The sequence below is a fragment of the Mya arenaria genome, chromosome 5 (genome assembly GCF_026914265.1).
Source record: "Mya arenaria isolate MELC-2E11 chromosome 5, ASM2691426v1".
NCBI classification, from domain to species: domain Eukaryota; kingdom Metazoa; phylum Mollusca; class Bivalvia; order Myida; family Myidae; genus Mya; species Mya arenaria.
This window is the reverse complement of record NC_069126.1, coordinates 14,575,624-14,863,981: the sequence shown is the minus strand read 5'-3', so window position 1 is coordinate 14,863,981 and position 288,358 is coordinate 14,575,624. Positions and strand designations below refer to the sequence as shown.

Genomic DNA, 288,358 nt, shown 5'->3' with positions numbered 1-288,358 from the left:
AGAGCTAAGGCCGCTAGTGATGTTTATCCTTTTTGTCTGCTCAGCAATTACCTAACTTCACGATATGTTCCTTAAGTTCATAAAGCTATTATATTATTCATACGCTTACCCCTTTAAGTAGGCGTTTTGTTACGTTTGTATTACCCGAGTTTAATTGACTGTGCATTTCGTGTCACGTTGTCGCCTTCTATAATCAATGTTGAAATATCAGATAATCTTATAAAATCGTTAGACCAAACAAAATATACAGCTTATTGCGTAAATAACAATAGTATAATAAAGCTTGTGTTCTGATTAAACTATTCAGTGGTTATCAGGTTTAATATTATCGTTACAATGGCAATTTTACTCAAGCAAATATAGGTAAAGACTTTAATTACAAAGTGCAAAATTTTAAAGAATCTTTGATACTGATATTAAAAAAAATATTTCAAAATTTGTTGTTGTATAACTGGTTGTTTTATTTGAGATTTGATTAAGATGATGATGAAAACAATATTTATGAAAGATATCTAAAGATGGACAATTATATTGTTGATGTGAAGGAAATGTTAGGATAACTGAGAAAAATGCTTTTATTTATCGCTGAGACATTAAGAGTTAAGAAAGGAGTTAATATATAGCATTCAGACTAAGAATTGAAATGAGTATGTATAATTCGTGTGACTATGCATACAAATGGGGAAAATATATTTTCACCCCTAAAAAGCTTTTATTCACCCCCAAAAAGCTGAAAAATAACCTGATCAGTCACAGAAATATCTGCTATACTTTTTCCCAGTAGTTCCGTCAATGCTGTACACGAACTCGTGATCAGAACAGTCATATATCATACCAATTATTTAAGAATCGATTTTTGTAAACAACAACAACGTTGAATACTTATGTGAAACGAAAAACATGATTGACCTTTTAACTTTATTTAAACAAATAAAATCGACGTTTAGAGATACATGAGTTTTCTCTACCGATCGAAATTTAGCAAGTCATTAAACATAGTATATGTGAGTATAAATCGAATCGGAAACAAAACAATCGGCTTCACTATACTGCAGAAATCACCAATCATCAAACTGATATTATTCACATAAAACACTGAGTGTCAGAATCGCGTGCTATTCTTATTTAAAGTAGTTTCTGGTATGTTGCGCACGGATCCTTGGTCAAATATTTATATTTCACTCCGGTGATTTAGAATCATGTTTGGGAATCAAAAACGTATTTGCCAAAATATGCATGCGTTTTTTAAGCTTGCTTATATAATCGACGGTTAAAGATATGTCAGCCTATTAAACGGATGTATTTACTGCAATTTTAAATACTACATTGAGTATGAATCAAATCACAGACAGGTACATTTTTCACTCTTAATACTTATGTGAAAAACTACAGAAACAAGCTCAGTAGCAAAAAGTTTAAACATAAACCCGGTTTAATGGCACTGGGTAAACACGCCAAAGACATAGAACACAAAACAAAAAATCACAAATAAGAAACATGGAAGAACAGCATAAAACTCCACAAACATCAGAACATGAATCTGTTGCCAAGTCTTATACCGACGGTTTTAGGTACAATTGTATGAAACAAAATCGTTTTTACTACAACGAGTATGCGCCTTTGAATGTAAATTTAGGGTAAGATACATGCCAGTTTTCTCAACGGATCTGAACACTCCAAGTCATTGTACTGATTAACTTATGAAAAAGACTTAAATCTGAGACAACCATATCTTCATTAAAATACTGGCAAAGTCATCAATCATCGACCTTAAAATATTCAGCTTTATCACTTTGTCTCAGAAAAATCTGCTATTCCTATTTGAAGACTTTTTTGTATATTCTTTACACGATTCTGTGGTCAAATTAGTCATATCGCATACGGATAATTTTAGAAAAAGGTATTGGTCGTAAATATCTATGAATGGTGTTTTGAATATACCCAGTATGAACCATTTAAAGTGAATGTAAATTCACGTTTTGAGAGTGGTCAGTGTGTTGTTTTTATCTTGCAAGTCATTATAAACAACGAATGTAGTAGGCGATTTCGGTAAATACCGGTAAATTTTCCATAAGATCTATTTTTTATCGCAAGATTCCATAATCGGTATTTCCTGCTATCACCTAAAAGACCGGTCAATTTATTAAGACAATCATTCATTACAGTGGGCGAGTTGGTGGAGATTAAGTGATAAGTATAAACAGAAATGTTTGCCGACAAGTACATCATAGAAATAGGTGTGTTTTTATATAGAGATGATTAATTTACAAGGTTCAAGATTCAACACATTTGTTCAGTGATTTCAAAACAAGCGTTTTTTCTTATTAAAAGGTCAAAACATTAACTCAATTATCAATAATTCAATTCAATAATTTATAAGCACAATCGTTCACGTTCACCGACTTTTATCTGGCGGTTACATTTACATATATACATCAGAAGATAAAATGATGACAAAAATTAATGATAATAACATAATGATAATTCAAGAGAAAATAGTTAATAATTTCACTAGGGAACTCAACATGCCACTACGCTTTAACACTGCCGTAACGACTCAATACCATTCAACAGTATTTAAATCTAATTCCTTTCAAAAGAATGACCAACCCCACTTTAAGGTTAGCGGTCAGACAATTAGTTGTGTCAGTATCGGGTATGGTTGTGGTGATGGTAAACCATGGTCAGGCCGATGTTTCGAAAATATTTATGATGTGTTTAACGTTTATTAGTCGAAGATAAGTTTCCACTTATGTATTCTGAAACACAACACTGAAAAAGAAAATAAACATAGTTTTGGCTTATTACAAATTAATGTATTGAAGTTGATAGATATGCATATCTAGCATGTTTGTATATGGAAGTTCTTTGTTAAGCAGATAATAAAAAATAATTTTGTTTTCTATTGTGGGCCAATGCAAAAAACAATATCTCGAAAAACATTCATTCCGTATATTTTTGTATAAAGGACATAATAAAACAGATTAAAATTCATCTTTGGCATCATTCATTTGGCAAAATTTATGCAATTTATACATTTATGATCAGGATGATCAATATTTTTTAAACGGCATTCTTTGATTGCAAGTTTGTGAGCTGGGCATCTTAATCTGGACATCGAAATACGATTGTTGTCGCGTTTCAATTAATTTAGATAATTTTCGGAACCAATATTTTTATGAAAAACCAAACCTATGCTTTATATAGCAATCAGTTTTTAATTTTGGAATACGTGTTTAATAGAAAAGGTCTATAACCTCGGTTAATTGGAGCAATGAAATGTCATCATTACTCCATAAATAACTGAAACTTTATTTAAGCAATTACTTTACCACAACTGCCCATAAACCTCGAAAAGCATTTAAAATTTGACCCAAAAGCACCTCAGTCACCAAAGTACCTTGGCGATGAGCTACAACTTTGAACCAAAATTTCAAAATTCGTTCTTTACGTGCAATATCTAAGGAAAACCTCCAAGGCTCACCATACACGGAAGCGTTTGTAGTTTTGATTTTAACATGTAATACTTTTTTCAAATATTTAAGATGTATTCCTTCAAAAGCAGAGGCTTTATAAAATCTATAAATACAATTAAATTATAAACGTGAGCACTTACAAAAGAAGATTTCATTTAAACGTCTGTTTCTAATTGTTCTATTTCCTTTGCGTATTCGATTGAATGGATATTTACAGTTCAATTACCTACAATTTACTCAAACAATTGATTGGCGAAACCTTTGATTTAAAAACGAAAGCAAAAGGGCTAATTTTCATTGTAACCATCCGGGATAAATTCATTTTTTTAAATAATTTGAAGAGACTGTGTCTTGTAGAAAACGAAGTCAAAACTTGGAAATAAAATGTGTGCGATTGCTGTAAATACGCTCAAAAGATTCAATATTGACGTATTTTTATTTAAAATCTTTAATTCTGTGACCATAAATGCGATTATCCGAAGCGATAATTATCTTATAAGGGTCATACACACTAGTTTAAGTCCTAGTAGACACATGTTCCAGTAAACTCGTGTTACATTGACCATTCCAAGGAGGTAACGTGTCAAGGAGGTAATCCTATCAATTATATGTACAGCTTTTTGATGCGTGTGTGGTGAGTGTGCGGTGTATAAATGTTTGCGTATATGATGTTATAATATACGTTTGTTTATACGTTTGTATCTCTAGTTCATTATCGTTTGGGCTCTTGCTTTGTTCCTCCTAACAGGGTATTTTATCAAAAAATCTACTGCCCTGCAGTTCTCCCAATTGTGTGTGTGTGTGTGTGTGCGTACTGCGTGCGTGCGTGCGTGATTGCGTGTGTGTGTGTTGTTTTTGAAGGCCGTATTGTAAATAAGACGTGTGTTATATTTGTTTATAACATGATGCCTATGTCTTAATGTCTTACATTCTTTATCATTATATTATAATCATTACTATATTATTTAAAAAATTATATTTATGTTTTATCAATCAAACTTGTCAAACAAGACAAATAAATATTAACAGTGTGGCATTTTGCGCAAATGTTAAATATAACAAATGGCTTTAAGTAAATGAGCCATATTTATAAAGCGTGTCCTTCATTCATAATCAAAGCTTTAAATGATTTAGTTAGTCTTGAATAAACAATGATGCACTGACTGGTTCTGGTTAAATATTAATCAAGTCAGAATAAATTAAAACGCATCACATCGAATACATATCGCATATTTTTACCTCAACATGTATTTTTAAAACATGGATCAAAATCCACATACTAATTAGTAGAGTAACCCATTTTTGACATTGCGTATTTACTATAACTTATTAAGATAAATACAGATTATGATAGTTTGGTGTCATATTTAAGGGTACAAAGTTGCCTATTAGATCAACTGATTGTTTTACCAAAAATACATTGCAGAAAATATAATTAAATATAATTGACAGTTTTATATTCTGCCTACTACTTATTTATACTCCAACGAAATAAATCTAAATATCACTAGACAGATGAACAGACTACGAACTCTTAAACTCTAAGATTTCTTCTTAAACACTATGGAGATGAGTGATTTATTCCGCAGAAGGCTGTTCAATCTGTTAAGCCACTTGTTTTTGAAACATAATGAGTCATGAAAAACCACTTTTTGAAGAAAAGTTATCAAAGAGTTTCCAAATATTTTTTTTATCATTGGGTCCATGAGTAATTGAATTACTAATATGTAAAAAATAGAGATTTTGGTTTACAGTAATTTCCCGTTTTTGTTTTAAATCCATTAGAAAAGTGGTTCCTTAACGTCCATTTTACCACAGTCGGCAACCTTTTAAATGTTAGCTTATATAATTAATTTCAACATTTTCAATTGCTGCCAAAATGATTATAATTAATGCATCATGGTACATATAGTTTGTTCTGTTCACAAAACGTGAAGTTTGAGTGACCGTTTTGTTCATAACTCACCAGTATTGCAGTAGATTTACTGAAATAATCAAGCTGGGTATTGAATCTTTGAACTCTAAAGTCAGCCAGCTTTAATGTACGTCAATCGGAAAAAGCCATAAAGTCTTAATGTTCCCGTGAGGTGTTATGGTAAACAATTATGTTAATTGACATTTAACATGAAAAGCTTTGCAAATCTCAATTATCTTTTACAGTGACTTAATCATATTTTCGGTAGTTAATTGAATGGTTGTATTATCATTTATTGCTTAAATACTGCTAATGTTTTGGGGTTTTTTTCAAGTTCACCTGTGTCTATCACAACAACATTTTGATTCTTCGCACAAATCAATTTATTTTCGTTTATGTTCTACTTAACTTTTTCAGTCGCTCTTAAACACAATAATTTACTGTGTTGTTAATTCGTCTCCATAGAAAGAATAATTAAAGATTTGTTGTTGTGTAATTAAATGGTTTAAAAATGAATCTTTTAGTCTTTGAAGTAATATTCATTCTATCATATAAAAGTAAATCTCGTTTTGTAAGAACTCATTACCTGCAAACATTTTTGTTGCGAACATTCATTATGGGATATTGTTCGTTTATCATACCATAATATAAGAATTGATGGAAATAAAATATTTGATAACATAGGTACTTGAAATATATTAATCAACCCTTTGCCTTTTTGCCAAACGTATTCAACTATAGGCGAAGAAATACATTTTAGGCGTATATCCTTTCCCATAAAGGTCTCAGGTTAATAGTTTTTGATAATGTGGAAAACCATCGCACAAATTAAAGTGTGAAATATCGGTTGAAGTGACGGTGCAACAGTTTTCAACATAATGTAAACACGTACAACATCTGACCGTACAAAACTAAGTTAGGGTACAAAGCGCCATAATTGTGAAACAATCCCCCGTTAAATAATGTGTAATATCATATCGCTGTTAGTAAGTCTTAACACATGAAGTTGGGAAATCACTGCATAAGGTAAAAACAACTCAGCTTGCTAGGAATTCAGAAGAAAATAAGTTAAATGTGGATTATTTAATTTTTCGATATTTGTATACTGCTACATATGCTGAAATTTGTTTTTGTGCAAAAGTTTGCATCGTTGACCCACTTTTGGTCAGAAACCAGGTCGCTCAGCGGCCATTGTTATGATGCAGGCCCTGAAAGCGCTAAAGTAAAACAAAAAGCCGGTCATTAACGGCACGTGAATTTACTTAACAATGCACATTTTCTACCGATAACGCCCGGGTTTTTGCGTTTTAATAAGCCATAAAAACGGACCGAAAACACACATTTTATGCAATAATGCCTCATCTCAACCATTGAGCTGTGAAAGCTACAATGAAAGAATGTTTCAGCGACTAATGCGCATTGACCGATGTTAGAAGCCACAAATGTAAGTTTCGGTATCAATGACATATCACAAGTCAGGAGCGGTGAAAGATGCCAGTGACAATGTCATTTGAGAAATGCAATCCCACTATAAATTTGGCATTGAGAGCTGACAATAATAGATTGATAGACCAAGGTCATATCACAGCGTGTTGCTAGCTAACGTTGCCCATTACGATACCACTACAAATAAATATTGCAAGGTGCCAATAAGAGTTAAATTAACTCATCCAATTCATTACTACCTTTGATTGTAATATGAGTTAACTGGATCATAGCCATAACACTACCAGGTGCCAGTAATTCAAAACTTCCGGTAGACTTTAAAAAAAACCTAAAACAGCTAAAGGTCCGATACATTTCGACTTGAAAAGTACAATATATTTTTCCTGCAATTTTAAAGATAGTTTGGTGCAGGAAAAGAAGACCATGCATTGCGCATTGTTAATGTTAGAGTGATGTCACACAGATGACCACTTAACAGTATGTGCTGATTTATATCACTCATATTGGGTTATTGAACTCTCTTAATACGTCTTTCGATCTTGGTTTAACCAGGTCGTTTCATTTCTTGACATATTTTAAGAAAGAGCTTTGATTATGAATGAAGGGCACGCTTTAACCATCACTGTTACGATTAAAACTATTTGGCTGAGATGCATAACAAGCAGTTACGTGTGAACATTAAATGCCTTTGATAAACACTTTACTTAATAATTATGATATATAAGCATACGTTTATAAAGCGGACCAAGATATTCAACGTCTGTCGGTGTATTCAAACTGCGAATGGTGCTAGAGAAAAGAGCAGAGTTGTTTTTGCAGTTGTGGATGCAGATAGCATGAACAAATATTAAGAAGACTAAAAAGAATACATGTCTTCGCCCCACTGAATTGGGGATACATACTACTGTTTGCACATAATCTTAACATTTCAAGATGTGGCGTTTACGAACATGTATCACATTGATAATACTACTGAAGAGGCGGACTCACACCATTACCATTCATGTATAGTTTGCATTGGTTCCGCTTTAATCTAACAATTAAATACAAGCTTTGATTTTTGCATGCATAGAACTATTAGAAGGCGAGGCGACAAACGAATTAAAAAAAGCAGTTATCCGAAGTCGCTGCTCTGTCGGCACAAATTGACGGTCTCATCGGTTCTAAATTGAAATTTCCACCGTACTTTTTTGAACTGATACACGTGCATATTTTCAAAAAGTCATTTACGAACAGTTGTTTTCATGAAAAAATCAGTTGCATTCATTCAACTACAATACAATTTACAAAATCATTTAATTCCAGCCATTCGGCAAATTTTTGTTGTAACAATGACAGACATGTCAGCGATATTGGAATTTATATAATGAAAAACAAGTTCAGAAATTTCTGTTTAATGCTAAACCATATAAGGCTCGGCCTATCAAAGAAGTGTTTTTCGTTTTATGTATTTAAATTTAAGAAGCGTTCCTGTGATTTTTTTTGTAGAGATGTAATAAAAGTCGCAAAGACAGGGTGAAAATGAGTAGGGAAGGGAAATGTCCTTAACATTATCATCTGGCTAACAGGGCAAAAAGGTTGCGAAGAGCTGAAAGTGTGTTTCATCTTTTGAAAGTTATTTAAATCAAATTATTCCTTGAGATACCAGAAAGGAAAAAGCCAATTATGCGAACATTAAAAATACATTAAAACTAAAATTACTTCCCGTTTCAACCGAATATGCCTTATTAAAATATTTAAAAGGTAATTATGTATTTTGATTCAAATGTCAGTTGACCTAACTGAAATTGAAAGAAAATCGCAAGAGATATAAATACGAAAGTACTCAATTATAATTAAGAATTCTGCAGGAAATTGCGCAATATGTTCAACAAAATTGATTTATGACGTCACGTCACAAGTTATTTCACAAGTTATATATAAAACTATCATTACTCAATTTATAAAAAAAATAAATCCTCATCACCTATTAAATAGCCAATCGCCCACGTATTGATTTAGTCCCTGTTTACAGACACTATTATCAAATCCTTACCGACGCATATGACAAAACAAAAGCCCAAGAAAATATCGGCTATCTGTGAATGTTTTGTATATCGCTTTGAAACGTATGACGGCATATTAGTAGCATGTGAGGTCTAATTTAAACTCAATGCCTCGAACTGATATATCGCTCGCGCAACTTCTTATCTCGTTCCCACGATGTTGTTATATCTTGTGGCCATGACGTAGCTATGTCACAGAAACGACTAAGAGAAATATAAGTCGTGGGGATGAGGCAGTACGTCGCGGGTGACATGGGGAACATTTTAATGCGGCCGTTGGGGTATAAAGAACGAATACCAGCAAAGGTTCCATTTCGAGTTACATAAAAAGACAACGACGTTTTCCGGGATTGTGTGTACATGATAGTTATTAGAATAATTACGTCTGTCATGCGTCCGCGCGTCATGTCCATGGAATCCATGAAGAGTACCAGGGGAATCCAAGGTTATGTCAGCTCTTAACAAAAGTAAGTGTTGAATTTATTCGTGGGTATGACATCAAAGAGATCACGAAACAGGAGCTGAAATTCTTTATGTGAGTCAGTATTTCTCTGGTTATTTCTCCAGTCCATTCCGGCAACTGCTCAGGTACTATTTGCAAATCGCAATGCTCCGCCTACTTATCTACCTCATTAGTATATAGTAAGTCAGGTTTTAATTTCGTTGGCATTTCCAAAACACTTCTTTTTACTAAAGCATCGTGTGGACCTCGGGAATAAATCACATATCATATGATAGATAGATAGATATTTATTATGTTATATTGGCTCCAGCCCAAACATTTGTACAAGAAATACATAAATCATTCCAGCAGGTATAACTGGTCATACAAATTCAAACTTAAGCATGACAATATTAGACAAACATACACATATCTAGTAGAACAAGAATGTAATAAATTTAGGTATTAGCTATAGTAAACTTAATAAGTATATATGTACGAATATTGTCAGGTGCTTATACCATAATCTGTAAAATATTCATTTTCCAAATTAAAAGCATGGTATACAAATAAAGTTGTAATTTTTATAATCAATTCATTTTGAAATGACAACAGATTGTAGAATGTTTGTAAGGTTGGATAGTCGAAATACAAACTTGGTATGTACTTAACACGTATACTTGAATACAATGGACAAACAAGTAGGAAATGAAATTCGTCTTCTACAACACATTCACAATATAGACAATAGCGATATTTTTATCGATTCCATAATGCCTCCACTTTTTTATAAAGAGATTATGACATGAACTCCTAAATCTTGCAAACAGCTTGTTTTTTCTATAACATAGACATATTTTTCAACTTCATAGTTATTTTTAAAGTTAGCATAATGATACAATTTTCTATTTGAGAAAACTTTTTCCCTCCAGTTTTGTACACACTGATCCTTAAGCCTTTGAAAACAATATTTTCAGGGATGCAAACGAATATTCGAATATTCGATCGAACGTTTAGTATTCGAGTGTTAAAATCAGTATTCGAATATTCGATTATTTTTTTTCAAAAAAATGATGAAATAAACCTTGAGTCTTCAGCGAAGTTGTTGTGTTAAAATTATATTGTCTTGTTTTTACAACAATACGCATCTAATGCCCGAGGCGATAACGAGATGACAATCGAGTGTGCGTCATGTGTCAATTAGGGACCGATCGTAGGGTACTATAAACTGTCCATAATTGTAAAATAACTGGCTATTAGGAAGTGACGTCAAACAAGTTTGATTTTCAGTTCTTGTAAATGACAATGCCAATTAAGAATTTAAGGAAGCGGCCTTCACACCCTCTTGTCAGTTTGCCTGCCAATTAAGCTGAGCAATATTGCTCAAATCGGTGATTGATATAACACGCTGAAAGTAGATACCACTTCATTCCTTCAGAATATATGTTTGCAAAACATTCTAAGTTAAACTTATTATTATTATATATTAGATTTGTATTTCTTAACAACGTAAGAGATGCCAGCCACATCTGTATGGACTTATTTCACGCGCTCTGTTGACAAGAAATCTGTCACGTGCAAACTATGCAGTGTGAGGTTGTCGTACATGGGCACGACGACTTATCTCTGGAATCACGTGAAGGTTAAGCATCCGAGTTCTCAAAGTTAAAGCAGCAAACAGCAATCAATGAAAAAGTTTACCGTTTCTGGTCTTAAACATGATTTGTGTTCAGAGGAAATTACTAAGAAAGTGGTGAATATGGTGGTGACGGATTACTTGTCCATAAGCATCGTGGAGTCTCAGGGTTTCCGTGACCTTCTGGCGTATGTCGCTCCCAGTTATTCTGTACCATGTCGAACTACGATTCGCTCCAGAATCGTGGCTCGATATGACGAGGAAAGGGCTCCCCTCGCCGAGCGCCTGGAGTCCATCCAAAGTATTTCTATAACGACGGACACATGGACATCAAATGCAACAAATGCAAAGACAGCTATATCACAGTGACCGAGCACCATGTAACCGCAGACTGGGATATCGAATCCAATGTTCTTATGACCCGCGAGATGCCTGAGCGTCATACCGGAGAAGATCTGGCACTGCGTCTACAAGAATGTGCGTCCGAGTTTGGTATCTTGGGTCGCATTAACACATGCATGCATGACAACGCCCGCAACATGGAGCGCGCGGACGCAGAGTGTGACTGGGGCATCCTTGGGTGCTTTGGGCACACACTGCAGCTGGCCATCAAGCCGGCATTTGCTCCCGATGTCAACAGGGTCGTCTCCAGATGTCGAATGCTGGTCGGGCACATCAAACACTCGACTACATTGACGGCCGAGATGCGCAAGCGCCAAGCTACTCTGAAGGTGCCCAAACACGAGCTGGTGCAGGATGTTACGACCCGATAGAACAGCACGCATGCCATGCTGGCCCGGTTTAACGAGCAACGCCGCGTCCTGTCCGACCTGTCGTCAAAGAAGTAAAGGGTGTTATTGCTGCTGAGCTTCGTCGCCGCTTCCGGCCTTCGAACGATGTCACCGCAACATCCACCCCAGTCCTTGCCGCTCTGTTGGACCCCCGCTACAATGACCTGGACTTCATGTCAACGGAACAGCGGCGCTACACGGAAGACGCGCTCGAGAGCAGATTGGACGATGTTCCACTTCGGTTGCCAACCCCCGATGAGAGTGCGTCAACACCCTCCAAACGACCCCGTCTTAGCTTCATGGTTCCAAAGACGACCAAGACGGCTAACGACGAGCTGCGTTGGTACCTGCACGAACCTTCCGACGAGGAGGCCACTCCACTTGCATGGTAGAAAAAGAACGAGGGACGCTTGGGATCCCTGCGACATCAGTGCCATCAGAAAGAATTTTCTACTGCGCCGGACTCATTGTTAACAAACTTAGAAACAGACTGTCATGTGATATTGTTGATTAGATAAAATTTCTGAATAAGAACAAGGCCATCACATGTGATGATGATATTGATGAATGATTTCATTGAATTATATATGCTTGTTATGTGCTTGTTATGTGCTAGATATGTATTTCATATTTCGATGTAATGTTCGTGTTTCAAACTTTTAAATGAATGTCATAGCATTTTAATGTATATCCTGTATTGTTGTACAATATATGAGTTGCAATCATACGTATTTGTTTTATTTTCAAATCGCAAACATCATCAGCATTATATATTATCATACTTAGTAGTACAAGTAAGCATTAATTGTGCCCTTCTAGAAATCGATAACGTTGAAAATATTCGACACGCTGAAATGATTTCTTGTTTTACGATAACACTGGAAACACTCGACATATAAAGAAAAGGGTCTCGTGGTTTATAACTAAAATTAATAGATAACTATAACTTTTTAAAGATTCAATTTTTATTGAATATTCGAGTATTCGATCGAAAGAATTACCGAATATTCGAATATCGGTTTTGCCATTCGTTTGCATCCCTACACTTCAAAATATTGATACAAAAACAGTTTTTTATTACCAACACTCTGTCGTTCCCACACAAAACCATTTACATACAAATTATTTTTTACATTCGACACTGAAGAGTCAAAGCCTAAACCCATAGAACAAAAGTATATCATAACATTTCTTAAAATACCTATCATTCTTCAACTTCAAAGTTCTTATCCAATATTTCATACCGCGCCATGCAGACATTATATATATAGGGAATCTTCCTAGATCAGCTAATATCGCATCGTTACAAGCATTCGGTGACACATTTAGAAATCTCTTACAAGCATTAACATGAACAGTTTAAATACATCGTTTATTCTTGAGTCCCAATAACTCAGAACCATATAACAGCATAGGACTTATTTTTGCATCAAATACTTTATAATACATTAAATAAGGTACATAACACAAGTGTTGAAAAGAAATATCAACTTGATTCAAAACTTGAAAAATAAAATCTTCATATATGTGAGCGTTTGTATCATATATATTATAAACATATTTTGTATAAACACAAAATTTTATTTTCACATAGTTGCGTACGAAAACTTTCAGACTTCAACTTCAGTGCAATCAGCATATGGCAACTCTCATCCGATCGTAAAACTTTGAAATTTGAAACTGTATCAAATTTATATGCTCTCTTTTGTTTATTTTTCGTTAATAAATTAATCTTAAGTGGCACTGTGACCTTAACGAAATTAGTACACACAGTTATTTTACATGTCTAATCATGGTCTGCTGGTATATGTTTGACAGCTATTTAAACGAAAGGATATAATACAAAAGTATTGTCTCTTTTTCTTTTTCCTATTTGATATGTATAATACATAATGTTTACACTTTATTAAGTCGGATACATGTGTTCAGCAAACGTTAATATGTACAAAGGTTGCGATAGACATTAAAAAAGTGTAGATATCAAAATTAAGTTTTACACACTCAATGGACAAATGTTTAATGTATTTTAATGTATAATACATGATTTTGAAAGTACGATTATGCAACAAATTTTGTTTATCTAACCAATTCTTCAGCAGGTCTAAAATGACAACCCTTGAGGTCTATAAATAGGAGTGCAGCTTTAAAAATCAAGTTACAACCGTTACTTCAGAGGTGTGAACACTTCGTGAAGAGAACATGACAATGTAGGTACGTCAATCAATGCCTCTTTCCTCATCAAACATCACAACAGCACGCACGCTTTTGGAAAAATCTGCAACAAAAACACTCGGATGTGGCTGATATCTACATGTTAATTTTATTAGACAATTTGTTTTTGTTTATCAATATGAAGGTTGGGAAGCACAACGTCTTACTTCAACTGTGTGTTTACTTATAATAATTTCTTAACGTTATAATGGCCCGGCCATAACACTTCAAACACAATCAGCTTCTACCTCGTTCATATGCATGAGGACGTAACACTCAAAAAATAGTCACACTTTCAAGTATGTGTTTTTTCGTTCGAAATGATTCAGAAACAATTGATCACACGTAAGCGAAACCTGTTTCGTGTTAACTAACGTCATTTAATTGCAATTTATTAGTATTTATTTATCGAGTGTTCACCTACGCATGTTTTTATATATTTACATTTTAATCAATGACAGTTACCTAAAATCTGTTCACCAAATATTTCATCTCTAGAAAAACGTCTTATGTGTTGAATTGTATCCAATCTTTCAGATGTCCTTGGACTTTTAAGGCCTCAACATGACACATGTTTAAGCTCTTTCGTAGACTTATAACACAGAAAGGATAGGCAGTCCGCCCAGAAATAAGATTGCCTACACCAGGAAGCGCAAGCTTTATGACTGCTCCTATTACACCGCTTATTGTGCTTCCCGCAAAGAAATTTAAAAAGGCAAGGCTTGATCGCAGTAGAAATGCGGATTGTATGTCTAGCCTTTGGTGTATATCATCAACTGTAACACCCAATTTATTTGCAAGATCAATGATCGTTTCTTCATCAGTGCCTAACTGCTTCTTGTAAAACTTTGTTTCTTTAATGAGAATAATTACATCTACGGCAATGCCTGTGCCTGGTAAAGGTGACATTGACCCCAAAGCTGAAAGAACTGCTACTTTGTATATTCACTTCTTCAATACCTGGACATTCACCTTCAAAACTGCTTCTGAAGTGGTGGAAACTGACAAGGCCATAGCTTCTCTTTTCAGGTCCGGTAACTCTTTTATCAATATTTCCGACAATATCACGAAATCGTAATCGTATGTATTGTGATTGTTCACCAGGAACACTTTAGGATCTTTTATAACAAATTTGCGTAGCTGATTCAAGCAGTCTTCTCTGATGTGATTGAATGTGTATTCCTTTGATTTTCCGTTTACTTTCTGGTTATTGGCGATATCAAAATCTACCTTTGTTCGAACAAAATAAAATTTCTTCTGTCGGCTAATGACCTCTTTTGCCAGCCAAGTGTCCAGTTCCGTAAATCTTGTCGAATTTGTCAGGATAAAGAAGTCATAATTGTCTATGTCGATCTGTTGAAGATACGTTTTCTCTGGAAATGATTCTGTTCCAACATCTGGGACGTCGTAGAAGACAAGGTTTTGGTGTTCTGGATGAGGATACGGTGTGATTGCTGTTGTACATTCGGTAACACCTACTTCGGCAGCGCCCCTCTGACTTGTATGGTTGATACCTCGTATTGCATTAATGAATGATGATTTTCGCGTTCCCGATTGGCCAACGACTGCAACATTCAAAGGGATTTGATTTCCATTTACTGCTTTCGTTTTCAAACTTCTCTATTAAAGCTGCATACCCCTTTTCCTTCAGTATCTTTGCACTTTCCTTCATGAATTCAGTGTGCTCTTCAATCTGAAATGAGACGAACTTTTGTACACAAATGTACAACAGCAAGATCATATCAGTTAAGTAAGAGTGCCCAAATTAGTTTTTTTACGAGTACAATATAAATTGGTCTAACGGTAATGTTTCAGAGCGTCAACACTAAAGTACAAGTGAAAACGATACACGTTTAAAACTATTTTTCTATTATTGTCGAAAATAGCTTTTTACTTATTAAATGGGAACTTTATTACTTGTTGCCATAAAGGGTATAATTGGGTTTAGATAACAAGAAAATAGCCTTTATAGAAACAAAATAATCAAGAGGTTACGTTGCCACATATTCGCGAGTTAAAAAACGCCAATTTATAAATTATAGTACTTATATTTCTTATCTGAACCAAAATTGTATGCCATTTTTGTTTGCATCATAACAGTCAAAATTTAAATATCATGATGATTTAAAATAGATCGCATCGACTTACAGTGTGCCCCTTTTAAAGATGGACATTGATGGTCTGAAACATGCGACCTCTATATAAATCCTAAATGCCGGCAAGTGGAGAGCATGTATCTTGATGCACTATTTGCGTGTACTGTGTGTCGATAACGTCGCTTAGAGGTTTACATAATACAGTACTTCCCTCTCGGAGATTAACGTAATTGAATACGATAGCATGTGGCAACAAGCTTTATGCTGTAAAATAACAACCACGTCCAAGGCGGTACCCAAAAGTAATGAATATACAATATTATTAGTGTATATATTGTTATATATTGTTATATGTCTTTTGTGGTTATTGCTTGTGAAGTTTTGTACTGTAAAGTGCAGTGTTTAATGCTCAGAATCTAGTTGAAATCCCCATTTAGTTCTTACTTAGTATTAACTGGCTGTCCCTATCAACTTAGAATAACGATATTTTGATTTTTGTGTAATGTGTGTATTGTCTTGTAGTGTAGTGTGTCTCTCGTCTAGCAATAGGCATCGGACGTGTCCATATAGGTTCTATTCTTTTTTTCTTAAAAACACCTAAGCCTTGTAATCTAAATAATCATTTGTACACAAAGATTATATATATTTTTTTCTAAAATCAAATAAAACTTTAAAATCAAAGTTACTGACTAAAATAAAAAAAAAATCATTTCATACAACAAAGCTAAAACTGCACAAAAGACTGAAAAACCCTGCCTTTAGGTCCTCTCTTAAAGAAGACTCTGTAGCGCTGTACATTTCATTGCTGTATGTTTCTGAAGGGAAAAATGACACGTACAAAATATAAGTATTCTTTGGATTATACCTGGCCCCGATATTACAAAAATACTTCTTTAACTACATAAAAGCAAAGTATTTTCAAAATCGTCGTTGTTTTATTTATTTAAATGAAAAACTTATTCCTCTAAAATGCGTTTTTAAAACTTATGGGATGGAAAACTTATTCTGGAGCCCACAATATACTTAAGTTCTTAAAAAAACATTAAATTGTAATTAATTGCATTTTATATTGTAGAATAGTATTCTTTTTTTTATAAGAAAATGCGTTTTTAAAATGTGAAAGAAATAACGATTTATCTATCTATCTATCTATCTACATTTTCATGAGGCAAACGTACTTAGTCTACCTAAAATGGCAAACGCATGTAGGCATTTTATGATAAGGTGTTAATGTATATGTCGTTAGCCTTTAAAAACTAAAAAAGTGTTCAAGATATTTAAGATATTCATCAATTTTATTATTTAATATCCATTGTAAAGAAAGTTATATAAAATTATAATAGGTAACAAACAGTGGCACGATATTAAGCGGGAGTGTTGCGAGAAGTATGAGTTCACGAACAAACTCACATCCGGCCATCGTAACGGGTGCACCCGTATATAGAGAGTCCAATAACTATGCAACTAAACAGTGCTTGTTAAATGTTCATCTTCAACAATTAAAAAAGCTGTTGTAATGTCACATTACAGGAACCGCCCGTTCTATACAAAGAGTTGGAGTACAGTTAAGTACGGGACTGTTTCGAAGAACAGAAATGCATTACAGAAGGGGACCCTTGGTGTGCGCTGGGAGCGGGCCAGACGCAACGTTTCTAAGATGCTCGGAACAGATCGCATGAGTATAAACGTTTAATTTGAACACACTTTAAACATGTTTAATGAACCTTTTATTTTACCATCCTTTATGTTATGTGATAATAATACTGTCATGATAATTGTTAATGACAGATATTGTGATAATTAAAACCATAAAATGATATTGTGATGATACATTGGCAATGTATTGCTCTACCCGAAACAATGTTTATATCACTGAAAATATTCTGTCAACTGTATGTATTAGTGCTACTGTCCGGAAACAAGACAAAATCATGATGGAAATTTTCTTCATTTATTCAATAAATATATATCTTAGAATAGTTTTACACAAAAAGGCAAGTGCACAAAAGGTCATGTACATTCATACAAATAAGTTTCAAGAAGACTCAAATCATAGGAACTATTCAACTAAGTCGTGACATCATAATAAATAGGAGACATGTGTCTGCTTGTTGCAGCTATACATTGAATAAAATTATTGACAATAAAAGCGGATAGTCAGATAAAATCACTGATAAGAAATCAAATAACATAACGAATAATTAATAAACAATACTTTTGTTATGATTTGCCTGAGATTCTACTTTCTCCTACCTCAGTATAAGTAGACCTAAAAAATTGGCCGTGCCGGAAGTTCTTCTCTTGCCCACGGGCAAAGAAAAAACAAGTTCCCGTATGGAACTCATTTTTTATTGTGATCACACAATTACTTCTCTTGGTAACGACTGTCGTCGGTAGCATAGTGGAAAGCCTTTTTCGTGGCAATTTTAAAAATCAAAATTATTTTTTTCTCGCCACAAATGGCACTATAGAAAAATGTTCGTGCTGAATTCAAGAAATAATGCTGTCCTCTATTCAGAAGTATTTAAAAAACGATATGATTATTTACATAATCTGAATCACTGCGCGCATATCTATGACTACCACGAATTTTTACATATCTATACGCACATTATTTCACTACGCACAAAGAAGTTCCAGTGAAAACATTTTTGTAATTGTTTTTGTTTAACTGAGGTGGGAAAAAAGGATCTACCATAGCCGCTTGTGTTAGATAGGTTCATCCCAACCCTCCCGCAGGGTGTTCTGCGGAAACTCGGTAAACCTCGTTTCCGCAAAACACCTACGCTCGGATTGGGATGAACCTTGCACCCTCGGCCTAAAAGATACTTATAATCTAAATTGTGATGTTTTATTTGGTGTGTTTGTGATGGCTAGTGCGTGCACAAGCTACTTGTATGCCGATAACAGTTCCCACATTCAGCGCACTGGTATGATTTCTCGCCACTGGGCCGTCCATATAAGCCTTTAGGTCTATTTTCTCTTTAAAGTTTATTGAAATTCCACACATGTCGCACATGTAACGTGTCGTGCCATCTACTCCTCGCCATTGCCTGTTCAGGTCCGTCTGTGTGGTGACCTCCTGCATGCACAGAAACTGCTTATCGCATACATGTGTGGTGCACCTGTATAAATACATATATGCCATTAAAAAGTATATCTATTTGTATTTGAATTTAAAATACTTGTAATTGCAATATTTTGTTAACCTATCATATAAACGCCTAAGCTTGTGACTGGTAGATAATTAGATAATTATAGAATAACACTAAAATAATATTAAAGAAAAAACAGTATTATAGAATACACTTACATACACCGCGTCATGCTCTCCGTGGGGTAAACTGTTTCTGACAGCTGTAAATGTTCCTTCACCGTCATGTCGTTGCTCATGCAATTTCAGCCCCGATACCGTTTTCAACGCATTCCAACAAACGCGGTAAACAAATGACATCACTGGAACGGACAGAGTCATATGTTAATTAAGCGCCACTTGATTTACTTCGCAAATATATATATATATATATATATATATATATATATATATATATATATATATATATATATAAAATTTGTAGTTTGTTGAAAGAATATCATCTGTAAAGGCATTTTCATCTAAAATATGCCTAACACGCTTATTAAAATCTTAAAATGATGGTTTATCTAGCTTAGTAAAACTACATAAAGCTTTTCACTTTCCCTAATGTTTGATAATTATACTAATATATGAATTAAAAACCTTACCGCAATAGTAATAGATATTAGAAATAAATGAAATAAAAAAAACCCTCAGTTTTAAAGGCTAACGACAAATACGTTAACTCCTTAGTATAAGATGCCTACGTACGTTTGCCTCATGAAAATGCCAACGTGCGTTTGCCAAATTTGAAATACTTCAGACAATGCGTTTTTGTACAAATTGCATCGCACAAAATATTCATAAAACAAATAAAACCATTATTGAGCAATTCAAAGAAATACATTTGAAATCGATGTGGCTTTTTGTCTAAAGCTATGACATTTTAACACTAGCTACATGCGTTTGCATTCCTGGACATTATTTGTATCGAAGTGTTCTTGGAAAGTATGCAAACATGAATGGTGAGAAATACACCGATCGAAAGACAAATCAATGCAATCTTTTTTGCACTATGTCACTTTAACGAACTCTCGCGTAGAACAAACATATCGATAAGAAACTTACCTGGATTGACGATCAATCGAGCCAAAATACTACTTGCATTTGTGGTCACGTGACATTTTTGTTCATCCCCGGTGGTTTGTACTGCTAACGTAGATTCTAACATCAAACACTTGTATAAACATGGATATGGATAAGTATCGGAACGACACTATTTTGGTAACCAACAATTGCGTTAGATCAATATGTTGAGCGGTTAAAGGATCAGTATATACTTTTCTAAAGGATTTTTAAGTTTATGTTCCCAGTTATATAGTACAATGATGTTTTTTATTATGAAATTCTATGATCAACAAGTCTTAAACCTTTTATTTTCTAAGACACTGTGTGTGAAGCTCCAAACAATATCTGCATCGTATCTTTGAAACGTTTTTCAACCTTGGCAACCTAAAGGAAAAGCGTCAACAATTTGTTATAATCATCACCTTCTCCTAGACCCATCGGACAATTTTAATGAAACTTCACAGGAGTGATCCTTGGTTGGTGCTATTTCAAAATTGTTCAAAGAAATGAATTCCATGCAGAACTTTTATTGCCAGTTCAACCTAAAGGAAAAATTACAAAGCATTTTTTTTGGCAAATACTTTTAGCCCTAGTGCTTAAATAGTTGGTGTGTTACATTGTCTTTTGGTTATCTACCATGTTTATTCAAATTATACCCCTGGAGAAAAATTGGCTTCACCCAGTGGGTTACAAGTTCATTATAAATACATTTTGCTAAAATTTGATAGTTATGTAAAGTTCACTTCTGAAACAAGGGCAGCAAGCCTTGCTATGATTTCCTTTTTGTTGGAGATCCTACAACTTTCTATTTTTAGTAACGAGGAAATAGATTTTAAATTTTATTAAGTCTTCAACATAGTGACTTCTAAGGTAAGTATTTTTCTATTTTAGGTTCAAAGATTCAAAAAAATATTATACACTATTCTTTAGAAGAAATTTCATTATTAATTAATGATAAATTAATAATCAGACTTTTCTATTGAACTTTATGTAGATTATTGTAAACTTCATGTAGATTATTCTAAGCTACAATCTTATCTTTTTGTGTGGATAGTGAATAAGCCTTATATAAAGAAGAAATTGATTAATAATATATGAACGAAGGTGACGTTGTCCTAGATTGAAGAAGCGATAATAATAGAGTAAGTTGCTGAATGTGTTATGATATTTGTTTTTGTAGAGCTTAAAGCTGCACTCTCACAGTCTTGGAACGAGCCGATTTTTGCGAAAATCCACGAAAAACCAGTTATATTGTTTGTGTATCTATACTAAAAGTTATTTAAGTGTGCAAGCAATTTAACATAGTTTTGTCAGTGTGCATGCAATTGAACGAAGCGCTGTCAGTGTGCAGGCAATTGAACAAAGTCCTGTCAGTGTGCAGGCAACTAAAAAAAACTTACAGTGTGCAGGTATCTGTACCAAGTGCTGTCAATGTGCAGTCAATTATCAAGTCCTGTCAGTGTGCAGGCAACTGAACAAAGTTCTGTCAGTGTGCAGTTATGAGAATCAAATTCTGTCAGTGTGCAGTCAATCATCAAGTCCTGTCAGTGTGCAGGCAACAGAACAAAATCCTGTCAGTGTGCAGTCAATCGACAAGACCTGTCAGTTATTATCCAGCCAACATGTTTGACCAGTATGTTTTTCAATATTCTTTGAGAACAGATATCAAGCGATATTGATTACAAAGGTTAAACTATTTTACTCAGGTGATTTAGGGCCATCTTGTCACTCTTGTTTCTTTATTCAGGATTGTTGGGATAAAAGGGAGGTTTGTGCACATAGACAGGTTTTAACCCGCAGAAAATTTACATTTTACTGACCGCTCCAAGGTCCAAGACTGTTGGCGTCTGCTCCTCCCATTGCAGTTACATTCAGATCAATGGATGTTATACTTCTTGTATCAAGATCGGGATCACTATAAGATTGGTTGACCTTTTCAAGATTGCCTTGTGGCATCAATGGTTCAAAACTGTAAACATGTGATTTGTTTTCAACCTCACCATGTTTGACAACATTATCTCCTTTGTTAATACATATTGCAAGGGCATATTCATTTGTCGCTTTGTCGGAAGAAGACATCATATGTCCACCACAACCCGGACAGAATCGCCATGTGCCTTGCAAAGGGCATCCGCATACTGAACACTGCATTATGGTTTCTGAAAAATTCATTTTAAACTGACGTCTGTTGACGCCTTGAAATGAGGCAATTTAGCGCTCACTTATTATCAAAGCATAGTTTAAGTATTGGTACATTGTACATTATGCCAAAGAAATAGAAAGAGTCGGTAGGGAAAGAACACGGTAAAGGCCGACCTTTACTACAATGACCAAGGAATAAAAGATATTCGCAAGGAATTGACACCACAAAATAAGAATTGTACGTGACAAGTGCACTACACATGCGATGACGACTAATGATGACCCTAGCCTCGCCTACGACGGACTGGAAACAAAAGCTACAAGCTGTCGAAATGCCATAGTGTCATATTCGCATAGGAGCTTAATAACCTTTACCGGAAGGTGTCGATTTGATATCCTGGTACCTCCGCTATTAAAAGTCGTTGACTTCAAAGTCAATAAGGCAATTAACATTGCACTTTTACTTGTCAAAAACATGTCTTGAGGCACTGCATAAATGTTTTTAGCGCATTTGCAGAGGCTGCACGCGGATACTTAACAAATAAAATACAACATGATAAATACAACAAATGAGTATTTGGTATAACACTCTAGAACTACAAGTTCGGATTTTTGTATAACATTTACAACAATCCTGATTAAACGGTACAGGATATGCTTGTTTAGAGTTTATGATTTAATATTATTTTCAAATCGAGTATATAAGAGAACAGAGGGGAATGAATCGAAGAAAACAAAATATTCAATTAGAGGATGTAGTTCTGCCCCTTCAACTTGTCTCTACAAATCGCGAAATGATCTTTGGGTCGGGAAGATCACGCTACCGGCGACTTTTTTTCTTGAAAACCTGCGACCGTTATGTAAATGTTAATTAAAGATCGTAAACTAACAAATGCTAGCCTCAAGTTGTGACTGAACATCTTCGCATAAAGTATTCTGCGTTACACAAACAAGCGGAAAATGTGACTTAAATTTGGGTCGAACATATAATATGTTAATTTGACTTATTTTCATCAATTAGATACACGTCTGCAAACAAGTTGATTCGTCGGTTGATTTTATCACAGGATAGTTTGCAATATTGTGAACAATCTACTTTTACCTTGTTAGTCATGGTCATCATAACGTATACTTTTTCCTTAAATAGTTTGCTATTTGGAGGTAGAGAGGCTCGAGCGTTTGCCTTTTTATTTTCACGTCAATTTATTTCGCACCTACAATGAAAATGCTCATTACTTTTAACTATTTCTTTCGCATTAATATTTGAAGTTCACTACCGATTCGTATTTAAAGTGTTCGTTATTTATTGCATTAAGTCTTAGTTTTGACTATATATGACACTAACAGAATTTCAAATTTATATTGACGTCCAAATAGTGTAACCTTTGTATACAAATTATAATATGTTGCCCTACTTCAATAATTATAATTGAACGCCATTTTATACTCTTTTAGGGTCTAAAATTAAATGGTTATGTTTGTGATAGATCGCAAAATATTTCAGTTCGATACTCTTAAAATATAGCTTTTGATTCTCACTCAGTGAAATTCATGTACATCAGGATTTTACACTAGAACAAAACAAATTCACTATTTATTCTTTCTTTAAGTTATCCCACATAGGTTATTGCATGGTACCATCCTCTTTATTTAGATTGTCAGAAAATGTGAATGCATCTCAGTAGCTCAGTTGGTGAAGAACTCGCCCTGTTAGCAAAGGGGTCCCGGGTTTCAGCCCTGCAATTGTTGTACATTTTTCTGTCCCAATCGTACTTCAGTGGATAAATTCAAATTCTGACAATAAATAATGACAATTTAGCAGGTGGAGCTATGATCCTATTCATGCCATGTATTTTCATTTCTCAGTGATTGAATTTAAAGCTGCACTCTCACAGATTTACCGTTTTTACATTTTATTTTATTTTTGCCTTGGAAAGAGCAATTTTTTTGCGTAAATATCTGCAAACCAATGATAAAAGTTTGCTGATAAAAGATCTGATTGCAGATTTTTATATTTCCTTTAAATTATGCACTAGTCAATTGTAACCAAAAGTCCCCACTATTCCCCGGACATGGGGGGGGGGGGGCGTGGTTACATTTGACTGGTGCATTAATGTTTTATGTTTTAAAAACGTTACTAACGGTTTAAGAAAAATGAATAAAAAATCATTTTTTGAAATAAGATATAAAAATCTGCGATCAAATTTTTTGTCAGCAGTCTTATATAACTTGTTTCCATGCATTTACACAAAAATTGGCTCGTTAAAAGACAAAAATAAGAAAGTTGTCAAAACGTTAAATCTGTGGGAGTGCAACTTTAAGGAACACCAGATTGTACAGTTGCAAGAAAAAAGTAATAGTGAAAACCTTTGCTAATGTCGCAATATTGCTTCTTTTGCTGTTTTTTTTGTGTTTTAAAATTAACTGTTTGTGTACCATATAAATACCTGTTGATTTAAAAATATTGTCAGTATATGAGTCTGTTATTATCGAGTCACTTTTACATGCTATATATTCACAATATGAACTGATATATTTGCTTATTTTTGGACCATCTGCTGTCTAGCCTTTCATAAACCATCTAGCTGCCTGTGAGTTTTAGATACATATTGGACAGTTTCATTTTTAATGACAATTTAGCAGGTGGAGCTATGATCCTATTCATGTCATGTATTTTCATTTCTCAGTGATTGAATTTAAAGCTGCACTCTCACAGATTTACCGTTTTTACATTTTATTTTATTTTTGCCTTGGAAAGAGCAAATTTTTTGCGTAAATATCTGCAAACCAATGATAAAAGTTTGCTGATAAAAGATCTGATTGCAGATTTTTATATTTCCTTTAAATTATGCACTAGTCAATTGTAACCAAAAGTCCCCACTATTCCCCGGACATGGGGGGGGGGCGTGGTTACACGTTAAATCTGTGGGAGTGCAACTTTAAGGAACACCAGATTGTACAGTTGCAAGAAAAAAGTAATAGTGAAAACCTTTGCTAATGTCGCAATATTGCTTCTTTTGCTGTTTTTTGTGTTTTAAAATTAACTGTTTGTGTACCATATAAATACCTGTTGATTTAAAAATATTGTCAGTATATGAGTTTGTTATTATCGAGTCACTTTTACATGCTATATATTCACAATATGAACTGATATATTTGCTTATTTTTGGACCATCTGCTGTCTAGCCTTTCATAAACCATCTAGCTGCCTGTGAGTTTTAGATACATATTGGACAGTTTCATTGGAATTTATTTAGTATAAATATTTAGTATAAAAACATATGTTTCATGGCTAAAAGCGTAGTACTTACTCAGGGTTTTTCTATAGTACCCACGGGTTCGACTTGCGGACCCATTCCCAAAGCAAAATATAAGATGTTTTTCCCAATCTTCAGAATATTTTTTTAGAAAGTCTTTTAAAATTTACTGGTTCATTTTCTACATCCTAATAAATTATGTGATGTAAAGTTGTTTTGATAATTGTACTCGGAAATCATTGATTTCCATCACATTTAGATATATCTGTATGAAATATTATCTGTCATGATTGATTAATTGCAATAGATATTTACACCCAAGGATTGATATTTCAGCCATTTTGGTTCTATTAAAGGGAATTAAACTAATATAAAATCATTTCGGTATTCCCAGGAATCTAGACAGCTTTTTCTTTTAACAGTTAATTTTCCCAATTTCAGCATTTTTACGACGCAAAATTATCCAAAATGTCTAGAGTCTTTTTCACAAATTGGGCAGAAAAGGCCCTGTTACTTAATAATGTTTTAGGAAAAATGTAATTCAAGAGACATTTTCATACACTTGAGATCTTTTTTTGTAATTATACAAAAATAAGCTGATTCTTTCATCTAATACAAAAACTAAATAATGTCTAAACTGTCAAATGTGAGGTTGCATCTGTAAACTTCATCTTTGTTTAGGAAATCTGTGAATATAACTTTCACCACCCAGAACAATAAGTATCAATATAAGAAGTAAAAAATATTCTAGTAACTATTTCCTCATGTCAGGGACAATTCAACTAAAAATCAATGGAAACAACTGTTAAATACTATACTGTTGTTTTTTCTAACTTTTAATAATATTTATTCCCTGTGAACGGTCGGTTTGTTGGTCGGTCCGTTGCAACTTTGTCCGGAGCAAAACTTAAAAACTACTGAATGGAATTGGATTGAACTTCATACAATGGTAGAGCATAATGAGAGGAAGTGCCGTGTACAATAACCATAACTCTATTCTTGCTTAATACTGAGTTATTGCCCTTTGTTGGTCTGGAGTATAACTTGAAAAGAACTGGATGGAATTCATTGGAACTTCATACAATGGTAAAGCACCAGTCCCCAGTCCGTATTTCTTTCTGCCATTACAGCCTAAAAGAAAAATGAAAATTGTACCATATTGACAGCCATGATTCATGTGTCGGTAAAACAATTTAAAAAAAATTCGGAATTTGTAAATTTGACATTCTTTTTGAAAATTCATATATTTATATTGTTTAAATCCTAAACAGATATATTTTATTATCATTTACAAATATTAAGAAGCATTAAGCTTTTCGAAAGGGGCAATTTTATCGATTAACATTAAACTTGTTTTGTATTCAAAGGGATGAAACGATGCGAGGCATTTTAATGAGTTATCGGTTTAAGATATTGTTCATAAATAAATTCCAACAAAAGATGGCCGCCGCCGGAAGAACAAAGATGCTTAATGTTTCGGCGAAATTTGGTTTTGATTTTTTTCAGTGGCAGTTTTTGTTTAGTCAGCATTTTGTCTTATCTCTTTAGGTTTCTGGACAGTGAACTATATGCTCACATCTGGCATAACCTAGTTAGGCGGTTCAAAATGACAAAATAATGTCAGGCGATAGGAACATGAAATTGGACATGATGTCAACAATGGGTACGAAATATGTAGTTATTTGCCTTAACCCTACTCGTTCAACAAAAGATAATGTGTGTACTTGAACTAGAATGCTTGGTAGTGGATCGAATGCTTTCTCTATTCAGATGAATTCTAATATAAATATGTATGTTGCCATCAAAACCAGATTCTGAAAAACTCACAGCAACTCAGAAATTTTATTGTCACATTATTGATGGGATGATGAATTGACCATCCAATGTGGTTAAAACGAGCGGTTAAACTGCTCAAAAATAGATTGTTCTACATCGCCCACGACAAACTGACATACTGCTGGCTACCATACACCCAAACATATCTGCACAGTTTCAAAACCTAAATTCATACAAATATTTGAGGCAGAAAACACTGATGGTAAATGCAGAACAACACAAGAACTTATGGCTGACCTTGATTCATATCTATGTCACGAAACAAAAACAGCAAGTTGGCGGAAGAACTGTTAGTTGTACTGACACAGTACAAAGATGATTTTCAGGCAATGACGACAGCAAACGTCAAAGATGACCTTAGACACTTTATAAAGCAAACTGTAGATTTAGAAAGCATTATACCTGAATATCGTACTTACAGACGCAAACATTTGAAAACAATGTACAGCTCTTCAAACTTGTTGTATCGTGCGGAAGCATAAGGACTCTGAACTTCGGAGAGTTCCAGAAGGTGATACTAATGACCGAACGGAGATAAATCTGGGGCGGTTGGTGATAGATGACTACGATGTAGTGTACGGGGGATTTTCTGACGGAATAACGCTTAAAAAAAGGAAAAGTCTGCCGCCTGGAGCAAGGTGGCCAATGACTTAAATGGGTAAGAAGCTGGTTCAACATTACCTTTTACTAAAACGATTTAACTTTCAGAGGCTATTAACATCCTCATTCTTACGTTGTGATGGAATGCATATCAATTCAACCTCAAAAGAAAGTATAAATATCAGATTATAGTCGGCAGAATTTCTGCTAAGAGCAGTAGGATTTTGACAGCATGCCTGGCATATATATAATGTGGTTTGAAATACGTTATGCCTCATTTAAAGATATTCTCTTCTGGAGAAGTATTTCCTTGCAGAAATTGTGACTGCTTGTATCTATGTTTATTTGTAGAATCTATGTTGGAAGTAGACTGAATTTATTTTTATTATTTGTAAAACATTTCCTGTCATACTGAATTTATAATAAATTTGAAGGGTGGCCATTTCAATTGCAGATCAAGTATTATAAAGCAGACATGTGCAGAGGTGAAGAACGTGAAAGGTAGAGGTATTATGTAATACATGTTTTGATACCTATCACAAGTGTATTATACCTTCTGGCAGATCTAACATAATAAATAATACTTCATTATTTAATCAAAACACTGCATTTGTACAAAGTCTTGAGAGTGAAATCTTTGAATTAAATTATGGTAGAAAGTCAATATTGGTTTAAAATCAAATCTTTATATATTTAAACAGCAATATAAAGAATCCATTATTTATCATTTTAGCCAAAAAGAAGTATAATGAATGCTAGGCCAACGGTGGGGGTCCTGTTGGAAAGATAACCCCGGTAGAGGAAATTGTACATGAATTTCTCAATGACAAGCCCCAAGTGGTAGTTATCCCAGGTGGGATAAAATCTGGAGGTACCCCTTTAAAGAATTGCGAGACAATCTCGATCACATTTGTTCGATGTTTTGTAGCTATATGAACCATAAAAAGGGAAACAATTTTTATTTTCAGTGATAAAGCCTGTGGAAGATGCTGTCAGTGTTGCAGATTTGGATGTGCAACTAGCACCAAGTTAGACTCTTTTTTACATTTTTATGAGTTTTTAGTCAAGTAAAGCAGTATCCAGTTGTTAAGATGTAGGAAAGCACCCTAAAAGGGGGTTTAAAATATATTCTGAAGTAAGAAAAAGGTCGAAATTGTGGAGGTCTACACAAGTGGAACTGTTCGGTACTCTATGTTTTGTCCAATTACTTTCATAATCTAATAAAATAGTAAGTCAAATATGTTTCTATATTTTACTGTAACTTTGCATAAACATTTCAGCGATAGAGAAGAACAACAGCAATCAACATCCAGAAACAGCGCCTACACAGTCAGTTCAGTCAATTGAACAGCCGGTCTGTCCCATGCACAGCCTGAACAACCGATTGATGCAATCAAATACGAAGAAACGTAAATCCTTTGTATAACTCATTGTTTTGATATGTTTCTATGTTTACATTTTTAACGATATATGCATATTTAACACAAAATCAGGAACATAAGAGATGTATCAGTCAAACTTAGAATAGTGAACACTTGTAAGAAAGAATGAATAGCATAATGGGTGCAGATGAAATACGTTATGGTTAAACACATAATACATATTAATTTCAGTTGCTAACTATTTTGCCTTTGAAGGAAATAACGTTTTCTAAATTGGTGGTCTTAATGCCTGATTTTATTTTCAAAACGTTGCCTGTTTCATACAGAACTGCCAGTCATCAACAGCAATATACGCATGTTTTGCTTCTTTTATAATCTACGCTAGGGGATATTTGCATTTGTGTTGCGTACATTATAAATTTCTAAGCTGAAAAACAAAAATATACAATTTCTTCAAAGGCCGTATGAAGTGCATGGGCATGATTGAACTAACCGAAGAGCTCCATGACCTTGAAGTTTTTCGTGCCAAGAAGAAGATTGAGCTATTAGCTATAAAGATAGCTCTACAACATGAATTTTTCAAACAAACAAAAAACTGTGCTGGAGAATGCCATGCGTAATGCGAACATGGCTTTTTAACATAACTCTTCCTGGATTGGGAAACGAGACTTACAAGTTTTCATAAGATCTAAAACTTGTTGATACAATATAATAAACGTGCCTCAAATCATCAGATAAAAAAACATTTGTAACATAAATGATTCCTATAACTCTTTTTAATGCAGTATAAATAGTTAAAGATACACGCGTACTCCCAGATAAGATTTACCACAATTGATGATATTGTTTTAATATTCAAAAAAAGATGGATTAATGTAGCAAAAAATGGTTCTTATAAAGGATACCGAGTTCAATTTGAAAGAAGTGAGCATAAAATAAGTTATTTCTTCCTAATGAGACTATAGTAGACCAAAGTAAATCTTTTAGCATTCACCAATCAATTAATATTTTTCCGCTTTATGCTATAAAATACAGTTTCAATCGTGTTATCAAAACCTAATATTCCATTAATGCATTATTTAGTAAGTAGTTCAAGGTTTATCAGTTTAAGTCATTAATGTTTGTAATACATGTGTATTGATTTTGAATGAGAGTGATCACTTTAAAACAAATCTGTGAAATATGTGTGTCACTGATGTTTTTGTGTGTGTTTTTCTTTAGTTTGAAACGTTCCTACCAGGGTATATTTATGGTGTGTGAGTCCTAGCATTCACCTTATTTTATAAATAACAAGAATAAAATAATTGTCTTTTGCTACACAAATAGTTTCAATTTGAACTTCTTATTTGTTTTTCAACATATACAACATGTGTTATTGAGATGGAAATTATTCTGTAACACTAAGTATGAATAACAATTAATTTGCATTATTGACTACATTTCCCTTATTCCTGCATGGCTCTTATCTGTCACTTGAAGTCTTTTATTTCGTTGATATTTATATCTAAAATCATTTTCATGGAAAGTATTTCCAATACAAACATTCTGATTCGTGTTATAGGAATAAGTGTACATTAAATTGTAATACATTAATTCTTTAAACTTGATTGGCAATGTCATTTTAGTCAGTGGTATAATATGGGGTCTTATTGTAAATATCGAGAGCTCAACACAACACTATTGTAACTGCAGTGTTTGCAGAGTTTAGCTTTTTGGCATTTTTGAGTGTATTTTGTTAAGATGCATAAAATCTTAAAATATTTCAGATGTATTCCTTATATAAGTGTATCTTTAAAAATATTTGCTTCCTTATTGTATCTCTGATGTGTTAAATTCCAAATTGCAACACTATTGGAACAAATTAAACTGTTCCATATTTAGGTACTCCGACAAAAATGGCAGTGCAGTAATAAAGTACTTTTTCCACAGATTGAAAATATCTTAAAAAATACCATTTATATCAACCAATTGGTCTGAATCTTAAGTATGCTGATGTAGTCGTGGTGCAAGTCTAACTAAAGATATTTCAAAAATAGTACCAAAAGGGTTCCGATTTAGATTCTCACCCAGTATATTGTTATGCGATGAATTGCGATCCAAACATGTTGCGTTCATCGATCGATAAACGCAATTGCCGAAAGGCAGTTCATTTAAGGAATGGAAGTTGAGGTGTAAATATTATCTTATGAAATTATCAATTAAATAACAAGAAGAATATAAAAGATAATATGCTGCAAGCTTCTAAACACAAGGTAAACGCTTCCTACGACGGATGTGGCCAGTAATGTGTTGCAAACTCAGTAGCTGCCATATGGCAAGGCTACCAGCAGCCTCGTGCAAAGGGGGAACAGCAAACCATTGACAATTACACACACTTATTTGCAAAAAGGCAATGCACAAAATATATTTGCTGTAGATGAGAGAGTATCAAAACATGTCATTGTGTATACAAATGGGCAGTGGGCAGCAATTGTCCGAACTGCTTCACATAAATGGCCATACTTTGTAGAAAAAAACTGAGTATAACTGACTTTTTTTACATTAAACAGGTTGCAAGCAATGTGAAAAACTTTTCAATAAATGAAGATAATGAAAAAGTCAAACACAATGAACTATTAAAAGACGGTATCATATACCGCAGAAAGGCCAAATCGCTTCTTTTATCAAAAAAGCTATCTAGGCCCTCAGAAGGAAGTAAACTTGTTCTATAGACAGAGATATAGAGTTCCAGCTCAGTCTATAAGTTTTAGTCAGCTGCATCAAGATGAAGTTCCAATTTCTAAGGCAAAATACTTGGACCTGATAAACTTGTGCAAGAATGGAACTATCCCTAGGGTGCATCAGCCATTCTATGCTTTGCTTCCCTATGATTCTCAGTAAGTGTAAAAAAACTGTTACAAGAAGGTAAAACTTTCTTACTGAAATTGAAACAGACACAGTTACACTGTTAATTTTATATATAATGTTAGTGGACATTTTTTACTATTTTCATACTTTGGGGAGTAAAAACTCATTTTTTTTTTGTATGATGATATCTTAAAAAGGTCTCGTCAATAATGTTTTTGAAGTGAGGCAGATAGGCTCAGGGATTAATACCTTATTATTCATCGTCGGATCAACATCGCTATGCTTTATTGTGTATAAAGTGTAACTGAAGAAGTACTGTATTTGCCAACGGTGCTTATTATGATGTATTAGTTGGACATCATATTATTAATTTGAGTGCTTAATTGTGATTTCAGTGTATTACACTTAAGTTACTAGTTATGAAACTATTTTATGATGGCAACATCTTTAATGCTATAAAAGATTTGTAAAAAGTCAGATTGTTAAGATGTACATCTAGTAACTATGGATAAATAATTATGTTATGAAATTTCTAAAATATTTGTTATTATAAATAATCAAATGTAGGAACACTTAATATCATTGCACAGAAATCATATTTTGCAAGTTTGTTTACAATTATGGTCCTTTGTATTTCAGATTTTTGAGGAACAGTAGAGAATTATATCATAAACACAATTTATTTTAAAGAGAATTACTTCACAAACGAAATGATGAATTTGCTGGTATATAACAAAATTGTACAGTATCATGTTTAAATAATTACTTTAAGTTATGTTTTATGATTTTAATAAACAGATACATGCAACCTTTTTTCCATTAAGATTCAAGTTAAATATTTGTGCCTTTATATGAATTGAATTAAAACGGCAACGTTGACTCTTAAAGCGGCACTCTCACAGATGGTACATTTTGACAACTTTTTTTTATTTTTTTGTTTTGGAACGAGCCATTTTTTTACGAAAAACCATGTAAACAGTTATAATAGACTGCTGACAAAATATGGGATCGCAGATTTTTATATTCAGCTAGAAAACATGGTGTTTAAAGCATGTAAGTAACGGTTAAAGCCATAAAACAATTTTCGAACAGAAATAGGAAAGTCTACGATCTGATTTTTGTCAGCAATTATATATCATTGGTTTGCAGATATTTACGCAAAACTTTGCTCTTTCAAAGACAAAAACATAAAAAAAGTTGCAAACATGGTTTATCTTTGAGAGTGCTGCTTTTATAAAATCTACGAAGAACTATGAGGAAGTAAATGTGATTTAAAAATATGTTTTTAATTAATATGTAGGCACAACTCAAAAACAAAACAAAACTATCAGTGTGTCGCACTGCACAACGTAAATTACTGGTAAAAAAGATAATGCAACACTATTGCAACTTTAGTTACAATAGTGTTGCAGTATAAAGAATTCAATAAGAGAAAAAAAGCAATGCAACACTATCGTAATTTCAGTTACAATTGTGTTGCGTTGAAAAATAAAATGATATTTTTTCATTTTCAGAGGCAACATAATTGTAACTAATATTTATTCAAATATAATTAAAACACAACATTATACTTCAAATTTCTATTTTGATTAATAAATTGATTTTACTTTCAAAGACAAATACACTAAGACTCTTACAAAATATGTTTAATACAAAAAATTGTGAAGTTTTTTCAACCTCCTATAAAATTTGAAAAAATATATAATTTATTACAATTATTTCACAAAGTTTTACTTGGTTCAAAACAATTCACAAACAACTGCTGAAAAATTAAGTTAATTTAACCTAGTGGATTCATGTGAACAGTTTAAGAAAGGATTACGCTCGTTCATTTTTATGAAAAGAAATGTGCAAGATAACCGTAACAGTAAAAATGACTAAAGCATTTTTTAATCAATACTGTGCTACGCAAACCATAATAAAACCTTAACAAAGATTAAAAAAATAATGCTGTTATATTTTATTAATCAATAAAAGAGCAAAGGTGTATAAATAAACAGTATCTATCCTTTACTTAATAAACACCATGAAACTGCATGTAACTGTTTAACATAATATGAGGTTGAACATGTCATTTTTTTGTTAAAGATGCACTCTTACTCCCAGATAAAATTTACCAAAATGAATAATATTGTTTTAATATTCCAAAGAGGATGAATAAATGTCAAAAACAATGGTTCTTATGAAGGTTATCGAGTTTAATTTGAGGGAAATGAGCATAAAACACGGTATTTCTACCTTATGACAAGATAGTAGACTACAGTAAATCTTTTAGCATTCACCAATTATTTAATATTTTTACGCTTTCTGCTATTAAATACACGGTTACAATCTTGTTATCAGTAATTAATATTTTCCATCAATGCATTATTTAGTAAGTAGATAAAGGTTTATAAGTAAAAATTGATGTTTATTATTAATGTGTATGTATTGATTTTGAATATGAGTGTCACTTTAATAAACTAAGTGCAAAAGAGCATAAAATCAAAACAATTAACGATTCAAATGACATAATTACATATTATTGTATAACATTTCATTTCATCATGGAATCTCACTTTACCGTAATGTTTGTTTGTTAATGTTGTGATGAATTATTTGTTAAACTGACATTAAATTATGTGATAATGAATAAGAAAATACAATATGCGAAAAAAATAATTTCAATTTATGAATACACAAATATGACCAGAAAATAACCGATAGAACACCTTTGTTGTCATTTCATATCCCCGCTAAATAGCCTTGCATAATACAGTTAATAATTGGTCTTATCAATGATATTAAATCAGTACAGAAAACAAATGCTGACTGGACCCCACAAGTAAATGTAGGCTTATCTAATATAAATGCACAAATGTGTCTGGTTTGGTATAAACAGTACTGGTATATGCACTGTCTAGCAAGTAAGACATATGAATGACAAGAGTGATTGCTTAAATAGCTAAATGCCTTTGTGAACTATAATCCCTTTGGGTGCGCCCATTGACATCGACACCTTGGTTGGTCACTTGCGACATGTCATCATCCTCGTATGTTTGGCGTCCATACATGTATCATCCCCGTGCTCAATACCAAATTTTTGCAACATAAACAGCCGCTCTGTCTGGTTTCGTTCATATTCCTTAAGAACTGCAAATCGCCTCTTAAGCATTCCAAAAGTTTGTTCTATGAGGACACTGGTGCGGCTCAAAGCTGTGTAGAATCTGAAAAATATCAGAATTACTTCAAGGCTACACAAAATTTACTTTTATATTATTTCCCTACATTGTGTTCGATTTCAAATGATTTTAACTACCTGCCTTCTAGCGTTTGAAGATGAATTCCTCAAACAAAATATTAGGTTAAAAATATGGTCCTCACATAATTAGTTTCAGTCTTCCAGATTCAAGTTATCTTTAAAACCGTCTCTGGCAGGCTAGGAATATTCCGGCCTGCGACGTCTCTCTCTTTATATATTTCACAGGTGATCAATAGGAAGAAAAGTTTAGCTAATACATGTCTGTTTTAATTTTTAAGTAATAGTTAGATGACATGAAGTGAATGATTAAGAAAGGAGGAGTGAACGCAGCACAGGTGCTCGTCACATTGCCTGGATACTGTAGTACATTCTTTTTTTCATTTATTTTATTATTTTTTTATATTATTTTTTTTTTATTTTATTTTTTTTTATTGTTTATTTATTTCTGTTATAGTGAAAACTATCATTTAAAAATTATTCCACAAGTTTTCATGAAAGAAAATTAGTATAATACATAAATAAATATAAGGTGAACATGTGCAAAAAATCATCAATTCCAAACGGACCTAATCAATAGAGCATAGTTCCTAAAATAATTGAGATAATCTAATAATGTTTACTGTTCTGGGCCGTATTCAATATGTGTCTTAGATTTTGACTAAGATTCGCTCTTATCTTTAAATACAAATCTTAAATCGGTCCTTAGATCAATTTTTTAAACTAAGATCAAAAACTAAGAGTAAAACTTAGATTCCGACTAAGTTTCGATCTCAAATGCCATTTCGAGGCTCCGTTTCTATAATTAGATTTTGTCTGGTTTCCTAGCGTTAAAAATAGAAATATATACATGCGCGCGAACTGGGTAACGCGGCAGACGATGTAAACAAACATGGCCGCACAGGAGGAAAAGAAACGAAACCCAAACTTTTCCAAGGAGGAATGCGCTTTGTTGGTGAAGTTAATGGGGGATGAGAGCGGCCAATATATGTCCCGACACGCCCTGTATAAGAAGGGATTTTCTTCAAGTAAGATGATCTGTTACTGATAAAAAGACAATACAATTGCGTAAATAATATTGAATGTCAAAATTGACAGTTGACAATGTATGGTTTGTTTTCATTGCTTTTTTATCATCACCATTTGTGTTTGCATTTTTTTTACTGAGTTCTATTGATTATCAATAAAATTCAATTTCGAAATAAAATCATTTCTAAAGTGTTTAGTGCGTCTGCCGGCTCTACTAGTCCTAGATACCCTTGATTACTACGTAGGACCCCTTCAAACCACACCAAAACACTCTTATTTTCTCTATGAACACAGAACACTTTTTCCAACGTCTTGTGTCTACGCGGGCTGCATCCAAAGAGAGCGCATGCGCAGTCTTTCGATCGCGCCGTAAGGCTCTACAAAACGCCTCCTTATAGTCGGCCGGGTTACATACAACTAAGTGACAAAGCGTCGTTACAACATTTCTTTTATATCACCAGTTAAGTAAAGTTAAAATGAAGTAACTGTACTTGAAAATGTACATGTATGTAAATACATGTTTACTTTTCGTAATATGTGTATGGCATGGCCATGACAGATGTGGTTTTTACTATTTTATGTCTATTATGTCTCATTAAAAATAACAAGATTTCGCAATCATGACCCGGTACTGTATATATTTCACAGGAATTACATCTGAAACCAAAAAGAAAATGTGAGCAGTGGTTGAATTGGAATTTAATTCCCATTCCAATGGTATCCATAGGTCATTGGATCTGCTTATGAAAAAATGGAACAACCTGGTGCAGGTTCACCGTCCCAAATACATGGATTATAGGCGCCAGTTGCAACTTACAGGTTCATTGATATGTCCTTCATTTATTTAGTTGTTGTTTTTCTCATTATGTTTTGGAAATTGACTGCATTATGACTTTTAAAACTTCATGTTTATAAATGTTTACTAAATTGTTTTATGTCTGCAAGACTGTGACAGTTTTAAGATAAAGTACTAGTGTTATTTTCAAAGAGCCAAAATGTCTTATTCACATTTCAATGTTTAAATATTTAATTTATATGTATATATCAAATGTGATTATAGTCAGCCCTAAATGGTAATTGATAATTATATATGTTGCAAACAGGCAAAAAAACTCACGAGCCATTTGTTCAACAGGTCATGGGAAGAACACAGCAGTGTTGTCGGAAATCACAGATGCTGTCATGAATGTGATAGGAAAAGTAGGCTGTGGCATTGAGGGTATTGGTGTTGCTGAATCCTTTGACGCGACATGCATTCATGAAAGGTACTTTAATTTAATGATTGATTATCCATACACAATTTAACTATCAATGTCTGGTCAAATTCTTGGTTAGAAATTTGTGTAACAGTATGCACAAAAATGGTATGTGTTTTAGCCAGGGTTCAGACCCATTATGTATAACTCTGTGGGCAAACACAGTTATATTATCTACCTAGGTACAAATGTACCTCTGTATAGCTAGATAATTTAAGTGCTATTTAATATTGATCAATTGGCCGTTTACAATTCTTTTTAAATGAAGCAAACATTTCCTTTCTAATCAATTTTCATGTCTATAGTTAACAATTTGTTGCATTTGACTGCACACAAGGGATTAAACGTGCTTGATTTCCTTCATAATTACATATTATCATTTCACTGGTGCCTTATTTATTTAGTTTGCCCAGTTTAAGTGCAGTGATAAGCAAACTTGCTTCACACCAAGTTGATCTGGGATTGCTCCCGACCTAATTGCCCACGACTGTAGTTGGGCAAGTAAGTTTTCTCAGGGTATTCAGATTTCCTCCACACAATAACACAACACTCTTGCACAACATTGTGTAAAATAGAGTGACTTGGTAAAAATTCATATAACTTTTTTCACAACTGTTGTAAAATGAATATTTGTTGAACAAATTACTTTTTCAGCCAAAATGTAACAGAAATTGGAGAAACAGACACCGTACCAATCTACCAATTGTTGAACGAGTACACGTAAGTATTTCACAAAGCTATTTAAATTTTAAGCAAAATTTAACAAGGAAAATTTTAAATTTAGTTAGATCATAACATTTTCTTTGATATTTACATACATGTACCATAAATATGGTATAAGTGAATATTGCATGGAAACGATCTGTATAATCCCAGAACACTGATAACATTGCTATTGATATAATTTTGCAACCCCATAAATTCTTAAAGTAATATTCAAATGAAACATGAAAACACATACAGCTTGAAATATTATACCACAGTTAAAAACTGTACACAAGCATGGTTTTTCCTTAATGATTGGGTTCATGTATTCTTTCAATTAATGAATGCACTTACACCATGCTACATGTAACCAGAGTGGCTATTAAACCTTTGATTTGTTTAATTGATTTTGATATGGAAGACCAAAGAAGTTTCAGATTTGAAAGGTAGGTACAAGGGACTTAAACAAAAAAGTGAACAATTCATGTAGAATTAAAATAACTCCTTTTAAGTTTAAACTTCTTAAAGTATATAATATCATTATAGCAGAGTGAAAACAAGTGCAACATTTAACAATCATTTCAATGTCTAAGAAACAATGGAGAAAATATTAACAGAGACATACAGTTCACTAACAATACCTCATACATATTATTTCAATACTGACATATGCATACACATAGATAACACTAACACATACACACCACTAACACATACATATCAATAATTCATACATATAACTGACACAATCATACTCATACCTTATATTTACACATACAAATATATAACACACATAAGTCTGCAACATTATAATTCAGAAATAGTACAGTCCCAAAGACTTCAATACTTCACAAACAAAAAGACAAATCATTAAAAACAGCTAACATATTTAAACAAGTTCAACAAGTTCTATTTCAATAAAAAAAGGTATAATTTTAGAACATTTCAATAAAAATGGTATAATTTCAGAACATATCAGCCATTGTCGGAGTGTGCTGAAATTGCCATTGCTGCAACCAGCACATAGTCATCCATAGGCACGACTCCACCATCCAGTCATTGCAGCTGCCAAGAGTGCGGTTCAATTAGGAGGCTGAAGAAAAGGAAGTTGGAGTTGGAGGTGGCTGTACTTGCCAAGCGATTGGAAAAAGAACAATAAAGCTTGTCAACTTACATTTGTGTGAAATTTATTTCCATGCCTGTACAGTGAATCAGGGTTCATAGGGTCGAGGAAAGTTTCCACATGAACGGATGCTTATTTATCAGCATATTGAAACTATGGTTTATAGACTACAAAAAAGTGACTGTTTGTTATTTCCATTTAACTTTTAGTTATTAAATTTGTACAGTGTAGAATTACTTGTATATTTATGTCCACTTATTTTGTCGCTTGCAAATTTGTACAGTGTTGTATTAAGTATTGTTATTGTTTTCCACATTGTGGATAATGTCTATTTATCTTCTAAATGCAGGATAATAAAGAAACTACTATCTTTGCAAAATAAGCAGCATATTTACTAATTTTCTGTATTAAACAGATACAGTCTTACCAAAATATCTTGTTGTAAACAGTTCTCTGTATCTAAGGCCCACAAGGTTGTCTGCTTGAGGCTGTGGCCTGCCATCACCATCATTTACAGCATCTCCATCATCTGGTCCTGACATTGGAATGGCTCTCTCCTTGCAAATATTGTGCAGTACACAACATGCAAGCACCAACCTTTTTATCATATAAATGAATTAATTATTATAAGAAATAAACATGTATTTAAGGGTTAAAATGATACTTATTTATTTAATCTTTAACAGAGTAATGGCATTTAATTTGATTGTATATTACAATGCTGTGTTTCTTTATGAAAGTATCAAGATATACAAAGTGTTAGCCAAAAAACTTATTGTGATATTGAACCACAGTTCTAGTCATATGATATCAAACGAAGTATGTGAACTTGTTTTTAAGTACAAAGTGTTCCCAAAAGTATTGTGATAACCATAGTTCCAGTCATATCAAAGATAAAGTATGTGAACTTGTTTTTAGATACAAAGTGTTCCCAAAACTATTGTGATAACCATACCATAGCGAAAATTTCATGATTGAAACATGTCTTAACATGTTTTAAACACGTTCTAACATGTTATTTCAAAATGTTTGAACATGTTTAAACATGCACGTTAAATGGCACCACAATCTAACATGATCAGTCAACAATCGTGATTAGTCATGTTTGATGATCAAAAAAAGAGTAACATGGTCAATCACATTTTGACATGTTTTTGTTCTATCCAGCTATCATGCTTTGGACATGTTTGAAAACGTTCACAGAACATGTTTTAATATGGTTGATCATGTAACTACTACTTTACTGTCAAACACATCTAAACATGTTTAAAAATGTCCCCAAAACATGATGGAACATGTTTAAACATGCACGTTAAATGGCACCACGATCCAAACACATCTAAACATGTTTAAACATATACAAATCAAGATCCCATAACATGGTGGAACATGTTCTAATATATCCAAATCAAGGGGACATTTGACATTTTCAAACATGTTCAAACATTTCCAAAAGAACAGAGCTGACATTGTTTTACATCAGCACAGGTCAAAAGAACAGAGCTGACATTGTTTTACATCAGCACAGGTCAACAGACAAAGGCAAATCACAAAAGTTCATCTCGAGTACTGTGAGCTCAGATGATGTAAAACTTAAATTACACTTTTTGAGATCAGAACCCTGGACACAATTCTTTTTTATTTCTTTTCTTTCTTTTTTTTTTTCAACACAAAAGTAATTTTCATTATGAATACTTAATTAACATTGTCACTTGGAATACTTCCGCTTCACATTTCGTGTCTTGATGACCACTTCCTTGTGAGTGATATCAAAATGTTTTTGAACGAGCTTGCTGATTAAGTTAAATTTGGCAGGATCAAACTTTGGTTTAACAGCATGGTCTTTGTTGGCCTTTTTACCAGTTGCACTATGGTTTTGAATTTCTTCGATGGCTTTTTTTCTCTGCATTGACTGATGGCTTTGGCAGCTTCATCAATTTTCCTTTTGTGTGCTACATAGCATCCACCGTCTTGTGTCCATAATTCATCATCATCATAACCTTGAACTTTCATTTCTGTCAGAGTGGTCAATTGACCAACACCTTCTTCTGACATGAAACCTCTTTCCACCCAAGTGTCATTGTCATCCTTCATCGTATAGTCTCTTGCTTCAGCTGCAGTGCCTCTTCTTTTTTCTAGATGTGCTCTGTCAAATGGAAAGATCTTTTTTATAGCGGTCATCCTTTTTCTCTCCTTGAACTGTACAAATCCTTGTAGATGAGGAGTTCCTGATGCTCCTACTTTTTTGGAATAACATATATATTGTATGTCCAACATACTGAGTGCTATATACTGGTCATTTGTGTAGTTATTTAGTGTAAAACACCAATCACGAGCAGCATTTGGTTGCGCTTTCGGTCTAGCAGCCATTGTTGTTGTTATTCCAGATGAGAATGAAATTCTGGGAATTATATTGATGACGTAGTCGATGACGTCATGTCTGCGCGGTAAAACATGTATGAACGTGTTCAATCATGTTATTAGCCCTGGAGACATATTCCCGTTTTTTTTGTTATCGTGTCTTTCATAATAGATACTAAAATGATATGTTAACTAAAAAGTACTGATTTTGGATACAAATAAATTCAGATTCTTGAATAGGAGTTCCATTTCATGAAAATATTTTCTATTCCAAGATATTTTCCTTTGTTTTAATAAATATTTTCAAGTTTAGGTAGTATTTTCAGTAACTGTTGTCTGCCAAAAATGGTGGATGGCGAGTTTGAGCTCTGCTTTGGAAAGTTCTTAACTTAGTTTTTTTTTTACTTGCGCCGAACCGAAGTTCGGCGTCCTGTATGGAATGATATTTTATTTTGCCTGTTGTATATTTGTAACTGGTAGGAACATAAGTATGTGATTTTTGTACCTAAACTTTTAGCTTACCTAGTAATTTAGCTTTTATGGCTACAGTACAGGGTAATATATCCCCACTATCAATTAATGCCTCATATTGTGGTACATAATCCCCGGCTTCTGACATTAAGATTCCACCTTAATTTACCATTTTAATTAATTTTGCTACATGTACTTCTTCCCAGTGCCCTTTGATGCTTTATATCAATGCTTATCTTGTATTCCGATAAATGCTGTAAAATTGTTGAAAATGGGGACGATATGTTTAACCTCCATTTATGGCCTAGCAGATGGATTCTAGGATAATAACCCAGGAGATGCTGAATCATGCTCTGAGGTGTCTAAAAAATTTGTTATATTCTAAATTCAGTCATGTTTAAACATGTTTGCTTTCTTATAAAAAAAAAATTGTAAACAAAACAACTGAAACTATTCTTTTTATCAATGTTTTCACAGAAAGTAATATCCTATTGTAAGACGTAATTTAAAAAATGCTTATTTGTTAAAAAATATCGACTTTGAATTTATCATGTTCAGCCATGTTTGATCATGTATGTTATTCTCTAAGTAATGGGTCAATGTGTAAGTACTTATTAAAGCGTTTAAGGCTATTTTTACACAAAGTTGAAATGTATGGATACTTTTTTATCCAAAAGAATAACTTATTTGATGAAAGTAACAAGAAAAAAGAGAGATTTGTTTGATTATTTTTTTTATAAATTTATCATGTTTACTCATGATTGAATATGTTGATTTCTTGTAAGATTGTTTGTACAAAAAAACAATCCTTATGATTTTACCTCTCCCTGAAAGACATTATAATATTAGTTGAAATAAATACAGATGTTTTATTGAACAAATTGTAATTTTCATCCACATTCATGTTTGATGGTCAAACATGTTTATAAGACATGATTGACCAACATGATCAATGAGGCAAAAAACATGTTTGTACACATCTTAACATGTTTAATCATATAACATGATTTCTTTTTCGCTATGGTAGTTCTAGTCATATCAAATATAAAGTATGTGAACTTGTTTTTAGATACAAAGTGTTCCCAAAACTATTGTAATAACCATAGTTCTAGTCATATCAAATATAAAGTATGTGAAATTCTTTTTAAATACAAAGTGCTCCCCAAAACTATTGTGATAACCATAGTTCTAGTCCTACCAAATCTGTCTGTGAGATCTTCTATTCAGATGCTGTACGTGTGCCCCCATACATTGAATAGAGCGGCTGTATGTTTTGCCATTGTATGTTTATGAATTTTATGTCATAAGATACTAATGCCCTCATTCATGTACTATGTTCTAGCAGATTTTACAAATTTACTTTGTTGTTATTCTTATAGTTGGTTTCCATTACCAGCTCACTGTGTTACTGTATGATCCTACAATTCCTTTTGTTTAACTATATGAATAAGCTTTCTGTTTTAATTGAATGACAAGAATTATGATAATAATTGTGTGATTTTTTTTTAAATTAATAGGATAGAGGAAACACATACCTTAGTTAATTTCAAAGATGCAACTATCATAATTATTTCACAAACATATGCATCTAAATACATTTACTAAAAGCTATTTAAATGTTAATGCATGATAATGGAAATACAAACATAAATGAACGGTTAATTAACACAATAATAGTTTTATACGGGACTGTGTTTGCGATTATCCAATATATGTAAAAGAAATTATAGTATTAATATTTTTGAAACAAAACGTTGCAAATGTTGGTTTATATTTTTATTTATTTACCTTATCCTGCGGACCTCATTTTTTTCAAAGTTTGAGTGCCAAAAAAACAACAAATATGGCCTTAAATATGAATATGTTACTTTCTTTCTGCTGAACAAATTGTTGAAATACTGTGATGTTACTATTATTATTGTACAATGAACATGTTGAATAACTTCTGTCACAGATGTATTTCATTAAAAACTGGATAGAAAGAAAACATGTTACGTCTCGTTTTGTTCTTATATAATCAAGTATGAATACAGATGAAAGCTAAGAGTTCCTTAAACAAGACTGAATACTAAAAAAAAAGAAGTCAAAGAGGCGACAAAAAAGTTTAGCCTGTTGAAACAGTCTTTCACACAGACATAATGATCTTCCATGCAATTGCAACACAGACTCCCATTTTGACAAACATTGATGTCAAGTTTGTTGGAAATCCCATAATGTTTGATTATTAGGCGTCAGGGAAAAGTTAGAAGTCTTATCAACAGTCCTCTTTTCAACATTTGACCTTTAACCATGACCTTCACCTTGTGTGTGATATGCCGCCTCATCATGATGAACATTCAAGGCAAGGTTGTGTTTTTTTTTAATCCTATATTGATTGGTACAGATACAGCACAGACAAGCATATAAAAAGTCAAGACTACTTGACAAGGTTATTTCATTCAATGGAAATACCTGCACACTTTTTCCGGTTAAAGGACGATTTCTCTATGGAGAATCCCAAATCTCCTCTTCAACTGGCCTATGCCTCTCTCAACCAATGCCCTGGTGATTTTGTGACCTCTTAAATGGTGTGTAAAATAAATATATATTGTTCATACATGCAAGGGAAAAAAATGCAATACATTTATAATTAAATCAACAATGGGAACAAATTAATGGTTCTTTGAGTTCAGAACATGTTCATGTCATTTGAGATATATCACACAAAATGTTGATTTGCTTGTTTAGGTTAAAATTAATTGACAACTTAATATAACAATACATTTTGTTTCAAAAATAACTAAAATGATATTAGTTATGTGCAAAACATTCATTCATTAACTGTATAACTTTAGCAACAAAGTAAATTAAAATGGAAATTGTTTGTTTCAGAGGAATATAATTTGAATTTTATTTATGAGCACTAAAAGTAATATGTATAAGTTACCATACTGTAATTTAAGAGATGGTTGTCCGGTTAATGCACTCACTTCTCACCGAGACAATATAGGTTCGATTACCGGCCTGTACGTTGGGTTGGTGGTCACCAAGCCTGACAAGCGGGTTTTCTCAGGGTACTCCGGCTTACCCCACAACACAAGACCACACTCTCGCGAAAAATCTTGCAAATTATAGTGAATTAGTATAATTTATCATAAATATCTTAACAATAATTGTATATTAAATAATGTTTAAACTAATAGGTGATATAATTGTCATTGAAATTTGCTTTTAGAAATGGTCTTTGGATAAAAAAAATCAAAACTGTGAGACATATTTATAAAAAATATTATTTCAAAAAGTCTAACAGTGAAATTATGATACTAATAAATCTCTCACTAACAAGAAAGCATGTTATGGAATTTTAATCCCATATAAGGCATGACAGCTGTAAGATTTTTTGAAACAAGCATTTCTAAAGAAAATTCCGGACGTTTCCGGAAACTACTAGATGTTGATTGTAACTTGAATACTGTACCTATTATAAGCATGTTCTGCAGGTGTTGAGGGGGCCAGGTATGGTGTTAACAGCCAACTCTTGGCAGGGTATCCGCTGTCACCTAGTAGGTGGAACCCTTGGGGCATGTGGCCATTCTCCGACAGGTGAAACAAGCCGTTTTCTCTCAAAATGCGGCTGTCATGAACTGAGCCGGGCCAGCGGCAAACAACATTCATGATGATGTATGAACCATCAAACACAACTTGGACATTAACACTATGCTGTCCCTTCCTGTTCACATATATTTCCTCATGAACATGAGGTGCCACGATATTAATATGAGTCCCATCTATGGCCCCAATAACATAAGGGAATCGCGCAATGCCTCTGATATGCTCAGCATTCCGCCTGCATTCTTCAATTCAGCGTGGCAATCTGATATAACGCCTTATCAATTCCGGCGAAGAAAGGGCTGCAATTACTTGGGATAAAACCCTTGACACGGTTGGCTGACTCACCCCATGTATGTCAGCATCATTAAGCTGTATTGGGCCTGATGCCAGGTATCTTAAAGTTATGAGAATTTTCTGCTTTGTGCTTAAAGCCTTATTTCTTAGCGCTTCGGGCTGTATCGACTTTCCTAATAAGGCAACCAAGAAGTCTATTCCATTCCGGTCAAATCTGTATCTTTCGATGATTTCCCCATCTTGAAGATTATCCAAATCCGGTGCACGATCCATGGACTGAAATGATAGTCAGTTATGATTCACATAAAAAAATATACATAATATACATACCTTAAAATCACGGATAGATTTCCTTACCAAACATATTTCATGTATGAACAATCCGGGCCACAATTTTTTACTTCATAGCACGGAGAAACTGATGTGTTGGGTAGCATACAGCAAGACTCGAATTATGATTTAACTCAGACATAAAACAAGTCCTGCATAAAAACACCCGTTCACATTTGGAACTTATGATCTTTCATTTTCCGAGGCAATATCCATTTTTGCATATTTTTACTGTCAATGTCAAGTTTTGTGTAATGTGAATTCAAATATATTACCTATTTAAAGAACACAAAAAACCTGTTAATTTGAGATGAAACAATAAATGTATATTTAGGAAAAATGTATAATTTGCTTTCAACAGTCGACAGTGCGAAAAAATAATAAAAATGGCCACAGCATGGGGGTATTTAATGTTCGAGGTATTTGTGAAATTATCGAAACAATCATACATATCCGTAGCGTCTCACATGATTTAATTAAAACAAATCTACTTATTTGTGAATAATATAAGAGCCACAGAAACTGAGACTTTTATAAAAGAGTCACATTTTGGTAAACATCCTTATTCGTTCTTCACATTGAAATACTACTCCCTAATGTACAGCAGGTTACACTGAACTATTACGAAGGATAATTTACTTACCGGCGTGTGTTAGAAGCAGGTCTTTTCGGTGAAAAAAAAGAGAGAAAAATATCGTTAATCGCCGCAATAATTATATCTAAGATCATCTTTAAGGAAGGTTGACGCTTCCTTAAACTTTCAGAACAATCTAGGTAGAATCTTAGTTTTGTGCAAAACTTAAGTCGGATTCTTAGATTTTAGTCGGTTTAAGATTCAATCTAAGAAAAAAAAGGCAAATCTAAGGATATGACCGATCTAAGATACATATTGAATACGGCCCCTGGTAAGGCAAGATTCCCATCTTCATGAAAAATATAACTTATATGCTAGTAAGATTGACCTTGTCGGCATATTCTAAATTCTTAATGTGATGGTTGCCTATCTGCAATCTCGTTGGCTGAAAATGTAGGTTGTATTCTAATAATGTTTTTCTTGTGCGTGCATTATGTACTCTGAATTGTATTCCTTCGTCTGCAGATGAGTTGGAATCCCTAATCATTGAAGTACTTGGGGTTTACCTAGTTTATTATTTGTTTTATCATAAAGTTTCCTCAAGTTAATGCATATTTGATAAGATATACCTTTATGTTTTAACTTTAATCAGGTTGTTATGTTAAGAGTGAGGTTTGTGCACGTAAACTGGTTTAAACCCCTAGTAAATTAACATTTTACTGACCGTTCCAAGGCAATCTTTGATAAAAATACCTAGTTTTTTATATATGATATATCTGCACTTCTGTTGGTTGAGTTCTGTGCTGTTGTTCCATGGTTCTTGTTTGTGTTTTTTTTAAATGGTGTTCTATGTCTTTGGAGTTTACCCTGTACAAATAAACGAGGTTTATGTTTAAACTTTTGGCTACTAAACTTGTTTCTGTAGTTTTTCACATGAATATTTACATTAAACTATTATTACCACTGTAGTCTTCAAAAAGCTTGTATGAATATATGACTTTATGGTCATTTTCATATGCTACGTTGTACCAGGACGGAATTTAATATAACGTTCTTAACAATTGTACTCTAAATTAAGTTTAAACAACATTAAATCGTCATCTTTGAATACATAGTTTAGTCTATATAATGGCAAAAATGCCACATTATCGACATATAGTTTCGTATTACCCACATTTCATGCTACAAAGTGCGTTTTCAGTTGTTTTGGTAACCGATAGAAAACTATTTTAATTTTTAGACTTCATTAGAAAGATGTTCCTGGTAATTCAGTCATCACGCCCAATACGTCCTCCTTATTTCCTTCACGGAGGTGTTTTGTCAGTTCCTTAGTCGCTCTATAGACATACCGAAGTGTGTGTCTTTGTCATAGTATGCATATTTTCTACCCATCTTCTGCAGAAGAATTGCCGAATTTCAAAATGCACATTGTTTGGAAAGCCGAAAAATGGTGACCAGATCTAATAAATTATTCATGAACATCAATCTCAATTGGATAGTTTGCACTTTACCGCAAACTTGCATCCATTGTTTTTTTTTTTTAAATTAAAATATGTATTGTTGCAGCAGTTGGTGGTCCCCGGACAGCTTCAATTAGCACCTGTCAAGTGCAGCTGCGCTCTGATTTGGTTTGCGAATGTCTAACCAGATTTCCTCTCAAACACTACACAATTCTGCCGCTTCACAATATTCAATACCATCGCAGCCACACCATCTACTCAGCACATTTTAAGAGTTAATGTTGCATCTAAACGTTTCTTCTGAATTAAATATTAACCGTTTTCGACCGCTTCGTCTGTTATTGTGCTTGCATTAAAACAATGACAAATGAAAACTTCCGATGTAAACTGGTTGCCTCTACATTAGCTTTGTGATTTAGTTAGCACCCCTACCGTGATTATAAAGTTGATCATCAAACAGAAAGTATGAAGACAAATTTTATCGAGCGCTCGCCATTTTATTTCTTCTTCTATATGGTAAGAACATTACTCCACGTGTATGAAATATATACGCTGTGAACGTATTCGATCTTTACCAATCGGATGGCGTCAGATTTGTAGAAGTTGTGACACAAACATTTCACCATGCAGAAGTGCAAAACAGATAAAACACATACATTTTTTGGATTTATTGACATATAATAATCTGATTGAAACTAACTGGGGATGATGACAAGAAATCCCAAGGGCTACGAAATTGCTCAAAATAAATTTCTGTATTTATCCATCTTATATGCCTTCCAGCCTATTCTCATAAAACCATTAGCACAGCGATCAAACAAACTGCATGCACAACATTATTTTATGAGGTATAAATGAAAAAAAAAAATAAGGTGAAAAACAATGAATTAAATTCTAGGTTAATGATTTGATGTCAATAGTTAATGTGAACTTTGAATGATATGTTTACATATAATCAAAACGTTTCTGTCTGAGTAATCATGATACAGTTTGTCTGGAAAACCTGCAATAGTTCAAAGCCATGTTATGATAATAAGTATGCTATTAGATAAATTGAGTGGTGGTCTATTAACTATGTTCTCATTTTAGCTCACCTTGGCCGAAGGCTGAAGGTGAGCTATTAGGATCGATGAATGTCCGTCGTCCGTCCACACTTAGTTTGTTAAAGATGCACTATGGCTCCCAAATAAGATCTAACACATTAAATACAATTGTTTTAATATATACCAAAAATGATGAATAAATGTCGATAACAATGATGCTAATGACGGATTCCGAGTTTAATTGAAAAGAAATGTGCAGAAAACACGGTATTGCTAACTTATGAGACCATAGTAGATCACAGTAAATATTTTAGCATTCACCAATCATTTAATATGTTTGAGTGTTCAGCTATTAAATACACTGTCGATAACAATGATGCTAATGACGGATTCCGAGTTTAATTGAAAAGAAATGTGCAGAAAACACGGTATTGCTAACTTATGAGACCATAGTAGATCACAGTAAATATTTTAGCATTCACCAATCATTTAATATGTTTGAGTGTTCAGCTATTAAATACACTGTTATAATACTGTCAATAGTAATTAATATTTTCCATAAATGCATTATTTAATAATTAGTTGAGGGTGTATCACTCAAAATTTATGTTTGTTTTACATGTGTATCAATTGATTTTGAATAAGAGTGTCACTTTAACCCTCTAGTGGTCACATTTTTACCTCAATTGGAACGAAACTTGGTCAGGATGTTTGTCCTAGTAATAACATGGACGAGTTCGAATATAGGTCATCTGGGGTCAAAAACTAGGTCACATGACCCAAAAATAGAAAAATCTTTAGAGGCTACTTTTTCAATCCAAATATCCTGGAAATTGTCAGAAAGTTTGTATCGTTGATTTCTAGCTCAAGTTCGAATATGGGTCATCTGGGGTCAAAAACTAGGTCACAAAGCCCAAATATTGAAAAACCTTGTTAACACTTTAGAGGTTACATTTTCAGCCAAAATATCCTGGAAGTTTGCGAGAAAGGTTGTCTCGGTGATTTTTAGCTTAATTTCGAATATGGGTAATCTGGGGTCAAAAACTATATCACAGAGCCCAAATATGGTAAAACCCTTGTTAACACTCTAGATAACATGTTCAGCCCAAATATCCAGGAAATTTGTCAGAAAGGTTGTTTCGGTGATTTCTAGCGCAAGGTCGAATATGGGTCATCTGAGATGAAAAACTAGGTCACATGACCCAAATATGGAAAAACCTTGTTAACTCTCTAAAAGTAACACGTCAGCCAAAATATCCTTGAAATTTGTCAGAAAGGTAGAAGATAGAATTCCCTTTCTAACCACCACCAATATTATAGCAGACGGAATCTCTAGTGCTAGAAATATGTCATATGATGATACTTGTGTACTACAAATACTACAAATGCATTAAATATTTATTTACAACTGCAAAGCTCAATGTATACGTATTTGATATTGGGAAAACTAACAATTGGTATTGACAAAAACCATTCATGCAAAATGATGATGAAGGGCGATAATTATGAATGTCTGACGTTACAGACTGTGAAAAAGGCTACTATCTGTTGTATATATCTTTATTAAAGTCTAATCAAAATTTGTGTTGATTTCAGAGTCACATTTGTTTTTGTCAACAGCGGTAACAATGTTGAAAATGTCTATGCGCATTGCTTCAACGCGTTTGTCAACGTCTTTCAATCCAAATATGCGAGAAATTGCCATTAAAACGATCATTCTTGATTCTCTGAACCAAAAAATGTAGAGAAATGGGTCCACTATACCACTGAAAATCATGGCAATATCGTAGCTGAGGTAACTCCATTTCTTCGCCGGTTTCACGATTAAATCGATAGCAAGAACAGATAAGGATATCGTCGTTGTGACCAAAAATGAAAAGTAGAGCTTGGTTTTCCTATTTCCTTTCGTTGTTTGTTCCGATTGCTGAACCCCTCTTGAAACGTCTTTCTTCTTTTGAACGACCCAAAACAAATGCAAATAACAAAGAAAGCAAAGTAAAAGAAGGAAAATCAGAAAACCGAAAAATATTTTTTTAAGTCTGATTAAACACTCCAAATGTCCACTCATACACGAAAGCGTCCGGACGTGAGGATACAGAAGACATACAGTCAGCCATACTACCAAACAAAACTTTCTGAAAACGTTTGGTTGACTGAATTTCAAGAAATTTCTGAAGGAAAAAAACATGAAGTTTCTTTCTACAGCCATCAATGCGAGAGTAAAGTAGTTTAATGTGAGAAAAGTCGTTCCAGCGAGCATGATTGCGTCTTTTGCATCCAGCGTTGGAACTACGTTCCGTAAAATACGACACAGTAGAATGGCAACGTCAAATGTCATTAGAGCTTTTGATAAAAATCGAGTGTTTTCTGGTGTTCTTTTTGTTTTAATTATAATGGCTACAGCCACAATGTCCCAACACAATACTAAGCTTGTCAATATAATAAGTGGTACTCTTACTTCCAAACTGAATTCTTCAAACGTATGTGCAAATCGAGTTGGTTCATCACTGCCGGTGATATTTAGTTCCATTTCCGTCGTGTGATGGTTTTTTGTCTAACTGTGTCTATCTATAAACAATTCTTTCCATTATCATTAACTATAATCCTTTATCTGTGAATTGTATATATTTCCTGCTTTTATATATTTGATACGGATAAAATCATATTGGAAAACGCATCTGTTGTCGAAGATACAATGTTTTGTTTGGCTAGAATAGTTTCTGACACACCTACTTTGTGGTACTCCGCCTACTTCACTTAAGAGAAAACCAGACTCAGTCAGATATCGGGGTTGAATGCTGGTTAGGTATCGTGTTTTAAACTAATGTGTCTAATACCATGTAACCGTGGTTACTTGTATAATTATGATCGTTAACAGGAACGAAATCCTGTAGCTAGTGTTTGAAGTCAATAAAATATCAACAGACACTTACGTTAAAAAAATCATGACTTGTCCAAGCAGACCTTGCTGGTGTTTTATACTAGTGAGTGTTTTTTCGCGTAAACGCTAGCCAGTGTTTGAAATCTTGATAACAATAAAACAGGCTCGGAGAAAAATCATGATTGGTCCAGGCGGGTAAAATATATGCTTCGGACAACATGCCATAGATTATGTAATAGAGATGGAAACGGTGTTTACTGCTCTACTTGACTTAAGGACCTCGATTACTATCTGTATGAATTTGCATCAAACATCAAATAAGTAAAAGTCCAATTTTTACGATCTTCAGTTAAAAGCGAAGGCTACCTCGGCCTGCGATCGAGGCACGCCCGCTCTTTTTTTAGAACGCCAACATTGAAATTGATCTTCTTAACAATACTTTTTTAAGCTTATTTATACATGTAGTAGAAATGACCTCTTCAGTACAAGCGCATTTAAGCCATAAGAATGCCAGTTTTGTGCAGACAAACAAAAGAATATTCATATCGCTTTTGTCATCGTTGGCCAATAGATAATTTACATCTTAATTTCGTATCTTGCCCTTAATGTTGGCTTGCTTGCCTAATTGACCTGCCCCAGATAACATACAAACTGGCGGTACATTTTTCTTTTGCTTAATATAGTAACGGTATAGTTACGGTAGATTTGTTAAAGTAAATGTTAATTTCCCACTCAGACCAGTATTATTCTGTGTCTATCATATGTTGCAAATACAAGGGAGACAACTTTTTTTTCATTTTAAAATATTCATAATTAATCATAGCATAAATCAAATCAGTTAGTCTCGAAAGTGTATCAACCATTGACTCATAAGACAGTTGTAAATATAAAACCCACCAATTAAACAAATAAGGAACTAAAAAGAAATACGTTATGCGAATATAAATTATACGTTTCCAAGAGCTAACTGCTCTTAAAGAACTATATTGATACAGTTAAATTTAGGAAGTGATAGGAAAAAGCCAAGGCAGTCCATTCCAGCGACATATTTAAAATAAAATGATTTAGAGACGACGAAACTTAAGCGCATACATTCTTTTAAGAAGTGTATGAAAAAATGGTTCATAATTATATAATTATGTATATTCTTTAACATAAAACAGTCTTTTAGAATTATAAATATAATTTCTTGAAATGGTTTAAATACAAAGCCCTGCTGACTAAAGAATCTAAAAAAATAGCTTTGTTTAACTGTTTGGCTAGTTTGGCAATCGACATGCCAATACTTATATTATGCTATTCTACCATATCCCCACTGCAGATTCGTTTCAACTGCAATATGTTTTAAAATAACTTTAATATATTCATAAAACATAGACCATGCCCCCTGATGTGAGGTTATCTCCCTTAATCATGGGCCTGAGACGTATACATGTGGTCAATGTAAAAAAGCAAAAGCAAAAAATCATCGTGGTTTACTATGTGATGCGTGGAACATAAAATGTGGGGGTTTGACCGCATATGAATACAATTGTCTGTGCGAATCTATAAAGAACCTGCGATATGCAACGACTTTAAATCTTTCTCAGACTCACGAAATATCAGTGATATTCAATGCAATCTACTTATGAAGAACTTTATGCACCTTGGAATTCTAGTCCAGACGAATATGTCTTTACCTAATCATTAGTTCATTCTTTCTGGTTGTAGCTATTAGAATGAATTCCAAATATAACACCCATCATTTACTTTAATTACTCAAAATTGTCAACATAATGTCAATTTGAAGTAGCAATGTCAGTGTTATTGATATTATTTTCGTCTTTTATTCGTATTTAAATTGACCTTTGTTAAGATTAACATTTGTATGTAATAAAAACCATTAATTCTGTAGATAATGAATTGACATTAATTATTTATGATATCAATTCATTAAAACGATAGAAACATAGTAGAATAGAATAATGATATTAAAGTGGATATTTATTTATAATTTCACGTAATGCCCAGCATAATTAACAACGCTTTATGTATGGTTTGTTCATATAATGATTGTTATACTATAAAGTAACTAAGTAATATATAGTTACACTTAAAAGAATAAAACATTTTTGCTTTCATAAAGCTTCATTAAGTTTCAACTTTGATATTAAAGACACTATTCTTTCATTTTTATATATAGCATCAATATACACCTAAATATGTTAATCCTAAAAGAGCTATAAGAAATTAGTTTTGATTTTGTTTTGACAGAGTCGATACTTCATTTTTAAATCGTGTTTTAAAAAGCTGTCATGTTGTATCATTTGTTCGAGGTTATTTTATGTCTGATACATATGTGGCATATAATCTTAACAATTCGCTATGGTTTTTATCTTATTTTTACTATTCTTTTTACAAATCCTGAAATTGTTTATAACGTGGTTATTTGAGTTACTTTCCTATAACAACAATTAGTCCCAACTTAGTTTCAAAACGATTTCTTGTATTGCAAACTATTTGAACGCATGTCCTTTGTATATGTTTTGATAAGTCATTCGTTTATTAAGTAGCATATTCAGTTCAAACTGATTAAAAACTAGTGAACTTTATACTACGAAAGAGGACGGATGCATAAATTATTAAATTACGTAAAAATATCAACTGATATGCGGTTATATTGGTTTTTATTGATTATGGAAATTAATGAAAACTTGTGAGTGGCAGTCCAATGTTTGTATATAGCGTATGCGAAAAATATTTTTTTGTTTTCTTTCATTCCAAAAGACATGTTCGGTCTCATATTTTAAGCGTTCAGATATTTTCAAAACAGTCTTACCATAAAAACGTGTTTATAAAATCCACTTGTTTAGAAGCTTACAGCATATTAAAGGGACTAGACACCAGCTGATACAATTACATAAAAAAAGAAAGAAAATTGTCAAAAATTTACCTAAAATTGATATATTTGTGTACAACGCAGTGATTTTTACTTACTGATGTATCAGATCGCTTACTTCACATGAATCTTTCGCAGTTTTGGCGTATTTATCCAAACCGAAACCTACCATGTTTGTCTGCCACGAAAATACCAGTAAATTGAAAAAAATCGTTGTATATGTATTTTTACTAATTACGTGATTTTCACATGCTAAATATACACAATATAAACTGGGAAACCATTATGCGCTTTTATCAAACGAGTAAACACAGCTGAGACGGCGAAAAAAAAATGATTTAAAATGATGAATAATCGACCTCATAGTATCTGCTATCGACAATCCTAGGCTTGTTTTGATAAAATACCGTATTTTCCGATTTTGGGGTCATCCGGTGTCTAGTCCCTTTAATACCACTGACATGTTTAGACAATCCAAACTACAGCTATCACTGATACTTTAATGCACCCGCAACCAAAACTAGTCAATAGGCAAGGGTCTTCGAATTAGGAGAATTACAGTATACCATCATCAATTACAAAGTACAAAAGGACATAAGTTCGTCATAACAATGCAGAAATTAACAGGGCTAAGACTCTTTTATAATGCTTTGATCTTTAAAATGGTAATATATAGTTCACGAACTGCACACTAAAAAGCACACGTATGTACAAAACCGTATGAAATTGATAATTTACATACAGGTCAATGAAATCATGACGACAACACGTTAACTAGTCGTAATTTAGTTGCATTTTGAAAAACAGGGTGAGGAATCACGTGACTTAAAGCTGTTCTCACATGGGTCGGCACGGGTCGAAATCAGTGTAAACACACATGTAATTGACTTAACCTACTATAAAACTTTTTGACAGATAAGATATGAAAATATGTCTCGGCCTATAAATGACTAAGCCCAAATCTGCTTCTACACGTTTGAAATATTTTAGATTTGCTTGATGCTATCCTTGGTCAAAATTGTACAAAATTGAACTTGAAATGTTGGCAATAGTTTGCATCATTAAAATACAAGCAAATATATTCACACGTGTATATGCAGTACATCGCATAGTCTTTTTTAGACTAAGAAATATTTTCATAGGTTTTCTGGCAAAAAATGTTATTTAGAAATGAACGACACTTACCGATTTGATTACATCGGTTGTGCCTGTAACGACCCATGTGAGAACCCCTTTTAGTCACGCTCAATTCTGGCTTCAGACATCACTTGGTTACACGTTTTGCCCCGTATTTTGGTCTGTCGCTCGTCGATTATTTCAAGATATTCATGGGCTTGGTCTGTATTTTCGACACATGTAGTTGACACCTATTGTGATGTGCTCAAGGACTCCAGTGTAAATAGTCAAATGCTTGCAGTGTCAGGTTCAATGGTAATTCGTTCATTAGTTTACTTTTCCTTCTCTTGGAGATGCAGAGGTAAAATGAGTTATGGCTGGATCTTCGGGATGGATTTTAATATTGAATGTTCCAACAAACATATTTCCGGCAAACGTGTTGTTTAGACCGCCATGACATGATTTTTTTAAACTTTGTGACGCGGTGTTTTCATGACGTGTTTTGTCATGGCAAGCTGCTTTAAGTTGGTCGCGTGCACGTTGATTTGTCATCTGCTTTTAATCTGAGAGCCCAGCAGGCATTAACATGCGTTTTATGCTGGAGGTAAGTTTTTTCTGGCCAAAAGGCTGTCGTTCAAACCACATTTCACATAGATTTATACTGGCCTGAGCTATGTAAGAAGCAATGTAAACCGGATCCGAATATGCACAAAATATAGATGGCCATTTGTCGGCGTAGTCCTTGAGGACATTTCCTGGGCTTAGACGAATCAGCTTATTTTCGGCTTAACAAATCTGACATCTCTTGGATACACTCTTTACCTCGTGTTTGGTCTGTCGCCCGTCGAATTCAAGATATTCATGACCTGTATATCCACACATCTGTATGACACCTGTTGTGGTATGTGATCATCCACATCCATTTCTTCTGCAGAATTTGGACACTTTTCCGACATACCCGTCGACTTTTTGAGATTTATCATTGTATGACACGTATAGCGTTTCCACAATAATCCATAATGGGAGACAGCGAATGACATTGGTGTTCTTATAATGATCATCATTCAGTACTTTGTAATACTTGTAAGAGTTTAGCATGTAGGTTGAATGACTGGAACATTATCTGTAAATAACGTAACATCTGAGATTTAATACTTATGAACAATTATATTGTAAACTTAATAAACGTAATTCTAACTGTTAGAATTTTTGAAAATAAGGGTCATTATAATTAAAATGTTCTTTTAAGTCAATAGTAGATCAGCAGTGTACAATTTTTTTTCTTAAATTATCAAAATACTCAGATATGGTCATAGTAACAATATAGTTTTGTCAGGTATTTATGCATTTTGTTTCTATGCTTATTATACACAATTTATTGCATAAAAAGTGTGTTTCGGTCCGTTATCGTGGTGTGTTAAACGCAAAAACCCGGGCGTTATCGGTAGAAAACGTGCATTATTCAGTAAATTCACGTTCCGTTAGTGCCCGGTTTCATGTTTAACATAAGGGCTTTCAGGGCCCGCATCATAACAATAGACGCTAAGCGCACTGGTTTCTGACCGAAAGTGGGTCAACGATGCATATCATTTGCACTTAAAATATTTAAGCATATATAGCTGCACACAAATTTCAAAACATGAGATAAACCACATATAACTTACATCGTCTTTTCTTTGCAAGCTGAGGTGTGTTTACTAGTACTTTTTGCAGTTGTTCTGACTATTTGTTTGCTTTAAAAGCACTAAATTAAGTCTAAAACGTTTAACTCCTCCAAACTATAGTTATTTATGTCGATTTTATTCAGAACAAACGACTTATATGGACATGATTCCATTACTTCGTATGCAGTGAAAAAAGTTTTCAAATATTTTTTTCTCTGATGCTGAAGATGCTGTACATTTTTTGTCCAGAACATTTCAACAAAACTTTCAGGTTTAGATTAGTTGCCAAAACAAATAAATGTCAAAGTAGGAATATATCGGTAATTATTCGATTACCTGATACGTATTGTCTGTAAATAATCCAAGTAATGCCGTAAATTTCCCCAAAAACCCTTTTCAATCGACTGAACACTGAAAAAATGGCGTCGAAACAAAAATGGAACTGCCGAGTTATGTTGCGGCGATAATCGAGCTTAATGTAAAACTTTTTCAATGACATCACTCGTGACGTCACACAAATACCAATAATTGAGGTTATTTTGAACTAACTGTTTTTGCACTTTCGTGACATTTAACAGCTTTTTTTTAACACAAAAGTTACTCATGGTTTGTAATTTTATGCAATAATAGCGATAATACACCTTTTTCTGGTAGTTACCATCTGCAAAGGCCCTTAAAATAGTTTACAACCCTCATGCTACGCACTCGGGCTGTAAACCATTTTGCGGGCCTTTGCAGATTATAACGACCTCCAAAAAGTGAATTAACCCTATTATAATTTCAAAACTTAGTAAAGTAACATTTAGCATAACAAATATAAAACAAACATGTTGCCATGGCGAAAAAAAATACTAACTCCAACATACATACCATGCATTATAAAATCAGCTTAATACAGTTAACTAAATATTGGGAATCATTTATCAAATTATATAAAATATTTATTTTTATTAATTTTGAGATTGAAACGTCATTATAATAGTATCTTAATTTTATAGTCAGACAGAGCTAACTTTTTTGTGAGACTCATAGACTAATTGGAACTATTCAGAGAGAGATTTACAAATACACATTTTATTTTCATTTTAAATTTACATGTTTGTGAACTAATATTACTTAACACAATAACATTTTATAAAAAATGATGATAATAATAACAACAGTAGCACTAAATATTTGCCAATGTATTGTTACCATGACAATTAAAACTATTAATTATCCATACATTACACATAAGAGATCAGCAAATCATATCTTAAAATACTTGATTCACGTAATAACTAACACATACTTAAAGCTATAGGCATTGACTGATTTATATATTATTATACAAAAAAGAGTGTTAATGTAATGTTAATATGACAATAACTTTCGTTGACAAAGCTATGATGAATGCAAAAGTCAATGTCATATGCTTGAGAAACCTTATTAAAATCCAAATCATTCAGAAATTGCAAAAAGTTGTCAAGTTTGACGAAAATATGTGAGTGTGCAGCTTTAAATTGAGACATATGATATCAAATTTGATAAAAGAGTTGTGAAGTCCATTAAAATATGTCTGTACATTGGTATGATTAATTGAAATGCATATAATCATACGTTATCATGACGAAATTGAATTATACTCTAGTGTTTTTCTTAATCAAATAATCAATTGCACAATTCCGTATATTACTACAATATGAAGCCTTTTAATAAAACTGTATCAAAGGTAAAAGACTCAACAATGAGATTTATGCAAATAATTGAACTGGATCCTATATCAAAACCTTTCTAAACTATATTGACCTTATTAAAAGATTTACGTACGCTTTCCAGTACAAATACAGATGCAATTTCAGTTTTGAATGTGTTCTTTGAAGATTTATAAAGGAAAAACACTTTCACTGCCAAAGAAAACGTGATATGTAACATTAAACCATGACTAATCTGCCAATACAAAAAATACACACATGCATAATTATAGCACATCAAGCACAATTAGATTTAGTACGAAGTGGAAGATGTTGGTGATCATGTATGCGATTAGTATGCTGTATAATAAAATAAGCACACAAGATGTAGACAGAAGTGAATATAATTTATGTTTTATATAGAGTTGCCCGCGAACGCTACACGTCCACTGACCTGCGGGGTACAATGTAAAGGAAACGTCGAGGAGGCAGGTCATTGAATTAACAAGTTCCAATACACAATCGAATAATTAAAAACAAATAGTTGATGAAATATTAAACTAGTATTCTATTAACAGAAATTGGTTTAATTGCAAACATAGCGGTATCTTCAAATATATAAATCAAAACATATATATCTTAAATCTAAATGAGCTATATTCCACAAGAATTGTTATTGAATTGCTGAAATGGAGATAACAGAATATATAAACATACGTCAAGGGCGTATGGTATATTTCTGTATTTTAAGTTTTAGTTTTAAGGGTTTCGGACGTAAATTCCCAATGAAATAAACGAACCCACACTGGTGTATCCAATTTTATTTGTCAACCAATTTCGCTTCATGTTCTTTGCGGCAAAGCACAATATATAACATGTACTGTACAAACTTGCCATGCATACATAAAATCTAGTGACTAACATAAAATCAAGCCAATTTTCTTACAAACATTGGAAGCGCATGTTTTCAGGTGGCATTTTTTTAATAAAATAAATACAGCATCACCAACCCCGTAATTGCTATTCATGCTAGCCTGCAATGAGCCTAGTTAAGCTCTACGGTTGCAATGAAGTCAATTTATTGTCGAAGTAATTTGATCTTTTACTAAGCCTAAAAGCTGCACTCTCACAGATTGCGTTTTGACAACTATGTTGTATTTTGTCTTGGAACGAGCCAATTTTTTTAATAGATCGCAGATTTTTAAAAATGTTCAAAAAATGATGTTTTCTGCATTTTTCTTAAACCGTTAGAACCATAAAACATTATTTTTCGAACGGAAATAAAAAACTCTGCGATCTGATCTTTTGTCAGCAATCTTTTATCATTGGTTTGCAGATATTTGCGCAAAAATTTGCTCTTTCCAAGACATAAAATAAAAAAGTTGTGAAAACAGTATATGTGTGAGAGTGCAGCTTTAACACTACTTACGCATTCAAGGTAAAGGAACACTCAAGCATTTATTTCGTCATCTCAACACATAGATTATTCAGTGTGAAATATTTATGAACTATATAAACCCATTTTATATTAGATACTACTCATAAAGGATCATTTCCATCATAACAACCGCACACTAATACGCATCTTGGATACAATTAGTCTCATTCAATGCCAAACCAAACCCAAAACATGCTCATGTTGAGTCAAACAAACACCAATGCAAATATCGTGGCTTACTGTTACAAACCCAAAACTGAACATAACTTCGGTGAATTCAGTGTCAAAAATATCTTTATTATACTGTTGTCTTTCCCATCTATTGACTAAGAAACCGTAATACACACGTTCATGCTTTACCGTTGTGATGCAAAACAAAGTTCGAAAAAGTAATTATATGATATTTGTTTACACATTCTAATTAATTGTTTTACTTTAAAAAAAACCTCTCTCTGGGATTGTCATTCTGAATTTATATTTTACAAGCTATAAAAAACAACTAACAGCTGTTGGAAGAGGTACTAGTGACATCAGCAATAAAACAGATAGTTTAATGTAATGACAAAGAAATGCTAAGATATTCAAGCTTGTACATGTCATATCTTTTGTAAATCCAAAATGGCCGCTGTACCATTTAAAGGTCATTTTTGTAGTTGTTGACCGATATGATTAACATCATACTACCATTGACCTCGCGTACATATACCGGCTAAAGATTCAGGAGAAGTTCAGATATAATAATCAAGTCAATTAAACTGTGTGACCAGAAAATAAATAACTCGACTGGAAGTCATTATTCATAATAAACATATCTAATTAGTATTGTTGTTTGTTCAATTAAGGAATGAATTGCGGGGTTGATGTCATTTCATATCCCCGATAATGACATCAACCCCGCAATTCATTCCTTATATTTACACCAATAGTTCAGTATTTCATTCAAGAATTGTTAAAAAAATACTTCATTTCATTTAAGAAAACCTATCAGTAATCCGTTCTTACCCATTCTGTAAATAGAACGACCCGACTATAACCGGAAACATTTTTTTCAAATGACGTCACAATAACGCGGGAAAAGATCAACCACTTGAAATCACTTTTAAACGTAAAATTAAAACACTTCTGGTACCAATATATTTAAAATATAATAAACTTACACTTTTAAAAATGTTGATCTATATTTTACGGGACCTGCAGACACAATACAACCAATAACAAGATCAATAGCTTTCATGTATATTGTTATGCAATGAATTACGATCCGAACATATCCGAAGTTGTTGCGTTCATCGATTGATGAACGCAATTGCCGAAAGGCAGTTCATTTAAGGAACGGAAGTTGAGAAGTAAATATTCTATGTTGAAAAGATGTTAGTTTCTCTTTAATTAAGACCTTACAATGACCTTTTTCATGACAAAATCTGTATTAGTTATATTAATTACTTACATGTGCTTTGAATAAATAAATCAAACCGTCATAAACATCTGGTGTTTTCCATGTTATTGTTAGCAATCTAATATCATATCGCATGATTATTTATTCTTTAAGAATGTAAGAAACGTACTCATTTATGTTAAATGTGATGCTACATGCATATTTATATGTTGCGTCTGTATTGCCGACTCGAAAAAAACTTATATTAATGGCAATTTTAAATGAAAGGTAGATATCCAAAAGGAAACGGTCTTTATGAAGTCGAACAGTTTCATAACATGTCCATCTCTTTACAGACATCAATTTTGATAAGTAGCCGGTTTAACACGGTGTGGCTTATCATATTTATATGGGGGTTGGGGGGGGGGGGGCGTTTGGCTCAGGGAGTCTATAGCGCTGGACAAGAATAACCACTTTTGCTCTGGTCTTGAATCACTTAGGCACAGAGCTACCATTTCATATAGTTTATTCGTATTACCTACTAACAGTCTCTTAAGATTAACGTTTAACTTGAAAAATGAATAAAGAATATTATTGTTTGCCGACATGTTTTCGGTCTCAGGTTTCTTGTAATTTCTATCAATATTTACCAATATTCGAAAAGCAATGTATTAACTATGTCTGGATTTAACCCTGATCATTTTTGTGACCATCAAGTCTTAAACCACGTTTTTAAGATATATATCGGCAACCAATAATACGCTAAAGGTAACCACCTACATGACCTTTTATACCCTGGCCTCAAAATAAAATATGGTTCATTTGCTGGTCATGATCAATCATACTACCAAGTTTGAGGTCCCATAGCCAAAATGTTCTTAAGATATTAAAAGTAAACCGGTTTTAAACTGAAGGTAACCACGACCTTGACCTTTGGCCCATTGGCCACAATATAAATAATGTTCATATCATGGTCATGACCTACCTGCCTAGAAAGTCTAAGATCTCTGAGGCTAAGGTTTTTTTTCATATATTGATCAAAAACTGATATTCATTTGAAGATAAACTTAAAGTCACCTCGCTTTTAGCCTTTGATCAACTGATCTCAAAATCAAAAGGCTTTATCTGCTAGTGATAGCCAACCTGCCTACAAAGTTTAAGAACTGTGGGCATAAGCAGTGTTAATATATTGATTGGAAGCTGTGGGTACGGATGGATGGACAGACAGACCATCAGATAACTATATGCCACCCTTTTGGGCGTAAAAATCCCAAATTTTGTTTAACTAACTATTATAAACCTAAGGTTAAATGTGTGAAGTTGTGAGTAAATAAAGCGTGACACAAGATTTAAATGCATAAGGGAGATTCTATCTCTTCCAGCTAATGAAGGGTATGATAATAGAAACTGGGATTGTATTCATAAAAAATCTTAAGTCATTTCTTAACTTAATTCGATTTTCTAAAATGTTCATTGTCAAATTTAGAAATAGAAACTTTATGTGTATTATATATTATTAATAGAAATAAAGTCTTTCGGATATTAATGCGTCATTATATCATATGACAAGTGTGGTACTTAACCAAAGAAAACGACTTTAATTAGGAATAATTATGGAGGATTAATGAATACCAGCTCAGTTTTTATTAACTTCAGTCATTAGCTGACTAAAGTCATTTTCCTTAGATACGTATGCACTCGCCATAGGAAACATTAACTTAATAATCTACAAAATACTGCTTTGATTTCTTGAATGTAATATACATACTTTTATGTTTATATCACTTATACTTTTTCTTTAATATGACAATGAAAATGTACGAACTCGACTTATTTGAGAATGACTATATTTAATGAATACCGGCATTGGAGGATATGTGAGAAAAAAAATTGTAATGATGTTTTAACTTTAAGGGTAAAAATATTAGTAATATTTATGCATATATCTAATTTTAGCCACTCATATCTTAAATATGTTTGAAGCCCTTGTTCCAGCATCGTTTAGTAATATAAACTTATCGAAATGTATGTTTTTCCAAATGACTTCTCTTAACATTTTTTTGAGATTTTTAACCCCAGGTTTGATATAAAAATGCTTTTACCGCAATGCAAACATGCCATTAAACCGTAAGCATAGTCGTAATTGAGCGCGCACAACGTTACTACGGAGGTTGCATATCACGTGACATTCAAAATGCATTGAATACCATATCGCTTTGTATACTAATATTGTGTTGTATATTTTAACTAGGAATTGTTTCGTTTAAATATTTTTCAAACAAAATAATCATACTTACACTGTTATTTTCATAAAAATACTTCAATTGAAAGCTAAATTATAACGATTTGAAGAAAGCTTATTGCTTATTGCATAGTTGGGTTACGTACAGTTCCTACATTATTGTAGTACAATACATCTTTCACACTTTTATATGTAATCAATTGCCATTGAATTTTCAAGTTTACCCATTAAACAAAAATCTGATTATTTTAAGTAAGTAAAACATCCTCCGAAACGTTTTTTTCTGAGCTTTAATGAATCGGGTCCAAATGTTCGTAAAAGGCCGTAGCCTACATGTTCGGGGACAAGTGATTAAATACCCATTAAATGTGTCCAAAGGGTTGTTAATTATTTTCCTTTAATTAGTTCATACAAATGTTTGTTTATAAATGTTATTTTTTTATCATATTTTATTGTTTAACTTTACTACAATAATGTTGGTTGGTCCATTTTGATCACGTGACCCTCGATAGAACACCATTGAAACCTATTCCAAACTTACGTTTCACGCGACGTCAACAACAGAGACAAGCCAATTATCCATACGTTGAACTGAGAAGTTGAAGGACACAAGGATATGGCCTAACATACATTGAACGAGAGAAACACAACATTATAAACAGTGCAGAAAGACCATATGTGCATCAGCATTTCCTTTGGGGTCACCGCTTTGGAACACAGAGTATAAACATGCTTATACCGACCATCTGGCGGTCTAATTCATTTCCGACAGTTTCCACAATTTACTACGTTGTGACCACAATATAGATTAAGTGTTGCGGATGACACCTATGTGTCACCGTAATTTTTGGCCATATTATAGCTCGTATTGACACTTCTAGACTTGTATTCAGTAAGAACCGTATTTTGCCGATTACGGCGCCTATAGTCCCTTTAAGATATAATAGTAAAGTTAAAATAATGTCGAGTCGTACGGAAAATAACTAGCTTTAATATATTCTATTCCGGCGTATGAGAGTCACATCCCTTTCCAATATTAACTCGTACCACAGCTTTAAATATAATGAGTGAAGGCGAAATAGAATGACGTGCATCTATAGTTTTTCATCATAGAATGAAATTGGGAATTCTTTCGACGCGACTCTCTCTTTCAGAATGTATTTAAGTAAAAATACATGGTTAAATAAGTTTTTACCTCTTAAAATCAAAGTGGATGAAGTTTGTCAAATAGATAAAGGTTATTTGAATCGAGAATGTCTACGTGGATGGAAGTGACACGCGCAAATGTCAAAAGCGCTTTAGCTTTTTATAATAAGAAACATGATATTATAGTATATTAATTTAGCAAAAAATAGTATCCGTGGATGAAAGTTACATACCCAAATGTCAAAAGCACAGTTTGTTTATTAAATGTTTACATTATATGAAACACTAACTACATTCCATGGTCATTGTGTTTATAAATTAAGAAAAACAAAGTCAATATTTAAATAGTGATATTGATGGAGTTTAATAAATTCATTTCTGTGCACGGCCATGGTTCACTTTCTCCAAGAAAAGAAAGTCACCCTGTCAAAGAATATAATAGTTAAATAGTAAGAGTAATCGGTGTCTTATCTGTAAAATTGGTTATTTTTAATGGCTTTGTAATTATTTTTACATAACTGAACGTAAATGCTGATAATATATTCAAATAAATAGCGTTTTAAAAAGAATTCCAACATGAAATACCAAGAAGCAGTATTATCCGAGAAAATAGCTTGTAACTTTTTCTTTGTTACTTAAAATCTGTATAATTTTTATTGAGTTTTCTCTTGAGCGTTTAAAATCTAGAACAGGGAAGGAGAAAATTAATGCGTATTGCATATTCCAAACTGATCATTAAAGCTTATAAAAAGGCAGTGTAATATGTTATAACGTCCGCGGGAATTATGATTGAAAACATGTCGACAGGATATCCTTTTGACAGATGCTACAGTTTACAACTGATTTATTTACAAGTTTAAGATATAATAGCAAATTATACAGTACTTAAGCCAGGTTTAACATTTATCGAATGGTACAAAAAAGCTAAGCCAAAGATAACTCGGCTTTACGTACCTATCTCGCCGGATTCAGGTAACGTCCCCTCTCTAGTTTACGTACCTATCTCGCCGGATTCAGGTAACGTCCCCTCTCTAGTTTACGTACCTATCTCGCCGGATTCAGGTAACGTCCCCTCTCTAGTTTAATTGAGCTGATTTGCAAGTTGAAAGGTGAAATGGAACGAAGTGCTTCTTTCGTTAGCATCATAGAATGAGATTTGGAATTCTTTCGACGGGTTTCTTCCTTTCAGAATGTTTTTAAGTATTGGTCATTAAATATAAACCTATTAAAATCAACTTAAAGATTGAAAGCTAACACAATTGGACGAAGCTTGTCATATGAATAAAATTTATATGAATCGAGGATGGAAGTGACACGTGTATGTAAATATCATAAGCGCTTTAGTTTGAGTCTAAACTGTTTACATCTTATAATGAAACTAGCATACATAACATGATCATATTGCGTTAAGGTACATAAATATTTTAAGTATGCGAGATCAGCGGTGTGTAATTAATTCAATACTGTGCCATACCATGTTTTACTTTCTTAAGAGTAGAAAAGAAAGTAACCAAGTTAATTAAAGAGAAGCAATAATACAACTTAATTGCTGTTTCTGGTTGTTTGAACTGTGTATGTTTATGTTTCGTACACAATAGAAGTCACCAATGAACTTTACAAAACATAAAATTAGCGCTGACAGTTTATAAAAAACCCACACAGCGTTTTAAAAGTAGTTTTCCGGAAGGAAATAAATACAGTATTGTTTACGAAGATATGTTGTTTATTGACATATGAACCTTTAATATATGTATTCTTGTTAAAACGACATGATTAGCCAATTAGAATTTTAAAATAATATCACTCGGTATCGCGACAATGTTAACATGGCTGAGGCAAGTGATACTGTTATTGTATATATGTTTATTGCATAAAAACATTATACAACGTTTTTAGCAAAAACAAACAGTGAATGGAGAAAAGTACATGCACATGTACATTGAAAATTTTCAAGAGTATAAACAAACAGGAAAGATGTAACATACTGCGACAATTGAATAAATGTTAGTAACATTAACAGTAAACATTTGTCGGCATTATCATAAATATAAAAAGACGTTTAATTTAATAAAGAGTGTCTAAGCGGAGTAGCAAAGAAAATAAATTTTGACAAATTGTATATTGTTGTTCTATGATGACTATTCATAATATTTTCAAATTTGTTAATATTAGGCCAGTGACAGTAGTATGGTTTAAAAAATTTAACTCTTAGGTCTCTATATTTTGGGCAGACAAGTAGAAAATGATATTCTGATTCTATCTGATTCATGTTGCATAGTGTACATACTCGGTCATTTAATGGCGTGTTGGTATACCTGCCAATCTCAATACCCAATCTGTAAGAGGAAATTCTAAATCTTGCTAAAGCATGTTGGAATTTGTATTCATGAATTACATCTAAATATTTTTCTCGTATAAAAGTGTGCTTAAAAATAGCATACGTTCTTAGTCTAGGCGAATTATTTATCTCAGAATACCAGCTTTGGCAATACGTATCCATTATTCTCCTCTTAATTACTTCTAGTGGGTAAATATCTATAGACTCATTTATCCAAATATCGGAGAAGCCGTACTCGTTCAAAATAGTATTAACTTGAGAAGCCCAATTTTTATTTTTGTATGTCTTATTGTCGAAATCGTCCCTTCGTAGAAGCTTATATGTGCGTTTAACGAGACTGTTGTCCTTAAGTGAAATAACCTTATTCCAATATTTAATTAAATTAACTTTTCTGTAAATAACAAAATTATGATTTGCTAATTATGTCGTTTTAATGAGCTGCTTAAGTCGATTTAACGAGATACGTAAGTCGTTTTAATAAATTACTAAGTTGTTTTAACGAGATATGCTATTAGTTTCAACGAGTTAAGTAATTCGTTTAATAGACGTTCGTAAGTCGTTTTAACGAAGTCGTTTTTAACGAGTTACAAAATAACACGTATGTCACCTATATGCCACCGTAGACTTTTTTACCTGATGGGCATATTTATTTTCTAATTAAGTAACATCATAAAGTAGATAATTAAGAGAAACTAACATTAAACTCATTCAATAATAGTAAGACTGTTGGAGAACTTAAAAAAAGCAAAATGTCCTGGGGGAATTATGATGGAAAATATGCCGGCCTGGTATCCTTTCAAGTTCTCAACTGTTTTATTAACGATATTAACAAATAATAACATATTTTACAATACTTAAGCTAGGTAACGTAGAATTTAAGCTTTAAACGAAGACAACTACCCTTTAGATATCCGTTATCGCCGAGTTCGAGTTGCGTCCCTTTATATATTGGAACTGGCAATCCGTAACATTTCATCGTTGGTTGTCTAGCAAATTGTCGTTGATTTAAAGGCAATTAAGCCCGTGAATAGTCTTTGTTGTGTATATATGGAAACCCATCTTATTACTGGAGACAAGTATATAAAAAATAGTGTCAAAGTTAGAGTAATATAGTTAAGTTCGTTGAGGGTAAGATGCTATGTGGCTCTATGCTTAATATGATAACTACATACATGTAGATACCATGAGGCTCCATGCTAAACATGATAATTACATGATACCATGAAGCTCAATGCTAAACATGATACTTACATGTAGTTTCCATGAGGTTCAATGCTAAACATGGTAATTACATGTAGATACCATTAGGCTCAATGCTAAACATGATAATTACATGTAGTTTCCATGAGGTTCAATGCTAAACATGATAATTACATGTAGTTTCCATGAGGCTTAATGCTAAACATGATAATTACATGTAGTTTCCATGAGGTTCAATGCTAAACATGATAATTACATGTAGATACCATGAAGCTCAATGCTAAACATGATACTTACATGTAGTTTCCATGAGGTTCAATGCTCAACATGATACTTACATGTAGATACCATGAGGCTCAATGCTAAACATGATACTTACATGTAGATACCATGAGGCTCAATGCTAAACATGATACTTACATGTAGTTTCCATGAGGTTCAATGCTAAACATGATAATTACATGTAGATACCATGAGGCTCAATGCTAAACATGATACTTACATGTAGATACCATGAGGCTCAATGCTAAACATGATAATTACATGTAGATACCATGAGGCTCAATGCTAAACATGATACTTACATGTAGCTTCCATGAGGCCCAATGCTAAACATGATAATTACATGTAGTTTACATGAGGCCCAATGCTAAACATGATACTTACATGTAGTTTGCATGAGGCTCAATGCTAAACATGATACTTACATGTAGTTTACATGAGGTTCAATGATCAACATGATAATTACATGTAGTTTCCATGAGGCCCAATGCTAAACATGATAATTACATGTAGTTTACATGAGGCCCAATGCTAAACATGATACTTACATGTAGTTTACATGAGGCTCAATGCTAAACATGATACTTACATGTAGTTTACATGAGGCTCAATGCTAAACATGATACTTACATGTAGTTTCCATGAGGCTCAATGCTAAACATGATAATTACATGTAGATACCATGAGATTCAATGCTAAACATGATAATTACATGTAGATACCATGAGATTCAATGCTAAACATGATAATTACATGATACCATGAAGCTCAATGCTAAACATGATACTTACATGTAGTTTCCATGAGGTTCAATCCTAACATTATAATTAAATGTAGTTTCCATGAGGTTCAATGCTAAACATGATAATTACATGTAGTTTCCATGAGGCTCAATGCTAAACATGATAATTACATGTAGTTTCCATGAGGCTCAATGCTAAACATGATAATTACATGTAGATACCATGAGGCTCAATGCTAAACATGATAATTACATGTAGATACCATGAGGCTCCATGCTAAACATGATAATTACATGTAGATACCATGAGGCTTAATGCTTAACATGATAATTACATGTAGATACCATGAGACCCAATGCTAAACATGATACTTACATGTAGATACCATGAGACCCAATGCTAAACATGATACTTACATGTAGATACCATGAGACCCAATGCTAAACATGATACTTACATGTAGAAACCATGAGACCCAATGCTAAACATGATAATTACATGTAGATACCATGAGGCTCCATGCTAAACATGATAATTACATGTAGATACCATGAGACCCAATGCTAAACATGATACTTACATGTAGATACCATGAGACCCAATGCTAAACATGATACTTACATGTAGATACCATGAGATTCAATGCTAAACATGATAATTACATGTAGACACCATGAGATTCAATGCTAAACATGATAATTACATGATACCATGAAGCTCAATGCTAAACATGATACTTACATGTAGTTTCCATGAGGTTCAATCCTAGCATTATAATTAAATGTAGTTTCCATTAGGTTCAATGCTAAACATGATAATTACATGTAGTTTCCATGAGGCTCAATGCTAAACATGATAATTACATGTAGTTTCCATGAGGCTCAATGCTAAACATGATAATTACATGTAGATACCATGAGGCTCAATGCTAAACATGATAATTACATGTAGATACCATGAGGCTCCATGCTAAACATGATAATTACATGTAGATACCATGAGGCTTAATGCTTAACATGATAATTACATGTAGATACCATGAGACCCAATGCTAAACATGATACTTACATGTAGATACCATGAGACCCAATGCTAAACATGATACTTACATGTAGATACCATGAGACCCAATGCTAAACATGATACTTACATGTAGAAACCATGAGACCCAATGCTAAACATGATAATTACATGTAGATACCATGAGGCTCCATGCTAAACATGATAATTACATGTAGATACCATGAGGCTCCATGCTAAACATGATAATTACATGTAGATACCATGAGGCTCAATGCTTAACATGATAATTACATGTAGATACCATGAGGCTCAATGCTAAACATGATACTTACATGTAGAAACCATGAGACCCAATGCTAAACATGATACTTACATGTAGAAACCATGAGACCCAATGCTAAACATGATACTTACATGTAGAAACCATGAGACCCAATGCTAAACATGATACTTACATGTAGAAACCATGAGACCCAATGCTAAACATGATACTTACATGTAGAAACCATGAGGCTCCATGCTAAACATGATAATTACATGTAGATACCATGAGGCTCCATGCTAAACATGATAATTACATGTAGATACCATGAGACCCAATGCTAAACATGATAATTACATGTAGATACCATGAGACCCAATGCTTAACATGATAATAGCATGTAGTTTACATGAGGCTCAATGCTCAACATGATAATTACATGTAGTTTACATGAGGCTCAATGCTCAACATGATAATTACATGTAGATACCATGAGACCCAATGCTTAACATGATAATTACATGTAGTTTACATGAGGCTCAATGCTAAACATGATAATTACATGTAGTTTCCATGAGGCTCAATGCTAAACATGATAATTACATGTAGATACCATGAGGCTCAATGCTAAACATGATACTTACATGTAGATACCATGAGACCCAATGCTTAACATGATAATTACATGTAGTTTACATGAGGCTCAATGCTAAACATGATAATTACATGTAGATACCATGAGGCTCAATGCTAAACATGATAATTACATGTAGATACCATGAGACCCAATGCTAAACATGATAATTACATGTAGATACCATGAGACCCAATGCTTAACATGATAATTACATGTAGTTTACATGAGGCTCAATGCTCAACATGATAATTACATGTAGTTTACATGAGGCTCAATGCTAAACATGATAATTACATGTAGATACCATGAGACCCAATGCTTAACATGATAATTACATGTAGTTTACATGAGGCTCAATGCTAAACATGATAATTACATGTAGTTTACATGAGGCTCAATGCTAAACATGATACTTACATGTAGATACCATGAGGCTCAATGCTAAACATGATACTTACATGTAGATACCATGAGACCCAATGCTTAACATGATAATTACATGTAGTTTACATGAGGCTCAATGCTAAACATGATAATTACATGTAGATACCATGAGGCTCAATGCTAAACATGATACTTACATGTAGATACCATGAGACCCAATGCTTAACATGATAATTACATGTAGATACCATGAGGCTTAATGCTAAACATGATACTTACATGTAGATACCATGAGACCCAATGCTTAACATGATAATTACATGTAGTTTACATGAGGCTCAATGCTAAACATGATAATTACATGTAGATACCATGAGGCTCAATGCTAAACATGATAATTACATGTAGATACCATGAGACCCAATGCTTAACATGATAATTACATGTAGATACCATGAGACCCAATGCTAAACATGATAATTACATGTAGATACCATGAGACCCAATGCTTAACATGATAATTACATGTAGTTTACATGAGGCTCAATGCTAAACATGATAATTACATGTAGTTTACATGAGGCTCAATGCTCAACATGATAATTACATGTAGTTTACATGAGGCTCAATGCTAAACATGATAATTACATGTAGTTTACATGAGGCTCAATGCTAAACATGATACTTACATGTAATTCCCATGAGACCCAATGCTAAACATGATAATTACATGTAGATGCAATGAGGCTCAATGCTAAACATGATACTTACATGTAGTTTCCATGAGACCCAATGCTAAACATGATACTTACATGTAGTTTACATGAGGCTCAATGCTAAACATGATAATTACATGTAGATACCATGAGGCTCAATGCTAAACATGATACTTACATGTAATTCCCATGAGGCTCAATGCTAAACATGATACTTACATGTAGATACCATGAGGCTCAATGCTAAACATGATAATTACATGTAGATACCATGAGGCTCAATGCTAAACATGATACTTACATGTAGTTTCCATGAGGCCCAATGCTAAACATGATAATTACATGTAGTTTACATGAGGCCCAATGCTAAACATGATACTTACATGTAGTTTGCATGAGGCTCAATGCTAAACATGATACTTACATGTAGTTTACATGAGGCTCAATGATCAACATGATAATTACATGTAGTTTCCATGAGGCCCAATGCTAAACATGATAATTACATGTAGTTTACATGAGGCTCAATGCTAAACATGATACTTACATGTAGTTTACATGAGGCTCAATGCTAAACATGATACTTACATGTAGTTTACATGAGGCTCAATGCTAAACATGATACTTACATGTAGTTTCCATGAGGTTCAATGCTAAACATGATAATTACATGTAGATACCATGAGATTCAATGCTAAACATGATACTTACATGTAGACACCATGAGATTCAATGCTAAACATGATACTTACATGTAGTTTCCATGAGGTTCAATGCTAAACATGATAATTACATGTAGATACCATGAGATTCAATGCTAAACATGATACTTACATGTAGTTTCCATGAGGTTCAATGCTAAACATGATAATTACATGTAGATACCATGAGGCTTAATGCTAAACATGATAATTACATGTAGTTTCCATGAGGCTCCATGCTAAACATGATAATTACATGTAGATACCATGAGGCTTAATGCTAAACATGATAATTACATGTAGTTTCCATGAAGCTCAATGCTAAACATGATACTTACATGTAGTTTACATGAGGCTCAATGCTAAACATGATACTTACATGTAGTTTCCATGAGGTTCAATGCTAAACATGATAATTACATGTAGATACCATGAGATTCAATGCTAAACATGATAATTACATGTAGATACCATGAGGCTCAATGCTAAACATGATAATTACATGTAGATACCATGAGGCTCCATGCTAAACATGATAATTACATGTAGATACCATGAGACCCAATGCTAAACATGATAATTACATGTAGATACCATGAGACCCAATGCTTAACATGATAATTACATGTAGATACCATGAGACCCAATGCTTAACATGATAATTACATGTAGATACCATGAGACCCAATGCTTAACATGATAATTACATGTAGATACCATGAGACCCAATGCTTAACATGATAATTACATGTAGATACCATGAGGCTCAATGCTAAACATGATACTTACATGTAGATACCATGAGACCCAATGCTTAACATGATAATTACATGTAGATACCATGACACACAATGCTTAACATGATAATTACATGTAGATACCATGAGACCCAATGCTTAACATGATAATTACATGTAGTTTACATGAGGCTCAATGCTCAACATGATAATTACATGTAGTTTACATGAGGCTCAATGCTCAACATGATAATTACATGTAGTTTACATGAGGCTCAATGCTAAACATGATAATTACATGTAGTTTACATGAGGCTCAATGCTAAACATGATAATTACATGTAGTTTACATGAGGTTCAATGCTAAACATGATACTTACATGTAATTCCCATGAGACCCAATGCTCAACATGATAATTACATGTAGATGCAATGAGGCTCAATGCTAAACATGATACTTACATGTAGTTCCCATGAGACCCAATGCTTAACATGATAATTACATGTAGATACAATGAGGCTCAATGCTAAACATGATTACTACATGTAGTTGACTGTTTTTGTACTTCGTAATGATTGTATATGTTATGTTATTCTCATTTCTTTCAGCACGATTATGAAGCTGGAATTTGGTATAAAGAACTCGGATCCGTTTCTACTTACTGGTGTCCTTGCTGTGTGGTCATGAGAATTAATCCCTGGTGGGGTTCCAACCAACAAACTTATGGCTGAGTGGTGGACACCTTTACCACAAGACCACTGTAACCCTCGTAACGTCAGCATATTAAAAAGAACAGTTTGAATCTCAACCCACGTAAAAACGTATAATTGACTTTAGGGCAATTTTCTTTTCTGCTTTAATATATAATATTTACACCTAAAACTTCCATTCCTAAAATGAACTGCCTTTCGGCAATTGCGGTTATCATCCGATGAACGCAACATCTTCGGATATGTTCGGATCGCAATTCATCGCATAACAATATACATGAAAATTGTTGATCTTGTTTTTTGTATTGTGTCAGCAGGTCCCGTAAAATATAAATCAACATTTTAGAAAGTGTTAATTTATAATATGTTAAATGTATTATTGCCATCAGTGTTTCAATTTTTACGTATAAAAGTGATTTCAAGTGAATATTATTTTCCCGCGTTATTGTGACGTCATTTGATAAAATGTTTCCGGTTATATTTACAGAATGGGTAAGAAAGGATTACTGAAAGTTTTTTTCCAAAATGAAATTTAGTATTTTTCTTTAATTAAATAATAAACTATTGGTGTAAATATAAGTAATGAATTGCGAAATTTATGTCATCATCGGGGATTCGGACTCCAAACACTTTGACCAGCCCAATTGCGTTCATACCCGGATAATGACATCAATCCCGCAATTCATTCCTTAAATGAAAACAGTGCACTGTATTCCAAGGTACCACTGTTAAATGCATAAGTTCCATGATCAGAACAGCGGTACACTTTGAGGGAGGCTGATATGCATGTGTAGACTTGTTTGAGAGTCATTCTCAATAAACTGTGTTCCATTAAAAATATCTATCTATGTCAGAGCCTCAACTATTTGTATCAGTGACTGGGTGAAATACAGCTGTTCCAAGCGACACTACTGATTGTTTTTAACAAAAGGAACACATTTGCCTTTAATATGATTCTGATAACAGTAGATCAGTGAACCTCTTACTTTATTTATTAAATATTCAAAGCCTATTTCTTTATCCATTCTGTTAAATAAAACAGAGGATGTATGGAAGCCTCGGAAATCTAATTCCTCCAATTATTCCTGATGTGTTTTCTTCCCCGCAAAGTTTTTCAGGACTCAAATATCAATCAAGCAGTGTATAATTTAATTTGCCATCATATCCATTACAATACACATCTTATTTTACGTTCGTCGCACTTTGGTTTAATCATCAGAGTAAATGTCTTTATAATTCTATATTCACCTGAGCCAGAACCATTCTATCAGTTAACTATTCTTCCATTTTCGCAATGTAATGTTAGCATTTTCTTATGCAAACTATCGATATTTGAGCTCTCCGTCGAAGATATTCGACGCGGGGTCTCCATTAAAAACAAACTGATGTATATGATAATGTAATGCCTGGTCCATTAAATTTGATACTCGCTGCATAAAGACTTTATTAGCTTCTATTGACCAGCTTTTGACTGGAAGGTATGAATACTTATCATGAATATGCAAATATTAAGCACTTAATTACATCTTCATATCGTGCACATTGCAAACCTTTAGAGTAAATAAACACTACCTCAGGGTTTTACCTGAGGAGTTATGCCTAGCACCTTTCTGTCCTCATGGAGACCAGCATGTGTACCCTTTTGCCTAGCACCCTTCTGCCCTCATGGAGACCAGTATGTGCACCCTCAAGCCAGGCACCCTTCTGCCCTCATGGATACCAGTATGTGCAACCTCTTGCCTAGCACCCTTCTGCCCTCATGGAGACCAGTATGTGCACCCTCCTGCCTAGCACCCTTCTGCCCTCATGGATACCAGTATGTGCACCCTCCTGCCTAGCACCCTTCTGCCCTCATGGATACCAGTATGTGCAACCTCCTGCCTAGCACCCTTCTGCCCTCATGGATACCAGTATGTGCACCCTCCTGCCTAGCACCCTTCTGTCCTCATGGATACCAGTATGTGCAACCTCCTGCCTAGCACCCTTCTGCCCTCATGGATACCAGTATGTGCACCCTTTTGCCTAGCACCCTTCTGCCCTCATGGATACCAGTATGTGCACCCTCTTGCCTAGCACCCTTCTGCCCTCATGGATACCAGTATGTGCACCCTCCTGCCTAGCACCCTTCTGCCCTCATGGATACCAGTATGTGCACCCTCTTGCCTAGCACCCTTCTGCCCTCATGGATACCAGTATGTGCACCCTCTTGCCTAGCACCTTTCTGCCCTCATGGATACCAGTATGTGCACCCTCTTGCCTAGCACCCTTCTGCCCTCATGGATACCAGTATGTGCACCCTCTTGCCTAGCACCCTTCTGCCCTCATGGATACCAGTATGTGCACCCTCTTGCCTAGCACCCTTCTGCCCTCATGGAGACCAGTATGTGCACCCTCTTGCCTAGCACCCTTCTGTCCTCGTGGAGACCAGTATGTGCACCCTCTTGCCTAGCACCCTTCTGCCCTGATGGAGACCAGTATGTGCACCCTCCTGCCTAGCACCCTCCTGCCTAGCACCCTTCTGCCCTCATGGAGACCAGTATGTGCACCCTCTTGCCTAGCACCCTTCTGCCCTCATGGAGACCAGTATGTGCACCCTCCTGCCTAGCACCCTTCTGTCCTCATGGAGACCAGTATGTGCACCCTCCTGCCTAGCACCCTGCTGCCCTCATGGAAAACCAGTATGTGCACCCTCTTGCCTAGCACCCTTCTTTCCTCGTGGAGACCAGTATGTGCACCCTCTTGCCTAGCACCCTTCTGCCCTCATGGAGACCAGTATGTGCACCCTCCTGCCTAGCACCCTTCTGTCCTCATGGATACCAGTATGTGCACCCTCCTGCCTAGCACCCTTCTGCCCTCATGGAAAACCAGTATGTGCACCCTCTTGCCTAGCACCCTTCTTTCCTCGTGGAGACCAGTATGTGCACCCTCTTGCCTAGCACCCTTCTGCCCTCATGGAGACCAGTATGTGCACCCTCTTGCCTAGCACCCTTCTGTCCTCGTGGAGACCAGTATGTGCTCCCTCCTGCTTACATAGAATTAAATGCCTAAATATCAATTTTATTTGATTATAAATTCTTACAACTTTTACACATTTGGGAGTTGAAACCTAATATTTACTTTAATTAAGTACAATTCCTAATACTTACTGTCAAATTCGTAAGGATCCGATTCTTCACAGCCCAACATAATAATCCCTTTACTCCATTGAAAATCTGTCCCTTTTTCTGAAGCACCCTGCTCTTTATATAACCTGGCTAAAACCCTATAACGGCTTGTCTGATTTTCAAATGATTTTAAGCATTGGCCATAACTCGGGATTCGTTGAAAAGGTTCAAATGGAATAAGGAAAACATGTGACCAAAGACAATTGGCACATTTATAGCAGGGCCAATAACTTTGCCTTAAAAGAATCGAGTTATTGCCACCTTTTAGACAACAAGCAAAACCATACCAGCATTGGCGTCGCTTTACGGTGCCATAGTATGTCCAGTGTGTGTATACCACGTGATAAATTGCGTCATAAATGCTACGTAGGAAGGCAATATTTTGATTTGAAAAAAGTCTTTAAACAAAGATAACTTCACTATATCTTCACCATTTTAAATGAAATAAAGCGCAGTATACGCCGCCTACAGTGCCCCACCTTCGGTTTTTACCAGAGTTTGAATGCGAGTTTAGTTTCTTAAAATACTTCGACAAACCTTTTCACACTACGGCCGTCTGACGGAGCACTGTCAAAACATTATTTTGGAAACAGGTTTGTCGAAGTGTTTGATGAAACTAAGGACCTCATCAAATTTCGGAAATAAAACAAATGCGGGACTATTTAAGCGGCATAGACTGCCCTTTGTTTCATTTAAAATGGTGTTGTAAATGAAAAGTTATCTTTGATTTAAGTCTCCATTTTAAGCAAATTTTTGCCGTCCGACGTAGCATATATTACGTAATTTATCACGTGGTATACACACACTGTTGTCCCTAACCTTTACTAAATTAGTTGTGTGGAATTTAAAATGCATTTCACTCATTCAAACAAATTGCATTAGGCCTCTCAAAAAAGATGTATTAAATTCGACTTGGGTTTCGCGTAGCGCCGCTGTCAACTTTTTTTTTATTTACCAAAGCAAATGTATCTTCTTTTAAAACTTACTTTGTGTCGGCGCGAATGTTTCTGTATTAGCCATAGCCCTGGCACACACTGCTAAATAACTCAATTAGTAAAAGCAATTAATTAAACGGCTTTATTGCAATCCTAGAAAGTGTTTCTCATAGTGATTCTAAAAACAATTACAACCTGTGTACAAACCCTATTTTTGGACTTAATAGCCGGAACATAGTTCGACCTTAAAAGCTGTAACTTTACAGATAGTCTCAGTCGCGAAAAAGGACTATTGATATAACCTGTTAAGTAATCATCAAGTAAATTCTGCCATTTACAAATTTCTGGTTTCAAAATAAAGTTTTATGTGTAGTTTTTAACCCTGAATAATAATATTCAATATTTCAAAAAAGTAGTTTCATTGTCACATTCTGTTCTTTATTCTTCTACACTATAATCACATTTCTTTCAAAGCATAGGAAAGCTTGAGATATTGGGAGCTAGATTTTAAAAGAATTGTTACAGATGGCATCTTTCTTATTCAACATGTTGAAGTTCAAAAATAATTTGTAATAATCTCGCGGCAATTCAAAAGTCTTTTTTTTTAAACAGGAGCGGTTCCAAGATCTGACGTTGGAGGGCGGCGTAACTTGGGGACGTGCGCTCTGCTCCAAACAACGAGACAATAGTAGTCGAAAACAGTACAGTAGGTTGTACACATGCTTCATCTCTCTGCTATTTTGACATGACCAATTTGCTTTGACTATTTAAAGGCGGATGGGAGGGTTTGCGCATGTTTCGCCCCCCCCCCCACTTGCGCATGGTTCTCCCTCCCCCTCCCCTCCTTCTTGTGCCCCTTTTCTGGATCCACTTATGTTAATAATAACGTCATTTTAAATCACAAGCTGTCTCCAAATTGAATATTTTAATTTCCACACGTCTCCGCTTACACCCAAATGGCTGTCAGTAATACCCTCATTAGACTATCCATTTACTGTATTCTGGATGAAGCATTTTGTTCGGACAAATTTAAGTAATTTACTATGTAAGACCCCATGCTAAGAAGTTAACCAAAACGCTACAGGATGCTCTATACTAGCTGTAAACATATATTCCACTAGCTTAATTTATTCTGTCACCGAATCTGATGGCTTTATATACATCTATTGAAGAAACCGTTTATAAATTATCTTATAAAGATTGTATTTTTATATTTAAGATTTACAGTTGTTATCTTGCATCTTATACAATACTATGGAAGCGTATGTCGTATATGCAAATGATGCGATCGTGTAATATCAACATGTGAGTTATAACAAGCAATAATTGTTTCGACTTGTTCACTTATTTACTAGATAAGTTGACATATAATAAGCAATAATTTTTTCAACTTGTTTACATATTAAGTTGAAGGGCTGCCGCAGACATTGCGACATGCATTGTTATAAATTGTATGACGACATAAAATAAGTCGCTTTGTTTTATGGTGACTTTCGAGGTATACTTTAACATGTCACTTAACCATTGTCGACTTGTTCATTTACTAACAAAATAAGTCGACATAATTACTGCGACATGTCGTGTTATAATTTGTTAGTCGACATAAAACAAATTACTAATTAATATTTCGGCATATCGAATTAATAAGATAACACGACGGCATAAATTTGAAAACATGGCATGATATTACTCATTAAATCGGCAAAAAATAATTCGACACGACCATATAATATGATTGTCAGTCTATACGATACACGCTTCCATAAAAATATTGAAAAAAGTCGCGATAAAACACGAATATATATATTGTTTTTGATATTGTTTAAGTTATTGCAGATGTATACCTATGATTAGATTCCTTTCTTTTTTTAAAACTTTCAATGCCTGGTCCCATCTATGGAAGCGCCTGACCTCAACTATGGAAGCGCCAGACCTCAACTATGGAAGCGCCTGGCCCCAACTATGGAAGCGCCTGACCTCAATTGTGGAAGCGCCTGACCCCAACCATGGAAGTGCCTGACCTCAACTATGGAAGCGCCTGACCTCAACTATGGAAGCGCCTGACCTCAACTATGGAAGTGCCTGGTCCCAACTATGGAAGCGCCTGGCCCCAACTATGGAAGCGCCTGGTCCCAACTATGGAAGCACCGGGTCCCAACTATGGAAGCGCTTGGCCCCAACTATGGAAGCGCCTGGTCCCAACTATGGAAGCGCCTGGCCCCAACTATGGAAGCGCCTGGCCCCAACTATGGAAGCGCCTGGCCCCAACTATGGAAGCGCCTGCCCCAACCAAGGAAGCGCCTGACCCCAACCATGAAAGCGCCTGGTCCCAACTATGGAAGCGCCTGGCCCCAACTATGGAAGCGCCTGGCCCCAACCATGAAAGCGCCTGGTCCCAACCATGAAAGCGCCTGGTCCCAACTATGGAAGCGCATGGCCCCAACCATGGAAGCGCCTGGCCCCAACTATGGAAGCGCCTGGTCCCAACTATGGAAGCGCCTGGTCCCAACTATAGAAGCGCCTGAACCCAACTATGGAAGCGCCTGGCCCCAACTATGGAAGCGCCTGGTCCCAACTATGAAAGCGCCTGGTCCCAACTATGTAAGCGCCTGGTCCCAACTATGGAAGCGCCTGGTCCCAACTATGGAAGCGCCTGGCCCCAACTATGGAAGCGCCTGGTCCCAACTATGGAAGCGCCTGGTCCCAACTATGGAAGCGCCTGGTCCCAACTATGGAAGCGCCTGGTCCCAACTATGGAAGCGCCTGGTCCCAACTATGAAAGCGCCTGGTCCCAACTATGTAAGCGCCTGGTCCCAACTATGGAAGCGCCTGGTCCCAACTATGGAAGCGCCTGGTCCCAACCATGAAAGCGCCTGGTCCCAACTATGGAAGCGCCTAGTCCCAACCATGGAAGCGCCTGGCCCCAACTATGGAAGCGCCTGGCCCCAACTATGGAAGCGCCTGGTCCCAACTATGGAAGCGCCTGGCCCCAACTATGGAAGCGCCTGGCCCCAACTATGGAAGCGCCTGGCCCCAACTATGGAAGCGCCTGGCCCCAACTATGGAAGCGCCTGGTCCCAACTATGGAAGCGCCTGGTCCCAACTATGGAAGCGCCTGGCCCCAACTATGAAAGCGCCTGACCCCAACCATGGAAGCCCCTGACCCCAACAATGGAACCGCCTGGGACCAACCATGAAAGTGCCTGACCCCAACCATGGAAGCCCCTGACCCCAACCATGGAAGCGCCTGGTCCCAACCATGAAAGTGCCTGACCTCAACCATGAAAGCCCCTGACCCCAACCATGGAAGCGCCTGGCCCCAACTATGGAAGCGCCTGGCCCCAACTATGGAAGCGCCTGGTCCCAACTATGGAAGCGCCTGGCCCCAACTATGGAAGCGCCTGGCCCCAACTATGGAAGCGCCTGGTCCCAACTATGGAAGCGCCTGGTCCCAACCATGGAAGTGCCTGACCCCAACCATGGAAGCCCCTGACCCCAACCATGGAAGCGCCTGACCCCAACCATGGAAGCGCCTGGCACCAACCAAAAGTGCCTGACCCCAACCATGGAAGCCCCTGACCCCAACCATGGAAGCGCCTGGTCCCAACCATGAAAGTGCCTGACCCCAACCATGAAAGCCCCTGACCCCAACCATGGAAGTCCCTGACCCCAACCATGGAAGCGCCTGGCCCCAACCATGAAAGTGCCTGACCCCAACCATGAAAGCCCCCGACCCCAACCATGGAAGCGCCTGGCCCCAACCATGAAAGCCCCTGACCCCGACCATGGAAGCCCCTGACCCCAACCATGGAAGCGCCTGACCCCAACCATGGAAGCCCCTGACCCCAACCATGGAAGCCCCTGACCCCAACCATGGAAGCGCCTGGCCCCAACCATGAAAGTGCCTGACCCCAACCATGAAAGCCCCTGACCCCAACCATGAAAGCGCCTGGCCCCAACCATGAAAGCCCCTGACCCCAACCATGGAAGCCCCTGACCCCAACCATGGAAGCCCCTGACCCCAACCATGGAAGCCCCTGACCCCAACCATGGAAGCCCCTGACCCCAACCATTGAAGCGCCTGGCTTCAACCATGAAAGCGCCTGGCCCCAATCATGAAAGTGCCTGACCCCAACCATGAAAGTGCCTGACCCCAACCATGGAAGCGCCTGACCCCAACCATGGAATCGCCTGACCCAACCATGGAAGCGCCTGACCCCAACCATGAAAGTGCCTGACCCCAACCATGAAAGCCCCTGACCCCAACCATGGAAGCGCCTGACCCCAACCATGGAAGCCCCTGACCCCAACCATGGAAGCGCCTGGCCCAACCATGAAAGTGCCTGACCCCAACTATGGAAGCAAGTACTGCAGATACTGATGATGTGATCATGTACTCTGATCGACTTGTGGTGATGAGTCGTTTTAAAGCCAGCTTATGTAAATGAACGATGTCAACGTTCGAACGATGTCTACCTTAGTACTAAGCTGTTACATCTTTCAAACTGCTCGACAGATATGTTTTTCATGTATATCATTATCAGACTAATGCGTTTCAAATAGGATTGTATGCAAAGAGTATGCTTTAAATAAAAATCCATTGAAAAGCTGTTGCTAATTTGTTATTAACCCATGGCGATAACGCTCATGTATAGTTGCTTTGATAGTGTGTTTTTTGTTGTTGTTTTTTGGGGGGGGGGGGCGGGGGGGGGGGGGGGGTTGTAGTTTGCGGGGGCTAATGGAAATCGAGAATATTTCCAAATTGTCTGTTCATGAATTTTACATAGATCGATTCTGACAACGCACCAAAAAATAAAATACTTGTTTAAAAGAGTATATTTCAGTCAGTCAATTGTCCCACAGTGCACGCCCTGCGTGTTTGATATAGAACGCCAAAATTGAACTCTACCATAAATTGAGTTTTGAGATATAAAACGAAGCAATGTAATAGTTCACAGCACTTTATTTACGTACATGCTTGGAGGTATAAAATCGAAATAAACTATGTATACAGTGATGAGGGATATACAATCACTCTTATTATTTAAAAACATATTTTCTGTATTAATGCCAAAATTACAAACAACATTATGCATTCAAATTTAAGAGGAAAATTATTTTTAAAACATAATAAAAAATAATACATTTGAAAATAATTGTTAAAACAAAAACAATTGTGAATCAACACAGATAAAAAGTGAAAGTAAATGTACAAGAAGTGTGTATGACAATTAGGTGCCGTTAATAGACATTAACATGGATTTCACCAGATCCGCTAAATAAGAAAGGGATTTCTTATCGATACATTTCATAAAATAAATAAATAAGTCAAACATTTATGCAAGCACATAACACATACATTGGTTTTTAGCTAATATTCAAAACGCAAGTTTACTGTAACAAACAATCCGAATTCTCGTCTGCTCATGTTTCCATTTTTACAGGAACTGTCTTGTGGTTGTAAAGTCCTTGAGCTATGAGCTCCATAGCGAGTTCGTTTCGCTCGCCCGTATTCTTCTTAATTTTCGCTCGCTTGTTCTGAAACCAGATTTTAATCTGCGACTCGTTCAAGTTCAGTTCCCGCGCGAGTTGTTGTCGTCTGCTTTCTGATAGGTATTTGCTAGCCTCGAATTCGTCCTTAAGTTTTCGGAGCTGTTCGGTCGTGAACGCTGTACGCGGTCTTTTCTCGTCTATCACTTTTTCTTTCCGTTTGATCTTTCTTGACCGTGGTCCTGGAAGTACAGAAAATAATATATTAAATAATATTCTTGATACATAAATATATTTTAAAATTCTAAAATTGAAAAAAAATATATAAAAATCAAATTCACGATTGTGGGATGTAACATAAATCATACTTCGCATTCAATTTTGAATAAAACATACTATTAAGATTACAAATATATTGTTTTCCAATGTGTTAAATGCTAGACAGATTCTGATGAAATAACTATTTCCCTTTTATCCGATTTTAATTTATTAATGCGGTTAACGGTTAGCTCTGACGTTTTTTGTAGGACCTATTTTGAATGAAATTCCATACAACGAATAATATACCGTTAAAATTAGGTTGCATATACATTTCAATTACAAGGTTTATTTTGTTATCATTGACATCTATGTTTGTCATCGTTCACGTGTGTCTCTTGATGAGCTTTTGTTCCAATGGAATATGTAGAAATCTGTTGCAGAATTTCTCAAGCTCCCTAATCACATTTTTGTTCGCCTTTTCAGTGGCTTAGGTCGTTGGGAAGGCAATAAAACTGCGAACATTTCGCCAACTAACAGGCGAGATAATTAGCCAGGCATCAATCAAAATAGTTCCTGCATGTTTGTAAGAAAGATCTTAATTCGTAGCACCGTAAAGTGACAGAAGCGATTATTTCCTCACGCATTTTATGTGTAAGTGGATTTCACCGTTGAACAGACATACTCGTCTGTTTTACAAGTCTGTATAGAAGAAGAAGAAGATTTTATTAACTATAAGCTTACAGCCCATCAGTTACATATAATATAAACGTGTACAGTATATAAACATTTCCGATAGAACAACTTTCAAAATCAATCATAATGTATAAACAAAGTAAAGTTATATCACATTTGCTTTAAATACTGAAAAATAGTTAGTGGAGAAAAGTGTCTAATGTCTAAACTGACGCATTTCAAAGCCCTTATAGACAAAACAACATAGTTTTCTAATAGTAGTTACATAAATATATATATATCTACTCCGTAACAAGATATGTGTATAGTCAACACCTTCATGAAGTCAACTGGCAGAGCGTCAAATAACGAAATAAATCATACCGTGCGTAATTTATAGTTCACCGGCATTGTATTTTGTGAACACCGACTAAAGTTTGGAGATTCAAGTAGTTTGAAACAGGATTTGTTTGTGAATGAATTAAGGCTTTTACTTTAAAAATAGTCATAAAATAAACATTTGCTCAGATCCGATTGCTCAGATCTTTCTTCTCAGTTCTTTGTTTAAATTTAACAACATTGTTAACTTTATCGTTGTTAACTTTATCGTTGTTAACTTTATCGTTGTTAACTTTCATGTCTGCTCTGAAAATTGAATAGATAAACTTGCGGTATGCTTGTGCGTCTAACATCACTTGAGACATCTGTTTCAGCTGTATTTGCTATATTTCCATACATGAGCATATCAAATATTTTACGTTTAACACAAAATTTTATTGTTAACAAGACTAAATGCTTGAGAGACCAGTCCTTATTGGTGTGTGCGGGGGGGGGGGGAGGGGGATTGGGCTTATTGGGTTCCTTGCTCTCTTTTCATTTTATTGTACTTTCCTAAATATTTATTTCCATTCTCTTTTCCAAACAGTTATCGATCTTTTTTATTATAAAGGTTCATAATTAATAGTCACTGTATTTCAGCATCTTCTTTATTGTACAATTTTTAATCTCTATATGAGATGCATATCCGTCTTTATTACTGTTTTATTAATGCATATGATTTATATGTTTTATGTTTTAAAATATAATGTATGTATTCATTTATTTTTGACGCTCTTTAGACGGCATAGTAGAGAATATTTTTAAGCATTTGTTGGATAGTATAAAATATCACCGAAAATATTTCATTGATCTATTTAAAGTGAATGTTTCAAAATCTTATTTATTCACCAGGAAGGGAGCTCTAATTTGTATCGATACAATTCATTTAATGTTGGTACTGCCATCAATCAAGAGTTGTCAAAAAAACCACAAAGTTAAGCGAAGTTCAAACTTAGTCCATTTCTTTAATACATTTTAATAAGAGCAAAACTTAATTGTCAATTGATTTGTATGTTATTCAATAATTCACGTGTGTATGTTAATTAATGTTTTAATATTAAAACAAATGTCATAGTATATGTAAAATTGTGTTTTTAAGATTTCCTTTACCGAATACATCACAATACAATGAGTATGCCATGATAAATGAATTGATAAGGAAAACAGCACGCATTCACAGTGACTATAAAGTTAAGCATTTTATTTATTTTATTTGTCCACATGCTGTCTTCATATGCTACTTCACCTTAAAACGATAATAATAATAATAATAATAATAATAATAATAATAATAATAATAATAATAATAATATTAATAATAAAAATAAAAATATAATAAAATAATAATTATAAATTATAATAATAATAATAATGATAATGATAATAATTATAAGAATAATAATAATAATGATGATGATGATGATGATGATGCTGATGATGATGATGATGATGATGATGATGATGATGATTTGATAATGAAGATGATGATGATAATAATTATAAAAATAATAATAATAATATTACTAATAATAATAATGATAATAATAATAATAATAATAATAATAATAATAATAATAATAATAATAATAATAATAATAATAAAATAATAATAATAATAATAATTATAATAAAAAATGATAATAGTTATAATAATAATGAAAATAATTATAATAATATAAAGGAAGAAACTAATATAACAAATAATAATAATAATAATAATAATAATAATAATAATAATAATAATAATAATAATAATAATAGTTGTAGTAGTAGTAGATCCTTAATAATATTTTGATCGATCTAAATGTCAATGACAGCTAAAGTCAATCCTTATTCTTACCAGCAGAAGGTCTGTCCGAGTATCTCGTGCAGTATACCCAGGCGGGCCAGAGTTTCCCATCCTCGTCCCCCTTGCCAGTGCTCGTCGAGGGGCTTGTGTTAGGACTTCCGGCGGGACTGCTCGCCACGCTCTCGCCATCGGATCCGCAGGACTCCCGTCGACGGTCGGTCCGTCGGTCGGTTCGTGATTCCGACGGAGAGTCCCGTTGTTTGCTTGTAACGTTCCGCACATCAAGATTCAGTCCATTTTGTGATTTATTAACGCGAGAATTTGAGACGGAGTTTGTATTATGATTACTTAAAGGAATGTTAGTAGAATTGTTTAAACACTTTGGCGTTGAGAAAGCACTTATATTAAGTCCAAACTGTTGTTGTAACCGAGCCCAGTTAAAGCACATGTAAGTATCCTGGTCAATGCACGTGTCTCTGTCCTTTGAGAGGTTTAGTACACCCGCGGTCAAATGTTTTCTTCCAAAATCCGGTTTAAGAATCTCTGAAATACTAAAGTTTGTGAAGCTATCATCTGAGTCGTGCGCTTCCATATTTTCTGAGTTGTTATTAAAGTTTTCTGAATCTTCTTTCGACTCAAGCCGACTGCTTAGAGATTCTGTTTCAAACATCACCGGACACATGAATTAATCTAACACAAAAATGATTCTGAAATTGAAAAGTCAAGTTTCGTGGTTATGTTTCATTCACAAAGGGGGGAGGAGTGTAACACGCCTGGAGGGTTGGCGCGCGCCAATGAGCGGCGAGAATCGCTAATCGATTGCCCGCCTCTCGGCTGCTTGCGAATCGCTCGCGATCGCGGTTAAATTTAATGATGAGTTTTTATCTTGTCTGCTTTATAATTTATTTAAAATTGTTTTCACTTTGTTCATGTATCTTTTCCCCAAAAATGAGAAATTCGAACGTACTAGAGTTGGGATAAAAATATGCTTTTTAACTACACCACTCGGATGCTGTATATATTTTAATTATGTACAAAAAAACTCAGTGTTAGTTTAAACACTGCGAAATTCCCTTGAATAGCTGGAAATGTGTTTATTTGAGTTTGTTTCTAATTGTTGCTGTAATTGTTTCCAGCCCAAATATTTAAGGGATAGGAGATATATTTTCTTACGGAATCGTATCAGTGTGTTTTGAAAAGAATTATCATTTTTTTTAAACCCACTGCTAAACATATTAGCCATTTGTTCAAACAGCAGAAGAAAGGAAGAAAAAGAAAATACTTGTTCATAGTAGCCTACTTATTGTCATGGTTATGGAGATTTAAAAAAAAAAATACCATAACGTTTTTAAACATAATCTGTCGAATGAGATATTCCTACGCAAAAATAAATGATATATTGCTTGCTGAACTTAAGTTTGGTTTCTAGCGAACTGAATTTTCCTCCATGTTTTCAAGAAGTCATTTAATTCTAGTCATTATAGTTGTTTATAATTATGTTATTTTTTTATTATTGTCTTATGAGGTAATGCAATATATGAACTCAAAAGTATGCATTTATGTTCTGTATGTTTTTAGTATTTCGATCTAAAGACCTTATAGTTGCATTTGTATCATATGCTATAATGAATGTTGGTATTGTGATGCCATTTTGTACGATATTAAGTATGGATATATGCCATTCTGGTAAATAAATGTTCTGTTCTCTTCTGTTCTGTCCTGGTCCAAATTTCTCAAAAAATCTTAAGCGTAACTCACTTAATGATCTTTTTCCATTTTAGCAAAACTACTTTATTAATTATGATTTTATTAAACCGATGATTTATTTTTCTTAGCTTAAAACTCTTTAAAAAGGGAATCTTACACAATTTATACAAAATCCAAAATAGGGGGCTGAGTTTCATCCTGTTATAAGGGACTTAAAGCTGCACTCTCACAGTTTAAAAGTTTTGACACCTTTTTATTTTACTTTTGTCTTGGAACATGCCAACTTTTGTGGAAATGCATAGAAACAAGTGATATAAGACTGCTAAAAACTCATAACATAGGTTTTCATATTTTTGCTAAAACATTGATGCTTTATGCAATTTTCTTAATGCGTTAGTAACGCTTTCAACCATAAACATTCAATTTTGCATGGAAATATGAAAAACTGCGATCTGAATTTTTGGTTAGCAGATTAATATCACTTGGTTTTAGATATTTACGCAAAAAGGCCCATTCCAAGACAAAAAAATAAATTAAAGGTTGTCAAAACAGTAAATCTGTGAGAGTGCAGCTTTAAGATGTTTCGATAATTTGAGGCCAGGTTCTGTCGCTTTCTACCTTTGTTATGAAATAAGCTACTTAAAAACGTTCTGTAAGCATGGTGACTATGTTATAAGAAGTGACCAATAGTTCTTCATTAGAAGTCCGACATTTGTTTTCGTTTCACGAATAATTTCTTACAATCATGGATGACGTTCATAATTTTAATCAATATTCATTGTCTTTAAATATTGTATGATCCTTCCTACAAATTTGTTTTCAATTGACACTATCTGTCGATGATAATCATCAATACAAATAAAATATCATAATAAATATAGCGATATATATCTATATAGAGATGATAATGTTCGTTTGTTGTCATGGCCGTATCTGCAGGCGACAATTCAACACCAGCAGACGACATTTCCCTATGCACGTCACCCCATTCTCACTTTCATTGATTAAACTATCAATCACATTTAATTTAAATTTTAAACGTTTAATCAAACAATTTTGATAAATTATATTATATGTGTCCGAAATTTAGTTTTGCTTGACCGCTTATAAACAGGTTAAATCCAGAATTTCCAACCTCTCGAAATACAAGTACAACTTTTGAATCTATTGCTGCAACTTGATATAAATGGAATAGTCAGACTTGGTATTGAACACGTGACCGTCCGTTTGTCGACAAGAAAGCACGTCACTGGAAAGCTAGTTCAACGTCGTCGTCTTTACAACTTTGATGTACCAAATTCGTCTTCTACTTTTTAAAAATACAAGAAAACTTACAGCTGCACTCTCACAGATTAAACGTTTTGATAACTTTTTTTAATTTTTTGTCTTGAAACGAGCCAATTTTTGCGAAAATCCATGGCAACCAGTTATACAAGACTGCTGACAAAAATTAGATCGCAGATTCTAATATAAAAATTGATGTTTTATGCAGTTTTCTTAAACCGTTAATTTAAGCCATAAAATATTATTTTTCAGCCATTTTGCAGATGTTTACGCACAAATTTGCTCTTTCCAAGACAAAAAAATAAAAAAGGGTTGTAAAAATGGTATATCTGTGAGAGTGCAGTTTTCAAAGCCATAAATTTAGTGTGTTTTTTTCACCAGTTTAAATCTTCTTCAAAAACACAATGCAGCACTCATGTTTTATTTCTGAAGACACATTTAAACTTAACTCAAACAAATGGTTGGATCCGGGTACAGAAGAATGTATGTAGGAACAAAGTGTTTAATTATGATTGTATAAGATGACAATAGACATATTCAAATGAAATCTGATTCCTCTCCAATACCCGCAGTATAGGCGAACCGGATTTCAACCCGATTTGATACTTTATGGGGGACTCATTCAATGGCATATATTTTATCTATTGCATAAGTAATAGTTGGAACCGTGTGTGGTTAATCTGGTGGAAGCGAGCTTTTCTGAGTCATTAAGACTTTAAAGATGCACTCTTTCACCCAAATAAGATTCACCACAATTAATAATATTGTTTCAATATTCCAAAAAGGGCGAACACACGTCGAAAACAATGGTTCTTATGAAGGATAACGAGTTAAATTTGAAAGAAATGAGCATAAAACATCTTATCAAACTATAGTTGATCACAGCAAATCTTTAATCATTCACCAATCATTTGATATTTTTGCGCTTTCTGCCATTAATTATACGGTTACAATTTTTTTATAAGTAATTAATATTTTACATAAATGCATTATTTAGTAAATAGTTAAAGGTTTATCAGTCAAAAATTATGTTTGTTATACATTTGTATGTATTGATTTCGAATAAGAGTGTCACTTTAAACAATATGTTTTAACTGACCCACGACTTAGATAATAACGTGTCTACTTCAGGCGGGAAACTTAAATATGACGTCATGTAACGTCATGTCTGTAACGTATTAAAACTCAAAGTCTTAACGCTCAAGTCAACGTCGATAGGTGATTGTATTGGCCCGAATTGTACGCATTAGTGATTTAAAGTTCATCATGATCTAAAAACAACAGATCAATGAACAACTAGCATCGGTTCAATAAGTATGTAAATTAAAAAATTGCCAATGGAAAAGTTTGTATTTTATGCGCGTGAGTTCAATAATTGTTTTGCCATAGGGGACAGGGACTGATATGATGTAGATAAAATCTTAATTTCGAAGGCTTAGAAGTCACATTTAAACAATATCTTCCGCATCGATGAGTATCTTTTGTTTTGACAACTGTTTAATTATACGGATAAATTGATATTGGCCATAAACGTGTTTTACAGATTGATTTATAATTGGCGTTTAAAATCATGAATCAGATATGTCCGACGATAAGTTGTGTGCTGATTTTAGTGAGTGTCCAGAAAAAGATCCCAATCAGACGTGAATGTTACAAACATTGAGTTTTATTTTTGTCTGCACGAGATTTATTTAAAGTTGCACACTCACAGATTGACAGTTTTGACTTATTTAGTTTTAGTTTCAAGATCAGATGATTTTGGTATCTTTGATTCACTTTAATTTAGTTATATAATATTACTCACAACAGAACGGATCTCAATTCTTTGGAAAACTGTCTCATTAAGCATTAAAACATCAATTTTCGAACGTAAATATGAGAAACTGCGATGTTATATTTTGCCAGCAGTCTTGTATCACTTGTTTTCAGACAATTATGCAAAAATGGCTCATTCTAAGACATTTTGTTTGTTTGTCAAAACGGTCAATCTTTGGGAGTGCAGCTTTTAAAAATTATAAAGATCATTTTGTAAAATAGAATCACAAATATGAAGTACATGACTAAATATACTTTAATAACTCTGTTAACTCCAGTTTAACTAATACTTGAAGTTTGACAGTCTGCATCTGTGCAATATAAAAATAATATTTTATACAACGATTAAGTATTAATTTTGTGACCTTAATTATAAAACGGGGATCAGAAATTGAACCAGAAGGCTTTAACTAAGTCATTTATTTAGTTGTAAAAGTCCAAAACAATAAAAATACACGATTGAAAACAGCGGCGTAACTTCCTCTTGGACATAAGGCCCGGACCAACACATTAATGCGTCTTTTTAAAATGTAAATTTTGATCAATTGAGCTTGATAAACTTCTCTAAAGTCTTTATTTGTCTTCAATTTTAAGCCTTTTCTCCCTCTAGGTACACTCCAAAACGCACCATTTGGAAGCTACGCTTTCAAAATTGTCCGGACCCCCTCCCCCCCACCTCCACCTACTTTTGTGCCTGCACGTCAAATTGCCTCTACCTACGTGATCCCTTGAAGACATGTTTTATTCTTATTAAACCTCGACATTTCATGACACAGATAAGACGCAAGGACTTCATTGCAATGCATCAGTGCGATAGTTTTCATATTAAGTTCATAAAAATACACAATGTACTTAAATATAAATATGATGCATTAAAATTGAATGAAAACATTAATCATAGGAGGGTGGGGTATGCGGCAGTTTTTGCAGAAAATTAATGACTGCCTTAAATATAATGCAAGTGTGCTTCATAACATCAAAAAGGGCGTCATGTTCCATGCGTATTTGGAACGCCGCGTTTTGATAGAGAGATCAGATTGAAGCAGAATATTTTCAAAAATATTAAATTTACATACGAGTCTAATGACTTAAAACCTCCATAAATACGCATCTTAATTAATGCATATCGTATGGACGTATTTGAAAACGCTGCAAATAAAAACTAACACTGTAAAGCGTAAATGCGTCAGAGAAAAAAAGAATCGGACATCAAGCTATGACCGAGACTCCTTGCGCAAGGAACGATTTAAGAGTTGATTTATTGACTCAATTAAGCCTATATCATCTCCAGTGACTTCATGAGACGCTAGGTATTAATGACAGTGGGGCTAATTGTTACGCGAACTGGAGGATTTTCATATACCACCCGGGCGGAGGCACCGTGAGAGGTGGCAGGAATCAGGTGTCTCAACAAGTCGGGTTACAGTTAGACTAGCCACAGGTACCATGTTGTGAGTCTGAAGTTGAAAATGCCCAATGTCCGCATGCGCGACAATTTCTTATTGCGTCCTAAGAACAGAAATGTTCGGGCAAGATGCCATAACAAATCAGGCCATACACACACGAGCGCAGTCTCGCTACAGGTGTGTGTAACCCATATGTGCAGTCTAGATGAGTATTGTTGCGTACATGTTGTGCTTTGAATATGCTTGACCTTGAACAAATACTAGAGAAAATGCGACAGGAATTAGTTTGTTTAACTTGAGTAAGTTCCAAACATTATAGTCTCTTATAAACACACACCAGGATCTAGAGGTGTAGCTGTTTATGCATACAAGACAACGGGCAAAAATATACAAATTCAGACTTCTAACAGGATTGTATCGGAATAGACGTAATAGGCAGGATATAAGTGTCCGAACAAGTCTCAAACACTCGTTTGAAGACTGGACACAGGAACTAGAGATGTGCCAAAGCATACTAGTATCCATTAACTTTAATCCCTAGTGATCATACAGTGAGTGTTATACGGCCTGACCATGGACCAAGTCTTGACATAGAAAAGCGAAGAGAAATAGATGTTGCTGCAAGTCCAATTACATACACCCGCTCACACGCTCGCTATAAGCATTCTAATACACGACAACGGTTGAAGGATCTTAGCTGAACACAGAGTTTCTAATTGCAAAAGATTTTGGGTGTAGAACAAATTTTGGAGTGTCATATATTCGACGACGTAACAAGTCAGAAAACTGGTTCAAGCTGTTATGACGAGCGACTAAATGACAATGAGGACTCTCATCCAATCTCCTTGGAGAAAGTCAAGGACAAGCCTAGAAGCCATCAATCTACCTTGTTCCAAGTTTTGAAGAATTATTAACTATGGGCAGCAACAGCGTTGTATAATGCTATGACAGTGTTTTTGGTAACACTGGTGTTGTGATTCTTGGATGAAGGACCGATATTGAAACCTTCTGCAGTCGAACATCGTTGGCTCGAACTCTCAGGGACCGGCGAAAATACCTCGAGCCTCGAAAACTTCGAGCCAAGAGGGAATGCTTACCTTCAAGTAACAACAAAACGGTCCTTTAAATCCAGTTCGAGCCAACGGGGTTCGACTATATGTGAATTATCAAGGGCAACGAATCTCAGCAAAAGCGACTTTCTTTACAGTTCACTCTAACTACAATGAACTGAGGCCAACCTATTTCTCACATGTAATACTGTCATAGAACAGATGTCGTAAAACATTTGGCTTTATGACGACAATTTCGGTAAAGAGAAGCGACCCTCCAGTACACAATATCGAATACTGTAAATATATTACGTTTCATTGCATATCAAATGTGACCATAAAAAGCAGACAAAATAATCACAAGTAATGCGACCGTAAATCAGGGGCTTCACGCAAACCGTACAAGAAACATTGTATCAAACAATATGACCAGAAGAGACAACTTGAGGATGTAATACATGTAGTCCTTCATACGTTGGACCAAAAACTATTATCCTGGTGAAAGGCGCAAGTAGCAATGCTTAACAGACACTCAACAAGAGACATGCACCGAGTGACCCGTACGAAGAGACACACAACGAGAGACACAAACCACGACAGACACGACGAAAGACACCAAACGAATGACACAAACCGAGAAACATACAGCTAGAGACGCACAACATGAGACTCGCAAAAAGAGACACGCAACAAGAGACACACAACATGAGACTTGCAAAAAGAGACACGCAACAAGAGACTCGCAAAAAGAGACACGCAACAAGAGACACACAACATGAGACTCGCAAAAAGAGACACGCAACAAGAGACACACAACATGAGACTCGCAAAAAGAGACACGCAACAAGAGACGCATAACATGAGACTCGCAAAAAGAGACACGCAACAAGAGACGCATAACATGAGACTCGCAAAAATAGACACGCAACAAGAGACACATAACATGAGACTCGCAAAAAGAGACACGCAACAAGAGACAATGAACGAATGACACACATCAAGAGACTCACAACAAGAGATACGCAACAATAACCTCGCAACGAGAGACACGCTAGAAGAGACTTGGAACGAGAGACCTACAACTAGAAACTCGCAACGAGAGACACACACAAAGACACACACACCGAGATACTTGCAATTAGCGTCACACACCGAGAAAAAAAAAACTTGACACACACACAATAAGAGACACACAACTTGACGCACACACAATAATACGAGATAAACAACGAGAGACACACACCATGAGACAGGCTCCGGAGGTTATTAATCGCATGTTTTAGATGTAGTTGTTGCTTCCTTACAAGCATTCTTATACCAGGCTACATACTGGAATTAATTAAACACTCTATTAGTCACGGTATAAGGACCACCAAGAGAAATTCAATTAATAGACTGTCATAGACTCTTCTGAGTCTCCGATTTGTGAAGCCAGCTCGAGTCTCACTGGTCAATGCTTTCTGGTATTATATGAATAGGTATAATTACACCATTTACCGGTATCTCACAACTCAATCTACCCTGTACAGGTGTCTCATACGAGATGACAACCGACGAAATAGGTTCATTAATCAGATTCGACAATCCTTACAGTGAAATGAACATTGCGGTTTTGTGAAAAATGTTCAAATTTGTGAGTTTTAAAATGCTTTACGGCATAGTAATCTTTTTTTCTATCCATTCTGGTGGTGTTGCGTTTGCTTGCCATTGATTTACTGATATGATTATAAATATTACATATTGCAACGACCTAGTTTACACGCTTATATTCGAACAAGAAGTTAGTACATCAGTTAGAGTGAAATCTAATTTCTTCTGTCAAGTGCTTAAGTAAGCATGTAATGAAACTGTTTTCTTAATTACACAATCATTGAAACCGCAATGCTCTCTGGTGCCGAGAACAATTATTGTGAATTAAGTCCTTGCAGCGCACATACATCTTCGGAGAATGTCGTAAAAGCCGCTACGACATAATAGATTACGGTAATACACAGTGGGACTTTACGTCAATGGGTTGTCCACCCATCAGAGTTAGACGTGAATGGACCTTTTAATGTTTTCTTCTATTGCCATACATTGACAGGGTATGGAACGTAGGAGACATGGTCCAACTGTGAAGCCTCGTTCCGTCATTTTATGCATCTGCTGGACGGCACATTTCTGACAAGGTAGGCTTGGTTGTATAGCCACCGGAAAATCGTTTGATGATAAATTGCAAAATAGTTAACATTCCAAAAAAACACGTCGTGACACACTGCGGAAGCAACCATTCAACAAGCAGTGCAAGGATTGTTTCGTCTTATCAATGCAGAAATAATTGTTGCTGGTAAGAGTTGAAAACAAATTCGACTGACTGTCATGTAATTGCGACAGAAATGTTGACTGTTTCAAAGGTTTTTAGCTCTAACATGTTTCCAATACGTTCTTACATATAGCATCAAGATTAAACACGTTCTAAAAGAGTGATTTTCAAAAACCAAAAATGCATAAATATCATGAAGGAGCAAACCTAAACCGCTTTAAGCCCCGGGGTACCATTATTGCGCTGACTGTTGGTTACCCCCAAAATGTTGTAAAGATAAATGTCGCCATCATCATCATCATCATCATCATCATCATCGTCATCATCATCATCATCATCATCATCATCATCAATCATCATCATCATCATCATCATCATCAACGTCGTCGTTGTCGTCGTTGTCATCAGCACCACCACCACCACCACCATCATCATCATCATCATCATCATCATCATCATCATCATCATCATCATCATCATCATCATCATCATCATCATCATCATCATCATCATCATCATCATCATCATCATCATCATCAACATCATCACCACCATCATCATCATCATCATCATCATCATTAAGGGTTTTATTTGGAATGACACATATTTCAATGTCAATGCATGTCCATCATATTCCGGCCATCTGTTAATGTACTTTCTGAATAATTTTCAAACCAAAGACTTATCAGCGAACTTCAAAAGGGCATTCATAATACTCAACTGGAAAAAATATGTGAGCAATTCCAGGGTTACGTCAAGCTACGCACGGCCTTAAACTTTGACTTTCTTATCCTCTCCATCTGTCAGAGTATCCAACTAGTGTAATTAACTCGTATACCCCATTTCCAATTTTCATGTCAACTTTTCAGAGTGCCTCTAATTTGAGGTGACTTCTTTAAAATTCTTGTTTACTTTAGATTACAAGTTGAATAACACTTTCACGCCTATCATTTCTATGCTCCATCGTAGCCGTGGTATTGAAGTCACCAACTTTGGCCCGGCCGTATCATTTTTCCGTCAGTCTATTCACTGAGCTGTTGCTTCAAGGAAGCTTCGTTATGCTTCGCTCTTGATGTCTCAGTCACTTTTTGTAAAGCCTTAATTCGACCTGAAACCAACCATAAATAGCAAAACACTATTAAATGAGTTAATTAGTTTTAATTTAGTATCGCTCGCTTCTGATCGGAAATGTTGGTGAGATATAATTTCCTGCCGGTAATAACCCATAAGGCAAGCTGTATCAACATGGTCTCCGTGTGTAATTGAATATCTTCCAGTTTTGATTTCATGTATTTGTTTAATCGTTACGTTGAAACGGACTCACTATTAAATAATTAAATTTCGTGTCATAAACTGTTATTACAACTGCTTTTACACAAGTGTTAAGGTACGTTATAACTAAATGTTAAGCACAGAATGTGGTCCAGGATGCTCTCTATATATTTAAGATTGAGAATGCCACTTCAGATTGATAGTTTGCTTTAATCTGAGTGATGCACATATACTTCAAATTCAGTGCAATACCTGCACTCAGAGGGGAAAAAGGAAGAAATATCTCAGAGATAATATAGTTTTTAGTGGACCTGAACTTGGCTGTCTTCCGGCCTGATGCAACAAGTATTCCTTTGGCTTGAACGAAATTTTAAGGAAATTAATGGTTGTCATATATATACATTGAATGTTTACATTTAAATATATAGGGAAGTGATATAGTGTTTAACCTTAAAATGTTTTTTTCCGGTTTTCCTATCTTTTGTTTAAGTTTAACAATATTTAGACGTAAATTTAACAGGTATGAAATATAAGTAGATAGTTGGCTACTGTAATAATGTAATTTCGTTATAAACTCTTTAAAAGAATCGGTTATCTGTCTTTTGTATATATTTTTGAATATCACCCTATATGTGTGCTAATACCCCACCCTTGTGTCAATTTTTCGCGAGGACTTGTCCAGTGATTTGAATCCTCTGCCAAGATCATATCTCGTCTGACATCCAGTCAACCCGGCCTGTATCAAAACCTGTATGTGTGAAGCTTGGACTGTACAATTAATTTTATGATGAAATTGAACCCTTAAATGATAGTCAAACACAGGTAAAATTTGACTTGATATGCGTGCTTTGAAAAACCTGTTAAAATCAATTATAGTCAAATCAAAATTAAATTATAATGTGGTGGGACATGAGAAAGATTTAAAGTTGATACTGGAGCACTAAACACCGGCAAATTGATATTTATGGCCTGGCTAAAGATCTTCTAATAGACACATTTTAATACAAAATACACCTGCAGACATAAAAAAACATATCTGCTTACAATGTGCACCATTATGTTAATCGTTTTGCTGTATAAAAACTAAGATATAGACCTGAGAAATTATTATTTCCATATTTTCACATTGACATGTTTTTATAGGTATTTATTTCATATGTTATAGTAGTACATCAAACCAGGGCATTGAGTTAGATAAATAACGAAAAAATATACTGTATTCAAAAAAGGCAATATTAATTTCAATATCAATTTCAATATAGGAAAACAAATATAACAATACGCCCAAGAGGCACTAGAAATGATAACAATAATAAGTCATTTCAAAATGGAACAGATGGTTATTCGTGTCCGCGGTACATTTTACGGGACTGTTGATACTTATTAAACATTGTATGTATGGGAACACTTAGTACAATGTTTGGCATATTTTTGCCGAGATTCTGAAGACTTCTGTCAAGTGTTTATATTTGCATTGCCGTCTTTTGGGGATCATACAAAGTATCGCCTAATTGTAAGACAAAAAGTGGTTATGGACGGGAGAATAAATGGGGGGATATGAGGTGAGCGAGAGGAGTTATAAGTCACTCACAGTTATCACAGTCTGTGGGAATATTCCATTGTTGGACTCCACCTAGCGTCTGTACTTAAAGGCCTAAATTAAGCCTTCTATTAGTGCCCCCCCCCCCCTCCCCTCCCCCCCAAAAAAAAAACAACAACAAAAAAACACCAAAAAACGTGTATTTGTACATAACCTCTGTTAATTGATCTTAATCTTATTGCCTAATTGGCTTATCAGATCTCCAATCTGAGTATCTTGCTGTGCAGTTTTCGATGTTTTATTATAAAAATTGACCCTTAATGCCCTGAGCCAATAAACCAATACACAGGAAATTGGCACATACTGAGACACCAGTGCGATTAGCAGGAGATGCACAGCAGGGGGTTATCATGCCAAACATTTAATATGGACTTTAATATGTAACAGCTGATAGCAGGTATGAAACACCACCGAGTCGGTTTACTGGGCAGACACTTATTTTCTTTATAGTCAGTTTAGGAACAAAATCTAAGGAGACGAAAAAAAAGGCCAAGCATTTATTCTATCAATAATTTCGGGTAATATAACTTGATATGGGGTCGTTAGCAACTATAAACAGAGAAGTATCGTCAGCAAATAGCCCAAGCGGGGATTTCGTATCAACTATCAAAATGAAAAACTGTTGCTTTATAAGAACGATTAAATGTACAGCTTATATTGTATAGATGGTGTACATTTACTAAAGTAGAGCATAAGAGTTACATATATAAATCAAATCTTACTATTTCTTACTCTGTTTCAAGTTAATACAAATTAATAGGGAGTCGAAAGAAAATTTCTCCTTACCACTGACAGCGTTACATTATTTTGTAATTTATTATATCATATAGTTACAACAATCGTGTAAAGATTATTAACCGTTGAATAAACTTGTACAACTCTCTCAAGTTATTGAGGTAACGGGGTGTCTGGACATTTGAACATGTCAAATCGACCTGTTTTTGAAGTTTAAATTATCCTTATGTAAATTTGAAGTTTGTAAATTATGATTATGTTTGTCTATAAGTAAAGTTTAGAAATTTAAGTCTTCTTTAGGCAATCCCTGACATGCCCTGAGTGTGTTGCGCAATTGTTTAAGGAAGCTATTACACCTTGAAAGGGATTGCGGTGTGATTTGTCATATGCTGACAACCTTTATATCAGTTTCAAAATCATCAATTTAAATTTTAATTAGTCTAATTAATTGATATTTACTATGAATCTGTCAGAGTCACGTTGACGTGTAAAACTACAAATTGACGGTGCCCCCGGGTCAGTCTGACTTTCTACATGGAGCGTCCCTACACATGTGCATTTACCTCGACTATTTATCAATTTTAAAATTATTCATTTACTCTAAGGTTACACTTAAAAAACTTTGTATGTGCGTTCGTGCGTACGTGTATGTGCGCATGTAATAGCGTGCGTGCGTGTGTTCGTGTGTTTGCGTGTGTGGGCATTTATAAGCGTGTGTGCGTGTGCGTGCGTGCGTTCGAGTTCTACAGCCTAATCCCTTAATTCCGTAATGAACAATAAATAAAAAAGACACTGGAGATGCTAACAAAATGTACAAGTCGCGGTTTTTTTTCAGTAAAACGTGCGGGCTAGGCCATTCAAAGTATTTATTAATTGAGGTGTAATATGACTCCGCTAAACCGGTAATATTTGGATTGATCTTTGCCGTCAAAGCACACTTTTAATAATAAAGATAATGGTATGTACATGCCTTAGATGAATGTCTTCCTTTCCGAAAGAATCCTAAATGTATATACAATCTTTGAACTTCTTTTTTTTTCAAAATAAAACTGAACTACAAAAACACGACCAATAGCGACTTTCTAGTCTTGTTGTTTTTAACCATGATTTAAGAACCACAAACTCAACATGCATGAACAAGTATTTGCATTGCACGTCCTTTACAAGCAAAACAATTGCTTAAACGTGATAACCCATTGAGACAAATGGCTTTTAAATGCATACCGCACATAAGCAATATATGTCAATAACATATTTTCACCAGTTTCAAGACATGTTCAGCGTTATCATTCTTAAGATAGGTCGTTTGATTATGTATGACGTGAAAGAAACTGTTTTTTTTTCTATGTACATGTAGTAATCTCTAATTATAAACACGAGTTCCGAGGCGGAAATCCAAACAGTTTATGATAACGATAGTTTAACGTTTTCTTGAATAAGTATTTATTACGGCTTCCGATTTACTTGCTTAGAAAAGCAAACATATAAACTGATTTTAGTGTGTGCGCGGATGTCTCTTTACTGACCAGCGCGCACTGGTGAGCCCCTGAATAGCCCTCTCATTAAAACAGTATCGACTAACCTTATAGGAATATCTTTTGGTCCAACACTTTCTAAATCATCAAATAAGAATCCATCCGACGATCCCATTGACAGACACTTAAACGTAAACACTAAATGTATTTGGACGCGTGTTTTTATAGAGTGTTTTAGGCATTTCTCTTCTTACCTTTAAACCGGAGTGTGTTTTCATTAAGGCCAATGAGATTGTCGTAATAATTTCCATAGTATGTGAAAGATATGTAAAACTACATGTGTTAAAGCTGCACTCTCACAGATTGACAGTTATAACAAAAATAATCAAAGTGCTGAAAGCACTGATGGACTAGGGCTTCATTCAGGGGAATGTTGACAACCATATTCTAAGCATTGAAAAAATCGGCTCACATCACAAGAGGTCACTTTTTAATGGGCTAGCTTAAACTTTAGACTAAAACTGCTTGCAAGCTGCAAAGGAAAATTGAAAAATCTAGTTAAGTGTGTGTAGAGTGAGGGGGGTAGGGGGGCACATATACTTCTTTAATTTGATCAAATCCTTTTATATCAAAGGTCTGTTATTTGCAGTTTCAGAGAAGATTTTCAATGATGTTATTATATAGTTATATACTATATAGAAAACCTGTCACCTCTTTTTCAGGGGAGCTTTAAACCACAGGGCCATACTTTGAACAATCTTTGTAAAAGACATCTACATTGTACGCCTATGTCAGACTGCATACACAATGCTATTAGGAAGTAGTTTTTATTTAAAAAGAGAAGAATTATTTTCTCCCTCTTAATTTGTGCTTGGTATTCAATTCATATAACATGTTACCATGATAACTTAGTGCTGTTGATAAATATTAGGCACTGCCTTCTGTCTAATGCTGTTCATATTACTGCTGCAGACGTTTGTACATAGCAAAGCAAGTTAAGTAGACTAAGATGAGATGAATATCGTTTTTAAAGTATGAAATATTGAAATGTCTTTTAAATACTTTGACCATAAAATTTCATAACATGGTGTCAGCAGTTCATCACACTGCTAGTGAGAATGGAATACCAAACATAATTGTATTCTTTATTATATACCCATCATCAATCCACATGCAATACATATCACAGAATACTTTAACCCATATTCCGCTCCAGTGCAATACGGCCATATACCACTCTTGTGACGTCACGTCATAACAAGTATGTTGCGCAATATTAAATTGACGTCATTAAACCAATGAGTGCATCCTTAAAATGAAATTTATTATGCAAAGATTTGGCTTCTAAGTGATCTAATCAGTAATGTATATCATAAAAGGGTTATTGGTACTGCGTTTTGATCCGGATATGGCGGAATGTCATATTTGATTCTGGTAGTTTTTTGTAGATTTGATTTTACTCAGCTTGTGCCTTGTGAAATCCGAATCTGCAAAAATCTACTTGAGTTAAATACAACCTCCTGGATCAAAACGCAGGAACAACAAAACCTGTTACCCCGTGGACAGAGCATCTTTAACCCACAGGGCCATTGTAACTTTGAACAATCATTGTAAAAGACAACTACATACAATATGCTTAAGGAAGTAGTTTGGAAAAATTAAGAATTATTTTCTCCATCTTAATTTGTATGCATTAGATAACTCAATAATTGCAGCAGTTGGCCATTCTTGTATTGTTATCTGTCACTGTCCTGATAGCTCCCTATCTCAATAGATGCAAAAGGATGTAGGTTCATGATTCTCCTGGTCCAATATGTCATACAGAAAGAAAATGTTGAATGTAGATTCAAGAATCTTTCTTTTCAGGCACTCCAAATTGAATAGTACTGTAACATTTGGACTGCCAAGAATTTGTTGGATTCCTAGGCAACAGGTATCAGGTGTTGCAGTACATTTGGCAAATTCTTTACACCCGTCCTTGAAATTCTAAAAAAGCTTTCATTTCGCAATAGTAGTTCATATAACTATATTAAGGTTGCTAAATCAGAGTTTGAATATTTCTGCAAACTAGATATGCCTTTAATTGCACCAATTTGAACTCCAACTCATAATGTCAATTATGACATTAAGCTGGTTAAGCAATACTGCAGTTCCTTGGTGTGAGGATTGCTTTATTTACTTTAATAAACAAACAGTTCTTGCGTTGGAAAGTACAATTTATTAATATGCATTTTTCTTGCCCTGACTCCATCCAAGCCTTAAATCTTAGATCAACATGTACTTGGGGATATGTGTAATATCAATGAGAACTATAAATTATGTTCAATTTAGTGCCACTAATGATATTTCATTCCACATACAATAACACTAACATGTTCTTTAAAACCAATACCCTATGTTATGATAAAACCATTGCCAAGTTTGTAATTTGAAAAGACAAGAAATTATTTCTGATCAGGGTTTGACATAGTCTTTCTAGACAGCGTGCTGGACTTGTTTTGCAGTTACTTTGAAAATCTTCAAAAGCTAAACTGAACAAGACTGAAGCAAAAAAATCACAATACAAAAAGGGTTTTTAAAGACTTACAAGATCATTCTCACATCACCTATACCATTAGTTCTTATCTACAAACTTAAGTCAACATAATAATTAATATTTTACATAGATATTGCAATGAATAAAACATATTGCAATAAGTGCCAATAACATAGCAGATAGCAATGATAGTATGATCACTATAGGCCTAAACATGAGATTTCAACATTTCCTGATATACAATAAATCATTTTACTTAACAATTTTCTCATTATTTACACAAGCTGAAAAAATGGTCTCTTTTTGAATACTTCACATATTTCATGGCTTTCATCATTTAAACTAACATTTCGCTTGTTATTTCAATATTCAACGATTTTGTAAACATTCATAAATGATGGTTAAAATTAACATTCATGCTAATCATGCCTACCAAAAGCACCTGACTGACCAATCAGTATCCAATTTTGGCAGAGCTTATTGGTGGTTCATTGAAATCAACCATGACCTCCCACAATCTGCACTGATCAACAGTAGTTAATGAGTTGTTTCAATTGTTCTTATTTGCATAAACTTAGAAAACAACTGCAGTGAATAAAATTTATTCCTCATCACTGAGAGAAAGTTTAGAAAAATGAACGAAGCCGAGTTACATCTAGTAGGATATCAAATCCTACAAATGTATTCATCATTTTATATAACCGTATTTAGTAAATGTTAAATTTTTGAATGTCTAAAAAGTTTCATTTTATTTTGTATATCAAAGAACATTTGTGTGTATAATTTTGATGATATTTTGTGATTCATTTAATTTCATTCTTGTTTCATTTAGTGTTCAATCCCAAGCTTTCTTGTTTACATTTAAGTACAAGAAAAGTCACATAATAATGATCTGAATAAATTCATTATAATGTAAGGTCACATAAAGGATATATTGTGCTTTTTAAAAATAACATTTTTTTCATCTGTTTAAAATTATGTCAAATGTAGTGCATTAAAATTGTATTATGAGTTTAAAGCTGCACTCTCATTTTGACAACTTTTTTATTTATTTTTTACTTGGAACGAGCCAATTTTTGCGAAAATCCATGGAAACCAGTTATATAAGACTGCTGAACAAAATTTAGATGGCAGATTTTTATATTAAAGTTAAAAAAATGTTGTTTTAAGCATTATTCTTAAACTGTTAGTAATGGTTTAAGCCATAAAACATTAATTTTCGAACGGAAATATGACAAACTATGAGCTGATTGTTTGTCAGCAATCTTATATCATTGGTTTGAAGATGTTTACGCAAAAATTTGCTCTTTCCAAGACAAAAAATGAAGTAAAAACAGTAAATCTGTGAGAGTGCAGCTTTTAACTATGACAGGAATAATTCAAGGGAATGATTTTTTGTGATTTCTAGCATTAGAATTGTCTGAATCGCATGAAAATTTATAATTTATGTAAGGTATTCTCACATTAGTCACACTTTTTGAACTTTGTGCTGTCTTCTTTTTGTTTGTCTCAAATTAATACAGCATTGGCTTCACTTGTTGTTTATGAAAGGGACTGTACACCAGATTGGCAACAAAAAAAGTTTGTTTTTTCCTGTAACGAATCCAAGGACACTTTTTTAATAAAATATTTTACTCTTTGATATCGTTATTGTAAATAAAATACCAAAATAAAAAAAAATGCAGTGAAGTGTCATATCCACTATGCTATGAAGACTTACTTTAACTGGGTGGAATTTTCCAGATGTATACCTAACTCGTTAATATCATGTAATAACATCAACGGCAGATCACGCATAAAGAATGAATTCTACTCGGTAGACATACCTAGTAATCTTTTTTTAATGGAAAAACTTGAAATAACTGCTATTAATAAATCATTTGTAAACTATGGGGATCATCAGTTAGTAAGTTTCAATGCATTAATTGTACACATCGATACCAAGTTTATGTCAATTTTCTACAATTTTCTTTAAATTTTTGCTTTTTCATCATTAACTTAGTACAGCCCCTTTAAACTGTACCTTATAATGTCTGTGACTTATCAAATATTTAATAATAATGGTCTACAACCAAGATTTATCTTAATTATCCAGGTTTCAAACTGCATTGTGTATGCGATTGGAAAGGTAATTTTGAAAGCTCACTAAAGTATAATTTTTACAAATAACATTCACCCTGCAAGATAATCATATTTGGATGATACATAAAGATTTGCACAGTCATTTATGTATACTTGCATTTATTGATAAAGGATACCTTTTTCAAATCTTTGATTTAGATTGCAAAGTATAACTTATATAAATAAATATATATTCTTAACTTTATCTGAATACACAAGCAAATGCATCAGTCAATTGTAACCATGCCCCCTCCCGGTCCCAGAATAGCGGGGACTTTTACTTTCGGTCCAGCCAACCCCAGCTAAAATCCCCGCCCTGCGGAGATAATCTGATGGTAAAGTCCCCACCAAATGCCCCGCACCCAAGGGACATTATGTTAAGCCCCATCCACACTATTTTTTTCCGAGAAGACCTGGCACTGCGGGGCCACCTGAAAGGTAAAAACATGGCCCATTTCGCCGGCTTTCCCCGGTATACCCCCGGATGTGGGCGCCGTGGTTACAATTGACTGGTGCATAATGATCCATGTAGCGATCCAATCTCAAGCCAAAATGATTTCTGGTCTGACATCGCGAGGTTAGTTATTCTTAAGCATAAAAAAGCCTGGACAGCATTTGAGAAAGACTGTTGTGAGGTTAAATCTTCATTACTTCACTACTCCACAACATTGGGTGATAAGGGAACTTTATTGAATATTTTGATTTTAATCTTGTTCCCTAAACGCCACAAGTCAACTAATTAATACAAATTCAATTCTATCTCCACAATATTCGTCACTGCCTTGTTATTAAATAAAACTCAAAAGTTACACTTGTAAATTATTTAACCAAATACCGTTCCCTCAAATATTTCACAAATTGATATTGATCTATCAACAACAATGCATCACCATACAGTATCTCTGACTGATTTTTGATTTTCATTCTTGGCTAGAAAACAAAAAGTGAGCACAAAGCGTCTTCAGAAAAAGAACTTGTAAAGTATGCACCAGTCAATCGTAACCATGCCCCCCCCCCCCCCCCCCCCCCCCCAGGGAACAGCAGGTACTTTGTCTTTCGGTCCAGCCAATCCTCGGTAAAATCCCTGCCCTGTGAGAACGAACTGGTGGTAAAATCCCGTGAATACCCCCCCCCTCCCCCGCACCCTGGGGATCTAATGTAAGAGCAATTCCCCGATATATTTTGAGGGAAAACAAAACCACCGCAATCACCCGGCATTGCGAGGACACTTGTTCTGGCTTCCATAACTTTAATGTTGATATTTATTTTTGACTGGTGCATTTCACAGGGGCAGGTTGTGTTGTTTTGACACACCACGCCTCTGTCCGTTTTGTTGTTGCTTTTTTATCTTTTTTTAGTAAGAATATGATGTGGTAACTGTAACTTGTGATAATTGGCAAAAAACTTTTTTTTTAATTTTTATTTTATTATCTTTGTAAAGGGTGACGACTCGACCCTGAATTTCCATAAATTTGCCGACCTGACCCTGTTTAAGAAGCCATAACTTTATCAAAACTTTTTGTGTCAAAACAACGCAACCTGCCCCTGTGGTAAGAGAGGAAATCAAAATTGAGCATTCAAGATTGTTTTATCAATGGCGATGGTTTATCACAGTGTCATGTACTTACACTGAGAGTGGCTCCAAGACTTTTCTATGCACATAGGTAAACAACAATCTTATTCACAAATGCTGTGCACATATTCATACATTTGGCTTCATTTAGAATGAAACTTCATAAATAAGTATGCGCATATTTGATATTTTTATCTCCATTTTGCAAAATTGAAATCACATGATTTTTTTTCAAACGAACTTGGTATTGCTTGAAAATTTACGTGTCAAATTAAAAATGCTACCCACGGTAAGATGAAAATAAATCCGTTTGATGGTGGTAATCATTATTGATAAATTTCCTCAATAAAACACTATGAAATTCACATCATCAGCATCCGGAAGTAGTGATAACATACATGTATGTCTGAATCATTCGGCCGCTCTGATCTGAGTAAATTTTGAGGTCAATAAGTAGACTGGTACCCTGTTTTACTTTTCCTCAAAAATATAAAGTTATACAGGTATATATTTTTCTCAAAGCGTTAGTGAAAGTATGAAAAACAGTGATCTGATCTTATGTCAGCAGTCTCATATGAGTTTCCAGACTTTAACGCAAAAACTGTCCCATTCCTAAACGGTCAATCTGAGAGAGCAATACGATTGGATAAACAGGTTCCCTGTCTTTCAGACATACGTCTGTAACCACGGAGCAGTTTGAGGTTTCATTCATACAGTAACTTTTATTGTCGACGGCCTCCGTAAAACAAAAACAAAATACAGATCACATGTGACATATTAAAATATATGTATGGGTTGTATACATGTTGGGTTGACCCGCCATGGGGGTAAGGGATGGGGGTTGTCATGTGGTTATTGACAGATGTAAAATGGTGCAATCCTTGCGAAAAAAATGCATCTTTAAAAAACAAGCAAATCTAAAATATTCGCACTTGTAGAATCAGAAACAGTGTAGTCTTTTATACGCGAAGAAATATTTTCATATCTTTTCTGTCACAAAAAAGTTATTTGAAAAATAATGTCACTTCACTGTTTGTTTACATCGGTTGTGACCCGTGGTGACCCATGTGAGAACCCCTTTAGGTCACGTGACTCCTTATACTATAATTATTCATTATAAAGAATTCGTTTCCTGAATTCAGATCGCTGCGATGATTTACACCATAGTTTTCAATGAAGTAGCAAACTATGCATCCAAGTTGCAAGAAAAACGCATAGTTGTTCGCCTTATTGCACAAAACATAGATAGATTGATAATGATTACCATAATGATTGTACCATGTTGCTCTTTTCTTGTTAATTATGCGTTATCGAACATTCAACTAGAGTTGAACAGTTGCAACACGTTTTGAATCTCCGTAATTTTCCAAGTCGTAATAAATGTCTCAGATAATAACGATACTAGCTAGTCAGAGGGGTCATATATAGAAGTTCCCTGCGTGCTTAATCAAGTCTCGATGGAAACATTATTAGCGGTTAATGTTCTTTAATTTAGTGTTTATTGGTTGTATCAAAGTAATAGTGTGGTTTTGACAGTATGAAAATGAGTTTTTAGGTAATTAATAAATTTGACACGTATCTATTTTATCGAAGACCCCATTTGTAACAAGAAAGTAGTCCCGAAAACGAAAAATGGGCAACAGATGCGAACGGAATATTTATGGCCGCCGTTTTGTAAAGATAATGGTTTCATGATTGCATGGTATGGTTTTTGCGACACTTTATGCGGTTAATATAAATATATCTGATTTTGCAAGGGTGAAAGTTGTGAATATCTTACAAAGTTTGATGAAATTTTTAATCGATGTTTCAAGCACATGATTTAATTAATGTACCAAAAAGTATAACATTTGAACCAACACACAAGCAACTGATTTAAAATAAACTGTTTGATAAACGTTTAATTATTCATCGATATGCTGTAATGAGTTTTCATTAAGATCGCATTAAACATTTATTTATTGCTTGTTTTATGTTAAAGTTTCGCATCGTAATAAAGTGAGAACGTGAATGATTTATAAATTGGTATATCTGTCGTTATTGATTGGAAACATTTTAATTGGAATTGAGAGTAACAAATATGAAAAAGATATTTATAATTGAATTCAATATATTCAATCAATCAAATGAAATGATTCCTTGTCTTGCAAAAAAATCATCAAAGGATCAATGGAAGTAATTGATTTCATTTTAGATGGATAAAATATAATACGAAATATTATTTATTGTATACACCAACGTCCGTTTATATCAATATCAATTCCATATTGTGTCAGTGCTTTAAATTATTTTCTTTTAAGGCTATATTGAAAACACAAATAACGTTTTTTTTTTCCAAAATGCGAAGTAGATTGACGCTTTGTAATAAAAAATGTTCCATAATATAATTGTGAATAAAAGTTAAATAGATATATCAAAGGCCCGACAAATCATAATAATGCGTATCTGTTCAACCGACAAAGCAGATGCAGGCATTATTAATAAATAACCATTTTAATGGTACCGTTTTTGGTTAAGCACATTGAAAATGCATTATTAGTTTCCGAGCACACTAATAGAGTGAATTATGGCCACAGATTTTAAAGATAATGTGATTGGAATCGAATGGTCGTTTATTATTCAATATATGACTTTGTCACTATTGTAGTTTTAATGTTTTGTTGCAAAATAAGCAGACAATTGTGTACAAACTGGTTTACGACCGGGTATAAATTAAACTTTCATTAGCTGGGGGTTTATCTCCATAAAATGTCCATCATCGACCATGATCGGGCGTTATGTTTAAAACCATGATAACCGGTTGCGCAACTGGCCGATATGACTGGAACTAATCACCAACAATTATTTCGATCATCACCTAATTAGCTCATTCCTAGATAATGAAATTACTACGAACAGCGCTCTGTGATGATATCTTGCATAAGACTTCATTTGACCGCAAAGATAACATACTGGACTTCAAAAACGTTCTCTTCATTTTCGTCGGCTTTAGGATTTTACTCCGGCTACCTGCCAAGCCGTTTCTCTCATATTTGAATGGTGCACGATGTTGCCTTGGACTTGTAATTTTGAACGGAATGTGTACATATCGCCGGAATGCATTTGATCCTTTGAAAGAGAAAAACAGCAATTTGTAAGCACTGTAGGCGTCTAGCATAGAATCGCCAAATTGACTAATACTGAAAAGTTCTAAGTTCTGAGTATCAACAGTAAGAAACATTAAGCCGTCTTGAATAATTCATTCTCGTTCACCAAAGTGATGATACTATGCGTACAACAGTTAGATTTATCATCATCAAACCTCGGATGAAAGAGAATGGAATAATTAGAGTTTCAAGGTTTGTTGGCAATCGACATAATTTGCCCTTGGCCATATACAAAATATAACCTCTTTATAGCAAAGACAAGACATATATACATGAGTATTATCAATAGTGTATATACATGAAGTATAAAGCGATAATAAAGACAGTATGAACAAAGACACGCACGCATGCACTCATTCACGCACACACACACACACGCACACGCACACACACGACATACGCACGCACGCACGCACGCACGCACACAACACAACACACACACACATGATCACGTACAGTAAATATAATATTTATTGGTCAGTTTACTGAATCAATATATGCAAAAAATATTATATTATAAATCTATACGTGTATCATGGACTGAAATATGCTATCATTTAATTTTCAGGAACATTTTGGTCCCGTTTCCATATGTCTCTGGCCCATTGTCCCTATAGCTCAAACAAAAAACCTCTGTGTTCAAATGAGACAACACTATTAAACTGCCAACGACCAACATCATGAATTATTTAAAGGTGTTAGTAATTCTGAAACATGACTGTATTTGTATGAACGCCCGGGGAACAACTTTCTATCATTCGCCATACAAACTCACGAACCGTTGTCAGGTGAATGCCTAATGTGTTCTGACACTGATTAAGTCCTTCTTGTAATATAGAAAATTGACAATATGAAATGTTCATATCGCACCATCCGATCGCATCATTTTATCAAAAAATTATTAGTTTCCATGATATTCTAGTCGTCTGACCAATCATGACACCCACTTGTCATTTGGTGCGATCCTGCTTTCCGTAAACAGTTCTTTGACAACGGCCGAATGTCGCAAAATGGTTTTCGATTAAATGACTTTCTGATTAATCTATCTACTGATATTTATCTTAGTTAATAGTTATTTTAGACATGATCATTTAACTCGGTCCTTTTTCAACGGACTATCTAGGATTTTTATCTTCCTCCCTGTAAAGCATGTTTCTTTTGTGACGACTTGGCCATTTAGACGTGTTTTCTTTGCCGATGACATGGGCGATGCATTTTGGTACATTTAATAGGCTACAAGGTGAATCTCCGTTGATACACTTCATAACTTAATAGGTTCTCCACGTAATATCTGAATTAATTTTAAATTACATCTCTTGTGTTTGATAACATTGACTGTCATATTGACAATAGATAGAACATCGACATCATTTATTCAATTTTCAATTAACATTAAAACGACATTTTGTGGAACATCACTATACATACAAACTACGTTCTAATGGATCGTCCATAAATAACTGCAATGTGTTTTGCAATTATCTAACGTTTCTAAATCTCCCACTCGATAGTTTACAGCAATATGCCTCTACACCGCAAAGCCATAATGAATATGTTTAGATGTTATCTAGACTGTATGCTTTTATAAGTATGCATTAATAATTCATAAAACATTTAACGTATTTATTATATTGAAAATAGTTACTGTGGAAATTGAATCATAACTTATAATTTCACATGCTCTCCCCTTTCACAAACTTGGTGAAGAATGTCTTTATTACCAGGTAGTCACGGCAATTATTTACTCCACGGAACATTAAATAAACCGGACGAAATGTCCCGGTATTTTGTCAAATTTACATATACAATAATTTACAATCATAAATAACAGCAATCTGGTGTAGATTGGTTTGATATAAATTGATATCAAACTATTAAAACTCTATATATTTTTTCACGGACCGTAAACTAAACCACCACGTGTTTGGGTATAGATGTATTTATTTGAATAATATTTTTTTCTGAAATAAACGAACGATATTTCAAGGTGATATATGTCCCATATTAAGTATGTTTGGCAGTAAAAATGTAAAGGAATGAGGGGCGTTAAACATGCGCTAAATATCTCAACTACACATTTCTGATGCTTTTATTTATTATGCTTTCCGATGGTCTATATGATGGATTTATCAGTGAAATAAAAAATGATAGTTAATTGTTCCAAACAGTGAACAAATCAATTTGATGGGCCGCTCTGCTATCAAAAACAAACATCAGCGCGCACAGGGCTGGGACACAATATCTACGACGTCATTTCCGAAACGACGTTACGAGCGCATACAGTTTCGCGCATTTTTTCTAATATAATGCAATTGAATATCTTTAAATTCCAATTTTAGTATGATTCAGTGTTAATACTTTTATTGCTCACTCGGTGAAATATTTTACGATCTTCGGTGAAATAAACAATTATCCACTATATCTTTGGCTTTGTTTTTTTTAAGAATAAATCACATAAACTAAATTAAGTGTGTTTTTTCCATTTCTTATATACAGTGTTTACTATAATGAGTTGGTAATTTGATTGAATCAATTTAGAAACATATCTTTGGGTATTGATTGTTGCCATAAATGATGTGTATACATTGAGTATTGATAGGCATTGATTATAAAGAGACATCTTTCATTTTTTGGGGGAAAATTCAAAACAAGTATATCTTTATCATTATTGGGTAAGTTACACTTTTGCCTTCATAGACAGCAAATCTTGTTCTTTTTATAGTTATCGCTTCATGTTTTTATTTTTGTACACTTCCTCGCTCGCTTAAAAAATGGCATAAATAAAAAGAACTCGATCGCTCGAACCATTTTTTGTTTGTTTTAAAAACGATGATCAAGTTAACAATTTGTGTTCTGAACGCAAAATTAACTCAAAGCACGAAACAATTTCAACACAGACAACAATCACATAAAACCCCGCACAACACCATATCAATACAACTCTAAACACTAACCAGATACAGACACCTTCCGCACGGAACCTAATCAATTTGAAGACAAACACCACCCTCACAAAAACATAGTAACAGTCATAACCCGCAAATGAGGGGATTGAGTCAGGACAAAATGTGTGTACCTCCAAGGTACGGTAATTAATTAAAAGCTAGAGGAAATATTGATAAAAGCATTCCTTTAGACTTTATGTCCAAGTATTGTATTTAAAATGATCTTGCTTTTCACAGATATTTCAATTTGTAATATTTCACTAGGCAGTCAATTTGCTTTGTACTTTTCACATGGCTACTTAACGCCAGCTCCACCACTTAACGGTGGTGCAAAGAAAATGAGCTGTCGACACTTCCGTGGTGCAGCTGTGCCTTGTGTTTACTTCTACACACTTGAGTATGATTTATATTTTATTTGATATTTTTATCAAACGGACATATGTCGAAAATCGGAGAATATGGTTCCGTTTGAGAACACTTTTACTGCAGGCCGGCTACGATTTCGTTTCAATATTATGCGAACTGTGGTGCTAGGATCTTTTCTCCCAAATCGGACTTGTGCATATTTTGAGATCTGCTAGCATTTCAATTACACTTAGTTGCTTACACACACCGTACGAACATTCTGACGCAGGCAAATATAACTGTTATGTTAAGTATACTTATGCCGAAACACCTAAAATAATAAGCACTTCTTAAAAAGGAAATATGCACATACTAATTTGTGGTGGCGCTGTTGCTCTAGTGTTGGCGCTGGGGAGAAATGGTGGCGCTGTCGAGTAGTGGTGGCGCTTGCGAGAAGTGGTGGCGCTGTCGAGTAGTGGTGGCGCTGTCGAGTAGTAGTGGTGCTGTTGATTAGTGGTGGTGCTGTCGATTAGTGGTGGCGCTGTCGATTAGTGGTGGCGCTGTCGATTAGTAGTGGCGCTGTCGAGTAGTGGTGGCGCTGTCGAGTAGTGACGGCGCTGTCGAGTTGTGACGGCGCTGTCGTTCAGTGGTGGCGCTGTCGAGTAGTGGTGGTGCTGTCGAGTAGTGGTGGCGCTGTTTTGGGCCCGAAGTAAGTTACAGTAAGTTGATTTTTTGTTTGGTTAAAGTAAGACAAAACGGTTGGTCAATATTTATCAAATAATTACTGTTGATTAATCAAATTTCTTGTATGTGCAAACCAGCCAAATGATTCCCTTTGGATTACTTTGGAAAACTTCTCCATAGCTATACATTTGAATGCAGACCCCTAGATTATAAAAATTATAATTATTTTCTCTTTATTTTTTGCGATCTAACAATAAAACAAACATTCATATATCAATTCTATAACAACTGAGACGTATGTGTGTCCTGAATTAATAAAGGTATTATATAATAGATATTTTGTGCAATGAAATCCGCGGCTCTTAAAGCCATCTCGAAGCCAATAGCATCAAATAAATCCTCAGCGATTGCTCAGTGTTAGTGCATTGGATGAGGAAGGTCCAAGGTTCATTCACCAGTTAGCGTCATAAATGTACAGAAAGAAACAACAACAAGTAACCTGAAGCTCCCTTGACTGACGCCCGGCTTTATACAACATGGGGCTGAATCAGTCACATATAGCACGAGCCTACCTTAGAAATAGAACATCATATGTTTTACTTAAATGTAGTCTTTATAGACTTAAAGAAAGCTTTTGAGCCCATGGATCACTAAGTTAATAATATGGTTTCATCTTTAGCACACATTCGTTGGTAAGCTTGTTCTTCCTTAGTGTTTATAGGTACTATGATCTAATTAGTTAAGGTAATTTACAATATGAAAGGTATTTTACTTCTTGTTAAAATTAACACGAAAAAGGGATCACGGTACAGTTGGAATTGTCGAAACCCGTTTGAACATGTTTTGCGAAAAGCTGTTTGGGCATCCATGCTTTTTAACACACATGCAGGTATAATGTACCCTTTAATTTCATCTATCACCTGAAAATGGATGTGGCAAGGGATGAGAACAGTCTTAGAGAGTTTCTTATGATATCTTTAATCATATCAAAACATGCTCTGACTGGTACTGCCACATATACATTAGATGGTAGTTCTGGGAAACTTGGAGTGCCCAGTACGGGTTTAAACCCCGGTACGTTGTATGTTGTGCATGTAGTTTTTCACCGGGCAAGTTAAAGAACCAAGTTTGTTTCTGTTGTTTTTATTGCTTTTAGGTGGTGGTGTGGTGGATAAGAGTGTCACACTCGGATCTCCTTGTATCGCACTCTGTTTCTTTAACTCTGCTTGTACACAGATATGCTCGAAACTGTTGTCACTTCATTCTCATGCCATATACAGTGTGTGTATACCACGTGGTAATTTGCGTCATAAATGCTACGTCGGAAGGCAATATTTTGATTTGAAAAAATACTTTAAACAAAGATAACTTCACTATTTCTTCACCATATTAAATGAAACATAGCGCAGTCTACACTGCTTACGGAGCCCCACCTTCAGTCTTTTACCAGAATTTGATTGAGAGTTTAGTTTCTTAAAACACTCCGACAAACCTTTTCACAATACGGCCGTCTGACGGAGCACTGTCAAAACATTATTTTGGAAATAGGTTTGTCGAAGTGTTTGATGAAACTAATGACCTCATCAAATTTTGGTAATGAAAGCTCTTTAAGCGGCATGGACTGCCCTTTGTTTCATTTAAAATGGTGTTGTAAATGAAAAGTTATCTTTGATTTAAGTCTTCATTTTAAGCAATTTATTGCCTTCCGACGTAGCATATATGACGTAATTTATCACGTGGTATACACACACTGCATATAGCATGGTAGGCCTTTAGAACAACAAAAATAGCAGCATATACTCCCCGCTTACATTCGATAGTATGTTGCTGTGTAGTCTTGGTGTTTACCCAGTGCCATTAAACGGGGTTTATGTTTAAACTTTCGGCTACTGAACTGTTTCTGTAGTTTTTCATATAAATATTGGAACTGCTGATTGCATCTTAAAGTTATTAAATGAAACTTTTATTGAAAATCAACAATGGTTAGCTGGATCTTACTATTAATCATTTCTCAATTTTACCGTGGCAAATTTGATACCCTTCAGTCGATCACCAAACCGTACTCATACTTTTTGTTGATAAAAAAGTGTAACCACGTGCAACCTGTAAACTAGATTTAATATTGATAGTGTCATAACTTTGTCATGCATTGCATCTTCACAACACATGACACTTTCCTTGTTGATATTTTCATAGATATCATTTATAATTTGTAATACATTATGCATCATTACTAATATTCATACTTAATGGTGCATCGTTTAAATGTAATATCTACCACGTTACCAACACAGCGACCCTTATCTATTTTATATGGCAAATTTACATGGAACATGAGTAGATGTTGACGCTATGAAAATTAATTTCTCTTCCAATGTATTCAGTCATACCCAATTACCCCTTTAATTGTCAATCATTTTGAAATTTCGATCAGTAAAAAGCCACAGAGTGAGCTTAGGTATCAATTTATCATAAAGATGTCAAACTATAACATACGTATGCTAATGTTATACCCTGTTTAGTGGGGCGGGGGACTATTTGCGGTAATTTATTGCACCGGAATCCACCATCTTCGCATCTGACACCTGCATGAGGGAGTAACAAGCATCACCAAAATACTGAAAAGAATTTTTAAAAAATACCAGCAAAAGAGATTTAGCATTGAAGTTTAGATTTTTTTCTCATTGGTGGGAGTTTCTCATACATCAGACACCAGAGCCAAAATTCAATATTGATCTCATTCTTATCCTTAGTCACTCATCGGGGATTCAACTTAGCCTATTGGTCAGCTAAATATACAGGCCAATCAAAACACTTAGATTATGATCTTAAATTTAAGTTCAATCTAAGTTGGTTATTGAATTATTGAATTCTTGGTTCTGCTCAAATGTTGTTCGGACGGTCACGGCACCACAGCTATAGAAGTGAACCAACTTTGTAGTAGATGGTGGGGCACAGTTCCGAGATACATGTGCAAAGATCCGGGTCCAGGCAGTGACTAACGTGACATTTTGTCTTACTTTTAAATTAGTGTATAACATAAAATGACAATTGCCACACATGTTTTATTTGCCCTACTTTTGAGTGAATCGTCAAGATAAAGGTCATTCATATGGAAAGTTTTACTTTTAAGTTTATCAAATTATGTTCGGAACACCTTGGCCATTTTCAACGGAAGACAACCTCGGATGCATGCCGATACATGGGTTGAAGAAGTTCGTGATATTTTAAATAAAAGTGTTAATTATTTGGAGTGTTTTATAGTGTTTCTGTATTACTAAGTTTAAATTGATTGACAGTGAAGTGTATTATTGCGTAAATAATTAAGTTTCCCACGAGTTAAATCATAAAGTTTAATTTCTAAATTGAAATTACTACGCGATCTACTTGCAGCGTAGTTAAATGTAAAGATTTCTGACATTGTAAACCGTCCATATACATTCCGAGAATGTTTTCGATGGAAAATGCCCGATGAGTTCCGAATGAATTATGTTATGTGAGAATTTAGTATCACACAACCAGACCCTGTAAATGAGATTGACATATAATTGAATATATAACATTGCTTCCAAAACACATTTAAAGTGTATCAATTTGTATCTGTGTTAAAGATGCACTCTTACTCCCGAATAAGATTTACCACAATTAATACCATTGTTTTAGTATTCCAAAAGGGATTAACAAATGTCGAAAACAATGGTTCTTATGAAGGATAACGAGTTTAATTTGAAAGAAAGGTGCATAAAACACTATATTTCTACCTTATGATACTATAGTAGACCACAATAAATAATTTAGCATTCACCAATCATTTAATATTTTGGGGATTTCTGCTGTCAAATACACGGTTACAAACTTGTTATCAGTAATTAATATTTTCCAGAAGTGCATTATTAAGTGAGTAGTTAAAGGTTTATCACTCAAAATTGATGTTTGTTATACATGTGTATGTATCGATTTTGAATAAGAGTGTCACTTTAAAAAATAAAACTCAAAATAGGGCATTGATGAGTGTTGTGATATATAGAATAAATCATTTTTCATATTGAAAAAGGTTTGCTTGTCCACGTTTAAAGCTGCACTCTCACGAATTGACTGTTTTGACTTTTATTTTTTTTGTCTCAGACTCAGCTCATTTTGGCATCAGTGCCTTCAATCCAGTCATATAAGATAACTCACATAGAATAGATATCAATTCTTTGGTAAACTGCCGAAAATGTCATTTATCTTTAAGCGTTAGTAACACTTTTAACCATAAAACATACATTTTCAAACGTTAATATGAAAACTGCGATCTGCACTTTTGTCAGCAGTCTTATATCACTGGTTTCCAGACATTTACTCAAAAAATGGCTGATTCCAAGACAAACATTGTTTTTTCAAAACATTCAATCTGTGAGAGTTCAGCTCTACACATTAATATACACATTTAAAGTGTCAATGTCGAATCAATCCCCCTTCAAAACGAATCCCAGATGATAAGCTAATACTACAATAGAATGTCTGATTAGAAATTTCAATGAACAAAATCAAACGACCCTAATCAAAGATATTGGAAGCGATTAACCCACGCATGTTTCAAGCAGGTGCTCGAGACACGGATAATCATGTTTAATCTGAAAACAACAAGAACAAATAGATGATTAATATGAAGCGATAAGCGAACTTTGTGTGCCCGATTTGACGCCAGCTTCAATCTGTGGCCCGACATTGACGGCTCGGTTATCTATGTAACGTTTACTTCGTGATGGCTTGGAACGAGGTATATCTTTCTACTGGAATTGATCTTGATAGGGTGTTCCAAACTACTTTAATTGAATCAGTTGTAACAGTAATAGTTTCTGCACCCTAAACCCGAGTTATTGTGTGGTTTTCACGAGCGCTACAGTGCGTGTGTATAATTTCGACCATAAGTAACTGAAGTAACTGTGTTATACCATGTTGTCAAGAGCAACGTTCAATAAGTTACATTTGTAAAAGTGAATTACGTTGTTATTTATCCGCACGATAGTTTTTTCATGGCCAATCTTCGCATACTCGTAACCGTTCTCATGTGGAATTTTATATAAAGACGAAAAACAAAGAAAACACTCTGCAACATGGTGCAATACGAACTGTAAATATTAAGTTAGTATGACAATAGCTTAATGTCAGAATGCTGCTTTCTATTCAGTTCTTTTTTATCTTGTCTTTGTGTCATTCGAAACACCTCCGCCATTTTCCATCGAAAACAACCTCGGATGTTTGGCGGTACATCGGTAGAAGAAGTTCGTAAAATTTAAAATATGGTATTAATTAATTAATGGTAGTGTTTTAACGCATATTTTGTATTACTAAGTATACTTTGATTACCAGTGAAGTGTATTCTTGTGTACATAATTCAGATTTCTAAGAGTAAGTCAATTAGTTTTACCGCTTAATTGGATTTATTACGCGAACTACTTGCAGCGCAGTTTAATGTAAATATTTCTGACATTATAAACCGTCCATTTACATCCGAGGTTGTTTTCGATGGAAAATGACCGTGGTTCTCCGAATGGTCTTTGTCTATAATACTGGTCGTTATCGAGATGGCGTTACTAATGTGTTGGTCAGAAGCTTGCGTCTGTTCTGTCAAGTTATTTAGAATACAAATCAGTAAATAAATGAGAGAAAGTCATAGATCTTCACAAATTGGAAAGGGGCGTTAAAACTGAAACAAAATAAATCGGCGTCATTTACCATGTTACCACAATATTCGTTGACTTGCTGTCTAGATCACCTAATCACTATTCTTGTGGACAAAATAAATGACCTCAGACCTGTTGCAAAGGGTACGGGTCCCTAAATCATTGAGCCCCTAAAATAGACCCAATACTTCATTAAGAAAAACACCACCCATCACATCAGTAGTACTTCTAAAATGATTTCGACATTATAAATTAGTATTCAGATTGATTTGATCAGGGGCGGGGAGGCGGGCCAAATCAGTGTTATCTCGACTTAGAGACATTCATCTGTTTCAAGTTGCATTCTTTCAAAAGCGAATGGTTCATGCGATTAGAAGTCGTCCGCGCATTTCATCGATAAGGACCATGTTTGAAGATGAAGCAGATGAAACGGACATCTTGTGCATTTTTGAATTTTGTTTGCGGAGAAAGCTGTTTTATATATTATAATAAATTCAACGATTTTATAAAATATAAAAATATCAACTTTAATCAAATATTTATATCATTTTAAATAATATATAACGAACTAATAGTACTTAATGAAACATAAAATAACTCTTCACACTAATTTCATTTCACTAGACGTAAGAAATTTCTTCGTTAGTAATTGGTCATCATTATTCCTCTTATTTCACATCGTCATGTAATTGGTCAGCACGACCCGAAATTACGTTTTTGTAACTTAGTCAAGTCAAGTCAAGAACGAAAAGAAATTTATTAAGTAATCAAAGGCAACCGACCCAAAATGCATGACATACATAATAAAACAAATAATATACGAAAGAAGTAGGTCTCAACGCAAGGAGGCAAACAAAGCAGTAGCGTATTACACCCAAACAATCAAGTCCGAAAACAATGTGTAAACTGTTTTAGCGTTTTACTCGTTGTATACCATAAGAAGATGATCCGTCAAACGTATCTGGAAAAGTAGATCGCGGGAAAATAAAATTATTCAACTTCAAAACAATTAGAGATAAAAAGAGCTCGTATCCGATACTCTTTTATTTTATTTCACTAATTTTACAATGACAAATGGGGTTTCTAGTTTAAGTTTATAATGCACAATTAATATCTTAATTCCATTCAGTTAATTCCTGTTTATTTATAAGGAAGTCATTGTGATTTAAGACGGCCGCAAAAACCTAGACATGAATGATATGGACTATCTGCTATATATGACCGTACTGATCATGCAGTTGCAAAAAACCTTTTACAGTCGAAACCCATTGGCTCGATGTCGCTTGGCTCGATGTTCTCATTGGCTCAAATTGGATGTAAAAGACCGATTTTGTTTTACTATTTGTAAACATTCCCGCTTGGCTCGATATCCGCGAGGCTCGAAGTACTTTGACCGGCACCTGTGACATCGAGCCAACGGGTGTGGACTGTACAACAATACAAAGATCACGAGTTTCGCAAGCTTTTACTCCAATTTGGTTTAACGCATTAGGCTTCTTTATATATAACTAGATCCCTAAATATTACAATTGAAAACAGTACAAAAATAGATCAACTATGTAGTGCGAATATGGAATGACATTTATTTTCCTGCAGAACATATCGCAAATTGTATAGCTTGTTGCGCGTGTCAGTATTTTAATAACCATGCTGGTGTCCGAAAGTAGTCCGAAATTGCCGGCCCGGGAAATAGTGCCACATCAATCATAGGAAATTAGGCACCAAATGACCAGACTGATGGACACTATTTCGGGACGGCAACGAAGCGTCTACCAACGGTAATTTATCATAATTCCGGGCACGAAGTATGAGGGTGCCGCTAATTTTCCGTATCCCGAGTTATCGTCGCGGATTGGTAATGATATATAACGTCAATTTCGTATTGAGATGAAATTGGACATCAGGATTGACCAAGCTTGATGTGCTGGTGCCTTAAATAGACTTGAGAAATAACAATAAAGGTAATTCAGTGTTATATTTTCTTATTTGCAGGCATATGAATCGAAGTGAAAGGTAACAATGCATCTTTTTATGTTAAACTGACACTCAAAATTAATACATACACATGTATAACAAACATAAGTTTTGAGTGATGAACCTTTATCCATTACTAAACAATGCATTTATGGAAAATTACTGATAACAAGATTGTAACCGTGAATTTAGTAGATGAAAACGCAAAAATATTAAATGATTGGCGAATGCTAAAATATTTACTATGATCTTCGTGTCATAAGGTAGAAATACCGTGTTTTCTGCACCTTTCTTTCAAATTAAACTCACTATTATTAGGGATTATTAGTACTTTAGTGCAAAGTATCAGGATATTTTCTTATTCTATACGACGTTCATTGTAGATCCAGGCAGTATCAAATACCAGCCATTCTGCAGTTAAAACAATAACCAACAACTTTCATGAATGGTAAAGTATGGATGGTTCATTGACAAAATATAATGCCCTTGGTGGTGATCTTCTTATCTTAAAATTTAGGGAAAACATATCCCATAACACGTATGAAAGCAACCGAAGGTTCATCTCCAAAGCATTCACAGAGTTCGGTTTTGAAGACAGGTCATCAGCATCATGACTTGTGTCGATCTAGAAAAACGTAAATTACCGCGTTAAACATAATATTTCAAAACAGACAAAATCTAATTATGATGTCGAAAACCGATTCATCACAACAACCTAAAAACAAATGTTTGTTTTTCTAGAAGAAATCTTGTTTCACGGTAAAATGGAAACACCGTTCGAAATTATATGAGGCAATCGGTAAAGTGCAGGATTTTGAAGGGAGGGGTAATTAATTTGCAGAACGTGAAATGAGGGATCAGTATAGCACGCGCTTCAATTCTGATTTCATTCACAGACTGGAATAGCAATGAATTGTGGGTATTGATTTCAAAACCTGGTCATATCATGACATGTTTCATATTGCTGCTTCTTACGTATGTCATCATTAAAACGTCTTAAATGCAAATGCTATATAATATCACAATTTAATGCTTAGCATTGTCACTCTATCCTCGATGCCGTTTGCCTTATGTAAGAAAATCAATATCGACATTAAAATCCGTTTTCAGCTAGTAACAATACATTTAATTTGCATAAATTAATATTTATTTTTTTATTTCAGTGCAATGCCAATATCATATAAATAAAATACAAAAGGCGTACTGAATTATTACTTAAAAATGCACTCTTACTCCCAAATAAGATTAACCGCAATTAATAATATTGTTTTAATATTCTAAAAAGGATGAATAAATGTCAAAAACAATGGTTTTTATGAAGGGTATCGAGTTTAATTTGAAAAAGCTTTAGCATAAAACACGGTATTTCTACCTTATGAGACGATAGTAGACTACAGTTAATCTTTTGGCGTTCACCAATCATTTAATATTTTTGCGCTTTCTGCTATTAAATACACGGTTACAATCTTGTTATCAGTAGCTAATATTTTCCATAAATGCATTATGTAGTAAGTAGTTTAAGGTTTATCAGTCAAAATTTATGTTTGTTATACATGTGCATGTATTGATTTTGAATAAGTGTGTGACTTTAAATGCGAGCTGCTCATGTCCAATTTGACGCGCTAAACAGTTTTGAATACCTTCACAAAATTCGCCACAGTTGTTTGCCAACGCGCTCCGACTAATGAGACGAAAATGACCATAAAACGGACCATTAACGTTTCCGGACACGCTTCGGTAAAGGTCGGAAATTTCCGTGACGGAATACATGTCACGCGAGTCTCCGGGGGACAATTGTCGGGTCAATAAAATAGCCACCGTGGACAATTAAGGGCAATAATATGCTTGTAGTAAATAGTTGAATATTTTTAGCCCGGCTATAGTGGATTCAAAAATTGTGTGCACGAGTGTAGATCAGACCAAAAACTCCTAGATCATCTATCATGAGTAAAACATAAATATGCAGTCGGGAAAGATAATACTAAGGTTACGGAACACCTCTTGTTTGTGTCCGTGTATAGTTTTTCTTGTGCTTTACGTCATCAAGATGTGTGTTCATTATGCACGACGTCATCCACAGGTACGTACACGTGTACTTGTAGACTTATTTTTGTGCACTACGTCATCTAGGTGTGTCACCACTGTACACGTTAAGAATGGCATGTACGATAGCAGGAGAAAGTACTTCATGTCAGCGAGGTTATCAAAATCAGAGTTAAGTACACCTACAAATTATAGATAACAATTTATTTCGTTGCCATCGATTAGTGTCGCAATAATAAACATTACGCACTTGCCGTAGACAGCGTTATGCAATGACGTTTCTATATAACGTTTATAAATACTTCCGAAAGGACATGTTTGCTTTAATTCAGTCAGTTCATTAAAGAAGGCTTAACAATCTTGAGGTAAACAAAATAGGTTGTAGTATTAGATTGTGGTTGTGACGTAATACTGACTTCGTTTAGTACATTATTAAATTCTTATACATTTATACTTTTATACACACTGGTCAAACATTTGTTCTTACATGTAGGCCTTCATATGGCATCAGTACCACAGCGCCTTGGCGTTTGTTCTAGACGCGCCTTCCCCTTTCCCCCACCCCCACCTCCCAAAAATAAATAAAAGAAAACAAAATAAAATATATAAATAAACAACAAAATCCATTTTGTTATATATCCCACCCCACCTCCCCAAAGAAAATAAAATAAAGCAAAATAAACTATATTAATAAACAACAAAATATATTTGTATGTAATATTATGTGAATAAGTATAATAATGTGTTTGGCCGATTTAAGTAAAAACAATTCTGCCCAAATTATTGCTATTTGTGTGTTTAAAACTTCATTTTAACACCGGATGCGATATTTTAATCGAATATTATTAACTTTAAATTGACCTCTTCATCTAGATGGTAAATGTTTGATATAAAAATCAACGTCAAAATGTCATCTTCCGTGAACAAGCGAAGTTAAATGAAGAAAATGAACATTAAACCGGACACCATGGTCAATTTTCGCGTATCAGTTTAAGGTGAAGATTAATTAGAGAGTTTAAATATCACTCCCTACAATTTAGAACCATAAAACCCATCCCGAATATATCAATTACAAATTTAATAGTATTATCAAAACTGTAAAAGCATGGCGGTCTTATCTTGATTTTTACTGAATTTTTCAAAAGTGCTTAAGATTTACTTATTAATAGGCTGTGTCTGAGTATATTGTTGCGGTGAATTTTATGGCTATTTACTACAATAGCCATAATTTGCGGATATTTTTATTTTGTTAGTTTTATCAACACATTTCGGTCTTAAATTATATTTCTCTTTAGATAAAACGCGAAACCCAAATATTTTGCATCTAAACCTGGGGGCTTCTTGACTTTTAATGTGAGTTTTAACACTTATTCTCCAAATGCATAGAAATCATCAACATATATTTGTCCTAAAATGTTGGTGTTCTTTTTAATTATCTTATTTGAAGCTGAACTTTATTGGTGATAATAAAAGCGAATGGACGATGTGAAAATTAAGTTAAAACTCATCTTGTGTCAATCTGTCCTTTCAGAACGACTTGTGGCGGGGATGCTCCGACTTTAAACATGTATTTTATTTTCCCATAAAACTGACTTTATTAATAACAAATGTAGTTTAATAACAAAAATGACAATGACGTCATAATCAGCGGTATCAAGGAAAAAACACGATTTTACTTTATTTGACATTGTATCAAAAATAAACCATATGCACGTAGTAAACAAACATATATTACATCACACACACGTAAACATAGTTTTTATAAAAAAAATATATGTGGAAATATTTCGATCGAATGAAATAAATAATGCTTTGAGATCACCAATACATTGAGTATTATTTTATAGAGAGGCTGTGGCTTTCATACACGACTGCCTGGAAATAAGTACAAGCATATATCATAACAGATGGCAAAAGATAAACAAGAGACAATAAGACAATCAGCATGGATACATATATATATAAATAGCATGTTCAGCAAATACACAGGACAGTACATATACACATGCCTGTACAATCAACAAGTTAATGTATCTAATTTAATTAGAAATAACATTTTTGCATACAAAAATAAAGATTCGTTCAAATATGATTACTAATTTCATTAGAAATAAAATGTTATTGCAAACAAAAATTAAGAATTGTTCAAATATGATTACTAATTTAATTAGAAATAGCATGTTTTGCATACAAAATTAAAGATTCGTTCAAATATGATTATGCAATTTGTAGGTTGCCTTTCATAACACTGGAGAAACACACATATAAAAACACGCTTTGTTGCTATTACTCCGTTGGGGCTACTTTATGGTCATAGAGCCCAAGCGCGTGAAGTTCTAGCGCCAGGGGGTGGGCCATTGTCCTCTTTTTCGCCTTAGCGCGTCTGTTCTGGAACCAAACCTTTACGCTTTCCTCGTGGATTCCGAGCTCGTCTGCGAGACGTTGTCGTCTGCTCTCCGACAAATACTGGTCCTGCTCGAATTCTATATTTAGAACCCGAAGTTGCTGGTCAGTAAATGCTGTACGGGCCTTCCGTTGTACCTGACGTTCACGGCGCTTCCGGGATCGTGGTCCTGGAATAAAAGATATTTACTTAATTTCATTTTTATTATGTTTTTTTTTACATATTATCTGTATATGTTTTAACCAGTTTTCCCATTTGTTATTTTATCTTGTTATGTTAACTGCTAAACAAATAATAAACATATTTGTTTGCTCTGTTATTGTTTACAACAACCTTATTCGGAAGTGTTTATTTCGTGAGTAACGCCTTATAGTACGTTTTCAATGAACAACGTGAATGACGTCAGTGGCGTTCCCACGGATAGGCTTGAATGAATAACCAACGTTTTTAATTGCTGTGTCACTACGACATTCACGAAGCTTATCTGTACTTGTGCACTGTACTTTACCAAAACCACAGGGCATGTCCTATTAAATCACAGTATTAACTAATTGTTTATTGGTATGAGTAAAACGTATTTATAACGAACATGTAAAAATTTGCTTCACTTTATCACAGGTTTACTTTTACAATGTTTTTGATATTGACCGAATTATAAAAATTAGGATGCCATAATATTTTTATAAAAATAATTAGAAATTAAATTTTACTGGCTTGCTTAAATGATTTTTTAAAGGTATATTCACCTGCTGAAGGTCTATCTGAATATCTTGTACAGAACACCCAGGCTGGAATCTGGTTTCTCATGGCTGGCGGTGTCTTCTTCCGGCGGATACGAAGGTCCAGGGCTGCTTCCGAGTCGGACGATGAGTATCCGTCTTCCTCTACCCGCCGACGAAACCGCTCCGACAAGCTTACGACGTTTAAATCGGATGGAATCTGATGGTTTTCTCTGTAGTTGGAGGTCTTTGAGAGGTCAAGTGGTTCATCGCTGAGTGTCTGGTTATACTCTGGAGATGAGCTCCGTATACTGTCTGTATCCGTGTGGATTTCATCGCAGCTTGAGTATATATCACAGTTGTCCGAAGTGTAGGCACCGTCCGAATCATATAGATGGTGTGTCCGTTTAATGGAACCAAAGGACGGTCTAAGGATTTCCTGAACCGAGAAGTCTGTGCATGCAGCCAGCGCTATCGCTCTGTCAGCGTCCGAACAAGGCTTGAAGCCGTCCCCACAACGAAGAGTTTCAAAGTTTCGTAACATTTGGCTCATCTTGTCCAGAGAGTTATACGCGTTTATTGAATTCTTATCACGCATTTTTAAAACAATATTTCAATTAATTCTTTAGTTTAATTTTCTGCTTTTGCTTAACTCGCTTTATCAATTTTAGACAATTATGACAGCTGGCGGGGGAGACCTGCTTAAGTATTAACAAGAGGTCAGCGTTCCGTGACAATTACGTTAACGTATCTTTTAACACTCCTAAAATAGACATTGTAAAACAAAAGTACACAAGATCGTTAACTTAACTCAAGCTGTCATAATAAACAGATTAGCTAATTATTTTACGTAAACCGAAATACGACGCATGTTAATAGTGTTCTAAATCTTGTTTTCGTGTTGCTGCATGGCTTAATATATGCATCATTCATAGAAAAGATATTCAGGTTCATTGATGTGGGATTTTGGGCAAAGTTAATGAGTGCACACAATGAGACGAAGTAATTTCGTGATGAAGAACACAACATTTTGACGGACGAGTAAACAAACCATGAGCAACAACTAGGCTTAACAAGAATTGAAACACTTTCATCATTTTTGATTGGCTTTTGATCAAGTTTTGGGGAGTTCGTGAAAACAGAGACTTCCCCGGTTGACACTAAAGACCTTGCTCATGTACGTATGGGCCAGTAGTTTTTCATGGATTTTGCGGATATCCTTGTTTGCTCATTTTCACTAAGGCCTAAGAACAAAATTCATTTGGTTTTGGTAACCTGACCCTTCCTGCGAAATAGGCGCCGACCCTACCGTTTTAATAGTAAGTCGATGAAAAAAAATACGTGTATATAATTATATTATTATATATGTTTTAAAGTGACACACTTATTCTAAATCAATACATACACATGTTTAACAAACATAAATTTTGAGTGATAAACCTTTAACAACTTACTAAATAATGCATTTATGGAAAATATTCATTACTGATAACAAAATTGTAACGGTGTATTTAATAGCTGAAAACGCAAAAATATCAAATGATTGGTGAATGCTAAAATATTTACTGCGATCTTCTATCGTATCAAAAGGTAGAATAACCGTGTTCTCTGCACCTTTCTTTCAAATTAACTTGGAATCCTTTATAAGATCCATTGTTTTCGACATTTATTAATCCTTTTTGATAAATGAAAACAATTGTTTTAATTGTGGTAAATCTTAATTCGGAGTAAGAGTGCATCTTTAAATGTGCGTTTGAATATGTAGTTTTAAACATTTAAAGCTTTTTTTTACAAAAAGCCTTTTAAAAATAATAAAATACAAAACCCTACCTACCCTGCCTGTTTTTAAAAAGGACTTAACCCTAACCAAACCATTCTTTGGCCTAATCACTAGTTGCTGTATGTTTATTCATTTTCTGTATTGCAACAATCATGATATTTGTCATCTTTATAATTCAATGCTTAATATCATTTTAAACAAAAACAATATTTTGTAGCTCAGCTGTCACGAAGCGAACGTTCATAGAGTAGATCGAAAAATAAAGATAATCAAAATGCAAAAGCCTTATGTCAAATAACTATGCTATATTGAACATTTTAACGCATTAACGCAAGTATGCCTTTTTGAATAATAATGTTGCATGAAATATAATTTTCGACTAAATGTTTTAAACTAATTTAACCTTTCTCCTAAATGTGTTGCAATATGAATCGATTTCCAAGAAGCACAACCACATTTAGAGCTTTTAATGAAAATCGTGTTCCATTAGTTTTAATGGCAATAAGATTATTAAGTAATTATGCTGATGACATTTCGTACCTTAAAATTAACTCACAAAACTGGGACAGTTAAGATCTTAAGTGTCCAGCAACCGGATCAATTGCATTTAATAATGTAGATAGACTCTGGCAAAAACAACATCCAATTTGGCATTTAGTCATTAATTGACTTTATCAAGAGGGTTATTTAGAAGTTGGCTAGTATAGAGATATTTCGCGCTCAACACTAAGAACATTAGCATTTTTTTTTCTTCGAATCAGCTTACTGATACATAAATCGGCATAAGGCTAACTTAGTAGCTTAGTTTTGGCGAGAATGTCTCTATAATAACAATCACGCATAAGCAAAACTTGGAAAGGAACAACTAGATATAATGTATTATTGAGTTAATGGAACTATTGCGATCTTTTTCTTCCTAAGCTTCCAGAATCCGTCGGGCGATTGGAAAAGAGAATTGTTACATGAGATTTCCCTGAAAGGGGAATTATCTACCCTTCATAAATATTCACCAAAATGTGATTTTGTTGGTAATTTTTAGGGTAGTAATGCAGTGTCAACGGAATGAAGTAACGAGGATGCCGACAGTGGTATTTGCAGTGCTGTTTACTCTTTCATCAAGAACTTTGCGATTTCAAACGGAAATAACTCTAACCGAAAAAACAACAACAACTGATTATTTGTTTTAATCTTTTTTTTTCAAAATGAAAGAGTTGCATTGTAAATTAGTATTACGTAAAATAGTTTACAAAACGTATGGATAATTTGAATAATGGTTTTTGGCTCGAAATGGGAACGCCCAAGTTTATTTGGGTACCTAGCCCGAGACAGATTATAAATTGCTGTTCGTAGACTCACGCAAATGAAGTTGGAACATTTATTGTTTATCTTTCACCATAATCATTGATCGTACACCCCAGAATTTACTGGTAAATTTATTTCAAGTCGCCGACGGTAACGGTAAAGCATTCAAGCTCCCGAGCTCGTCCAGTAACGAGAAAAACTCGTGCAATTTTGTCAGAAATAAATCACCACATATTCATTTTCGGGAAGAGAAATAATGTTATTCGTGTGCCCCTTTTAAAACTAGATTGACGCTTCCTCTCGCGTATCGGCATGTCAGCATGTCAGCTACTGTACGACTGTTTTGTACATTACTCGGTGCTGTTTCCGGGTATATGGTTCCAAAGACAGGGGCGAAAAACAGTATTTCAGCCCCGTAGTGTTGACGGCTAGGCCGGGACTTTGGGATATTAGCAACCTAGAACACCCATTGTGTTGGAGATTATGGTTGGGTTTTAATCACTGGTACCGGATTTTCACTTAACTTAATTATTATTTTTTTTAAATAAAAAAATACTTGTATCTTATAATTCCAAACTAAAAAATACAATACCAAAAATATATTTTGTATTTTTTAGTTTGGAATTATAAGATTTTTTTGTACTTAAAACAAATGACTTGAATTTGAAAACCATGCGCTTTTATGTAAGCCAGAATGAAAGATGACGGTTCTAATTTGAATTTAATTAGTTTAACAAGTTCATCAGCACATGTACTGTTGTTGGCGCTTTGTGGTTTTCTTAACGCACTGCTTACTTAAGTGTATCAGTTAATATCACGAGTGTTGAGTGTATTGTTGTAATTTATGAGAATCTGCATACGTTTGCAGTTTGGTTATGTTTATGTCGGCTCCGTACAACCAAAATTTACGACGAAAACAGTAAAGTGATTTTTCAAAATGCATCTTGAGGCATATGCACCATTGACTGCCAATGTAAAATGTTACACATTCGTAATGTATTTATCGCGGAACAGATATTCTGTTTATGTCATTACGGAAAACAATTTTATGAATTTGTCTCTCAATTCCGACAATGTACCAGCTAATAGCTTAATGACTTCTTTATTTTCCGGAATTTCAACAAATTATCACTAGGTCTGAAAGTATGTATTTTTACCACGTGTTTCTCGTGCATTTATGTAACCTAGTAAACGAGTTGGACACATTAGAGTGAACAGCGATGTATCACCTTGCTTAAAACAATATGTCTTTCTTTCAATGAGATTCCCATTCATACATTCACGAGGTCTACACAACAGTTTAGGCAATTACCAGATCGTGGAAACAAGGGGATACCCCTTCAATGTTTACCGATCTTATGTTAATTTATTGCCCGATCGGGAAACAAGGGCCCTTTAATGATTTCCGATCTTTAGTTGTTTTATTTTCCGACCGGGAGACAAAACGCCCACTTTGATTATTTTTTAGTCAACTGTTCTTGTGTATAACGATATCTAGTCTTCGGACACTCTAAAACTATGTTTTGGTATTCGAAAGGTATATCTAAAGTCCTACCGTTCATATTTTTTATTTTTTATAATTTTCCCCATATTGATTTATCTATTGTTTGTGCGCAGACTTTAACAGACTTTTCGATGCAAAGGAAAGTATAATGAAAAATGGACGTTTTGTTTCCCGACTTAACAATTTAGTATGTTTCCCGATCAGGAAATTTCCTCCACTGCAGAATTTTTATTGTTGACAAGATTTGAATTTCTCGAACAAAATGATATAACAATAGCTAAAATATTTCGGTCTCGTTTTATGGCACTTGATCAATACGGATTTCTGATACATTGTCTGCCATAGCCAATCAATAACAGGAATGACACTACATTCACCTCTATATACCCAATATGATGAACTAAGAACATTGAGTCTGAGTGCAGATATATGACTGAGAACTCCAAATTATAGTTTTACATAAGGTCTACCGAAAGAGTGCTGCAAGAGAAAACTGCTGTGGAAGTTACTAATAGTAAATGTGCCAATTATCTTCGCATATTTTTTTTGAAACAGAACAATATATATCAGGTTTGTAGCAATTGAAATTCACAATCATAACCCTGTGTTTCAAACTCAGACTTATGGAGGGAATGATTATGGGGGCCTTGACATCTTTATGGTATATACCGCCGTATGGCAACAGAACACACCACTTGCACATAGTCTGACAAAAACAAAGTTCCGGAATCACTTAAATAAAAAGGATGATTCAAAGTTTGTAACTTTCTACAAGATCAACTCTCGCTTATGCACAAAAAGAATGATTATACACATCAAATTGATGAGATTGTTTTCATTAGAAAATGTACCAGGTAAGTGAAGTATTTAACAGAATAATATCAATTCAGTAACATCGCGAAATAACTGCATATATTGAGGGGAACATCTCTATTCGGCTAAGACACGATTGAACTATACTACTGAGAAAGACAGTGCTATTCATGAAATTAACCATGACGTCATAATATTCCTTTACGTCATCACCGAAGAATGTGTCAAGAGCTCTTTTGTTTTAGACACCAGGATGTGAAAACGGAAGGGATAATCCGGCTGATTCATTCATGTATGATAATACTCCTGTTATAGCGATTTGTCTAATACTTGCAGGTAATCCGTATCTTCGTGAATATTTGGAATACATCGAAACTGTCTGGTAAGTAAGTAGATTGTTGGATAAATTAAAGGTGGAATTACAAGCTCGGACATTTTGGCACTATAAAAATACCCCCCCCCCCCCTGAAAATAACCAAATGCTGAGAGCAACTATCAGTACTTTTGTCAAAGTATAGACGCAAATCATTTTTACCAGAGCACAAGCGTTGCTAGAGCAACGTAACTGGTACGTGCCGTGTTTATAATTATGCTGTCGTTGTTGTTATTTAAGTTGTATTCGACTATTTAAAAAAAATGTCTAAAATGTTTTGTTTTTGTAGTATATATTACTTCAATAGTTGTTCCCACTCACATACTTTTATGAATCAGGTTAAGCATCATGCCTTACCGCCTATGGGATGATGTCCATGAGTTTAGTATGAACTTGTACCGTACGGATGGGACAATCAGACCCGAGGTCGGTAACGCAGCGTGCACGAAGGTCGGATTTTCCTACTCTTAGCGGAAACCCCTAAATGGTAATTATTCGTTCAATTGGCGCGTTGTTACGCGTGACTCAAATACCACGATTTCCAGCACTGGTCACATGACCGGATTACTTGTCCGGTTCGCAAGAAATATTGTAAAGTCTATTTTTTGTGCGCTAATTATTACTTATATTCTGTTCTGGGTATAACTAGTGGAAAACGTTCACAATGAGCGAAAAAGTAGACGTCTGTCCTTTTATGCCCAATGAATCGACCCTCTTTTTATAAATAATCTCAATTAATATGTAAAACTAAAAGAAGTTGCAAACTCAGGAATCGCCGTTATTTTCTTCATTTCAGCTCAAAGGTTCAACATTGATGTTTGGCTATTAGTTTCTAAATATATACGCGTGCAGTAAATAGACGCCATTTTACGAGGAAGCATTTGTATTCGTGCCTCATGAATAAAGGGTTAGTTTCGATCCATTTTGTTTGGAAGACCAGTTTTGTTAAGCAAAAAAGTATTATTACCGCGAAAGAATATGTAAACAAACCGGGGAAATTTCACGCCTAATTGCGCATGCGCGATTTTGAGTCTCTCGGTTCCGAGTGGTTAACTATGAAGTGACGAAAATTAACTTCCTTGGCCGGGAAATTTTAGGAGCTGCAATTTACATTTAATTTCTGTACCGTTCTCGCATTTCCGGGCTTAGGAGATAGAAAGAAAACACGGGCGTCCTAGGTTCATTAACAAAATGAGAAAATACACTTGTTATGTAATTTTTGCACATGTTAAGAAAACAGTTTTTGCCGGTGATTTACATGTTCTGTGACTGAAAAACATGACAGAAAGTGCGATAATAATCTCCAGCAATTACAGAAGACAATTTTTACATTTCTTTCGGCAGTGGAACTTCAGTGTGATTTATACTAAGGCGTTTGCGCTGCTATCGTTCCAGAATGAAGTTTTAAATTAATGGAACTATTTTAAAATGTTTCTCGACATGTAGACATGTAATGAAGCTAAGCATGACCATTTTTTTCTTTAATTTTAGCACGTATTTTCAATCTCATAATTTTGTTATTTCATCTGTTTGGTTTACTTGTGCGACATCAGTCGTACATGCAACGTTAGTATTTACCGCGATTTACGCAAACACAAATGACGGGTGTGTCTCAGATATACCTGATCGTCGGATATTGCGTCCAATCAAAGCGGTGCACGTATCATTATGATGAAATATGAAACATAGAATTCGGAGACATATGTTTCTTATAGTAAAAATGAAACAAACAAATTGAATCTATTTTTTCCAACAATTTTTCTATCTCAGTAATTAAATCAATCAAATTATATATATCAGACCATTTTTTTAAAGTGGTTGTGTAATGATAGCTTGAAGTGACCATATATTCAACTGCCCGACAATATAAAGCAATGGTTATTGTTGACACTTTCCATTTATGTTACATATATCTTATATCCAATCTAACATAACTTCATGATTTTTTTAAGATGTTTGTGTTTAAATCTGTATACTACGTACATGGTTTAATAATTTATGAAATCGTTCTAATTATCACTAGAACAACAAAACACAAATCTATAAACGCGTTATCCTAAAGATAGAGCAATTACACAGCGAATCAAGCCATCGTAAACGATTGGCTGTGGAACAGGCTCCTCCTCTTTCACACACACCCTCGCTAGTTGTTTCTCGACTCATTTTGTTGTTCTGAAGTGTTGTTTACATGACTCGTTCTTGCTCTCTATGGTATTTAACTACTCAGATCACAATTTTTGCTGACGTCAATTTTCATTGCTTTAATCTTCTCCTTCTTTGATAATGTACTGATTTTAGTGCATTTGTTTAGTGGGGATTTGATTTACACTTTGCATTTTGTCTCATTAAACAGAATAGTGCAAAAGAAGTTTCGAGTCATACTGAATATTTATTTAATCTACTGCGTGCTTTTGGCTAACTGGTAAGGACTAAATAAAGCTTGTTTACCCTCATCAATGACCAGTACACTATATATATATATGTAGCTCGAAAATATGCCATATCTTCCGAAATTATATATATTATATAAATAGTGTACTGGCCAGTGATGTCACTGTAGAACTCGCCTAAAATGGGACTAAGCCGATGGCGAGTGAAAACAATCTTTACAACCCCCCACATCCCCCAGCCCTGCTCCATGAAATGATCCTGATGGTATCATCGTATCATCGGGATCATTTCAGCGCTCATTACAGCAGTAGAATTAATCGAAAAGACGTGTGTAATGGCGAAATTTAGCAGAAAGTGTGTATATTTTTAATCGGAATCCTGCTACAATTCGGAATAACCGGTAAGATTGTTGTGTCATTTCGATGTAAAATGATTATTCTTTGCGCAGAACGCAGTGATATGCTTAGGATTGGTATATAGGCTATACAATTCATGTCTGAACTGGACGTTTATCGTTTTCATGACGAAGTTTGTTTTGGAAAGTTTCTTTTCTTGTCAATTATATAACCCTAGTGTTTTTTTTAGCTTTTATAATATGTTGAAATATCGTCGACATATCATGATAAATAGTTGTTTTGTGTCCCATGACGTGATAAGCATTTTCATTTTCAGGATCAAGACTGATTTTGCCCAACTGAGGCCACAGGCAACTATTTTAAGTAAGCCAGGGGCAGATGTTGGGATCTGCATCATACTTTCAAGTCTCTGTGCACGCAGTCCGTCTACGCATACGTGTTTTAAAACCATTGTTCGAAGGACTGTAATCTACGCTTTTCAGATATGATTCACAATACGTTTGTGTTCACTTATTCAATATCTTACGGAAAGGAAATACCTCTGTTATGACTTGAGCCATTAGTTTAATTTCAAACCATGATCTATCGTGAGACTAAGCGAACCCATGGGCAACGACGGATTTGCTTTTAGCATTCTCTTCAGAGTACATTTTTTAAGACTTAGTCATTTTTAAAGTCTAAAAAGTAAAAAAAAAAGGATCAAATTGTTAAAACAAACATACTAATTCATAGGTTAATCATATATATATACCAACTCGCGAAAACAAAACGGTCTTTGTTTTTCAGAACTCCCAGTCCCGTTCTACTTATAAACTACGTAATTAAAAAAATAAGTCAGATGCAAACCTGAGCAAGTTTATAATGATCGTAAATATGTAAAAAAAAACGTTTTACCTAACTACGATTGAAAATTAAGTTAGTATCGATCAACCCCAGTTATTGTGATCATACAAGAGCGCTATAGTTTGAGTAGCGTGCGGTATAAGTGAAAAGCGTTGTATATTTGTTCAACTTATACTTACCCTGAACATACACATGACATATTTAAGTTAATTATCATGTGATTAGACGATGTACGTTAGTATAAGTCTTAATAAATTAACTGTTCTGTTCTGTTCTGTTGCAATATCCGCACGGTAGTTATAGAATGGTTACCCTAGTCTGATATGGGATACAATGTGTGGCCGAAAAGAAGGAACCAGCTCGGAAACATGGTGCGACTCTTAAGTACTCGATCGAACACTTGTTATTTGAATTACAGATAACTATCGAAAAAACAAATCACACAGCGTATAAGAATGTAATCTTGACATCAACGAAATGTATGAAATGCACATATTTAAATGTTTTATGCGCATTTGTCTAGAAAATAGAGATAGCATATGAACAAATTGATACATAATGTTCGGTGATGGGTTTAAGATACATATAATTATCTATATAGGCAGGGCAGGAATTAGCCTTTAAGGTAAGACTACCTCACGATGTGTCATTTTCTAGATGTCTTCCGCATTTATAAACTGATTGAGACAACTCATGTAAAAAGATAACACATCAAACAGAATGGAAGTAATTAGTATTAAAATATCAGAAAAGGTAAAGTGTATTTATAAAGCTGATATACTTCTGAAGGATTTATATACGATTGAAATGAGTATTCTTAAAATTTTATCATCATCATCATCATCATCATCATCATCATCATCATCATCATCATCATCATCATCATCATCATCACAACCGTCATCATCATCATCATCATCATCATCATCATCATCATCATCATCATCATCATAACCACCACCACCACCACCACCACCACCACCATCATCATCATCATCATCATCATCATCATCATCATCATCATCATCATCATCATCATCATCATCATCAATGTTTTGAGTTATTATTTCCGTCAATGACATACGATATGTTATGATATTAATGTTAAAAGGAAATAGGTTCAACCGAGTTTTCCGGAATAGCTTTTTCTATTCGAATTTAGCTTGGTGCGCCTGATATTCAATTAAGATCACGTTTTGAAAGGAACAACTAAATTGAATATATCATATAGATCTTTAAATGATAAGTGATGTAATATTAATAATAAATCATATTTGAAAGATAATGATAATGTTTTTTGTAGCCAGTTTCACACATTTGATATTCAATAGCTGATCACATAGCTAGCAATGATTAAAAGCGAACATGGACCAAACTATCTCCTTAATGTGTTTAATGTCTTCTAAAATACATAAATCAAAAGAGTTACTAAATAGTTTTAAAGACATCAGACATATTTTGCAGTTTGAGACGAAGTTTAAAAAGAAAGGCTATATTCAACTAACTTGTCTCTGACACATATGTGATAATTTATTCATGAAAGGACATTCTTTTTTACCGTATTCATAATGTCTTTATTAATCTGCAATGTTTTGTGTTTATTCACTCATTGCGTAAAACAGTATCTTAAATAAATATACGACCACTTGTTGTCTGTTCATGTTACCTTTGTTTGTTTTTAATATATTCATTTTCTTAACAAAATTATTCCGAAAAAGACACTTTGGCGCCACCAAAAACATCAACAGAAGGAATGGAGCAGTATCTGTGTGATACATCAACAGTAGGAATGGAGCAGTATCTGTGTGATACATCAACAGTAGGAATGGAGCAGTATCTGTGTGATACATCAACAGTAGGAATGGAGCAGTATCTGTGTGATACATCAACAGTAGGAATGGAGCAGTATCGGTGTGATACATCAACAGAAGGAATGGAGCAGTATCTGTGTGATACATCAACAGTAGGAATGGAGCAGTATCTGTGTGATACATCAACAGTAGGAAAGGAGCAGTATCGGTGTGATACATCAACAGTAGGAATGGAGCAGTATCGGTGTGATACATCAACAGTAGGAATGGAGCAGTATCTGTGTGATACATCAACAGTAGGAATGGAGCCGTATCTGTGTGATACATCAACAGTAGGAATGGAGCCGTATCTGTGTGATACATCAACAGTAGGAATGGAGCCGTATCTGAATGATACATCAACAGTAGGAATGGAGCAGTATCTGTGTGATATATCAACAGTAGCAATGAGCAGTATCTGTGTGATACATCAACAGTAGGAATGAGCAGTCTCTGTGTGATACATCAACAGTGGGAATGGAGCAGTCTCTGTGTGATACATCAACAGTGGGAATGGAGCAGTATCTGTGTGATACATCAACAGTAGGAATGGAGCAGTATCTGTGTGATACATCAACAGTAGGAATGAGCAGTATCTGTGTGATACATCAACAGTGGGAATCGAGCAGTCTCTGTGTGATACATCAACAGTAGGAATGAGCAGTCTCTGTGTGATACATCAACAGTAGGAATGGAGCAGTATCTGTGTGATACATCAACAGTAGGAATGGAGCAGTCTCTGTGTGATACATCAACAGTAGGAATGGAGCAGTATCTGTGTGATATATCAACAGTAGGAATGAGCAGTATCTGTGTGATATATCAACAGTAGGAATGAGCAGTCTCTGTGTGATACATCAACAGTGGGAATCGAGCAGTCTCTGTGTGATACATCAACAGTAGGAATGAGCAGTCTCTGTGTGATACATCAACAGTAGGAATGGAGCAGTATCTGTGTGATATATCTACAGAAGGAATGGAGCAGTCTCTGTGTGATACATCAACAGTAGGAATGGAGCATTATCTGTGTGATATATCTACAGAAGGAATGGAGCAGTCTCTGTGTGATACATCAACAGTAGGAATGGAGCAGTATCTGTGTGATATATCTACAGAAGGAATGGAGCAGTCTCTGTGTGATACATCAACAGTAGGAATGGAGCAGTATCTGTGTGATATATCTACAGAAGGAATGGAGCAGTCTCAGTGTGATATATCTACAGTAGGAATGGAGCAGTATCTGTGTGATATATCTACAGAAGGAATGGAGCAGTCTCTGTGTGATACATCAACAGTAGGAATGGAGCAGTATCTGTGTGATATATCTACAGAAGGAATGGAGCAGTCTCGGTGTGATACATTAACAGTAGGGGTGGAGCAGTTTCTGTGTGATATATCTACAGAAGGAATGGAGCAGTATCTGTGTGATACATCAACAGTAGGAATGAGCAGTCTCTGTGTGATATATCTACAGAAGGAATGGAGCAGTCTCTGTGTGATACATCAACAGTAGGGGTGGAGCAGTTTCTGTGTGATATATCTACAGAAGGAATGGAGCAGTCTCAGTGTGATACATCAACAGTAGGAATGAGCAGTCTCTGTGTGATATATCTACAGAAGGAATGGAGCAGTCTCTGTGTGATACATCAACAGTAGGAATGGAGCAGTATCTGTGTGATATATCTACAGAAGGAATGGAGCAGTCTCTGTGTGATACATCAACAGTAGGGGTGGAGCAGTTTCTGTGTGATACATCAACAGTAGGGAAAAAGCAGTCTCTATGCGATGCATCAACAGTAGGAAATGAGCAGAGTCGGTGTGATGCATCAACAGTTGGAAATGAGCAGTCTCGGTGTGATGCATCAACAGTAGGAAACGGGCAGTCTCGGTGTGATACATCAACAGTAGGAAAGAAGTAGTCTCGGTGTGATACATCAATAGAAGGAAAGGAGCAGTCTCCGTGTAATACATCAACAGTAGGAAAGGAGATGTCTCTGTGTGATACATCAACAGTAGGAATGGAGCAGCCTCGGTGTGATATATCAACAGTAGGAAAGATGCAGTCTCGGTGTGATACATCAACAGTATGAAAGGAGCAGTCTCGGTGTGATACATCAACAGTAGGAATGGAGCAGTCTCTGTGTGATACATCAACAGTGGGAATGGAGCAGTATCTGTGTGATACATCAACAGTAGGAATGGAGCAGTATCTGTGTGATACATCAACAGTAGGAATGGAGCAGTCTCTGTGTGATACATCAACAGTGGGAATCGAGCAGTCTCTGTGTGATAAATCAACAGTAGGAATGAGCAGTCTCTGTGTGATACATCAACAGTAGGAATGGAGCAGTATCTGTGTGATACATCAACAGTAGGAATGGAGCAGTCTCTGTGTGATACATCAACAGTAGGAATGGAGCAGTATCGGTGTGATATATCAACAGTAGGAATGAGCAGTATCTGTGTGATACATCAACAGTAGGAATGAGCAGTCTCTGTGTGATACATCAACAGTGGGAATCGAGCAGTCTCTGTGTGATACATCAACAGTAGGAATGAGCAGTCTCTGTGTGATACATCAACAGTAGGAATGGAGCAGTATCTGTGTGATATATCTACAGAAGGAATGGAGCAGTCTCTGTGTGATACATCAACAGTAGGAATGGAGCATTATCTGTGTGATATATCTACAGAAGGAATGGAGCAGTCTCTGTGTGATACATCAACAGTAGGAATGGAGCAGTATCTGTGTGATATATCTACAGTAGGAATGGAGCAGTCTCTGTGTGATACATCAACAGTAGGAATGGAGCAGTATCTGTGTGATATATCTACAGAAGGAATGGAGCAGTCTCAGTGTGATATATCAACAGTAGGAATGGAGCATTATCTGTGTGATATATCTACAGAAGGAATGGAGCAGTCTCTGTGTGATACATCAACAGTAGGAATGGAGCAGTATCTGTGTGATATATCTACAGAAGGAAAGGAGCAGTCTCAGTGTGATACATTAACAGTAGGGGTGGAGCAGTTTCTGTGTGATATATCTACAGAAGGAATGGAGCAGTATCTGTGTGATACATCAACAGTAGGAATGAGCAGTCTCTGTGTGATATATCTACAGAAGGAATGGAGCAGTCTCTGTGTGATACATCAACAGTAGGGGTGGAGCAGTTTCTGTGTGATATATCTACAGAAGGAATGGAGCAGTCTCAGTGTGATACATCAACAGTAGGAATGAGCAGTCTCTGTGTGATATATCTACAGAAGGAATGGAGCAGTCTCTGTGTGATACATCAACAGTAGGAATGGAGCAGTATCTGTGTGATATATCTACAGAAGGAATGGAGCAGTCTCTGTGTGATACATCAACAGTAGGGGTGGAGCAGTTTCTGTGTGATACATCAACAGTAGGGAAAAAGCAGTCTCTATGCGATGCATCAACAGTAGGAAATGAGCAGAGTCGGTGTGATGCATCAACAGTTGGAAATGAGCAGTCTCGGTGTGATGCATCAACAGTAGGAAACGAGCAGTCTCGGTGTGATACATCAACAGTAGGAAAGAAGTAGTCTCGGTGTGATACATCAATAGAAGGAAAGGAGCAGTCTCCGTGTAATACATCAACAGTAGGAAAGGAGTTGTCTCGGTGTGATACATCAACAGTAGGAATGGAGCAGCCTCGGTGTGATATATCAACAGTAGGAAAGATGCAGTCTCGGTGTGATACATCAACAGTATGAAAGGAGCAGTCTCGATGTGATACATCAACAGTAGGAAAGGAGCAGTCTCGGTGTGATACATCAACAGTAGGAAAGGAGCAGTCTCGGTGTGATACATCAACAGAAGGAATGATGCAGTCTCGGTGTGATACATCAACAGTATGAAAGGAGCAGTCTCGGTGTGATACATCAAGAGAAGGAAAGATGCAGTCTCGGTGTAATACATCAACAGTATGAAAGGAGCAGTCTCGGTGTGATACATCAACAGTAGGAAAGGAGCAGTCTCGGTGTGATACATCAACAGTAGGAAAGATGCAGTCTCGGCTTGATACATCAACAGTTGGGAAAAAGTAGTCTCCGTGTAATACATCAACATAAGGAAAGATGCAGTCTAGGTGTGATACATCAACAGTAGGAAAGGAATAGTCTCGGTGTGATACATCAGCAGTAGGGAAGGAGTAGTCTCGGTGTGATAAATCAACAGAAGAAAAGAAGCAGTCTCCGTGTAATACATCGACAGTATGAAAGGAGCAGCCTCGGTGTGATACATCAACAGAAGAAAAGAAGCAGTCTCCGTGTATTACATCGACAGTAGGAAAGGAGTAGTCTCGGTGTGATACATCAACATTAGGAAAGATGCAGTCTCGGCTTGATACATCAACAGTTGGGAAAAAGTAGTCTCCGTGTAATACATCAACATAAGGAAAAATGCAGTCTAGGAGTGATACATCAACAGTTGGAATGGAGCAGCCTCGGTGTGATACATCAACAGTGGGAATCGAGCAGTCTTTGTGTGATGCATCAACAGTAGGAAAGATGCTGTCTCGGCTTGATACATCAACAGTAGGAAAGGAGTAGTTTCGGTGTGATACATCAACATTAGGAAAGATGCAGTCTAGGAGTAATACATCAACAGTAGGGAAGGAGTAGTCTCCGTATAATACATCAAAAGTAGGAAAGGAGTAGTCTCGGTGTGATACATCAACAGTAGGAAAGGAGCAGTCTTGGAGTCATATATCAACAGTAGGAAAGGAGCAGCCTCGGTGTGAAACATCGACAGTTGGAATGGAGCAGCCTCGGTGTGATACATCAACAGTGGGAATCGAGCAGTCTTTGTGTGATGCATCAACAGTAGGAAAGGAGTAGTCTCTGTGTGATATATCAACAGTTGGAAAGACGCAGTCTGTGTGTGATATAATAACAGTAGGAAAGGAGCAGTCTCGGTGTGATATATCAACAGTAGGAATGGAGCAGCCTCTGTGTGATACATCGACAGTAGAAAATGAGCAGTCTCCGTGTAATACATCAACAGTAGGAAAGGAGTAGTCTCGGTGTGATACATCAACAGTAGGAATGGAGCAGTCTCTGTGTGATACATCAACAGTAGGGATGGAGCAGCCTCGGTGTGATACATCAACAGTAGGGATGGAGCAGCCACGGTGTGATACATCAACAGTAGTAAATGAGCAGTCTCTGTGTGATACATCAACAGAAGGAAAGGAGCAGTCTCGGTGTGATACATCAACAGTAGGGATGGAGCAGCCTCGGTGTGATACATCAACAGTAGGGATGGAGCAGCCTCGGTGTGATACATCAACAGTAGGGATGGAGCAGCCTTGGTGTGATACATCAACAGTAGTAAATGAGCAGTCTCTGTGTGATACATCAACAGTAGGAATGGATCAGTCTCGGTGTGATACATCAACAGTAGTAAATGAGCAGTCTCTGTGTGATACATCAACAGAAGGAAAGGAGCAGTCTCGGTGTGATACATCAACAGTAGGAAAGGAGCAGTCTCGGTGTGATACATCAACAGTAGGGATGGAGCAGCCACGGTGTGATACATCAACAGTAGGGATGGAGCAGCCTCGGTGTGATACATCAACAGTAGGGATGGAGAAGTCTCGGTGTGATACATCAACAGTAGGGATGGAGCAGCCTCGGTGTGATACATCAACAGTAGGGATGGAGCAGACTCGGTGTGATACATCAACAGTAGGGATGGAGCAGCCTCGGTGTGATACATCAACAGTAGGAAAGATGCAGTCTCGATGTGATACATCAACAGTAGGGATGGAGCAGCCTCGGTGTGATTCATCAACAGTAGGGATGGAGCAGCCTCGGTGTGATGTATCGACAGTAGGAATTGAGCAGCCTCGGTGTGATACATCAACAGAAGGAAAGGAGCAGTCTCGGTGTGATATATCAACAGTAGGAATTGAGCAGCCTCGGTGTGATACATCAACAGTAGGGATGGAGCAGCCTCGGTGTGATATATCAACAGTAGGAATTGAGCAGCCTCGGTGTGATACATCAACAGAAGGAAAGGAGCAGTGTCGGTGTGATATATCAACAGTAGGAATTGAGCAGCCTCGGTGTGAAACATCAACAGTAGGAATTGAGCAGCCTCGGTGTGATACATCAACAGTAGGGATGGAGCAGTTTCTGTGCTATATATCGACAGTAGGAAAGGGCAGCCTCGGTGTGATAAATCAACAGAAGGGATGAAGCAGTTTCTGTGTGATACATCAACAGTAGGAAAGGGGCAGCCTCGGTGTGATACATCAACAGTAGGAAAGGGGCAGTCTCGGTGTGATATATCGACAGTAGGAATTGAGCAGCCTCGGGGTGATACATCAACAGCAGGAATGGAGCAGGCTCTGTGTGATACTTTAACAGAAGGAAAGGAGAAGTCTCGGTGTGATACATCCACACTAGGAATGGAGCAGTCTCGGTGTGATATATCGACAGTAGAAATTGAGCAGCCTCGGTGTGATACATCAACATAAGGAACGAAGCAGTCTGGGTGTGATGCATCAACAGAAGGAAAGGAGCAATCTCCGTGTGATACATCGACAGTAGGAAAGAAGTAGTCTCTGTGTGATATATCAACAGTTGGAAAGACGCAGTCTGTGTGTGATAAAATAACAGTAGGAAAGGAGCAGTCTCGGTGTGATATATCAACAGTAGGAATGGAGCAGCCTCTGTGTGATACATCGACAGTAGAAAATGAGCAGTCTCCGTGTAATACATCAACAGTAGGAAAGGAGTAGTCTCGGTGTGATACATCAACAGTAGGAATGGAGCAGCCTTGGTGTGATACATCAACAGTAGGAAACGAGCAGTCTCGCTGTGATACATCAACAGTAGGGATGGAGCAGCCTCGGTGTGATACATCAACAGTAGAAAAGGAGCAGTCTCTCTGTGATATATCAACAGTTGGAAAGACGCAGTCTGTGTGTGTTATATTAACAGTAGGAAAGAAGCAGTCTCGGTGTGATATATCATCAGTTGGAAAGAAGCAGTCTCTGTGTGGTATATCAACAGTTGGAAAGACGCAGTCTGTGTGTGATATATTAACAGTAAGAAAGGAGTAGTCTCGATGTGATACATCAACAGTTGGAAAGAAGCAGTCTCTGTGTGATATATCAACAGTTGGAAAGACGCAGTCTGTGTGTGATATATTAACAGTAGGAAAGGAGCAGTCTCGGTGTGATATATCAACATTTGGAAAGAAGCAGTCTCTGTGTGATATATCAACAGTTGGAAAGACGCAGTCTGTGTGTGGTATATTAACAGTAGGAAAGGAGTAGTCTCGGTGTGATACATCAAAAGTAGGAAATGAGCAGTCTCGGTGTGATGCATCAACAGTAGGAAACGAGCAGTCTCGGTGTAATACATAAACAGTTTGAAAGAAGCAGTCTGTGTGTGATACATTAACAGTATGAAAGGAACATACTCGGTGTGATACATCAACAGTTGGAAAGAAGCGGTCTCGGTGTGATACATCAACAGTTGGAAAGAAGCAGTCTCTGTGTGATATATCAACAGTTGGAAAGACGCAGTCTATGTGTGATATATTAACAGTAGGAAAGGAGCAGTCTCGGTGTGATATATCAACAGTTGGAAAGACGCAGTCTCGGTGTGATATATCAGCAGTTGGAAAGGAGCAGTCTCGGTGTGATATATCAACAGTTGAAAAGGAGCAGATTCTGTGTGATATATCAACAGGAGCAGTCTCGTTGTGATGGAAATTGTTCTTGGACAGCCATAACAAGTGCAACACTGTTAACGCCAAACGCACCGGATATCCATGAAACATAACGCAACGTAGAATTATCATGTCTATTGGTTAGCATACCAAACAGATAATTCGCGAAGTAACAAACAGGAATGAAGATAGGTTCGTATTCTACTTGAAGTCCTCTCTGACGAATCAGACACAGGTCTATAGTTTCTAATATTTCTATCACAAGTTGAAAACTGATCGACAGTTGCGCTCGTACAAAGGATATTTCTGCGTACAACTAAATGTTTGAAAAATTATTCCCATTACCGACACGTTTACGACGCGATAAAACGACCGTTAGCTTTCCGATAATTAGGGGCCAGTTATTTCCGAGAAATACTGCGCGTAATGTGTGTTTATGTTTAACTTACGTGCCGTTTTAAACCAATAATGAACATCGACGTAACAAATATTCGATTTATTTAAAAAAACAACAACAATACTTGTACTCATTCCATGACGTTTCTTTTTGTCAGCGCGCCTGGCGTATAAGTGTTATGTTGATCACTAATATAGTGGCTAAGGGAGACAGCTGTAAATACGTTTTACAAAGGGTTACCCGAGTTATGCGCCATATCACCTTCGAAACTGGCCTTTACTATGAACGTTGAAATTAGAACAGGGGTATAATTATACTTGCTACTTAGGCCAGAGTTTTTATATCTTTAGATTTACGGGAGCGCCGTACCTAAATGTTGCAAAACTCAAATAAAAATAAAATTCATTTTTTTATTTTTTCCGACGAACGTTGCTCCAATGTTAAGAAGAAAATAAAATTAGTGTTCTATAACCCATATCTCAGAACCAACTGGTGTACCAATTGTCATTCATTATCGGTCTTTTTACTGCACAAACCACGTAAACCAGTCGGAAATACGCGGGGAAACAGTAATGTCCATGGTCCGTAGTGTCCGTGACCCAAACAGAACAGGTACCCGTTACCATAACAACGTCCTGTCAAAAGTGAAAGTAGTTTTTGTCATACCCCTTATTTCTCGCAATTTCTGCAGCTATATAGAAATGTTTTACTACAAAAACGTTCCGATGTTTATGTTTCATTATTTAAATCAAACCGTGGAGAACATAAAGCGTGTTTATTGTGATTTTTTTTGTAGATTCAGTATGTTGTTCGCGTTTCGTGGAATGAAATTCGTGGGTTGTATTGTCTATTAAAAGTCGTTGGCGCACGTCGTATATTAACAAGGATGAATTGGATTACAGCGCAAAAATGTATAGCTTCTGACAAACACAAACTGCAAAATGATATCGTGTTCATCATAGTCAAAATGGATATTTTTTTCTGAATTTGACTTTGGGGAGCATTGAACACACTGCTTCACGATCACATATTTGAAGAGAAAAACACAAGGTATCGTGATATTCGTAGTTGTTAATTAGTTTAATAATGATTTAGAATTAAACTCGTTATAGAATACTGAAAATGAAGTTATAATAAGATAGTGTGTGTTTCCGATAAAACAGAAAAAATCTGAACATAAGATATCTGGCAGTCAGTGCCACCCTGTGGTCAGTGCAAGAAGACAAACTAATCCGTTCGTTATTGCCAACGGCAGGCATAGCTGGAATTAGAAGGATATTTTTCAGGACTGATTCTAAAATCAGTTCTTAGACCTGGTTTTTTGAAACATATAACACTTGTCAAATTTATCTTAATGCTCCCGAAATTTCTTTGGTGAAGTACATAAATGTAGATTTTGACTGTCTGTGTATCCGTAAGCCCTGTCAAACTTTGAAGTGAAGAGGAATTTCCATCAGGGCTTCGACTTTTTTTGGTTATATTTTCTATATAAAAACCACATCTCGGTAAATTGTCACGGTGCTATTTCGTTAAAGACAGAAAAACACATTTGACCTCCTTATTATACCGTGTCTGAAACTTTGTTCAATGTTTGATTACTTCACAATAGAAAGGATATGCTTATATTGTGGGCAAAAGGTTAGAAATGGCCATTTAAACTTCTTTATTACACTGACATGTTTCATAAAATCCATGGGTTGATAATATATGCACCTCATATGCATAGATGCATTCGAACAAATATATACAATTAATTTCAATGAGCGCTTGAACTCACAGTGTTGAGGTCAATATTTTCAGTCATTAAAAGGATCTTTTAATTATGCTTTTGAAACTTTATGGTGATCTATCACCCTTTTTTCAGCCTATGAAATAGCTGACACAAGTAAGGTGTGTTTTGACTTCATGATATAAGAAGATTTAAAAAATAAAAAAAATCGGAGAAAAATCCGTTTTATTTTTATTTATTTCTCCTTCGGGACATTTTATGCATTTTATTTTTATTTATATTTCCTCCTCCTTACCCAACTTTTTGAAAAATCTCCCGTAAATCTAAAGATAAAAAACTCTGGCCTTATTGTTTATTGCGTTCTTTTTCTACTGTGCTGTTCTTAAAACGATTGTAAATGAAAATAAGCTGTTCCTGAAATTACGAAACGACAAAGTTAGAACTATAACACTTAAAGATGCATTCCTACTCCCAAATAAGCAGTACCACAATTACAAGAATACAATAATTTAATTTACCAAAAAGAATGAATGCATATCGGAAACAATGGTTCTGATGAAGGATACCATGTTTAATTTGAAAAAAAGGTGCAGAAAACACGGCATTTCTTCCTAATGCACTGTAAATCTTTTAGAACCCACCAGTCATTGAATATTTGTGTGTTTTCAGCTATTAAATACATGCCTGCAATCTTGTTATCAGTAATAAATATTTTCCATAAATGAATTATTTTGTAAGTAATTAAAGCTTTATCGCTCAAAATTTATAATTGTTATACATTTGTATGTATTGATTTTAAACACGAGTATCACTTTAAACAGCCTGCAAACATAGAACAATATGAAATGTCATTATTATTATTATTATTATTATTATTATTATTATTATTATTATTATTAATGAGTAGGTAATTAATTAAACTCTTTAATATTGGTCATCTGTCCAAAATAACCGAGAGAGGCAAACGCGAATTCAGGTAAGAAAAAAGTATTAGCGCCCTATTACCACGTTGACTTGTAGGGATTCGTTTTTCAGCTGAAAATTAAGTTTTTAAAAATGATTTTTATATGTATCGTACATTGATTTGGACTTCAAGTAACTGGAATTCATTGCGAATGTGAAATTCAAGACATTAACTGGAAGAGAGTCAATGATTCGGATAGAAGAAATTCGGATAAGCCTTATCTGTATAAAGATGGACTCCGTCTTCAAGTTATCACTTCCAATGTTTCTCACCAAGAAGCGAATTGCAAAATAAATCGGCAGCACAATGTGGCTGTGTTTTTTTTTAGTTTACTCTCAAAAATGATGATAGGCCCCTTCCGTCGTCGTTAAGATAATAGTAGTACAAGAGGCGTAGTTTATAACAATAATAGTTTACTAATAAATGAAGAAAACATTTGTACCAAAGAGGTTAACAAACCGTGGAATCTTGCCGGCGATCACCTTTAAAAACGACAACAAGACAACCAACGATTTCTTTTTTTCCGTTTTCGTATAGGCACATTTCATAATTTCCATTAGCGTATAGGCACATTTCATATTTTCCATTCTCGTCCAGGCACATTTTATATTCGGCACATTTCATGTTGTTGGTTTGGTCACCATAACGAGTAGCGTATAAGAGTACACCACTCGGTGGTTCAAAGGGCCTGAATGTAAGACATATAGTTGCATGTTACGTTGAATAATTAATTAAATTATAATTTTTGTATGCACAATGAATACAATCATTGGGTTGCTTATTACATCTCCACAGCCATCAATATTATGGCAAAGGGAGACAATTGCAAAAACATGTTTTTTAGGTTGCTTCGAGTTATGCACCTTATTTTCCTTTTCTAATAAAAGATAAGGAAACTTTGAAAGGCATTGTAACACGCTAGCCAACTAGATTCATTGTAAAAAAGATTGCTTGAATTAACTTGAACATTTGTGTGCTGATGTGGCCGGGTACGTGCATGTTATATATTAAGAATGGTAAGGTAGGTAAGTACCTGAACGCATTATTGAAATAAATGGTAAATGGTTTCCATCGTCCTGTTATGTTGTTTGATTGGCTTGCGACTGCAGGGAAGCTGGGTGACAGTGATTTTTGTAAAGTAAGTTGCTAGAAGATAAAGGGAAAAAAATCGGAAAATGTATCAATATTCAGTCATTTATATTTAAGTGACGGTTTTGCTTTATAATGGGTTTTTTTATTAATGTACATATGATCAATTATATTAGTTTTGTCGAGACGAATTTCGTTGTTTGGATAAACTATAAGCGAACATACGATTTTTATGATTTTTTCAAGACAAATCTGTTAACCTCAGAAATTTGTTGTATTATATATGTGTTATAATGATGATCGATCATGTGCAGTCGAACCCCGTTGGCTCGAAATAAAAGGGACCTGCAAAATTACATCGAGCCTCAGAAAATTCGAGCCAAGCGGGAATTCTTGCATTCAGTATAAAGAAATCGGTCCTTAACATCCAGTTCGAGCCAATGAGGTATTCGAGCCAAGCGAGCTCGAGTCAACGGGGTTCTATTGTATCTGTCAATAGTATTTGCTTGGGCTAATTCAGATAACCGTTCCAAAAGGTTCCGTTAGTGTGATTGATAACGAATACAAGTGGACGAGTAATTCCGGTTTATTCAAGTTGTGATATGCGGTTAAACTGACTGAGACTGCCAGATGGATTGAAACAGAAACAAATGAATAAACTTGCTATTTTTTGTTTATTTTATGTTTTTCATACATCACTCTTCATTACATATTTGAATATAAAACAAGGATACACTCTTAAAACATACAATAACTTTCCCAAAACTAAACTGTAAACATCATTTAAATCATAATATAGAGAATTAAACCTACACATATTTTCTAAACACTGTTTGACTTTATGAATCTTCCATAGCCGAATTTCTAAGATAGGTTAATCCCAACCCGAACGTCTAAGGGTCCCAGAACTCCCTGCGCGAGGGTTGGAATAAACCTATCTTACATACACGATCTACCATGGCAGATTCTTTTTTCTCCCACCCCAGTTGAACAACATATAGTAAAAATGTATTTTCAATTATCTTTTACATTATTATGATCCACATAACTAGGGTGGGAGAATATGCTTTCTTTTACATTTGGTATGGTTTTGTCTGTTGATTACAATAATATATATATCACCGGGTGAGCATCAAAAAAGTTTTTCAATGAGTAATATAGTCTACGAGGTAAAATTTATTAAGATCTAATATTGATTTTTTTTATGATATGCCTGTAAATAATATATATAGGTATGTGTCCGTTGCAGTGTATTGAGATCGCATTTTATTTTACGAGTGTCATAGAAAAAAAAAATCTTTTTCGATAATATAGTTTGTTTTCTGATCACGAGTTAAATCAAATACGATTCATTTTGATACATGGATATTCAATCACCTTCACTGTAAGAGATGTATTCGCTTGTAGACGGGTCGTTTCCATGAAGGGGTGAATACTAGTGAATACCACGCTTCGTTGTTGACATGAGCATTTTTAACTATTTTACTTTATCAGTTCATTGTTTTGTGAATATTCCTGGAAGTTCGTATTACAAAGTCAGACAGTTTGAACAAATATTAAATGCATGTTACAACATTGAATTTACGTTCAAAAATTTGTTTTTGCCTAATGTTTCGACTTTTGTACGGAACCAAATGTTCGAGCTTTAAGCTTAAAAACGTTTAAAAAATTGGATTGCCTTTTCCCTAATAATCTATAAATTGTGTTAATTTCCATAAAATCTTTACTCATAGATATGCACTCTTTTTTTTAAAATAACTTTTATGATGTAGTTTACTGATTCAGAAGTGACGTACATGTATTCAGTTCTGATCAAAGGGAAGTAACTACGATTAATTTTAAAGTAGTTCTTCACTCTTTAGTTGCAATAAAAATATTCCAAAGTTGAAATTCTCACGGCTGTTATTTTACTGCTGAAAGTATTTATTTGTAGGATTTTGTGTTTCTTTAGAAAGTCGCGCCGAATGCAAACGTAAATGACGTCTTTGAAATTGTGCCCATGCGCTGTGCGCGCTGACGTATGATTTAGACGTGAGAGCGGGCTAACATTTCAAAACAATGAAAAAACTTTTTTTTAATGCTTAAAACAGTACAATATAATTTTAATTCACTGGCAAATTTCTATAATTCGCCGGAAAGCATATATAGAACACAGTTTGCTTTAAAATTGTGGAAATAAATAATGTATCAAAATAAATGAAATGAAAATGACAAACATCATAACACTCACGCACATAACATATATACCATCAAAATAAATTAAATGCAAATGACAAACATAATAACACACCAACACATAATATATATACCTCAAAATAAATAAAATGAAAATAACAAACATCATAACACACTCGCACATAATGTATATACCAAAAACAAATATATGTTAAGCAAACAAATAGAAGAGTATCGAATAAGTATAGAATACGATCGTTTAAGCTCCACGGTTGTTTAAAAGTAAGACAAATAATATTTTAAGGATTACAACGAGAAGAATGCTAAAATATGATAAAATTTCGGACTTGATCTGGCTGTTCGATAATCATAGGTCAAGGTCACCCTACGCCGTATTGGACATAGTTTAGTCAAAGCGTCTCCACGTGAAACGAGTTCGGTATCCGAAAAATAGTACATGTTATGATTTTGTTTTTTGTCAAATACTGTATTGCATTGCTCAAGACTCTATTCCCTGGGTAATGAACACCTAAAAACAGATAAAAACAGTCTCCAATGTGGTCAGATATTCAAACCGCCTTCGAACACTAGTCAACCGCTAGTTTATCACGGCCGAGTATATTTATAAAAGATATTTTGTGTTCTCCGTCTATGGCGTTTATCCTGTGCCCTTAAACGGGGTTTAATTTTATAAACGTTTGGCTACTACCCCCCCCCCCCCCCCCCCCCCCCCGATTTGAATCCCATTTATCTCAACGTATGCAACCAAGAGGTGCTCTACATTACTGTTGAGATTGCTTCAATTCCGGTTATCATGTTAAACGTCATGTTAAACGTCATGACTGAGATACGATGTTTTGCCCGACATTGACTTCAAATTGTGACCTTGACCTTTAAGATACATACAAATTAAAACCAATGTTAATTTGTATTAATATTAGCAAAGGATGAACAAATAATGCTGTGAACTACGATTTGTACAAACATTAAGTCATTGAATCTTGAGCAATAATAATAAAAAAACCCCATAGAATTGTAAAACCAAATCAAAGGCATAAATGCTTCAAACTATGAAAAGGCAAAGATTCTATAAAAAGCTTTAATGTTGTTTTCAATGCAATCTGAAAAAGAGAAAATAAGCTTAAAGTGAAAATCGATTTCAATATTTATATGAAAAAACTACAGAAACAAGCTCAGTAGCCAACAGTTTAAAAATAAACCCCGTTTAATGGCACAGGATAAACGCCAAAGATATAGAACACAAAAAAATCTCAAACAAGAAACATGGTACAACAGCACAAAACTCCACAAACAACACCGTGCATGTCAACAACAACAACAAAACAACAGCCTTATTGACCAGACATGCATAATATGAGTCGTCCATTTCAATTTTAGATAAACATGTGAAAAATAACCTGTTTCCAGAGACGTTTTACAGCTCAAGGTCACCGTGACCCCGACTTACTCTAATAAAATATAACTAGGGGTCATCTGCTAGTCGTCACAAACATGGTTACGAAGTTTGAGGTCACTGAACCCAATCCATTTTCAATTAATTTTCAGAAAAAAATAACATTTAAAATATTGCATAGCTAAATTTTGCTTAGTTTTCCTTATTGGTGGGTGACATCGTCACTGTTTGTCAACGGTGATCATTGCGAAAAAGTACTCTTCTAGTATATAAAACACATTCAAACGAAAGCAGGCAATACAATGCACTTAGTCTAATCAAACACATTGCATATAGACGATGAACAAGTAACACGTCAGCCAAACTCCCGTACAAAGTAATCATGCATAAACAATCAATTTTCTCTCAAACCCTAACCATGCATGTTAACATTTCTGGCTCATGATGGATACTCTCGTCCGTATTTATCTCTCTATCTTATGATAGCCCCATTTTGGTTCTCCTTTGGTTTCTTAAAATGTAATATCAATACAGCACAAAATTCGCAGATAGAAAACTCTCCCACGAAACCTACCATGTGTAGGCTAATCATGCGATATAATGTGTAAACATATGCTGCTCTAAAGAATTGGTAAGTTACTGATGACGAGCATTTCATGAACCGCAGACACTGTTGGCAACCCCTCAACCTCTTTTACTGGGGAAAGAACATACGCATCATGCTGTCAGGCGGTCTTTGTCTTCCTTCCAGAGCTGTTTCCATGACTTCCAGGTTTCTCTTACTTAATGAAGTTAAACCAGCATTTTCAACCAGCGCCTTGTACTTGGGGAAAAATACTCTAAATTCTTGTACCTGCTTTGAATATAGACAGGCGTTGAAGAGTTTGACGTACAAATATTCTAGCAATGAAGTTAGGGCGCCAAATACATCAATCTTAATTGGAAAATGCGTCGAAAGACCTCCATGAGATTGATGAATGATTGCAGATTGCGTTTCATAATCAGCGACAGGCAAACAATTGGAATCGCCAGCCTTTGTCTCGTATATTGTGATGTAGTATTTCAGCAATTTTACAATCGCCTGGTAATTCTGAAGATCTAAAAGCACGTCAACAATTCTGACCGGGAAGGTAAGGTCGCCATTGTCTACGCGTGCCTGTTCGGGAATTAGTGTGTCAAGCAAAACGTTCGGTGCATCTGGGCCGAACACTTCGCTGATATGTATCGCGGGTTTGCCTTCACATATTGTCTTTGTGATAGTGGTTCCAAGCGAGATATCAATACACAATCCAAAACACCATTGCGTTCTAATATCAGTAGATTCAATCAACTGCAGTATGATGCTGCTCATTTCACACCCGTGACCATATGTTTCTTCCACATCTGTTTGCAATTGTAACAAAGCTTCACATGCCGTCACATATGTCCTTCGCTGTATCATGCTTTGGATTGAAAAAGCTAACAGAGGATACAAAATGTTGGTGAACGAATGTTTGAAATCGCCATTTTCTGCAAATAATTCCATATCAATGATAATCTCTTCAATGGTAGATTTCAAACTTGAAGAATCTAACTGCAAGAATTTGAATAATCGCTGCATGGCCTCAATTGGGTTGACAAACGTGTACATCAGTTTCTGAAAACATGAGGCAATCGTCTCGTCAGGAACTTGAAACAGAAGATTCTTACTCGGCATAAAGTAGTGGGGTATGCATTTCCTTTGAAATCCAAACAGAAGCTTTTTCAGGAGTATGTACACGGACCGTCCTGGTTGGTTTTCCCAATCCCTTGATTTCATTACCTCGCACGCGTAAAGAAATACGCTAGTCGGGATCGAGTTTGGTAAAGCAATGCCTTGAAACGTAACTTCTACAAATGCTTTGAACAGAAGAAAACATGTCCTGTTTTCAGTTGGTAGGTATTCACAAAGATTTTTTTCTGCACTGGCAAAGGTAAATGTCCAGTTCGTGAAGTTTTCTTTGACGATATAATCGTCTATGATCTCGTTTAAAGCTGAATCCGAAAACGCAGGAATCAAGTGGCAACCGTTTCTTACAATATGGTTCACTAACGTTTTATTTGGAAATCCACTCTCTCGTTTTCTGTTAATCCATTCCATAGACTCCGCAGGCCATTCAATCGCAAAAGCCATCAGTAATGAAGCGCATCGACCAGCGCTCATTGCATGCGTACAGGCCATGGACAAATAAGGGGGTAATACGTCCAAATCTATTTCTATGTGCTGTAAATAGGCTTTACCACCTTGGTGCTCTATTTGGCCTTTCCATCTCTTTGATCGAACCGGAGAAAGTTTGATAGGTCCTTTGCAAATGTCACCATGAACCACCAGGTCCGAGTGTTGTGCTGTGCTTGCACTAAAACATGCGTGGGTATCTTTTGGAATGTAAAGAAGCGGCACTATCTTGCTTGTCGGAGCGTTGGGATGAAGACTATCTAATTGCCGCTGCTTACTTAAAATTTCCGTGAATGAGCTGGAGGAAGGCGCCATGTATACAATAAATGATCCTACGATATCTAGTTTGAACGTTTCTTGATCGGCGTATGTTGGGCGCCAGATTTTGGCGATTGATTCCGCATCTGACTGAACGTAGCCATTTTGAATGATATAGCGGAAAATGAAATTGATGTGCTTCAAAGGGGAATGTTTCATACTTCTTATAATTTGATCGCTGTCTGCCACCTTCGAGGCCCCGTCATCACCTTAAAAAACGTTTGCAATATACAAAAAGCAGTTACAACAGAACAGTGGGAATCTTCTCAGGTTTACAGTTAATAAATCATTGCAATAATTAGCTGTGTGAAGTTAGCTTAACATACGACATTGGACATTGGACATTTAAGATCGAATGTTGAGCTGACACGACATTGGACATTGGACATTCGAAATCAAATGTTGTGCTGGCACGACATTGGACATTGGACATTAAAATTGAAAGTCGTGCTGGCACGACATTGGACATTGGACATTCAAAAATGAATGTCGTGCCAGCACGACATTGGACATTGGGATTTCAAAAATGAATGTCGTGCTGGCACGACATTGGACATTGGATATTCAAAAGTGAAAGTCGTGCTAGCACGACATTGGGCATTGGACATTCAAAAATGAATGTCGTGCCAGCACGACATTGGACATTGGACATTGGGATTATAAAAATGAAAGTCGTGCTAGCACGACATTGGACATTCAAAAATGAATGTCGTGCTAGTACGACATTGGAAATTGGACATTCAAAATCGAATGTAGTGCTGTCACGACATTGGACATTGGACATTGGTATTTCAAAAATGAATGTCGTGCTAGCACGACATTGGACATTGGACTTTCAACATCGAATGTTGTGCTGGCACGACATTGGACATTGGACATTCAAAATCGAATGTTGTGCTGGCACGACATTGGACATTGGTATTTCAAAAATGAATGTCGTACTAGCACGACATTGGACATTGGACATTCAACATCGAATGTTGTGCTGGCACGACATTGGACATTGGATATTCAAAAGTGAAAGTCGTGCTAGCACGACATTGGACATTGGACATTCAAAAATGAATGTAGTGCCAGCACGACATTGGACATTGGACATTGGGATTTCAAAAATGAATGTCGTGCTGGCACGATATTGGACATTGGATATTCAAAAGTGAAAGTCGTGATAGCACGACATTGGGCATTGGACATTCAAAAATGAATGTCGTGCCAGCACGACATTGGACATTGGACATTGGGATTACAAAAATGAAAGTCGTGCTAGCACGACATTGGACATTCAAAAATGAATGTCGTGCTAGTACGACATTGGAAATTGGACATTCAAAATCGAATGTAGTGCTGTCACGACATTGGACATTGGACATTGGTATTTCAATATGAATGTCGTGCTAGCACGACATTGGACATTGGACTTTCAACATCGAATGTTGTGCTGGCACGACATTGGACATTGGACATTCAAAATCGAATGTTGTGCTGGCACGACATTGGACATTGGTATTTCAAAAATGAATGTCGTAATAGCACGACATTGGACATTGGACATTCAACATCGAATGTTGTGCTGGCACGACATTGGACATTGGATATTCAAAAGTGAAAGTCGTGCTAGCACGACATTGGACATTGGACATTCAAAAATGAATGTCGTGCTAGCACGACATAGGACATTGAACATTCAGAATTGAATGTCGTGCTGGCACGACATTGGACATTGGACATTCAAAAATGAATGTCGTGCCAGCACGACATTGGACATTGGACATTGGGATTTCAAAAATGAATGTCGTGCAATGTTCAATGTCCAATGTCGTGCTGGCACGACATTCATTTTTGAATGTCCAATATCCAATGTTGTGACAGCACGACTTTCAATTTTGAATGTCCAATGTCCAATGTCGTGCCAGCACAACATTCGATCTTGAATGTCCAATGTCCAATGTCGTATGTTTAGCCAACTTCACACAGCTGCAATAATTTAACATTTAAAGCAAGAAGACCACAGACAAATAGTCGATAAACGCTATTTGCATAGCTATTACTTACTTTTCTCCCATTTGTTTATTTTCCCTTTAAGTCTTGTGCTTACGTAGTTCGATTCTCCCGAATGACCCAAGTACAAGGCAGGTGCACCTGTGGAAACAATATATAAATATATGTAACATTGTGTACATACCCAATGATGACTTTAAAGGCGCACTATATATGTTGATGCTACAAACAATTAACCTTTAACAAACAAAATAACTTATAGCTACCTGACAACAAATGTCCCAGTTAACATGCGCCACAATATGGCTGCATTTTTTTTTTCGTACACAAATCATATGCTTTTTTGTTGTGTTTTTATTAACGTCAAAAGAGTTAAACACGAAAATGCATTTAAATAAAAAATTGCATCAACTTATATTGTGTCCCTTTTAAAATTCCCATAACAAACTAAAACAAGAAATGCCGCAAAGCGACGAAACAAGGTTTTCAATGAATGACAGAAGAACTTGTGTTATGAAGAGGGCCAAATGTTCTTCTGGCTACACAACTGTATTGAAGCATACAGGTGGTGGAATTCTTAATCAATTCATCTATATTGTATCATCTAAAATGCAAGTGCAAGATAAGGACAAATATACACAGGTTTTCAAGTTTTACTTGTTTTTCAAGATGAACCATCTTTCATGTCACATAGCATTTCTATAGATCTGTTGGAATAAATATTTCCTAATAATATGACAAACTAAAAAAAGTATTTTCAATTTACGAATAGCTACGTTGTTTAGTTATAATACGTTAAATGTTACTTAAGATATTCTGTTTCAACTGTTTTTCTATTTAAGTAACATACCATTGACCATCAGGACCCCAAATGTAATCCCTTGAAAGGTCGTAATAAACTATTCCAACGTACCAAGTTTGGTGACAATATGTTAAACATAACGGAAGATATTCAGTTTCAACCGTTTTTCTATTTTCAGCAACAGTGACCTTTACCTTGACCCTAGGATCCCCAAACTCAATCCCATGAACGAGCTTCATAAACGCTTCCTATTTACAAAGTTTTGTCACAGTATGTTAACTCTAACTGAAGTTCTCCATTTTCATAGGTGATTTTAATGATGGCCGTCCACCCGCCCGAACAACACGTACGTGATTCCAATAATCAGGTTTGATTATGTGAAAACCTGGTAAAAAACGTGACTTTCAATGTGTCGATGAGTGTAAAGTAGAGTAGAGTAGAGTATCTGTCAACAAATATCTGATTATGATTCATATGGCATATGAATAAATATTGACATCATGATAAACAGTTGTATCCAGACAAATCCATGCCGAATTAACGAAGAAACAAAACAAAAACGGCCAGCATGGACCTATATACATCGGTGAAAGAAACTGCCCGATTGGGAAAGAAAGGAATTCTCCTTATTTCCGTATCAGACATCACCCTTTGAAAAAACAATAGCCTATTAGAATGTTTGATGAGTATTGAGTAGTAAATTGAAATTATTGCTAATAACCTAGAGCTTTTGAGGGCACACGAGCAAGTATCAAACATGAACATGATTTTAGAGTCTCTGTGGGATTGAAACTATTCCTGGACAGCCATGGCAAGTGCAACACTGGCAACGCCAATAGCATCGGAAAATCCTTGAAATATATCAGCTGGGATGGTATTAAATTGTGAATACATAACAAGCAATGTACAATTGCCATGGTTATTGGTTATTGGCATACAAAATAGATAATTTGAGAAGAAACAAACACAAATGAAGAAAGGTTCAGTTTCTAAGTCCTAAATAACTAATAAGAGACACAGGTTTACAGTTTCTAAGTCCTAAATAACTAATAAGAGACACAGGTTTACAGTTTCTAAGTCCTAAATAACTAATAAGAGACACAGGTTTACAGTTTCTAAGTCCTAAATAACTAATAAGAGACACAGGTTTACAGTTTCTAAGTCCTAAATAACTAATAAGAGACACAGGTTTACAGTTTCTAAGTCCTAAATAACTAATAAGAGACACAGGTTTACAGTTTCTAAGTCCTAAATAACTAATAAGAGACACAGGTTTACAGTTTCTAAGTCCTAAATAACTAATAAGAGACACAGGTTTACAGTTTCTAACATTAATATAACTGGGGTTGAATCTTGTGCAAAGCATACTCCTCCGTACAAATATATGCCCGAAGGATGCTTTCCATCACCAACACGTTTTCGACGCGATAATATGACCGTTACCAAACCACTCATTAAAGCTGCAGTCTCACAGATTGAACGTTTTTTGTCTTGGAACGAGCCAATTTTTGCGAAAATGCATGGAAACCAGTTATATAAGACTGCTGACAAAAAATAGATCGCAGATTAGTAACGATTTAAGCCATAAAACATTCATTTATGAACGGAAATATGAAAATCTGCGATCTATTTTTTGTAAGGGTCAGTTATTTCTGACAAACTCTGCACGTAATGTGTGATTTTATGTGCTACTACCGTGCTGTTTTGAACCTTAAACAAGCGACGAATTAATAAATATTGGACTTTTTAAAGTACTTCTACCCAGTACATGACGTTTCTTTGTGTCAGCGCGCCAAAAGTCGCATGCCGCTCATTTGTTCCAATGCCAATAAGTGTTAATTTTTAATAAATATGTCATCAAATTCAAAATCAAAAACATCCCTGGATTGCCCAATATAACTACCTGGAAATTAAAAAGTAAAGCTACATGTATTCATAAAGTGGCAAAGCGAATTAGCTGGAAATACGTTTTGCAAAAGGTTACCTGAGTTATTCGCCATATCACTTTCGAAAATGGTATTTATTATGAACGCTGACATCGGAACAGGTTATACTTCCTATTTGTACTTTTCATACCGCGGTGTTCGTAAAATGTTTATAAATATCAATAAGATGTTCAGCGACAGAGTAAGAACTAAACGTGTAACAGATAAACCGACAGCTGTACAAAAGACACATTAGACTAAGCATGTAACATATATTTACACTTATATCTACAAACAGTGTTTGACATATTTGTTTATATTTGTTATGGCATTGTCTTTGAATTGTAAAAAAATATATTATTATTACATCAAAATGTTATTAATTAGTTTATTCAATATAAGTCGAGTAATTTGTCCGAGGTCAACAGTATTGGCTTGATCGAAGGCCAATACTGCGGACAAAATATATCAGCTAAATCGGCCAATATAAGTCTCCTAATTAATCAGTACTTTAGTTATAAACTTTAAAATACTTGTCATCTGTTCAAATTACCACGGGGACAAACACGAACACAGTAAAGAAAATAAAACCACGTTGACTTATAGGAATGCTGCATTTTTAAAGCTCTGACATTGCCGAAATTAAACAACGCGGCAAACTGTATTCAGATGAATTGTATATGCGTTGTATAATTATTTGGACATCAAGAGTTATAGGTCTTTGTTCACAAGAATACGAATTTCGACTGCTTGCTACGAGTTTACACTATGTCGTGAAACATTAAACTATGACCCCGTTGAATATTGACCCCAGGGGTTCTTTTTAACGGATAAAGTATTATTTCTTAGCGTTGAAAACTCGTCCGTTAATTAATGACTCTTCGTCGCGTAGAAAAAATGACCCTCGTTGAAAAAAACTGATCAAGGGTTATATTCAATATTAAACTTGGCCAATCCCATGGTAATGCTTCATTGAATTTATTTAAGGAATGAATGCGGGGTTGGTGTCATTATCGGGGTATGAACGCAATTGGGCTGGTCAAAGTGCGTGGAGTCCGAAGATGTTGCGTTCATCGGATTATCACTGCAATTGACGAAAGACAGTTCATTTAAGGAATGGAAGTAAAGGTGTAAATATTTACTTAATATGTTAGTTCCTTATATCGCGCAATCCTATTAGCTGCATCAATTAGGACCAATATTGTATACCACCCCAGCTATAATCGGGTATTTAAAACTTTAAAAACTGACCCAAAATTGTCGTGTGCAAGTTACTTATAACCATGCAGCACAAATTACAGTGGGGTTACATTTTTGGATAAATATATATTGAAACGTATGTAGACTGTTTTGCTTATTAAATGGTAATAACTCTGCTGAAGCTAATCAAATGTTTGTTCTAATTTTGATGTTGTTTAAATTTAATCACAAATGAATAAGTGCTTTTAAAAAAATAATAATAATAATGCATAGGTATGTATACATGAGCTCAATTAATCTGTGGCTCAACGTTCTTAGATAAAATATTAAAGATTCTCCGTCGCAAATAGCTAGTATTTCTTATTTGCAATTCAAAATTTAACAGGGTAGCGAATCATTCCCATTTAGAGCAAATTCGTGGTGGATTTGTAACTCGATAGAATTGTAATCCAGACCCCGAGGGTTCCTTCATCTGCTTAACTACTTGCATGTACTACAGTGTGTGTATACCACGTGATAAATTGCGTCATAAATGCTACGTAGGAAGGCAATGTTTTTATTTGAAAAAAAAACTTTAAACAAAGATATCTTCACTTTTTATTTACCATTTTAAATGAAACATAGCGCAGTCTACGCAGCTTACGGAGCCCTGCCTTCGATCTTTTACCAGATTTTGATTGAGAGTTTAGATTCTTTAAACACTTTGCCATACAGTTTCGCAATACGGCCGTCTGACGGAGCACTGTCAAAACATTATTTTGGAAACAGGTTTGTCGAAGTGTTTGATGAAACTAATGACTTTATCAATTTCGGTAATAAAACAAATGCGAGGCTCTTTAAGCGGCATAGACTGCCCTTTGTTTCATTTAAAATGGTGTTGTGAAACAACAGTTTTCTTTGATTTAAGACTTCATTTTAAGCACATTGTTGCCTTCCGACGTAGCATATATGACGTAATTTATCACGTGGTATACACACACTGTACAAGTAGTCTCAATCCGAGGTCACAATGGTTTAACACGTACACAAAGACCAGTTGTGACTCTGAAATGGGATGCATTTTGTTAATCCAATGTCGGTGGATTTATGTGCATCTAATATCCGTTATTCAAACCCGGTGTACGAGGTTGGTAGAGCTCGGGTCGGGCATTACATATTAAGAAACTAACCAGTAAGCTTGCAGAAGAAGCTGGTGCATTCCGGAGACACGAAGGTGTTTTTGGTGTACGGAAAATCTTTTTTTTAAATTTGATTGACCGTTAAAATTGACCCCATTCATCAAAATGAACACTGGTCTTTTGTAAACGACTGTTTTTTTATCACCGGTTTTTATCTTTAAAAAACCAACAGCAGGACACCGACAGATATATCTTTTACATAATATATATATTTCATGTTATTGGTTCGGACACTAAAACCGATATCTAATAAGAGCACGCACGGTCGGATGTACATTATTGCATCTAAGAGTAGATAATTAGTTAAATCAGAAGATGAGTATGCAATATCAATAAAATCACTTGATTGCACATTACACATTTCACCTAAACTAGAAGTTTTGTTTTTTAAAAAAGGTCATTGAGAAAGTGAATAAGGGAGACAAGTGCAAATACATGTTTGCACGGTGCTACCCGAGTTATGCACCATATATTTTTTTAGCATGGATTGTGCCTTGCCTATGAATATTCAAAAGCTCATAGGCATTGTAATTGGCTTAGTATTTCAAGCCAAAACGATACATTGTAAAAATGAGAGTTTTGTATGGGACGCGTATAAAAAAATTAGAATGGTTTCCATGGTCCTGTTATTTTATTTGATTGGCTGGCGGACTCAGGGTAACAGCGTTTGTTTAGTAAATGGCTAACGCTGTTTGCAAAAACGACACATTATATATATAATCAGGAAATTATCATTTTACCGATACATTTCTGTAAACCGCCGGAAAGAATATAGTAAAAAAATATTTGCCTTTTAACTTGCACGGGATGATCTTTTTTTTAAATAAACAATGAACAAAGTACCAAAATAAATGAAATTAAATGACAAACACCATAATACACACGCACATTATATTTATGAATACATAGTTAATTATAAATATTTTCATGATGTACCTAAACAAAATACATTTCAAGCAAACATATATTATAATATAATGTTGTAATAACTTGTTTCACAATCGTTGTAAAATAAATATGTTTAAACTAAGTGCTTTAAAAAACAGTGATGGTTGATTCAATCCCCTTATCGGGTTGAAATATCACGGTTGAAACACGAAGATTTGTTCAACATTGGTTTCCATATGTGACCTTGACCTTTAGGATGAATACAAATGTCATGCGCGACATTCAATTCATTGGAGCTTGACTGTTTTGTGAATTTATATTTAATGATACCTGTATTTGACAAAGAAAGAACAAAAATTGCTGTGTAAAATTGTACAAATATCATGTCATCTAAACTTCTTTTTTAATTGTCAAACCTCATCGAATGAACTTTATTATTGTCCTCTTCGTTTAAACTACACAAAGGAATATTTCCAAATTGTTTTTCATTGTTTGCCATGTAATCTGAAGAGTAGAACACAAACTGAAAACAAAAGACCTAAGTGACCAGAAATGCATCGTTTAAATAGTGCCGTATTAAACACATTGGAGGAAAATACCTAGTCATCGTGACCTTGGCTGAAATCAAAAGATTAATGGAGCATCGGCTAGTCAAGTTCAACATGCATACAAAGTTTGGAATCACTGGGTCGAATCGCTCTACCTTTATTGTTCGGACACCGTTATTAAGCTGAAGATGAACTTGACATTTGACCTACTTGACGCAAAATAAATATAGTTCACTGCTGTGTATGGCCAATCTACGTACCTAGTTTATTGTTCCTGGTCCAAATCGTTCTGAAATCTTGAGGGCGGACGGACGGACAGGCAGACCGAGGGCCCGATTATTTAATGCTAAACTTCGGGGGCATGCAGACCCCAGAAATTAATAAAATATATCAAAACATTTTAACATGTGCAGGCAAAAAATGCATTCAGTCATATTAAACACATAAGATATAAATTATAAACAAATCCGACGTCAATTATCATGTTTGATAGAATGTTCCCTTTTAATGTTATTTGCTCAAAGTAACCCACTAATGGATATCAATAGGATTTTAAAATGTTATATCATTACAACACTAAATTCGCTGACTGACAGCTCCTACACGACATACACCGTGTAGGTTAATCATGTGATACACAGTACGTAACAATGAGCATGTATTGAACTGCTGATGCTGTTGAGCAACCCCTCAACCTCTTACTTGAAAAACAAGATACCCATCATATTGTCCAGAGAACTTTGTTTTCCTTCAAGAGCTGATTCCATTAACTTCAGGTTTCGCTTACTTGCTGCAGATACACCATAATGTTCAACCAGCGCCTTGTACTTTGGGAAGAATTCTTTAAATTCTTGTATCTGATTTGAATATTCACATGCGTTGAAGAATGTTACGTACAAATTTTGTAACAAGTTCGTAAGCGCGCTAACAATAAGCATCGAATTTGAAGAGGGAACCAAATTCTTTGGAAGACCTCGATAATATTCATGAATGATTACAGATTGCGTTTCTTCATCTGGGACTGGTAAAACTATCGCATCGCCAGCCTTTTCCTCGTATATTGTTATGTAGTATTTCAGCAGTTTTACAATTGTCTGGTCACATTGAAGTGTAAAAAGCATGGTAGTTATTCGGCTCGGGAATGTAAGGTCGCCATTGTCTACGCGTGCCTGTTCGGGAATAAGTGTGTCAAGCAGAAAATTCGGTGCATCTGGACCGAACACTTCGGAGATATGCAGTGAGGGTTTATCTTCACATATTTCCTTTGTAACAGTCGTTCCCAGCGAAAGGTCAATGCACAAACCAAAACACCACTGCGTTCTGATATCAAATGGTTCAACTACCGACAGCACGATGGTCTTCACTTCAATTTTTTGTCCATATATTTCTTCTGTATCTGTTTCCAATTGCAACAAAGCATTACATGCCGTCTCATATTTATTACCCTCTATCATGTTTTGGATTGAATACGCTAACAGAGGATATAAAGTGTTGGTAAACGATTGTTTGAAATCGCCATTTTCTGCATATAATTCCATATCGACAATAATCTCATCGATTGTAGATTTCAAACTTGAAGAATCTAACTGCAAGACTTCGAAAACTCGCTGCATGGCCTCAATTGGGTTGACAAACGTGTACATCAGTTTCTGAAAACATGAGGCAATCGTCTCGTCAGGAACTTGAAACAGCAGATTTTTACTCGGCATAAAGTAATGGGGAATGCGTTTCTTTTGAAATCCAAACAGAAGGTTTTTTAAGAGGATGTAAACGCATCGTCCTGGGTGGTTTTCCCATTCCTTTGATTTGATAACCTCGCACGCGTAAAAAAACACGCTAGTTGGAATCGAGTTTGGTAAAGCAATGCCTTGAAACGTAGCATCTACTAATGCTTTGAACAGAAGAAAACATGACCTGTTTTCAATTGGAAGGTATTCACAAAGACTTTCTTCTGCACTGGCAAAGGTAAATGTCCAGTTCGTGAAGTTTTCTGTGACGATGAAATCGTCTACGATCTCGTTGAAAGCAGAATCCGAAAAGGCAGGAATCAAGTGGCAACCGTTTTGCACTAAATAACTCACTACCTTTTTATTTGGAAATCCACTCTCTCGTTTTCTGTCAACCCAGTCTATAGCCACCGAAGGCCATTCAATCGCAAAAGCCATCAGTAATGAAGCGCTTCGGCCAGCCATCATTGAATACATACGGACCGCGGACAAAGAATGGGGTAATACGTCCAAACCTATTGCTATGTGCTTTAAATAGGCTCTACCACCTTGGTGCTCTGTTTGGCCTTTCCATCTCTTTGATCGAACCGGCGAAAGTTTGACAGGTCCTTTGCAAATGTCACCATGAACCACCAGGTCCGAGTGTTGTGCTGTGCTTTCACTAAAACATGCGCGGGTATCTTTTGGAATATAAAGAACCGGCACAATCTTGCTTTTGGGATTGTTTGCATGCATTTTATCTAATTGCCATTGCTTACTTAAACTTCCCGTGAATGAGTTGGTTGAAGGAGCCATGCATGCAATAAATGAGCCTACAAGATCTACTGTAAACGTTTCTTCATCGGCATATGACGGACGCCAAGTACTAGCGATTGATTCCACATCTGACTGAACGTAGCCATTTTGAATGATATAGCGGAAAATAAAATCGACGTGTTTCAAAGGGAAATGCTTCATACTTATTGAATTTGTGTCGCTATCTGCCACAGACGAGGCCTCGTCATCACCTTAAAATAAAGCGTTTGTCCTATATTAAAACAAATACAAACAGAACATTTGAAAATGTAGTAATGTCTACTAAGGTTTCCAGCGAATAAAACATTGCAATTATCAATATTTATATGAACAACTACAGAAACATGTCCAGTAGTCGAAAGTTTAAACATAAACCCCGATTTATGGCACAAGGTCAACGCCAATGACATATAACACAAAAACAAAGAAACAAAAACCAGAAACATGGAACGTTACAACACAAAACTCCACAAACAACATAATACATATATAATATATAAAACTAGGGGTGTTTATCAAGGATTGTTAGGTACCGTCTTTGAACGGTCAGTAAAATGTAAATTTACTGGAGGTTTGAACTAGAATATGTAAATAACCTTACTCCTATTCAAACATAATCAAACCTCTCTCAAAAGAGAGAATAATACTGACATATTTCAAAAAAAGAACACTTTTCGCATAGCTATTACTTACTTTTCTCCCCTATGTTTATTTTCCCTTTAGGTCTTAAGCTTACGTAGTGCGATTCTCCCAAATGACCCAGATACAAGGCAGGTGCATCTGTTGAAAAATAGCATTTTAACTGTATTGATATAACATGTAACATCTTATACTTAACTCAGTTATGATATTAAATGTTATCACAAACTAAACAAACTTGCTTAATGTGTCAATCTGAGTAAAGTATCTGTCATAAGGTTTCTGATTAAGTCTCTTTACGTTTCATAAAGGTTTATTAATGTAATGATAAACCGTTGTGCTATAATGTTCAAACAAATCCATGCTGAATTGACGAAGAAACAAAACAAATCGGCCAGCATAGCGATGGCACCATTTAAAAAAGCCGAACGGACATTTTTTGGTATTTCGGGGTTTTCATATTTCAACATATTTTAGTTTGCCGCCTTTTCTGAAAACACCCGACTTAACAACCAATAGAAATTGAGTTTACTGGTCAGGAGAAGTTGCAGAAAAACCCGAACCTACATGTCATTGTATATGACATTTTATATTGTTCTTTGTATCTCCTGAAAAAGTACAAAAATGTAAGTTCGGCATTTTTAAATGGTGCCATCGATAGCCTTATACATGCTCATCTGTGGAAAAAACGGGTCGGGCCAGCTTTGACTCCAGGTGCATAATTTGAACAAACTCGATGGGGACCGCTTTATGATGCTACATACCAAATATCAAGGGATAGACAAGACGATTTTCAAATATTTTCCTATCTAATTTATCTAGAAAACTTCGGAACCTCGGGTCGTGGACAGTTTTGACTCTAAGGGCATTATTTGAACAGTCCACTATATGATGCTACACAGTAATTGTCATGGGTCTGGTTCCATCTGTTTCGGACAAAAATATTTTTAAGATTTCCCTATATATCTTTATTTAAAACAAGTGACGACCAGGGTGTGGTCTTCTTTGACTCCATAGGCTATATTTGAACAATCTTGGTAGAGAACCACTAGTGAATATTCTACACCGAATACCTAAGCTCTAGGTCTTACGCTTAAGTTGTTTTTTTTCGGTTCCCATGGCAACCAGAGTTCTGCATGGAATTTATTTCTTTGAACAATTTTGAAAGGGAACCACTCAAGAAAAAATCCTGTGTTCATCAAAAGTTTCATCAAAATTGTCCACGCGGTTAAGGAGAAGAAGTTGTTTAAAGAAATTGTCGTTAACGGACACCGGACGCCGGAAATAGACCGCGTGCTCAGTGAGCTAAAAACGAAATGACTGAAATTGCGTCCTAGTCTTAATAGTTTGCTTACCCTTTGCAGACTTTGGGCATATTTCCGCTTTCTGTTGACCAGTCATCCCTCCATAGATGATTATTGTCTTTTTCAAAACCTCTGCTACAGCTCTGAAACAAAATGCCACAGTATTAATACGAAAGGGTCGTTCGTTAATGAGCTTATAAAAGAGCAATAAAGCGGATGCAAACACGCGATCGGTTTTCACGTCTGACCGAGACAAAACACAACAAAGGTTGTGACCTGCACCCTATATGCAAGTTGTCCTTGTTACTATGCACGTTATTCGATGAACACTCACGTGAATTTCGGTTGATGACCTTATAGTTGTTTTGTATCGGTTGAAAAGTTTTTATGAGTAGAAAAGGAATATTTAAAAAAAAATACCGAACTTTAAGTAAATTTTTACTAGGCTTAATCATTAAGAATTTCAACTTTCGTGGGTGTTTTAGCGTCCGCATACTGCCCTCATCCGATGTCAGATCTTACGCTAACAATGTGTTAGCCAATGAGGTAGTATTCTAAGACAGTTAGATGACCTGAAGTCAAAATTTAATGATTAAGAAGGGCTCGTTCGCTACTTACGTTATAACGATATGATCCGCCCATTCGCCATCACATGCCATTCTTGATAAGTATTTGCCCCATGTTTCATAGGTGAGAAAGTCGGACAACGGAGTGTCGCCTTCCTGCAAACAAAACGTAGCATCGGTGTATAAAGTGACCATAGCGGTTGGTTTGTCAAGGCTTTCTGTTACTTAGTATATGTTTACTTCGTTTTACCTACTGTTTAGTATGTTTGTAAAATACATAAAAATAGTGATTAAACATGAATATCAATGATGTAATTCTAGGCAATGCCATTAAATATTTTGTGCTAATATGATGAACATGGTTTTAATTGCATTCTCAATTGTATCATGTGTACTGTCTACAAATAAAAAAGTGAATATCATGAACAGTTTAGGTTATGGCCAAGGTTTATGTTAATGCATGAATATGGCGAAACGGCCGCCGCTGACGACATCGAGTTAATGACAATCTCCAAAGAACAAACTAAAATAATGATCAAAATCGAACCGCATTCGGGTTGTCGCTAAGAAACTGCACGGCTGCTAGTCTCAATTCATCTGCATCAAAACCACGTTCTCCTTGAACATTTAATTGATCAACCACGGCTGTGAAAAAGCAGTTTCCGTCCGGATAAACGTCGTGGATTTCAAAGTTCTTCTCCTCCATGACCTTCTGTAGTTCGGTCATGGTCTTGATCATTTCTTTGAGTGTCATAACACGACCTCCGCATTCTGCAAACATACAGGCTCGTATATCAGTTTTAGTTGACTGGGTCTTAGTGCGAGATAGAATTGTCTACTGGTTTATCAAGGTTGTGTACACTTAAAGACGATAAAGCTTAGAATTAGGCGCTGGTATCTTAAACAATGCCTTTGAAAAGAAAAAAGTGTTATCTTACGTAGAGGGTTTACAGAATGCTGCCAAAATGCAACTCCGCTTTTAGATTTACAACAACTTTTTAAAAACAATGACAATAATATCCTTCTTAAATTGTCTATTTTTGTGAGAAAAATAATGCAAGTGGTACTATATTCACACCTTCCTTTTCCATTATAGTACGGTAAAATATAACTTTATAATGTATATAATGTTTCCTTGATTAACAAATACAATGTATTTGTGCATACATGTGTTCAAGGTTTGCTGTTACCATATACTGTTATTGCTGTTTTATATTACTTAATCATGAACATTTATGTTTATACATTGGGTATTTTGTTTGTAAAACTGATGCCCATATGGGCCTAGTTTTTTAAATAAAACTGAAACTGGTGAAACTATATTCACGATCGATAATTTTAAAACGATCACAAGAAGCGACCAAAGAATGAGTATATAAACATTGAAAGCTAAGGAGTTACATGACTATGTCGAGCGGTAATCCGAGATATAACTGAAGTACGTTTTAAAGCTGCACTCTCACAGATATACCGTTTTTACAACTTTTTTTATTTTTTGTCTTGGAAAGAGCAATTTTTTTCGTAAATAACTGCAAACAAATGATTAAAGATCGCTGACAAAAGATCAGATCGCTGAGTTTCATATTTCCGTTCGAAAATCAATGTTTTATGGCTAACGGTTTAAGAAAAAATGCACAAAACATCAATGTTTGAACTTAAATATGAAAATATGCGATCTATTTTTTGTCAGCAATCTTTTATCATTGGTTTGTAGACATTTACGCAAATTTGCTCCTTCCAAGACAAAAAATAAAAAAGTTGTAAAAACGGTATATTTGTGAGAGTGCAGCTTTAAGATATTGTGTCTGTATTTTGCTTGAAGATATGCACTTTTTATTACGAAATGAAGTGTGGAAATCATAAAGAGTGTTAAAACTGGCAGCTGGAACCCTTTAACAAATGTTGATATTTGCTAAAATATCGTCTTCGAAGACCACAATTTTCAACAGCGTTACTAAGTGTTCCAGTGATTCATTGTTGCGTGATTGGTTGATTTACATTATCACATGAGGTTATCAATTTATCAATGTATTGTTAAAAGATCAAAATATCCATCATTGCTGTAGAAGTCCTTATGACCAAGTGGTTATCGCATAAGTTTTCTCATGACTCTTTTGACTTTACCGGTGTCGGTTCGCACCCCACTAAAACCAATGTATTGTTTATACTTTGTTTTATTTTCTCTGCAATTTCGATATCATAGAGTAAACTTATTATAAAATAATGTTTGCAGATGCATGACCGGGAAACTTGATTTTTGATAAAAAAAATCACACAAACTTGAAATAAGAAGATTTTTCAGATTCATTATCGTGAGAACGGTATACATGAGCGAGTCTCTTTAAGACACGGAAGATTTCGTAATTCAAACAATGTAACAACCGCTCATTACTTTGTGAGGGGCATTATCCTTGTAAGACTATAATAAGTGCGGATAAGTACATACACATTTATAAGACTGTTCATATCTCATTGTTGTTGATATCCGAGTACACACTACTAATTAATGTCTCTATACATTTCAAAGCAAACAAGCAACACTTCAGATTGCAAAAATGCCATTTCAAGCGTTTCACGTGTATGACAGTCATACATTTTCTTAAAATTCAGTTCAACTACAATTGATACAAAAAATAGAAAAGGTATGCCGCGTTAATCATAAGATAATTCACTGACTTTGAAGTTAAGCACCGTTAATTTTTAAGGAACCCATATGCATCAGGCCGGAAGACAAAGATTCTTATTCAGCAGAACATATTTAATCTCTTAGTTATTTATAAAAAATAGATCTCTTAGGTATTGCAGGTATTGGACGTAATTTAAAGAACAACAACTATAAATGATGTGTATCACTCATACGTAAACATAATATCAATCTAAAGTAGCATTCTAATCATCAATATAGAGAGGACATCCGGGGCCATATCCTGGAACTAAGCATTTCGTGAGATGGCGCTGAACGTTCCTATTTACCGCAGTAACTAAATGTGGCAAAGATGCCGTGTTGCGGGTGCTAGCTGTAGCATAAAACATACACTGCAAGCGGGAGCGACAGTAAGCGTGAACGGAACTCAGGGTGGTATCAAACATGTTTTGCTTACTAAAACATAGTCCTCATACATTGACCATGCTTGACCTGCACCGAGCACATTATGTTGTCACATTCATTCATTCATTGACCGTGCTTGACCGGCACCGAGCACATTATGCTGTCACACTCATTCATTCATTCATTGACTGTGCTTTACCTGCACCGAGCACAGTATGTTGTCACATTCATTCATTCATTCGTTCGTTCGTTCGTTCGTTCGTTCGTTCGTTCGTTCGTTCGTTCATTCATTCATTCATTCATTTATTGACTGTGCTTTACCTGCACCGAGCACATTATGTTGTCACATTCATTCATTCATTCATTCATTGACTGTGCTTTACCTGCACCGAGCACATTATGTTGTCACATTCATTCATTCATTGACTGTGCTTTACCTGCACCGAGCACATTATGTTGTCACATACATTCATTCACTCATTGACCGTGCCTTACCTGCACCGAGCACATTATGTTGTCACATACATTCATTCATTCATTGACCGTGCTTTACCTGCACCGAGCACATTATGTTGTCACATACATTCATTCATTCATTGACCGTGCTTGACCTGCACCGAGCACATTATGTTGTCACATACATTCATTCATTCATTGACTGTGCTTTACCTGCACCGAGCACATTATGTTGTCACATTCATTCATTCATTCATTGACCGTGCTTGACCTGCACCGAGCACATTATGTTGTCACATACATTCATTCATTGACTGTGCTTTACCTGCACCGAGCACATTATGTTGTCACATTCATTCATTCATTGACTGTGCTTTACCTGCACCGAGCACATTATGTTGTCACATACATTCATTCATTGACCGTGCTTTACCTGCACCGAGCACATTATGTTGTCACATTCATTCATTCATTGACTGTGCTTTACCTGCACCGAGCACATTATGTTGTCACATACATTCATTCATTCATTGACCGTGCTTTACCTGCACCGAGCACATTATGTTGTAACATTCATTCATTCATTGACTGTGCTTGACCTGCACCGAGCACATTATGTTGTAACATTCATTCATTCATTGACCGTGCTTTACCTGCAACGAGCACATTATGTTGTAACATTCATTCATTCATTGACTGTGCTTGACCTGCACCGAGCACATTATGTTGTAACATTCATTCATTCATTGACTGTGCTTTACCTGCACCGAGCACATTATGTTGTCACATTCATTCATTCATTGACCGTGCTTTACCTGCACCGAGCACATTATGTTGTCACATACATTCATTCATTGACCGTGCTTTACCTGCACCGAGCACATTATGTTGTCACATTCATTCATTCATTGACCGTGCTTTACCTGCACCGAGCACATTATGTTGTCACATACATTCATTCATTGACCGTGCTTGACCTGCACCGAGCACATTATGTTGTCACATTCATTCATTCATTCATTGACCGTGCTTTACCTGCACCGAGCACATTATGTTGTCACATACATTCATTCATTCATTGACTGTGCTTTACCTGCAACGAGCACATTATGCTGTCACATACATTCATTCATTGACCGTGCTTGACCTGCACCGAGCACATTATGTTGTCACATTCATTCATTCATTCATTGACTGTGCTTTACCTGCACCGAGCACATTATGTTGTCACATACATTCATTCATTCATTCATTGATTCATTCATTGACTGTGCTTTACCTGCACCGAGCACATTATGTTGTCACATTCATTCATTCATTCATTCATTCATTGACCGTGCTTTACCTGCACCGAGCACATTATCTTGTCACATTCATTCATTCATTCATTGACCGTGCCTGACCTGCACCGAGCACATTATGTTGTCACATACATTCATTCATTCATTCATTCATTGACCGTGCTTTACCTGCACCGAGCACATTATCTTGTCACATTCATTCATTCATTCATTGACCGTGCCTGACCTGCACCGAGCACGTTATCTTGTCACATTCATTCATTCATTCATTGACCGTGCCTGACCTGCACCGAGCACATTATCTTGTCACATTCATTCTTTCATTCATTGACCGTGCCTGACCTGCACCGAGCACATTATCTTGTCACATTCATTCATTCATTCATTGACCGTGCCTGACCTGCACCGAGCACATTATCTTGTCACATACATTCATTCATTCATTGACCGTGCCTGACCTGCACCGAGCACATTATCTTGTCACATTCATTCATTCATTCATTGACCGTGCCTGACCTGCACCGAGCACATTATCTTGTCACATTCATTCATTCATTCATTGACCGTGCCTGACCTGCACCGAGCACATTATCTTGTCACATTCATTCATTCATTCATTGACCGTGCCTGACCTGCACCGAGCACATTATCTTGTCACATTCATTCATTCATTCATTGACCGTGCCTGACCTGCACCGAGCACATTATGTTGATACCTATTATCATTTGGATATTAATCAACTGTATGTTTTAGTTTACTAAACAATCTTGATATTTATTTCCAACATTCAAAATGGGGGTAGATGCACCCATGATGACAAGATTTGCGGTCTAAACGCGTGAAACTTAGACAATATCATTTCGGGCTTCTCCAGAAATTGATACCCCCCCATTTCATACATAAATTTAACGGGAAACATGATCGATTAGCTTAATGTTATTGTATTGTATTTATTCGTATGTGAGCATCATTTGTGAACGATAAACTTGTTTTGATTTTCTGTACTTCAGCATTTTACATAAGCTTAATGCATGTTGAAAATTGATATAATATTTAAGATTGTGTAATTCAATTATCCCATTTAGTTCCATTGCTAAAGGATAAAAACATATCAGTCCTTATAATCTCTTCTTAACTGAACAGTTTGTAATAATAAGCACTGACTATAAAAAAGGGATATGACATTGGTATACACAATGTTTAACCATTAAATAGTGACTATGTTGTGTTAATTTCATCGAGTGTATAGTAGTTGAATAATGTGATACTCATCGCGTGGTGAAATCATGCGGCTACATGGGCTATGGATCGGCCGTACAGCTGGCGCAGCTTGTCGATCATACCATTACATTATCTGTTAAAGTGACATTCTTATTCCCAAATAAGATTTACCACAATTAATACAATTGTTTAAATATACCGAAAAAGATTAATAAATATCGAAAACAATGGTTCTGATGAAGGTTTCCGAGTTTAATTTGAAAGAAATGTGCAGAAAACACTCTATTTCTACCTTATGCGACGAAAGGAGATCACAGTAAATCTTTTAGCACTCACCAATCATTTAATATTTGTGTGGTTTCAGCTATTAAATACACGGTTACAATCGTGTTATCAGTAATCAATATATTCCATTAATGCATCATTTAGTAAGTAGTTAAAGGTTTATCACTCAAAAATTACGTTTGGTATACATGTGTATGTATTTATTTTGATAATAAGAATGTCACTTTAATTTATCTACGTCTGTAAGCATTATCTCAAAAGAAGACAAAAAATAAAATCAAGACAATGAATTGTATAACGTATAGATACATGTGCTTATAATATATGTAAAATTAATTCATGTATAGAATTGTACATATATGAAAATGATTCTTTTGATCACGTTTCGTACTTATATGTAACAATCGAACCAATTATATACAGTATTAATGTAGTTTGCATTGGAATAATAATTCATTTTCTGATTTAAACATAAAGCTCGGTGTGAACACTTTTATTATTGTTACGAGGTTTTTTTAATAGAGTTGTAAATAATCTTTCTCGGTTTCATGTTTTTGTTTCGGTGACCATCATAACTTTTCTTGCTTCATTATATTCCGTAAACCCGTTTTCCATTACATCGCGTGATGTGAACAGTGTATTTGACTAATGTCTGTTTTTTGTGCAAAGCGGGACTAAGCAGTTGATAAAGGGAAAAAGAAAGTGGAAGGTTTATAATGGCCAAAATAAGGCCAAAAAAAATACATTTGGTTCGGGTTACCCAGCCCTACCTATGGAATGGAAGCAGACCCTACCGTTTTTATAGTCAGTTTATTGAAAATAAATGTTTTTAATTGTGTGTTTTAACATGTAGTTTAAAACCTTTCAAGCTTTATACAGAAGATTACTTTAACAACATTTTTCTTTATGATGACAATGACATTCTTACGTAAATAAAATCCAATAAAAAAAGTCCTACCTGCTTTTGTAACACTAACTAAACGTTTTTCTTTCTTTCATGTTTTGTTTGTTTGTTTTTTTTGTTTTTTGTTGTTGTTGTTTTGGGGGGTGGGGGGTTGGGGTGGGGGTGGGGATGGGGTGGGGGGGGCTAATGTTAGGTGGACCAGAGAACATTTAAAAGAAAGGTTTTGACGCTATCAATTTGCATTATTGTTATTTATCAAATAACGAAAACATTGAGAGAATCAGTGTTCGAGATTATTTACATTTGCATATCAGCTTCATCTTGTATCAAATATACAATTTTCCATTCACATAGCATAATAAAACTAGATCAAAGCATTCTCCTGATATTGCACGGAAATATTTTTTTACATTAGAGGTCACAGCGACGTTGACCTTTGACCTTGTGACCCCCCAAAATATAGGAGTTTTCTAAACCTCATGATCAACCTCCCTACCAAGTTTGGTGAACCTAGGTCAAACCATTCTCAAGATATTGAGCGGAAATGTGTTTTACATTGGGGGTCGCCGCGACCTTGACCTTTGACCTAGTGACCCCAAAAACAATAGGGATCTTCTACACCTCATGACCAACCTCCCTACCAAGTTTGGTGATCCTAGGTCATGCGGTTTTCCAGTTATCGATCGGAAACGAAGTGTGACGTACGGACGGACTGACGGACTGACGGACTACCGGACTACCGGACTACCGGACTGACGGACAGGGCAAAAACAATATGTCTCCCCCAGAGAGGGGGAGACATAATAATTGTAATGATTTATAACTAAATAAAACTCCATAACATCATATGATTTGTATACAGATCAAAACATATCAGCCTTTATAAATGAGGTTTCAATTAATAGCTACGTGACCCCGAATTCCGAAGTAAAAAAAGCGCCAAAATACCACTAATTCTTTATTGTCTGTACAAAATTCATATGTTGTTGTTTGTTTTGTTTTTTTTATCATTGAAATCTTTTGATTTAAACATGAACCTTTATTTTTCTATGTTTCATCTATCAAGTGTAAACCTATAGTTTTACTCCTTTAAAGCTGCACTCTCACAGGTTGACCGTGCTGACATAGTTTATGTTTTATTTAGGAATGAGACTGTGTTTGCGTTAATGTCTGGTAACCAGTGATATAAGACTGCTGACTAAAGATCAGTTTGCTATTTTTCATATTTACGCTCGCAAATTGGTGTTTTATGACTAAAAGCGTTACTGAAACTTTAAGGGAAAAAATGGTATTTTGGCTGTTTTCCAAACAACTGAGGTATCTGTTCTTTTGTGAGGTATCTTATATGACTGTATTGAAGGCTTTGGTGCCAAAATCGGCTGATTCTGAGACAAAATAAAATAGTCAAGCTTGTCAATCTGTGAGAGTGCAGCTTTAAGACATATATCTTACTTTTGCATCTTCCATTGTCGGCGCCTTCATCCCCATAGTCATAAAAAGGGTTTTCTCCTTTACCATCGGCCCCTCCTTTCATAAAGCCTTTTGGACCGTATTCTTCATAGCACTGCATACATGGCATAGAGGTTGGAAGCCCCATACTTTTCGCTGATTCTAACATCATGTCCATTGTTGCTGAAGATTTGGTTAATTTGGACACGATGGAGAAAGGCGTCATTAGGAACGTATTAGGTTTTGCACTGGCCTTGCCTTTCCCTTGAATATTCCTTTCTGAAAAAAAATCGTAATGTTTTAGTTCCATTCGTATTTATACTGTAATGGGGACATAATCATATTTGTTTATTTAACAAACCAAACTTTCAGCCAGGTATTGGTTATTTCTCAATTCGGTAGAACTCAGATTATTATTAGCATTGCTCTTATCATGTTTTAAGTCCCTAAATATAATTTATTATTGTTATAAATCAGTTTAATGTTAATGATGTATATATTATAGTAAACAACAAACACTTAAAATGATGCAGACCATTTGGCCTCACGAGGAAGTAAAACTAAGTGCGTTTGACGGAATAATAGTATCTTATAATTGTTATAGTCCCGTGACCCTGTGGCTGAAATTCAAATAAAGGAAAATAAATACACAGAAATGATTTTTGCATGTCTGTGTTGTTTGATATCTGCCGTGTGTGGAAAAAAGTATAGAAAATCCATGGTGCAAAATGTGCAATTTTGGGTAAAATGTTGAAAATTGTAAACGAAAGTATGAATTTCTGGAATTTGTCTTATAAAATTTGGATTTAGCAATAAAAATACCAAACTAACTATTATTAATATAACTAGTTATTTTACCACACCATAACTTACATAATGTTATATTAGGGTAATTTTATATATTTTTTAAAGAAAATGAAATCGGCTCGATATTCTAGTAAATTGTTAGGAAAAAATACAAAAAAACTACAGCAACAAGTCCAGTAGTCGAACCATAAAAATTAAACCCTGTTTAGAGAAAGTTACTTTTAAGCTTCGGTAGTTTGAATTCCTTCCCATCCACATCAGCGTGTAAAACGTCTGTAGGTGCTGGATTCGTACGTTTTCCCTTACGCCTTTTCATCTTGAAAGCTTTCATATCAAGCTCAGTCAATGTCCAGGTATTGTTCTCCTCTAAGAATATATCCGGGTCCTGTCCAGTTTTGTCTGACATCCCTGTTTCGTTGTTAAGAACTTCAGGTTCTTGTAAGCTTGCTACTTTGTTTTTGCCTTCCGCCCTGCTCACTAGAATGTCAGGCGGCCTTGCTCCAGGCGAGGAAAAAGATTTCCAGAAATCATTGTCTTGACCATTGATTTCTACTGGAGATATTTTACCATCTCTGTGATTTTCGCAAAAATCCTTTGTCACTTTGCTTTCATCGTTTACGTTGTCATGTTTTCCGCTTTGAATTTGAGAAGATACATGTCCGTTCTTCTGCTCTTTTTCGTCAAATTGACTAACGTAACCCACGCCGCCATCCTCTTCCTCCTCCCCCTCTGCGAAATTGTTCTCAAACACGAACGAACTCTTTTCATTAACGATATCGTCCGCCATTGTTGACTTTCCAATTCTTCATCGTTCACTAAAATGACATGACAATAACTAATCTTATGAAAGATTTCGTTTGAAAATCTTCAAAAACTCCAAATTTCCTGTTTAAATTACTTCCTGATTTGTTAACTCGAAATTAAGCTTTTTAATTTATTATTTTAACATTTTGTTTACTTAATTGTACACAGAATTATCCATTGTGTCATAAGCGAATATGTTGAAGACTTTATATAAGTTCCATTCCATCTTAATCAGCATTTAAAATACACATATCAAATAGAAACTTACCTCATTATAAGCATATGTAAACAGAAAGTAGGAAAGTCCTATGCATGTAACAATGACCTGGCGTTGATTACTCACCCCATTAGAAGTATATGTAAACCGAAAGAAGGAAAATCCGACGCACTCAAAGTTAACCTTGCGTTGAATATTGATCGCTGGTTGCGTTAAAGCTGCGCAAGCATATCATAAACATATATTTAAAGAGCAGTGTTTAAATTCAACTTGTCGAATTGGAAAAGTATTTTAAATTTGCTTAACGATTTTAAGTATTACAAACTTGGTAACTCTTTGCATAATGATTGCATAATGATGTATGATACATTTAATACTCACTCAAAAATGTATGTTTTATGATGTACGTGAAGTTAGCGGCCTAGCGGCCTAGCGGCCTAGCGGCGTGAAGTTAGCGGCCTAGCGGCCTAGCGGCGTGAAGTTAGCGGCCTAGCGGCCTAGCGGCCTAGCGGCGTGAAGTTAGCGGCCTAGCGGCCTAGCGGCCTAGCGGCCTAATATAGTATCTTATTTCAAAGTAGGAATCTATGCTTTTTCTTATAAACAATGATAAATTGAATGTTTTTGTGCACGAAATATCAATTTCAAGCGATTTTCAACAATTTTTTCAAAAAAGTTTATCAAACATTTTTCTATTTTATAGCATGCAAACATGCCTGCTCTGCTAACAAACTGATATATTTGCTGTTTATATGCACCAATCATCACTCTGAAACGATTTTCAACATTTTTTTCAAAGAAGTCGATCAAGCGATCTAGCGGCTTAGCGGCCTAGCGGCGTGAAGTTAGCGGCCTAGCGGCCTAATATGGTATCTTATTTCAAAGTAGGAATATATGCTTTTTCTTCTAAACAATGATAAATTAAATGTTTTTGTGCACGAAATATCAATTTCAAGCGATTTTCAACAATTTTTTCCAAAAAGTTTATCAAACATTTTTCTATTTTATAGCATGCAAACATGTCTGCTCTGCTAACAATCTGATATATTTGCTGTTTATATGCACCAATCATCACTCTGAAACGATTTTCAACATTTTTTTCAAAGAAGTCGATCAAGCGATCTAGCGGCTGATTTGAAAACACTGATTTCCAAATCAGCTAATTCTAAGACAAAAGAATGAAAAAGTTGTCAAGTCGGTAATTCTGTGAGTGTTCAGCTTTAAAGCAAATACTTTGTCAAATTCTTTATCCGTTTTTGTTCATTTTCAAGATCTAGTCAAATTATTTGTGCACTGACAAAAAAACTACATGGTCTTTGTAACTATAAAGAATATGAGATTATGCATTTTGTGTTTTTAGGTCTTTAGAAAAACATTTTGCAGTGTCGGACAAACTATTCATATCACAAAGACCTCCAAAAGAATTGTTTGCATTTAAACTTATTTTGGTAACCCGGGACGCCTTGCTGTAAAGCGAGTGCTATAATCATTGCGCTAAACTGATGACCCGGAACACCTTAGTGGGAAGCGAGTGCTCTAATCACTGCGCTTACCTGACGACCCGGGGCGCCTTTGTGAGAAGCGCTAACATGATGACTCGGGGCGCCTTGATGAGAAACGAGTGCTTTAACCACCGCGCTAACCTGATGACGTGGGGCGCCTTGGTGAGAAACGATTGCTTTAACCACCGCGCTCTATCCTGATGACGCGGGGCGCCTTGATGAGAGACGAGTGCTTTAACCACCGCGCTTACCTGATGACGTGGGGCGCCTTGGTGAGAAACGATTGCTTTAACCACCGCGCTCTAACCTGATGACGCGGGGCGCCTTGATGAGAGACGAGTTCTTTAACCACCGCTCTAACCTGATGACGTGGGGCGCCTTGATGAGAAACGATTGCTTTAACCACCGCTCTAACCTGATGACGTGGGGCGCCTTGATGAGAAACGATTGCTTTAACCACCGCTCTAACCTGATGACGCGGGGCGCCTTGATGAGAGACGAGTGCTTTAACCACCGCTCTAACCTGATGACGCGGGGCGCCTTGATGAGAGACGAGTGCTTTAACCACCTCGCTAACCTGATGACGCGGGGCGCCTTGATGAGAAACGAGTGCTTTTACCACCACGCTAACCTGATGACGCGGAGCGTCTTGATGAGAAACGAGTGCTTTAACCACCACGCTTGCCTGATGACGCGGGGCGCCTTGGTGAGAAACGAGTGCCTTAACCACCGCACTAACCTGATGACGTGCCCGGGGCGCCTTGGTGAGAAACGAGTGCTTTAACCACCGCTCTAACCTGATGACGCGTGGCGCCATTGATGAGAAACGAGTTTGCCAATCACCGCGCTCTAACCTGATGACGCGGAGCGCCTTGATGAGAAACGAATGCCTTAACCACCGCGCTAACCTGATGACGCGGGGCGCCTTGATGAGAAACGAGTATCTTAACCACCGCGCTAACCTGATGACGCGGGGCGCCTTGATGAGAAACGAGTGCCTTAACCACCGCGCTAACCTGATGACGCGGAGCGCTTTGATGAGAAACGAGTGCCTTAACCACCGCGCTAACCTGATGACGCGGAGCGCCATGATGAGAAACGAGTGCCTTAACCACCGCGCTAACCTGATGACGTGGAGCGCTTTGATGAGAAACGAGTGCCTTAACCACCGCGCTAACCTGATGACGCGGAGCGCCATGATGAAAAACGAGTGCCTTAACCACCGCGCTAACCTGATGACGCGGGGCGCCTTGATGAGAAACGAGTATCTTAACCACGGCGCTAACCTGATGACGCGGGGCGCCTTGATGAGAAGCGAGTGCCTTGAGCACCGCGCTAACCTGATGACAAACAAAGAAGACGACACATATATGCTTTCCTGCCATATTATTGACCCTAGTTTTTCTTTGAAAAAAACTGTTTCCTTTCCACTGGCTTAATTGTTGCTTAAGTTGATGTTGGATCAAGTCTCGTCCCCAGTCACTACTGATTTGGGATCATTTTACACAATCTCGGGAACCGTTTATTCCATTCCTAGACCAGTGAGCATCTGGCAAATGATTTCCTATTTGCAGAGCTTTCTTTCATAAGCATGGTTTCCGACAACATATGTCGCATTTGTACAACATTGAATGGTGATCTTAGTGGGATTTTTTTATCTTATTCGGCGTCACCATTTTCATCGAGACATAGAATTAAATCGCGTTTTAACGGGAACAACGATAAAACTGAGTACGTACTATGCCATACGTATATATGCAATGCAACGTAACCGTGTCTCGACTTACTATATAACTGCTAAAATAATATAATGATAGTTCTACTTTCAGCAGTGAGTGTTGAGGTACTTATTAAAATGACCCTTTTTATATGTGTTATAGTACACATACATGGAGTAGGAAACACAATCGACGCCTTTTAATCGTTATTTGAGTGGGCCATAGATTTACCAGTTTTGGGATGAACCTGGGTTCTAAACATGTACAGAATGAACCAGTAAGCACTTTCTTAAATGTTCGGATTTATATCGAAAACTGGCGATCTTCACTCGGAAAACAATAACAATACCTTTTATTGACCAAAACAAGGAATCAGATGAGATTAGCATGAAAGTAGACGGTATTAAATCGTAGTTTTGAAGAATAAAGTGCATTGAGTGAGTGAGCAAGCCTAGTAAGAACGTGTATTATTTTTACGAGATATTTCAATACAGACATAATTTTCATCTCAAACAAGCCTCATCGTAAACAAGCAATTGCTTTTCGTTTGGTACACAAAGTCGTTTCTTATACATATCGTTAAAACATATAGAAAACAATGTTTATACTTATCGAATCAAGGTAGATTTTCATCATAAATAATGAACCAGGAAAGTGAACGCACCTGAAATTACTGGCCTTGATTAGGAAGTCAATGATCTGACAAATATCGGAAAATTTTCTAATTTAAATACAAATATTGTAAATAAAACAAATACCATGCTTTAAAATGGTTTAAATTTGGCAATGCCGAATAACTTTTGGATCACCGTTCGTACAGAAGTATTTTACTATACTTGTTAATGTTAAATCATTATCAAATATATGAATTTTTTAATATTTGTTTTCACATATCTTGCCTCTTTGACTAATTTAAGATCTAGCTTATTATTGCATGTGTGCATTAAACTTTGCCGATTAAATAATATATTAAACACTACTTAGTATGTTGGCTTGCCTTCTCAATTGCAAAACTGTATTTACGGAGACAACTGGCTTTTAGCCATGGAAAAACGAATCACCTAACATAAATGTAATCGTGCGTCCGTCAATCGTGTACAGTCTGCAATACCTCTATGGAGGCTATTCGTTACCAAAAGTCCAGACGTGTAATTCACACAATGTGCTTCTTAATCGTACTAAATATCTCTTACATTTGTCAATGTAGACGTGCTATTTGTTGTTTCTGTTCGTCAGTTTTTCCGTATTGATTTGTCATTTGTCATTATAGTAGTCAAAATGTATATTTGTCAGATCTACCCTGTATAAACTCACTAAAACATAGATCGTATAACTTGCCTTTAACAATATGATGATGTAATTTAGAACGCCGAATCATGCCTATGTAAAACTGCAATCCTACAGTCGACACTCGCATTCGTAAAATGTCTACAATGACCATACATCAAAATATTCTTCTTTATTAATCAAGTCACATCTACCATCATTAAAAATTAGAAGACTAAGAAATATTGCATTAGAAACCTTTAAGATCATAAACAAACAAACACCAGTTTATCTTCACGATTTAGTTAAAATAAAAAATAACTCTTATTCTTTTAGATATAGTAACACCGCAGAGGTACCCCAGGTAAGGACCACAAAGTATGGCCTCAACTCTTTCCGTTCAACAGCGCCTCTGGAATTCACTCCCTCAGCACTTTTGTGACGAAACAAACCTGAGTCAGTCTCGGATTTTGGTCAACGCATGGAACGGACAGAGTTGCAGGTGTTCTTGTTGCGCTTTTCATAGTTAAACCTTCCCCTCTTTTGTTTCTACCCTAACTGTTTTTGTCATTATGCCACGCTTTGATTTTTGCCAAGCTTTGCTTTTTGCCATTATTTTTAGTTTAGTTATGCTTAGTGCTTACTTAGCCTGTATTACATCAATCATATATATTTCTAATCAGTGCTTTTGTCATAGATATCCTTTGCTTTAAATTATATTTATGTGCTTGCATGTTCACTGCAACTTCTGAGAGGCTGGTGCTAATCAGGTCATCTTGAATCTGATTCAAGCTGATATGAGTTTTAGTATCTTTTTAAGACACGCACACTTGTGCTATTTTTCCTCTCAGTTTTTTTATAAATTTTCATCTTAAGATCTTTTTAGACTACGGTCAAGATTAGCGCCAGCATCCCAGTTTTTAAATGTGTAAAGTGTATGTGATATCTGTATTTTTGTCTTAATCATGTGCTAATTTACTTTTAGTTAGGTACAATTTCTTACATATTTTAATGTTTTATATGTACATATGTATTAGTATGTGATATCTATATTTTGCCTGAATAATGTGCTAATTCTTAATTAGATTCAATCTCTTTAATACTTAAATATTTTATATAGATATATGCTTGTAATATATATATATATCTATATATATATATATATATATATATATATATATATGTGTGTGTGTGTAGTCGGTCAATAGCTATTCATAGCTAATGTTTTCTCTGTTATGTCATACCGACTGAAAATAAAATTTGATTTGATTTGATTTGATTTGAACATTTGCAGTCCAACAAGTCCAGGTTTACAAAAGTGAATTGACAAGTTCAGAATTACAAGGATAGACGATTTCGCCTATACCTTATATGGTAAATGTCACCGAAAGAAACGAAGGTGAATGGGCGGAGCTAACGAATCGGATTTTCTTTCGTTAATTTCCGTCGAATCAAGCAAGGGAGATAACATCTTCGCCTACTTCCGGTAAATTCCCGGCTGTAAGTCCGAGAACTCTCTCTTTATTTCACAATAAAAACTAAAATTAACTTCATCTTTTATTTTATTTCGACGATCAATGTTCCTAAATGGGTTATAAATCACCATATTATTTAGTCAATTGCAGTTGGGTGTATCTGAGCTGGGCTCACGGACCCAGATTTATACTGCCACTGTCAGTTTTTTTACTGATATACCCAAGCAAGCAAAAAAATTTCATTTATTTTATTTACAAGTGGACCATGGGCGGGACGTTCAGTTGGGGGGGGGGAGCTGTAGGGCCTGTGCCCCCCCAGTTGGCCCGCAAGTAAACTTAAAGGTTCATTTTTTTGTCAATATTTCTCAGAAAAAGGTACTTAATTACGCCATAATGCGCCAATTCAGACTAAAAATATTTAAAATATTCTAGGGGGAGTACCCCTAAACCCCACTTCCCACATTTTAAACATATTAATGTCATGGCCACTCGAGGGATCATGTCCAAAACGTTGTGCCCCTAAGTAACGCCCCTCTAACGCAAGTCCCTGTTCAAAACCTGCTCCAGCAAACCCACGAAACTTTTGATGGACATCATAATGATATCCACCTAGTTTTGTCTGATGTTATACATTTACCATCTTAATAAGCATGTATGGTGTAAACGTGTAATTTCTATACATCATTGAAACAAAATATCCATGTGGATGGAAGAACAGCCCTCCAACCCACTTGTGTCCCCCAGTTATGAATTACGGGATCTGCCACTGTGAACCATAACAATCAAGTGGGGGATTTCAAGAACATGAAAAAATAGATATCGTGAGTCTTAGATTAGAAAAACAAACGCGCGATTTTTGCCCTCCATAAGGGCTAGGGCCGCTTCACCTAAATGTGAAAAAAAGCCCTGACTGTTGAGTGTGGGTAGGGTATAAAAGGTAGCAGCAAGTAACAATTGTTTATTAGCAATAAATTGACTTCATCATTAAAATACTTTATTAATTACTTATAAAATAATATTCGTTACAGTATAATGTACGAGTTATATGAAGTTGTAATCTTAGTGTATTTTATCCATACAGTTCCAGCTACCAGGTAATACACCTCTAGGGTATCTTAGTGAATAATTTCAACTTAATGAAAATTTAGATTTTTTTCTTCGTAAATTTTAAATTATCTAATATTACTTGCAATCTTAAACATTGCAAAAAGGCAAGAAAGTGTCCTCTAATGGTTGAATTTAAAATAGTGTTTATAGTAATTTAAAGCTGCACTCTCACAGATTGACAGTTTTGACAACCTTTTTTGTCCCAGACTCGGCTGATTTTGGCAGCAATGCTTTCTATACAAATAATAAGATTACTCACAATAAAACAGATCTAAATTGTTTTGAAAATTGCCGACATTTTCCATTTTTCTTAAAACGTTACTGTAGTATCACTTTTAGCCATAAAACATCAATTTGCGAACGTAAAACTGAAAAACTGTATCTGATCTTTTGTCAGCAGTTTTATACCACTGGTATCTAGACATTTACGCAAAAATTGGCTAATTCCAAAACAAAAAAATAAAAATAGTTGTCAACACGGTCAATCTGTGAGAGTGCAGCTTTAAAAGAAAAATAAGACAATTGGACTTTTCATTCTTGAAGTATAATTTAATGCTAATGACTTACATTTTGTTGTGTTTGAGTCAAGTATCATTTTGCATACATCTCATTTCATGTCATATGTGCGTATTAATTACTATTATATAGACAAAAACATGTTGTAATTTCATATATTATTTTATTCGGCATGAAATAATTTATAATCCATCCTGTTTCCAAATCATAGTCCATAGTGTCATAATATAGATGATTCGTAATGTCCATAATAAGGTTCGCAATGTCCATGGTCCAAAGTATCCATAATTGGATTAAACAGAGCCGAGTGATAGCGGAAATTTCCGAAAGACGTCAGGAGGAGTTAAGACATGGTTAAGGCGGAGTTATCTATAAATTAAATTAAATCCATCTCGTAAACATGTTCAATTGCGAATGAAAAGTCACCACAATACAATGTACTTTGTAGAACTACGAACTGAAATCTGTCTTTTACACACCGCAATGTAAAACTCGGCATGTGACTTTCACAGAATGACGTGTGTTTACCATACACAACTTTATAAACACGACTGAATCGTCTGTTGAATAGATGCAACGAGAATAAAACTCCCATCGGTACAATGAAAAATGAAAATGTGCGGTGTAAAATGTAAACATACAACCGATGAGTTGGCGGTTGTAAAATGTAAATTGGTAAATCATCAATGTTACAAACCTAAAATACACACACACACACACACACGTCTGGACTTTTGGCAACGAATGGCCTCCATAGACCTCAACACCTCAAATCGACAGGGTTACTTTTAAATGTCATTCTCGACTTTATAAATTACATTTACTTATCTAAAAAAAATATTAAATCGTATTTTATTGCATAAAGATACACTTATATTATATATAGTGTAGTAGTTATATGACATTAAGTAAAATCTAAATTATTTAAAATATGTAGGGTAAGCGAACGAGCCATTCTTCATCATTGAAATATTACTTCAGGTCATTTAACTGACTTAGAATACAACCTTATTGGCGGACACATTGTCAACGCAACATCTGACAAAGGGAGTGTGTATTCGATGAGTGGCACCAGGCGGACCTTGGCGGACCTTTTAACATCCCCGGATGTTGAAATTCTAAATGTTAATGATTTATTGGCTGGAAATTTAGCTTGTATTCTTCGATAAAGAAAAACAATATGGAAACAGGAACAGTGATATTTTTCATTGTGCAAAGGTATTGGGTCGCAATTTTTTTTCAACATCAGTTACGGCCCTTTTATTATCTCTCAGAAGATAACAGGTTGAGTTAGGCCCTCCTGCACATTTCCTGTTACCTAAAAAGTTGATAACAAATGCTGATAACATTTTCTTAAGTATGTTTACCTCACCTTAATCGAAGAAAATAACAACTTATTCGAATTTTGAGACGAGTGCTTTAACCAAAGCGCTAACCTAACTCTGGTCACCTTACAAAAAATAACGACTTATTCAAATTTTGACAAATTCCACTTAAATCATCATATGTGTCTAAATGCCATAAAAATCCAACTTGAAGTAATATGTCCCCATTGACGCTGTCGACAATATCATTATTGCAGACAAAAAAGGTTCAAATTTTAACCCCCCTGACAACAAAAAATATTCTGATATATTTTACGTTGTTATTCATCCTGTCTTTATCTAACACCTTTTAAATCATGCCATCTTATCCAAAAATGTGTTTCAACATGTTCACAAAGATTTTATAACAACGACACTGTAGCTGATGCTATGTCCAACTAAAACAAAACAAAAATAGAATACATAGAGGATATTTGTTGAATTCGGTGTAAGATCGTATTTTATTTCACGAGTGTCTTAGAATAACATGCCTTCACGAGTGGCGAAACATCATAAGTGTTTTAAAACTTGTTTTCGTCAGATCCGTTTGACCAAATTAGGGAACGTAGCTCTATCAATGGTTTCTTGATTAACTATGAGCATTATCTTAGCTTAAAAGACCGAATGCATTGTTCTAGAATTTCAATGAAGGTGGGACAGACATATTTAGGTTCATTTTTACATAAAAGGCCAAAACCTCTGAGGTTTTAAAATGAATATTACAGAAATTAAACTAATTCTTGATTCAATTCTTCGTTGTTATTAGTGAAATAATAGTATTATGCAATTTTGTTATATGGACTGCTGGCAAAGTTTGAAGATAGTTAGGTAATAATAGCAAAATGATCATATTTGATCATAATTTGTACAGAAAGAATGTCAAAGTAAGTAATATCAACTCATTATGCACCCGTCAGTTGTAACCAGGCCCCCCCCCCCCCACACACAGGTACGGGAAATAGCGGGGACTTTGACTTTCGGTCCAGCCAAGCACGGGTAAAATCCACGCCCAGCGGGGCTGAACTGCTGGTAAAATCCCCGCAAAATGCCCCCCACCCCAGGGACCCTAGGTAAGGACCATTCCCCGCTATCTTTGGCTCGAAGACAAAACCACCGCACGGAGGGCGTGGTTACAATTGACTTGTGTATTATATGCACTGGTATCGATAATGCGATATTGCTTAGTAAAATATTGAATAATGTTTGATTAGATGTAACTGGCTTTAGTTCGTGTTTCGTTTCATTACATTATCTTATATTAACAAACCGGATAAGCGAGTGCGCAGACAAGGACATCGACGTTGGACAATATGACCCGCTGGTGTCCGCAATGATACGACTACAGCAAACACATATGATATCTATATTAAATAGTGAATCCGAAGCAAAAATACACTCACCATTAAAACAGGTGTCCGTGCATTTCAAATTATAAAAATAGACAAATCATGACATAACAATGTAGTGATAATCACAAACATAATTCATAAAATAGTGCTGCACTTCTGCTCACGTAACGGGCCGTCTGCTGTATCTCTATACGGAACTTCCGTGTTGTTAATATAGGTGATGCTGAATCTCACTGCTGAACTTCCGCTCCGATGTCAGGGTTTCTGTTTAATCCCTGTACGGAACTTCCGGTTTGGTATCATGGATGAAGCTGCATCTTAGTAAAAAGCTTCCGGTCCGGATATGCGATGATTGTTTGATAATTATACGAAGTTTCGGGCCTGGTAACACGGTTAGTTTCTCAGCTCAATACCGGTCTTGTCACGTGGTCTCTGCTTGATAACTGCACACAATGTATGTTCTGGTAGGGTGACGTGTGTGCCATTAATTCACTGGTTAAACAATGCTGGGTGCGCTGGATCATCATACGCAACTTCCGGTCTGGTGTCAAGGATTTGCTGGATCACAACACTCAACGTCCGGTTAATATCGTGTATTCTGTTGATATACAACGCCTTCAGTCCGGACTGGTGTGTCAGATTCTCTTAGAAAATTGCAAGCACATTCCGGTCTAGTGTCGCGGTTGTCAATGGCGCCCAACACAGCATCACCTAAAATAGAATTTATAGCCTGGGTTAATGGCGGTTTATTTATCATGATTTGAAAGTAGGTCAAAGGAGAATTCATTTAACCTTCGCAAAATTGTAGTTCAGTCATTAGGTAAAAAGTTACGGAATGGTGCTGCACCCTGTCTTCATTTGGTAGCACCCTTCTGTCCCATGGAGACCAGCACGAGTACCCGCCATCCATCATAGAATTAAATGCTTAATACTGTCAAATATCTTTTTGTTTTTATTAAAACTCATAATAAGCTTATAAATACATACACACCGTACAAAGTTAGCTGTTGAAACCGAATGTAACCTCGAATAAACACGAGTTTTAACATTTCTGTCAAATTCATATTTTAAAGTGTCTCACAGTCCATTTCAATATACCCTTTTCGCCTGTAGTAACCTGTCCTTTTTAAAACCTTAACCTATATTCTGACAATATCGAACAGTTTAGCAATCAACACATTGCATTGTGGTCACATTCAAATTTCGACGTTAACTTTTGCCTGTTCAAAAGGTTGGGTGAGGGTAATCTACTAGAATATGTGTCCGCCCCCGAGGGGTACTTTCTTATGGTTTCAACTAGTGATAGGCAATCGGCTTTGATTTTCATAATCGATTAATCAGAAAACCTAATCGATTATATCATAAAAGCATCATTTTCTAATGTACATATCAAAAGGACCTTAGTTTTCATGTAAATTTCATTTCTAATGCTAATCAGAAAACATGTATTATTTCTAGCACATTGAATAATTCTAAAAATAATTCAAAAAATAATATTCCAAGGTTTATGAATTAAGGGAACATATCATGGTGAGGTTTACCTAAGTTGACTGTTATTTATAAAATAATACATGGTTGACCATGACTTTTGGTTGATAATTCCCCCAGTGCGAGGAATAATTGCCCGAGAGTAATTATCCTTCACTAGGAATTATCAACCAAAAGTCATGTTCAACCATGTCTTTTCCTGTATAAAACATATGTTTTGTCATTTGTCAATGACTTGAACCGGTTTTGAAGTTAAATTGAAAACAATGAGACATAACAAATAGGTTTTGGATGGCATTCCTATTCAAAATAACGAGGAAGGGAAAATTTAATTAGCAAACCTTTTCTTTTTCGGAATTAGACGGCAAATATGTCCATTCTTCATATATGTCTTGTTTTTACAGCGACTGATTTTGACGTTCATTTCAATATATGAGCACAGCTAAGGTCAATCAAGCCTAATTCCATAAGAATCTGGGCTTGAATGACTAACGATTTCGCTTGAATAGTTTGCATTTGGGCGACCGATTACCAGGGTATACAAATAGTTTGAGATCGCGGTCGCTGTCTGCCATCATAAAGCGATTTGAACACTAAGACAAAACTAAAGGAAAGTACTGATAAAACACAAAGTAGCGGTTACTTCCCTTAGCTCTAAGTTACTGCACTATATAAAGTTGGAAATTGACTAGATTCAAGCATTTTTGTTTCGATTATTCGATTAAGAAACGATGAGGTCGCCAAGTCTCAACTAGTCTAAACTGTGTGTATAGACACACATGATGCCGATATTCCATAAGTAATTGTAAAACAAATAATGGTTAAATAAGATATTTTTTTCAATTTGTATTTGCTCTAGTAATGACGTTTTAGTGATATGATCCCCCCCCACCATGCCTTTTTTTCAGTTGATGAAAGGACATCAACTATTCCCAAGAGAGAAAAATACACCTTCGCTAATTTATATATATGTTTTGTTATTGATAATATCTTAGTCTTATGTGAATATCTCAAACCATTATTATTGAAGACCAACGCAACTGATTTTTTCACTGGCATCAGGGAATATTTTATCGTCCACACTGTGCTTGGACTTTAAGTTTCAAGTTTCGAAGATTTTAAAGGCCTGTTAAAGGAATGTTTGGCATGACAATCTCCTGCTGTGTATCTCCTGTTAATTGCACTAATGTCACAGTAGGGGCCAATTTCCTGTTTATTTGTTTATTGGCTCGGATCAGGGCCATTTAGGGTCTATTTCTATAATAAAACCTCCAAAACTGCCAGCAGGATATCTGATAAGATAATTAGCCAGTTAGATTAAGATCAATACACGGAGGTTGTGTACAATACACGATTTTTTGTCGCTGTTGTGGGGTTTTTTTTTTGGGGGGGTCACTGTTTTGTAGTTGTTTTCTGTGTGTTTTTGGGGGCGGGGGGTCACTTATAGAAGGATTAAACTATGCCTTTAAGTATCAGAATACCTTCATTCTCCGAACAACGGGCTAAATTAGCTTACAAACAGTTTGGATATTTGTATCAGAAATGGGTCTAACATATAACCTTGATTGTGTTACTGCGGGTTATTGAACTTTCGACCTTATTACCTACATTGGTTTCCACAGACATGACCCATTGTCAACCTTGACCTATGATAGAGTAAGATAATTTAACCACCACTTGTGTTATCTGGATTGTAAACAAAAGTTGTTCAGCATTAGGATATGGAACCTTGTTGTGTATTCATGAGACGTTAACAATTCTAAAACATGGCTTTGAGAACTTAAACGATCTTTATCCGTGTCTATTATTGTATTGTCTGATTATTATATTTTAGAACTATTGGTATTAAAAGATTGACTTGATCCCTAAAGGGCTCGATAAAATATTACTGTTTTCACGTGCTACCTACATTTCAACTTAAAAATGCGCACAAAAATCCAAAATGTTTATTAAGTGAAATAGAGAAAGAAAATTGAAGATAAGAAAATAAGACGAAATGTTGACGATAGCCGAAAACCGACGAACAACGACCGATCGATCACAGAAGCTAACCAAAAACACTCAACTGCGCTTGATGATAAGCCCAGACATGACAGCCATTATATTATTCTGTAGATCAATTTTTTATCAAATATCCGTTAACATTGAATTTTAGCTGTGATATGGTTCAAAACACTCACCCTATACAAATCAACGCTCTGTGAATTCTAGTGAAGTTGTCATTTATCCCGGCCTATTAGTACTTTGTTTCTGGCTTCACCGTCATGGATAAAAAGTCTGCCCCGCCTAAACCGCAACCATCTTCGTACCTGGATACAGGCATCTGAAAGGAAAGAATACAAAACCTCGAGTTATATCCATACACCATAAATATCTAGGCTGTTGAATACTTTAGATTTAATATTTTCTTGCCATGTGCAACCGTCGTGGGTTCGATTCCCGGTTGGCCGGCTTAAGACACATGTCAATAGTGATCAAATATGGTTCAAATTGTAAAACGTTGTAATGGTATTCTTACACAGATCCCGAAACTGATATTACTAGTCATAATATGGTGGACATTTCCTGCAATAAGATATCAATGAAAACGCTTTTAAAATGACAAGACGGGAGACGAAAACACAGTTGTAAACTAATGCTGTATTAACCAAAGTTTGAACAACTGGTTCACCGTTTAAGCCTTGTTAAATGAGCATATAAACGCTTCTATTTATTGACATTACATTTAAATAAATACAAGAACGAACATCTTAAAATGCGGCTATAATAACATTGGGATCTACGAAAATGCAGTTGCCAACTAATGTTGCACTTAACCAAAGTTGGATTAACTGTTCTTTTCGTCGGATCTTTATATACCCTACCACAACAGCATAGTGATCTAGATCTGATAAGCGCTTGTGGAGGCAGCCCCGCTCATGAAAGTCACTCTAAGCCACCGAGGTCCCTGTCGCTACCAGCACATAGAGTTCTGGAGAATATTCGGCTCAGATTTCTAGAAGGCGTCGAGCGCGTGTCCACCAAGGTTGAGCATCAGAGATATTTCACTTACAAGAAAACCCGAACAAGCGCTACCAAATCTTGACAACAGTGCCATCGCGATAGTGAACATGAAAGTTGTGTCACTTAACTCGTTATTGTATTGTAACCATTGCGATAACATATTACAATTTAGTTAAAATGAAATGTCCACCAATATGTCGTGTATGCTTTGCATTCGCGTGTTTTATGATGGTTTTGAATCACAAGAGCCAACAATTTGCTTTGTGAAATGTTTGCAATAGAAATTGACAATTTTAGCAACTACATTTTACTCATAAGCATTTGGCTCCAAAAAAAGGGTAGCACTAGCACTTAAAAATCTTGCAAATTAAAAAAACACTACAGAGTCAGTGACAATGCGCAATAGAAATAATACAACTTAGCTTATGTCTTCCATTTCTTCTTCATACAAGTAAAATGCCATCACTGCTGGTACTGAACATTTTAAAGTATGTGTAATGTCAATGAATAAATGGTAACGGTTGACTACATGTAATCCTTAACTGATGGCTGACACTCAAATTATATAATACGCTATTGCGAAACACCTACCTATTCTTTTTTCAAATTGAAAGGAAAATTGATTGATTCGCACAATGGTTAACATCGCTCACTACTGTGTTATTGTGGTGATAATTGTTGTGTGTTACTTTCGTCCTATCAGTAGGACATTGTGCCTGTTCGATACGTGTATTCCTTTCAATCAAAACCGTTTCTCTTTTGAAGAAAGTCTAGGCCGTGATTACATGTGGACAAATTGCACAACTTCATTCCTTTACAACTTTCTTCCTAGTTTAATATCTATGATAAAAGTTGCTAAATTGTTTTGTAACCGTATGACATGATGGCATTCCAAATAATGCATACTTCTACCGGTTAGTGACCACCGTCATCATGTTGACTATTCTGTCACTTCCCTTGTCGTCCGATGTGACCTGTTTGTCACTGTGCCATGTTAAGTCTCAAAATGGGAAAGAGTTTCTTTGTTAGTATTTTGAAAAAGTCCTTAAGGCCAAAACGTCAATAATTAATAAAGTATTTGACATTGTACAATTATTAACACTTATTTTTATAAAACGAATAGAATTAAGATTTTTCGTTAAATTTTATAAAAGTACATTACTAAGTCTAAGCCTAGACTCGGACTTGAGACTGAGTACAATCATGAGCCCAAATTTCGCGTAATTGAATTATAAAATATGCAAAGAAAATTAATGTTAATGGTATACCAATATGTCAAGGTTTTCCCTTTAATGAATGTCATTCAATGGCCTTTTAAACTATATACCTATTTGATATATATATATATATATATAACTTCAATATCAGTATTTGCTTTTTTGGGGATTATATTTTTAAATGTCATAAAAAGTACATTGTATATTGAAATGAGCTACTGTTTATTCATTTTTCTGTTTTGGCTTCATCACAAATAGACATTCATCAGTCTAAATACAAAATGTTACCAGTGTCCTTTGTAAAAAAAAATATATTGATTAAGATGTAGACGAACGAATATAGGAAAGCTATACCATAATTTTCACACAGATGAATTCCTCACACGCGTGTAACAAATTCGTACGAATATGTCACATGTCACACCTATGTGAAAATTCAGTTGTGTACCCCCCCCCCTCCCCCCATTGGAAGCAAAAACGAATATTTCACTTGTCCAGAAAGAAAAAGGTAAAAATATTGTTCAATCGAATACGTCACACATCGGAATAAAGTATATGCCATGTAGATATATCAGGGGTCATATTGTTTTGCTATGTCCGATCTAGCCCTCATATCTTACAGGTTGCTAGACCATAGTGAGTAAATGACCCTGGTACAATTTTGGGTCATTGGACCAAAGGTCAAGGTCATAGGGGGTAAAACTGTCAAATTCTGTAGCTCTCAATATTTCGATACCTTTTCGGCACTTATACTTCAAATGTATAGTAGAAGTACCATGTTGCTGTTAGTGGTCACTTGGCCAAACGGTCAAGGTCATAAACATGTTATCTTTTAACATTAAATATCTTGATATCTGCTTGACGCAAATCATAAATGTTATCTATGCATATACAATCATTTTTTCTTCAGTGAAAATAAAATTGCACGATTCCGTCCGTCTGTCCGTCGCAGTTCATGTCCGGTCAATTTCTTTATGATGCATTGCTCGATTTAAAAAATAACCAATTTTGATATATGGCCAAAATACAATCTATGGACAACTTAGCCAATGTGTATATATTTGGCATCAGGTTCCTAGCAAACACTCGACGGTGAGACGACGTTGGACTTTGATGACAAAGTCGCCTACCATAATTTAACTTCGGGTAATCGTAGGAGCCTCGACGTTGTACGGACCAATAATATCTGTCATGTAATTCGGATCCAGATTGAAAAATTTGAGAGTTGCCGGCTACGCAACGTGCCTGAGGCTCAGATTTTTCTACCCGGAGTGGACATTCATGATTGAATCTTTTTCAAGCATACTTGCAGTTACTTTTTTGTAACATAGAAAACCGCATGTTTGAACATTTCACCGAAAAGCGCGTGCGATAATTTTTACTGACGTCACGATACGCAGTATTTTTTTTATTATTTACTGCATACATCAAGAAGTTCCTTTGATATATAGAGGATATTTGTTTATTTCAGTGTAAGATCGTATTTCATTTCATGAGTGTCATAGAAAAACATATTTTCACGAGTGGCGAAGCGAGAAGACATTTTCTGTTTCTTTTATTCTTATTTTCCGAGTTTTACAGAATATAAATTTATTTTCTTAATTACCCCGGGCGCCCCTCATGCAAAATTATAGCTGTCAATTTTCTATTTCCAGTTTGTTGAGAAAAAGTTCTCGGATATTCTTTTTTATAGTTTATTATTCGCTTGTTTTTTAGTACAGTTTTTTTGAACGGTTATCAATGAAGTTTTATTAGTGCATCCATCTTCCAAAAATGAACGAAAACTCTTTTGTTTTAAGTGTGGCATGAATACATAACCAAATTACTACGCCGCCATTTATAGAATGAAAAATTGAAAGGTCGAATGTGTTAGCAAAACAATTGCGGATGATCATTGGGTAAAAAACATTTTTTTTTTTAGAATGTGTTTCATGATACATGGATATATAGTCATCTTAATGTCAGCGACCAGTCTGTTTTGCTTGAAGACAGGTCGCTTTCCATGTAACGATGAGGACAACGCTAGTTTGTTGTCAAATTTTGAGGCGTGGGTTTGGTAATAAAAAATCAGGAAATCTGTACATTGTTGTGTGAATTTTCGGGAAGCTCATATTACGTAATTACAACGACAAACATTTCAAGATACACTTGAAAGACGATATAACATTCCTTTTATGTTCGAACAGTTGTTTTCGTCTGTAATTTGTTTGGTATAAAAGCAAATGTTCGAAATTCAGCTTTAAGATCAAGAAAACGTTTGAAAAACGGGATAACCATTTTTTTAATAAACGGTAAGTTGTTTATTTCCAAATAAATCTTTTTTTTAACTTTTGTAACATTCCTTTCAATTTTAAATATTTTATTTGCGAACATTTTCTGGTTCAAAGTGAAGTGTTATGTTTCGATCAAGGGGATGTAACTACAATGGATTTTAAAAGTAGTTCTGAAAGTTGATATTTTCACTCCTTATTTTGCAGTGAAAATATAAAACTCAATATAACTCGCATGAAAGAAAACCTGCTTCAAGGTTTATTTTGAAGCTTAATTTTTGTAAGGTTAATGTTTATGAAAATCATCCACTGAAATATCTAGTTATGCTTACATAAAGTGAATCATAAAAGAAATAAAAAAAGTATTGTGTCACAGCGCGTGACTCATCGAGCATGGGGAATGCCAATTCGAATTTTCCAGCACGGCTGAATTAAACTTTCATGCCTATCCGGTGTGCTAGAAATAGAGGTCCGGCGGTATATCAACGTTGAATTTGGCTAAGACCAATTGGCATTAGGATCACGTTGGATATAATATAAAATATATTTGTATTTGATTATGATTGTACCCCGACGTTGAGACCATCTTAAATGTTTTCAAATTTAACAATAATCCAACGTTATTTTAAATGACACTTTGATCAAATTCTTATCTTATTGCGACAACACTTAGGGCGGGTAATACTGACACCGTACCATTCCAAGTGTTAACAAAAAGCGGCCATCATGGATGTGAAAAGGTAAGTTTATAACCATTTCTCCGTTTATAGTATAAACTTGAAGCAGAATTAAAGCTATAAACCTGCTTCTCGCTTTTCAATATCTTTTGGTACCTACGTCGAGTAAAAACTAATTTTAGAACAAAAGTTACATGTGCATGGACAATTGAATGGACGTGAAATGACCACGATTTTATAGGGTAAAGTACAATGCATTTGCTATTGACAGGTTCACTTTAAATCTCCATCAAGTTCATTGTAGAGTGAAAATTAATGCGCATATATATTTCCATAAAAAACTTATTTTCAGTGATATTTTGTGAATTTGTCATAACCAATAATAGTTAAAATGACGAAAACCAGTATCAATGGTTGGAACGTACGTCACGCGCACTTTCTGAATTGATTCCACGCGGTTAATTGAAACGTCAACAAACCATGTATTTTCATTTTTTTACCCTAATTCCCGATAAAGTACCATAAAACGCAATAGCGCAACAAACAACTCTATATTCATTGTATGCACGGTGATGGTCATTTCTGAAAGTTACTCTTCGTTGTATGCACGGTGATGGTCATTTCTGAAAGTTACTCTTCGTTGTATGCACGGTGATGGTCATTTCTGAAAGTTACTCTTCGTTGTATGCACGGTGATGGTCATTTCTGAAAGTTACTCTTCATTGTATGCACGGTGATGGTCATTTCTGAAAGTTACTCTTCATTGTATGCACGGTGATGGTCATTTCTGAAAGTTACTCTTCGTATAAGCCTGAAATTGGAATATGTATTTTTTGTAGATCGGGCTCCCTGTGGACGGAATTATATCCTTGTAGATCGGGCTCCCTGTGGACGGAATTATATCCTTGTAGATCGGGCTCCCTGTGGACGGAATTATATCCTTGTAGATCGGGCTCCCTGTGGACGGAATTATATCCTTGTAGATCGGGCTCCCTGTGGACGGAATTATATCCTTGAAGTAAAAGTCAGCTAAAACGATATTTTTATGTATTTGAGGCGCACGATCTTGCTTAAATGCCCTTTGAATCTTGTGAAATGGTTGTTGGACTGTTAACTCTCAAGATCTTTATAGAACAGTCAGATTGCTTAAAATGACTCCACGACGACGTAGGGTCCCAAGCGGATATCATTTTATATATTTATCATAGCATACTATGGATGGAAGTGGGGATATTTAAATGTCATCTTGTGTGATGAATTCATGTACTTTTATGTCAGTTTGTATTCCATAAGCTAAAAGAGGAAATATTTTGTGTGCTATGTACACTAGTCACGCATTCGCATTTTCAGTTTTTAAAAATATTATGATATGATCGAAGAAGAAACTGTCAGTAAAATATAATTTGTCTTTAAATATTTCTTCGTCTTTCTAGAAATGTTTTACATCATAGCAATTTTAAGTATTTCATTTTTTAGGTGTTTCCGTAATGATTCAATTGGTTAACGGACGTCAGATCCCTCCAAAATCATGTACATTTTGCTACCGGCCTGCAAACTATGACAAGCTTTTCTGGGTCCCATATTATGATTTAATTGAGCCCCCCCCCCAAAAAAAATAAAAAAAAAATAAATAAATAAATAAATAAATAAATAGATAAATAAATAAATAAATAAAAATAAATAAATAAATAATAAATTAATATTTTTAGAATAAGGATATAGACACCACTCCGGCAAGGAAAGGAAGTCAGTGTTATACAATGGTGCACGTTAAAGAACCAGGATGGCAGCTTACGTTCTGTCTGTGCTCTATCAGGGGGTACACGTATTCCGAATCTGCAACGGTTTAAGTGAGGATTTTGGATCTGAACATCAAGATGGCGGCAAAACGTTAAAAATAGGATTTTTGGAACCTGTTTTCGCCTTTAACAATTATATATTTCGAAAACATCATGACGGGTCGCGCATTCGGCTCTTCAATCTCCATGTTTCTCACGTCTTTTTATTCCAAGCTATTAGGTTACGGAAGGTTGATGATAACAAATGTGGGAAGCGAGATTTAGCTTTAAAATAAGCCATACATTTTTGCAATGGTTTCTGCTTCAACATTATTCAAATGTGGTATTTTAATTTCCTGACGCTTTCTCTGCTGTACAAGAGCTTTCATGGTCTTTTTTCAACAACCTAAATAATGTGCGCTGATTACAGTTTAACCACGTTCGGGCATCTGAGCTAAATGAAATTTGACAAGCATTTATAAATGATTGCAAAATGTGCGACATTTAACTTGTGACCCCACTTTTTATTATACAAGATATAAGGTCACCACATGTTGAATTATTTCGATATAATTATGTATAGGTTGGTCTGTTTTACAAATGTTTACAAAACAAGCTTCTTATACACTTTTTTGCTCTCCTTGGACATTTTGAGTCTAGGTACAAAAAATGTCTGATTGAAATGGTAATTTTTTTATATTAACCCTGTCCCTCTATAACTCACCTGTTGGTATGTAGTGACTTCAGAGTGATCTTAATCGGCAGAAATAATTGCTTTTGACATGCGCCCCCAACCCCCTTAAAGTCGTCCAAGTTAAATGCATACGTCAATATCAGAGAAAAGCAATTAGATACGCTGAAAATGAACCATTTCCTACTAGGAATTGTTAAAAAAATAATTGGTGGTTACCCCAGCCCCCTTTTTACATTTTAAACCATATCATTTACAGTTCGGATGTAGAGGCGCATGTCAAAAGATACCCCCTCCCCTCTTACTCCAATTCCTGGCGCCGCCACTAGGCCATTTTGGAAGCATTTGAGCTGTTTATGTTTTACATTTGAAGAACGATGGTATTTTGATGGTTATTCGTATAGAGTGGTACTTCCCACAAAACGTGTCAGGATTGTCCAACTTTTATCATAACGTTTACTTGCGTGTATGTGTTTATTTTCAGCAGGCTTTTATGTCTACCTTTTAATAATATACTTCGTCACAGATGGGAATTTTTTTCAAAAGTTGAATCAAATGTCATATTTAGATGTTTAAAAATATTTGGATGGGTTTGAGAGATTTTTTGGAGGGCTGTCGTGGCGTGGGGTAGTAGAGGGGGGGGGTCGTAGAAGAGGGGGCATTCGGAACGCCTCGACCATAATATTTTGATGTAATGGTCGAGGTTTGCAAATGGGTAAAAACAAATATCAAAAACAACGCACCAGACAGCTGTGGTGTGAGGCATCCAATGTATTTGTTTAAACAGATGTAGCAGACAACATTTTTTGGACGATTCTCTCAATTTGCTTTATGTTGAGTTAAGTATTCTAATAATCGTGTGAATTAATATATCTCAGGCGCAGAAACTTGCTAAATTATTTATCTAACAAAAAGGCGATTCCATTAGGCCTAGGGTTTAGAGCAAAAAGGTTATGTTGAGAAGATCAAGGAGCAATTGCAGTCTTGAACGAGGGTACGATGATACCTCCAATGATTCCGAACTGGAGAAGATCGGCAACTCAAAAAAGGACGACCTCACTAAGGGATCCTCCACCCACCTTTAATTCGTCTTTGTTTACTTTTAATTTCAATATAGGAGAAAAACGCAATACAATACGCCAAAATGCACCATTTCGACAAGGAATTGTTAAAATGTTGGTAGGAAGTACCCCCAAACCCCCTGCCAATAATTGAAACAAATAAACTTGGTTCTGAGTGAAGGGGGCAAGTAAAACGGGTATGCCCCATATTAACGGCAAATCCTGGAATCGCCCCTGGAAGTGATTTCAAGTTAAAGCAGCAAACCACAAACATGAACGGTTCCCCGTATTTTAATTTTTAAAATCGCTGGCAAATGTGGGACCACGGACCTGGTGGGACACATCGTAAGGAAGCACCCTCGGACTGTAGTAGTTATAACACACATCGGATGAGATGAAGAACGAGTTCTTTGTCAGTTTGGTTACTAAAGAACTATGTGATTAAAGTAAATATCGACAGTATACTATATATGAATACATCGCTTAAAAGGCGCAGTGGCGGCTCCAGGAATTGTAGAAAGAGAGCGCGTAACTTAGGGGCGCAATCTTTTGACATGCCACAGAACTGAATTCTTTATGGTTTTAAATTCTGGAAGGGTGTGTGGTTACTCCCCAATTATTTTTTTCACACTTCCTAATCCGAAATGGTGCATTTTCAGCGAATCTCATTGTTTTAATCCGATATTGCCATAAAAAAAACTTGGACGATTAAAGGGGAGGGTGGACGCACCCCCTACCCCCCATCAGCTCGTGATAGGTTTAGTTGGTTTCAAATGGTCATCATTACCTATAGGACATTACAACATGTCAATATCGAGTATCCCTACCGATCTCTGATGTCAGTTATACAGGTGAGTTATAAAGGGACAGGGTTAATATCAATAAAGTTACCATTTCAATCAGACAACTTTTCGTTCCAAGAGTCGAACTGGCAAAGGAGAGCAAACATGTATCGGATGCTTGTTTTGTAAACATTTGTAAAGTACTGACGGACAATCATACAGACCAACGTATTTATTATTATATAGAAAGTATTCAACATGTGTAGGTATAATATTATAAAAAGGTCACAGAACCAATATGTCGCACAGACTGCTATTACATGTATTTATTAATGCTTTTCCAATGCCATGCAGCTTAGATGCTCAAACGTGGTTAAACTGTTATCACCACACTTAAAGGTGCTTAAACCAAAACAATTTGACCATGAAAGCTCTTGTACAGCAAAAACAGTGTGTATTTTGAGCTAAAATGACCTGTAAAGTTTCAAAATCTCGATTTCCGCATTTGTTAACATCAGACTGGTCGAAGGTTTTCCTTCAATAACTTTTCTATTCCGTTACCTAATAGCTTGAAATAAAATGTCGAGAGCCGAATGCGCGTCATGATGCTTTTGAAGTAAATAATTTTTACTACTTACCAGGAAAAAACAGGTTCCAAAATCCTATTTGATTAACGTTTCGCCGCTATCTTGCAGCTCAGATTCAAAATCCTCTCTTAAACCGTTGCAGGTTTGATATACGTGTCCCCCCTAGCTATGCTCCAAAAAACCTAATATGATTAACATCTTTTCGGAGCACTCGCCGAATGGGCTTTGTCCAAGTGCGAGTATAAACAAGCCTTCACACCACCAAAAGTGGTCCCCTTTCTCACAATAGCCGTAGGCGGACTTGTTTAATCAAACGTTTCAACTTCAAGCCCGTTTTATATTACACATAGATTTGCTAATATATAAACGCCTTGTAATTTAATCTTCATTCTTACAAAAGCCGCACATGTGTTCTATGAAAGCTTTTGTTTGCGATGGACTTTTGTCAAGGGGATTATGTTCATTCATTAAGGTGATATATGTGATGCAATATTGCCATGTGGTCCATCACTCGTTCCCAGAAGATAAACACAGGAGAATAAAAACATATTTTTTTTATTAATTATTCCCATGTCTGCAGGGGTTTTAATTATTACTGTAAGTTTTGCTCTTAATCGTTGATTTTGGGTCCGTTCAAACCCGTGTTCCTTTTTATACTGATCGACATTTGTGGCTAGCTATTTGTTTGAAACTGTTGTTTTGTCAGTATTTGGTTAAAAAATGACATAATTTCTGACCAAATAATGATACGTATTCCTGTAGAGTACATCATCGACGGCATGAGGTCAAATTATATTCATAGGTAACATGTCTTGAATCATATAATAGCCTTACGAGCGAAACAAATGTAACAAAAACCTTTGACAAGCGACAACTTGTGTTTTTGATCATCATGACAAACATTTCACAGTCAAATGATATGCATTTTTTCAAAGAACTGTTGCCTTTTGAAATTTATCTTCGAAGTTACGTGTTCATTTTAGTGAGAAAACAACGCTTTTTACCTCTGTTTGAAAATTACAAAACATGTGTACAGTGCTGAACCGGATGATATATAATACTCAATGCATCGCTACTCCCCTTTACAAAACAAAGCAATGCTATCAAATTGCGTTTGAAAATTCGCGGTGAATTATATAGACGCGTTCGCGGTTTTACATTTCCAAATACATAGGTTCGGTAAATCCGCTGAACGAAACATCAATTTGGTGTAACCTTAGTGTTAAGTTTTTGTGTTTTCAATAATGATGTCGACTTAATCGTAAAGAAGACTAAATGCAACTGCTAACATTCTTAGTGTTTAGCCCGAAACGTCTCTAAATTAGAAAATGCAACATGCAAGAGTTTCTATATAGCCCACGTGATATAACCAATTATTGAATCGTTGGGAATTTGGTTGTTGTAATCTGCTCGTTTGGTTGCCATGACTTTTTTTAAATAATTAAATTGGAAACTCTCTGGCGATCCTGTTGACAGAGGCATGAGCCCGAACACTGAATGTGTTTCGTGATTTATTTGATATAATGCCTGTGTTTGATGCATCATTAAACATATATACTGGTTAAACCAGATGCTTTGTTCGATGCAAAAGAGTGTACCCTGTAAATATTAATTATTCTTAGAACTCATCGGGGTATGCCTTGGTGCAGACAAAAAAGCACGGTCCTCAGACGCTTAAAGTGATAAAGAAGAATGAAAGAAGGATTTGTAATTGAAAAATACCAATTTTTAGTTTGCCTTTGCCACGCTGCCAGACATGACTTACTCATATTGACAATGTCCTTCAACATGTTAAGTTGGATTTCTTTTCCATCGACCGTCACATCTTTGTAAAATATATCTCCTTACGTCTTCCCACTAAATATTAGCAGCATTCGTGTTCCCGGAAGCGATCTGGCAGATAATTTATGAGTTGTGTAGCACATTAATTGGGATATCTGTTGATTCTCTTATCAAGCTTTCTTCGATTTTTGCCCACAACAAAAGCACCCGGGTAACAGATGGTGCTGATGTGTGAACATATGAGTGCAAAGCCGACGTGGGGGTAAATGGATACCATTAATTACGTGGTTCTCTGTTTACCTGGAATTCATCGCATCCATATATAAGAGGGGTACATCAAAAGAGCCCTTAGCATCCCGCTGTTCTTTCTTTAAGGAATATTTATATATTTTACAGCAACTTAATTGCTTCTTCAGGGGATATCGGGACCACGCCGAACCATATGCATGCTAACTATTTGTTTTATTAAAATTTATGATTAATTCGACAAAATGCATGGACATTAATAAGTAATTAATCAGATTTTCTCAAGTGACCATTTAAGTTTTAAAATAACCAGAGGGGAAGCAGCGATGAAAATCGAAATACTTATCACGTTTGTAGTCGCTTGTAAGTATTCTTAGAAATATTACGGGTTGTATTGTTAATGTCTTTGAAATATGCTGATATACTTTGATTTAAAGCTAAACGCCGTCTATACGTATTTCTTGAATTGCCGAACATTTTGACATACAGTACAGGCATGTAGCTGCGGTTTTCAACATATCTTACTACACAGCCAAAGTTTTTTGTTCGCAGGTAGCTGTGTCTAGTTGTTAACAAGTTTTAAATTACATCATAGACATTTAATCAATTTGCTGCGAAGCTACATGATATCTGTATGCAAATGTTGCGTTTCTAAGTGTTACTTGATCAAAAACCTGTTTGGAATGGATTGATGTTGAACACTCCAGAAACCGCAACAAAATCCCGAAAATGTCCAAATATCTCTTTTACGGACTAATACAGGTAGTACACATTTAGAAGCAACACCGAAAATGCAGTTTAAAATTCAATCCCTGACCAAAATTTTGTAAAACTCCTTTTAAACTTGAACGTCTTTGGACCCAAGATAGAATCGAATCGAGTCGGAAGGCGTTTCCATCGAAAACAATCTCGGATGTATTTGGACGGTTTTCGATGTCAAAAATCTTTACATTGAACTAGGCTGCGAGTAGAACGCGTAGTAATTTCAATTCAGCAGTTAAACTTTATGACTTAACTCTCGGGAATCTTAATTATTTATGCAATAATTCATCTCATATGCACCCAATTTAAAATAAGATATTTAACATTCAAGTTAAAACACTACAATAAATTAATTTTATTATTCAAAAAATACTAAATAATTTACCGATGTACCGGCATACATCCGAGATAGTTTTCGATCGAAAATAGCTAAGAGTTCCGAAAAGCTCCAAATCATGCACACAGCCTGCTTACTTTTAATATCCGCTTTTTTGTTCTCGTGTAGTTCTCGGATCTGCCGATTGGTAGGTAATGTGGAATTTTGACCCAAGAACAAGTCATGTTCTTGGACCTAGTTCATGTTGTTAGGGCGATTTTATCTCGAGTCGGTCACTGAAGAACTAAACGAACGAAGCGCCACAAGACGTCCCAAAATACTGCCAGCAAAACAGCAGGGGCAAACACAATATTCACACACTTAAGACTAATGCGGTTAAATTGATAGGTTATGAATAAAAAATGATGCATTTACAACAGCCAATTGTACGATACTTAAAGTTATACGTTATCAACATAGTATCTTAAGCTTGAACATTTCAATGAATAACTTGGTTAATAGTAAATATTGACCAATCAAAAAGCAATTTGGCTAACTTTGCCGAATCTCATTTTTTTCTCAACAAGATGTATTTAGTAAGTTTGCATTCGTAAATGATTTTATTTGTCATTAGTTATCATTGGATAATTATTGACACACCAACAAACATTTTGGCTGACTTTGCCCCCCAAAAAGATTTAACCAATTGAATACAACTGATTACAAGAGCTATGTCTCAGCATATAACAGTAGATTCTCTACTAGGTGAGCCGTCAATGTAGCTTAATATATATTGTAAAACAAAACCATCAAGATTTTGAAATGCATTTTGAATTTCAATCATAACTATGTATTTAAACAGTGAATTTAAACATATTCTAACAAATGTACTCTTAGCTCCGCCCTTTGTTTAGTGACGTTTTATTCTGCGTAAAAGGTAATCTGTCCAGGCTTTAGTTTCATTAAATGAGTACCGGGCGATGATAAATTGTCGCGGCTTTGTGAATATTTTATAAATACAAAATATAAATACAAATAAAATGGATTGATCCTTGTACAAAAAGGAAAAGCACCGAAACATGAACGTGTATAATACTTTTCGTTTAAAATTCAACATATTTGTTTATTGTGCACTGAATAGATGTCAAGTAATATTCGGACAGTCTTGCGACTTGGTAAATATTACTGATCTAAACCAACGTTAAATGCGTAAGCGAAATAACAGGTATTGTTTATTTTGCTTTAATGAACCATTACTCTGGAAGAACAGACACAGAGATAGCAAAAAAATGTAATAATGTTCATCTGTGTTCGGTGCGAGTGTTTCTTTACTGTCCTGAGGGGATGCGCGAGCCGCTTAACACCCAACTTAAACAATAAACGACTTATTGTAAAGTTGGTGGTTGATTTCGACAAAGGCTTTCTTAATGATTATTTCAGAATTCGTCCGGTGATCCCATTGAAGAAGACATGGGCGTAAACATTAAAGACTGCCCTATAAAGATCGTAACACGAATTCCGCCCGATTTAATATCTCTAACAATTGTTATTGACAAGTAAGATGCAGCCAGGACTTTTCACCCGTGACTTGTTGCAAGTCGTTAACCCGCAGCAGTATAGACAATGTGACTTTGATTGCTGCTCATTTAGGCGAAATTAAATGACATCACGAAGTTCAGATATCTCTGTACAATTTCGCTGAAGTAACTTCAATGTTAATGTTCAATGTACGGTCGCAAATCCCATTCGATCGCGGTCTATCCTTTGAGCATGCCCAAAAGACTGGCTGCGACCGACATGGTTGCTTAGAGGGTTCATTGGTATCCTAGAGGTCTCCAAACAGCAGATGGGTTTTCGCTGTGAGGGGTTTGTAAGAAAAGAGTGAGGATACCTCGTGGCGACCAATCCGTGATTGAATAATAACCAGGTGATGACCGCCCAGCGCTACATCGGTGGGCGCTACATCGGTGGCTGGTTGTCGCTCGGTTGCAAAGTGGTTCCAAGCGTTGGCCGATCATTCGCCATTAGGTTTGCAATTTGTCGCCGTCTATTAAAACAAATGCCATATGTATTGACAAGGTTTTTTTAGTACTTTAAATATTCCCATTCATGACTTTGGTTAGTAAATGCCAAAAAGATACAGAACTAGCACCAGAAGAATCAATAACACTGTTTTGCTGTTAACACCTTGACAACTGCTAAAGTTACCGACTGAACTTACCAGGCAGCCCAAAAGATATTACTCATCCTTACTCTTATCCTTATCCGCGAACGATTGTCGTCAGTGACTAGTTAAGCAAGATTGTATCTGGGTGCCCCCGGTTATCTTAGTCGGTCATGTCGATATCTTTTCACTGTTCGCCGCAAGGTTTGCGCGTTCTAATTTCTCTCGGGCTGGTTCAAAGTACGGTTCTTTGGTTCTAAAAAATTCTTCTATCGTGTGATTGAAAAGCCAAAGGCGTTACTGCACCGTGAAAGATAAGAAAAATACCGAATGCAGCGCATGCAAATCTTTCCCACAGTTATTATAGTATTCGTTTTGGGAGTGTCCCAGCTAGGTCAGTCAGTTTCTATCAAGGGACACATTTTCTGCAGGGACGCAAACGAATGGCAAAATTGATTCAAATGTTCGGTAATTCTTTCGAACGAATATTCGAATATTCGATTACCAAACTACATCTTTTGAAAGTTGTAGTAAACTATCATAATATTCGCTAAAGTAATAGCCGGGACATTTTAGTTCTACTTTGGTTTAAACAGTATTTATTTTATATAAGTACATTTAGTAAATACGTACATTACATACATAATATTTAAGGATTGAGGAGATAGCTTAGAGTTAATATCTATACCTCTCTCCTTATCTGTCATGTTAGTTTATAGAAGCAAACGTGTAGACAACATTTTACCAAAATTAAATACAATGCAAAGTTGTTCAAAGGTTGTACTAGTTGCGTCTGTTTTAAAAGAAAACAATATGTTTGATGTACTAATGAATGCAAGCATCTGAGGCAGGAAAAAGATATTTTCAGTAACATTCTCCTGTTTTAAATTGGTACAAAGGTATTGGGTTAGTTCTACTTTGTCGTAACTACGCACGGCGGACCCTGAATTTCACCAAATGAGCCTTTGAAATTCCTCATTTCAGAAAGACAAAAAGTATAACATTATAAACAAAGATGTTTTTTTAATTTATTTTCCTCTGCCTTCATATTTGTAAACAACGTGAACTTAGATGGATTTCTGGTTAAATGGCGTTATACGCCAATGGAGGGTCTTTCCGTAGAACAAACAGCCTCGTTTTGGGATAGACCTCTACTAAAAAAAAATATGGAAAAACCAAACCAACTCGGGAACTAGTTTATTCCTTAATTGGTAGAGGCATTTAAAGTTACCGAAAATAATTGGATTTTTGTGTCACTTGTCTTACAGCCAGTTATTGTAAAAATACCGGGACTATTTATAGTGCCCTACGATATGTCCCTAAATGACATATGACGCGTGTATAGCGTATTGTCATCACATTCACACCTCTGGTATTATGGGACAATCGTTATAAAAAACAAGACAAACGAATTTTAAACACAACAACGGAGTTGTAGGCAAAGTATTTATTCTTATATTTATTCAACAACAAAACATCGAATATTCGAATACCAATTATGACATTCGAATACCAAACGTTTGATCGAATATTCGAATTTTTGCATCCCTAATTTTCTGTAACGCCCTTTTCGCACTACGTCAACGATATCCACTGTGCTAGCCCTAACCATTCAAACACTACAGCAGAAACTATAACCGTTTTGGATTTCAATATAATAGAAATGTTGTTGAAGAAGATGCGCTTATTTTACTTATTTAGTTTTCGCAGAGATATCTACAAACAATCGCAGGGTACGCAAAAAAAGTTCCGCAAAGGATGATATACAAATGTGCTGACGTCTACGATAGGGGCATGCTATAAATATTATATTAAGATATGTAAAACGCAGTATTTAACTTCGTGTATATTTGCTGAACATGTTTGGATAACGTCAAAAAAGCGTACGACGACGTCATATATAGTGCTTCAAAAGGCTTGAGACAAAATAATCCCTTATACAAACATGCTAGGATCTACCGACACTTTAAGCCTGCCACTGTTTACACAATATGTCGCCTATGCAATGTAAATGTCATTGTGGGTGTTTAAACAATTACTATATAAACAATAGGTACAGGAACACATTGTAGTTTCTTTTACGTATCAGGTATCACGTGCTGGTACGTTCGTGATCTATTGAATAGCTTTATACTCGTCCTTATATCTCTACATATAAATATGAGCATTTAGTGACAGCCGGCAAATATCTGCGCACGGATTTATGACAACAAACATTTCATTGCCATATTAAAAATGATGGTTTCAGTTACCACTCGGCTCAAATTTCTCGAAGGTTCAAAGGGACTTCATATTAAATACATTGTTGTTGTTTTTTGTGCAATTATTTTGCTGATACTTAATTTATCATAACAAAAAGCGGTTTAGTATGATTAACTTTCAATAAACTCTATACGACTCAAAAGCCTTTGAAATGAGATAATAAAACACAATATACCTAAACACAAGAAGTGACTTATGCTTTATGCTCTGATAAGGCACTTAAGTTTGCTAAAATAGTTTCCAGTGGTAGCACCTTATATTGGCTGTGTAATAACTTGAACCCGTCACATCCTCCGTTGAGAGTTTGACAAAGTTTTGCGGTCAATGGAGGACTACCCCCACCCCCCAACCACTCCCACATGTTAGTGTGGTACTCGCGTAAGATAAGATTGCGATGAATGCCATCTATAGTGGTCCCACACCCTCTCAATAACCGCCTGACTTAGTGTTTAGACATAACGGCGACAGGATAAATCCGCTTTCGCTATAACTACTCACTCAACTCTGTATCAGTGTGTGTATACCACGTGATAAATTGCGTCATAAATTCTACGTCAGAAGGCAATATTTTGCTTCGGATGAAGACTTAAAACAAATATAAATTCACTATTTCTTCACCATTTTAAATGAAATATAGCGCAGTCTACGCCGCTTACGTAGCCCCGCCTTCGGTTTTTAACCCGAGTTTGATTGGGAGTTTAGTTTTTTTAAACACTTCGACAAACCTTTTCACAATACGGCCGTCTGACGGAGCACTGTAAAAACACTTTATTGGGAAACAGGTTTGTCGAGGTGTTTGATGAAACTAATCACATTTTCGAACTTCTGTTATAACACGAAGGCGGGGCTCTGCAAGTGGCATAGACTGCCCTTTGTTTTATTTAAAATGGTGTAGTAAAAGAAAAGTTATCTTTGATTTCAGTCTTTATTTTAGAAAAAAAGGTTGCCTTCAGATGTAGCATATATGACGTAATTTATCACGTGGTATACACACACTGTGTAATATATGTTTGCAGTGCTGCCGCTGGCTGCAGTGACGGCGCAGAACGTCACGGTGCCGGACGACACGGCGCAGACCGACACGGTGCCGGTCAACACGGTTACGGCTGATGACATAGCTGACTTGAACGGTTGCAGTTACCACCAGTATTACTCGTGCCACGATGAGGTTAGCGTTTGTCTCATTTCTGTCATATCGTGTGTAGCTATTTATGTTCTGGTTCTCCGTATGTAACTATTGTCAGTGTACATATTAGTTATAATTCTTGTATATATATATTTATAAATTGACATCATCCTAGCGAGATTTGACAGTATATATTTCATATATAAGTTTATATATACAGTAAAAACTCGCTATGTCGAAGTCATTGGGACCTCGGGAAATACTTCGAGATAACGAACATTCGATATAACCGAAATACAAAACACATCTAACTTTACTCAAGACTTTGGTAAATGTTCGACATAACCAGGACATCGAGATAACATAGTTCGATTAAGCGAGTTTCGACTGTATATATAAAGTCTTATGAATTCAACCCAGGTAGGTTTATCATCAAGTTTGACGTCACGTTCAAATTCTCAATTCAACTCAGTTCATTGTATAAAACATATAATTTCAATTTGCTTATAGCAAATACAACTTATGCTTAGAAATCAATTCGAGTAGTTTCAAACAGTTTTAACAGAACAGCAAACTTTTATTATTAGAAAGGGATAAAGGAAAAAATAACTCGTTTCTTAAAGCTTCACTCTCACAGATTGAACGTTTTGACAACTTTTTTTTTATTTTTTGTCTTGGAACGAGCCATTTTTTGCGAAAATCCAAGGAAACTAGTTAAAAAAATCTGCCAATGTCGCGAATGAAAATGGTTCGTCTCTCAGGGCGACTGGAATTATCCAAATACACTTTTATAAAGAAATGAAACAATAAAGTTTCCAAATTTATCCAACGATGTTTACGTCTCCATCGACAAAATTTGAGTGCCATACATCAAATTACACAAAAGACAAATTCACACAATGCCAACATGTATATTATAGTAATAAATCATACCTGGAATTATCCAAATACACTTTTATAAAGAAATGAAACAATAAAGTTTCCAAATTTATCCAACGATGTTTACGTCTCCATCGACAAAATATGAGTGCGCTGTGCACGAGGAAATTACCGCCACCAGCTGTGCACGAGGCGAACTACTTTAATAAATATAGAAAGTGAAAGCGAAAATGAAAGTGAAATTAGTATATGAATTAGTGAATGATAGGAATGACTGAAAGGAATGGAAGAATAGGAAAATAGATTATCACAAGAAAGATGGACTTGGAAAGTACGTGTACTGGATAAACATACATGTAGACATATGACACTAACACAAACATATAGAGCAGGGCAAATTGACCCCGCGACACTAACAAAAAATTAGATCACAGATTTTTATATTTAACTTCAAAAATTGATGTTATATGAATTTTTCTTAAACCATACGTAACGGTTTAAACCATAAAACATTAATTTTCGAACGGAAACATGAAAATCTACGATCTGATTTTTGTCAGCAATATTATTTCATTGGTTTAAAGATATTTACGCAAAAAAAATGCTCGTTCCAAGACAAAAGATAAAAAAGTTGTAAAAAGGGTAAATCTGTGAGAGTGCAGCTTTAAGATGTTTGCATGGCAAATACACTTGAAAGATTATTCTTTTTTTCTCTATTTTTCAGATAATATATTAACAGATGTTTGTTTTGATTGCCACGTGTATTAATATTGTTTTATTATATATTTGGCTCTCACGTATGGATATTATGGGCATAGAAATGAAAGTAGTATTTACTTCAATGAATGGATCGATTTCATCATGATGACTAATTAAAGAAACAAATTTACTCTGATTTGCTGGGTTGAGACGATGACTGTAATATATACTTTTAATTGTTCTGTCCTCATTTCAATAATTGGAATAATTGACTCAACAGCAGAATAACCTTTTATAATAATATATGTACTTCATTTATCGTGTATCAATAAAACAATAAAACAAATTGTTAGGGACTGAAAGACTAGAATTTAAAATATAGCATATAAAATAAAGTTCTGTATCAGACTTAAACACGTAGGGAAATTGCGTAAAAGCTACAAGAAAGGAAACAAAAAACAAAATTTATTTTGAGAAACAATATTGCAAAGAATGACAGCGCTTTAATTATTATGTATGTTCTGCATAGAGAGCCGATATATACCGTAATTATTATGTTAGTATATTATTCAGTACAAAGTGCATATTTTAAGACAAAATATTTTTCAATATTTTTTTCACATATTCGGTATTATAATTTTTAGTAAGGAATTATAAGATTTTTTTTTGATTTTTAAAAAAATTGATTAAGTTTGAAAATCCGATGCCAGTGAGATATACATAATGAAAATAATGAAAATGATACCAGTGCTTGGATGTGTAAAGGTTGACACTATTGCACTTAACATTTCAAATCGAATAAAGACCGAGCACTACTTTCATATTTTTTTTTTTTTTTTTTTTTACTTTCCAAAGGAGCTCAATTCCAGAATGCATATCCATTAATATGTGTTTCCGCATCGAATGTGGTAAAGAGTCTGTTCGTCAGAAAAAAATAATTGCATAGCTGAATTGGATATAAAAGTTTATCGAAATAAACAACAACAACAACAACAACAACACACACCAACCAACAACAACAACAATGACAACGGCAATGACATTGATTTGATACCTATGCGATTTTGTATCTCAGCCACGAAGAAAAAATGAATTGAAGTAAACATGATGCGGGATTCGAATGATATTATTTTATTCCTAATACAAGTTTAATAAACAATAATAAAAATCAATTTCAGAAATTACTAACTTCTCGAAATATTTAAGGAAATTATATTCATCTCTAGAATTATTGAATCAATTATACTGTACACTAACAGTCCTCAACACAGCAAATATTGTTCAAAGAAAACATAGCATATTGCGGAAATAAGAGCACCCCAGAGCACATGACCATGACCGTCTGTTTTTATTCTTCAGTCAATCAATTTGCATAACACATCACTTATTAGAGCCAGAGTTATAAGCCCTGCTATAGCTGTACCAATTGCCTCTAGAATCATGTGTAAAAAGTTTCCTTTACTATCTTGAACCAGTTTTGAGTTATGGGCAAGATTATTCTTGCATAAAATACACTGGAAAGTGCCGGGACTTGGTCAGTAGTCGGTAGTTACTATATTTCTCTCACCTCAGATAAGTAGATCCAAAAATTTAACCAGGCTAGAAATTTTTATCTTGCCCACGGGCAAAGATAAAAAAGTACACGTATGGAACTCCTTTTTAATGGTCATCACATTTTAATTACCTCCCTTGTTGAAAACTGTCGTCCGTAGCATCATAGAAACCTTGTCTTGTGGCAATATTAAGAATGCTTATTAATGATTTCTCGCTTAAAATGTCACCATGAAAGAGTTTCCACGCACCTTTCAAGAAATAATGCTTCACTCTCCTCAGAACTATTCAAAGACCGATTTGACTATTAACATAATCTGAATCACTGCGCGCATATCCATGACAACCAAGAATAATCACATATCCATACGCATTTCCAGTTAAAACACATTTTACTCTTTTTGAACTGAGGTAGGAGAAAAAGCATCTACCATAGCCGCTCGTGTAAGATAGGTTCATCCCGACCCGAGCGAAGGGTGGTTTGCGGAAACTCGGTAAACCTCGTTTTCGCAAAACACCCTACGCTCGGGTCGGGATGAACCTATCTTACACTCTCGGCAATGAAAGATACTTAATCATTTAGAAGCACACACACATACTGAAGGGCAGCGGCTATATATGTACATGTTCACAAAGACTACTTTTTTTTTCTGCTGGCATAATTAAATAACAAATAGATGATTGCATCGTAACCCTTTTTTAAAGTACAAAAAAATGAATTAGTTTACCCTTTTAAATATCTTCTTAGAATTAAGATAGTGGTTTCGGTCTCGGAGGATAAGAATAATAATAGAAAAGAAAAAGTACACTGAATGGTAAAGCTGATATGATTTTTCCATAGGCCTTATGCATTGACACGGCGGACGAGCCAGGAAGATGGAAATGCGTTTGTCAAGGGGACCTAGAAGGGGACGGGCTGAAAGAGGGCACCGGATGTGGACGTGAGTTGTTGATCTTGTTGTTAACGTAATGGTTAGTAGACATTTATTTTCAACACTTGTTTATTATGACTTTCTGATATATCGCAAATAACTATCGAATGCCAATAGTCCAAATCACCCAGAGATAATGTGTTTTTTTTATTGGGAATGATTTCATTAAATGATCTTCTTATGAGGCGTTTGCGGTGTTGCATTTACTATTAATGTCAGCGAAAAGTCTAAAACAAACTAAGGCTACAATTTACATAGAGCAAACTAAGGCTACAATTTACATAGAGCAAACTAAGACTTCAATTTACATAGATCAAACTAAGGCTACAATTTACATGGATCAAACTAAAGCTACAATTTACATAGAGCAAACTAAGGCTACAATTTACCTAGAGCAGACTACGACTACAATTTACATAGAGCAAACAAAGACTTCAATATAAATCGATCGAACTAAGGCTACAATTTACATAGATCAAACTTAGGCTACAATTTACGTAGAGCCAACTAAGGCTACAGTTTACATATAGCCAACGTATGCTACAGTTTACATATAGTCAACTAAGACTACAATTTACATGTAGCCAACTAAGGCTACAATTTACATATAGCCAACTAAGGCTACAATTTACATGTAGCAACTTAGGCTACAATTTACATAGATCAAACTAAGACTTCAATTTACATAGATCAAACTAAGACTACAATTTACAAAGAGCCAACTAAGACTACAATTTACATATAGCCAACAATGACTACAATTTACATAGAGCCAACTAAGGCTACAATTTACATATAGCCAACTTAGGCTACAATTTACATATAGCCAACTAAGGCTACAATTTACATATAGCCAACTAAGGCAACAATTTACATAGATCAAACTAAGGCTACAATTTAGATAGAGCAAACTAAGGTTGCAATTTACATAGCGCAAACTAAGGTTACAATTTACATAAAGCAAACTAAAGCTACAATTTACAAATAGCCAACTAAGTCAACAACTTACATAGATCAAACTAAGGCTACAATTGAGATAGAGCAGACTAAGGCTACAATTTACATAAAGCCAACTAAGGCTACAGTTTACATATAGCCAACTAAGACTACAATTTACATAGAGCAGACTAAGGCTACAATTTACATAAAGCCAACTAAGGCTACAGTTTACATATAGCCAACTAAGTCAACAATTTACATAGATCAAACTAAGGCTACACTTTAGATAGAGCAATCTAAGAGTGCAATTTAACATATAGCCAACTAAGACTACAATTTACATATAGCCAACTAAGGCTACAATTTACATATAGCCAACTAAGACTACAATTTACATATAGCCAACTAAGACTACAATTTACATATAGCCAACTAAGGTTACAATTTACATAGCGCAAACTAAGGTTACAAATTAGATAGATCAAACTAAGGGTACAATTTACATATAGCCAACTAAGGCTACAATTTACATATAGCCAACTAAGACTACAATTTACATATAGCCAACTAAGGCTACAGTTTACATATAGCCAACTAAGACTACAATTTACATATAGCCAACTAAGGCTACAATTTACATACAGCCAACTAAGGCTTCAATTTACATAGAGCCAACTAAGACTACAGTTTACATATAGCCAACTAAGACTACAATTTACATAGAGCAAACAAAAGCTACAATTTACATATAGCCAACTAAGGCTTCAATTTACATAAAGCCAACTAAGACTGCAATTTACATATAACCAACTAAGACTACAATTTACATGTAGCCAACTAAGGCTACAATTTACATATAGCCAACTAAGGCTACAATTTACATGTAGCAACTTAGGCTACAATTTACATAGATCAAACTAAGACTTCAATTTACATAGATCAAACTAAGACTACAATTTACAAAGAGCCAACTAAGACTACAATTTACATATAGCCAACAATGACTACAATTTACATAGAGCCAACTAAGGCTACAATTTACATATAGCCAACTAAGGCTACAATTTACATATAGCCAACTAAGGCTACAGTTTACATATAGCCAACTAAGGCAACAATTTACATAGATCAAACTAAGGCTACAATTTAGATAGAGCAAACTAAGGTTGCAATTTACATAGCGCAAACTAAGGTTACAATTTACATAAAGCAAACTAAAGCTACAATTTACAAATAGCCAACTAAGTCAACAACTTACATAGATCAAACTAAGGCTACAATTGAGATAGAGCAGACTAAGGCTACAATTTACATAAAGCCAACTAAGGCTACAGTTTACATATAGCCAACTAAGACTACAATTTACATAGAGCAGACTAAGGCTACAATTTACATAAAGCCAACTAAGGCTACAGTTTACATATAGCCAACTAAGTCAACAATTTACATAGATCAAACTAAGGCTACACTTTAGATAGAGCAATCTAAGGGTGCAATTTACATATAGCCAACTAAGACTACAATTTACATATAGCCAACTAAGGCTACAATTTACATATAGCCAACTAAGACTACAATTTACATATAGCCAACTAAGACTACAATTTACATATAGCCAACTAAGGTTACAATTTACATAGCGCAAACTAAGGTTACAAATTAGATAGATCAAACTAAGGGTACAATTTACATATAGCCAACTAAGGCTACAATTTACATATAGCCAACTAAGACTACAATTTACTTATAGCCAACTAAGGCTACAATTTACATATAGCCAACTAAGACTACAATTTACATATAGCCAACTAAGGCTACAATTTACATACAGCCAACTAAGGCTTCAATTTACATAGAGCCAACTAAGACTACAGTTTACATATAGCCAACTAAGACTACAATTTACATAGAGCAAACAAAAGCTACAATTTACATATAGCCAACTAAGGCTTCAATTTACATAAAGCCAACTAAGACTGCAATTTACATATAACCAACTAAGGCTACAATTTACATATAGCCAACTAAGGCTACAATATACACATAGTCAACTAAGGCTACAATTTACATATAGCAAACTAAGACTACAGTTTACACATAGCCAACTAAGACTACAATTTACATATAGCCAACTAAGGCTACAATTTACATATAGCCAACTAAGCCTACAATTAACATCGATCAAACTAAGGCTACAATTTAGATAAAGCTAACTAAGACTTCTATTTACATAGAGCAAACTAAAGCTACAATTTACATAGATCAAACTTAAGCGACAATTCTAATAGATCAAACTTAGGCTACGGCATTCATAGATCAAACGTAAACTATGGTTTTCATACGTTGGGCGTTTTTTTCAAATCCGAAGGATCTATCAGTAGAGTGTGTTCTCTTGTCGTATGCGATGTCACGTTCGTGTGTTGCGCGAGTCTCGCTAACCTCGTCTGTTTTCAGCACGCTCCTGTCGGTTCGCCTCAGAGTGCCACAAGCTAGCCAACTGTACGGAAATGGCGGGCTGCGAGTGTCTGTCGGGATATGAAGGAGACGGATGGGACGAGTGTCGGGGTAAGCTTCAGTACATGTACAATCATGCTATTATCTAACAATAACTTGGAAGGAGACGGATGGGACGAGTGTGTGGGTAAGCTTCATTACATGTTCAATCATGCTATTATCCAATGAAGGAGACGGATGGGACGAGTGCGTGGGTAAGCTTCAGTACATGTACAATCATGCTATTATCTAACAATAACTTGGAAGGAGACGGATGGGACGAGTGTGTGGGTAAGCTTCATTACATGTTCAATCATGCTATTATCCAATGAAGGAGACGGATGGGACGAGTGTGTGGGTAAGCTTCAGTACATGTACAATCATGCTATTATCTAACAATAACTTGGAAGGAGACGGATGGGACGAGTGTGTGGGTAAGCTTCAGTACATGTACAATCATGCTATTATCTAACAATAACTTGGAAGGAGACGGATGGGACGAGTGCGTGGGTAAGCTTCAGTACATGTACAATCATGCTATTATCTAATGAAGGAGACGGATGGGACGAGTGCGTGGGTAAGCTTCAGTACATGTACAATCATGCTATTATCTAACAATTACTTGGAAGGAGACGGATGGGACGAGTGTGTGGGTAAGCTTCAGTACATGTACAATCATGCTATTATCTAACAATTACTTGGAAGGAGACGGATGGGACGAGTGCGTGGGTAAGCTTCAGTACATGTACAATCATGCTATTATCTAACAATTACTTGGAAGGAGACGGATGGGACGAGTGTGTGGGTAAGCTTCAGTACATGTACAATCATGCTATTATCTAATGAAGGAGACGGATGGGACGAGTGCGTGGGTAAGCTTCAGTACATGTACAATCATGCTATTATCTAACAACAACTTGGAAGGAGACGGATGGGGCGAGTGTGTGGGTAAGCTTCAGTACATGTACAATCATGCTATTATCCAATGAAGGAGACGGATGGGACGAGTGTGTGGGTAAGCTGCAGTACATGTACAATCATGCTATTATCTAATGAAGGAGACGGATGGGGCGAGTGCGTGGGTAAGCTTCAGTACATGTTCAATCATGCTATTATCTAATGAAGGAGACGGATGGGACGAGTGCGTGGGTAAGCTTCAGTTCATGTACAATCATGCTATTTTCTAACAATAACTTGGAAGGAGACGGATGGGACGAGTGCGTGGGTAAGCTTCAGTACATGTACAATCATGCTATTATCTAACAATAACTTGGAAGGAGACGGATGGGACGAGTGCGTGGGTAAGCTTCAGTACATGTACAATCATGCTATTATCTAACAATAACTTGGAAGGAGACGGATGGGGCGAGTGTGTGGGTAAGCTTCATTGCATGTTCAATCATGCTATTATCCAATGAAGGAGACGGATGGGACGAGTGCGTGGGTAAGCCTCAGTTCATGTACAATCATGCTATTTTCTAACAATAACTTGGAAGGAGACGGATGGGACGAGTGTGTGGGTAAGCTTCAGTACATGTACAATCATGCTATTATCTAATGAAGGAGACGGATGGGACGAGTGCGTGGGTAAGCTTCAGTACATGTACAATCATGCTATTATCTAACAATAACTTGGAAGGAGACGGATGGGGCGAGTGCGTGGGTAAGCTTCAGTACATGTACAATCATGCTATTATCTAACAATAACTTGGAAGGAGACGGATGGGGCGAGTGCGTGGGTAAGCTTCAGTACATGTACAATCATGCTATTATCTAACAATAACTTGGAAGGAGACGGATGGGGCGAGTGCGTGGGTAAGCTTCAGTACATGTACAATCATGCTATTATCTAATGAAGGAGACGGATGGGACGAGTGCGTGGGTAAGCTTCATTGCATGTTCAATAATGCTATTATCCAATGAAGGAGACGGATGGGACGAGTGCGTGGGTAAGCTTCAGTACATGTTCAATCATGCTATTATCTAATGAAGGAGACGGATGGGACGAGTGCGTGGGTAAGCTTCAGTACATGTTCAATCATGCTATTATCTAATGAAGGAGACGGATGGGGCGAGTGCGTGTGTAAGCTTCAGTACATGTACAATCATGCTATTATCTAATGAAGGAGACGGATGGGACGAGTGCGTGGGTAAGCTTCAGTACATGTTCAATCATGCTATTATCTAATGAAGGAGACGGATGGGACGAGTGCGTGGGTAAGCTTCAGTACATGTACAATCATGCTATTATCTAATAACAACTTGGAAGGAGACGGATGGGGCGAGTGCGTGGATAAGCTTCATTGCATGTTCAATCATGCTATTATCCAATGAAGGAGACGGATGGGACGAGTGCGTGGGTAAGCTTCAGTACATGTTCAATCATGCTATTATCTAATGAAGGAGATGGATGGGACGAGTGCGTGGGTAAGCTTCAGTACATGTTCAATCATGCTATTATCTAATGAAGGAGACGGATGGGGCGAGTGCGTGGGTAAGAATCAGTACATGTACAATCATGCTATTATCTAATGAAGGAGACGGATGGGACGAGTGCGTGGGTAAGCTTCAGTACATGTTCAATCATTGTATTATCTAATGAAGGAGACGGATGGGACGAGTGCGTGTGTAAGCTTCAGTACATGTTCAATCATGCTATTATCTAATGAAGGAGACGGATGGGACGAGTGCGTGGGTAAGCTTCAGTACATGTTCAATCATGCTATTATCTAATGAAGGAGACTGATGGGACGAGTGCGTGGGTAAGCTTCAGTACATGTTCAATCATGCTATTATCTAATGAAGGAGACGGATGGGACGAGTGCGTGGGTAAGCTTCAGTACATGTACAATCATGCTATTATCTAATGAAGGAGACGGATGGGACGAGTGCGTGGGTAAGCTTCAGTTCATGTACAATCATTCTATTATCTAATGAAGGAGACGGATGGGACGAGTGCGTGGGTAAGCTTCAGTTCATGTACAATCATGCTATTTTCTAATGAAGGAGACGGATGGGACGAGTGTGTGGGTAAGCTTCAGTTCATGTACAATCATGCTATTATCTAATGAAGGAGACGGATGGGACGAGTGTGTGGGTAAGCTTCAGTACATGTTCAATCATGCTATTATCTAATGAAGGAGACGGATGGGACGAGTGCGTGGGTAAGCTTCAGTCCATGTACAATCATGCTATTTTTTAATGAAGGAGACGGATGGGACGAGTGCGTGGGTAAGCTTCAGTTCATGTACAATCATGCTATTATCTAATGAAGGAGACGGATGGGACGAGTGCGTGGGTAAGCTTCAGTTCATGTACAATCATGCTATTATCTAATGAAGGAGACGGATGGGACGAGTGTGTGGGTAAGCTTCAGTTCATGTACAATCATGCTATTATCTAATGAAGGAGACGGATGGGACGAGTGCGTGGGTAAGCTTCAGTACATGTACAATCATGCTATTATCTAACAATAACTTGGAAGGAGACGGATGGGGCGAGTGCGTGGGTAAGCTTCAGTTCATGTACAATCATGCTATTATCTAACAATAACTTGGAAGGAGACGGATGGGGCGAGTGTGTGGGTAAGCTTCAGTTCATGTACAATCATGCTATTTTCTAATGAAGGAGACGGATGGGGCGAGTGCGTGGGTAAGCTTCAGTACATGTTCAATCATGCTATTATCCAATGAAGGAGACGGATGGGACGAGTGTGTGGGTAAGCTTCAGTACATGTACAATCATGCTATTATCTAATGAAGGAGACGGATGGGACGAGTGCGTGGGTAAGCTTCAGTTCATGTACAATCATGCTATTTTCTAATGAAGGAGACTGATGGGACGAGTGTCGGGGTAAGCTTCAGTACATGTACAGTCATGCTATTTTCTAACAGTAACTTGACTTTTTGACATTGGTTCCAGTCTAGCTATCAAATTCGAGCGATCAAGCCCTGAGTTGATTTCATGGCATCAAAATTGAAAAAGAAACATATCTAGTACAATATGATGTAAAAATATAAAAACCAATTGGTACATTTTTATAAACAATATTTTTAAAATATATATATGTTTTTTTATAAATAACGTGAGTTCATTATGTTTATTTTGTTTAATATTTGTTTACATTCCCTAATAAGAAGTGCAGCTTCGCAAATTTTGAACGTCTTACGAGGTGCAAAAACAAAACTTACCTGACCTGCACATGTAAAACGTTGATATCGCGACTAAACGACAGATTTTCCACATGTACATCGGCTGGACGCGGTATGCAACCTGAAGCTGAATGTTCTTAATGTTATTTTAAGAGTATTGCTTACTGAAACGAAAAATGACTCAATCATTTTCACTTACAGACGAAGACGAGTGTGTGGACTTACCCTGCAGCCAGTATGCCTTGTGCGAGAATACGGACGGAGGGTTCAGATGCACGTGCAAGATGCAGCTGGGATACGTTGGAGACGGGTTTACCTGCCATCGTAAGAACTGAGTGTACATAAACATATATTGAAATTAGAATGAATCAACAAACAGAACGTCGGTGTGTCATTGCTTCTCCTATTTTCGTAAATTGGGTAGTAATACATTCCGGTACATGAATTGCCATGCTTCATGTCTTTCATTTGTTCTCGTATGTGTAGTTGTATGCTTACTTAACTTAACGTGGTGTGACTTTAATTTAGTTTGTACACAAATAAAAACGGATTCCACATATTTTTTATACGTATAGCGGATTTGCATATAAGCAAATATTTCAGATACGAGCTGGATTCACACAATTACATGGAAGCATACATGAGTTGCCATTTAATGCAGAAACATATACATCATGTTCAGGCAAAGTTAAAAAGCGAAATTCTTGTATAAGCGAAATTAGGACAATAACTAGAATGGGATATGTTAACGAAACAAGTGAACATTTTTAGACCAGTGCAGCGTGGACTACGACTGCGGGGCCAACGAGAAATGTAGAGCGGAAGTGTGCGTCTGTGCGCCCGGGTACGAGGCGGGGGATACCGGATGTGTAGGTGGGTCCCACAGAATATTAGTACTAACGTACACATGTTATTATTCCGTGGATTGAGCGAACTAATATATGGTAACTTCGAAGATAAACTTTTCTCAAATATTTCATTTTGTATTAAACCAGCTTCTGTAAGTAGGTGTTTATTTATTTAAGTAAAAATTTCTCGAACAATTCTTATGCGTAAATGGCTTAAATAGTCCTATTTCATTAAGCCACATTAATTTCTTAACTTGATTTTTACTTGATAAAAATACTTAACCGTGATTTATATAAAGACAATTTCTATAAAAAGTCTTAAAACTCCTCAAATTGAGAATGTAAAACAATTTATTTCAAAACAAACTAGATCATGTTATAACTTAAAAGGCACTTAAGAGCAATGAACCATGTTTTGTGGAACAATACATATATATATATATATATATATATATATATATATATATATATATATATATATATATATATATATATATATATATATATACATGAACGTTGCGTGCAAGCACATGGCCGCTATTTCGAGAAAGAGTAAACTGAATTGACGTTGACGTTATAAATTTTAACGTCGGGATGCTCCGCCATATCGTTGGTACATGTTTTAAATTTATTGTAACTTTTTTACTGTTATATGTATGGAATCGAAATTTTAGAGTGATATGGAATAAAAGATGAAGCAAATCCGTAAAAGGTTTCATTATAATACAATGAGCCTTTCAAAAGGAATGCGTTCAGTCCGGGAACTTTCCGAACATACCTCGTATATGTATATAATAAACACCTCGTATATAATAAAGCAATGTAAAAACGTTTTAGGGTTATGCCTGGTTTGCATATTATCTTCTGCCTTTTCGTCCATTAGGTATTAAGCGGAATATTTTATTTGTTGCTATATTTTAATAAAAAACTGCTATATTTAGATGAGAACGAATGCGAGGCTAATCCGTGTGACGGCAACGCTACTTGTGTGAATACCATTGGTTCGTTTGTCTGCACGTGCAAGAATGGTTTCGCTGGTAACGGAGAGGAATGTAAAGGTATAAAAGTCACACTATTCATTTTATTACTCGTACTTTTTTTATAATTATAATTTTTATCATTATTATTATTATTATTATTAGTATTATTATCATTATTATTATTATTATTATTATTATTATTGTATGTTATTGTTATTGTTATTATTTTCATTGTTATTATGATGATAATTATTATTATTATTATTATTATTATTATTATTATTATCATTATTATTATTACTATTATTATTATTATTATTATTATTATTATTATTATTATTATTATTATTATTATTATTATTACCATTATTATTAGCAGAAGTATTATTATCATTATTATTATTATTATTATTATTATTATTATTATTATTATTATTATTATTATTATTATTATTATCATGATCATTATCATTATTATTATTTTTATTTATATTATAATTATGTCCGTCTCAAACTTTACAACAGAGGCACTTTCTAATGGTCTCTTAAAGCATTCACAATCCAGTAAATGGACACACCCTGATTCAGATCACCGTATTGTCACAGGCTGTTGTCTTCACAACATCGATAATATATAGAAATAGAAACTATCAATTTAAAACGTGACTTCGTCTGCCTTTTCCGCCAGCCCTGCCCCGGAACTGCCACGAGGTAAAGATCGCGCTTCCTGGATCCCGCTCCGGGAAGTATACCATCGACCCAGACGGAACCGGGGACATGGACGCCATTGAGGTGATTTTTAATGATAAGTTTTCTTCTCATGTTTTGTGCTGAGAAAGACACTTTCTTTTAGGAAATCATATTTGTTTAACATATTCACTCTTTTTTACAAAGGATAACAGTAAAAAGTTAGGACAAATTTCACAATGCGTTTAAGAACTCTGATTTGATTCTTCAGAAACATGCGAATGCATGTCACACAGAAGTATGTTAGAGTGACTTTGTAGCCAAAATGATAACTATTGTGCATATACACTGACGTTTGTACGATGATTTAAGATCATAGGTCGTTAAATTCGGCCTACAAAAACAACATCGGATGTGTGCCGGTTCATCAGTAGAAGTAGTTCGCGAAAATTGAAAAACTAGTTATTGTCAATTGCATTGTTTAAACGAGTTATGTGTATTGAACTGATTCCCATTGCAGTGTGTAATTGCATAAATAATTAAAATCCCCATGAGAAAAGTCATAAAGTTTAACTGCTTAATTGAAATATCTTCGCGATCTACTTGCAGCGTAGTTAAACGTAAAGATTTCTGACATTTTAAATATAAACATCTGAGGTTGTTTTCAATGGAAAATGGCCGAGTTGTTCCGAATGGTTTAACTTCGTGACAGCAATTTCGTAAGTTGTCTGTGTCCTTTCTTCTATACTCAACATTACAAGATGTGTTGCATGTACCATGGTTGTAGGCGAGATTGAGCACAGTGCACCGTCCATCGATTTTCCACTTCACATGGCTGTTGATATTTATATTTTTTTTTATAGAAAACCATATATTCCTCGGAGCAATTCAGAGTAATAAAATACAAAGCGCGAAAATCTATTCAGAAGTTTACATGAAAAGAAAATGTGTTACCATGAGGATAAAGTGTGTAATGATTTAGTGTTGTATAGCTATAATTAATGTTTACTTAATTGAATAACCATAATAAAGGTAATGAAATAAAACATACATAACCTAAGCATGAGCAACTTAATTCTAACCAATCATCTCTGAATACACAACAGTGTGTGTTAAAGCTGCACTCTCACAGATTAACCGTTTTGACAACTTTTGTATTATTGGCTTCGCACGAACCAATTTATAAGAAAATTCATGTAAAACAGAAATATAAGACTGCTGACAGAACATTAGATTGCAGATGTTTATATTTAAGTTCAAAAATTGATGTTTTATGCAATTTTTCTTAAACCGTTAGTAACGGTTTAAGCCATAAAACATTAATTTTGGAACGGAAATATAAAAATCTGCGATCTGATCTTTTGTCAGCAGTCTTTTATCATTGGTTTGCAGATATTAACGCAAAAATTTGCTCATTCCAAGACAAAAAATAAAAAAAAATGTCAAAACAATTAATCTGTGAGAGTGCAGCTTTAAACGCTTATACATCGAACTATAAGTACCTAAAATTATTCGGCGTAAATCAAATAGAAATAAACTCAAAGCAGCGCAGCAGAAAACTATTTATCGACGAAAAAGTTATGTCTATATACGTATGAAGCAGTACTTCTGTATGTTGATGTACTGATTAACAACATATTATTTTTTTCTTAACAACCTTTCGCAATAACATGGCGACCAATGATATTATAACTACCTGATGTCTCCGGCAGAGTACGGGTTACAGGCCGAGCGGTTCCGATTGGCTATCAAAGGATTCGCCACGTCTCGGATCCGTCTACTGCACGCACTACCAGAGGGGTTAAAACTATAAACAATGAGCTCTGTAGGACCTTATTATTCCAAAATCATAATCTTCACAAGGTCTGGGAAAAATAGGATCCAATTCTTCACAGCTTCAAACTGTGACATATATGATTGACCAAAAATGGTGGATATTAATAATGTAATAATAAAAAGAAATAAAAAAATAATAAAAAATAAAATAATAATAATAGTAGTAATAATAATAATAATAATTGCATGATAAAAGTAATAATAATAATAATAATAATAATAATAATAATAATAATAATAATAATAATAATAATGATAATAATAATAATAATAATAATAATAATAATAATAATAATAATAATAATAATAATGATGATAATTAATAATAATAATAATAATAATAATAATAATAATAATAATAATAATAATAATAATGATAATAATAATGATAATAATAATAATAATAATAATAATAATAATAATAATAATAATAATAACGATAATAATAATAATGATAATAATAATAATAATAATAATAATAATAATAATAATAATAATAATAATAATAACAATAAAAATTATTATTATAATAATAATAATAATAATATTAATAATAATATTAATAATAATAATAATAATAATAATAATAATAATAATAATAATAATAATAATAATAATATTAATAATTATAACAACAACAACATCATCAACAACAACAAATATTCTTAAAACTACGCCTTATACAAAAACAATAAAAAATATTTTACAACAACAACAATAACAACAACAACACCACCAATTCTTAAAACTAAAGTTTTCTCTTTATTTATCTTGGTCGGATTGTGTCCCCGAGGGTGAATTGTTACACTTTCGTAAATGCTCGACCATATTAGGCAAGCTCGGAACAGAACTATCTTTAAACCAAAGATCTTCTAGCACGCCGAAAGCGTTGGAAATTCATTTTCCAGTACATCTGTCTTTGCAAACACAACTCACGACAACAAACACAATGCCATCTACCTTTACTAGGCCTTTACTAGGCATACATCCACTATTACGGTGCCAGCAAGAACCAATACTATTCCTACTTATACCACCAATACCCATACAGCAACAACATAATAAATAAAACAAATAAAACAACTATCTCTGCAACAACCGCTACTGCGCCTACAACTGCAGCCGACTAACACCAACAACAACAGCAACAGAAACGACAACAACATAATCAACGATTCTTTATGACTAGAATACATACGCATACATGTATATCAACAAAACATATCTGCAATACAGGAAATAGCAATCTGTGACAAATGTGACTTAGTTGTAAAATTCACTTTTTCGTGCGAGGTGGGAAGAATATGATCTGGGAAAAATAAGCTCTTACAGAGCTCAAAGTACCGGTTAGGTCTAATTTTAAACACGATGGTTTGGTGATTTGTTATTAACTGATGTATCCTTTAATGTGGGTGTAAAAACCGTTGGCTAGTATTGATTGACAGATCATTGCAATTTCTCCGTACGCTACTTATTGTACATAAGTTTGCTCCGCCTACTGGTTTCCATTCTGATATAGGAGTTAATGCTCACACGCACATGCACAAACACACGCACGCAAGCACGCACGCACGCATGCACGCGCACACACACATACACACACACACGCACGCACACACTTGATCTGTATGCAGTCCATCAACTAATTCAAAAATTCGGGAAATGGCTGCAGCTGCTAATTTCCTTTCTACGGGGATGGATATTGGGCCTTTAATCACAGGGAGATTCCCGTTGACCTTAAACTAATTGACATTGATTTGCTCTCTAATTTCAATGTGCTTTTTGCAAGATAATATTCAATGAGTTTTGTAACATAATAATACTGCTTTTATATCCATATGTTGCAAGAAGGTTTTTCTATAATTCCGGTCTGATAAAAAGAAATATAAGACTGGTTTTAACAAAACATATTTGTTTTGCGACAATTACAAGGTTTCAATGCAGATGAAACTAGATATTAAGACATGAGTCATTATGATATCTCCAACAAATCATTATGCAAATGATTAATTACGAGTTGGCCTATATGTATGTTTTATGTCCGTAGCGTGGTCACAGTTGCAATTTACCAAGACCGGCACTCTAGCAAGTTGTATCTAAAGATGCGCTCTAACTCTCAAATAAGCAGTACCACAATTAATACAGTTTACCGAAGAGGATTGATATATACATAAACAATGATTCTTATGAAGGATACCATGTTTAATTTGAAAGACAGGTGCTGAAAACACGGTATTCGTACCATATGAGAGATCGTTGATCACTGTAAATCTTTTAGGACCCTCCATTCATTTAATATTTGTGCGTTTTCAGGTAGTACATACATACAATCTTTATTCAGAAATTTGTATTTTCCACAAATGCATTATGCATAAGTAAATAAAGGTTTATCACTCAAAATGTGTGTTTGTTATACATGTATATGTATTGATTTTGAATACGAGTGTCACTTTAACTAAGATCCGTTTGAGGCCATGTTGGCTTATTCACAGAGACATGCAAGTGCACATGTTTACAATAGTATAAGTGACGGTGTTAGTAGGGAACCCCGTAACGTATATATCACGTCGATAACCTGTTTAAACGTTTTATTTACTCATCGAAATATTCATCGGAATCGGAAAATAGACGCCATTTTGGTACAATATCAATTTAGTGACCAAATATGGAAACAATATGGAGTCACTGCGTAACCAGTCCTGGACCAATGGCGTTGCGGCATTTATGTTGGAGACGTGATATAGGTTGATGGAAAAGCTTCTCTTTTTTTAATCCATTATCATGTTTAACTCATTTGACTTTAATGATAAAAAACAATTGATTTAGTAACAGATAAAAACTATTAGCGATATTTACGCGCTTTCTAAATGGAGAATTTGTGGCTACGTAGCTAATTATAAAAAAAAAACATTTATAAAGGTCAATTTTATAAAGATTGTACCTTAAGCATTGGTGTGTTTTTTTCGTTTTTAACATTTTAAAGTCTTATAAGTTCAAAATGTTCATAAAAAATCAATCAACCTTAAGTGTCCGCCCTTAATTTCAAGGTCGAATGTGAGATGAGACCGGCATTCGGTATTACCATCGTCAAGCCAATAGAGACCAAACACGTCCGCTACACACGCCGGGATCCGAATACCACGTACGAGTACACACATCCTGTGGAGGACATTAAAGCCATCATCGCCACTTCCGGTTTCTGCTACCAAGAGATGACGTAAGTTAGGCAAAAATGGCACTTCTCTTGCAAAAATAGTTATCTTTTCTGAAGGAAATATATCATTCAAGTATGCGTAAATTCTACATGAAAATAAGTAACATGAATTTCACAAGTACATGATGATTGACAGAAAGGTTCTTGGTTAAGTCTTAATAATGCAACCCCTTTCAAATATGCTATAATTAGGAGCGCTTTTCACTCCTGTGATGGCTGAAGTATTAAATCGGATTCTTCTGGCGCTCCATGTGTTGCTGAATGACTTTGTACCGAAAACCACACACCCCTGCCCCTACCCTCTCACCCCTTCCCCCGTCGATGCACAGTCTGCAGTGCATTGTTGGTGTTTTTTGGTTGTCTCATGAAATAAAGTTCGTTAATTTCATTTATATTTTAACGGTTTTTACATTTTGGTTGTAATTGTGGCCCCCTTTTGGTCGATGTCAGCAAAATGTTTAGCAAAAGGATTTTAATAATGTGTCGGATTTTCCCGTTGTTTTAAGCAATTTGATACAACGTTCAGGTACACATGTTTAAATCCCGCCCAGCTCTAATACGATAACATTCAGTGGGGAGTTGGAATAGGGAAGATCTTTCGGATTTCTCATACGTCATTCCCTAAGGAACTTAAGTTTGTACGTGGTTACTATATTTCAGGTACGAATGTTATCAAGGTGCCCAGCTCATGGACGGTGACGACTTCTGGGTCAACGGAAACGGAGAGAAGGAAGTCAACTGGGGAGGGGCATCCATATCCGGCATGGTATTATTCGTCATGATGTATTATTTAGTTAAAATGAGGATGGGTCTGATTGTCCTCTGATTAAGCCTAGTGGGTCCATCTTTCACCAAAGCTTTATATATATGAACATAACGAAGAGATCTCGTGATTTGATTACTCTTATAGCACCAAATATATCGTGGGTTCGAGCTTCGTATTCATGTTCATTCAGTGCAAGTGACTAAAGTATATGTTTGTATGGGTCGATTTCGCTCAAAGTTCAGATTCCTTTCCATGCAAGTTATTCGCTTGGCAAGCTTTGGTAATGTTGGTCGGAATTTACAAATATAAACGAACACATTCATCACAAGACTCCATTACTTGGAATAAAATACAGTCTAACCCCGTTGGCTCGAACCCGCTTGGCTCGTATTCCTCATTGGCTCGAATTCGCTTGGCTCGAATCCCTCGTTGGCTCGATGAAGGACCGATTTTTTTAGACTGAATGTAAGCATTCCTGCTTGGCTCGATTTTTTCCGAGGCTCGAGCAATTTTCGCCGGTCCCTGGGAGTTCGAGCCAACGAGGTTCGACCGTACTTGTTAAAAACTTTTAAAACGAAATATACATGTATTCATTATATTCCCAGTGCGCGTGTGGGCAGCTGGGATACTGTGAGGACCGAAGCCAAGCTTGCAACTGCGACGGATTTCCAATAAAACGGATTGACGCCGGGAAGGTTGTGGACAAGGCGCGACTTCCGATACTCGCCGTCAACATCCACCCGGGGGACAAGGGCTACGGGTTTGTGCTGATAGGATCCGTCATGTGCGCACCCACACCCTTTGGTAGGATTTATACAAGCCCGCTCCTTTCAATTCATTTGTTAAATGTACTGCCGGTTGATCTGTGCTTAAGATGTCGGTTCTACAACATTGAATTGCCAAAACAGATGGGGGTGATGCCAAAACTTTAGGTCAAAACGTCATCTTCCATACATTTTGTTCATGACTAGTGATATTGACTGCAAGTGGTCAGATGAAGCGTGTCTTGTCGCGAAAGGATACGCCCCCTGTAGACCATCCTCTGATATGATCTGATGATGCTCCACAGCCTTATTTCCCTATCTCTTTATTTCCTTTGACCCTGTCTTGAATGCATAGTTTAAAAATCTCTCCCCCCCCCCTCCATCCCCCTTTTTGAAATGTCTTTATTCACGTTTCTGTATAAATCAACTTGCCGCTGTGGCCCATGCCTGTATGAAATAAGTGTTCTTTAAATAGAAATCACAATTCCTTATTACTGGCTTCCAAATAGAAATCGCCAATCAACAGATTTAAAACATCGTATGGAAGGTTTTCAAAAACGATTCTAATGTCCTAAAAACATTTCACCGCTGTCCGAGTTTTCCAATAGTTCTTGTTTTGGTCATCTGTCAAACAAGCGAACGTTTGGAGGACACCATTTTTGTTTTTCTCGGAAATTGTGGCTTTGACGTAAAAGTTTCGTACCCAGGCAACTTCGCGCGTGAGAAGTTTCGCATAGGCCAATAAATGTTTTAGGCCCCGCCCCGCCAACGAGACAATTCGTACATGAATAACACATCATGTGGCCAGATTTAAACCGATGGGAATCGCAGAATTTCATATGAATTGTATTTACCTGATTATAAATCATGTAGAATGAACGATATCATGTGTCATCATTATAAAAATGACAAAACATTATTAAATACAGAAAGGTACCTCTATCTGGAAATTCCATCAAAATAAAAGATTGCCTTTGCTAGGTTTCGCTGTTCCAACCATAAACTGAATATGGAACTTGGAAGATATATATAAATACTCCACAAGATAAGAGACTTTATGTATATTGTCTGAATCAAAATTTGACAGTTATTGATTGTGAATATCATGCATTTTTTCAATGTCCTAAATTCGATATTATTCGTAGACAATATCTTTTTAATTGGTATTAATCTGGTTTAAATGATTTCTAATATTTAATGTCTACTGAAAATGATAATATAATATTGAAGTTAACAATCTATGTATACCATCTGTTAGACATGATAAATGTGTAAATCGTATGTTGCAACTACTATACTATGTTTGCTGCTTGTACATTTTGTGTATTTTGGGCCGGTGGCATTTATTTGCTGGAATAAAATGAATTGAATTGAATTGAATTCATTCGCAACTTATATTATATGGTAACTCAAAACTGCTCTGATTTCAGACATCCCGATCAACTGCCACGACGCCAAGTTCAATCCCCTCTACAATAAAAGAAAGAATGGACCTCAGGTTCTAGACTTTGACGGCCCTGATGGTGCTCTAGATCCGGTCCTCGCGCACTGTGATATGGAGACGTGGAGACACGTGGGCGTTACCGTCATACCGCACTCAAGGTTTCTCTAATAATATTGCCCACCTTCTATAAAGCTCATTGTCTCATAACCTTTAAAGCTGCACTATCACAGATATTCCATTTTTTACATTTTTTTTTATTTTTTTTCTTGGAAAGAGCACTTTTGCATTTTTTATCTGCAAACAAATGATATAAGATTGGTGACTAAAAATCAGATCGTTGATTTTTATATTTCCATTCGAAAATTAATGTTTTATGGCTTAAACCCTTACTAACGTTTTAAGAAAAATGCATAAAACATCATTTTTTAAACTATAATATAAAATTCTGCTATCTAAGTTTATGTCAGCAGTTTTATATAACTGGTTTCCATGCATTTTCGCATACATTGGCTCGTTCCAAGACAAAACAAAATTCAACGTTCAATCTGTGAGAGTGCATCTAATTATGATAGTGAAGAAATTGTTGATTTCACCTAAAAGCCCAATCTTGGAAGGAGCACATTTTTGCGTAAATATCTGCAAACCAATGATATAAGACTGTTGACAAAAAATCAGATCGTAGATTATCATATTTCCGTTCGAAAATTAATGTTTTATGACTTAAACCTTACTAACGGTTTAAGAAATACGCATAACACATCAATTTTGGAACTTAAATATAAAAAATATTTGTGTCATTGAACGAGGCAAAGGCAATTAATTGTTGTTGTTTTTATTATTTGTGCTGATGCTTTTACTTTGTACATGTCTAGTGCATTTCACCTGCAGGTCCCAGCCAACCACCCCGAACTCTACAGACCCGATCCCCCTCGAATACGTGATCGGCACCCTGGAACTGAACGCTCTCATTGACGTGTCCACCAACTGTATGCAGGAGGCCGAATATGAATGCACGGTGCGGGAACACATATCTATAGTTCTTAGTGGCATTTTAGGCTTGGGCTTGTAATAGACCACAAGAAATCAACAGGTCCATGTGGAGTAAATCATCATACTCAAAAGTACCAGATTTTAATGAAAATCTGTCTCTGATATTTTAAAGGCCGTACTCTCAGATTTTATATTGGCAAATATTTTTCTTTTATCTTTGTGGATATTAAGGTTTTAGTATACAGTATACGTTTTTATCAACAAACACTTCACAACAACAGATACACATTTGACCAGAATTTGTAAAAAACAAACCTAAAATAATTCAAATTTGTATATAGCGTTTCTTACGCTTCTTGGAAATATGTACCCTTTTCCGTCACACTTTCTATATAAAGTCAAATGACAAAGCTCTAAGTTGATATTTTGATGATGTGTATTCATTGTTACAAGTAAAACGTAAGCGAGTCCCTTTAATGCGGATCCGTGGTCTAGTGGTAGCACCCTTGACTGTCAAGCCAGGGGTCACAGGTTTGATTCCCCGCCGCAACACTAAAATCAATACACATCGTCTGACGGGAGGGACGTTAAATGGGTGTCTGTGTAAAAGTGCTGAACACTGGGGCGCGTCAAAGAACCAGGGTAGCTCAAACCAGGGTCACATTATGTCTACGCCCTGTCCAAAATGTTAATATGACTCACACATCGGAGCACTCTCCGAAAGGGCCTTCCCCGAGTGCAAGCATAAATAAAATTACACACACCGTCATTTTTGATGTCATTTTTTTCGGTTCTGCAGAATGTCTGGCTAGAGATTTACACGTGCAAAGTAGTAAAACAAAGTCAAGGACATACATGAAGGTTAATATTCGGATAATCTGTTTTCTAAATGAAACAAGTCTTTGAATTGTTAATTTAATAATCTAGGACCTACACACTAGCGGTTTTAGAGGGCGCGCACACAAGTGTACTTTTTATATTCATCTGGAGAAAAAAGTAATAAAATACGCACGAAATGCACCATTTATGACTACAAATTGTTATATTTTCTTGAGGAGTAACCCCAGATCGCCATGCAAACAATTTATGCAATATACTTTCGGTCTGAGGGAGGGGCGCCCCCTCTTACATCAATTCCTGGAACCGCACCTGCTACATATATTATTTAGTTGACATAATCTATTTTAAAGTCTTTTTTATACTAGAACTCCCGTTTGATGAACAACGGTGACCGACGAGGCTGGTGGACGGATATTAACGGACGGAACAGGGATTCTTGGCCCGGGGGGCTGGGAGAGTCAAACAAGTGCGCATGCGCCATCACAAAAACATGTGCTTCCGGTATTTGTCAACATTTACACACAAATTCTCACGACCCATTGTCAATACTCTTACAAAAGGTCACCAACGACCGGCTTCTAAACTTGACAACAATCAAAATGGAATTGAGTCTGTTTTTATTTAAATTCGATGTTGGTTGATTTAACGGCATAAAATTGCTAGACAATTAACACCAAATGCAATAAATACACCCTTTTATAAAGAAACATATAATAAATTTATTAAAACGTATTTGTATTTCTGGATATATCTTCCAACCATTAGCCGAAAAAGCATTCTACGCTAAATTCCAGACTCTTACGGGTGCAATTGTGACGTAATGGACGGTAACACACGGAAGGACTTTGGACGCGTGTACGAAAAAACGGCGATAGGGGCCGTCACGTTCCTGGACGTTGGCGGAGATAGCCGTGGAGCCTTTTCCGTCGGTCCGCTTATGTGTGCGGACAGGGAGTTTGGTGAGTATTCGTATCTTTTAAGCATCTCGCATTAGGGACCGTTATATACTTAGACTTTATCGGGAACAGCTGTCTTTGTTTTAAGTCATCATTCGAAGCAAAATGTTGCCTTCCGACGTAGCATTTATGACGTAATTTATCACGTGGTATACACACACTGGAATCAAAGAAAAAAATAGCGGAACAAGTAAACCTTGGAACCTTTTTATATATGTCGCATGTATAGCCGGTAAATGTTTATTGGTATAAATAATAATAATAATAATATGTTTTACATGAATCACTGTATAACGTGTGGTCGGGCATGCAGACACGTAAAACGTTTCTTCGTTTCCTTATTTACCTTGTGACCTTCCTGTACCTTTTATCCAACTTATGATGCACGCACCTTGTTTGGGTCATGTTTGATAATTAACTTAAACAGCGTATTTGCTAAACAGCACATGTGTTACCATCTTGATAAATTGATAAATGGTTGAATGATTAATAATGTATGAAAAGCATTTTATTAGACACAATAATATTCCTCAGCTTCAGTTTCTTAATTGACCGGCGTTTCGGCAGCTGCGAAAACTTTCCGATGAATGCAACATTTTCGGATAAGTTCGGATCGTGAATAATATACATGAAAATTGTTTATTTTGTTGTTGTTTTTAGGCAGGCAATGGAAAAAAATTCAGAATTCATTCCTTAATGTTATCTGCCAGCCCTCGTATACAGATTTATGGGCTTTTATAAGACACTGATTATATCAGCCTTTGTATACTGGTTCACGGAAACATCAGTATCTGATATCTGATATCTGATATCTGATATATAACGAGGAGATCATTGTAAGTGAAAATAGTCCAAGGGTTATCAAATAAAGAAGCAGATTGAATCGTTTTACTTTGATCGACATCACACAGATGTCACTCCATAAACGGTGTCAAACAGCCTCACCTCATTCAACACCTTTCATTCACCTTCTAATTCCTTTCTTCGGCTATATAAGCTAATTATGTACTTTTACCGTGACCGGACTATATATGTAACACGTTTGGCATAGTTTGCGACCTCTGAGTGAATGTACTGTTAACCATCTTGCTGACGTCATATTTGATCATGTGACTTCAGGTATCCCAGCCACGTGTCAAGATTACGTAGCGACTGGTTACACGGACAGCCACACCTACATCGTGGACCCAGATGGACCTGCGCCCAAAGGTATGAGTAAAGGTTTTATTTCTGATGTGACGCCACAATGACGTTATCATTGTCCCACGACCCAAGGGATCCCGATTGCGTGCCAGTCACATGTACATGTTGGTTTAAAGTGTTTTCCACGTTTATAGTATATTAACTGGTCACCCAAGCATGCAAGAGCAGCTTTTCAAAACAATTCAATGCAGCTAAATATTGCCATGAGATATTCGTATGACATATTGTATTGTTCGTGCGGCTCATATAAGGATTTCATTGTCTTTACAATCAAGGTTGATATGTCGCTAATTTTTGCAAGAAGCAATGCTATGATCGTGATGTCTATCGCATCTTTGACTTTCCAACGAATGTTTACGTGATGTTTCAGGGTCCCTTGACCCTTTTCCGGTATATTGTGAGATGACAGGGGAGCCGCTGTACGCTATCACCATTATATACCACTCGGAAGAGTTTGAGGTAAGCGCTCCCTCTCTCCTCTGACAAATTCACAATTATACTGTATGAATGGCTTGACCCTTTTCCTGTATAAAGTGAGGTGACTGAGGAGCCACTGTACGTTCTCAACGCCATTTATCACGAGGAGGAGAATGAGGTATGTACGCTCCCTCGCATCTCTGACAATTTCACACTCATACTGTATGCTCATCCAGAATGGCTTGACCCTTTTCCTGTATAAAGTGAGGTGACTGAGGAGCCACTGTACGTTTTCAACGCCATTTATCACGAGGAGGAGAATCAGGTATGTACGCTCCCTCGCATCTCTGACAATCTCACACTCATACTGTATGCTCATCCAGAATGGCTTGACCCTTTTCCTGTATAACGTGAGGTGACTTGGGAGCCACTGTACGATATCAACGTCATATACCACGAGGAAACTGAGATAATTACGTCACAACGTCATTTACCTCGAGGAGGAGACTGAAGTATCTATGCTATCAACGTCATATACCACGAGGAGACTGAGGTATCTACGCCACATCGTCTTTTACCAAGAGGAGGAGACTGAGGTACCTACGCTATCAACGTCATATACCACGAGGAGACAGAGGTATCTACGCGACATCGTCATTTACCACGAGGAGGAGACTGAGGTATCTACACTATCAACGTCATATACCACGAGGAGAAGAGTGAGGTATCTACGCCACATCGTCATTAACCACGAGGTGGAGACTGAGGTATCTACGCCACATCGTCATTTACCACGAGGAGGAGTCTGAGGTTTCTACGTTATCAACGTCATATACCACGAGGAGGAGACTGAGGTATCTACGCCACATCGTCATTTACCACGAGGAGGAGACTTAGGTATCTACGCAACTTCGTCATATTCCACGAGGAGGAGACTGAGGTATCTATGCCACATCGTCATTTACCTCGAGGAGAAGACTGAGGTATCTACGCCACATCGTCATTTACAACGAGATGGAGACTGAGGTATCTACGCCAGATCGTCATATACCACGAGGAGACTGATGTATCTACGCCACATCGTCATATACCACGAGGAGACTGAGGCATCTACGCCACAACGTCATATACCACGAGGAGGAGACTGAGGTACCTACGCCACATCGTCATATACCACAAGGAGGAGACTGAGGTATCTACGCCACATCGTCATATACCACAAGGAGGAGACTGAGGTACCTACGCCACATCGTCATATACCACAAGGAGACTGATGTATCTACGCCACATCGTCATATACCACACGGAGCACACTGAGGTAACTACGCCACATCGTCGTATACCACGAGGAGGAGACTGATGTATCTACGCAACATCGTCATATACCACGAGGAGGAGACTGAGGTACCTACGCCACATCGTCATATACCACGAGGAGGAGACTGAGGTATCTACGCCACATCGTCATATACCACAAGGAGGAGACTGAGGTATCTACGCCACATCGTCATATACCACGAGGAGGAGACTGAGGTATCTACGCCACATCGTCATATACCACGAGGAGGAGACTGATGCATCCACGCCACATCGTCATATACCACACGGAGCAGACTGAGGTAACTACGCCACATCGTAATTTACCACAAGGAGGAGACTGAGGTATCTACGCTATCAACGTCATATACCACAAGGAGTAGACTGAGGTATCTACGCCACAACGTCATATACCATGAGGAGACTGAGGTATCTACGCCACATCCTCATATACCACGAGGAGGAGACTGAGGTATCTACGCCACATAGTCATATACCACGAGGAGGAGACTGAGGTACCTACGCAACTTCGTCATATACCACAAGGAGGAGACTGAGGTATCTACGCCACATCGTCATTTACCACGAGGAGGAGTCTGAGGTTTCTACGTTATCAACGTCATATACCACGAGGAGGAGACTGAGGTATCTATGCCACATCGTCATTTACCACGAGGAGGAGACTTAGGTATCTACGCAACTTCGTCATATTCCACGAGGAGGAGACTGAGGTATCTATGCCACATCGTCATTTACCTCGAGGAGAAGACTGAGGTATCTACGCCACATCGTCATTTACAACGAGATGGAGACTGAGGTATCTACGCCAGATCGTCATATACCACGAGGAGACTGATGTATCTACGCCACATCGTCATATACCACGAGGAGACTGAGGCATCTACGCCACAACGTCATATACCACGAGGAGGAGACTGAGGTACCTACGCAACATCGTCATATACCACAAGGAGGAGACTGAGGTAACTACGCCACATCGTCATATACCACAAGAAGGAGACTGAGGTACCTACGCCACATCGTCATATACCACAAGGAGGAGACTGAGGTATCTACGCCACATCGTCATATACCACACGGAGCACACTGAGGTAACTACGCCACATCGTCGTATACCACGAGGAGGAGACTGATGTATCTACGCAACATCGTCATATACCACGAGGAGGAGACTGAGGTACCTACGCCACATCGTCATATACCACAAGAAGGAGACTGAGGTATCTACGCCACATCGTCATATACCACAAGGAGGAGACTGAGGTATCTACGCCACATCGTCATATACCACGAGGAGGAGACTGAGGTATCTACGCCACATCGTCATATACCACGAGGAGGAGACTGATGCATCCACGCCACATCGTCATATACCACACGGAGCAGACTGAGGTAACTACGCCACATCGTAATTTACCACAAGGAGGAGACTGAGGTATCTACGCTATCAACGTCATATACCACAAGGAGTAGACTGAGGTATCTACGCCACAACGTCATATACCACGAGGAGACTGAGGTATCTACGCCACATCCTCATATACCACGAGGAGGAGACTGAGGTATCTACGCCACATCGTCATATACCACGAGGAGGAGACTGAGGTACCTACGCAACATCGTCATATACCACAAGGAGGAGACTGAGGTATCTACGCCACATCGTCATATACCACGAGGAGGAGACTGAGGTATCTACGCCACATCGTCATATACCACGAGGAGGAGACTGAGGCATCTACGCCACATCGTCATATACCACGAGGAGGAGACTGAGGCATCTACGCCACATCGTCATATACCACGAGGAGGAGACTGAGGTATCTACGCCACTTCGTCTAGGGTCGCAGGACCCTTTTCCGGTATATTGTGACATGACTGGTGAACCAAGGAGTTGATGCATATACAACTGCTCTGTACGTTTTATCACGTCTAAGTTCGTATATTGAACGGTACAATTTAACAGCGAGTACAGGAAGTGGAGCGCACAACTACTTATCTTTTCGTAAATATGTCCATGATATCAATATGGTAGATAAAATACGTATAAAATATACAGAACATACGTTCTGAAGTTTTACATCACTTACTCTTTTATAGACTGAGGAACCAAATGACCTGTACCGGAAATGGATAACACCTGAAAAAACTTATGACTGAATTACTTTAATGATAAGAATCACAAACGTGTCAAATATTTATTTTTGTTTTATTTTATGTCAACATGGCTATATATCTATTTTGTAGGTTACACTGACGTCAGCTGGCCAGATCGTGTACAAGTATCTCCGAGTGACATTAGCGCAGATAGACGCCCTCGTGACGCGGTCAGTCACTTGCTCACAGACCGTCAAGTACACGTGCACAAAGGCTCCGCTGCATGGTGAGTTAATGACACGTATATTGCTGAATTTTGGAAAACATCCAGGTTAACAATGGGCCTATTATATGGTTCAGAACGGGGTTAACGTCGACAACGTTGTTAACTTCATCGTTGTTAAATTTCAAATCGTAACTGTATAAACATGGACTTGAGTTCCGATGCGTAGAATTTAGACCACGCGGGAATTTCTTGTATGCCAAGTTTTATAGTCTTAAACACAAATTAGATGTGATAATTTTTTTAACTAATTACTCGCTTCCGACAAGCTTGCAGCGAGTCCTTGGTGTGACGGACGGTAACTGTGGCAGGACTTTAACTTCAGAAGACATTTCTGTACATGCATAAATAATAAAAATGACTTCCTTATGTATAACAACTTTAACTTAATTTTTCAATCCAGCTGGTGGCGAGTCCCTGGTAAGCTGGGAAAGCGGTGACGGCCGGACGATGTCCTATTTCGCAGGAGACGGTACTTCCGGTTCTGTCTGCGCATGCGGAATGACCGAGCCAAGCAGTTGCACCGGGAGAGGGGATTGCGAGTGTGATATGGCGGACGCTGTGACAAGGTATTAATGCACAAGTTATACAGAACACTTGATGTTGAAATATTGTTTTACGACATTTCATGAATCAGATTAAAGTGAAACTATCATTCAAAATCAATACATACATGTATAACAAACATCAATTTTGGTGAGTGCTAAAAGATTTATTGGGGTCTACTATAGTCTCATAAGGTAAAAATACCATGTTTTATGCTCATTTCTTTAAAATTAAACTCAGTATCCTTCATAAGAACCTTTGATTTTGATATTTATTCATTCTTTTTGGAATATTAAGACAATAGTATTACTTGTGGTAAATCTTATTTGGGAGTAAGAGATCATCTTTAAATCATCAATATTGAAAAGTGTAAACTGACGATGAAAAAACTGATAATGCATCCTGATAGAAAGATTTTTCAGAAAAAAACAAACTATTTAATGATAAGATGACATGAATTAAAATCTGAATGATTAAGAGCGGGCTGAGTGAGCGTAGCAAACGAGCCATTTTTAATCATCAAAATTTTAATTCAGGTCATTTAAATGACTTAGAATACAACTCATTGGCTGACACATTGTCAACGTAAAATCTGACGTAGGGATTGTGTATCGGAGTGGGCGGACCCTCAAACACCCGCGAAGGTTGAAATTCTAAATGATTACGCCTAGTATACTAAATAATTGCCTATCTGAAATTTCAACGGATATAATGTAGGTTGTTTTCTTAATATGCATACTGAATGAAAATAGCAGACCTGTTTTAATTGAAACTGTGAATTGACCCTTATAGTAAGCGTACATGATTAACGACCGCCTCCTAGTCCCGGCTCTAAAGTGATATGTAAATGCGAACCGATTTTACACATACTTATGAGATTATATATACTTTTAATCTAATAATAATTCCATTCGTACCTCATTCTACAGAGTGGACGAGGGTTTGCTAATAAACAAGAAGGACCTTCCGGTCGCCTCTTTGAACGTAACGGGCGTCGGTGGCATCTCTGGACAGGCGGGTGTCCTTGTCGGGCCTCTCATGTGTAAAGGTAATACTAGTGAACTGTTTATATTCGGGCCTCTCATGTGTAAAGGTATTACTAGTGTACTGTTTATATTCGGGCCTCTCATGTGTAAAGGTATTACTAGTGAACTGTTTATATTCGGGCCTCTCATGTGTAAAGGTAATACTAGTGAACTGTTTATATTCGGGCCTCTCATGTGTAAAGGTATTACTAGTGAACTGTTTATATTCGGGCCTCTCATGTGTAAAGGTAATACTAGTGAACTGTTTATATTCCGGCCTCTCATGTGTAAAGTATTACTAGTGAACTGTTAATATTCGGGCCTCTCATGTGTAAAGGTATTACTAGTGAACTGTTAATATTCGGGCCTCTCATGTGTAAAGGTAATACTAGTGAACTGTTTATATTCGGGCCTCTCATGTGTAAAGGTATTACTAGTGTACTGTTTATATTCCGGCCTCTCTATTTATTTACAGTCTAGCTTAAATCATTTGTTTAAAGTGTTATGTTTTTCTTATGTATTTTTCCAGACCTGTTCCCGAACTGCGCGGAAATGTTCATATTTAAGAAGAACAAGCGTCTAGAGAGCGAAAACTCAATGGAGAACGGGGCCTACCCGGTGGACCCTGACGGCGAGGGCGGCGTGGAACCTTTCCTTGTACGGTGCACGAGCACCGAGACTACTGTACCAGTCGTAGTTGGTATGGGATTAAATCAAATGGAACTTCAATTTTGTTATAGCTCAGAGATCTTTCCTAAGGTATAAAATCATTTATCTTTAGCGCAGAAGCTTTATTCGTACGTTATAAAGTATGAAAAAGATCAGTTAGGTAGATCTTTTCTAGAGCTATAAATTCATATATTTATGTCTCAGATCACTTATTTATAGATGTTTATAGCTTAGAAGATGTTTCCCTTAATAGTCTTATTCTTTGTTTATGGCTCATTCGGAGCTCCTCGGACATTTTTATCGCAAACAACCTCGGATGTATATGGACGGTTTACAATGTAAGAAATCGGTACACTTTAACTATATATGCTGCAATTAAATTGCGAAGTTTTTTTCAATTCAGCAGTTAAAATTAATTACTTAATTCTTGGGAATCTTTATTATGTCTGCAATAATACACTGCACTGGCAATCATTTTAAGCTTAGGTCAACAAATACAAGCCAAAACACTACTTTTAAATACTAATATAATTCATTTTGTAACAAGTCACTTCTACTGATGTATCGGCTTACATCCAAGGCTGTTTTCGTAGAAAAAGACCAAGGTGTTCCGAATGAACTAGTATATGATTCGTTATAATGTGTAATGAAATGTCCACTGACAGTTCCTAATGACCCCACTGACGGTAACCCAGACGGGCCAGTGTCCAAGTGTCACGAGGTCAAGTACATGACCAATGGTGTGCCTGTGTCTCCGGAACAAGTCCAGGTAGGGAACATTCTCGCGATATTGTTACTTTCGTAATTTGCATTTCCGATTTAACTTGCTTTAATTACTAGCCCATGTACGTCCAACAATAAATAGCATACAGGAGCAGTAAATAGTGTTTTATAGTGTTTTTATTAGTTATAACCTTTAGCATGCCTTGATGGAAGTTTAAATAGTCTATATGGCGAATTACACCCATTCGGAAATGCCTATTTATTTTTACATGCCTTATTTCTTTTAACTGACACATGGCCGGGAATCAAAGCATGTTTAAACCATCTCAGACCATTGGCTATCTTCTATATTTACGAGTATAGGTTTTGATGCTAAATGGTTTTCGAGTTCAAAAACACGCTGATGTTGGATCTACTTCATCTACTTTTTATTGTTTACGTTTTCACCGCATTGTTTTTCCTCGTATACCGGATATTGTCATTTAACCGATTACAGAGTGGTTACGTTCAACCAATTTATTTTTCGTAGGAGATACGTAACTTTTTTTTAACTTTGTCTAATGTTAAGTACACAAGTGGAGCTTACTTCACATTATATGGTGTTGCGGGTCGTGAAACACTAGAAATCAGTATTATCTTTTGTGCAAATTGGTCAATTGGATATACAATGTAGAATACGTAGGCAATTTATATAGTTGTGTCAGACCTATAGATGACATTGCCAAAAGTAACCGATATGCTCCCATCAGAAACCTATATCATACTTTAGTATCATATCACTAATATACTCACTCCCAGACATTGCTTACGAACAGAGGGTGTTGAGAAATAGGAACAGTAACATTGTTTTAACGCCCCATTACTCGCCGCCTTAAGCGTCGACAATAAATAGATTCTATACAGTCTTTGACAAGACAAGTAAATGGCTCTCTGTAACGTAATAGCCGCCTGTAATAATACACGTAAATGGCTCTATGTAACGTAATAGCCGCCTGTGCCAATACACGTAAATGGCTCTATGTAACGTAATAGCCGCCTGTAACAATACACGTAAATGGCTCTATGTAACGTAATAGCCGCCTGTGACAATACAAGTAAATGGCTCTATGTAACGTAATAGCCGCCTGTGCCAATACACGTAAATGGCTCTATGTAACGTAATAGCCGCCTGTGCCAATACACGTAAATGGCTCTATGTAACGTAATAGCCGCGTGTGACAATTCAAGTAAATGGCTCTATGTAACGTAATAGCCGCCTGTAACAATACACGTAAATGGCTCTATGTAACGTAATAGCCGCCTGAACAATACACGTAAATGGCTCTATGTAACGTAATAGCCGCCTGTAACAATACACGTAAATGGCTCTATGTAACGTAATAGTCGCCTGTGCCAATACACGTAAATGGCTCTATGTAACGTAATAGCCGCCTGTGCCAATACACGTAAATGGCTCTATGTAACGTAATAGCCGCGTGTGACAATTCAAGTAAATGGCTCTATGTAACGTAATAGCCGCCTGTAACAATACACGTAAATGGCTCTATGTAACGTAATAGCCGCCTGTAACAATACACGTAAATGGCTCTATGTAACGTAATAGCCGCCTATGACAATACACGTAAATGGCTCTATGTAACGTAATAGCCGCCTGTAACAATACACGTAAATGGCTCTATGTAACGTAATAGCCGCCTGTAACAATACACGTAAATGGCTCTATGTAACGTAATAGCCGCCTGTGACAATACAAGTAAATGGCTCTATGTAACGTAATAGCCGCCTGTGACAATACAAGTAAATGGCTCTATGTAACGTAATAGCCGCGTGTGACAATACAAGTAAATGGCTCTATGTAACGTAATAGCCGCCTGTGCAAATACACGTAAATGGCTCTATGTAACGTAATAGCCGCCTGTGCAAATACACGTAAATGGCTCTATGTAACGTAAAAGTCGCCTGTGCCAATACACGTAAATGGCTCTATGTAACGTAATAGCCGCGTGTGACAATTCAGATAAATGGCTCTATGTAACGTAATAGCCGCCTGTGACAATACACGTAAATGGCTCTATGTAACGTAATAGCCGCCAGTGCCAATACACGTAAATGGCTCTCTTTATACATTGATAGGCGCTGGTGGAGAGCAGCGAGTACTGTGCACAAAGTCTAGAACAACAGTGTTTGAACGCCCCGGTCACTGGACATTCTAACTTTACCACTTGTGACGGACAACCACAGTCAGGTGATAAAAATAATTATTTTGCATTTGGATTCAATATATAAGTGCTTTTTAATTGCCACATTGTTGCATGGTATTCTTTTGAAATATTGGAATAGGCGTAGCTATCAAAGTGGGAAAGTAGTTAATGACTACCAAATAGTTGTTTATTAGATGATGCCAGTAAGATTACTCGTATATACCAGTTGTGAGGTAAACACAGTCTAGATGTTGAAAGAAAATGAACACACGTTTTATTTCAGGTTGGTCCGGAAGTCGCGGAGAAGAACAGTGCGCATGCGGTGTAACCGGCGCATGCGCGGGTGGACCGGAATCACTGTGTAACTGTGACCTTGAGGATGGAGTGCAGCGGAAGGACGGTGGCTGGGTCGTCAACAAGGATAGACTAGCAGTGTGTGAGGTTCGTAAACGTTGTAAATTGAAGACAAACGTTATGGAACTAAATTACAAAAATGATAGATTAAAAATGAATCTACACAACATATTGAAAGTTTCGCGTTGTGATTGCCGCTAATACTGAGGTCGTTGGTAATGAGGTTGAAATGATGTACGTACATTTTGTATTGCCGATGGATGTACAAGTAAAACCACCAATTTTCAATTACTTTTAACGCGTGTATGTATTTGGAAAACAAACAACATTAACAGAAAATGGAATTACAGATAGGCAATCATTAAGTACTAGGCTTAATTATGAAGCATTTCAACTTTTGTGCGTGTTTAATGGTCCGTCCACTGCCACTCACCCGATACACACTCCCTATGTCAGATTGTGTGTTGACAATGTGTCAGACAATGAGGTTGTATTCTAAGTCAGTCAGACGACGCTCATTCCGCCCATTCTTAATCATTAACAATTTAATTCAGGTCATCTATCTATAACTTAACAGATGAAGCCGTGTCACACTGCGTCATCATTGTCATGTTTTTATTTAAGGTGTGTGTTTCCCTGGATTCAACCAGCAGCTTGACCTCTGACCCGAAAACCCGCAGGGTCAGGCCCGTAATCTCTGACCTTTACTGTGGTAACAAACCAACCGGTAAGGTCGGTCATGAATGCAATGTTTCATTGAGTCACATAATATCTGTTCGCCCTATTGTCAGTGATTTATAACAGCACGATGGACTGTGACGTCATCTTACGCCACATATTTTTATTCGATTTAAAATCGGGTTGGTCCCTTAAAGCTGCACTCTCACAGATTTATCGTTTTGACGATTTTTTGTGTTTTTGTTTTTGAATGAGCCATTTTTGCGTAAATGTCTGAAAACCAGTGCTGAAAAAATCAGATCTCATGATAGCATATTAACGTTTGAAAAGGGACGGAAAATAACTCACGCTTTAAAGCTGAACTCTCACTGGTTGAACGTTTTTTATTTTTTGTCTTGGAACGAGCCTATTTTTGCGTATATGTATGGAAACCAGTTATATAAGACTGCTAACAAAAATAGATCGCAGATATTTATATTTAAGTTCAAAAAGTGATGTTTTATGCATTTTTCTTAAACCGTTAGTAACGGTTTAAGCCATAAACATTGATGTTCGAACGGAAATATGAAAATCTGTGATGTGATCTTTTGTCAGCAATCTTTTATCATTGGTTTGCAAATATTTACGCAAAACATTTTTATCCTGCAGTTAACAAAACAATTGAGATATTTTATATTGTGAGTTATCATATATAGGATTGAATTTAAGGCATTGATGCCAAAATCAGCTGATTCTTAAAATACTTTTTTTTAAAAGTGTCACAACTGAAAATCTACGAGAACGCAGCTTTAAATATCTTTAAATATCTAGCATAGCGAAAGCATTACACTGAACGATTTTATCCCTCAAAAAATGCACATGCAGGCACGAATATATATAAGCTTAATGACAGTATAAAGTTTATACTTATGCAGATTTAACTAAAGCACGTGAATAAGCACACCTATTATCAGTTTAGTCTATTCCGATATGCTATACATGTATCTATCTTTACAAAACTCACATTTTAAACAATAACACTCATGGAAAACTATCATGTTCATTTACTTTGGATCATTTAAAATCTGTTTCCTATTGCAAAGTTAATTAAGTTTCAATTATTTAATAATATTTTAATGAGCATATTATCTTACTACAGTTTCGACTGGAAACATGCACAAAAGTTCGTTTGGTCAGTAAACAAGCAGGAGTTGTGTTGCTGCAGCATAAACAGAAACTGCGCTCCATTCATATTAACTTTATGTTTCCATGTAACACCACTTCGATAGTGGATTCACCAGAAATTGAGTGACAAGGCAGTGTGTGTATATACCACGTATATACCACGTGATAAATTACGTCATAAATGCAGCGTCGGAAGGCAACATTTTGCTTCCAGTGAAGACTTTAAACAAAGATTGCTTTCCTATTTCGTTACCATTTTAAATAAAACATAGCGCAGTCTTCGCGGCTTACGGAGCCCCGCCTTTGGTATATTACCAGAGTTTGATTGAGAGTTTAGTTTCTTAAAACATTTTTTTTTTGAAGTGTTTGATGAAACTAATCACCTTATCATACTCCGGTAATACAACAGAGGTGGGGCTCTTTTAAGCGACATAGACTGCCCTTTGTTTCATTTAAAGTTATCTTTGATTTAAGTCTTCATTTTTTAAGCAAAATGTTGCCTTCCGACGTAGCATATATGACGTAATGTATCAAGTGGTATACACACACTGTTGTTTCACGAAATTGTTCGTGGCCGACGCGAACGTAGCTGACAGATTCCTGGATAGTTTACTTTTATCAGTCTTATCACGTCGTGTTCATGTTAGGTCGTGGGAAGACATGTCAGCAATGGAGAGACGAAGGCAAGACGGAATCAGAAGCGCTCATGATTGACCCTGACGGCAGCGGACCCTTGGAGCCAGTTCCGGTCCACTGTGTCCTTCAGACTTACCCACCCGCTGGATGGACGGTACGTTTTAATCTTATTTAAATACGTATATTGATGAAGTTGAATTCATATATTTTCTTTCTTAATTAAAACGCCCGCTGTTTGAAATAAAATATTTGTGCCTCAGGAAATTATTCCAAAAACACCGGAAATCGAAGTTCCGGAAGAAGGAACTAACGTCACCGTTGAATATTACGTGTATGAGATGAAAGTCATCTACGAACTGATCGCGCGTTCCCGGTACTGCACTCAGGAGCTTGTGTTACACTGTGTGGACTCGGGGCTCGAACTGGGCGGGGTGTACGGATGGTATTCCCAGGATGGGGTGGTGCAGGAAAGCTGGGCGGGGAACAATGAAGGTAACGTTGAAATCCCGCATTTAAAGGCGCCGTTGATATATTTCCTTGATATTTGTCATTAAAATCTTAGATGAGTTTCTAGTTTGATAAAGAGACAAACATTATCTCCTAAGACTAGTACAATGTTGATTATATACGAACAAATGTGCAAGAATTCTTCATTTGTTACCCTTTCCACATTGCAAAGGGACCCCTGGATGTGCTGGCGGAGAATGTCAATGTAACCTGGCCGGTTTACGAAAGGACGGAGGAAACATCACTGATGGGTCTCTACTTCCAGTATCGCGCGTTGTGCTGGGACCGGCTCCGGGGACAAGGACCATGAAAATAGGGGCTGTAAAATGTTTTGGTAGGAATGTTTTTGTGCGGTCTCTTGTCGTCCGAAGTTGAATGTCTTGTTTAATTGCATGTCTGAACTGAATGTCTTGTTCAATTGCATGTCTGAACTGAATGTCTTGTTCAATTGCATGTCTGAACTGAATGTCTTGTTTAATTGCATGTCTGAACTGAATGTCTTGTTCAGTTACATGTTTTAGTTGAATGTCTTCTTTAATTGCCTGAATGTCTTGTTTAGTTGCATGTCTGAACTGAATGTCTTGTTCAATTGCATGTCTGAACTGAATGTCTTGTTCAATTGCATGTCTGAACTAAATGTCTTGTTCAATTGCATGTCTGAACTGAATGTCTTGTTCAATTGCATGTCTGAACTAAAAGTCTTGTTCAATTGCATGTCTGAACTGAATGTCTTGTTCAATTGCATGTCTGAACTGAATGTCTTCTTACCACCACTCAGTAAGAAGGAAGCCGTGGATGTATTTATGCACCTGGTTGTTCATTGTTTCCTTTCCCAAGAAAGAATACCCTTATTATGCACCAGTCAATTGTAACCACGGCCCCACCCCCCAGGCCCGGGGGTATACCGGGGATAGCCGGGGAAATAGGCCGTGTTTTTACCTTTCAGGTGGCCCCGCAGTGCCGGGTGAATGCGGTGGTTTTGTCTCCGCTCAAAATATAGCGGGGAACGGGCCTTACCTAGGGTCCCTTGAGTGCGAGGGCATTTGGCAGGAATTTTACCATCAGTTCGTCCCCGCAGGATGGGGATTTTAGCCGGGGTTGGCTGGACCGAAAGTCAAAGTCCCCGCTATTCTCCGGACCTGGTGGGGCCGTGGTTACAATTGACTGGTGCATTATATTCAATGATTTGCCCATACAATGAATAACCTATAGTCGGGGTACAATGATATCCATAATTATATACATTACAGATGTGTACCGCGACTGTGAAGACATCCGTGCGAACAACGCCAGGACCAACCCTCTTCGTAACAACGTGTACGCCATTGACCCGGACATGTCGGGAGAGGTAGAGATGTTTGCTGCTACGTGCGACTTTATAACGGACAAGGACATCGGCATCACTGTCGTACGTATTAGACCTATATATTGTCATGTCTGTACATTATCCGATGTATTCAAGTATCTCCTTGTGCCTCATAGCCATGGCCGGAAGGAAGGTTTTCAACCACCTGCTACTATAAAACAGATAGGAAGATCGCCATCACTATGTTGTGCCTTTTAAAGTACACTTGGGACAACGTCTATTGCTATTAAACATTTGCCCTGGGGTCATTCCATTATGAATCCTAGGGACAATTTTAAAGCATGCAATACTACTGTTTAAAAGCTCTTCAAGGTACGAACTCGATACAAGGATTAATTGTACACGGCCTACAGTACTTCTGTTGAAAATCTCTCATAGGTTCGAAAAAACTACCTTTTGTACGAAATCGCTCCTATAGCATCTTATTTAAATGCCCTCCAGTACTACTGTTGAAAATCGCTCCTAAGTACGAAGAAGCTAAACTAGGAACGATATCGCTTCTTACATTAATGATGAAATGCCCTCCAGTACTACTGTTGAAAATCGCTCCTAAGTACGAAGAAGCTAAACTAGGAACGATATCGCTTCTTACATTAATGATGAAATGCTCTCCAGTACTACTGTTGAAAATCGCTCCTAAGTACGAAGAAGCTAAACTAGGAACGATATCGCTTCTTACATTAATGATGAAATGCTCTCCAGTACTACTGTTGAAAATCGCTCCTAAGTACGAAGAAGCTAAACTAGGAACGATATCGCTTCTTACATTAATGATGAAATGCTCTCCAGTACTACTGTTGAAAATCGCTCCTAAGTACGAAGAAGCTAAACTAGGAACGATATCGCTTCTTACATTAATGATGAAATGCTCTCCAGTACTACTGTTGAAAATCGCTCCTAAGTACGAAGAAGCTAAACTAGGAACGATATCGCTTCATACATTAATGATGAAATGCCCTCCAGTACTACTGTTCAAAATCGCTCCTAAGTACGAAGAAGCTAAACTAGGCACCTGACTCATGACACCTTTTGTTACTATTGAAAAACTCTCACAGGTACGAAATCGCCCAATTTTTTTTCAAATGGCCTTAGTATTACTGTTGAAAATATATCCACGATACGAGACCGCTCCTATGATAATTTATGGTATGGCCTACAGTTCTACTGTCGAAAATATTTCTTAGTCACGAAATCGCTCCTAAGATTATTGGTGAAATACCCCCAATCCAACTGTTTGAAACGCCGTCCTAGTTACGAAATCGCTCCTAAGATTATTGGTGAAATACCCCCAGTCCAACTGTTAAAAAGCCCTCCTAGTCACGAAATCGCTCCAAAGATTATTGGTGAAATACCCCCACTCCAACTGTTGAAAAGCCCTTCTAGTTACGAAATCGCTCCAAAGATTATTGTTTAAATACCCCCACTCCAACTGTTGAAAAGCCCTCCTAGTTACGAAATCGCTCCTAAGATTATTGGTGAAATGAACGTATCCCTGTATATCTTCTGTATATGTAGATTCCGATCAGGATACCGGAAGACACATCGGTACGGTATCGAGTAGAGCCCGGAAGTTACAAGGTGTCCCTCGTGTACGATGGCGCCACCCACATCCAGATACACACACTTGCAACAATATCCGGTTTTTGCCACCAGGTACCAGTGTAAATTGCACATTTTCGGCTCTATTTTTGAATCACACAGGAAGCGTAGCTAGAACGGATTCAATTCGTCAAAATATTCAAGAAAATGGTTTTACCATTAAACAAACACTTTAACTTCAAGTTCGTCTGGAAGGGGAAGCATCCAATTTGCGCATGTTAAATTTACGTGTATTCAGTCAGACGCATTAAAAAAAATAATCTTATAAACAGCAAATTGCTGTCGTGGCATTTAACACCAACCAAATAGAATCACTATATCTATTCTGTACTTCTACAAACTCCTTTATTTCCAGGGCATCCAGTACGTATGTTACAAATCCCCTCTCATCAATGGGAACAGTCCAGCCCAGAGTTACTACACCACCTACGGGGGAGCTTCCTCTCCAAGCTGGGGCGTGGCTGGGCACCCTGATGTTTCGGGATGCGCGTGCATGGCCACAGGCACCTGTCCACCAGGGCATAGTTGCCACTGCGATTCTATGGGGTCAATGACGTATGTTGAAATGATAGCTTTCTGATTTAAACATCAAATGCAAGGATAAAGTAAATATCCTGTGTCTTGCTAAACGTTCAGTTTTGCGTGAACGTTTACACGTACAATAGAAAGTAAAGAATAAACGATTTACTTGTTTTTATATAATTACACAGTGTGTGTAAACCACGTGATAAATTACGTCATACATACTTCGTCGGAAGGCAACACTTTGCTTCGAATGAAAACTTAAAACAAAGATAACTTTTCTTTTCCTCCACCATTTTATATTATTCTAAGGGCAGACTATATCGCTTAAAGAGACCCGCCTTCCTTTAATTACCGGAGTTTGAAGAAATAGTTTAATTATCTTTGTTTAAAGTATTTATCCGATGCAAAATATTGTCTTTCGACGAAGCATTTATGGCGCAACCTGGACCCGGACCTGGAGCCGTGGTTACAATTGACTGGTACATTAGTACGAAATATATACACACTGTAAATAAGACCAGTACATGCTCTCGTTTAGGCCAAAGCGAAAGATCTTTGTTTCCACTATAATCTCCAAAAAATAGGGTGGATAGGTACTAGGTAGGCATAATTTTTGTTTTTCTTTAATTATTTATTTTCCTTCAAAGAACTCAAATTATTTAGGAAATTACGAAAGAATACTCCACACTACGCTCAAAAATGGGTGTAGGGTCGAGAGAAAATACAGTCGAACCGCGTTGGCTCGAACTCGTTTGGCTCGAATCACTCGTTGGCTCGAACTTGATGTTAAGGGCCCATTTCTTTATACTGAAGGTAAAGATTCCCGCTTGGCTCTAATTTTCTGAGGCTCGATGTATTTTCTCCGGTCCCTTGGAGTTCGAGCCAACGGGGTTCGACTGTATACGGGTCGGTCGAGTTAATGGAAACATACACGTTGTTAACGCCTTATTTCTGATCAATGCAACATTTCCCTGCTAAAGACTGAAGACACGCTTAGAGTGACGTCAGTTGAAATTGTTTTCCAGTGTTGACTACGGACATGAAACTGATCGACAGGTCATGCCGATTGAGCAGCTGAACTTTGGTGGTCAGTTAAACGACTCCTCCGCGCTATTTGACGTCACAGACGTGAGGTGTGCGCCAAAACCGTTTGGTAAGATATTTAAAAGATGTCACAAAACCTTTTCTCCCAACCCAGATAAGTAGATCCAAATATTTGACCATGCTTGAAATCCTTATTTTGCCCACGGGCAAACCTGAAAGAGTACCCGTATGGAACTACTTTTTTCACTAAGCACAAAATAGTTCGAGCGAAATAAAACAAAACATTTCTACTATATTTTCTTTAACTGAGATGGGAGCAAAGAATCTATCATGTCCGCTCCTTTAAGATTCACTCCACCTCTCGCGCATGGGCTGATCTGCGGAAATTCGGTAAACTGCGTTTCCGCATAAAAAACCAACGCTCGGGTAGCGATGAACCTATCTTATACTCTCATCTTAGCCATGGGAATTACTTATAGTCCGCCTTGTTTCTTTTAGCATATGTTGTATCTGATATGGGCAGTAGGTTGGATAAAGCAAAGCCGCCTTAATGAGTATACAACATCATTTAAGCACCAAACGAAAAAACGTTTTAATTGAAAAGGGGAATAACACAGTTGTTTTGGGGGGGTTAATGCAACCAAAGTAAATGTCATATAAAGAAAAATCAAATACAAATTTAAGTATACATTTGTACGTATATTTTATCCAGATTTGCCAGAAGATTGTCAAGACGCTTACGAACGGGGGTCCCGTACAGGAGAACATCTCATCTGGCCCTCAACAGAAGTGGAACCATTCCTCGTTTACTGTGACATGGACATTCTCCCAGACGGAGGTAAGTTAGTCTTAATCATACATATTGACCTCTACTGAGCTGCCTGAGCACAAAATGCCGAGGTGTATGGGTGATGAATATTTGGGAGCGGCTCATCTGGCCGTCGGTGGAGCCCTAACCTTTCAGCAAACTGTGACATAGACGGACGATACTTTTTGTACTATTATGTATTTTTTTACAATGATGCCTAGGAAACTATATTTGCACTTAAAGCTAATGTACATGCTTTCAAAAGCAGGAACGTTCTCTCTACTTATTATATCGGACACCATAAATCTAACTAATTTAGAGCCAGCTAATTTAGTCCATTAATCTATGAATCAGTCAAACAGTACTATATTAATGTGCAAATTAACTTCTTATATGGTGTACGTTGTTTAATAAACACAAGATAAAGTTTCCCCCCAAATTCATTCAGGGGTCACCATTATCGGTCACGACCGTGAGAGCGGATCTCCGGTGACGTTTAACGTAACGGAGAAAGTGACGTACAAGGACGCCGACGATGAGCAGGTGGAAGCTGTGACGGACGTGTCAAACTTCTGCTACCAGCCGTTCAGATACGAGTGTCAAAACACACGGGTATGCTGTTGTTTTAGCTGCCTTTTTTCGGTGTCATAGTGTTAAAAAACTTTGATCTTGAACACAGCTCAAAAGGAAATTCCCATAAAACTTGGTACAGATGACTGATGAGAAAATGCACACGCGTATAGTAAGAATCATTACACTGGCTTTGATTTTGTTTGCATTATGCTTCTTGGTCGTCCATTATGTTTATTAGTTGTGGTTATTTTATTTTCTGTGCATTAATTTTCCGTTCTTTATATTTTTTTAATTTGCTATGAGGTTTCTTTATATTCAAAATCAGAGTAAATTGTTTAGCAGGTTTATCAATCAATCGTGAAAGCGTATACTTAACACTTAGTATCCTTTGTGGGAGGAAACCATAGCAGTGAAAGAAGAATTACAAATCTACTACAGAATTTATACATGAATTAAGATCTTGCGATCTCGACCCTTCAGCTGTTGAGCAGGGACGGGTACTTCACGTGGATAGGCGGACTTGATAACGCCCCACAGTCGTACGTGGGTAGCGGGAGGCCTTTTGCCCATGAGTGCAACTGTGGATTGGAGGGGCTGTGCGGCGGAAGTGAGGACAAGGAGACCCTCAAGGCCACGGGGAGGTAAGTTTGCAGTGAATTGATCTGAATAATACTCAGTTACATCCAATGAGATGAGTAAGGAAGATCGGACGTATGCCCAAAGTTCAACTTAGGATCTAGTTACGGTAAAGACAGTCAAAATTAGTTATCATGGCACCAGCATCAGTGATGAATTTGACGAAAGTAAAGATATGCGTTTATTTTATAGCGAATTAGAATTTTGATTATGTTATAGAAAGTTTACTTTTTATGTAGAGCGTGCAACTGTGACGCCGCTGACGACGTTTTACGGGCGGACGCGGGTGTCTTTAACAGCTCCGTGCGACTTCCGGTGCGCGAACTAACGTTCACAGATCCGGAACTCGCGGGGGCATATGGCTACTTGGTACTAGGGAGACTGTACTGCTCCAAGCAAGACTTTGGTGAGTCTGAATTTGTAACGGTAGTCAAGGAAAGTGAAAAGTATTAAAATGAAGTACGATCTACCTTTGTTGATAAACCGATTATCGGACAAATGAAGTGAACTTTTTTGGATTGTAGATTAAAGGGACTAGACACCAGATGATTCAATTGCATGAAAATGGTCAAAAACTTACATAAAATTGACATCGTTGTTTACAACGCATTGAATCTTATTTACTGGTCACATCGCTTGCGACACATGCATCTTTCGCAGTTTATGCGCATTTCTCGAATTTGAAATTTACTAGGGTTGTCTACCACGTAAATCCCAGTAAGTTTAAAAATAGCATCGGTATATTTATCTGTACTCATAAACATGTATAATTTAAACTGGGAAACCATTATGCGCGATTTTAAACGGGAAAACACATGAGACAGCAACAATATGACTGTTGCGTTAATTATTTAAAAGATGTAAATTGACTTATCTTCCGCTCCCACTAGCTCGCATTGAACATTCTAGGCTTGTTTTGAGGAAATATTGTTTGTGCCGATTTTTGGACCATCTGGAGTCTTGTCCCTTTAATACCCTTGAATTGTTATTATATGCTTAAACTAGCTTGACTTTGACTTGTGCAATATTTTTTTATAAATTATGTTCATTCACACATTCAACACATTCCTTATTAGACTCATCGATCCGTTAATAAAATAAATTACATGAACGTCGTTGCAACTCAAGTTAACGTTACTTTGACAACTAACAAGTACATGACGGTGTAGCGTAAATTCATTCATACATACAAGATACAAACTATTTAACTTTGTACGCGACTTCTTTTCGCAGACATTAATGAGTGTCGTAGCGAGTTCCACGACTGCCACGACCACGCTAGCTGTATCAATACACATGGCGCGTACGACTGCTACTGTAAGCCGGGTTGGAGAGGGTTGGGGCGTCCAGACGTCTGGGCGAACGGCAGAAACTGCTACGGTACACTGGAAAACACATTGTTGTGCTGGTGCAATTATTGTATTATTCCGTTGCAGCTCTGTTTCAATAATGTTCGATTGCACTTATATAGAGATACACACCTGTCTTCTGAGTCTTCAGTGCTTTGATTTTAAATAAAAATATAATATGATGTTAAAATAGGAGCTTAGCAACGCTAGAAATTTGTTGGTGGTAGTTTATCAGAGGTGTTCAAAGTAATCGATAAGAGTATACAATCAAGTGTTATAATTTCTTAACAAAATACAAGCCTTTATTTGGTCAACTGGATGTCTGAATGTTACCATCGTGTGGGTTTTAAGAGAAAAATATTAAACAAGTTTTTGATTTCAAAAATAAAAGATGAAATTAAATCCGTAAATTGTATCCCTGTATACAGACGATGACGAGTGTGCAATGAACCAATGCCCGTGGAGCGCTGACTGCGAAAACCTTCCCGGAACCTTTGAATGCACGTGTAAACCGGGCTTCCGGCAGCTTGGGCCACGCAAGTGCGAAGGTGTGTAGTTCAAATGCATACTCAAGGCCACATATAGAATATGTCACAGCTCAAGAATAAAACTCCCCTTAGATGCATATTAATACAACTTTAGTTTTCTGGAGCATGACTAAAGTTTAAAGTATTACGTCTTATGTGTATAATGAATATATTCAAATCGTATTCGCACATTGTCATTAAGGTGCACACAACTCACTTTCAAATTATGCACCACTCAATTGTAACCATGGCCACCCAGGTCCGGGGAATAGCGGGGACTTGGCCTTCGGTCCAGCCAAGCCCAGGTAAAATCCCCGCCCTGCGGAGATGAACTGCTGGTAAAATCCCAGCCAAAATGCCCCGCACCCCAAGGACCCTAGGTAAGGCCCATTCCCCGCTATTTTTGACGCGAAGACAAAACCATCGCATTCATCCGGCACTGCGGGGCCACCTGGAAGGTAAAAACACGGCCCATTTCCCGGCTATCCCAGGTATAACCCCGGACCTGGGATGTGGGGGGAGGGGCGTGGTTACACATGACTGGTGCATAATGCTGTTTAACACTGCTTCGTATTAGATTAATGGAGTATCCTGACAAAATTGAGAAGGCCTTAAAAAATCTTTTTTTTCCATGAACGTATCAAAATTGAACATGTTCACTCAAAAGAATGCACATTTTTAAGAAACAAAAACTCTTACAAAATCTACACTACTGCAAACAAGTGGCGGGTTGGGGGGGGGGGGGACAATATGGTCAGTTATGTTGGTGGAAACCTAAGTTTAAGGTAAATCGGAAATGTTACACTTTCTCGTCAGTCAGCCTTAAATATCAGCCTCTTTGTATCATGTTTGTAGAAAATCTAATTCATATTTCCTCCTGCAGACATCGACGAGTGTGCGGAAGGGACGCACGAGTGTCACGCCAACGCACGCTGTTTCAACCTGGCCGGAAGTTACGACTGCAGATGTGACCGGAACTTCCGAGGAGACGGATTTACGTGCGAACGTAAGCTATTGATGCATGCAGTTTGTGTATATTACATTCAAACCTGATTGAACGGTCACCTGCTTTAAAGGGTCACCTGCCTTATCAGGCCACTTTATATTGTCACTTTTGTGATATTTTAATCGAAAGTTAAAGTAAAAAAAAAACATAAACTAAATAATTTCTACAATAGCATCTGTTTGTAGCCCTTGCGTTGTGCACGTGTTTTGGTGACCCTCACTGTATCACATACGACACGCGGCTTATTACGTACCAAGGCACGTGTCAATACGTAATGGCTCGTGACACGTGTGATGATTACGATACCACGCCCAGTTTTGAAGTTCTTGTCACGTTTGAAACACGGGGGAAAGTGAAAGGGCCCGCGTCGTGGGTAAAGGAAGTTACGTTCAACATTTATGACTACGTAAGTGTTTAATTGTGTGTGTTTTGGGGCATTTTGTTAAACATTTCCGTTCAAAGAAATATCGTAAGGCTTAAGATTTCTAATTTTCCAGGCGTATCCTCGTTTTGGGCGTGAACTTTACTTCAATAAAACTATCGTAAGGACATTTTCTGCATATTCTCTGTACGTCACTTTTCGGAACCAGCGTAATGTTTGCGACGAAGAATATCTTATTGAAAAAGAGCCCTGAATGTTTTGTTATTTAAAAACAATGTACGAGTCGTATCGATCAAAATAAGTTTTAGGCATTCGGAGCTCTCCATTTTTCTCGAAACAACCTCAGATGTATGCCGGTACATCCGTTAAAGTAGTTCGTAATTTCTAAATTATATCATTAATGAAATGAAGTGTTTTTGCTGGTATTTGTTGATCTAAGTTTAAATTAATTGCCAGTGAAGTGTATTATTGCAAACATAATTAAGATTCCTAAGAGTTAAGTCATTAAGTTAAACTGCTAAATTAAATTACTACGCGATCTTCTTGAAGCAAACTTAAACATATTGATTTCTGAGTATGAAAACCGTCTAAATACATACGAGGTTGTTTTCGATAAAAATGGTCGAGGAGTTCCGAATGAAGTTTTAGGTTAAGGAATCGGAGAAAAATGGCCCTTTATCAAATTAGATTATACTAAAATATTTTAAGCTCGTTTGCGAAAGCTAGTAGCCTATTTAATCTCTCTCTAGCCCATTTCCTGTACTCACAGAAACCAGTCCCGGTGTCCATTTTGACAGGCTTTGATGGGGGTCGAACCGAATACCTCGTGGTGGAGAGGCGGAAACCGCCACTACTAGAATATTCTCTCCCTTTGTTATATACTTCTTTCTGAGAATTAATATTATACTTACGTCTCGGAGTAGAATAATGCTTAAACATGAAGTCGGCTAATTTATCTTTTAGTCCATTTTGCTCCTGGCGGGCGGTGAGGTGAGAATCAATGGACGGACTGTGAACTTGCCGTACAGACAACTGAAAGTGAACATCGCTAAATATGGGAAATATGTCGTATGTATACATGCTTCAAATAGGCTTAGCATACATGATATAGGCACATTTTGTTTTATAAACCTTTTTGAATGTTAATGACATTATAGTGTAGGCCTTTTTCAGTACAATATTTAATGTTAACAGCAAAAGTTGAATAAACTTTCTTATAAAAAAAATAAACAACATCGATTTTTTGAAAGGAAAAAAACAATAACATTTATTTTCAATCGTGGAATAACCTAAAGAAGAATGTTTACCGTTGCTGTCAGATGATCATGGTCTATTTAGCTCCTGTTTTGGAGTTTTGGCGAAATTATGTCACAAAGATGCGACAAAGTTTAATTTCGACTTATAACGTTATCTTTCCAAAAAGGTCGTATACACCGATATCGGTGTTGAAGTGAGTTGGAACGGCCAGGCTGCCGTGGAGGTCCACACACCCGGAACGTTCGCCAACACCACGTGCGGTTTGTGTGGAAACTACAACGGAGACCCCGCCGACGACCTGACCGTAGGGCCGCAGTGTCCCGACGACGAGGGGAAACAGGTAGGACAGCCGTTATTTATCTAACCTGACCGTGGGGCCGCAATGTCCCGACGCCGAGGGGGGAAACAGGTAGGTCAGTCCTAATTTATCTGACCTGGACATGGGGCCGTTGTGTCCCATTGATGAATGGAAACAGGTAGGACAGCCCTAATTTATCTGAGCTGGACATGGGGCCGTTTTGTCTCATCGATTAATGGAAACGGGTAGGACAGCCCTAATTTATCTGACCTGGACATGGGTCCGTTGTGTCCCATCGATGAATGGAAACGGTTAGGACAGCCATAATTTATCTGACCTGGACGAGGGGTCGTTGTGTCCCATCGATGAATGGAAACAGGTAGGACAGCCCAAATTTATCTGACCTCGACGTGGGACCGCAGTGTCCCGACGACGAGGGGGAAAACAGGTAGGACGGCCCTTATTTATCTGACCTCGACGTTGCGCCGTAGTGTTCCATCGATGAATAGAAACAGGTAGGACAACCCTAATTTATCTGACCTGGACATGAGGCCGCAGTGTCCCGACGACGAGGGGGATACAGGTGGGACAGCCCTAATCTATCTGACCTGGACGTGGGGTTGTTGTGTCCCGTCGATGAATGGAAACAAGTAGGACAGCCCTAATTTATCTGACCTCGACGTGGGACCGCAGTGTCCCGACAACGAGGGGGGGAACAGGTAGGACAGCCGTTATTTATCTGACCTCGACGTGGCGCCGTAGTGTTCCATCGATGAATGGAAACAGGTAGGACAACCCTAATTTATCTGACCTGGACGTGGGGTTGTTATGTCCCGTCGATGAATGGAAACAAGTAGGACAGCCCTAATTTATCTGACCTCGACGTGGGACCGCAGTGTCCCGACAACGAGGGGGGGAACAGGTAGGACAGCCCTTATTTATCTGACCTCGACGTGGCGCCGTAGTGTTCCATCGATGAATGGAAACAGGTAGGACAACCCTAATTTATCTGACCTGGACATGGGGCCGCAGTGTCCCGACGACGAGGGGGATACAGGTGGGACAGCCCTAATTTATCTGACCTGGACGTGGGGTTGTTGTGTCCCGTCGATGAATGGAAACAGGTAGGACAGCCCAAATTAACCTGAACTGGACATGGGGGCGTAGTGTCCCATCGATGAATGGAAACAGGTAGGACAACCCTAATTTATCTGACCTCGACGTGGGGTTGTTGTGTCCCGTCGATGAATGGAAACAGGTAGGACAGCCCTAATTAACCTGAACTGGACATGGGGGCGTAGTGTCCCATCGATGAATGGAAACAAGTAGGACAGCCCAAATTTATCTGACCTCGACGTGGGACCGCAGTGTCCCGACAACGAGGGGGGGGGAACAGGTAGGACGGCCCTAATTTATCTGACCTCGACGTTGCGCCGTAGTGTTCCATCGATGAATAGAAACAGGCAGGACAACCCTAATTTATCTGACCTCGACGTGGGGTTGTTGTGTCCCGTCGATGAATGGAAACAGGTAGGACAGCCCTAATTAACCTGAGCTGGACATGGGGGCGTAGTGTCCCATCGATGAATGGAAACAGGTAGGACAGCCCAAATTTATCTGTCCTCGACGTGGGACCGCAGTGTCCCGACGACGAGGGGGAAAACAGGTAGGACAGACCTAATTTATCTGACCTCGACGTGGGGTTGTTGTGTCCCATCGATGAATGGAAACAGGTAGGACAACCCTAATTTATCTGACCTCGACGTGGGGTTGTTGTGTCCCGTCGATGAATGGAAACAGGTAGGACAGCCCTAATTAACCTGAGCTGGACATGGGGGCGTAGTGTCCCATCGATGAATGGAAACAGGTAGGACAGCCCAAATTTATCTGACCTCGACGTGGGACCGCAGTGTCCCGACGACGAGGGGGGAAACAGGTAGGACTGCCCTTATTTATCTGACCTCGACGTTGCGCCGTAGTGTTCCATCGATGAATAGAAACAGGTAGGACAACCCTAATTTATCTGACCTGGACAAGGGGCCGCAGTGTCCCGACGACGAGGGGGATACAGGTGGGACAGCCCTAATCTATCTGACCTGGACGTGGGGTTGTTGTGTCCCGTCGATGAAGGGAAACAGGTAGGACAGCCCTAATTTATCTGACCTCGACGTGGGACCGCAGTGTTCCGACAACGAGGGGGGGGGGAAAGGTAGGACAGCCGTTATTTATCTGACCTCGACGTGGCGCCGTAGTGTTCCATCGATGAATGGAAACAGGTAGGACAACCCTAATTTATCTGACCTGGACGTGGGGTTGTTGTGTCCCGTCGATGAATGGAAACAAGTAGGACAGCCCTAATTTATCTGACCTCGACGTGGGACCGCAGTGTCCCGACAACGAGGGGGGGGGAACAGGTAGGACGGCCCTAATTTATCTGACCTCGACGTGGCGCCGTAGTGTTCCATCGATGAATGGAAACAGGTAGGACAACCCTAATTTATCTGACCTGGACATGGGGCCGCAGTGTCCCGACGACGAGGGGGATACAGGTGGGACAGCCCTAATTTATCTGACCTGGACGTGGGGTTGTTGTGTCCCGTCGATGAATGGAAACAGGTAGGACAGCCCAAATTAACCTGAGCTGGACATGGGGGCGTAGTGTTCCATCGATGAATGGAAACAGGTGGGACAGCCCTAATTAACCTGAGCTGGACATGGGGGCGTAGTGTCCCATCGATGAATGGAAACAAGTAGGACAGCCCTAATCTATCTGACCTGGACGTGGGGTTGTTGTGTCCCGTCGATGAATGGAAACAGGTAGGACAGTCCTAATCTATCTGACCTGGACGTGGGGGCGTAGTGTCCCATCATCGATGAATGGAAACAGGTAGGACAGCCCTAACTTATCTTACCTGAACGTGGGGCCGTTGTGTTCCACTTACGAAGTGACACAGGTTGGACAGCCGTGATTTATTTTACCTGCCGTGGGGCCGCAGTGTCCCATCGACGAAGGGACCCAGTTAGGATAGCCGTTATCTATCTGAACTGACTGTGGGCCGCACTATCCCGATGGCGAGGGGAAACAGGTAGGACAGCCATAATTTATCTGACCTAACCGTGGGGCTGCAGTCTCCCGCCGACTAAGGGGCACATGCAGGACAGCAAGTATTTGTTCTGTACATATTCTTGGTACTACTATTAAAATATTACAACAGGATATCTTTTGTACATTCGCCATCTCCACCTGTGGGTTGTTAGGAAACTAGTGTCAAACTAAAAAGGCGACCCTCCCGACGTACATAGCAAAGGGCCGTCCCCCCCCCCCCCCCCCAGAAATGAGTTCACCAAGAGTCTGGTAAATTATAAGAAATGCTATTTGAGAACTGAGATATTTTTTGTCCGGACGCCAAAAGACAAGTTCGATATGCTGTATTTGCAAGTTATCATTTATGTCACAAAGTCATAGTTTGAAATGACAGTTGTTTACACGTCCATTTACACAAACAGGCCGAAAATGTGAACAGATTCGGCAACTCGTGGGTAGTTCCTGCATGGGTGGCGGAGAATCCCGAGTGCGCTTCAGACTGTTCCGCTCCTCCCGACCCCGGCCTTTGTAATGGCACTAACCTAGAGCAGGCCAAATTCACGTGCGACAAGATTTGGGACACTAACGGGCCTTTTCAGGTTGGTAGATACCATACGTACTTTTATCACTGGCATCTTGGAATACAAAATTTAACTTATATATCATAGTCGCAGTTGATAAGATGAAGTTGTATAAGGTTGTAAAAAAGTCAATCCTTATTCTTTCCGTAATCCATTTAAGAGAGTTGCCTAAAACAAATTGAAAACGCGTAACAAAAACATTCTGAACCTAGCATTATACTTCATTAAACAATATAGAGATTACTCTTTGATGATTATTTCAGGAATGTATATCTGGTATGGACGAAACGGCAATTGAGATGTACTATACATCCTGTCTGTATGACATGTGTCAAGTCGATGGCGACATTGAAGGTGGTAAGTCACTAGCATGTAACACGAAATTCTAATGATCAGAGTTTCGTTAACATTTAAAAGCTTTCTCGATGTTCTTAAATTGAGACAGAGAATATGAGATTCATTGATATGCGTCTGTTTAAAGCATTTACTTTTTATAATCATATCAAATATCCTTTTTGATCCTGTTTCAGCATTTTGTAACGCGGCGGAAACGCTGGTTGACACATGCTTGCGCGTCTACAAATCGCCAGTGAAAAGTTTCCGGAGCAAGGGTTTCTGCGGTGAGTTATGATGATTGCAGAATTGTAGTTGTAGCCATAGTAGTTGTAGTAGTAGCAGAAGTAGCAGCAGCATCAGCAGCAACAGCAGCAGCAGTAACAGAAGTAGAAGCAGAAAACAGCGTGACTGCGCTACCCCCCCCCCCGTTTTCTCTTACAAATACACACACACGAACACGCACACGCACACACATCTGTGTGACGCAGCTGCAATGCATGTGGACAACTGCATGCTGAGTGTTTAAGCCTTGACGTGTCACATATTTTTATCAGTTCTTCATCAGCAGAGTTTCCATACAACTCGTTTTCACCCTCTCAGTATTTTGAGATAAAAATCGGCAATGATTTCAAGCATAAGGGAATTACAGCTGTACGCTACATATCGCTACAATCGACTGCGATAACCGCCTATGCAAGGTACCCTAACCTATTGTACTTCCAGTGCCTTGATTTTTTCTTAATTTTCTTTTCATCTCAGAACATACTTGTGGAGAGAACATGGAGTATAAAATATGCGGACCCCTTGGTGAACCCACGTGTGCTGACTTCCGATCTGGCACAACTCCAGGGGAGAACGGTACCTTGTCCGGCGGAGATACGGATGGATGCCATGAGGGATGCTTCTGTAAGGAGGGGTACATGCTAGATGGGGAGGATTGTGTACCGGAAGAGGAATGCGGCTGTGTCTTCAATGACCAATACTACAGTGTGAGTAGATGGTAAACTTTATCTTCATTTTAGGGGAGGGCTTTCATAAGCTGTTTATTTTCTTACAGCCCAATATTGAGTATACTATTGCATATGAACGTTCTCTGGAAATTAAATATGATAAATCCAATCCTCATATTTAGGATTAAACACTATGTTTACAATATACAAATCCTAAGTACAATTTATAGCAGACCCTGGGTCTATCACATAACATCAAACGTTGTTTAAGAAATATTAACCATAGGTCGGAGACGAGTTTGTGGTGGATGGCTGTGGGTCCCGGTCGGTTTGCCAGCCGGGTGGAAACATGCCCGAGGAGGGAGTCACGTGCCATGAGAACGCCACGTGCGATCTCCAGGACGGACGGTACGGCTGCCACTGCAGGGATGGTTTCTATGGGGACGGCGTGCATGTTTGTGTTGGTATGTGTTTGTTCTTTTGAGCTGATCTTTTTACGATTATTACGACTGTACTATAGCAGACACATTTAGTTCCAATATGTTCATACTTTTAACCTTTATATAAAGAGTACCGTTGTAAAAAGAGCGATATGTATAATATATATGGTCACCTGCTATCAATGCATAAATGCTGAAAGCAGTGGGCTTGTCTTGGCCCAAGTATTTCGTCCAACATATATGTTCATATTTAATCTCCAGAGAAAGCATGCGAGCTGGACTCTTGTGGTGAGAATTATCCGGATCCCGGCTTGAAGCCCCACCAGCTTATATCCTTTTATTTTTGTTTCAGAGGACCCGTGCGATCCGGACCCCTGCGGTGAGAATGAAGTGTGTATTCGGACCCCGGAAACAGACAAGCTGTACGTATGTCAGTGCGAGATGGGCTATGAGGGAGACTGCGGGAACTGCACAGGTATGCGTCTCGTACAAGAATCGATCTGATCTCTAACTCCCATATAAGATTTACCACAATCCATAATATTGTTTAATATTCAAAAGGATGAATAGATTTCGAAACAATGGTTCTTATGAAGGATACCGAGTTTAATTTGAAAGAAATGAGCATAAAACACGGTACTGCTACCTTATAAAACTATAGTAGACCACAGGAAATTTTACCATTTACCAATAATTTAACATTTTGCGCTTTCTGCTATTAAATACACGGTTACAGATGGAAACCAAGAAAACACTCTCCAGCATCATGTTGTTTTTAGAGAAGTTTAAATGAATATTATGCAGTGTATGTCTTACAAATTGCTTCCACGCTTTATAGAGATAGACGAATGTTTGACGGCGACCGACACGTGCCCCCAGAATGCCCGTTGTATTAACACCGAGGGCTCGTTCGAGTGCGAGTGCTTCGATGGATTTATAATGAGCGCTGGGCAGTGTGATGGTAATACTGATTTTGGAACTTTGCTACACACATAAGTATATGTTTGGAAATGTTTGGCATATATGAGAACATAACTGTTTAAACATGACTCTTAAATTTTGCTTTGTATTTTTGTCGGCACAAATCCAATAGCAAGACCGTGGCAAAATGGAGCTGTGTTTAAAGTATTTATAATAATGCAATGGTATTAGCATAGCATAGAACCCATACTGTGGTCCTGCACAAGAAGCATTGTCTGAAAATGGCATTCGAATTACACAAAAAAATAATAAAACGGTTTACTAAATATCGAAAAATCGACAATGAATTATTTAACTAATTACTTTTTTCATTACTGTTCATTGTTTGTTTCATTGAAATCATGAAGATGTGGATGAATGTAAACTAGCCTCCAAGAACACGTGTGGGAACAACAGCAAGTGTTCGAACAAGCCAGGCGGGTTCGAATGTCCGTGTTGTGCCGGCTTCGAGAAGGACGACAATGGGGAATGTGTTGGTAAGACTCATTACATGAATGTTTGCTGTTGAGTTGTATCTATTTAAACAGCAAGCAGGGGCGGTTTCAGGAGTTTGCCTTAAAAGGACCGCACTGGTAACACAACTAGGAAATTACGCCCCTTCCTGATAAATACAAACAATACATAGTTTTAATGGGTTTTCAAGGGCTTGTGGAGGTTTCAAATGTAGCATTTTGGCATTAAATATGATGTAGTTTTTTCAAGTGCATTATTTTTGTATGATTTCTCTGATATTGACGTAAAAAAAATTAAACAATAAAAGAGGGGGCGCGTGCCGAGTACGCCCCCATCTTAAACCGCTAGCGTCAAAGTAGCAAATGTTTTGCAACAAAACTCTTTTGTGGTAAAACTATATCAAATGTAAAGGGTATTCAAAAGCCGAATGTATTTGTTGTAAATTTAGAGCAAACAGTATTACTGGATCGACATTATTACCAAATACCCTGAGTATTACGGTTATTTATAGCTTTATAAATGACTTTGAACAAATCGTTTGCCATACATATATTTAGAGTGCTCAAATAATCTCTTTTAACGATCCTAAAATAAAAACAAAATCATCTATGTATATCCAGCTACCGAAGGTCCAGGAGCAGCCAATTCGCCCGTGTGTTGTGTTTGTGACGCCGCGATCTGTGATGAGCCGGGCAAGGTAAGTTTGTGATGGCGCAGAAAGGTGTTCATCTTAAAAAAGGAACAAAGCATGTTTGACTGGAGTAACACGTATGTATATTGGAAATTATTGGAACAAAACTCATTCGGTTGAAGTATCCAGTTGTATAGAGAAGTCATCTGTAATTACACTGCATAAGTGTTTTTTAGATAATAAAAACAGCTGAAGTAAAATCACTTTTTCTATCCGGTACACAAAGAGGACGAAGTGACGTACGACAGTATCCGGGCCCAAAATTCTAGAAAACGTTGAACCTCTGATAACGGGGTCAGGCTGTGCACACTAATTTTATATTTTGGTAAAATTTGTGTAATAGTGACATATATTTTATAGATTTCTCGACAAACGGGGACATGGACCCGTTGAAATATAATTTCTCGTTAAATCTTACGCTGCTTAAACGTGCTTGGAGTTGACCAACAAGTTACGTGCAGAATGTATACGATCAATATTATTACGGTTATTTGTCTAATTTAAAAGCAGTTTACGCCCTTAACGGGGCTACGCCTGAAATTTTACGATCTTAAGTCTTCCAATCTTTATTGAAACGGGGCCATGGGGTTCATATAGGGGCAGTGTGATAATTCAATGTAGGATTTAGTAGTATGTACAGTGTTATACATTAGTGCACGTAAAGAACAACAAGCTTTAACAAGGATAACATTCTGTCTGTGCACCATGCTCCAAAAACCAAAATGACGAACAAACTTATCAGATCACTCGCCGAATGGGCAAGGCCCGAGTGCGAGAAAAAAAAGCTTACATACACACACTATCTTGTTGCAGGTATGTGGTGAGGATGGCGTCACCTACGACAGTATCCGGGATATGGTCATCTCCAACTGTGAGGCCGGACGTCAACCTAGGAATTATGTAACCATTGACTACAAGGGAAGATGCAAGGGTGTGTGATGGTTATTTGATACACGTCGCAAACATTTAAACTTCAGCTGCTTCTAACAAATACCAATGATTAAGGGGAATGAAAACACCTGGGAACGATGTCCCGAAACTTCTTAAGTCTTTAATAACAAGATTAAGCTTACCTCACTAGTTTTGTATCTCTATAATTTGCGTAATATTTACTTTTAGGAGTTTTTCGAATTTAGATAGGAAATATCTTTACGCTTATCCCAATAAACCACTTTTCATTTATTTAAATCATATTTAAGTATGTATTTTAGCTAATTGAAATACGCTACTTATGCCTTTTAAGCTTAAATAGTTTTGAGAAAATGGGGCCAGTTTTTCTTTATTAAAAACATGTGATATATAAAATGTGTTGTCTTGTGAGGATTTGGTCAGCCTCATAACGGCTGTAGATCAATACCTGTTGATTTTAGCCACGTTATTCCGCAATATCTACACCTCAACTTCCATTCCTTAAATATTCACGTTTTGCATTAACTCGAGTTGAAATATCTATGACTATGGAAAACATTTAGTAAATAGTGACGTCATAATGTTTGAATGAATGGCGTCGGTAAATTCATGATTGCGTACAGAAAATTTGAAATAAGACATATTGTACAAATAGGAAATTATCATTACTATTATAATCTAAATTATGCAATAATTGTGAAAATACACCGTTTTAAACTCTTGTGGAAGCCTCTTTAATATGTTAATGACCTCATGTAGTGTAAAATACTATATTTATATTCATTATTGTTTACTTAAATCCGGCAGTTTGAACTCATACAACTATAATCGCATTTTTTTCAGACTCGTGTTCCAATGTAGACTGCCCTCTTTACCAGAACTGTGTGAAGTCCGAGGAGACGGGGAAGCCAACTTGTGTGTGCGACCCGTGCACTGCCACTGAGGTCGAGTCAGGTAAGTAAAACATAAGGTTTGATTTTTATTTACATTTCCAGCCTTTAAACTCGCATTCAATAAGAACCGCTCCAACTTGCCATCTCCGGCAAGATACGAAGTAGTCAATTATGTTGGATAATAGCCGACGTGTTCCCTTTAACAAACATGACGTCGACGGTTCCCTGCGTGGTGAATTATATTTATGATATTAGTCAGAACATATTGTGTTAATTTTAGATGATTAAGAATAATGCTCGCTCGTTTTAAAGCATTAAGCTTTGAACAAGCGTTTCTCAGTATTACATACTACCATTGTTAAGTTTTTATTTAATGTTCTAAATTTATCAACTAAAACAATTACTCAGTGTTGATGCGGGGTATTTATAAATACGTAATGTTTACGAATACAGAGTTGTTATAATGGAGATTAGGGCATGGGCGGTTAGAAATTTTGTACACGGGTACCCGATCGTCAATTACCCGCGGGTAACAGGGTACCTGTTAATACATTTCACGCCGCAGAAATCTCTTACCATGGAATATTTCGCAACTTTCTTTCCCTTTTAAAGCACCGCGGAGAGTAAACCATGTCGTCTAAAACAAAAACAAGCACAATTTGGAAGTTTTTGATCGAATGTCGAATCATGTGGGCTTGGTCACAATTAAAAGGTGTCCGGGAATGTCATCCTTGGAATAAAGCACGTGTACAAGAAACACACTTACCCTTCATTCTCTTCAATAAGCAGTTAGCGACAAGACTGGCGTCAAAAGAAACCATAAAAAAAAACACTTAACATCATTCGGAACTCCTCGACCATTTTTATCGAAAACAACGTCGGATGTTCGCCGGTACATCAGTAGAGGTAGTTCGTAAAAAATAAATTATATCATTGATTAAATGTAGTATTTTAGCATGTATGTATTGATTAGTTTAAATTGATTGCCATTGTAGTGTATAATTGCAAGCATAATTAAGTTCCCAAGAGTTAAGTCATTAAGTTTAATTGCTAATTTAAATTACTACGCGATCTACTTGCAGCGGACTTAAAGTGTACCGATTTCTGACATTGTAAAGCGCCGTATACATCCGAGGTTGCTTTCTATAAAAATGGCCGAGCAGCTCAAAATGCACTGAACATTTGATGATATTGATATATTGGTGCGATACCCTTGAAAACGTACCCGGCCCGCGGATAACCACCCATGCCCTAATGGTGATACTTGTATACAAGCATATTGCGAAAGGGTAGGACAGGAGAAGTGTACTAATCTTGTATTTACCCGCTCATGGTTTATTGCAGAGGAGAAAGTGTGTTCATCAAGCCTAGTTATTTACCCGAATATGTGCGTGTTCAAGCAGATACAGTGTATGATGGACTGGGAGTCGGTCCCAGAGAGTGATCTAACGCCGTGCGAGGAGGCACAAGGGGGTAAGCACCATATACAGATATGATCGTAGTGTGTTTAAGCAGATACAGTGTATGATGGACTGGGAGTCGGTCCCAGAGAGTGATCTAACGCCGTGCGAGGAGGCACAAGGGGGTAAGCACCATATACAGATATGATCGTAGTGTGTTTAAGCAGATATAGTGTATGATGGACTGGGAGGCGGTCCCAGAGATTGATCTGATGCCGTACGAGGTAGCACAAGGGGTTATGTTTGTGTGTTTTTGTATCAGATACATAACTGTTTATAATGTGTTCAAACTATTGTCATGTCTTCGTGTTTTTTCTGAACTTTTTAATAAACATTTTGCCATTAACAATCATGTAATTGCGACTTTGCTCACGAACAGTTTACTTTCGATCGAGTTTTGATTTGTGTACGTTTCTCGCAAATGCCTAAATGTAAAGTTCCTCCAGTAATAATAGAAACACATTATTATACATAATAGCCGTATGTTCTAACTATAGAGTCACCAGTGGGACCATGGAGTGACTGGGGTCCATGCAGCGTGACATGCGGCAAAGGTGAAAGTTCAAGGACGCGACCCGAGTATCGCCCGGGCCAACCGTATGATACAGTACAGACAGAGGACTGCTATGAAGATCCCTGTCCTGATGGTGAGAAATGAAATATAATCATGGATTTGGATAATGATTATTCATCTTTTTGCGATAGATAGTTTGAAATTTGTAAACCAAGGTTATTTGACTGGTGTATGTCGTTGAGCGGGCTGGCGGGCTGGCGTGCTAGCGTATGGCATGGCGTCGACAGTTCGTATCCATGCTGTTTTTTGGCATGGATAAAGGGATTTAAGAAACAACTCTGTAGGTCTAGTGTCAAGGTCACATTAAGGGGACTTTGTCAAAATTTCTTGCTGAAATGAGTTGGTACAAATGTTTGACATACTGATCAGGTCTGTCTGGTAAATGATTGATGTAAGGTCAAGGTCAGACTTAAATGACATTTGTGAAAATTGGTCATACTTTGGAGAATTTTTTAAATAACTCTACACAACAGTTCACTATGAGAAGCTGGCGTGTGACATGCAGAACCCATATCAGTTAATCAAAGTTCAAGGTCAAACAGAAGAGCCTTCTCATGTTCAAAATACATCTCATTTATGTGTTTTTTTACAACCTTCGCAGATTATTTCCGTCATTTATATTCAACGGCTGGCTTGACCTTGTTGGCGTCTCTTAGACAACGTCTAGCGATACTATCTGCCTACACCACTCTAAGCATATATAGAGCATATAGAGTAACCCTCGTCTATGGTCGTCCATCTGTATGCATATCCATTGCTGATTCTATTTGCCCAATCTATTTGAATGCCCACGTTCAAAACCTGCCGAAATCACAGTACATTGTGGCGATTATAATTATATACTGTCCTTTTACACAAAGAAAGCCATTTTGGTGTTTTATATCGTATCACATCTAAGCATTGCAAACATGTTTGTTATCAAAATGTCCACTATTTTTTCCGTGACGTACTCAATTATTTTCTCTTTAAAACTGTAATCATTTTAATTGCATCGTTTTCATGGATACTGAAAATTGCTTATTTCCATACAGGTCCATGTTTCAATTTTGACTGTAACAACGTCGCTGCCGAATGTGTCGTCAACGACGAAGGCGATCCGGAATGTGAATGCCCCAAATGTACGGACATCGGTGTGGACGAAGTGTGTGGGTATGTATCGGGTGTGCGGGGAGGTGCTAAGCCGGGCACCTGGCAGTCCGAATGTCACCTGAGGAAGTTTGCCTGCGAGATGAACGTGCCGGACTTCGAGGTCATGCACCCGGGAGTCTGTGGAGGTAGGTTACACAGGTCCCCCCCTGAGGACCGAATACTCCTTTATTTTTTACTCGAATCCTGCGGCACAACTGAATTTATAACGATAATGAGGCTCTGGGTACTGAAAACGCTTGAATTTGCGTACACCCTTATTAGTCCAAGTAATTCTTAAGAAGTCGTTTAAAGATGCGCTCTCACAGATTAAGCGTTTTGACAACTTTTTTTGTCTTGGAATGAGCAATTGGTTTTGGTAAATGTCTGGAAACTAGTGATATAAAAATATTGTCAAAATATAAAATTGCACTTTTCATATTTGCGTTAGAAAACCAATGTTTTATATCTAAAAGCGTTACAAGCATTTGATGAATAATGATGCTCTCGGCATAAAACATCCTTTTTTTAACGTAAATAAGAAAAATGCGACTGATCTTTTGTCAGTAGCCTTTTATTACCGGTGTTCAGATATTAACGCAAAAAAATAGTTAATTCCAAGACAAAAAAGATAAAAAAAAAGTTGTCAAAGAAGTCAATCTGTGAGAGTGTAGCTTTAATACGGCGTACCAAGAAGGGTGGGGCCAATCTCATAATTGTACAAATTTTATAGATTTAAGACACAATAAAAGTCCTCATTGAAATAATATAAATATTTTAATTAAATATCCAATATTTTCAGTTAAGCCCCTGAACTGCACGCGTGTACCGCACATGGAGGTTGTCCACAGCGCAAATGACACTGAATACCGGTCACTCAAAAGCGTGCAGACGTTCGCGTGCGAGGGCGGCTGCGGGCACAACAAGGATCAGTGTTGCCAGGCCAGCAAGACCGAAGGCGTCACGGTCATCATGAAAAACCTTGTAAGCGACTTGAAGGAAGAGGAGGTAAATCATCTTTTATTACATTATTTCTTAAATATTTTATTTAAACCAGTGTTTTATCGCTCTTAGCCTGACTGTATGACGTTTAACAGGCTTGAATTTATCGTACATATAGAGAATAATGTTGGGGTTTTTCAGTGTTAAATCGTACTATATTTCACAGAATGAGCTCAAAAAGCTAATTAAATATAGTTTTTCATAAAAGCGTTTCAAATTATATGCGAAAGTAACGTACTTTTGGAAGTCGGAAATGACTTCGTTGAAATTGTGTGCCAGCCCAGTGCGCAGAAGTTTGATTTCGAAATGAGAGCGATCTAAAATTTAAAAACAGTGAAAATATCAAATTGTTATTTTATTAATTAAACACTTAAATATAATTTTTATATTACTAATAAATCTTTATAAACCACCGGAAGGCATATAATGAATATAAGCACATATTTAGATATATTGATGTTTGCCGTTGTAGCTCCGCCTACAGTCAAAACGGAAATACTTCCTTTATACATGTACCTGCAAAACTCCTCACGGACAAATTTATTTTCAGGTTCAAATTATAAGGGAATGCGAGTGTGTCGAGATAGAAAATGGACGTAAATAACTCTGGGAGCGATTTACAGAAGACTGCTAACATTCAATCATTAAAAACTCAACATTTTGGATCAATGGTTTTTATTTCTTTAAAGTTTTAAATATGCTTCAAGAATTTAAGTTTTAACTGCTGTGATTCCAGTGGACATTTATGCGCATGTGTATCGTTAATACTGTTGACTTCAACTCCGTTGTTATTTAGTTGTTAAGTTTAGTTGTGTTCCACCTAATAAAAGTATCCATTACAGATGTCTTGTGTTATACAGCTGTGTACCAAAAGATAAACTCTTAATCACGACATAGGTCGTAAGTTCTCCCTTTAAAGGATATGTGTTTGGACCCAAAATAAGTTTTCCCGGTTTGCATCTGAAAACACTTATTACGTCGTCGCCTACTTTAATTTAGTTTCGGGTTAAAGTTGGAGCCTCGCCGTTGTACGGACTAACAATATTTGTCATGTGTTTCCGGTCCAGATAGAAAATTCCGACCCGAGGGCACCTGCGTTGCCAGGTAACGGGGCTTTCTGAGTTAACGGCTACGCAGCGTGCCCAAGGCTCGGATTTTTCTTTTTGGAACGGACACTACATACATCAAGAAATTCCTTCAATATAACATACTTTTAGAATTATGTTGTGTTGTTTCGCCGGACAATATGACTCGCTTGTGTCTGCAATTATACGACTACGACAAACACATATGATATCAATGTTAAATAGTGAATCTGGAGCAAACATACACACACACCATTAACAGGTGTCCGTGAATGTCAAATCATAAAAGTATATATATCACAATCATAATTCCTAAAACAGTGCTGCACTTTTGCTTATGTTAAGGTCCGTCTGTTTAGTTAGTTGAAACTAATTGCAGTTAGGTTGAAAATAACTTTTGATAAATAAAAACAATTAATATATTCCAAATTCGTTATCTCTTAGATTTCAAATCATTTAAAATAGAAAAATAACAGCAAAATAAACACTACATTTGTGAGGTCAAATGTAGGTTGAGTGGATATTTTGTTATCATGTGATTAAATTTGTACACAACTATGACCTACTTAAGGAATGTTTCTTATCGGATTTCTTATAAAGGTAAAACAACAATCTATACAAAGTGTTTTTTTGAAAATGGGTGTGTGAACTACATTTTCTTACATTTACCTGAGAGTAAAGTTATTCTGTTTGTACAATGCAAACAAGTGAAATAACGGCGTGAAATAAAACTTTCTAGAATTCTGGTAGGGTTTGGATACGGCGTTCTCTTCAGCGAACTCGTCCCAAAAGGTAATAATATATCATGTGTTCGCTGAAGTTCTTTAGCTAGGTTTCTGTTTAATCTGTGTGGAACTTTCGGTTTGGTATCGTCACGGACGAGGCTGCATATCAATACGGAGCTTCCGGTCCGGATATGCGATGTTTGTTTGATAGATGAACGGAGCTCTGGGATGGTATCATGATTAGTTGTGCACCAGTCAATTGTAACCACGGCCCAGAATTATAAGCCTATACGCAAATTAAGTTCTCCACAGTTTCGATTAATGTTTGTTTCGTTCACCAGGACGGACGTAGTAGCCTCCAGTGCGAGTGTACTTATCGGCCACATAATACATGGATCTAATGTTTGTTTCAGTTTTTTTTAACATGCAAAAATACTTAAATTTGTATGCGTGTATGAAAACTTGTTTTCGTCAGTACCGTTGTACCAAATTAGGAAACGTAACTCTAGCGCTATCCATGCTATCTTGCTTAACGCCGAGCTTGGCCTAAGCTTAAAAGCTCATATGCAATGTTCTAGAGTTTCAATAAGTTACAAGAACACGCCTCCAACATAAATGACGCAACGCCATTAGTCCAGGACTGCGGTAAAACCCTTTTTCTGTATTGGGTCACCAAATTTATATCGTACCAAAATGAGGTCTATTTCCCGATTCCGGTGAATATTCCAATGAACAAATGAAACATTTAAACATGTTAACAGGCTTCGCTCTCACCCGATATGGTTTCCTTTGCCCCGTATATCCCATATCGTGCCACCTACTAACCCCGTACCTTATAATTACCAGTGTATGAGAATGAAGATGGGACAAAAATATTAAGGTTCATTTGTACTTAAAAGGCCAAACCTGTGAGGTTTTGAAATAAGTTTTCCTGAAATTAAACTAATTCTTCATTTCATTCTTCGAAATAACTATTGTTAAATGCAATGAGTTATATGGACTGCTAGCAAAGTTTGAAGGCAGATTGTCAATATTAGCAAAATGCTCAATCTTGATCAAATTTGTATAGAAAGTATGCCAATGTCTTCAACTGTTAAGTAATATCAACTCATAACATGCACTGGTGTTGATAATGCAATATTGCGTTTAAAAAGTAAAATATTAAAAACTTGTGTATGATAAGATTAAATTGACTTCAATGCTTATTGTAACGTTTCATTACACTTTCTTATATTAAGAGATCGCAGACGACGCCTGACAATATCCCCCGCTTGTGTCTGCAATGATAAGGCTACGACAGTCAAATATGATAGCAATGTTAAATGATGAATCTGGTACAAATGCATTCGGAACTCCTCGGCCAGTTTCCACCGAAAACAACCTCAGATGTATGCCGGAACATCAGTAGAAGCAGATCGTAAATTTTAAAATAAAAGAATTAATTAATGCATGGTAGTGTTTGAACGTGTATTTTGCATAACTTACTTTAAATCAATTGCCAATGAATTTATTTATTGCATAAATAATTCAAATTTCCCACAGTAAAGTTATAAAGTTCAGTTGCTTAATTGAGATAACTACGCGATCTACTTGCAGCGTAGTTAAATATAAAGATTTATGAAAACGTAAATCGTCAATATACATCCGAGGTTGTTTTTGATTAAAAATGGCCGAGGAGTTCCGAGTAGTACAAACATGCACATACTAAAAAACTGAAAAAGGTAACGGCATTCCGTATCTGTGAATGTCAACTGCTAAATAAAGACATATCATGGCATAAAAATGTAGTGATATTGACAAACATAATACATAAAATATTGCTGTTCTTCTGCCCATGTTAAGGGCCGAATACTTGATCCCTATATGGAGGTTCCGGTTTGCTTATATAGGTGGTGCTGCATCTCAATACGGAGCTTCCGCTCTGATATCATGGTTACTGTGTATTCCCTGTACGGAACTTCCGGTTTGGTATCACGGATAGGCTGCATCTCAGTACGGAGATTTCGGTCCGGATATGCTCTATTTGTTTGATAGGTATATGAAGCTCTGGGTCTGGTATCACGATTAGTTCCTCAGCTCAGTAAGAAGGTTCCAGTCTCGTCTCGTGGTCTTTGTATGATAACTGAACACAATTTTTGTTCTGGTAGGTTAACGTATGTGCCATTAACTCACTCGGTTAAAACAATGCTGAGTCTGCTGTAACATGATGAGCAACTTCCGATCTGGTGTCACGGGTTCTGCTGGACCAGAACACACAACCTTGTAACCTGATGATTTTCAACGACTAATGTCTTGACTAGTGTCTCGGGTTCTCTTGAAAAAGTGCACGCAACTTCCGGTCTAGTGTCGCGGTTGTCGATGGCTCCCAACACAGCATTACCTAAAATGGAATGAATAGTTTGGGTTAATGACAGTTCATTTATCATTATTTGAAAGTAGTTATAATAATGTAAAAGGCATGAATAGTATCCATTTCTCCTTCGCGAAATTGTAGTTCAGTTATCAGGTAGAGAGTTACGGAATGGTGCTGCACCATGTCCTGTTTTAGAAGCACCCTTCTGTTCCATGAGGAGCAGCACGGGTACCCTTCTGCCTTCATAGAATTAAATGCTTTATACTGTCAAATATATTTTTGATTTGTTTAAAACTCATAATAAGCATATAAAGACATACGCACTTTACATAGGTGGCAGTTAACACCGAATAGTATTTATGAATACAATAAGCAAAAATTCTGAGATTTTCTTTCAATTTTATAATGTTTAAGTTTTCCACAGCCTGCTTTAATGGAACCCCGTTTCTCCTGTATTAACCTGTCCTTTTTTAAACTCTAAGATACATTCTAACATCTTGAACAGTTTAGTAATCAACACCTTGAATTGTGGTCACATTCACATTTATCGACATTAACTTATGCCTGTTCAAGCAGTTGGATGAGGGTGGGGTACTAGTATATGTGTCCGCCCACCAGGGATACTTTTTAATGGTCTCAACCGTGTGTAGAGACACATATGATGCCAATATACCATGAATAATTAAAAAAAAAATTATAATGTTAAAGAGATTTTTTTGTTTGCTCTAGTGACGACGTTTTGGTGATATAACCCAAAATATTTTTATGACGTTTCTTTCCTTTCGCTTCAGTTGATCAAAGGACATAACCCATTTTCAAAAGAGAATACAACACCTTAACTAAATTTATATATATGTGTTTTGTAATTCATAATATGTATTTAAAGTCTTATGTAAGAACCTCAAACTGTTAATATTAATTACCAACGGCAATGATTTTTTTCACTGTCGTCAGGGAATAATTTATTATCGGCACTATTGTCTGCCGTGCTAAGACTTTAAAAATCCTAATATCTCCATTCTCCGAAATATGGCCTAAATAGAATTTACGTGACAAACAGTTTGGATATTTGTATCAGTATTGGGACTAACATATAACCTTGATTGTGTTACTGCGGATTATTAAACTTTTGACCTCATGACCTATATTAGTTTATCGAGACATGACCCATGGTCGACCTTGACCTATTTATGACAGAGTAACATACTTTAAACAACACTTGTGTCGTCTTGATTAAAACAAAAGTTGTTCATATATATATAATAGCACGCATTCGAAATAAGTTCTTTGTAGCTTTGGTAGAGTGTCATAATGAAAATATCGACCTATATGCATAACCAAGTTAGTCCATATTTGACCGTAGAATAATACTTTTACTGATGATTTCACTTTGGTGAGATATTTGCAATGATGCAATCATTATGGAAGGTTTATAAATGGTTTAACTTGTAATTCCAAAGCACCGTTAGTGAACAATTGTACTGGCATTGAAAGACTTTAACCACGATTTTTGCAGAAACTAAAAAAACGACATTGAAATAAGGTTACATGAAAATAAGGTTGGAAATGTGGTAACATGGAAATAAGGTTACATGGAATTAAGGTTACATGGAATTAAGGTTACATGGAATAACATTGAATTGCGACCTACTAAAGGTTCAAAACACTTACACTATACAAATTAACGCTCTGTGAATTCCAGTGAAGTTGTCAATTATCCCGAGGTAATAGAAGTTTATTGCCGGCTCCCCGTCATGGATTAATAGCCTGCCCCGCCTAAGCCGCAGCCATCTCCCTACCTGGATAGAGGCATCTGAAAGAAAACAAAACCCAAAGTAATATCCATACACCATATATATTTAGACAATTTTATACTTTATATTTAATATGTTCCTGGTTGATCAATGCTAAGAGTGTTTGTATCATCTACAATTGTCGTGGGTTCGATTCCCGGTTAGCCTGCATTGTACACAAGTCAATGGGGGTCAAATATGGCTCAAGTTGTAGAAGACAAGTTCGAAACCGCATTTTTATATAGGAAAATACAAAGCATACTGTTACACGTTTAGTATCCAATGCAGATATATTGCTAATCCATAACATATGTTTATTGCTTATGTTTGTTCTTGAGAAATGTTTCCGCTTCCATAGTATTGTAGCGGTATTCTTAATTCTTACACGGATCCTGCATTTGATGATATTATTATTTATGATATGATGGACTTTTGCTATAATAAGATTGCAATGAAAACGCTTTTAAAATGACAAGGCGGGGGACGGAAACATAGTTGTAAACTAATGCTGTCTTAACCAAAGTTTGAACAACTGATTCACCGTTTAAACCTTGTTTAATGAGCATATAACGCTTCTATTTATTGACATTACATTTAAGTAAAGACATACACTAAAACCTTAAAATGAGAATGATAACATGACGATCTACGAAAATGCAGTTGCCAACTTATGTTGTACTTAATCAAAGTTGGATTAACTGATTTTTCGCCTGAATTTTATAAACTCTACCACGACAGCATAGTGATCTAGATCTGATAAGCGCTTGCGGAGGCAGCCCCGCTCATGAAAGTCCCTCTAAGCCACCGAGGTCCCTGTCGCTACCAGCACATAGAGTTCTGGAGAATATTCGACTCAGATTTCTAGAAGGCGTCGAGCGCGTGTCCACCAAGGTTGAGCATCAGAGGTATTTCACTTACAAGAAAACCCGAACAAGCGCTACCAAATCTAGACAACCGCACTATCGTGATAAAAAACATGAAAATGATGCAATTTAACTAATTATTGAGTTATAACCATTGTAATAATATATTAAATTTTCGTTAGCATAAAATGTCCACCAATATCACGTGTATGCTTTGATACGCGTGTTTTTAGTATGGTTTTGAATCACATTGGCCAAAAAATGCTTTGTGAAATGTTTACAATAGAAATTGAAGACTTTTCCAACTTTATTTTACTTATTAGCGTAAGTTCCAAAACGGGCAGCACTAGCACTGCAAAACGCTTACAGAAAAACTCTCAGTTTTGTAACAATTCATATTAGAAATAATAAAACTTAGCTTATTTCCACCATTTCTGCGTCATCCAAGTAACATGCCAACACTGCTGGTACTAAACGTTTTAAAAGTATGTGTAATGTAAATGAATAAATGGTAAAGGTTGACTAATCATTAACTGGTGGCTAACCCTCAGATTATATAATACGCTAATGCTAAATTGAAAGGAAATTGATTGACTCGCACACTGGTTAACATCGCTCACTATTGTGTTATTGTGGCGATAATTGCTAAACAGTGTGTTACATTCGTCCTAACAGTAGGACATTGTGCATGTTCGTTACTTCCCTACCAGCGGCAATTTTCATAACGTTTTCCTTTCGATCAAAACCGTTTTTCCCTTGAAGAAATTCTAGGCCGTGATTACAAACTATATTTCTTACAACCTAAAAATAATACAACGCAGTTGCGATTTGCGTGTTACGCTCATATCGTGATGACACGAAACAGAGTACAAGATGAAATACAAAGCTTGAAAATTGATCTTCGTGAGCAATGACGATTCTCGTAAAAAATAAAATGTATAGCAACAAATATAATATTACGAACGTGGTCGACTGTCAATTACCACTTGACGTCGGACCTCATCTCCCGAAAACTCCCTACCAACACTGTATTGAACAATTATCTTATAATGAATACATTTTTTATATTAAAATATTTCATTTGTATTATTGGGATACATGTGTAATCAGTTATATGTAAAATTAAACAATCATTTCAAAACATTGAATTTGAATTGGTAATTCGATGTCACCACGAAGAGTGAGTCTCTAGAACTGATTACAAACTAATCCCTATTCCAATTATATCCCAAAACACTCAATCGTACAAACCGGTTTGTTATACAATGTCCGTAAGGACAAAAGTACTCTGCAATACATTGTAACGCAGAGTACAATAAGTCCTAACTATATTTCTTACAAACTAAGAAAAGTACAACACAGTTGCGATTTGCTAGTGACGAATATGGAAATTACAAAGCATAGATAAGAAACAAAACAGTTCAAATTCAATCCCTGCTGTAAACATTCACAAATTAAGTACTTTTGTAACTGAAAGCCTACGTTGTAAATAGTTTTCAACATAGCCATCTTTGGCTGCATCGGTTTTCCAACGACCATGTCTCTTCAGACATCCGACACTTTGGCTGAATTTGCAAAAGACGATAGAATGTAACTGTGATCACGTTTGACCTTCATGTCAACTTAAAAATGGCCAAAGCATCGAATATGTTTACTAAGCTTCGCTTTGTTGAAAGTACTTTCTTTATGAAGGACCTAGTGAAAACGCTTAATTGGCCTGGGTTAGAATTGAATAGCACGCATTCGAAATAAGTTCTTAATAGCTTGGGTAAAAATCGACTTATTTGCATAACCAAGTTAGTCCATATTTTACCACAGAATGATTATTTTACTGAAGAATTTCATCTTAGGGAGATACCTGCAATGATGCAATTATAGTGGTTGGAAGGTTTATAAATGGGTTAACTTGTAATCTCAAAGCAAGATTAGTATACAATTGTGCTGAAATTGAAAGACACGATTATCGCAAAAACGACATAAAAATTAAGGTTGCATGAAAAAATGTTGAAAATGAGGTAACATGGAAATACGGTTACATTGAAATACAGCGACGAAATGTTGACGATAGCCGAAAACAGAATAACAACGACCGATCGATCGCAGAAGCTAACCAAGACCACTTGAACTGCATTTTATTTTAAGCCCAGACATTGCAGCCATTTTATTATTCTGCTGATCAAATATCCGTTAACATTGGTGGTGTGTAACCTGAGGTGAAGAGATGTAAACAATGCATAACCAGATGAAAATGTAAATTAAAACTCATTTATGGTGTGGTGAGATGTTTTTTTCAGTATGAGGAGGAACTATTAATGTTATGTTATCACTTCTTGAAGAGTATGTAAGAGTTTGTCCAAAATTATGACTTTGTAATATAAAGCGGTCACGCCATTCAGGTAAACAAATATACTTATCAAAAAAAAATGGCCTCCAAAAATATTAACATCCAACATAGTGGGGAAACCAACAAAACTGAAACAGAACTGAAACGAAAACGTAGTGAAAACTCGAGCGTTAGTGAGATAGAGCTAGAACAGAGTTTAGTTAGTAATGAACAAACACCGAATGTTAAAGAAAAGCAAAAAAAGAAAAAGTCTAAAAAACAGGAGAACGTTAATACAAATGGCAATGATTCGAAACATGAATGCAGTTCAAACAGCAATGAC

At 36.2% G+C, this 288,358-nt stretch overlaps 6 protein-coding genes across 6 annotated transcripts; 2 read left to right on the top strand and 4 right to left on the bottom strand.

Annotated features, from left to right (window-relative positions):
• Positions 1 to 14,907: 14,907 nt before the first annotated feature.
• LOC128235469 (interferon-inducible GTPase 1-like) lies at positions 14,908 to 19,439 on the bottom strand. Its single transcript, XM_052950287.1, has 4 exons — positions 19,372 to 19,439; positions 18,952 to 19,183; positions 15,562 to 15,655; positions 14,908 to 15,392 (listed from the first exon to the last, which is right to left on the bottom strand). Exons 1-4 carry the CDS (start codon positions 19,437 to 19,439, stop codon positions 14,908 to 14,910), a joined length of 879 nt encoding a protein of 292 aa, XP_052806247.1.
• Positions 19,440 to 82,141: 62,702 nt separating this feature from the next.
• LOC128235468 (uncharacterized) lies at positions 82,142 to 83,188 on the top strand. Its single transcript, XM_052950286.1, has one exon. The coding sequence runs from the start codon at positions 82,142 to 82,144 to the stop codon at positions 83,186 to 83,188; it is 1,047 nt and encodes a 348-aa protein (XP_052806246.1).
• A 1,804-nt stretch (positions 83,189 to 84,992) lies between these two features.
• LOC128233606 (homeobox protein engrailed-1a-like) lies at positions 84,993 to 89,328 on the bottom strand. The gene is made up of 2 exons (XM_052947359.1): positions 88,689 to 89,328; positions 84,993 to 85,779 (listed from the first exon to the last, which is right to left on the bottom strand). Exons 1-2 carry the CDS (start codon positions 89,317 to 89,319, stop codon positions 85,472 to 85,474), a joined length of 939 nt encoding a protein of 312 aa, XP_052803319.1. The 5' UTR covers positions 89,320 to 89,328; the 3' UTR covers positions 84,993 to 85,471.
• A 38,660-nt stretch (positions 89,329 to 127,988) lies between these two features.
• On the bottom strand, positions 127,989 to 130,103 carry LOC128235043 (homeobox protein engrailed-2-B-like). The gene is made up of 2 exons (XM_052949743.1): positions 129,469 to 130,103; positions 127,989 to 128,891 (listed from the first exon to the last, which is right to left on the bottom strand). The coding sequence occupies exons 1-2, from the start codon at positions 130,037 to 130,039 to the stop codon at positions 128,605 to 128,607; spliced, it is 858 nt and encodes a 285-aa protein (XP_052805703.1). The 5' UTR covers positions 130,040 to 130,103; the 3' UTR covers positions 127,989 to 128,604.
• A 25,362-nt stretch (positions 130,104 to 155,465) lies between these two features.
• On the bottom strand, positions 155,466 to 182,733 carry LOC128234319 (uncharacterized). The gene is made up of 10 exons (XM_052948494.1): positions 182,645 to 182,733; positions 181,906 to 182,501; positions 180,883 to 181,158; positions 172,761 to 172,984; positions 172,266 to 172,369; positions 171,699 to 171,790; positions 170,398 to 170,484; positions 169,869 to 169,916; positions 160,696 to 160,782; positions 155,466 to 158,852 (listed from the first exon to the last, which is right to left on the bottom strand). Exons 2-10 carry the CDS (start codon positions 182,471 to 182,473, stop codon positions 156,826 to 156,828), a joined length of 3,513 nt encoding a protein of 1,170 aa, XP_052804454.1. The 5' UTR covers positions 182,474 to 182,501; positions 182,645 to 182,733; the 3' UTR covers positions 155,466 to 156,825.
• Positions 182,734 to 208,673: 25,940 nt separating this feature from the next.
• LOC128234628 (uncharacterized) lies at positions 208,674 to 279,712 on the top strand. Its single transcript, XM_052948983.1, has 58 exons — positions 208,674 to 208,946; positions 215,104 to 215,255; positions 219,184 to 219,283; positions 222,668 to 222,778; positions 227,059 to 227,181; positions 227,629 to 227,730; positions 228,647 to 228,763; positions 229,374 to 229,477; positions 234,256 to 234,425; positions 235,083 to 235,188; positions 235,794 to 235,992; positions 237,383 to 237,554; positions 238,285 to 238,411; positions 239,592 to 239,727; positions 240,021 to 240,185; positions 241,302 to 241,391; positions 241,756 to 241,844; positions 245,388 to 245,523; positions 245,924 to 246,089; positions 246,996 to 247,114; positions 247,621 to 247,791; positions 248,426 to 248,529; positions 250,617 to 250,728; positions 250,968 to 251,125; positions 251,663 to 251,765; positions 253,528 to 253,670; positions 253,777 to 254,008; positions 254,196 to 254,357; positions 255,274 to 255,431; positions 256,905 to 257,042; positions 257,344 to 257,543; positions 258,539 to 258,666; positions 259,270 to 259,395; positions 259,814 to 259,977; positions 260,419 to 260,579; positions 260,814 to 260,980; positions 261,808 to 261,954; positions 262,352 to 262,471; positions 263,334 to 263,456; positions 263,642 to 263,862; positions 264,802 to 264,906; positions 265,262 to 265,435; positions 268,901 to 269,077; positions 269,323 to 269,416; positions 269,590 to 269,679; positions 270,155 to 270,384; positions 270,632 to 270,809; positions 271,138 to 271,260; positions 271,624 to 271,746; positions 272,114 to 272,242; positions 272,840 to 272,916; positions 273,724 to 273,841; positions 274,663 to 274,773; positions 276,057 to 276,185; positions 276,670 to 276,819; positions 277,778 to 278,020; positions 278,674 to 278,879; positions 279,424 to 279,712. The coding sequence occupies exons 1-58, from the start codon at positions 208,910 to 208,912 to the stop codon at positions 279,475 to 279,477; spliced, it is 8,070 nt and encodes a 2,689-aa protein (XP_052804943.1). The 5' UTR covers positions 208,674 to 208,909; the 3' UTR covers positions 279,478 to 279,712.
• Positions 279,713 to 288,358: the final 8,646 nt, after the last annotated feature.

Coding starts and splice junctions, on each gene's coding strand:
- LOC128235469 (XM_052950287.1), bottom strand. CDS start 19,439: ATGACGGTGAAGGAACATTTACAGCTGTCAGAAACAGTTTACCCCACG. Junction 15,656..18,951: donor GAACTGTTATCGGCATACAA/GTAGCTTGTGCA, acceptor GTCTCATTTCAG/ATTGAAGAGCACACTGAATT. Junction 15,393..15,561: donor GAAGTTTGAAAACGAAAGCA/GTAAATGGAAAT, acceptor ATCCTCATCCAG/AACACCAAAACCTTGTCTTC.
- LOC128235468 (XM_052950286.1), top strand. CDS start 82,142: ATGGAAGCGCCTGGCCCCAACTATGGAAGCGCCTGGTCCCAACTATGG.
- LOC128233606 (XM_052947359.1), bottom strand. CDS start 89,319: ATGTGTCCGGTGATGTTTGAAACAGAATCTCTAAGCAGTCGGCTTGAG. Junction 85,780..88,688: donor CTCGGACAGACCTTCTGCTG/GTAAGAATAAGG, acceptor CTGTACTTCCAG/GACCACGGTCAAGAAAGATC.
- LOC128235043 (XM_052949743.1), bottom strand. CDS start 130,039: ATGCGTGATAAGAATTCAATAAACGCGTATAACTCTCTGGACAAGATG. Junction 128,892..129,468: donor TTCAGATAGACCTTCAGCAG/GTGAATATACCT, acceptor CTTTTATTCCAG/GACCACGATCCCGGAAGCGC.
- LOC128234319 (XM_052948494.1), bottom strand. CDS start 182,473: ATGGCGGACGATATCGTTAATGAAAAGAGTTCGTTCGTGTTTGAGAAC. Junction 181,159..181,905: donor CAAACTACCGAAGCTTAAAA/GTAACTTTCTCT, acceptor ATTTTTTTTCAG/AAAGGAATATTCAAGGGAAA. Junction 169,917..170,397: donor AATAAACATAGGGGAGAAAA/GTAAGTAATAGC, acceptor CTTTATTTTAAG/GTGATGACGAGGCCTCGTCT.
- LOC128234628 (XM_052948983.1), top strand. CDS start 208,910: ATGAAAATCGAAATACTTATCACGTTTGTAGTCGCTT. Junction 227,182..227,628: donor AGACGGGTTTACCTGCCATC/GTAAGAACTGAG, acceptor GAACATTTTTAG/ACCAGTGCAGCGTGGACTAC. Junction 272,917..273,723: donor TCTGTGATGAGCCGGGCAAG/GTAAGTTTGTGA, acceptor ATCTTGTTGCAG/GTATGTGGTGAGGATGGCGT.